General features: G+C 41.6%; 5 protein-coding genes and 1 long non-coding RNA gene across 9 annotated transcripts; 5 read left to right on the top strand and 1 right to left on the bottom strand.

Moving 5' to 3' along the window:
• The first annotated feature begins 843 nt into the window (after nucleotides 1–843).
• On the top strand, nucleotides 844–4,150 carry HOXC8 (homeobox C8). Its single transcript, XM_030198340.1, has 2 exons — nucleotides 844–1,788; nucleotides 3,259–4,150. Exons 1-2 carry the CDS (start codon nucleotides 1,353–1,355, stop codon nucleotides 3,549–3,551), a joined length of 729 nt encoding a protein of 242 aa, XP_030054200.1. The 5' UTR covers nucleotides 844–1,352; the 3' UTR covers nucleotides 3,552–4,150.
• Nucleotides 4,151–21,511: 17,361 nt separating this feature from the next.
• HOXC6 (homeobox C6) lies at nucleotides 21,512–24,268 on the top strand. The gene is made up of 2 exons (XM_030198338.1): nucleotides 21,512–22,501; nucleotides 23,266–24,268. The coding sequence occupies exons 1-2, from the start codon at nucleotides 22,102–22,104 to the stop codon at nucleotides 23,571–23,573; spliced, it is 708 nt and encodes a 235-aa protein (XP_030054198.1). The 5' UTR covers nucleotides 21,512–22,101; the 3' UTR covers nucleotides 23,574–24,268.
• A 2,296-nt stretch (nucleotides 24,269–26,564) lies between these two features.
• On the top strand, nucleotides 26,565–29,511 carry HOXC5 (homeobox C5). Its single transcript, XM_030198339.1, has 2 exons — nucleotides 26,565–27,126; nucleotides 28,115–29,511. The coding sequence occupies exons 1-2, from the start codon at nucleotides 26,643–26,645 to the stop codon at nucleotides 28,327–28,329; spliced, it is 699 nt and encodes a 232-aa protein (XP_030054199.1). The 5' UTR covers nucleotides 26,565–26,642; the 3' UTR covers nucleotides 28,330–29,511.
• Nucleotides 29,512–31,821: 2,310 nt separating this feature from the next.
• Nucleotides 31,822–227,452, top strand: LOC115466805 (homeobox protein Hox-D3a-like). 4 transcript variants are annotated; one of them, XM_030198335.1, is made up of 3 exons: nucleotides 31,822–31,888; nucleotides 224,435–225,100; nucleotides 226,148–227,452. In XM_030198335.1, the coding sequence occupies exons 2-3, from the start codon at nucleotides 224,668–224,670 to the stop codon at nucleotides 226,885–226,887; spliced, it is 1,173 nt and encodes a 390-aa protein (XP_030054195.1). In that variant the 5' UTR covers nucleotides 31,822–31,888; nucleotides 224,435–224,667; the 3' UTR covers nucleotides 226,888–227,452. The 4 variants fall into 4 exon arrangements, with proteins under 4 accessions (XP_030054195.1, XP_030054196.1, XP_030054194.1 ...); XM_030198336.1 differs by lacking the exon at nucleotides 31,822–31,888 and adding an exon at nucleotides 159,891–159,931 and having other exon boundaries at nucleotides 224,432–225,100; XM_030198334.1 differs by lacking the exon at nucleotides 31,822–31,888 and adding an exon at nucleotides 220,249–220,327.
• Nucleotides 53,116–55,088, top strand: HOXC4 (homeobox C4). The gene is made up of 2 exons (XM_030198337.1): nucleotides 53,116–53,773; nucleotides 54,273–55,088. Exons 1-2 carry the CDS (start codon nucleotides 53,329–53,331, stop codon nucleotides 54,623–54,625), a joined length of 798 nt encoding a protein of 265 aa, XP_030054197.1. The 5' UTR covers nucleotides 53,116–53,328; the 3' UTR covers nucleotides 54,626–55,088.
• LOC115466807 lies at nucleotides 216,159–219,995 on the bottom strand. The gene is made up of 3 exons (XR_003941599.1): nucleotides 219,856–219,995; nucleotides 218,273–218,351; nucleotides 216,159–216,700 (listed from the first exon to the last, which is right to left on the bottom strand). It is a non-coding gene; the product is annotated as an uncharacterized LOC115466807 (long non-coding RNA).
• Nucleotides 227,453–269,786: the final 42,334 nt, after the last annotated feature.

Here is a 269,786-nt window from a genome sequence, read left to right as displayed (position 1 = left end):
AATTAAAAAAAAATCTTTTCAAGACATGGCAGCACATAGGAAGAAAGCAATAAAAATCTTTTCTGAAAGTGGGTACTGTTCCAGTATTTGTAACATTAGCAGATGGAAATAGAACTATTTGAAAGAAAGGCACTGCTTATAATTGCCTTTCACTTTCCCCAGCTGCTCTCTTATCACATTTAGGCTGATTTAATTATGGCAATTATTTTGTCTACTATTCCACTCTTACAAAGAAAGTGAAAAAAACATTTTGGTCATCCTTAACAATTCTTTCTGTTTGGTTGATAACTTCTAAAGGGATTGACTGTATGTGTATGTGTGTGTGTGTATTCATAGGTGTGATATATATATCACACATATGTACATACACACATATGTGTCTGTGTATAATGTGTGTGTGTCTATGTCTATGTATGTGTGAGTATGTATATCCTCATGTGTGTGTGTGTGCACGTGTGCATATATGAATGCATAGATGTATACACGCATTCACACACACACACACACACACACACACAAAACTGCACACCTATTTACTGAACTCTACATTCAGGCTTTGGTTTCATTCTCTGCTATTTAATATAGCCATTAAAGTGCTGTTTGCTTCTAAATAGCATGCTGACTCGGAATGAATACGTAGGATCCAACGTAAAGGGGGAGTCAGAAGCAAGTGACGTAACTAGCTGTTGATTGCCTGCTATTAATTTCAAATATAAATAAATGCAAAAACACTACACAAATAAATCATTATTATTATCACCATGTATGTTCAAACCAATACACTCTTACTGTCTTCCCTATTACCTGTTGAGGTTACCTAAGTTGACCTTACGGCGCATGTATTTTCCCCCCACATCAGTGAAGAGGCTGGCTTTGCAAAACAGCACCTAAAGATATTAATGCGCACCTTTCATAACCCTCCCTCATTCATTTGATATTTTTTTTTCTCTGAAGGCTGGTTTTCCACATAACCTCCATCCAAACTCCCCAAATCTTTGTCATTTCTTTGCAGCCTGTCTTAGTGGGGAGGATTGATGGATTTGAATCGCGTGTGAAAGCCTCACCACCGGGATTTTAAGGAATTTGCCTGTGGTGTTAAAGGAAGGAGCAGTAAAAAAGAAACTGACAGAGCTCTACCTACCGACTGATGCAAGAGAAGCCAACAACACTAAGACTTAACCAGATATCCCAGGCACTATGAAACGTCCTTAAGAGAGGGAAGTGCCAAGAATTACTTTTCCAGCCCCCCAAAGACAAAGCATTTAAGGCAACTGCTCTCTGTTAGAATTAAAGACCCCTTTTTTTTGGCTGTTTTTGAGGTGGTGGGGCTTTTTTTTCTTCATGCGAGAGCAATGAGTTCCTACTTTGTCAATCCTCTGTTTTCCAAGTACAAAAGCGGTGAGTCCTTGGAACCAACATATTACGACTGCAGATTCCCACAAAGTGTAGGCAGGAGCCACGCGTTGATGTACGGTCCGAGCAGCACAGGTCCCAGCTTCCAACACCCTTCCCACCACGTCCAGGAGTTCTTTCATCACGGATCCTCCAGCATTTCCAGCTCAGGCTACCAGCAAAATCCCTGCACCCTGACGTGCCATGGAGACGCTTCTAAATTCTATAGCTATGAAGCCCTACCAAGGCAAACCATCTATGGTGCTCAGCAAGAGGCGAACGTGGTGCAGTACCCAGAATGTAAATCGTCTTCGAGCAGTAACAGTAGCGAGGGACAAGGCCTTCTAAATCAAAATTCGTCTCCCAGCCTCATGTTTCCTTGGATGAGACCTCACGGTTAGGATAATCTCTGTTGTTTCTGTGTTTGTCTTTGTTGTTGGTCATCCTTAAACTGAATTGCTTTATATGCCTCTCTTTTGTTTCTGTTACTGTATCCTGCAAGGGGGGGAAGAAAAGAGAGGGATATGTTTTCTTTAAGAGATCCAGAATTTACAAAATAAAAAGAGAATTAATCTTACTGCTGTCTTTAGTTAATTAAAGAGGAAAGGAGTGAGGGAAGGATTTCCTGTAAAACCTTTTTAAAAGCCACAATAAAGTAAAAGTTATTTTTATGGCTTGCCCCGAGGAAACCTCTAAGAATACAGCCCATACCAGGTTTTATTTTCCTCCCTGCATGATGATAGTGTAGCTCATGTTTGAAATGTCATTTTAATTGATTTTTTTTAATTATTTCTGGAGAAAGGATCTAGATGTTAAAATAAACATAGCAATCTATTAATTCTGTGAATGCAATGTTATCCTTGAGGTCTTAAAAAAGTAAGGGATAACAGTGAATTTTTAATGAAAAGTACACACACCTTATTACACAGAAACACAAACACACACACACACACACACACACACGTGTGTGTAATAAGATAGTCTACAATTTTAAGTTATTCTGTATGAGATAAAGCTATTTTATCTTCCACCCTTCCCCCAAACAGGAAATAATTTAACCCTTCAGAACTTTTTCTGCAAAAGTTCTCAGAAATCAGAACGCTTAACCTATCCCAGCTTTGAAAGCCCCCAACGAAAATTAGTTTAGAAAATGTTCTAATTGATCACATTGGTATTGGTATTGTAGACTACTGGGTAGTGGATATCATACTTGGAGATATTATTTAAATGGACTAACATAGAAGTTTTAAAAACAGTTGTTTTAGAATATTTTCATATCGTGGAACGAAAATAAAACACAAATAATAAATAAAAAACGTGACTATAAAACATTCCATTTGTATGTTATTTTAAAATATGTAATAATTTGAAGTTTTCCTCAGACCAAAATACAATTAAGAGACTTAAATTGAAAAAGCATCACAGAGTGTGGAGACCCCAACATTAGAACGACAGGGAGAATTGTCGTTGGCTTTTGTCTTTTCCCTCTGAAAATGTTGATTAAAAAAAGTATTCTGGCCATATCAGCAGCCCAGAATACAGATCAAGGCAGGACTAGCATACATTAACTGAGAAAAGGAACCTATATTCCCGCAGGATAAGATAGATACCAGAAAGATATAATCACAGGAAATACGCGAAATGCCCTTTAAATGTGCAGCTGTTAAAGTCTGTTTTTTTCCCCTGTGGTCTTTAGCAAAAGAAAGGGGTTTCCTTTGTTTGGCGGATAGACAGCTGAAAGGGTTAAGAGGACTCAGACGATTGCAAAAGAAATAGATTTAAAATGCAACAGCGACGAAAAAGCAAGAAGAATGAAAGGAAAGCAAATAGCAAAAAAAAAAAAAAAAAATTATGTTTGTGTTGTAGCTCCAGGAAGACGCAGTGGAAGGCAGACCTACAGCCGGTATCAGACTTTGGAACTGGAAAAGGAATTCCTCTTCAACCCTTATCTAACACGGAAGCGTCGAATTGAAGTCTCGCACGCCCTCGGACTCAGTGAAAGGCAGGTCAAGATTTGGTTCCAGAACAGGAGAATGAAGTGGAAAAAAGAAAACAACAAAGATAAATTACCCGGAACCCGAGACGAAGAGAAAACCGAGGAAGATGGGAACGAGGAGGAGGAAAAAGAAGAGGAGGAAAAAGAAGATAGCAAGGAATGAGAAAAAGGAAAAAAAAAAGTCTCCCTTTCAGGTTTTCTCCTCCACCTCCTTGCAGTCCCGGTTTATGGCAGATGATAAAGCAGGGATGTTTACGACGGTAATTTGCCTTTATAGAGTAAAGAATGGAGAAAGTTACACAACAGTTACTACCTGTCTCTCAGCTGTAACCCCCTTTCTATTGTCATAGGACTTCCCCTGCATTTTTTTTCTTTTTTTTTTTAGCGGGGTGGAAAATGCATCAGTTCTGTGTATGTGTGTGTCCTCGAAAATGCTAAGACAACTGATTCAACCTAGTTAAAGAGCAAAATTTACAGTATTAATGTGCTAAGCATATTTACTGGGGAAAAAAACAATTAAAAAAAAACCCCTGATAGTTTAAGGGCAGAATTTCTTTACTCAAAAGTGCACTCAGATGTATTGTTTTGGTTTTGTTTAATTTAGTAGGGTTGTTCTCAAGCTTCCCCGTTAAAAGTCTTCTGTGATGAGGGGATTATGTTTACAGTAAATTATTTTTATCTACTACTTATCTATTTTCTTCTGCCAGTATGTTTGGTAAACAACATCCTTAAGCATATTATATATATATATATATATATATATATATATATATATATATATATATATATATATATATATATATATATATATATATATATACATACATACACACACACACACACACACACACACACACATACATACATACATACATACATACATACTGTCAAGTTTGACTTACTGCAAAGGAAGGGAACTTTTTTGAAAACTAAATGGTGCACAGATCTGCTATCATAAACTCTTTGAAATTTATGTCATATGGCAGGCTAAACCATTTTGGCCTGTAGTTCTCAATTTTATGTTACCTGCATTCTGTGTGCTGTTTCTTTAAGAGTTTATTAGTGAAGGTAAGATCACTCAGAATTGGTCATGTATACTGCCTAGCGGGGATCCTGCAATAATAATCATTAGAACAAAAATATTTAAAATATAATACATACACCAAGTTAATACCAACCAGGGACTTTCACTGTCCTAAACTGTACTTACAGTTATTTAAAGAATAGCTGGTACTGCCCAGAGACAAAGCTACTGAGTAGCAAAAAGGATATTTGCAATTAACTTTGTCACTACCTATAAAGAAGTCATGCTTGTAAAGTATTTGTAAAATTGTTTAATTGTTGTTTGCTGTTGCTTTTCTTATTTGTTTGTTTGTTTTTTTATCATTTCCTTCAGATTCCCAACAACTGAAACTGCCTATTTGAACGCACAGTCTTGTGGGTTATTTTATATATATATATTTTTACATTTGTGCTTTAAAAGTAGCTTAGGACTAAATTGCACTGAATGTATAGTTATATTATTGTCTTGACTTGTTAATGCAACATGCTCGAGAGAAAACAAAATAAAAATAAATCCTCACTAGCTTTTTTTTGTTTTGTTTATCTTTATTTCCTGTGTGTTCAAAACCTATGAATGCAGTAGCTGTTGCCTGGAAACAGTTTCTGGAGACAGTGAATTTGTACTCTATGTATGAGACATGAATAATAATAATAATAATGACTGAAAAGCCACTGTGTCAGTTGCTCTGTATCTCTTAATAGACATCTTAGAGTCAAGTAGAACCCTGCCATAATAAAATCATCGGCCATAGTCATAGCAGCCAACTTGTGTGTGTGTGTGGGTGTGGGGGGGGGGTGCTAAATGGAAATTTGCTTTCCCTGGACACAGTCAATTAGTTTGTTCAATATTAGGGGTACAAGCACCCACAGCACCCCCTGGTTCCTATGGCCATAGTTGAAAACAACTAGCCATTATCCAGTTAGGATCAAATGACATCCTGAGCTGAGGAAGGAGGTTTTGTCCTCCAGAAACTAGTAAAAAATAAAATGTATTAGATTAGTCCAATAAAAGGTATCACCTTATTGTCCATTTCTTATGTTTATTTATTAACATGATAGTTCTACCAAGGATTAACTATTACTTTTGCCAGTGTTTACAAATACCGAGCAAACTGTTGGGTACAAGAAAATTGCAATTATCTCATTATAGTAACTATTCATAGATACTGCTATTTTCAGGTTTCCAGTACCATTCTTGGTTTAGTAGACTGCAAGTTTGCAGGGGTATTGTATCTTAACCTATGTTGGAATAGACTGTGTCAAAACTCACTCCACATATTCCACATAAAATACATACAAGCATACTTGTATACATACAAGTAACATCAAAGAACAGATTCTTTTGTTTGTGAAATGGACTAAGTATGGTGGGTGTGGCTTGCTGATGGGGGATGGGGGATCTATATCTCAGGGTGGGAGGGCACTACCCAGATTTCTAACTTCCCCAGATAATTCAATAAAATAATAGCACATGAAATGCCCTTTGCTAGAAATAAGAAGTTAAAAAAAAATACTAGCAAAATAGACAAGTGAACCAGTGTATCCGGCCTTCATATGTAGACTAGCCATTGTTTGAGTGACTTGGAGACTGAAATGGCTCTGTGTACAAAAAAAACCTGCTGAATACATATTAGAAGATAGTTTATTGTCTCTCACATTTTAAACCATCAAAGAAATCCCACCATAAGAAAGTCAGACAAGCATATTTGATAAAAATTGAGGTCCCCATGAAATTTAAGATTTCTAATAGCACATTTATTGAGTCTATTTTTGGAACAGGTTTTCAATCCATGAGAGAGAGAGAGAGAGAGAGAGAGAGAGAGAGAGAATATAAACTGGTTATATTTCTTTTTCATAATCTCCATGCTGAAATATTAATATTATAAATAGGATTCTCTCTACTGGATAGAAGGGTCTACTGATCTATAATGTACCTCTGTTTTCTTACTTCTTTAAGGGTCTTAGTCCATATCTTTGGAAAACTTGACTGAAAAAGAAAGGATTATTTAAACTGACAATAAAAAAAATATAGGCTTGCTGACCTAACTGTGGCATCATAAAATAAACTATTTTATATCAACGCTCCAGCCACCTAAATAGTAAAGCATTTAAACGCACTTCTGTGTTTAACTCTTAATCGATTTCTCCGAGATAATATTAACCGTAAAATATTTAATAATTTTGAAAATGTTTAAGGTATGACTATTACTCAAATGGTCCCTTTTGCAAAGACTTTTTCCTCAGTTTTGAGAACGTAGAAACCACGCTAAATTTATTTGCTAACATTCATTGGTTTTACATTGGTATTATTACAGATTTTATTTAAAATAGTTTTACAAATGATTCATTATACTTGAGATATTATTTTCACTTGGTTTTCTTTATCCGCTGTCAAAAAGTGAAAACCTTTCTAAAAATAAAACATTCACTAAAAAGTATCTTTAAACCAGGAAAAATAAAAACACGACAGTGAGTCAATGAAGCTTTTAGTAGCATCATTTCCTCGGTGTCTGGTAAATGTGATTAACTGGAATTATTTAGACATCCTAAGGTTTACAAAGCCTTTAGAGATCCAACGTTTGCTTTTGAAAGATTTGAAAATGGTAAGAAGTTCACATCTGCTAAGTAAGAAGAAAATAATGTCTTCCATCTTAGTTTAAATGTTGTATCAATGGCCCTCTAAAGGATACTGTAGACCCTTTCTTCTAAGAGTTGTTCCCACTTTTTGTTCGGGACTTATATCTTGGAACAGGAGAGCCCCTGCAAAGATTGTAAAACGTGGACATGAGGAAAGAATTGAATGCTAAACTTGAAGACCACACTTCTTTATCAAGGGGTGTTGTAACAATGTATTAATAAAACCTTACATAACGTAAGTTCAATCTATATTTAAAGCTACCTTAAAACTACACGTCGTCCTCCGTAGGTTTTTGTTTTGTTTTGTTTGTTTACGGATGTGTACTGTGTTTGTTTGAATATGTAGTACTTTAGATAGATATAGATATGTAACAGCGACTATTGTACATATAAATAATTCAAGGAAAGAACAAAATGACTTTATAAGGACAGTTAAACTTTAATATGGTAATAATTGCTTAAATGGGATCATTGCCACGTCTAAGCTTGAATATGCTAGTTTCCATACTCTTTGTAACTAATTATATTTCTTCCAGATTCCATCAATGCAAAACATTTTTTTAAAAGACCTATCGTAAATGGAAAAGCTGATCCTATGCTTAATTCTAAATTTTACTGGTTTTAGTTTTGTGGTAGCAGCAAATCGGAAATTGTACTTAATTTAAACTAAAAATGGCTTAGATTAAAAAAAAAAAACCTCGAAAATTAAATGGGCCTAAACGAGAAAAACGACTTAATGTGGATCATTAGATATATATCTTTATTGGTGTACCTTTAAGCAAATATGTATAGGAAGGGGACAAGGAAAATGGAACACTGAAAAGAAGTGGAGAACAAACTTTTCACAATGTAAAAAAATTAAATCAGTATTACGCTTTAAGCGTTTAAGCGCCATTTTTTTTAGTGCATTGCGCTTTCTGTTTTAGGACCTCCTTCAGGAAGTGTATCAGTCCATAACCACCAAATGGTGGATTCCCTTTTCTCACAGTTCTATTAGTCATTATATTGTGCTAGTCAAATACTTCGTACACAATAAAGATATTCCAATTTAGATTGCGAGGAAATAAGACATTTCAGAGAGAATATTTAGGACAAGACATAAAATATCAGAGTAAAAATGGACTCGTAATAGGAACTAACAGGACAGGTTTTTCTCGTTCCAGAAAATCGTACGAGACGAAATTCTAAGCTCAGTTTATGGATTCTGCCCTTTGTGTGGCTCTCTGGCATAAAGAAACATTTCTATTGTGTATGGCAAAGCTGTTCGGTGCAGCAGTTTCCTCCTCCTAACCTTTAACTACCTGTTATAAAGTTTATTGGTGGATTGTAAAAAGTATATAGTAGATTTCTCTTACATCCGGTTGTATTACAACATTTTTATTGTTTAGCGAGAGAAAAGGAGAGGAAGACATCTCAGTGCATGGTAGAGTAAAACCAAAGTTTCTAATGTTTTCTAGTAACTAAATCATATGTGTAAGGAAAGAATACTAAGAGAAAAAGAAAAGTAAAAAGGAAGAGGAAAGGAAAGGGCTGGAATGATTATAAATAGCAAAAGAAGGAAAAAATGAGGAAAATGGAACGCAAACAAAAAAAATAAGTAACAGAAAATGAAAGAAATCATAATATAATTCCTAACAAAAAAATAAAATAAAGGATTTCACATTCGTGATAGTGGGGCCAGTGTACTTAAAAAAATATACCCATACAGAAAGTCAAATTCTCAATAACTCTGGATTTATCAAATTATTTCCAGGAAGAAGACGGATATATCTAACAGATGTTACATATAGAAATATCCATTTTTATACCTATTTGAAAGTTTGAGAATTGGGCGTTGTTTATCTGAATGTCACAGGAAATTGGAATCAATGCCACGACGTTAGCAATATACCTTTAAAAGAGGAATACATGGAAAATGATTCTCTATTAGGGCAAAACCAAACATTCACCATAGTAGAAAAATGACCCCATTACCTTAAATTCCTACAGATCCAATGGTACTATTTTGTTCTTTCTCTAGTTCCGTCCTAATAATTAAAATATTGGGGCAATTGTCATTCCGCTTCACCTTTAATTGATCTTATTGTAAAAGGGTAGAAATAACCTTCGTTTCAGTATTTATAAGAACACTGTGGAAAATTGGGAAGTAAGAGTGAATTAGAATATCGGTTTTAATTCTGAATATTTTTGATAAAACAGAAAAAAGATTACTGGGTAAATTTTCATGGTGAGATTTACCCAAAGTTTGCATGTTTGCTTTATCATAGCACATTTACAATTTCATGTCTTAAAAATGTGTTTAAATTGTATTTTTCAATGCTAATATGTAGAAATTGAGAAAATGTTGCTTATTAATTAGTTTAGTTTTCTGTTCTGCATATTTTCTATTAATGCCTGTTCTACAAATTTTCAGCCAATGGGCAATGATCTATTTTATCATTTTTAATTTAATTTGTGCCTGGTATATTTTGAAATCCACTTTGCCCTCACACCTTTTCCCCATCACTAAATTATTATTTGACCCAGCTGAGTTGAGTCCTGGAATAATTAGCCTCTCAAATTGCCAAGCAGCAAACCCATGTCACCACGAATAAAATCAAAAGTCTCTACAATTCTCATCGGGCAGATAAAGGAAGAAAAATTAAGGTTTTCTCTCCTCGAAGTGTTTTAGTCAGGGGAATCCTGAGATTTAATTTGTTTGGCTTTCAAAGAGTGGAGGTGAAAACAACAAAAAAAATAAAATTGTATAAATATGGCGTCTGGTAAGAACATTTGCACACGCCACAAAAAAGCAACGCATTCCTGGTTGTTTGCAGAAAATTTACAGCTGAGTAATAAAAGTTTACGACTAAAACACAAGTTGGATTGGCCACAGGAAGTCATGTGGACTCCATCCATGAACGTGAACTTTTTATTGTGATTTCACTTATGACTGTTTCTCAGTGCTCCTTCCTTTAACACTTCATCCAGTGCCTTTGAATGAGGGTTGATCGTATCTTTTATTTTATTTTAATTATTTTAAAATACAAGATTTCTTTCTTTTTTTTCCCCTTTATGGAACATTTGATTGCTTAGAGGCATTTTTGAAATAAAGAGTTTACGGCGTATTCTTGCCACCTCCCCCTTCTCCACCCCTAGGGGCAAAAAAAAAAAAAAAAAAAACAACCAAAAAACCCCCAATACATTTCATTTCGAGAAATGAAGGAGCATTAGGGGTAAGGCTTCCTAAGTGCAGTTTACTAGTTTTTTTTTTTTTTTTTCCATTTTGCCTCCCCCAAATACCCCTGTTCGTCCAGCACGGGAATATTGTATTTTGCTCGTTGGTTCGGTTTTTTTTTCTCCTTTTCAATGTCTCTGTGGAGCTCAAGAGAGCGTCATTGGAACAGAGAGAGGGAGAGGCAGAAAGGAGAGAGAGAGAGAAAGAGAGAGAGAAAGAGAGAGAGAGAGAGGCAACGTTGGTAAGTGTTCCCTTATTGGCTAAAATGTCTAACTAATGATCCATAGCAATGGGTGGTAAAGGATAATGATACATTGCTTTCTAAGCAAGAGAGGAACGTGCGTGAAGCTCCACTGTGAGAGAATATAGACTGAAACGGCATAAATGTAGTTAATTGTGAGAAAAAGAGGGGTTTTGCTGGTCGTGATGTCACAGAGGATTCTTGGGCGCTCTGGAGTATTGGGGAAGAGAGAGAGAGAGAGAGAGAGAGAGAGAGAGAGAGAGAGAGAGAGAGCGCTTGTTGTAATCTGGGTGCATTACAATGCCGAACTGTTCAAGTCATTTCTATTGTCTTAAAATTCTAAAATCAGGTACCGGGTTGCATATCCATATCTCTCAATCTAGATAGATAGACCTTGTAAGGGGGAATGGCACAAAACAGTTTGCATTTTGTAACCGTTTTTAATTATTATTATTATTATTTATTTATTATAAAGCGCTACAGACAGTGGATGTTTGCTACACATGCGCAGCTCAGGTACCTTTGCACCCAGGAAGCAATATGACACTAAAATGAGTCTCGGGGCTTTGTTTATTATTATTTATTTCCTTCTTTCTTTCCCGCATTGACTTACACTCAGAAGTTTGCAAAGTGTAAAAATATGAGATTCACAGGAATAAAAACCACTCAATAGCTGGATATAGGATGGGACGAGGAAGGGGTTGAATTTTCTTTTGGGGGGGGGGGCGGAGTGAGGGAGTGTAATAGGACTTGTCTTGTTGGTCTTAATTTCTGATTCGCAACAAAATGTTTATCCCCTGACTCGAGTCCTGTAACTCCTCCTTTTCCCACCACAAACACAGTTTTCCTGGTGTGTGTGTTAAGTACGTGTTTTGTAATGTCTATGAAAGGAATCGTACTGCTGTATAAAATGCTGGAATGCATTCCTACGGGGCATTATTTTCTATACTTCTCTTTGATGGTTTTAATATTCCACTTTTTGAAACTTGAAAGGATTCATTAATTTATATACCTTTGGCTCATTGTGCCAGGAGGACTTGAGGCGTATTAAAACAAGGGAAAACCCTTCATTTAGTAAGGTCAATCAATCAAGGTACCAACATTTTAAAAGAATAATTTTAAAAGATGAGTTTAACAACATGCATGTTATCATAATATTATTTAGAGCAAAACCCTGAAAATCTCTACGATAGCCATGACTCCCTTTGTTTTCACATTATTGATGAATTTGCCAAAGGGGGGTGGGGGGGGGGGAGAGGATGTCATATGAAATTCTAGGCAGGATTTAATGTTATAAAATGAGATTAAGCACTATATTCACCAGAGTAGTACACAAACAGAAGGAGATACTTAAAGTGTTTACCAGGAGGAGGAGTGGTAGGGCCTCCTCATTGATTACTGTCTGTTTTGAAATCAATGGTACGTTTTCCAATATTAAAGCAATATGCTCGGTATGAATCTTTTAAAAGACTCCCTTTTCTTGGATAACTCGGGTGATACGGCCATGTCTGACTTTAGCCAGTAATTCCACGCCCACGTAGTCTGATTTCTTTTTCTACTACCATGGACTGTGCAGGCTCCAATATGCTTTAGAGTATTGCTAAGTCTCTTAAAAGAAATCGAATTTTCATGTGTCTCCATAAACACCAATATTCCAAGCAAGATCAGAGCTCATTAGCATTTATTACATTAATGTCCTTGCCACCAAATTCCCAAACATCAGCTTTTCTTTCACACAAGCATTACAAATATATATATATATATATATATATATATATATGTGGCATTTTAAAGGTTTCTGTTTCTAGTACAGAAAATAGATGAATCTGGATGTGAATGTGTGTGCCCGCTCATACAAATCACAGAGAGAGAGAGAGAGAGAGAGAGAGAGAGAAACGTGCTAGCTAGGTTCAGTTTATTATTGAAAACGTTCTGCAGGATTTTCATTCCCAGTAAAATCAGCCCTACCAGATCATCCATAGAAAACCTTTTTTTCCCCTCCAATATATCGATTTTCGTTTGCGGCTGACTGTCTTCAGCCAAATACCTGTGGAGAAGAGAAACATTCTACAATCCCAATGCAATCATGATTTATATATTCTCTGAGTATTACAAATAAAAGTCCCGGAAAAATGAATTACTGTAGCTTTAACCCAAGCTTTAGTGTGTGTTGGAGTGCATGGGGGAAGCTAATAAAATGGTTCATGATATCTACTTGTGCCTTGCGATACACGGTTTCAAGCAGATTATAGATAGACAGTCCCTTTACATAAAATATACTAGATCAAGGACATGTTATACAATTGATGCTTTATTGTTTTTGACATATAATCTTGAATCTAGCAAATTGAAATTAAAAATAAAGGATTGAACAAAAAGGGTTAAAACACTGGAGGTCCTGTAAGGTTATTTTACTGTACAGCTCATGGTTGCTATTACATAATAGGCTTTTATTTCGCATGCTCAATCCCATGATACATTTATCAGTCTGATTATCGGATAACCAGTTATTCCTTCAATGTCTGCCTGGCGTATTTATCTATCACTATCGATATTGACAGATTTATTCTGAGTCCTATAAATATAGATGAGTTACATATGTCATAATGCTCCTGATAGTAAATAGCAGGAACGAAGTTTAGTTTTTTTTTTTTTTTTTAATTCTAACATTTCTAAGGGTAACTACCATCCTTTCCTAAAACGACTCTGCCATCAGTTTTATACACTTTTGTATTTAGGGGGACATGTTTATATAGTAGAAGTCTGACAACTGGCTTGCACATATACAGGGTAAGATAGATTGTCAGTATAAAACTATATATCAAGAAGTGCCTACCGATAGATGCATTCCATTAAAGGATCATTCTTATATAAATTATTATACCTGTTTCTGTAAGAAGAGTACACTTGTCTATATATCTAATTACATAATTTAAAAAAATTACGGTCCATTCAAATGTTTCTTTCCATTCTTTGTCTATAGTTAAACTCCCTCCCCCCCCCCCCCCCAATAGCCTGCAAAGGAAGAAGCCATTAAATGTGTATTCAGACAGACAAAGTAGAAACTTTGGTCCAGGTCTCTGTATCTACTGTATGTTGTGGATAGGACATCTTTGGTAAAATAAATAAATAATAAAAATCTTATTTCTATTTGCAAATTTCCCAAGATATAAGTAGAGTACAATAAACAATATCCACCAGACAATGTCTCTACATGATCAATAACAAGCTGAAGTCATCTATCTATCTATCTATCTATCTATCTATCTATCTATCTATCTATCTATCTATCTATCTATCTATCTATCTATCTATGTAGTGGGATTTCTTAACTTCCTTTATGAAGAAATTCACCCAAGTAAACCATAGTTTGAAAGGAATATTCACAACAATATTCTTTTGTTCTGAATATTTATATCTAGGCATACTTTATGGATTACCAATGAAATGTATACTAATTTATTTTTTTTTAATTTGAAATTATCAATTATAGTTAAGGAAAGAGTCAGTTGCTCCTTTTTCTTTCTTTTACTCATTATAGAAAACCTATATAGATAGGAAAATCTTATTTCTAACACCACCTAAATTTTAATTGGAGTTCAGACAAACAGAAACCAGGCTCCTGCACTTAAACAACTCATAAGAATTCTCTCAATATTTGACTAGCAATAAAGACGTTTCTAATGAACAGACAGGATACAACTGACAATTAGTATTTAGAGAGGAAGAATTTGATGCTTTTGTCATCTATTTTCAGATGGAAATTGTGGACCAAGCACAAAATACTTTTTCCACTAGTATGTGTGCAAGGCCCCAACTGTTCATTATTGAATAAACTCCTTTACACTTTGCAAAAGTGTAAAAGTAGTGTAGAACACTGTAGCTAAGTCTTGTACATTCACAGGGTATTGTAGACAGTCACCAGTAGGCCTGCCAAAGGAGGATGACATTTAGGAAATGAAATATGGACTTCAATGCATTAAAAAAAAAAAAAGGTGACTTCCTGATTTGAGATCTTAAATAGTCCATAGAAAGGTTTATATGCCAGCATTCTATTTATACACCTCAATTAGTCAACCACATACAGTAAATAAGCCCAAAATAATAGATATACATATAACTACATAAATAGAAGAAGAAGAATACACTGAGAGAGAGAGAGAGAGAGCGAGAGAGAGAGAGAGAGAGAGAGAGAGAGAGAGAGAGAGAGAGAGAGAGAGAGAGAGAGAGAGAGAGAGAGAGAGCCCAGGCACCTGTGTCTGTAAACCAAACAATCATTCCCCCTTTTTTACTGGTACATAAGTTTATGTTAGAGACAAAGGGTCTTCTAGGTCAGATCTCCCCCCCCCCCCACACACACACACACACACCATACACATAAAATCTGCAGGTTCTATTTGAGCAATGTCATGGGAAATATGTATTAACCGTTTGCTAGAGCTGTGTGGGTTGCCACACCACTTGTTTACTTGTTTGTATACTGCCACCAAGTGACAGAAAGTGGCCAAGCCAGTCAAGTCCTCTGCCGTAATGGGGGTATATTTTCTGCTGAATAGAAAATGGCTCTTGGATTATCAGTTGTTCTTATGGTCTTTTTATACATAAACTTACTATATCTCGAAAATATTTGGTAAAAGAAGGGATGGGTGATCGGAAAGAGCAGCAGACCCAATGGCAGGGATTGCCTTCCGTCCTCTCCCTTACAAAGAAGAGGAAACATGATTATATCGTGGTTCTAGAATTCAAGAAAAATATGTTACGCTCCATTTTAAAGCCTGGCCGGCCAACTCTCCCAGTATGTTTGGCTAAAATTCAGCCCTAGCAAAAGAATGACTGCTTAAAAAAAAAAATAATAATAATAATAATAATAAAAAAAGAACAGGGGGATGTTGCTCTGAATTTATTATTTTGAGACCAGACCCGGAGACCCACTTTTTGTAGGCGTAGAAATTCTTTGGCTCAAATAAAATCCCAACATTCAAACAGGATTTCTGCTTAGGCCTAGCTCTGTTTGGGTGTGAGAGATCTGCTTTAGATTTATATCGTGTTTGTGATAAATCTTTATTGCAACTTAAATATTAAACAACAGCTTTCAGGACTGTAAACATACAATACAAAGCAATAGTCGCTCAGTTGGAAGGGCCAATTTTTCACCGTGGGATTATCTTCTTCACTTTTAGTAACACGTTGAATGAATTGTATTAAGAGCCTATTATGGAGTTTTGAACACTCAGCCAGCATTTATAGTGTTTAAAGCTATGAATCATTCCACGTGGCATAATAGTATGAGGTTAGAAATTTAGCAAATCTGAACGTTGCATTTATCCAATGAAGGAAAGAAAATGATTGGAAGAAAATAATAGTGCATTGATAGTACTATTATGGATATATTATTATTATAATGTTATTATGGAAACAAGATGAAGCGAACTGAAACATAATACATTCAGATAATAAATTCAAACCTTCTTTACAGTTTAAAATATTTTATTCTGATTATATTAATCAGATGGGATTTCTGGCTCACACACTGAAATAATTCACCAGTAATACAAGTATCTATGGCTCGTTTCTTTCCTTGTATGTGCTGAACAAACATGCATGTCATATGTCTATGCACACACATGCCCATGTCTCTGTACACATGCACACACACAATTAATGCACAGTTACTACATATGTAGTCATATAATATATAAAAACTATCCGATATTCTGAACTTTTCTGTAGGTATATTTATAGCATTTGAATGTCTTTATAGCTATGTAATTATACAGCGCTAAAGCTTTCTATATTTACATATAATATGAAAACATATTGTATAGCATATGTAAAAGGTGTGGGTTATAGCTTAGCATCCATAAATATAGTTTGTACTGGGACGTTTAAAATATAAATATGACATTAATACAGACTAATTTACATACATATATTAAATTATGTTGGTTAATTCAACAATGGATAAAATGAATCATTTATCTTTATAATTTGAAATTTTTAGTGGTTTTCGCCATAAAATTCATGTCCTTGTCACGTTAACATTTTAACACATTCATTTATTCTATTCTATTACACGTTTGGCTCGGCATGCATTGAAATGCACTAAGCAAAAAGTGAATGCAACTACATTTTTTAAAAATGATCATTATTCTTAATTCTGTTAAGCTAAAATATATTTTCTCCCATCCAGTGCAGTTAAGATCGAAAAAAAATGCTGTTTGGAGAAACTACAAGAGGGAAACATTTAGTAAAAACTTGCGATAGACTCCATTAGGGTGTTTTCCCCTTTCCCTTCATCTATGGATCTGGAAATAAAAGAAAAACAATAATATGTTAGAAATGAAAGCTTTGGAATAATGTTACATAATTCCTTAATTGATAATTCTAAAGTTGTAGAAAAAAATAATAATAATAATAAAATGCATTGTCACAAAGGACATCCGTCCCAGCAGAAAGGCATAATCCAACTAAATAAAATAACATAAGTCACCACATTAGAAACAGTACAAGTGAATTTATAACACCAGTGAATGTATTTAAACCCTATCAGTTAGGTCTTAAATAACCTCTTAAACAGTATCAGAAAAATGAAGACAAATGCTGTACACAGATCTTATATAAAAATAAAGGTTAATAAATAAAAAACAAAAGAAAAAAAAAAGAGAAAATAGATAGTACCTTTTACTTGGACTAACAGTACATTTCTTATCTAGTTCTTGTGAGTCAGACTCCTTAAATTCAGAACAGAATGATCCAAAAGTGTAACATTAGAAAATATAAGCGAATCATGTAAAGTATTCCAATGACATAGCAACCACACCACTTGATCACAGATCTTACAGACTAGATAGATAGATATTTAGAAATTAGATGGAGCAAAATCACATTTAATGATTGCAACCCTTCCCATATCTAAAAGTTCTTCTATTATTCCGTATCCTGAAAGCACTGTGCATTTTGAATAAAGGCTGTTGTTATATGAAGATTTTCTACTACCACCAGGCACTATTATATTAGAAAGTAATTTGACTGTTATGATTGAAAGGTAACTCTTGGCAGGCCTCCGCCATTTTTAGATATATTTAAACGACTTGGTTGGGGGGTTTATTTTGTCTGAAAAATTTCACACATATTTAATACATAGTTAGTAAAATGTTGCCAATGTAGTAAAATCATCAAGACTGAGACAAACCACTGAGTAACAGCCATTTTACATCCTCTCACAACTTGTAAACCTTTCTAGTTGTCCTTTACAAGACTGTTTTTTTTTTAGTTAACAAAACATGGATTTATAGAGCAATATATGTTGTATCCTGTACAGGTGGTTCTTAATACTTCAGTCACTTTGAACTAAAGTTATATATTTTTCTGTCTAGCCATAGTTTTATGCAATTTTAAAATTACTACTTATCTTCACCAGTTTCGCCCTAAACTCGAAATATCCTTGGAATGCTTAGGTTTATATTTTTAAAATACAGTATCCTACCTTCACATATCTAGCATATTCAGGCAAGTCTTATTTATGTATTCATTCATTCATGGGTTACCTTAAGTTATTGGTTTGCATAAAATTCGCAGAAAGCGTATACCAGCCAAACGCTAGAACTTTAGTCACCAAACCATGAATCCTTGATCTCTACCACCTCAACAACAATTAAAGAGAGCGCGAAAATATTGGTCAGTGCTAGAGTTCCTTAAGGCAACTTAGTCATAAATAAATGCGAGCTGGAAACTCACAAGAGCAATAAATTACAAATGTGCACACTGAGAAAGGTTAAAAGCTGATATATAAAGGTCGCGTTTAAAATCTGTTTACTTACAACACAATTAATATATGTAGATGTGTAAATCTGTGTGTGTGTGTGTGTGTTTATACATACATACATACATATTTTTACCCAGGTGCACATATCTTTTATCAATGATGAATTTATTTCTTTTTACTATATACTATACACTTGCGCCTATGTAGTGCTTCAACAGTAGGGAAACTGTAATCCCCAAATTATCACCACAAGACCTCCATATTACACTAAATTAGTGCCGGAAGACATCTCAGAGTATCCAAGCCTGAAGCAGCTTTACAATTATTTGTTATTTAGTCAATAAAATTGCCACTTCTCCATTTGAGTTCTTGCCTTTAAAAAAAATGTTTGCAGTTTAAACCATGCATATATGCAAGTGATTGTGTCACTCTAGACCTGCGTATAAAATTGCACCACGCATATGCTCACTTAACTAAGCTCCAGAAGACCGTTCAAAATATCGCCTAGGTTTCTCCATGGAAAATATGTGCACGGTGAAGTAAACTAATACTTTGATAGAAACGTTAAACATTTCGCAATATATGTGGTAACAATTTTTATCAGAAGAGATTATGATCTGGTTTTGTCCCTCCTTCTCATTTCAGTATTTTATCTGTGACCAATAATCACTCCCATTCTTGGTAAAACAAAAGCAAAAGCCAGACTTCAAACGCTAGACTCTGTATTAAATAACTCTCCCACTTCCAGCCCCACCCCCGCCACAGTGGTATTTTGATTTTGAAGGGCGGGCAGGTTTGGTTAACAAAAAAAGTCTACTTTTTTTTTCTTTCTCATAGTTGAAGATGGTATAGGAAACTGGAAGTTTTTCAGACTAACTTTTCATATTCTATCACCTCATCAATCATCTGATTACAAATTGAGAGAAAACAAAAAGTTCCGGTGAAGTTTGGATGCTTGTATATAGTCTCTCTAAAACATACTGGAAAAAATGGCTGTCGTTGATAGATAAAGAGCTGTAAGCAGGTCTTATGGAAGTATGCAGTAATCAAGCCCGCGGTTTTTCTGTGTTCAAAGACTTACGTTTTATTTTCGTTTAAGTGAAATACTTCCGCTCCCGGAAGAACAACCTCTGGAAACGTTGTTCTAATTCCTCCTCCTCCTCTGCTCCAGTCAGAAGAAAGGCGCATTTAAAGAACACATGCAAGTATGGATGTAAACTCCTTTGCATCCAGAGCTTACTGAAAAATGCTCTGTCTTTCTGTGGCATTATCCCACATAGCCCGGTCTGTATTGTCTCAATGCATTTCTTTTAGTGTTTGATTTCGAGTTCCTGCTGCAACTCTTTTCACGATCACCATTTCAATCCACAAGATTTTCAGAAATAATAGTATTTAACTTTCTCTCACTATGGAGTCCCACTGCGATCACACAGGCCTCCCTTATCACACCGTTCCAAAATAAACCACCTTATATTTTTTGAAATATAAAAAGAAGAAAAATATATATCTGACAAATGGAATTATAATATAATCATTATAAAAGACGAGATGATCCCTTTCCCCATAAAGCAACAACATGTGAATAAAGAAAGGTCCAGTTTATTCCTATTTTCTATTTCCAATTACTCTAAGCAATAAGAGATAAGGAATGATAAAAGTTAAAAAAAAAAAAAAAGAAGCTCAGGAGAAAGGAGAAAAATCTCCCTTAGATACAGGTTTTCTAGTCAGGTAATTTGTCGCATATCGAAAGAATTTAATGCTCAGAATGAGAAATCATTCTAGTATTTATTACCATGCCTTGTGGGTAGGTTTTCCAGTAGAGTAATACCTATATTGCCCATATATGTACGTGCATTCCTCTAACACACACACACACACACACACACACACACACACACACGCAGCTACATACATGCTCATGTATGGAGTACAAATGGTTTCTAGCTCCAGTTCTAACTCCATTATACTAACGTGTCAATTATTTCTTTATATCCCAGGTCTGCCAGATTGTTGGACAGATCATATGCAATATAAAACCATACTAAAGTTTCCTTTTGGAAAAAGTCAGTCAGTCTACCTTACACTGGTATCATTTTTCTTTTCTTTTCTTTTCTTTTTTTTTTTTTTTTTGTCGTGGGAGACTGATTTAAATGGTAAGTCACTGTATGTAAGTAATCTTTAGGTACATATATGTTCTTATTATGTATTGTGCTGTTTGGCATTTTCAACTATGCCAAACTGCCTGCTTTGGTTTGAAACTTTATTTTTCTGCCCAGTGGCACTCCAGGAAGCCTTAAATGTTACAGAAGAGGAAAAAACGAGCTTTCCCTCTGGTTGCGTGCTCTTTTATGACTTTATTACCACCATTGATTACTTTGCTTTGTTACACACAGCAAAACGATCGTAAAACCTTTCGGCGACCGGCTTCCTGTTATACAGCCTGGAAAAAATATTGCTTTTCTTTCCTTCTTCTTCTTTTTTTTAAGTTTGTCAAATAAAAAGCTTTTAGGAAAGCATTACCATAAAGAAAGTATAGAGTGATATGGAACAAAAAAAAATTATGTATTCCAGGTATTTGTCTAATATGGAATGTTCTAACTGCTAAATACCTTTTATTTAAATAGTTCAGCAGGTCACTGTATGCGAAATAACACTTAAAACAAAATGTCACCAAAATAATTCGAGAATCACATAGATAATACGGTATACATGCATATCAAATGGTCAACAAAATAATTTGTCTATTTTTTTTCTTATTCAGACGGAGAATATTATTTTATATATTTTTTTTTATTTTATGAGATCTACCTACCTTAAAGAAATAACATCTCATATATATAGCATCGATCTTAATATTTTCCAATATTGATTCACTGTGATCCAAATGATTCTTCTCTTTGACTATAAACGCACATACATCGGCTCAAGAACAACCACAAATCACGAATAAAGCAACAAAAGAGGGGGGGGGGGGGGATGTTCATTTAAACGTGTCAGTGTGAAGAAAGGTCACTTCTTGTTAAGGTGGCAGGTAAAGATGGCAAATATACAGAAACACCCTAAAAAAGAACATGGAAGGAACACTTTTGCTGATTTGGCAAAAATATATGTTTTGTTTTTCTTTTGATCATACAGTGATCCAAACCCAGTGAATAATAATGCATTTTATCAAAATATGTTTTTTCTACTCACCGGTGGTCATGTTTGTTCTGTTTTTAGGTGCTATTTAAGAAAGACAATGATTATTTTCCCGGAGGAGTATTTACTGTTTTTATCTTGTACAAAACGCATAACTTTGTGAAAATAAGAACCATATTATACAGATACCAATTTCAGAACAATATGGAATTATATAGAGAACCTAGTCATTAAAACGCACTCGCCAGTGTTAAATTGTTGTTGTTGTTGTTTTTTTAAAGTGAAATTAATTAGAAAATCGCGAATTGAAGTCTAGTTGTCCTGGATTTATGAAGTTTCCCCTCCCCAACCACAGCCAAATAGGTTCGTCTCTCTCACTCTCACTCTCCTTCGTCGCAAACCAACCTTATATTTAGAATTTCAAGTATTACTTACAATGTATACTTAGTTTCAACTAGGGAATCAACACAAGCAAAACCAATTTTTCCCTTTCTTGACATCTAGCTTCCTATTGGCTCCAAGCAGGTCAGGTGACTTTGTCATTTTGTCTGTCCTGGAGTGGAGCCGTCCCTATAACAATCTAGTTCAGACTACAAACTGGAGACAGAAATAAATATTAAAGAAATCATACAAGCAGGTATAGGGGGGCAGATATGAATTCTTATTTCGCCAACCCCTCCTTATCGTGCCACTTAACCAGTGGCCAGGAAGTCCTTCCGAATGTGGCTCTGAATTCAACTGCCTATGACCCTGTAAGGCATTTTTCCACCTATGGAGCAGCTGTGGCTCAAAATCGGATTTATTCTGCGTCTTTTTATTCACCGCAAGACAATGTTGTGTTTAGCTCCAGCCGGGGACCATATGAATATGGATCTAATGCTTTTTACCAGGAAAAAGACATGTTAGCTAGCTGCAGGCAAAATTCTATGGGACACAACACACAGACTTCAATTGCACAGGAATTTACCAGTGACCAAAGCAGGGGCACTTCTCAAGAACAGAAAACCAGTATTCAGATCTATCCGTGGATGCAACGCATGAATTCTCACAGTGGTAAGTTTTACAGCTCGGAGATATAAATTAAATAAACTGAACCAGCTTTACGATCAGCTCCCCAGCAGAACAGACTCAAGCACTTTTTATGGCCCCATAAAAGCAATAAAGTAGCTCTTTCACAGTTGTGGGCATAGAGGCCTTTTGTTTGTTAAACTGTTGCAAGCAAATATGACTTGTGATATCCTTTCTAATTTGAAAGACTTTGGGAGTAAAAAATATCTCATAAAAACAACTGTCATCTTTTTTTTTGTTGTTGTTGTTTGTATGGAGGGAGTTTTTTTTTTCTTTCTTGGAGTCATGTTACAAACTACGATTTTTTTTTTTTTTTTGCCAAAGAGGCGGAAAAGGAAAAACACAAACAACAGCCCGTAGCACATATTTAGAAACTGAATTTACAAAACTCCATCACTGATACCAAAATTAAAGTGATCACTTATTTTAACCTGCCTCTTATTCCAAGTAATTAAAAAGATTGAAAAAAAAACTAATTAGTTTTTTTTAAAGCTTGGAATAATTGAAACCATAGCCATTAAAAGCTTGCAACAGGAAACAACTGCATTTTTATTTCTTATCTTCTAGACTGAATCTTTTAAAATCTGGGTGTAAAAATAGTGAAAGGAGTGAATAAAAATTACATTGCAGATGGGGCTTTAGGGAAGGTATGTTTTCGAATGGAAGATGGTAGTGAAATGTAGACAAAGTGGTGAGAACAAAGGGCAAGTTTTCACTAATTACTATCAGTCTGTTTTCTGATTGTTTAGGGGTTGGTTATGGAACTGATCGGAGAAGAGGGCGCCAGATCTATTCTCGCTACCAGACCCTGGAGCTGGAGAAGGAATTCCACTTCAATCGCTATCTGACACGACGTAGGAGGATTGAAATTGCCAATGCACTTTGTCTAACTGAGCGCCAGATCAAAATCTGGTTCCAGAACAGGAGGATGAAATGGAAAAAGGAGAGCAATCTGACCTCCACCCTATCTGGAGGCAGTGAGGCCGTGGCAGACAGCTTAGCAGGAGGAAAAGAAGAGAAAGCAGAAGAGACAGAGGAAGAGAAGCAAAAAGAGTGAAAAAGTGGCGGATCCAGGGCAGCTCATTCCCCCTTCACCCACCTCCAAGCTATATTTATCATTGGCACAATATGGTTGGGTTCCATTAAGGCAACCAAATGTGGATATTAAAGGACAGGGAAAAAAATCTCCTATCCATGCTATCTTTTGAGATCTTTATTTGATCAAGCCTTCCACCTTTTTTTTGGGGGGGGGGGGGGGCGCTGCATTTTATCTTATTAAGCTAACTTTGAAAAAAAAGGTACTGGACTGTGATTAAAGCAACACAATTTCCTCGTTAAAATAATGCTTGCAAAATGACAGGAAATCCATGGTACATAGTGTATGCCTGAACCTCCGGATAAACTTTCTTTGGGTAGTTATTACCCAAGCTACATGCTGCCTCATAATTTTCCCATCTCTTCCCCACCTTTTCACAAAACATGTGCCCATTTAATCATATTCAAAGACAAGCATCATTGTATTTAAAAAATACGTGGGACATCATCGTGCTTATTAAAAGCAAACTGTGATCGTTTTTAGCCGTGTTTGTGATAACTGTATTTATTTTTTTTTATGTTTAGCGCTGTAACGTTGAACAATATGAATAAGTAAATGAAATTCCATAGCAGTAGAAAAAATTGTGTTCTACTTTCTTATGTATAAAGGTCACATCCATAAAAGGATACACTGTTGAGTATTTAATAAAATTGATATTATTTTTAAAGGTTACTGAATTATTATTATTATTATTATTACTATTATTATTATTTAGCAGTTCAAATAGTTCATGCTGTTTGGGAGTTTCCATCATTGTGTCTCCTAGCAAATGTAGCCCTTTCATTGAAAAAATATGAGACAATTACCTCTTTTCTTTATGCCTAATATTATTTTCACTTATTTGCAAACTAATTAGGCGTTACAAGATATCTGTACTATTTACTTTTTCCCCCCCATTAGAATAATCATTTCCTAGGGTTCTACTGCTGTTAGAGCTCATATGCAATGAAAAATGTACAGTACTGCTTAAACAAAACAATCAACGATTATATTGAAAAACCAAATTGATCAGATCTTAAATAATCAAAGGATGTTTCAACTTTGGGCAACCAAAATATTAACAGAACGACCACCAGCGATAATATCAGACCACATAACATATAGCGGTGATGGTAGAATTTCATTATACAATAGGACAGAATATATGTTTCACAATATTTTTGTGCTTCTGCATGAAAAATGAAATCTTTTTTTTTCTTAAGACAAATCCTGTATAGTTTAATATTTAAATATAAACATTTTTATTTCAGTAACAATGGTTAGCTAAATTTTATGGTCAAAGTTTAACTCTGGAGGTAAATTTCCGGAAATGATGTCTTTTGTAGAATTTTAACAGGTTTTCCTTTAACCTCTGCCTATAGGAGGTGATTACAATCGCTTCTAAAACAGAGGAAGGGGCAAAAATGTATGCATTTGTTCGAATGCTTTAAGTGTGCATTTACCTATAATTTTATGAAAAATTGTTTTCCCTAAAAGAACCAAAATAGTATTTATTTTCTGTTTTATTAGTTAAATAAAAATGTAGATGAGGAAAAACAATATTAACCGTGTGTGTGTGTGTGTGTGTGTGTGTGTGTGTGTGTGTGTGTGTGTGTTTGCAAATTCCAGTGATCGGACTTTACATTAAAACTATATTATACCGTTCCTTTAGTAATAATCGAAGACAAAAATAAAACGCACGGTCATATTTGAGTGTAATGTTTAGATACTAAATTATTCCCTTTCACTATGAATGTAACTTCAGAAAACTATCTCACCTAGTATCTATTTATGGCTCTATATGTGCTTATTTTAAGCAGTTCTCTGCTGAAGAAGGTGATATGTGAACAAGTAACCTTTCAGACTTTTATATCATGCAATTGAGCTATAGTTTTATATATACTAGCTTTAGCACACCATATTCAATCAAATCATTTGGTTTCATTGAAGTTTTTTATACTGATCAAGGAATGGTTTTGGTAAAGGTGTTTTTATGATCTTACACACACACACACACACACAGGTAATGCTGACACAAAACAAAGATAAACAAGCATATTAAAATATGGTATAGAACACACTATCATTTAAAAAACGATGGAAGGTACGCGGAATCCTTCGAAATGTACAGTATACTTCAAACAAAGGATAGAATCTAACTTAGCAAGAAGCAAACAAATTTATACAGGGTGTGTGTGTGTTTATTTGTTACTGAATATATATATGATATGAGTATATGCGCCAATATTTTGGTATGTATTTATATCATAATAGATACAATTATAGATTTATTTAGAAAATTAATTTACTTACATGAAAAGATATATTACATAGAATTATATGCATAACGCACTTTGTTTTAAGTTGCAGCTTTACATAACCCAAAACTGAACTGCATTTATCAATTTGAAAAATCCTACAAAACCTTTCCTTTTGCGCAATATATATATATATATATATATATATATATATATATATATATATATATATATATATATATATATATATATATATATATATATATATATATATATATATATATATATATATATATTTATGATCAATTTCAATGAATGTAAGATCGTACTTAGACATTAAATACAGTTTATTCATAAATGTATGTCATTCCTAAAGAAGGGGAGGGGGTGTAGGTACTGTGATGCAGCCATATCTTAGCACCCGCGCTACCACTCAGCTGGCACCAGGTGACGCTATAGTCTCATTGTGTTGGTTTTTTAGACTTGGGGCCTTCAGTTTGCTCTTCCAACATATCAGATCCGTTTCATAGGATCCCATCAATAACCTCCTGGGGTCATCAAGCCAAATTTATGACTGGCCAACACGAACACGTGATTCTATTTAAACATCCCATATTTGGGCAGCGCACATAGAATGAGGAAAGAGGAATCTCCACCTATAAATTCTGCACTTTAAAGAACAAAAAAGCCTGAACTTCAAAGGGCCACAAATCAAGCTTAATCAAAGGGAGCAACATCATACACACACACACACATATACATACACACACACACACACACACACACATCCGCCATGAGTTCCTACGTAACCAATTCATTCTATAAGCAAAGTCAAAATGTTCCTGCCTATTCCATGCAAAGTTATGGGAATTATGGATCTGTATCTGAGGTTCAATCATCCAGGTATTGCTATGGTGGGCTGGATTTAAGCATAACATTCCCTTCCTCTGGTACTTCAAACTCTATGAACGGTCTGGACATGTCTTCAAACCCAAGAACTAACCCTGATCGGCCTTCCTGCTCAGTTATGGCATCTCCAGGGCAGGCTTTGAACAGAGATGAGCAGAGTGCTCTCAACCCAGGAATTTACAATCAGAAAGCTGGTAACACAGCCCTGGAGGAAAGATCTAAGATCACTGGGGAGATCAAAGCTGAGCCGGTACAAAGAGCACAACACGGAGGACAGCAAACACAGCAGCAGCAGCAGCAGCAGCAACTACAACAACAACCACCACCACAGATATATCCGTGGATGACCAAACTGCATATGAGCCATGGTAAACTTAAGCTTCTTGATTTTGTTTCACAGGGTTTCGCCTTGGTTTTATAGGCCATACGGGGCAAATAATAAAAAAAGAGGTCGTAAATTTTACGACTAAGGCATCAATTGCTCGTAAAGCTGTCCACTAAAAGGCTTAGAGGCTATATACACCCAAATTTACGACAGCATAATTGGATCATAGAAACAAAACGTGTATAAAACGCAATATTTCCATTTTTTGGCGATGGGGTGTGTAAGGGGAAAAAATAAACTTTAGCAGCAAGGATTTTTTTCATGAAAGACAATATTTCTTAAATGCTTTCATTTTTCTTGCTGTTCTTTATAAAAGGCAATAATTTAGCACTGTGGACTACATATTATGCAGGATTATCTCTCATCCCTTCAGTTTCTTATGAGTTTAAAACTGAAGGAAATCATGAGCTAAAAACTTTGATCTAATTCTCGTTTAGCAATAAGATGTGAAAGGGCTCCGTAGAGAGGTGCTAGCTCGATCTATTAGTTATATTGCCAGAATGTCGAGTGTTTGATTAGAATTATAATACTTTACTGATATATTTTGTACCACACATATTTTAAGTTTTTGCATAAAAATGCTGTACACATATACTATCAAGTGCATGCGTATGTAATAACTGTATGATGATATGTATATATCTATATATAATGCATATTATACATATTTGTATATTATATATGCACATATAATAATTTTTTGTTGTATTTAGTAAATATATATGTGTGTGCCCGCGTGTGAGTGTGTGTGTGTATGTGTATAGATATATTCACACATGAGGGGGGGGGGGGGCGCACACACACAAAAATATATGCATTTTCACTATGCTTTGATATTATATTGTTTATACTTTTACACGATTGTTTTCTTGGGTGGGTTATTATTTTTCATTTTTCTCTGTTATGTGTGCGGGCACAGGCAGTGATTGTTTCTTGTTTTTATTTTCTTTGTTTTGCTTTTGCCTTTTCAGAGACAGATGGCAAACGTTCCCGGACCAGCTATACCCGTTACCAAACCCTGGAATTAGAAAAAGAATTTCATTTTAACAGATACCTCACCCGCCGGAGGCGCATTGAGATCGCCAACAACCTATGTTTAAATGAGAGGCAAATTAAAATTTGGTTTCAAAACCGAAGGATGAAGTGGAAGAAGGATTGTAAATTGAAAAGCAAGGACTCTCTGTAAAGACAGGCTGAAAAGTATAGGCATATTCCCACTAGAATTGTGTGTGTGGTGTGTGTGTGTGTGTGTGAGAGAGAGAGAGAGAGATAGACAGACAGACAGACAGATCTCACTTTAAAAAAAGAAAGAAACAGAACTTGTTGGATGGGGTTTTTTTCAGTGAACTATTGCGCCACACATTCACAACACATTCACAAATTCTTAAAACAAGAGTTTCAGTTGCTAGTTTGCAACGTCTATTCAATAGCTTCCTGCAGAATGTAGTGCATAGATCTATAGATTGTTCATTCAGTGTCTCAACTTGTAAAGTTCTCTTTCAAACAAGACATCGTAGGTTATACTGTATTTCATGAGCTGTAGACTAAGCAGCCCTTTGAATACAGGGCAGGCTGCCTGAGGTCATGTAAAGTTCTTTGGCAAATATGCTAATCTTGATGTGCCATAGAGACGAGGAAAGTCTGGACATAGCTTATTGTGTGTCATGCAAAATGGGGGGTCATTTGTTTACTGAATAGCTACATATTGAAACTATAGGAAAAGGGCCTGACATTTCCACCTTTCACATTGTATTTTGTTTACCTTCTGTCTATGACCTCAGAACCATCAGTTGACTCATTCCCATTTTGCACTTGTATGGTCCTGCACTTGCATACACACACTAACAAAAAAAGAATGCTGAAGTGTTGTTTTCCTCTCAAACCTAGATATCAGTACATTATAATATGCATACGGTCAGAAGTCAGTGAAACACACAAAATAATTCCTTTGTCTCTGGTGTTTTTCATAATTATTATTTGGTACATTTTGTTAAAACATTTGTGGTAAAGACGCAGCTGTACATGTACCAATTGTGTAATTTATTTGTTACGTAATTATTGTAGATCTACTATAATGCTAAAAGTGTATAAAGCCAATTCTAAATCATTGTTAAAACTCATTTAAGGGTTTTTTTTTTTTAAGCAATGTACTTTAGGTATTTATTGGTTGCAGTTTCGTACGTGAAAGACCATTGGAACTTATATTTTGTCATAAAGAATAAAAAGAAATTAATGTAAACCGTTACCCTAGCGGGTTGACACTGCCTTACTGGCCGGAAATATATCTCTCTTGACAATGTTCTGAATCAACTACAGTTGATTTTGTTAACTTTCTGCGCTTTCCATATGCAGAACAAGTGATCTCATGGTTGCTGTATTTCTTCCGCATTGTCCCGTGTGCTATGTGCTGTGATAATAGCTGATTTTATTCCTAGGAGATACAATTTGTCCTGCAAAGTATATTTGATATATAGAAAACAACTGTGTACTTGTACTGCTCTCCACAATAGTTCTTCAAGTCACCCAAGGTCTCCTTCTAACCTTAATTGTTTGCAGTACAGCATTTTGGATTTGTTACTAAAGATAATTCAACAATAATTATCTTATATCCTTATATATGATTCACAATAATCAGTTTTTTTAAAAACGAGGTGGAGCTTACCGCAGTTTTGTTTTTCTGAATAATTCAGTACGTTTAAGAGCTAATTTACAAACACCACCCACTTGCATTTTAAAAAGTTTCGAGGAGGTTAGATTTTTATTTCTTGAAAAAAATATATTTTTTTTTAGTAAAATTTGTGCCCAAGCTCTATCGAATCCATAGACATTTGGGGCAGATCCAATCTTTCATAGCCTCATCGGAAAGGCGGTATAACTGAACTAAACAGCTAAGGTCAAATGAGAAAGAAAGATCATTCTATTTAGGAATAATTTTCCATTTGCACCTACAGAGTAAATGTATTTGTCAGGAAGCTATCCAAAAACTCGTCTTAAGACGTGACTTAAGGTATGTGGCACAATAAAACACGGTTAGGGCCTAAAACCTGTGTTAGTAGCTTCCTCGTAAAGTGTCGACATTAGGCTCCTTGCTTTAAAAAGTTGTTTCCTGGTTGCTCAGTTTATATCTGAGGTGACCAGGGAATGTATTTTTACAGTGCAGCCAAATGTTGGGGAAGGGGGGCGGGGGTTTGAGGACATGTCAATATAGCGCTATAAAACTTTACAGCGTTTCCTTTACACGCTGGAGACAAAAGCACAAATTCCGGAGAAGGAAGCAATACTTCGGGGGAAAGGATAAGAACTTCTCTCCTCCCCCCCCCCCCCCACCAGAAGCACAAATACACACGTAAACACACACACACACACACACACACACACACAGTAGGAGGTTGAGTGTAGAGGACAGATTTTCCTTCCAGAATGCTATCTATTCCTTCTATACCATCAATGAAATGCTTAGAGATACACCTAGGTTTCATAGGAGTCACTTTCCAAAATAATTGGGGGGTGCTAAACCCTAGGGAAATTACCCCTCCCTGGACCCAGTCAAAGAGTTTGCTCATTTTCAGGGGTTCTGAAGCACCTCCAGAGCTGACTCCTATGCTGGGTTTAATTTGTTCTCGCAATGTTAAAAGATTCATTTTTATTTTATACATTTCACACTCACCATTACTGTTCTTTAAAAAAAAAAAGTGACCATCACAGAGTTTGATAGTCCAGTCCTGCCACGACTTTTCCATCATTTTTGTGAGTGGATTATTCAAATTTGGATATAATCTGACGTTGATATGGGAGGTGAGTAAGGAAAGGAATACCCTATGCTGTAGTTGTGTTTTCTTGGCATTTTTTGTGTTTTGTTTGTAACCACCCTCATCAGCAAAGTTGCCTCACGCCTTTAAACATTATTAGCACTTACCAAGTTCATTAACAGTTTCGCGTTACATTTCTTAACACAAACACATATACAATGACGAGAAAATCTTGAGTTAATGCTAACCTGTATCCCCTCTTCAGTAAATACAGTTCACTAGGGTTCTGGCTTATGAAAAATTATAAGGGTTTTTCTCCCCATCAATATTAATTCCCGTGCGAGCTGTTCCCATCCAAGTCAAAATGCTTTCTCTGCCTTTTAAAATAATTTCTTCAAACTAAGGTTTCTTTCGTTGTCTCTTTGACAAAGCCCAGTACTTCCGTGCCCATGGCACTTTCACCGGCGACTAACAGACTCGTCAAAATAGAAATAAAAGAGAAAACATTACTTACCTCTTCCTGTCAACGATATCTATATATGTAAATAAACATGTACACTGGGAACTTCAAATTGTTAAAAGAGAATAAAGAGAATAAAAAGTTTGTTTAAAAAAAAAAAAAGAAAAAAAGAAAACCCAGCACTTTAAAGCAAAGGCCTTTTCGTTTGAGTGAGAACATTAACACAAATTCCCTGAGCTTCAATGTGAAAATAGTAGTTTAAAACTTTTGAAGGTTATTTATGTGGATGGCCTTAAGCAAAGGCTGTGAGTGGCTCTCCTGGATCACGTGACGCCATTAAACTAAGTTTTATGGTTTGGGGGAGCGGACAAACCCACAATATATTTACATCATATATAATGTTAACTGTCCACCATCGCAGCTGCTAAGGGTTTTAATGCTGGGACAGTGGGACAAGGCATTAGAGTGGATTACGTCGCTCCAGCCTGCTGTTAGTGAGAGTGTGCCTCTTCCCAAATGGATCCTGAGCAAAGTCAGTAAGTTCATTTTTGTTTTCTCACTGTCGAAGAAGGGCTTCACGTTTCCAGTGAAGCCTTGGTTGAAAATAAAGATTGTTATGTTGATCTACGTGCCTTTAATACTAGAAACATTAGGAAGAGTCCAAATGAACGTATAACAGGCACATGCCAGTGTTATGCTTGTAAAGTAATAAAAGGCATGCGCTCGCGAACTTTCCTTCACAGGCCTTATCAAGGAGAGGGAGAGAGAGTTGATTTCACTTCTCAGTACTTGTCAAAATTAGATAAGAAACGATTAAAAAAAAAAAAGGTAAAAGGTTCTTCCAAATCTACAGAAGCAGGGTATGTAATTCCTTGTAATATGCTAGGTCACACAGGCAGGTCCTTGAAAAGGGTTAGAGGGGACGAGAAAGCCTGCATAAAATCCCGGATCAAAACTTTCATTTTCCTGTCCCTAGTTTTAACGTTTACGTGTTGGGGGGGGGGGGGGGGGAGAGAAAGAAAGGTCGGTCTGCTAAAGTGCATGCGCGTTATTGAGTTTTCAGCGTGACTGTATCAAGACGCCTGCAAGTTTCACTAGTCTGCTGAGTCTGCTGGCCTGGCAGGTGTGCGATAGGAAAACAAACGCTTCCGCCTGGAAAAATGGTGAGATCATTTGGCACTCGGCTAACACTAATCATGCCGAGCCTCTCTCGTAAAAATAAATACCTCTCGTGTTTCCGAAAGCTTACAGTGATGGATTTCATATATGTGTGGTCCCACAGTTCTTTCTAAAACCAGAGTACTAACAAATAACTCCATACATGTTAAACTTAGTTTTTATCATCATGATAAATGTTTGATGGATTTGAAATAATAGATATTTGTTAGCTTGCACATTCTGTCAATGTTAAAGGACATAGGCCTTGTCTAGGCCATGTGCTAAAAATAGTTCATTCATACATTCATGTCTCCCATCCCCCCAAACCTTATATCTCCTCCTGCCCCCACTCACCCTTTCAGATGCAATCACAAGCCCAATAAAACAGATAAGCCATACATTTGTCTAGGGCATATTTAAGTAGGTAAGTAAATAGATAAAGTAAATATTCCTTTAGTAAATATGACAGAAAATATTATTTACTACATTCAGGTAACCACATAATTTATTTCCATTCCAAACTGTAAACAAAATTTGCAATACATATCAGTATCAACTTCACTAAACTCAAAACTGAAACGGAAAGAGGTCAGGTAGGTTGAATCGGGCCCAGTGATTACATAATTACAAGTGAATTTCCTTTAAAGTTTCTCAGTTATTATCCCAAAAAGCTTGCAGGTAAACACAGACACAACTGCTTCCTAAGGGTTTTTTTTTCTAAAACAGGGACAGTTATTTAATTCTCCTCTAGAAAAATAATCTAATTGAACACCCAAAATAATAAACACAACACAATGATCTGTTAACACTACCAACATTCTACTGAGGACACACATTACATAGATAGATTTGGTAAAATACTTAATTTTACAATATTTTTTTCCTATGGTTGATATAAAACGTCATATACTAAGTACAGTATTGAGAACTGGATTATCAATATGATGAAGACCTATATTATATGAGTGAGATAGGAACTACAGTATTGCTAGAAAAACAGCTGAAGCTACATAAATGCGCATGTTTGATTCAAGGATAATATATTGACGGCCCATCTTTTCTGGGTATGGGGCCAGAGACACAAGGAGCTTGCTTCAATTACAGGACAAAAACATCCATTTCTGATGACATCACAATGATGCACTGCGGAGGGGGAGGGTATAGTATTATTACGTCACTAAGTACTCACGCTGAATTCAGGGTACTACTAACTTTTCCTATTTTGCTGTAAAGCTTTACCAACAAATGACCTTGCGGTGGTGATTTTTTACACGTTCTACCAACCTATTTTAGAAAAGAACCTGAATAGACGAGTTATAAATCAATTTTATTTGGGATAAACTACAACTTCCAGTTAAAATGTAGCTTTTACGTCAACACGCTATTTCTGTGTGTAGTTAGGGTTTAATAGATGAAAAAAAGATTTTATATTGGAAGAATGTGTGCCTTCTACTGATGACTTTGGACAGGCTATCGTGCTTCCGCAAAACACACTGACGATTCAGAGTTAAGTGCCCTTAGTAAAACTTGTTTTAAACAATCAGATATTTATTGCTGATTAAAAACCGTTTAAAGTATAGCCTTTATTGTGTAGCCTTACACAGAGAATATACAGAGCCCAGTCAAATTTCAGTTTCTTACTTTTATAACATCACTGTGTTCATATTTGATTGCATTCAGATGATCTTGAAAGTCAAATTCAAAAGTACCGTCCAAACTGTATAGAAAAGAGCATTTTCCGAAGTCAATTGCTTTGTTTCTCTTCATTTTGAAGATTCAAACAAACAAACAATAAACTCTATAACCCTTCTTAGCAGTGTGTGTGTGTGTAGTTGCCAATACTTAACTGCAAAAACATACATACATTGTACGTCCCGTATATTTACGGGTATCACTTACATCTCTAGTACACTTAAAATTATGTTGAATGGTGGTAGACGTGGTAGGCTGAATCCCCTGGCCACTGTCTGTAAAGATGATAGCTGAAGTAATTGCGAACTAATTCAAAGCTCATAATACACAGAGGTTCAACGTCAATTGAAATCTAAACTTTGTAGCGTTTTTCAACAGATTATGCTGATCGTCTGTTCTTGTCGTTTCTAACAAAAAGTTACTCTACTGAGAGAGTCAGGTTATTTTTTTTTTAATTCGATTATTAAATCCCATCCTATAAATTACACAGAGAAATTTGACAGCTAGAAGCTGAAGACCAGAGAACTGAGAAATTGAGCAGTGTCTGGATGGTGACATCAGACTGGAATGTAAGGCACCCTAAAAAAAAGAGGGGGGGGGGTTAGTACATGAACACAAGTAAAACAAATTGTACAAACTACAAATATGCCACATTAACAACAACCAATAAGGTCTTTTATCTTTTAGAGTACCAACCATCTTTAAAATTAAAACTTTCAGATGTAGTGCATGACCATCTTGACTCAAGGGTTGACAGACTTTTAGAAAGAAATAGATCAAAAGGGAATGTGTATAAAGAGTGTGTGTGTGTGTGTGTGTGTGTGTGAGAGAGAGAGAGAGAGAGAGAGAGAGAGAGAGAGAGAGAGAGAGAGAGAGAGAGAGAGAGAGAGTTTTCTATCTATACTGTATTGAAAATAATAATAATGGAGTCTATAGATAACACAAAAATGGAGACAGATTCTCCAGATAGTACACACAGCCAACAGGTTTGCTGTGGCAGAACTTTGTACATTTAGAACCAGTTATTCTGCTTTTGGCTTTTTAAAGAAGTCAGTTCTAGAGACTCATTTTTGTCCAAGTCTGTCATCCTATATAGGATCAGTAACAGCTGTCTAAATACCGGTTCCTTCTTGTGCAACAGAAGATTAGCATTTCACTAGGGCATCCCAGAAGGCATGTTTCATTTAGGTGAATGATGTACACTTACAGTGTTTTCTCAAAACCAGAAGTTTCATTGATTGGAGACAGTCAGATGTATCCCCCCCCCCCCCCCCCCCCCCCCGCACCTGTAAACTACTAATTTCAAATTTCAAATCACTGTGTCACTCTTTTGCCCCATGTTATACAGAAGCAACACATGTCTTTGTTTTTTTAAATGACAAGGTCTCAGCAACCAGGCCTGAAAAAAAAATATTTCTAGAAATACACATATAAATACTGCTTCATGGACAAATTTTTGAAGTCACCTCAGACGTTTTAGAAAGCTCTACCAAATTTTCTATCATTTACTCATTAGCTATCTAGAATTCCTCATATCTGGTCTTTAAAAATGCACCAGTCATACTGCAAGGTTAGAAATTTTCTTGTGGAAACAGCTTGGGATTACTGTGGTCTTAGTAAGAACATAAGAATAGCTGTACTGGGGCAGATTGGTGGTCCATCTAGCCCAGTATCCTGCTTACAACAGTGGCCAATCCAGGTCACAAGTGCCTGGCAGAATCCCAAATAGTAGCAAGATTCCATGCTATCAATCTGAGGGGCAGCAGTGGCTTTTGCCATGGACTTTTCCTCCAGGAACATGTCCAAAACATTTTTAAACATTAACTGTTACTACATCCTCTGCTAACAAATTCCAGAGCTTAACTATTCATTGAGTGAACATATATTTCCTCCTATGGGTTTTCAAAGTATTACCATGTAATTTCATTGTGCAGAGATGGAAACAGTGGGGTGTAAAATCAAACATGGAGTCATATGGTTCTTGTCATCTTAGTGGTAGTTCTTAGTTTTGGAGAATAAAGTAGCAATATTCTTTGAGTAAGTTCACTGGAGACTGTCTTAATGAAGATGCCTAGTAAGCTATGCCTGGGTTGATGGCATTTTAATGGAGATCTTCAAAATCTTTGACATGAATGTTGGCCTATCTCCTTTGTCAAAATTTGATACCTACTAAAGAATTCTAGTCAAGCCTACTATTAATGTGGGAGTGGAGGGAAAGTTGTCATTGGTGGTGTCTTGATTTGGGGACAGAGTGCACATAGCCACTGTTTTACAATAATGCTGCTTTGTCATGTCTTAGAATAGCACCTGGTCCAGCTAGGGGGAAAAAAAAAATCATTGGGGCAGGTAAGATAATATGACAGATTTCCCTGCTACGTTTCCTCTTTATCATCTTTTCAGAAATATATTTGAGTGGGAATTTCAAAGTAACTACGTTTTTTTAACTCTCCATGGAGTAAATCATAGAGTTTCAGGTCAGTTTTATGCTGTGACCGTGTTTATCTCCAAATGAAGGTTGCATAAGAAATTTGTCCCCACTAAGGATTTTTATTTTAAGATGTGAAATTTTGTTTCTTCTCTAATGACTAAGGGGCAGATGCACCAAAGTCCAGGTAAAGCACTGATTGCTATTTCCACCTCCATAAATTTACCGAATTGGAAATAGCTAGAAATGCTCAAAAGAATCGGTATGCAAATTTGCCGCTTGCAAAAACAGTGAGCAGCTGGACAGGGAGGAAGCCAATCGGTCACCCGAGCATGTGCAGAACAGCCAGTCGCTAAGTGTGGCTGCTCTGCACATGCCACATACGTTTTTCATACAAGCTACATGTATGAAAGCAGTGTGTATATGTTTTTTCAAACTTTTTTTTAATTGCTGCCAGACCCTCAGCAGTATAGGCAGGGAGGAAAGCAAGGGACAGTAAGGCGAAGAAGAGAGTGAAGGGCTGCTGTACATGCTTGGTGAGCAGGGGGGGGGGGGCAGATTCTAGAGATGCTGTAGTTCTCCTCAGCCATCTGGCAGCTGCTATTTCAGCGGGAATGGGAAAAAAATAGCAATACCGGAAGCTCCTGACCACCCATAAAACTTTCATTGTAAATGTAGGCGGTCCTTTCTGTGCATTGCTAGGAAAACATCTTTGCATCACCTGGGATACACATTTGAATAATAACTTTCCATGCAATTTTCGTTAGCTGCTGCTGCTGAACCCTTGTGCATGTCTCGCTGAACTCCATGCTAAAACTGGCTATAACCAGTATAAAAAGCAAGTTGCTGGATCGTTAAGTTTTGTGCATCTGGGTCTAAGACCCTACAGCTATAGGAGTTCCAAGTAGACCTCAGATTTCTCCTTCATATTGGATTTTTTTAGGGTGAATCTATCCCTTCCAATATGGTGGAATAAATATAGGAATAAATAAATCACCCAAGGCTGCATCAGTTAGGAAAGCAATTAGATACCTTATTGATTACCAAGTAGAAGTACAATTAGCAGATCAGTGATATTTATTTATTTATCTCATTTGTACCCTACAGTTTCCCAACAGTGTCAGGCTCAATGTGGCTTACAACGGACCACAGAGGCAGACGCCAATGCAGTAAAATGAAGCTAATACAGCAGAAAAACCTACAAGAGATATTGGGGAAGAGTAGGAATGGACGGAAGGATTAGGGAAACCTGGAGGGAAGAGGGAAAGGGAATGTGTCCAAAATGTCTCTAGATCGATGCGCTTCCAACAGTGGAGACACATGCAGAGGCAGTGGGATAAGCACTTCCAAATAACATGATCTTTAGAGATTTCCTGAAAGTTAGATGGTTGGTGATGGTTTTAATGGTCTTTGGCAAAGAGTTCCAAAGCTGAGTGCTGATGAAAGAGAAGGAGGTAGCATATGTGGATTTGTACTTGATGCCTTTGCATTCTGGATAATGAAGGGTAAGATATGAACGGGAGAGTCTAAATGTATTCCAGAGAGGTAGGATGATGAGATCAATCATGTAGCCAGGTACCTCACCATATAGGATTTTGTGAACTAGAGAGCAGTTTAAAGGTGATTCGATCTTTGACAGGTAGCCAATGTAGCTTCTCTCAGAGGGGCGTGGCACTTTCAAACCTTGACTTTCCACAAACCAATCTGGCCACCATATTTTGGGCCGTCTGCAGTTTCTTAAGTAGTTGCTGCTTACATCCAGCATAGACTCCGTTACAGTAATCCAGATGGCAGTGAACGACGGACTGTATGAGGTTGCAAAAGTCCTCTTGTGGGAAATATGGTTGAATTCTTTTTAGTTTCCACAGCGAGAAGAACATCTTCTTTGTGGTGGAGTTAACGTGTTTTTCGAGTGTAAGTGACCGGTCAAGGGTGACTCCTAAAATTCTGAGGCTTTCTAGTATGGGAAGGTTCAGGGTAGGGGTGATTAATGTTGAAGGTCTGTACTTGTTGTGCTGAGATGATAATAGGAGGCAGTGTGTTTTGTCAGCATTCAGTTATCTCACTGGGAGTACAGAACATTGCTATACAAAAGTACTGCTGTATCTGAGACTCCAAAGACTGTATAAGCAATCAAATACTTTTATTATTCTCTGAGTATATGTACAATTAATTGCTTATGAGAGTACAGTACCACAACTACACATAGGTGTTCTTCTGGGTCTGAGTCTCTAAAGAAGTAGGAAGTACATACATTTTTATAGGTCTTTTCAGGTTACAGGTAACACAACAACAATCATGCCCCATTGGACATATGACAACACCGTGGCAAACACTGATTGGCTATGGTAATAAGTTGGTTAGTTCTTCTTGAAAATGCTAATAATATAATATAGCTATTATTTACTTAGACATGTGAATAAAATAATGGACTAGCTCTTCTTAGAAAGCTAGGTCATTTTCCTGACGAGTTATCTTGTTCTGTCAGCTGCAGAACATCTGTGACCACCATGTTGCTAAACCCTGTTGCTGTTTTTCTACCTACGCCCCTTCCTCATTCTGCTGCATGAGAGTGTCACAACAGATCATGAGTTCTGCAGTCACACTGGAGTTCAGGTTAGAGTCAAGGTTTTCTCTCATTTTAGATCCTGACCCAAAGTCAGGCCTTGAATCAAAGCTCTTAGCTATGATGATAATATACAATATCCCTCTGCTTCCCTCATCAGTATTCAAGCACTGAGGGTTCTCAGTTGCTTTCTAGTGGCATCTTTACTTTATTATATTTTAATGTGTTCACTGTAAACAACTCTCTGATCTTTCTGGAAAATGAATTGTGTTGGGGGATGGGGAACACAGAGTAGGGTAAGGGAGGATTTTAAAAATAGTCTTAATATTCTAAATCATATTAGATAAACAGAGCCTCTGTTTCTATGCACTTGTTAAAGGAAATAACTTTCTGGTTTGGGAAATATGTGTTGCTTAAGGTGACTATTCTGGATATAATTCTAATAACTTGTTTAATTCACCATATAATGAATATTTGCTCAGGCATAAAGGGTAAAATTCCAAAGAGAGAGATATGAGCAGAAGTTATGCAATGATGCCCTGGAGTATTTGGAGTGAACATGGTTTATCACAAATTTTTGATTAAATGAAGAAAACATATGTTTGATGTTCTGAATTGCTATTAAGAAAAAATATAACTCATTCAAGTTAAGCCTACATAGGCATAATTTTTCTAAGACTCCATTTCCCAAAATGTTTTGTTGTTGTTACAGAATAGATAACCAGTAGGGGCCTGACAAGACAATAGATCTACTAGATCTACTAGATCTATTGCAGGGATCAGTAGGATAACACACCTGCTTTCAATCAGCCATTTATCCATGTTCATGTGGTTTACAAAAGGCAATGAGAAGGAACTTTGGCAGGTGTGCCTCACCTTAGTAACATATTTCAAAGTCTTCCTATACCTACTTGAAATAGGAATGGCAAGAGTAATAAAGTGCAAGGTACCTTACTTTATGGATCTTCCCTTTGCCCTTTTCCCTTCTTCCCCTCTCCCCATCACAAGAACTAATACCCACTGAGAAAAAAACTGAGCAAAAAAATTAAGTTAAATTTTATATGTGCATACCCCACCACTGTTAGAATCTACTTGGGCTGCCAGTAAGTTCTTTTTTTCTTTTCAATTTCTATTTTATCTAAAAAAAAATGGGTTCAGTATGTCATCTCTATAAGTTAAATGTCACATAAAAATTGGGTTCACAATGTTATCAGTCTGTCAATTTCAAATTATTGTTTTGACTGTTTTCATTATTAACTTGTTTTATTATTATTATTATTATTATGAATGTAACTATTGTAACCCGTTCTGAGGCTCTTGGTAGGATGGACTAAAACATCGAGGAAAGAAAGAAAGAAAGTTAAATACCACATAAAAGTTTGAAAAAGTCTATAACGTTTAACTGCTTAATTTGCAGTTTGTCAATCTATAAAGTAGGTAATAATAAACATAAAGACTTAGCACGCACAAAGCAATTAACCTTCCATAACCCGATCTCATGTGTGTGCCCGGATTACCAACAGTGTTTTGTTTTTTATGATATTTCAGACGATGAATCCCCTCCCCCCCCTTCCTAAAGATTAGATGCTAGAAGTGGGTGCGTGGCATGTCAAGAGGTTTTTCAAAATCCAGGCTTGATATCTGCTACGTTTTTATAAGCAGTAGAAACGAAGGTTGCAAGGGTCTGGCACTAGCCTAAAGTCTTAGGTCTTTCATGCTGTTTACTGATTATAGCCTTTAGTTGGGAACGCCTGAGATGTGAGTTCAAATCTCTACTACAGACTTTCTCTGGCATTTCGTATCCCTGCCCTGCATCTGATTGCCTTGGTGACTGTCAGCAGGTGCCTTTGCCTTCCCCCTCACTGTTATAGAAGATGCTATGCTGTCAAGGCGCCAGATCTGTGCAGCCAGGCCATCGGTCTCAGAAGTTAACTTTATCTTGTTTCTGAATTATTAAACTATTAAACCGGTAAGGGTCCTCTTTTTTGAAAGAAAGGGAATGCATGTGCACTGCTAGTACTACATATGGGTAGTGGAAGATCTTTGCAAGTAGCTCACTGTCTAAAACTCTAGAGAAAATCCAGTCTTCAAGGCATGGGTCGTCAGGTCACAGTATGATAGGGTTTCTTGAAAATTAATCGTCCTTCCTATGGACCTTAGCTTCCAAAAACGTAAGGCGAGATTTGGGGGTGATTTCGTTTGATGGTAGCTTTGTCGTGTAGCTCTCACATTGGCTCTAACTGGGAAAGGATTATCTTCATTTCACTTTGAAATTTTCATAGGAGAGAACTCCTTTTTCCAATTTAGTGGCCCTGCCGGGTAATTCGTCCCCTTGAGAAAAACAATATATGACTAGGATCTTAGAGCTAGCGCTAGTTTTCTGAAAACAGTCATTTTTTCGTGTTTCAAAACAAATGGGTTTACTTAGAAAGCAGGCCCAATTGAAGGAAACTCACCTTATCAATTATAGAGTTCACATTTCCACCATAATAAATACATCAATACTAGCTACATAACAACATGATGAGTATTATTATCCCGTTATATAAGCACAGCTTGATTAACCTAGATCAACTAAATCTGCGTTTGCAAATAATTATCTTCAAAATAGGGATTTTTTAAAGACTGTCTCGGTTTGCTCATTTTTATTGCTGCCTAGGTTGTAATTATAAACACAGAAAAACAGAGAACTTCAATGAGAAATTAAAGTAACATTGTTTTAAATCTTTTATATATTGCTTCAGTAAGTCAGAAAGGTGTGCTGATGCACATGGCACTAAATTAAACAGCAAGCTGCCGTCCCTCTCTAACAAGACTCCATTGCTGGAAACTATAATGCGTATCCGTGTAAGCTCTCGGTCCTTTGCTCTTATGAGTAAAGGCCAGCCAACATTTTTGCATCTGGAAAACTAGGCAACCCTGCCACTTAGCTTTTTCACTTATTTATTGATGTGCTGAGGATTAGTGTCTTACTGTCCAGAGTTATTCGGATTTCTTGCCACTTGTCATCCTTTTGAGGGACCTGACTACCAGAGGGAGATAGGTAACCTGCTTTAAGGACACTTTTGCTTCTATCAAATATCCGATTATCTCAGACTTAGGTTTCCTTATTATGTTATAATGCTTTATTAGCGTTCTTGTCCAGGTCATCTGAAAGTTTTTCACACCCTTCCCTTCAGTATTGGTCCCCCCCCCCCACCCTTTTAATGGCATATACTCTGACTTTACCTATTCCCATATATTATTATTTTCACCTAAACAGAAAACAAAATTGTGCCAAACTTTTTGTTTAAATTCCTTAGACTTATCGTTGTACTCCTTTCTGGGTCACAATGTGCTTGACTTTAACATGATGATCCCTGGCCATTTAGCCCAAAGACTATGTTTCCGAACCTGTATTCTTCCCATGTAGACTTTTGTTTTTTTTCAATTATCTTTCCTCGGTATAGGTTTGGATCGAAATAATGGGAAGAGCCATCAATAAGTAATTCTTTTTTTTTAGCCGTTCTCCTTGTGTTTAGTTACAGTTAGATGGTGTTATCTACATTTGTTTTACGCCTCCCAAGTGATGGGGGGACGGGACCAGTTTTATGGCAGGTTAGGAGGAGGAAAAGGGTTGTAAACAGACAGAAGCACAGTTTGGTGTATTGTAATCACAGGAAGTGGTATCTTAGCATGAACATTCCACTGGATCTGCCATCTCGCCGTGACTTCATTCCCAAAGGAGTATTTCTTAAAATAAAAAAAAAATCAAACAAACACTGAAACATAAAAGGACTGGTTTAAAGACGGCTTGCCACTTGGTAAGAGAGAGGCCTCCCCCCCCCCCCCCCACCCCCAAGAGTCTGGAAACTGTCGGCTTCTTCTGAGCGCTGGTTTCAAATACTTTGGCCACAGAGATAAAAAAATAAATCAGCTGGGCAGAAGGTTAATAACCCTCCCCGCTTCAAAAAGAAGGCCTTTAAAGAGTACAAATAAAGGGAAAGGGATTTTGGATTTAACTCGTGCCTCTTTCAGTTGTAGCTCAAGGGGAGCCACATCCAGGTACAGTAGGTATTTTTCCTGTAAAAGGTATCATGCTTGCTTGCATTGTTGAAAGAAAACGGAAAAATCAATTGAGAATCAAATCAATTGAGAATCCAAAAAAGAAAAAAAAGTAACACTGAATGACAAATTCAAGAAAGGTTTTGACTAGTATTAATGCGTTAGTGGGTACATTACAAAGAAAAATAGAAGGAAATAGAAAGATAAATTGGAGGGGAGAAGAGAGAAAAAATGACAGAATGGACGAGAAGAAAGAAGGAACGATAGAGAAACATTAAAACAGGAGAAAAAAACATGAAAGATTTGCCATCTTTTCCCATTCTTTTTCGCTTCATTGTATTTCCATTGAAAGAATATGGGGAAGGAAGCAGGTGACGAAATAGAGAAAAGCATGGGTGAGAAGGAAAGAAAAGCTTTAAATAATGAATGGAGGGTTAAAGAAGTGAAAAGAAAGAAACAGGTGATAAAGGAAATGCAAAGAAGAAAATCAAGATGAAAAGAACATTTAAGGAGAAAAGAAGGCAAAATTTAAAAAAAAAACAACGAAAGAGGAATACAAGAAAAGTATACTGTGCAAAAACGAGTCACTTCCTTAGTTTAATTAGGGTTCCTTGCATTCAGACTGTCTGATTTACATTAAATCCTGCCTTCTCTCCGATTCTTTAATAACACCTTTAGGTTATGTATAATCAGCTTTCTTTGGTATTGTTTCTGCATTGTCTTCATTGTGACATATGGCTGGTATTCCAAAGAAGTAAATGAATTAGGGAATGGATGTGTCTTGTAGGTTCATATAAAACGTATGCCCCGCTTCTTTCTTCTGTTTTCAAATCTACCAAAACACACACACACAAAAAAAAGGTTCCACGAATAACAATTTTCAAAATTTGATGCACACGTTAAAGGAGATAAGTTTAGACAGGCTTGGAGCCAAAAGACAGCAAGAACTGTGAAAGACTGCCTCAAATGGTTAGAGAATTCGATAGAAAATAAAAGTCACGCCTCTTTCTGCCATGGCCTTTCTTTATAGTTGAAGTTAATACAGACAATTTAAACTAAAGTATAAAGATATGTGGGAAGAAAGTAGCAAGTATGATAAGCATATTTTTTTACTGGTAACCTACCTAAAATATATGTTTATCCATCTATCTTGTGTTCACTTCCTAATTATCTGCCTCTTTGCCATTAGCTTAGATCATTTTTAATGTAAACAGTGCTGTGTAGGCATGTAAGAAACATAGACGGACATAACAATAAAATACAGTAAGATGGTACAATGTTTCAGAGACACAGGAACTATGGTGCATAGGTTATAGAATCCTACTCCAATGAGCTTCCAGTGTAAGAAAAGGCATAGATCATAAGCCTCTTCCTATATCAAATATATGGCATATTTCATAGATTTGATATAGAAAGATAAAATGTTTATGAGAGAGAGAGAGAGAGAGAGAGAGAGAGAGAGAGATGGATGGATGAATGTTCTATGCATGTTATGCATCCCTATTGTCCTTTCAGATTGCAATGGGGTTCTAAAACCCAATGTTCATGTACGTTTCGTGTTTTGGGGAAATACTATAACATTTTTATTCTTTATTAAGTCCTTCTATGCTCCATACATACCTATATCACTGTGTACATTTAAGGTGATTTTAAATAATCTCTGTTTTTTTGTAGGCTCCCTTCCATCACTGGACCTGGTTTTTTTTCACTAGGCAGCATTACCTCCCTCTGTTTTTTGTCCTTATCATATTTCATTCAGTTCTTCCCAGCCTCTATTGGTAAAGCCCTGGGTAAATTCTACACAATCTGTTGCCTTTTCTACATAGTCATCAAATCTCATTTAGGTGTTGTTTTTTTTGACCGCCATAGGTGTTCACCTTGCTCTGCTAACAAGATTTCCTTGTTAAATGTCTGAGGATTCATAGACTTACAATTATTCGATACATCTGTGGCCCAATTAAACTAGCTTTAGCCTTTTTTTTTCTGCAGTAAGGCAGCCGGTTTCTTATCAAGTTTGAATTGATGCTTCAGCCTGGGTTGTGTATATCATTCCTGAATTTTCTCTTGTCCAGCTAGGCAGCTTCTTTGGCTTTTGTGGCCTCTGAGTGATGACTGTGGCAAGTGGCAATGCCCCCAGAATCTTATTAGCCAAAGAGGCACTGGCAACACTTATTTATACTTGGAAATTTAATTGAAACCCTTTTCCCCTCATAAGTAATGTGAACCACGCTATCTGATTATTTACAGAGGTCTAGCTACATTAAACCTAATAAAAACATGGTTCATGATGTTTTCTGAATCCACCTTTGGGAATCATTGAAACAATACTTGATTGCGCTTTAGAACCTAATGAAAAATTAAATGAAAAGCACCCTGGTGGACAAAGAAAGAAAGAAAAAAAAAAAACATGAGAGGATATCAAGAAATGTCAACTTTAAGCAGTACTTTCATGTCTATCCGATCACAGGTTTTCTTTTAAAAGGTATGCTTCTAAATTTGCACCTCCACTTCATTGAAATTAATATTTTATTGGCTGTATGACTTTTCTTCACTCCAGATCGTTTTGTCTATTTCAGAATACATCCCAAATATTGCCACATAGTATCAAAATACATATTTCTTTATAAAGTAACACCTTAAAGATTGAGTAGATAAAAACATTTAGAGTGAAGGAAAGAAATACAGCGGGTGAATAATTCTCTTTTTTTCTCCTTCCTCTCCCCCTCCCCCCCAACACATACAATGAAATGTAGGATATTTCTGGGCAAAGAAACCCCAGCTGTGTTTATTAGACTAGTGTGTATCAGTATTTGAAGAATTTAAATAGAGTTGATATGTGCTAAGACACAAAAGGCACTCCAGCACTTTCAAGATCAAAGATGAATTTAACTGACCAGAAAAAAGGCTTTTCTATGGAGTTATAAGTAACGTATAGCTGTTGATGTCAACAATTACTGCTCTTTAAAATTTACACTGAAAAGATCTGATTACCTCTTGCTCACACGTCTATGTTGCCAGAGTGGTTTAGCTGCTTTAAACACCTTGTAGATTTGCTGGGAGAGCTCAAGTGATAAGAGACCTTTCTTTGCCCCTTGTTTTATATGTCTCTTGAGATAGCTATCAGAGAATTGATTTTTAATTGTCCCTTATGTCCATAGGAAAACCGAACAGCCCAAACTTATAGTTTCAAATAATATGTTTGAACTGAGATTTAAAATTCTTTAATAGCTGAATCGGATAAAAATGTTGCCTATGGATTTTGGATGATCTTTAATGAGACTTTTCTATCCTTGGAGGTACTGAAAGGCAGCATATAAATGCCGACGTAGGATTATAGTAAATATAGATTTATTCAGATATCTAGTGGAATTCCATATCGGCATGTCTCTACTGTCTTTCTTTTCCTCCAGGAAGAAAAAAAAATTCGCGTTAACATAATTGAAAATCGATGGTCTCTCTCTCTCTCTCTCTCTCTCTCTCTCTGATTTATCCATAGATATAAATAAATAGATATATACAGATATGATAAATCAATACATATCCTTTCAGAAATGTGGAATATGAGCATTCACACAGATGGCAGAAGTCCTTAACAGCTTCCTTATAGCCCATAATGTATGGGTGGAAACATGACATTTTAAAATTCTCTTGAAAACAGTATCGTGGAAAGATTATTTTCTGAGCTATTATTGTTTGTTTTTATGTCTGTTTACACAACTATTCTTGTATAACAAAGATGAACCAAATATAAAAATTATATTACAAAATGTTGACAGATAATTCTGCACTTATAGCAAGAATTTCAAGATATAAGTTAAAAAGGCACTATTACTCTAAAGATACTTTATTTTCTGAGGGCAGAGTATCTCAAGAGTTGATTCATAACCCATAATCTGCAAAGATTAGATACATTTTTAAAGAAGGAGGTTTAACTGGCTGCTTTTGCATCAGTGTCTCCGATGGATTCGGGTAGCAGGGCTTTAACCCGATTCTCTGTCTTCTTAGCCACAGGGCCAGGAAGAGATATATGCTTAATCAGCTGTGCTTTGAATCTTTTTTTTTTTTTCTGTTGAATAAACCACCCAAGGTTATGTTTTCAAAGTATGTGTCATATTGGTGTGCGTGTGGAAAAGTAGGTGTGTGTGTGTGTGTGTTTTGGTGAAGTTATCAAGGCACAGTCATGGGTTTTCAATAAAGTGTTTGTCTTACTATTAAAAAAGCTTAAAAATTCAAGAGCTGGTGATCTAGTGATCTTTATTTAATCTTTGAAAAATACTTGACAAAATACATATTTCAGTATAAAACAGCAGCAGCATAACAACTTATGTTTTTGTTAATCAGTTGGAAAACATTTACTGTGTCACAAATTACTTTAAACTACATGCTGACTTGAATGTTTTTTTAAATAATAAAGACTAGCATCTTCCTTGTATAGTGTTATTACAAATCAGTAGTTTAAAAGAGTTATAAACATGTTGATATGTTACAGTAGGTAAACCTAGGTAGAGGCAAGGATAACCAGATATGTTAATTAAACAGACAAATGAACATAATGAAAAACAATAAAACTGTGTTAAGGTTATGCTAAAACTTAACAGCCTGTTATACACTAATTTATTAACCTAAATTAAAATACTAATTTTCTGAAACATTGAAGTTGTTTCAAAACAGCAATCACAATTAATATTATAAGCAGAGAGATAATATAAATTGCAGGCGTGTTCATAAATAGAATGATTGCAAAATTAAAAAAAAACTTTCTCAAACAACGAAAACAAAGCCTATGTTTGACCTCCTTCATAATTTACCTTGCTGTCCTGTATAAGGTCGAGCTTTACAACAGTTTTAAATTCTTTTTTTTTTCTTTTTTTTTTTTTTTAAGGAAAGGTAGCAATTGAATATTACCAGAGTTTAAACACTGTTAAACTACAGTTTATTACCTAACATTTCATACATAGCACCTAGAAATACTTCATAGTTTAAATTTTTATCTATTTAAAATACTCATTGAAAAAGTAATGGTATGTTTCCTACCTAAAGGAAACTTACTGTTTTGTCTTCCAGAAGTTTAGTCTTGCAGAGTTCATGAACTGAATTTCCATGAGAGAGAGAGAGAGAGAGAGAGAGAGAGAGAGAGAGAGAGAGAGAGGATATTTGTAATATAGATTCAACTGTTATGCTGTAAGAAGATTTTCTTTAAAAAAAAAAAAAAGAGAGACATTTTTGAGAGTGAAAAAAGAAGTGGGGGGTGGGGAGAAAACCAACAATTTTTCCAGCATAAAAAATGAAATCAAGTAAATTTGCCTCTGGGCTTCATTTTTCCCCTTCTACATTATAACTAGTTATTGAACTAGCTAGAAGATCTAAAGGCCATTTGCGAGGAGACAAATTTCAATGGCGTTTCACCATCAATAACTCCTTGGCAGTGACCTATTGGAGCAAGTCAAGCAGTTGAGGTGAAATTCAGGGCAGGCTGTCTAACTGATATTAAAATGCGTCCACTTTTAAAAAGGCACTTTAAAGGAGATTTAAAGAAAGCTGAATTCCACAGAGATTTAAAAAACAAATCTTTGCACGTTCTTTGCAAATAATAAAATCTATCTTTCAAAATGTGCCCAAAAAGGGTAAAGCATTGCAAACATGTTTTTTTTTAAATGTTTCTTAAAATAACACCTAAGGAAAGCAAATACATGTAACAGTGTACAGAGTGACATGTACTAGTTATTAAAATCATTTTAGCTCATTCATTATTTTCCATGACAACAGATTTCGGGAAAAAAATCAATTCAATATTTGCATATTTCCTTGCTAAATTAGACCTTTCTGCTTTGCATTACTGACCAAAAAAACCCAAAGAAAGTTCACCCTATGTTACGTTTAAGCAGTTAGAAAATGAAATTTAATGAGCAATGAGTCATGGAGTAGATTTAAAATAATAATATATATTTTAAGATTGCTTCTTTCTTCTATTTTCTAAAGCTATTTTGTAACTGAACAGGGACTTGATATTAAAAAACAAACAAACATGTCCTCAGAATATTAAGATCTGAGCCACTACTCTGTCCTTAACCCCCCAACTCATTCCCCCCAAATGAAATGGGGGGAAGGGTAGATAAAAGTGGAGAGATACAGCATTTAGGGGGTGTGCAGCGTGTTTTGCTGCATAAAATATTGGAAAACAGTCCCCAGTAAATAGGGATCTCATTTTTTTTTCTGCTATGCGCAGATTGCTAATGGCTTGTGGTACAGGTTACCAAACGGTCAGTGGTATGGTAATTGCGCTTACAATGAACCCGGAGGGACAATGGAATACTGATTCTTCTTCCCTACTGTCAAAAGAGGAGCTTTGCAGCTACCATGCTTCACTAACAGTACCCAGATATAGATTTGGAATCCAGAGTATATGGAAACAAATCCCTTAAAAGATCAGAAAAAGAATCGCAAATTATATTGCAATTCGCTACAGATCTTGTATACTTTCCGCTGCCAAGTGTCAAGTCCTTTTATTGGCGGAGTGGGATTGTTATGTGGACCGAATTCTTTAGTTCTTCTGCATTCTACCCCAACCGTTCCTCTACCCCACCCCCAGCCCCTCCACCATCCCTTCTCTGCCTATGTCTTTATCTTAGTCTTTTAGTTTAAAGTTTTAGAGTTCCTACTTCAATGCAAGAAACGTTATTTTAAAAAAAACCCTGAATAATAACTTAGGAAAATACACTTTCTTGGGGAGCAAAAGTTATTAGATTTGAATGATATCTGTTGAATTGGAGGTTTTGCAAGGAGGGTAAATTGAAAAAAAAAATCAGAATCCATTTCAAAAATAAAATTATGGGTTAACCCCATTTCTCTGCCTGTCAGCCTGTTCCTGTGTGCCTCTCTCTGTCCTAGGCAGTACAATATGTTAAGCAAAGATGTTTTGAGGAAAGGTGTTAGCGATTGAACTCGGAATCTGTAACTGATTGCTAATGGTGTTTATGTGACCTTCACGCCTTTCTATGTTTGAACGACTTTGTTTTAATAAACAAAACTTCTGTTCAAGAGAAAACTACTTGCAGATAATTTTATGGCTTAGTATGTCAAACAGACAATAAGGGTAAGCTACCTACCTGCCTGTGTCACTTTTATCTCATACTATTTGGGAGGGAGGGCTGGGGCTTAGCCAAGTGCTTGAAATAAAAGTTTGGATTTTTTTTTTTGTTTAATGAACGAGCTTAAGCTAATATCAGACTAAGGGCTGGATTTATTTCTTTAGCATGAATGATACATGATAGAAAAAGCAACTTTGATATTTGAAGATGTATGTTTAATACTTCTGTATTTTTTATTAACATATTGAAACTGGGGGGGTGGGGTGTCAGAATAGTAACCTCCATTGGACTCAGAAATCAAGACATTAGATAGATAGATAGATAGATAGATAGATAGATAGATAGATAGATAGATAGATAGATAGATAGATAGATAGATAGATAGATAGATAGATAGATAGATGTACGTACAATGTGATTGAATATTTAACATATTATTTGACCCAAGAGAATGAGATGGATCAGTAATGATCAGTAATTTGTTATTATATACACAAAAATAAGGTACGCCTACATTGGACAAGTACAGGAAGAAAGAGGAGTTAAATTAGTACGTCTGAAACAAAGAATGAGGTATAAGCAAAAACAAGCAAAGGAAGGAAAACCACTGAATTTCTCCCACACTTTTTGCCTTCTGATCCCTGTATAACTTTTCAGGTTGTGTTTCTTTGTGTTGTGCCATTTCAGCATGTGTCTGTGCCTCCTTGTTCGACTTCCAGTACTTATCAGTTGGAATACATCCAGTCGTCTATATGCACCCTGTAGAATCGAATTTGTGTGAGAATGTGAGGGTCACAAATTCGTCTCTAGGGGGGTATATGGATGATGCCAAAATTCTGCTTTTTTTTCCCCCGCATCCCCATTTGAGTTCTTTAATGGCACAGGTTTAGATTAATCTCTCAGGTAAAAAAAAAAAACCATAAAGTGGTTCATTCCTGCACACCAGGAGTATGATGAGAAACTACTTTCTTACAGAAAACGCAAGGTGCAGATTTAATAATAATAGTAAAATAACACATTATTACATTTCCCATAAAGAAAGAACAGCCTGCACCGCAAGAGGAAAACCCCAGCTAGTACAAAGAGCTGCAACCATTTCATGTGACTGATTTATTACTCTTTACAACCCCATAAAAACTGTTACAAGCCGCCAAAAGCTTCCAACACCGTTGGCACATTTAGTCTAATAAATAAAACATAAACAGCTAACTTTATGTGTCACTTTTATTGTTATCAAGTAATAGATGGCAATGGCCTGCAAGCTATGATTTTAAACTATAATTGTTATCAAGCTGAACAAGGGAGCACTCTAACACTCCTCCCTTCTCTTTTAATGCTTAATGCAAGCTATAGATAAAACACTTAATTGCAATAACTGTTTGTTTCCAAATGTTTACATAAATTTTCTCTTTTCCACGAATACGATATTCACTATTGATCCCCCAGTTGTGTGGAGCATTGCAAAGTATATTGAGAAATTGCATTGTTTTCCCTCCCCCCCCCCCCCCCCCCAATACAAACAACTTGTATTGCACCTTGGAAGTAGAGTCCTGTATTATCCCGAGACAAAGAGCCTGCTGGCCGCTCTCTGTGGATGGATGGATGGATGGATGGATGGATGGATGCAACCACTGAAGGTTTTTATGTTTGTAAGGAACGAGCTTTTTCATTTGCTACAAAGTATCTAGGGCATAATAAAAGGTTCCTAAGTTAAATAATCTTGGTGATGGCTATGTCAGAATAGATGTTTAAGCAGGTCGACGAGTTAGCATCTGTGAGAACACCTCTCTTCCCCTGTCTGTTGAGAAGTAACCCGAACAGAGGGCATACAGATCAAACAAGGAACAACCTACTGATCATCTAACCAGTTATTTTTTTTTCAGGTAACTACCTTGCTTCGCTCATTTATGTAAAACTCCAAAGACGTCTACGAATTGGGATGTCACACTATTTTACAAATTTAGGTGAATCTATGTGAAAATAATCTACTGTCAACGCAAAAAAACAAACAAACAAAAAAACCAAACCTCATGAACCTACCTCAATATCTATGCAGGTATATTATACCTATATACATGTGTGTGTGTGTGTGTGTGTGTGTGTGTGTGTGTGTGAGAGAGAGAGAGAGAGAGAGAGAGAGAGAGAGAGAGAGAGAGAGAGAGAATGTCACATATAAACATATAAGTAGTAGAATGTATATGTAAATATATACGTTATATCGTATATGCTTAGCTCTCTATATAGTAAAGAGAATGAATATATGTGTATATGTGTAGAGTGTGTGTGTGTATACTAGATTGATAGTTATAGTTATAGAGAGATACACACATACATACGAGAGAGAGATACATATATATACATAAATATATGCATGTATTTATGTGTGTGTATATACACACATGCACACATGTGCATAAGTTTAATGCATTGTATATGTGTGTGTACACACAGATGTGCATAAGTTTAATGGAAGATTTCATTTTTATGCTGACCAAGATTCATGCAGGGTGAAGTGATCTCTATAGCTGTTTTTCCTAATCTAACCTTTTGCCCCCTCTCTCATCAGTTGGGGTTTGTGAAATAGTATTTTCTATTACCTGAAGATATTGTGTTTAAAAAGAGGTGGGGGTGGGGGAGGGGAGGAGGAGGAAAAAAATCCTAGCCTAGGGGAGAAAAGATTCTGCAGCCATTGCTTGTTTCACATCTGAACTGACATTTTCACAGGTTTTTTCTATTATGTTTTTTAAGTCCTCACTCCGGTGACTCTGTGGTATTTAGAGCTGGATCCCATGTTTGCAAAACATAACAAACAAAATGAAAAAAATTGGCTACATTTTGAATAAGCTTTTTTTGGTTCCTTATCCGGGGACTAACATGCCTGGTGTGATTGGCCGAGAGAGTCACATGGTGTAACTAACTTTACGGGGTCGCCAGCTAGTAGGAGGGCTTTATGGAGCAGAAAAACGACAAAGCGAGAAAAATTATTTTCCACTCCAGAAATTAATGATCATGAGCTCGTATTTGATGGACTCTAACTACATCGATCCGAAATTTCCTCCATGCGAAGAATATTCGCAAAATAACTATATCCCTGACCACAGTCCGGAATATTACAGCCGGACCAGAGACACGGGCTTCCAACATCACCACCAGGAACTATACCCACAGCGGCCAAGCTACCCAGAGAGACAATACAGCTGTGCCAACATCCAGAGTCCGGGCAACCCAGCAGCGCATCAGCGGGGTCATGGACAACCCCAAGCTGCTGCCCATCTGGCAGAGAAGCCCCAGTTCTGTAATCAGCAAGCTCCCATTTCCACCAGTACGGACACCACACCATCCCCAGCCCCTCCAGCCTGCAACCAGCTCAATCCCGACCATCCTAACAGCACAACCTCCAAGCAGCCCATTGTGTACCCCTGGATGAAGAAAATCCACGTCAGTACTGGTAAGACAACTTAAAAAAAAATAAAACAAAAAAACCAAAACAATCCCTTTCTCTTCTGCTCGCTTAACCTTCCTATTTTCTCACCACCTTTGTGTGTGTGCTGCTGCTGCTTCTCTTACTGCTCCTGCTGAACTCTTTGGGCTAGCACAATTGAGCTGGATTTACGACTACGAATGGGTAATTACACCCGCCATAAATTTTATAGCCAAGCTAGTCTGGGCAGCCCCAGCCATGTGGTTCATTCTGCTATGTATGGAAAAAAAAAAGCCCTCTTAAAGCTTTCTAAGAGGCGCATAAATAATTCAGTCTTTTGAGCAAAGGGGAACCCCCCTTCTTATTAGGACAGAAAATCTTGGATTGCCAAAAGTTCTTTATAACCCATTTCGCAGTTCACTTTTTTTTTCCTTCTCATTCTTTTTTTTTTTTATGCATGGGCTAGCTCTCTATTCATGCTAATCTATTGCATTTTCTGTCTCTCCTTCTTTCCTGTCTCTCCCAGTGAATCCCAATTATACTGGAGGGGAGCCCAAGCGATCCAGGACTGCATACACCAGGCAGCAAGTACTGGAACTGGAAAAGGAATTTCACTATAACAGATACCTGACCAGGAGAAGACGTATAGAAATTGCCCATTCTCTGTGTCTTTCTGAGAGGCAGATCAAAATCTGGTTTCAGAACAGGAGGATGAAATGGAAAAAAGACCACAGGCTTCCCAATACCAAAGTCAGATCCACAGCTCCATCTAATTCTTCATCCACAAGCACCATAGCTGCTGCTATCCCGGCTGTAAGCGAGGAACTATCTCACAACGCAGCTCAGGATCAGCGAGCAGAGGATATTACAAGGTTATAAAAATAATAACACAACAAATGACTGATTATTTATAGAATCTAATATATATACATATATATATATATTTTGGTTCTTTTCTTGTATATTTTTTTTCTTGTGCGTAAGAACCACTATGATCTTCCCGATCCCCTCACTATCTTCTCAGTGCCCCCCTATCTCTACCTACCTCCCCCCCCCCAAGAAAAGGCTTAAGATGCATGTGATGTAGCATGAAGCCAAGTTGGTTACCTGCCGGGTTTTTTTACGCTATTTCAGGGTTTTATTTATTCTTGTTTTGCTGAAGGAAATATACAAAGTCAGTGTTTCTATTAGATAATTTTAAACAAAGAACTTGATCATAATAAGGGTTTTTTTTTTTTTTTGGTGCTTCAACCTCCCTACATTGAAAATGCACCGTGGCACTGTAGCAGTCCCCCCCCAAGAGCAAAATGGAAATTAAAAGTTCTCTCTTTTTGTATAACAACAAAAAATTATATATATATATATCTAATGTGAAAAGGTTAAAGAAAACCAGCACATCATTGGAAATAACCTCTTTCGTCTACGATTGGTTTCAATTTCAAAGCAAAGACGTGGTAGAATTTTAAAAAGAAAGTTACAAAGTCAAAGTCAGCAGTAGGTTTCATTGTCGTGATTATTGTGGATTTTTCGACTGATCTTCCATAATTATTGTAACTGCAATAAAATAGAGCTGTAGTGTATTTGTGACAGTCCCCGTGTTCAATAAAAAAAAACAAAATCAGTGAGTGTGAACTAGTTTTACTTAAATGTCTGTTGATTTTTTTTTTAAATAATAATATCATTATTACCAATACTTAGATACTGTGTGGGTCATGTTAACTGCATAGTACACTAGCTTAACCCGAAACAAAATAAAATAAACATGCATTAACACACAGGAACAGTTCTATCAGAATGTGACCTGCAGATTGTGTTGAAAATACCCTGATGCAGTGAGTGCCGAGACGTTTGCTTTACAAATATGTGATCTGCTGAGACAAGGCTGGGGGGGGGGGGGGGGGGTAGAGAGAGAGAGAGAGACAGAAAGACTCCCACGTTTTTTTAAAGGGAAGGGGGGGGGGGGGGGTAAGACACAAGAATGGCTTGGGTTTTGGTTCGAGTGGGCCTCATCCTTTTTCTATGTCTTTGTTGTATACAAGAGGATTGCCTGCTCTGGATGTTGTTTTAAACTTTCCTGTTGTGCAGGGTAACATAACGCAGACTAATTTATGGAAAAAGCTGGAGGCCAAGAGCCCCCATCATGCCCCGTCCCTTCTAGAATAGAAATATTTAAAAAAACGTTTAGATAAAAGAAAAGAGGACAAAGCAGTGAAAACAGGCCGAGGGCCAAAGAGTTTTCTTTACTTGATTTACGCTGATCAAAGCTTGAATGTCATTCTAAGCCGTGAATTTGCCAAACAAAACCTATTTCTCTGTATATCCTTAAATGCAAGGGCAGACGTTCTGCAGAGTGATCTTCAGAAAGAGGGCACTTTTTAGAGAAATCTTTGAAATAGTAATTTTGTTCTTCAAAAAGGTTTACGTTTTATCTAGAACTAACACGTCATAACCTGTCATGATACACGAATGCAATATTGCAGGTAGGCCTCTTCAAAGACGTCTCCGTTTTCGATGTAGTCCAGGTACTCAGCGCCACTTGAATGCCCTGGATTGGTGAACCAGGTGATTGCAGAGCAATTTAACAACAGAGATAGCCAGTATCAGAAAGAAGAGGGATAGACTCCTTGAGTTTGTGACCTTATCAAGGGTGTGTTTGCCTGCATTCCCCTCCCCCCACAAACCGATTTGTACTAACAGTAAACATGCCATTGATCCAGTGAGGTTTTTGGTAACTGTTGAAAAGACACAACCTTTTACTGAAAAGAGTATATAATACTGGCAAACGGAAAGTTACATTTAAGGTAGTTATTGTTTACATGAGAAAGTTCTGAGACTCCTTTTCCCCAGTCACTTTCAGCTCTGCATGTAGGTCTCCTCATCAACAGCAGTATTTTTCCATTTTGCATATTTTCATATGTTTTTTCATTTGTTTTGTTCTTCAAATAGAAAATGCAACAATTTGATATGGACTATGTTCTTATGTATCAGCAGTCAATACAGAGAGAGAGAGAGAGAGAGAGAGAGACACTTTTTAGTAGAATATTTTTAAAAAGTTTAAAAAAAAATCACATTTAGAAGAATGTTCGGTGTTTCCACTGTATACCTGGTGAAATTGTCTATTTCAAATAAAATTCAATGGGAGATGCAAGGCTTGGGTAGAGCAAAACCAGATAGTTGAGACACATACAGGCACGCCATAGTTTATAAAATATGAAACTAAGTTAAGCCAGTCATTCAAATATCAGCTTCCACGATTCCATTGAGTTGCAGATTTTTTTTTACCCCTTTTCGAGTGGTATACCTTAGACTAAACAGAAAGGAGGTTATAAATATTTCAATTTTTTTAAAGATAAACTCTCTCTCTCTCTCTCTCTCTCTCTCTCTCTCTCTCTCTCTCTCTCTCTCTCTCTTTGTGTGTGTGTGTGTAAAAAGCACTTCAAAACCTGATGAATTATAACCAAGTCTGAAGGAGTTCAGTTTGCATAAGATGGAACTTTTGTATCTTTTATGCGTACCCTAAAAACATTAATCAAATAGAACTACATAGAGCTATAGGCGACACATTGGATTAAAAACCCACAATAGAAAACAATCATTAAGATTATAATTGGGCCCTTTAAAAATCTTTGTTTTGTTACAAGACTATTGGATGAGCTTCTGAAAGTTTTCAAATCCCAATAGCCTTTCCCCCCTTTTTCGTTATCTCTCCATTTTTTTCTTAATATAGGCTTTAGACTTGGCCATGACATCCACTGAATTCCTGCATGTAAATGATATTATGAATTGCATTATAGGAGGGCAGCAGAACGGCAGAGAGAGAGAGAGAGAAAGGAAAAATTAATGTCTCCTCCACAAATGATCTCTTTTAGCCTTTTGACGCCTCCATGTTGAGAGGGTGAAAAGGGATTTTATTGAAGTTCGGGTAAAGGGCGAGAATACTGGGTTCACGGAAAGGACAGATTTTCTATCCCATTAGCTTTATTTCAGCCAGGCAGCCTGACCTCTAAGCCCCTCTGACCTGGGTAGGTCTCCCGACGTGTACCTTCTGTGTGTTTGTACATAGACCTAAAGGCTCCACCGCTGTTCTGTCCCTTTGTGGATTTTGCCATTGCAATGATGGGAAGAGTAGAGGGCAGTTTCAATGCGTGTTGCTACATTGTCTTCCCTCCAAAATGCCCACATAAAAAAGAAAGCAAGGTGAATTTAGGGCCAAATCTCCCCTTCCCCAGGCTTGGAAGCTTTTCCCAAAAGGCTGCCCCACTATCATATCTTAATCAGTACAACCGTAAAATGTAAGTAACCATACTTCAAAATCCTCTGCTTCTTTCACACACTCTTATGACAGCAAAGAAAATTTGCTTAGGATTGTGTTAAAATTTTGAAATATACATTAGAAACGCTCTGATAAGATCTACACGTTAACACACAGGGACCCGGTGAATATAATCTTTGAATATTGACTTTATATGCGCATCAGGGGTTCGAGACCAGTGCACAAACTTTGAAAATTCTTGCCGTGGTGTATTTTACTTTATTACTTGTAGTCCATTCTGCACTAAGTTCATTCATACCTGACAGTTTTATTCTAGAAGCTTGTGTAGATATTTAGCGCATTTGTTACCACAATTAACTGGGAGGGGGAGGGGTAAGGGAAGAGAGAGGTAAAATCAGGGTTTTTTTTTTAAACCTTAGGCTAACTATATGACTATGAACTCGGTAAAAAAAATACTTATATGCTGATATGATGTTAGTATAAATATAAAAAAGGACATTTAAATCTTCTCAGATTCCAAAGGGCTGTTAAATTGTAAAAACAGATTGCAAAGTCCTTTTCTTACAAAGTAGAAAGAGGCAAGAATGCCGGAGGATGGGAATTCTTTGTAGTACATTTAAATCTTGGATGGTATATGGCCTATATCCTTTATTAACACATTGGATTCGTCCTTTTATCCTTAAGCAACCTTAACCCTCTTTCCCTCCATTCTTTACTACATCTTTCGGGGAGGGGGGGGGGGATTTTTCTAGTACAGGTATTTCACTGTGATAGGCACTGGGCGTGTTTCTTTCTTCCTGCAATATAAATGCTTAAACTTTGCTTTTGAATCGTAATTACGAATTTATTTAGCCACAGCTGCCTGTGGAATATAGTAACATATCTATTGTGGTTTGCTGTATCATTATCTGCAGATATACTTTTTATGTACTTCCTAATCTGTTCTCATGATTTATTTTGATGGCAGTGCACCAAGTCAAATATTTTGGGGCTTTAGTGAAAGCGTAGTATTTCCTTACAAACAGTCAGTAACAGTTATGTTAATGGCAGTTACTACAATTTCTGGCATGCACGTTCTATTTTTTTTTTTTATTGCTGCAGAGATTTCATTGCTTAGAAACAATCCCTTAGTCATCCGCACTTCTTACGACTTCCTTTTACCCATTAAATGGGGGGGGGGGGGGGGGGGGGAGGGGAAGAACATAGAATGGGAACAACTCCAGAGGTTTCAACTTGATCAGAGAGCCAGACTGAACATTCTAAATATTTGTTTGCTCATCTTTAAGCAATTATACCCCAGCCATCCCTTTCTCAGCACATTTATTTCATGCTGTACTAACGTTTACTGCTGGCTTCCTGAGCTTAGACAAAAACTATAAAACACTCATACTGCATGCCAGTTTTGCAAAGTATTTATCACGGTTATAAACCCTACCTGACCTGTATCTAAATGCAGATGCCAAAAATAGGCCAGGGAACCCTAGCACCATTATTTCTCAAAGCTATTTCACCAGTACATCCTAGATGGTAAAAGAGCATTCATATTCAACATTTAAGAAGTACTTTAATGATTTTTATTTATTTATTTGTTTGTTTGTTTGTTATTTGGAGATATGAAAATCACAGGGTCACATCGTAAATGATACCAGGAAGGGAGTCAAGAAGTGTGTTAAGTTAGCTCAACAACAAAAAAAGTGTCAGTTTCAGTGCATTGAAAATATTGCATTTGCTAGGATCAATATCTATATATATTCATGGCTGTATCTCAAATGATCATATCTACTAAAGAGTTTTCTCATTTTGTGTCTATACGGACAAAAAGCTTAGTGCGTCTGATCCTCAACCCGCAACCTTTCTCTCTCTCTCACTGACTCTTTCACACATAGATTGCGGACAGCTTTCCCACCATCATTGTTTTGTTTAACTAGGCTATTAGTAGAATATCTTGGGCTGTAGAGAACGAAAGCAATATTATAGGGCTAGAACGTTTGACACTGAAGACAAGTTTAATGAACCAAACGAATAGTAAACATCCCGAAAGAACTGAATAATCTAGAGAAATGTGGAAGTCCAGCGTTCTAAAGATAGGTCCAGTGCACTGCTGGATTGATAGACGTAGTTAAATCGGATGTGGACATCCTTGCAACAGAAAGTGTCATGTTGCATCCTGCTAGTCCTGGCCTGTATTAAAAAAAAAAAAATGAACCAAATAACGAAACAAACTTAACCAACAATTTCCTGTGGCCTGTTTTTATGGTGTGTGTGTGTGTGGGGGGGGGGGGGGGGGGTAGGAACATTTTTTTAAATGACAGGTATTATAGAGAAGGAAGATCACTATGATAGTATAATCAGAGATGGCCTGAACTGCATTAAAAAAAATAGAAGTTGTTTTATGGACGCTCCAAAGTGCTGTGTGCTGGAAGACACAAGGGAGGTTCTTAAGGAGTGAGCTATGGCATACTTTGGGGGTATGATGGAGTAGAAAAGGTCTGAGATAGTAGATGCCCATTAAAAAGCATCGTTTTGCCAGTTTATCGCAGCTCCTATAAATATTTAAAGACAGTTCGGGGCACTGTTTATTTGCAGATTGGCTTTGCATTAACTAGGTCACGACCCCAAGTTTGGACAGCAGGACAATAAAGCACTGACTAGGGAAATTAAGTCTAGTGTTAGAGAACGAACCAACAACCCTCATAGTGAATTTCCAGATCAGCAGGTTAAATTCCTCTTCTAGCAAGTCGGAGCAGCAGGGCCCAAAGATCTCGTCCGTCGACACAGGATGGAGGCGAAAACCTTTGAAAACAGAACCCTAAGGTAGCAATGAGCGCGTGACCTTTGCAGTTCATATAAAGTTTTCCAATGAAGATCTTAGGAGTTCCCTTTCTGCCCCTCACCAGGGCGCTGTTCGAAAACTATTACCAATCATATTTTTCCCCTTTTTTTTTCCTGTAGAAAACAGGTTTTCAGTTTTGTATGGAATAGGGAGGGGGGGAGGGCATTTGAGGTTCACAGTTTTGTTTTGTTTTTTTTAGCAAAAAAAAGGAGCAGATGCAACAGTGCAATTTTGTTTTTGTTTACATACCCTGCCGGTCCATTCTATGGACCTTGGGTTTCTGTAAAGGACAACGCCATTAACCTTCAGTATTAATTTTTGTCAAGATATTTGCAGTGAGCACGGGCTATAATAACTGGAAGGCTTTATCTGAGCTGGCCATGAGCAGTCTAGAGAGATCAAAAGAGAAGTTTAGAACTTCAGCTGGCTCTCAGGAATGTCATGTTAACAGCAACACTGGTGCGTGAAACGACATTATTTTCCAGAAATGACCACAGACCCTTTTATATTCAATAAGCTTCCGGTGAAGTTTTACCCGGACACTGACTGGTCTTCCGCCTACTATAATTGCATAAACTTCAGTGCATTTTGCTTCCATCTTTCTCAGATTGTTGTGTTATAAGTGGTGTTTTGTTTTGTAAATGAAGCGAATATTTTTAAAACTTCCAACCCAAAAAACATAAAAATACAAATTTGAGATTTAGAAGAATCAGGCCTCATTTGAAAGCTGTTTTTGCCGTTCTGAAGTGGCCGTGTAGCATTTGTACGTTCAGCAGAAGTCTCATGTCAGTATGTTGATTAGCGGTGTAACATTTGCGGTGATAACGTTTGATCATTTTTGTGAATACTTTTACAAATACTGGAGTATTATAGTCCAGAAGCAGTATAATACTTATACTACTTCTGGAGTTTTCTACAATCAGCCTTGGAAGCTTGAATTTTGTTTGCTTACCCTATGTAACTAGCAATCTGGCTATCAAGAGACTAACGTAAATGCTTTTCAATGCTTCCTATCTTCGGTTTTTAGCGGTTTGTGCTGCTATAATTGAGCAGATCTAAATTTTGAGAGAAAAGAACTGAAAAAGGGGACTAGAATTTTCTGGATAGCTCAGCAAGTGCAAGGTATGAAAACATTCAGCAAGCAAACCACCGGTTTAAGATTTGGATTCATTTTTGTACCATGGAGAAGGTTTGGTACAATGCTCTGCATCCCCCATAAGAGCATAATCCTTATACTAGTCCAGATCAAAAGATTCTAACCACTGGTCTGATCAAGTATGGCCATTCTTTAGGTTCTTATGAAGAATGCCAAGCATTGCACCAAGCCACCCTTTTCCCCCTACAAGTCAATGGAAAATGAATGAAATGAACAAATAGCATTGATTTCCTCTGCCTTATTCACCCTGTATCCAATATTTGATGATGTTTATAAGTACCTAAAACATGATTTTAAATCCACTCTTCCTAGCTAGAAGTGGCCTCCACTTTCCACTAGTAGTGTACACAGACTGGAGATAACGCCCCCCCCCCCCCCAATCCATCCTGCCCCCTCCCAAATACTGAACTCTGAAGTGGAGCAGTTAAAGTGTCAGCAAAGACTTCAGGGGCAAGCTTTAGCTTGGCCTGTACAAAGGGGATTCCGCACAAGACTTCACACAGGCCTTTGACAGTGGAAAGCTGTAAATCTTCACACTTTTATAGCCCTCCAAGCAGATGTTTTAAGTCCTTTCTTTCCTCTGCCTGGATTACTGTTTAACACCAGGCCCGGGAGCCTAGAATCTGTCGCCTTTTTCTCCTCTCTTCCTTTCCTTTCCTTTCCTCTCCTTTTCTTTTTTTTTTCTCTCTTCATTTTTGATTGGTGACGGTTTTATCAAATTCCTGCTTTAGATCTTATATCATAAAACAGCTTAGGCCAAAGACACGTGTTAAAAATCACACAGATCTGCTTTGCTAGCGTGTCTGTGTGTGGTTATCTAAATGAAATCTTCATTTTATTAGTGAAAGACATGTTAAAGGAGATATGATGAGGTACTAGCATCTCATGCCAATGCTTGCCAGTACAGTTGGGCAACAGTCACCACCCCAATTCTTCATTTCTTTATTAGAAAAGCTCTGTAAAGCACAAGGTGGTTTAAATTTATATCCATAGATGAGGTTCCATTACCCTATCAAACAAGCAGTACATAAGGGCAATTAAAAAGGATTTACTAGGAAGATAATCACGAAAATTAGCAAAATCTTGTCATAGAGGATCTCTAACTGAAGAGAAGTAAAAGGGAAGCCAAGGGGCCGGTGGCATTGCAACAGGAAGTATAATGGGCAGCACAGCTAGAATTTACAGTACTTATCTGCTGCTCTGTTCAGCTTTATTTTTCTATGTAACACCTAACAAGCAAAGTTAGATCAAAACTGTATGCTGGTTGTCTGATTTGGTGGGCATCCTGTGACTTTGTTTAAAGTAGCAGACCTTGTAGGGAGGTGAATGAAATACCGTAGCTGCTGCTTACATATTGTATACAGGTACTTATTTGTACCTGGGGCAATGGAGGGTTAAGTGGCTTGCCCAGAGTCACAAGGAGCTGCTTGTGCCTGAAGTGAGAATCAAACTCAGTTCCTCAGGACCAAAGTCCACCACCTTAACCACTAGGCCACTCCTTCACAAGGAAGTCCCTTGTATGTGAGTAGCAAATTATGAATGACTTAGGGGGGGGAGGCGCCATTTATGTGTAGGCTTCTTGGCAGATTGTTAGTTGGGTGGTTTGCCATTGCATTCCTTAGTCATCTTACCCCCTCCCCCCACCCCCTCCAGGCAGAGGCAATGTACTCATTTACTGATTGAAAGTGGATGGATGTCTGAGTTGGCCAAAGGCCGGCTACCTGATATAAATCTCATGATGTGAGTGAATTCATGTTCCTTATAGTTAATATGTAGACAAAATCCTGAAGCACATCCTCTTCTGTTCTGATATATGAGCATTTTCTAGGACAGATCATTGTTTGAAGGGTTGAAAACTTCTTCCAAAATTTTGAATTGCAAATTGTTTGATCTCAGGCACTGCACCATTCTGGTAGCAATTATCTTTTGTTTAAGAGAAAGTTAAAATCATGGTTATACGAGAAGTTTATTATGAGAGGGCATTGTTAAAATTATTGCTGGATTTTTCCTGTTGCTGTGAGTTCTTATATTGATTTTTAAAATTTAATCTAATGATTTGTGTTTTACTTACACCTATGTTTACTAAGGTGTGCTATAGGAGCGTTAGCATGGTTAATGTGTGTTAATGGTTAATGCACGTTAACTGCTAATGCACCCATAGAAATGTATAGGTTTGTTAACGTTTAACATGCCTTAACTTTAAAGGCGCGTTAAAAATGCTAACGCACCTTAGTAAACATACCCCTTAATGTATAGAATGTTTGTACGTTTGGGAAGCTTGCCAGGTGCCCTTGGCCTGGACTGGCCGCTGTCGTGGACAGGATGCTGGGCTCGATGGACCCTTGAGTCTTTCCAAGTGTGGCATTACTTATGTACTGTTGATTATTTTTAGGATGTCATACATTGGGGCACTTTATTTTAAGAAGTATTTTTAGGTTAGGGGTGATACGAGGTTTGATATATATTTGTAGTGTGATTCCAGGTGAGCGATTACAGTATGGGATGTGAATGCTAAACTGAATGCTAACTCTGTGCATCATATCCTAGCACTAATCTTTATCACCAATCTGTGCAACTGCTGACGGAGGCAGTTCAATGAAGGGTTACCAGAGCAGTACTGGTGATGTGACATAAACCCCAGACAGAAAGGCGATTGGAACTTGTCATGCACTCACTGGCAGACATAAAGAATTGCGGTGGATGATAGAAACATTCAAATATTTAGCAGATTTCAATAATTTGGAAGGAGGCATTTCCATACAGTAATAAATACAAGGACAAGGGGTCATGACAAGAAGTTAAGAGAAAGACAGGCTCAGTGAAAATAGAAAATACATCTTTACTGAGAGGATGGTGGACGCAAGGAAGAAGCGAGCAGCAGGAGCAGCAACAACCAAAACCAAGAGAGAATCTACGTATGCTTGGGACAAATCAAAGGACCATTGCAAGGGAAAGTGGGAGAGCAGTAGGTAAAAGAAATAGGGATGTTGATGAGTATTATAGAAGTACCTACTGTACCTCAATGTAACCTGCCATTAGAGACAACTGGAAAAGGATTGAGCAAAATCCAAATAAATAAGTCATAATAACAGCATAACAGAAGGCAGATAAAGTCTAGTCTACCCAGCAAAGTGGCTAGAGTTGTACCTGCTACTCTGTACAGAACCTGCATGTTACCTCCTCTACACCTTTGTTTAGGACTGCACCTGCCACTCCATGCAGGTTATATCACTCTATATCATTTGGTTCTTCATTGAGCTCTATTTTCACCCGTGCGGCGATCAGCAAATACTTTTCATCTTATGTTGGGGCATTGAAGTCATATCACGCGTATGTTACAGAGTTTCTCTTTGACCCCTGAGGCAGGTGTTGTTTAACGCAGAAACACAGGCCCGTGTCGGGTCACCAATAAAGAATTTCAATTGTCCCAGTCTTAAAGGCCCAGTGCTGTTTTTGTCTCAACCACCTCCACTGGGAGGGGTTCCTGGTATCCATTACCCTGTCTGTAAAAAAAGTATTTCCTGATGTTGCTTTTAAGTTTACTTCCTTGCAGTTTCATTTCTTATCCTCTAGTTCAGTGTTTCCCCAAGTCCAGTCCTGGAGTTCCCCTTGCCAGTCAGGTTTTCAGGATATCCACAATGAATATGCATGGACTTGATTTGCATACACTGTCTCCATTATATGCAAATCTCTTTCTTGAAAACCTGATTGGCAAGGGGTACTCCAGGACCGGACTTGGGAATGAGTGCTCTAATTCTATTAGATGTTAGAGAGACAAAAAGAGGAGAAGATGACGGCCAGTGATTAATAGGTATATCCCCGGATTATATATATAGTGAGACTTAAGTTGCACTGTGCAAATTCCAGTCATATTCTGGATTTGAACCAGGGGCGTATCTGCGTGGGGCCTCAGGGGCCTGGGCCCCCGCAGATTTCGCCCTGGACCCCCCTACCGCTGCCAACCCTCCCCCTCCGTTGCTCGCCTACCTTCGCTGGCGGGGGACCCCAACCCCCGCCAGCCGAGGTCCGCGTCCTCCTGCCGCTGCCGGCTGCCTTTGGTCCTTTAATTCTTCCATTGAAGCTGGCGCCGACGAAAGTTTCTTTTGAGTCTGACGTCGCTGCACGTTGTACGTGCAGGACGTCAGACTCAGAAATTGTTTCTGAGTCTGACGTCCTGCACGTACAACGTGCAACGTGCAGCGACGTCAGATTCAAAAGAAACTTTTTCGTCGGCGCCAGCTTCAATGGAAGAATGAAAGGACCAAAGGCAGCCGGCAGCGGCAGGAGGATGCGGACCTCGGCTGGCGGGGGTTGGGGTCCCCCGCCAGCGAAGGTAGGCGAGCAACGGAGGGGGAGGGTTAGCAATGGCAGCGGCTGGGGGGAGGGGGATCGGCAATGGCGGCGGCGGCGGCGGCGGGGGGGGGGGCTATAATGTGCCCCCCCTCTCTGGCCCTGGCCCCCCCTACCGCCGCAGTTCAGATACGCCCCTGATTTGAACATGCAGCTTAATCAGTTAACAAACCAATCAGCACTGAAAATTGCCATCTACATAGTAAATGATGGCAGATAAAGACCTGAACGGTCCATCCAGTCTGTCCAACAAGATAAAAACTCATTTTACATGGTATATGATACTTTGAGGGGCATAATTGAAAGGGGCGCCCACGTTTTCCTGAGGACGTCCTCGCAGGACGTCCCGGCAAAGGGGCAGGAAACCCATATTATTGAAACAAGATGGGTGTCTATCTTTCATTTCGATAATATGGTCGGGGACGCCCAAATCGTGAAATTTAGGTTGACCTTAGAGATGGTCATCCCTGATTTTCACCAATAATGGAAACCGAGGACGCCCATCTCAGAAATGACCAAATCTAAGCCATTTGGTCGTGGGAGGAGCCAGCATTCGTAGTGCACTGGTCCCCCTGAATGCCAGGTCACCAACCGGGCACCCTAGGGGGGCACTGTTGCTCCCAGGTGCATAGCTCCCTTTCCTTGTGTGCTGAGCCCCCACCCCCCCAAAACCCACTCCCCACAACTGTACACCACTACCATAGCCCTAAGGGGTGAAGGGGGCACCTACATGTGGGTATAGTGGGTTTCTGGTGGGTTTTGAAGGGCTCACATTTACCACCACAAGTGTAACAAGTAGGGGGGGTTGGGCCTGGGTCCGCCTGCCTGAAGTGCACTGCACCCATTAAAGCTGCTCCAGGGACCTGCATACTGCTGTCATGGAGCTGGGTATGATATTTGAGGCTGGCATAGAGGCTGGCAAAAAATATTTTTAAAGTTTTTTATAGGGTGGGAGGGGGTTGGTGACCACTAGGGGAGTAAGGGGAGGTCATCCCCGATTCCCTCCGGTGGTCATCTGGTCAGTTTGGGCACCTTTTTGAGGCTTGGTCATAACAAAAAAATGGACCAAGTAAAGTCACCCAAGTGCTCGTCAGGGACGCCCTTGTCAGGGTTAGGAGTTCAAAACAGCATCAAAATGGTGGGCTTTTAGCCTAGATTTGAAGACGGTCAAAGATGGAGCTTGACGTACCAGCTCAGGAAGTCTATATATATATATATATATATATATATATTTTTTTTTTTTTTTTAAAGATACAGCAACCAGGATTTCACACAATACTCAAGGTGTGGTCACAACATGGAGCGATACAGAGGCATTATTGTATTCTTTGTCTTATTTTCTATCCCTTTCCTAATAATTCCTAGCATTCTGTTTGCTTTTTTGGTCACCACCACACACTAAGCAGAAGATTTCAGCATATTGTCTTTGATGACACATAGATCCTTTTCTATGATTTGGAATATTCTTCTCTCAGTGCATCACTTTGCACTTGTCCACATTAAATCTCTTCTGCCACTTGGATGCTCAGTTTTCCAACATCCTGAGGTCTTCCTGCAATTTTTCACCATCTGTATGTCTTTTAACAACTTTGAATAGTTTTGTGTCATCTGAAAATTTAATCACCTCATTCGTCATTCTGTTTTCCAGATCATTTATAAATATGTTAAATAGCACCAGTCCCAGTACAGATCCCTGCGGCACTCATAAGAACATAAGAGTAGCCATACTGGGTCAGACCAGTGGTTCATCTAGCCCAGTATCCTGTTTTCCAAAAAGTGGCCAAGCCATGTCACAAGTATCTGGCAGAAACCCATATTGTGGCAATATTCCTTACTACAAATCCCAGGGCAAGCAGTTGGTTCCCATGTCTGTCTCAAAAGCAGGCTGTGGACTTTACCTCCAGGAATATGTCCAAACCTTTTTTAAACTCTTATATGCCAACTGCTGTTACCACATCCTCCAGCAAAGAGTTCCGGAGCTTAACTGTTCATTAATTGAAAAAATATTTCCTCCTATTTGTTTTAAAATTATTTACATGTAACTTCCTCGAGTGTCCCCTAGTCTTTGTACTTTTGCTCCTGGGATTAGTAGCATGAAATGTTGCTACTAGTTGGGTTTCTGACAGGTACTTGTGACCTGGATTGGAAACATGATACTGGGCTGGATGGACCATTGGTCTGGTCCAGTATCTTATGTTCTTATTCACCCTTCAAAATGACCATTTAACTCTACCCTCTGTTTTCTATCCATCAACCAATTCCTAATCCACACCAGAACATTGCCTCTTATCCCATGCCTCTAATTTTCTCAGGAGTCTCTCATGAGGTACTTTGTCAAACGCTTTCTGAAAATCTAGATGCACTGCATCAATTGGCCCACCTTTATCCACATGTTTAATCACACACTCAAAGAAATAAAGCAGATTGGCGAGGCAAAACTTCCCTTGGCTGAATCTAAAAGAAGACGAACTGAGGCACAGAGAGATGAAATAATTCACTCAAAACTATGTGTTCAGTGGAATAAGTTTTCCAGGAGTTCCCTTCACTTACATTTCAGTGCTTGTATCCACATCTCCCTCCCAACAACAAACATGCTCATCGTTAATCATGACAGGGCCATCCCCAGCTTGAGTGAAAATAATTTCTTCCATCACAATTGCCATCATACTTTCTATATATACTACTGTATGTTCTTTAATTTTTCAAATCAGCAGTCAAACATTACCTTTTTATTAAGAGGCTGGAAGTTACAATTGCCTCGTTCATTCCTCACAGAATGCTATCCTATTCTTAAGAAGGATGCTCTTTAGCACAAGACACCATTTCAATGGGTGATTAACTGTGATGGCACTGGGATTCTTCAAGAGGTTTGCAGAATTCAATATGCTAAGAGAATCATTAGTGTTGCTGGTGGGAACTAGGCATTGACAGCTAGTAATGTGATCACTGATCCACTATGAACCACCAAGTCAACAAAAAGGTACATTTCCTTCATAGGAAATGCTAGTACACAAATCCTACATTTAGGTACACCAATGTTGCACACTGAGTGCCAACTCTGAAATGGCATCTGTTCACCAAGACGCTATTATAAAATACTCACATGAGCTTGGTGTGCCTAAATTTAGGTCCAACCATTTATGCCAAGTCAATAACTGTCATGATTGAGCACCATGTAAAGCACACAACTTATAGCATTCTATATGTTATGCACCTAAGTTGGAAACACACCCATGGTCTGCCCACTTATAGACACCCTTGAAGTTACCCACTATGGCACTTAGGCACAACAGAGAGAAATGAAAAGAGGGGGGGGACTGATGACAAGAGGAATAAACAGATGGAAGGGGGGGATCTGAGATAGTTAAAGAGTGAGATTGGGTAAAAGAGAACAGAAGAGAAGAAATGTGAGACAGTAAATAGATTGAAAGAGGCTAAAGAGGAAGGAGAGGTAGGTGGTACCAAGATGGCTGTGCTTAATGGATGCTAACAGTCCACAGTGGTGGACATTTACCATTCTTATGAGGAAAAAGGAACAGCGGGTTGAGGAACCTTCCTTCTGTGCTTTCTCTGCCATATAACTGAGGAACTGAGTTCGATTTCCACTTCAGGCACAGGCAGCTCCTTGTGACTCTGGACAAGTCACTTAACCCTCCATTGCCCCAGGTACAAATAAGTACCTGTATATGTAAGCCGCATTGAGCCTGCCATGAGTGGGAAAAGCGCGAGGTACAAATGTTAAAAAAAAAAAAATATATATATATATATACTAGCCCCCCCTCCCCCCAAGTTCGCCGCCCCTCCACCCGGCCCGTCTCTTCGCTATTCAACTTACATCTCCGCAGCAGGCAGAGATCAGCTGAGCTCCCGTCGGCCTTCCTTCTCTGTGTCCCGCCCTCGTGTGACGTAACGTCAGGGAAGGAAGGCCAACGGCAGCTCAGCTGATCTGCCTGCTGCGGAGATGTAAGTTGAATAGCGAAGAGACGGCCAGGTGGAGGGGTGGCGGCAGCAGCGGTGACTCCGGGGGGTTACCAGTGGCGGCGACCTCAGGGGGGTGGGGTAGCGGTGGCGACCTCGGCGGTTCCCTCCCCTTCGCGTAGTTTCCCTCTCTGTCCGGCCCCCCCGTCATCACATATTGACACGGGGGTGGGACAGACAGGGAAGTCTCTACTGCGCATTTACGAGTGAGTATGGTCACTCGCCGTTTATATGTTTGATATATATATATTGGCATGATGGATCCTTTTGTCACTGGGTTGTCAGCTAGTCTATCAGTTTTGGCTGTATCCTTGGGTTTCAGGGCTGCTGAGATTCCTGGAAGAAGCCCTTTGGACTTGGAGATCTCTGTGACTCTTGGAATACCTCCAATGCCACAGAATTGTCACAGGGAGAGAGGTGCCCAGTGTGGTGTGTGGTTCAGCTCTAGGCAGATGCTGGACACAGATGCCCTGAAAGAAGCAGAAATTGGAAGAATCACAGTAACTGGAATTACCAAGACTGCCCTAGTGAAGTCACTTCTGAGTAACACTCTGGGGGCTGCAGCATCAGCTAGGGTAAACATTGCAGTGACAGTGGGGAACAGAGGCCACTCAAGTGAGCATCAGACTGTGACTGACAGAAGATCAGCAGGCAGGACTCCAAGAAATCTGCAAAGCTATTGCTCTTACGGACCAAAGGATAAGTAATTTTGGGAGCTAAGGTGTCCATAGCCGCCCCGTATAAGAGGCTTGGGGAGGCTAAGCCTCCCCAGCCCAATCTTGACGTTCCCCTGACTGCTGCCCTCACAAACGCAGGGCTTGCGCAGCAGCCAGGGAGCTCTCTCACACTGTTCCTCCTTTCTTCCTGCTCTCCCCGACCGGCAGCCCGCCTTGCCCCCCGCCCACCCCCCGCACGTAAGCCCCACCCCCGCCAGGGCCCACCCAACATCCCCTCGTAATTTGCCTTAATCGTGTCTTCCACAAGCCCGTCGCCGTCAGCGCTGCCATTCATTCTCACAGGCAGCCTCGCTCCCGCTCCCCTTTGCTGTGTCCACTCCTCTGGCTCTCTCTGTTAAACAGGAAGTGCATCAGAGAGAGCCGGAGGATGCGGCAAAGGGGAGCGGGAGCGAGGCTGCCTGTGAGAATGAATGGCAGTGCTGACGGTGACGGGCTTGTGTACTGGTGTTTTAGAGCCCAGTGTAATTACAGTGCTGCCTTTCCATTCATAAGGTTGTAGCTCGTCCTGTCCTTGTAATTAATGCTGTTATGGTTTGGTAAAGTTATGAGTGTGTTTTTGTACAAGTTTGGTATAGTGTTTTGCAGTGGAGAGATTGTGTGTTGGCCTTACTGAGGTGGCATCAAAACATCAGAAAGGGTGTAGAGCCTAAATCATGACATTACCTCTTGAAGGATCTACATATGGTTGCTAATAAAAGGAGCTCATTGTGAACACTATCCACCCTAAAAGGGTGTTTTGTGGCTCTACATGAGAATTGTGATATTATGATCCTTTGTTTCATATTCTTGACGGTCTGCATTTTCCATATGGGTGGTATATTGGTGTATTAGGTTCTGTCCAGTGTAATATTTATGGTACAGTAAGGTTCTGAGTGTGTTTTTGCACAAAGTTGTGCATAGTGTTTTGAAGTTGAGCGATTGTGGTTAGCTTTTGCTTTGAGCAACCACTTTATTCTTTGACATATGATACATATCTAATATTATTATTATTATTAACATTTGTATAGCGCTACCAGATGCAGGCAGCGCTGAATACCTGACACAAAGAGACAGTCCCTGCTCAATAGAGCTTACAATCTAATATCTAAATTTAATAAAAGGTATTAATTGTGACTATTTTATTTTTACTTGTTTTTTTTCTTTGTGTTGTCAGACAATTATGGAGGTAAGAACCGCCCCTGGCCCTGCCCTCAACCCCACCCTAACCCCACCCTCTTTAGCCTCCCCAAACAGTTGGGCCACCAACCGCCTATGAAGGTGTCACTTTAACATATACCTAAACATGTCCAGTCCCTGAGGGATAGTACTACCAGAGAGGGAGACCCAGTTCTCTTCTGAGTCCTTGGTCTTAGCTTAGGTTTCTGAGGTGTAGGGGTAGATGGAGTATCAGAAGTGTTGCATTTCTTTTCAAGACTGATCGAGATGATCTCCTCAGGCAATTCTTCAGGAAAAAAAATGTATATATATAGAGAGAGAAACCTATCTATCTGGATTTTCCTCACATCTTTTTAAGTAGTACCTCAAGGTGAGTTACATTCAGATACACTGGGTATTTCTCTGTCCTTGGAGGGCTTACAATCTAAGTTTCCTGAGGCAATGGAGGGTTAAGTGACTTGTCCAAGATCACAAGGAGTAGCAGTGGGATTTGAACCTGCCACCTCTGGATATCAAGGCCTATGCTCTAACCACTAGGCCACTCCTCTCCACACCAAGCCAGTTTTTTTTTCTTGAGTCTTAATTTGCATATGTTGCAAATATTTGCAGGACTATACAGATCTGTAGCCAGGTGGTTCACTTTTTGTAAATGTTTCAAAAAGTGTCAAGGGAATAGGTAGCGTGTGTCTCTTAGATCCAGATCATCTGGTGACTTTTCTAAAGGGTAAAAGAGTTACCGCTAGTCCTGAGAAGAATTCTCCCCTCTGGATTCCAGTTTAAAGGTTTGACTGTGATATTTTACACTCTTTACTTCAGACTAGGAAAGGACCAATGGGCATCTAACACACAAAGAAGACCAGAGGTGTGTTGGATACCAATTAGTCCTTCCCTATTTTTTGCGTTTCTGGACAATAGTCTCATAGGGTACCCACCTCCCTTTTTCCTTCATTGTTGCACTTCTTACATCTGCATTTCTTCAGATGTGATAGTGTATTTTGGTATAAAATAAAAGTGGGAGAACGACCAAGGATGCCAAAGACTGAGAAGAAGTATAATATAGAAGAGTTTATTATAGTCTCTTCACTTTAATAAACTCTTCTATATTATACATCTTCCAATTTTATTTTATATTGTTGTTTTCTGTGGGGTGTCTTGAGTTCTCCGTCTTTTGGCGGATTTTTTTTCTTATAGTGTATTTTGGAACATCCTTTCTACTTTGAGACCTTCTCTCATTTTTCCTTTGATGACTTTTAGTTTATTACACTGGGATTAGCGGTTTATGGTTCCAGTGTAATAGATCCTTGCTTTTGTGTATTTCTTGTGGGGTCTTGCGACTTAATTTTCTTTGTGGAAGAGAAGGTAATCTTGTTTTCTGTTTGCATCAATATTCAGACTCCATGGTGTGTATTTTTTTTTTTAATTTATAGAAGTCTTTATTCAGCATTGTTAATCAAAGACAGATATTACACATCACTGCATAGTACAAATGGAATATATAATTCTGCTACCAATCCAGCTCAAATGGAGGCAGCGTATCAAACAATTCAGCTAACAGTATAACAATATCATATTGAAAACTTAGTATACTTCAAACATTTTTGGTTCTACATATTAACATTCTCCCCCAATTTATCATAATCCCCTCCCCCTATCGAGTAGTTTTTTAAGACCATCTGTGGCGCTAACCGTTGCACTAAAATTAATAATCTCGCATTGGAAAGACAACTCTCAAGTGAATGTTTATCTTTGGTGGAACTGGATTTTATTATACAAAAATATGAACAGTTTATTACTTATTCCTCACTTGGTCCTCCAGCTGGCCTTAAGAAATCTTTTTCTTTCTCCTATTACTTAGTCATATCGTGTTGTTATAAAACTCAGCTTTGTTTATAATATATTGTACCAATGTGCATGTTTTTTCTGTTTTGAAAATGTTTGTTGTATTTTTGTAAAATTCAATAAAAATATATATTTTTAAATTATGCATATTCAGCACCCAGCATTTTAATAGACAGGGCAATGAACATATTTATAGACCACTTGCCAGCAGCAGCTATGCATATACCCCCGGATTCTATAAATGGCATCCGAAGTTGCATGTGCAAATTTGGGCATGTGCTCAACTTAACTGAGTAACAAGCCAATTAGCACCAATATTTGGGAACACACAATCATTTATTGGCATTAATTGGCAACAGTTTGGATTCACATGCATCTTGCTATGTGATATTCTAGAAGGATGTGCATAGAAATCTTTTTGTGTGTAACTGCAAAGGGGGTATGGCCATGGGAGAGGCATGGATGGGCCAGAGGTGTTTACTAAATATATGTGCAGTATCATAGAATTCGGGAGATCCACATCAAATTTACACATGAAAATTTACACCAGGTTTCAGTAGGTATAAATCCTCGTGCTCAAAGCTGAGTGCGGATTCTTGTGGTATGCACAATGGAGGAGGTGCAAGCAAATTTATCTCTTGCGTATTCATTGTGGATATCTTGAAAACCATATTGGCTTGGAGTGTCCCGAGGACTGGGTTGAGAACCCCTGCTCTAAATGGTGCCCAACTTGGAGCAAATCCAAGAAAACAGGAGGAGCCTCCATGGAGAATCAAAGCAAAACAGCAAAAGTAAAGGCTGACAAATGTGCAAACCAATAGGGAGATAATATCAAGAAATAGTTTATTCAGAATATTCACATCAAGGACCTGACACGGTCCATGTTTCGGCACCAAAGCGCCTGCCTCAGGGGTCACAAACAACTTTCTCTGAGACGAAGCTGATTGGCTTGAATAAATCCTTTATGTATACACGTGGTTATAAAAACAAGTTAATCCACAGAGAGAACAAAGAAACAGCCAACCGATCAGCAAGCAACACCTGTCGGGTCCTTGATGTGAATATTCTGAATAAGCTGTTTCTTGATATTATCTCCCTACTGGTTTGCACATTAGTCAGCCTCTACTTTTGCTGTTTTGCCCAACTTGGAGCACCATTTATAGAACAGTGCTCAACATGCGTTTTTTGGGTGCTCAAATTTGGGCATTGTTTACTGAATTTGTCCATAGAGGGCAATTATATAACAAAGCACCTACTAAAAACGCTATTTAAGGTGCCTATCTGAAGCCTATTTTTTAAAGAAGAGTAATTGCCTACTTTTCTTTATAGCATACTTGAATGTCTGGCTGAAAATGCACCTTGATTGAAAGCAGGATTGCATATATCAACTCTGTTGTAAGTGCCTGCATCTAGATGGTGGCAAGAATATGCATAACATATACTATTTTAAGAATGGCATGTACATGTATGTTCTGCCTAAGCTTTGCTGAAACCCCACTCATGTGCTCCATCACATGGGGGAGTGGCCTGGCATGGAGTGGAGGAGTAGCCTAGTGGTTAGTGCAGTGGACTTTGATCCTGGGGAACTGAGTTCAATTCCCACTGCAGCTCCTTCTGACTCTGAACAAGTCACTTAACCCTCCATTGCCCCTGGTACAAAATAAGTACTTGAATATATGTAAACCACTTTGAATGTAGTTGCAAAAACCTCAGAAAGGCAGTATATCAAGTCCCATTTCCCTTATCACAGTAAAAATACACTCCATGCAAACAAAGCATCTATTTTATTCTGGTTGATATTTTATAAACAGGTTATTTATACTCATAAATATTTCAAATATCACCATTTAGATGTGTTCTTGCTGCCTAACACAGGTGGCTGCTTATAAAATTATTCCCATAGTGGTGATATTCATCTTTTACCACCCCTGTTTACTAAGTCACTCTGGCGGCCACTGTATGCTAATGCTGATACAGCCCATTCATTTTGAATGGACTGTGTCGGCATTGCCGCATGCAAGCCGCTAGCATGGCTTAGTAAACGGGGGGGGGGGGGGGGGGGGGGGGGAGGGTTATAGCTGTAATTTTACAAAGGATTAAGGACATTTTCTGAATTGAAACATTGCTTGTATAAAATGACAAGAGATGCTTGTCTAGCGGTCCTTTATTTCCTGCTTCTGGATCTCTTGTTGGCTTCTCTGTGGGACTTTTTCTGTGTTCAGTTACCATTTGGTTCTTGTATAAAATTGCATGCATAAAAGCTTGCACACTTTTATGTGATTCATGTCTAGGAATTTTTAGGGGTGGAGTTTGGGTGAAGTACAGGTGGAGACATAATTTATGCACATTAAGGGCTCTTCTAATCTAATCTATTCTTAGATGTTTAGTAACCACTTATTCCCAACATACTGTAGATCTGAAGCAGTTTACATACAAAAAACAAGACCAATACAGTCATTGGAGAATTACAAGAACTAAAATAATATAGAATTAAAAATACAAAGGGTCATTTATGACATGAGGTCTAAATCCAATTTTGGATGTTTTGCAAAAAAAAAAAAAAAACCCTAACCTTAAAATTACCGCCCACCACACAGGGTAGCTGGATGGTAACTCAGATTTGGCACATGTAGGGCGCACATAGGCCCTAATGTGGCTTAGTAAAAGGACTCCTTAATAAGCAGTCTGTGTATTTTCACACCAGATACAATGGATGTTTTTCTGTTATAATGTCAAATTGGAAGTTTCTTAACACTTAAGAAATTTTTCAGTAAAATTTTTTTTAATAAATCAATAATTGCTAGCACCTAATTGTTCATGTTTCCAAGCTCATCTATGATGTGTGTACAAAGTTGGGCATAGAAATTTGGGTGTGTTATTTTATTTTATTTATTTTATTTGTCACATTTGTCACATTTGTACATAGTACCGGAGAGGCGTTACAGACTCCGGTGTAAACAAATACAGGGCGATGTTGTGGTAAGATCAAGTTCATGTGGCACAGCCACATTAGGGAACTGGAGAACGGAAGAGTTGTGTTATGTCCATTACGTGCTTTAGTTTGGTTGTGTTGCAGAGATTAGGCATTTAAGTTGGATCGGTAGGGTATGCCTTTTTAAACAGGTTGGTTTTTAGTGATTTACGGAAGTTTAGGTGGTCGTACATCGTTTTCAAGGCTTTTGGTAATGCGTTCTACAGCTGTGTGCTTATGTAGGAAAAACTAGATGCGTAAGTTGTTTTGTATTTAAGTCCTTTGCAGCTTGGGTAGTGCAGATTTAGATAAGACTAGTAAAAAAGCCCCGTTTCTGATGCAAATGAAACGGGGGCTAGCAAGGTTTTCTTCTGTGTGCATGTGGGAGTGTGTGTGTCCCTGCCCTCTGCCCTCTCTCCCTTCCCCTGTGCTCTCTGTCCCCTCCCCCCTCGGAGTCAGTCCTTCAGTGTTAAGTTTCCTGCTGTGCTGTGTTTGTGTTACAGAGATAGTGAGGGCTTCTGCCCTCTCTCCCCTCCCCCCTCTGAGTCCTTCACTGTTACAGAGAGAGCGATTTGATTTCGTGCTTTGCTGTGTTTTCCTTCACTGTTTGTGTTACAGAGAGAGCGAGGGCGGGGCAGACACTCATGGGGAAACCGGATATCACACTTCCGGCTGGAGGCTTCATTTAGAACGTTGGTGGTGCCTTTTATATATAGAGATTGTGTTCATTTGGATGTATTTCTAATTGGTAAGTCGATCAAGTCTGTCATGTAACTCGGGGCTTCTCTGTAGATGATTTTGTGAACCAGGGTGCAGATTTTGAAGGCGATGCGTTCTTTTATATCAAATCCAGGGGTACGTGACTTATGCGCATCATATAGAATAGGACTCAGCTCATCTATTTTGCGGTTAAATGACAGTTTTCTGTTTATTGACACACTAGTTTCATGCATAGCTGTGTAGACTACTAGCATATCTGTGCACACGTTAACAAACAGTACAGTCTCGATTATCCAATGAAAATGGGACCGAGCCATGGTTGGATAAGTGAAAAGTCGAATAATATGGAAAGCAATGGTAACCCCATAAAAATGCCCAGAAAAAAATACTTCATGCATAAAGAACAGGCATAGGGTATCTGTATTTAAAATACAGTATTTTTATTAACACTAACCAGCAGCACATGAAGCCGGAAAATAGGAAGAGAACCTGTGCACTTCTTAACGGCAACGTGATGATATCAATGGGGTCTGTCAGATATGCTGGATGGTCAGATTAGCAAAAGTTGAAAAATTGAGACTGTACTGTATATTGTTTGTATGTATATGCCAATATGCTGCCTAAGTGCGATTCTGTAACTGTATGAATATCTGTGATAGTGGGCACATGCATGGGTAGCATCTGGGCGGTGTGTGTGCGGAGTGCACATTTATGCACAGATCACACAATTCTGTAAGTTATGCATGTATCACCAGAGCTTAAGCATCAGCAATACCACCGGCTGTATAGCTGCTGTAAGTGGTTACTTCTAGGGGCATGTATGCAGTTACGTATGTTAGTATTCTATAAAGAAAAATAGACTCAGATGCCCCGATGCTCAAAACTCTGGCACTGTTCTGAACAGTACAATAAAAATACTGCCAGAACAGTGCTGAAGAACAACTCCCTAATGCTCAATGCTAATGAGATGTAAATATTGTTATTTATTTACTTTATTTATTAGGATTTATTTTACCACCTTTTTAAATGAATTCACTCATAGCGGTGTACAGTAAGAATAAATCAAACATAAGCAATAGACAATTACAGCAGTACAAATGTTCAAATAACAATACAAAGTATGGCATAGTACACTCCTTACAATGTCAACACAATACGTAGTAGAACATTTTAATAGACAGCGTAGGGTATAAGCAAAGAAGGAGCATATAGATAGGAAAGAGAGTAAGAGGAGTTAGAAATTAAGAAGAATAACTTAAAGAAAGGTGGACATGAGGTCAGAGAGATGGTTAAATATTATCTCAGCTAGGGTAGCAGTAGATAAACATGTCTTGCTGCAGTATTTGCAGTCCGTGTCACTCCTTGTGTGTGTGTGTGTGTGCGAGCAGTGGCGTAGGAAGGGGGGGCGGTCTGCCCCGGGTGCATGCCGCTGGGGGGTGTCGTCTCCGCTTGTTCACTGCTCTCTCTGCCCCGGAACAGGTTACTTCCTGTTCCGGGGCAGAGAGAGCAGAGGAATCAATGGAGCCGACGCAGCTCCCAGCGATTGCACTCGGGGCGGAGCGGTCCTCCCGCCCGCCCCCCTTGGTAAGACAGCACTCTGGGGGGGGGGTTGCGCACTCCAGGGGGGGTGCGTTTGTGCTCCGGGGGCGGCGCGCTGTGCTGCACCTGGGGGGGCGCAGCTGCGACCTGCCCCGGGTGTCAGCTGCCCTCGCTACGCTTCTGTGTGCGAGTGAGACTAGCAAGTTAGTTACTTCTTCTTTTAAAGGCTTGGTTGAAGAGCCAAGCTTTCACCTGCTTCCTGAAGTAGAGATAGTCTTGTTTTAAGCGGAGTCTTTCAGGAAATGCATTCCAGAACTTGGGGTCTATTCCTTAGAAGGCTCGCTTGTAGGTATCACATATAGGTGTGCTAACAGCATTGAGCATTAGGGAGTTCAGTGGGAGGACTGTGCTTGGCGCATGTGCAGAAGAGTTCTGTGGTAAGCTCTGATCCTGTGCACAGGTGCCTGGCAAAATTCAAACATCAAGCACACATTGGTGTCTGTTTTCTGCAGCCTTAATATAAGCATTTTAAAGTTTGACACTTATATTTAAATACAGGAAACAGACTCCAATATGTGCTTTCACTTTTGGGTCTTCTGTGACTTGGACACGGTAATGGAATTCAAACATGCAAGGGATAACACACAAAGGAATCCTGTTTAGAAAGAATGGGTCCATGGAAACTTAGCGGAGATTGGGTGGCGACGCCGGTAATTAGAAAACAAAATGGGAGCTGGGCAGACTTCTACAGTTTGTGCCCTGATTGTGACTGAATAGGGATGGGCTGGAGTGTAAATTTTAAGGGGCTTCGACATTAGCTTTAGAACTTAGTACAAGAACAGTGCTGGGTAGACTTCTACGGTCTGTGCCCTGAGAAAGGTAAGAGCAAATCAAACTCGGGTATACATATAAAGTATCACATACCATGTAAATGAGTTTATCTTGTTGGGCAGACTAGATGGACCGTACAAGTCTTTGTTGTCATTTACTATGTTACTCACGTTACTCATGACCAGCGCATATGTGGCATAACTTGAATGTGAAGCACACATCGGCGTCTGTTTTCTGTGACCTAAATATAAGTGTTTTAAAATTTTTTATAGTTTGGACTTTTAGATTTAAACACAGGAAACAGACGCCGATGTGTGCTTTCACGTTTGGGTCTGTTGTGACTTGCGTATGTTTGTTTCTCATGACTAGTGCTTAAGGGCTTGCACGGGCTTCCTTCTGCTTCCAAACACATTCAAACCCAGCAGATTTTCAATAAAGAATCATGAGAAATCCTCTCTTCCAACACCGTAATGCCTGTTCTGACCTGGCGTTATTTTTTGCCGCGGTAAGGCAGTTTTGTTTTGGATCCTATTTTCTGAGCATTGGGGAGGAGTACAAAATGACCTCATTTTCTTGAGCTTCACTACATTCGCATGCTACTTGAGCTGTTTGTCTCTGCGCTCATTTGTTCCCACGCTCTGGACCTCTGAACATTTTGCACAAGTAAACGCAGGTATTAGTATGGTACTTATGGCCTCTCGCACCCGTGTTTGCTTTTGAGCATCGGGGCCTTAATTTCTTTTATAAAATATGTGCCAATTCGGTTGCCACCTGGGTGCCTATGGGGGCTCATTTTCAAAGCCTTAAACTTACAGAGTTCCATAGGTTACTATCAGGCTCATTTTCGAAAGAGAAGGACATCCATCTGTAATAGCATTTTCCTTGGCTGCAGGGCCCATATCTTGAAAAAAACTTCAAACTGCCCAAAATACAGCAGCGAGACTCATTATTGGCAAATCACTGGCTCCCTATCAAAGAGCGAATCAACTTCAAGGTCCACACATTAATCTACAAGATTATCCACGGTGAATCTCCGGACTATATGCTTAACCTGATTGACCTTCCTACCAGAAACATGTCTAAAGCTTCACAAAATTACCTGAACCTGCATTACCCTAACTGCAATGCAGTGGCGTAGCAAGGGGGGGCGGGAGGGGCGGTCTGCCCCGGGTGTCAGCTCGGGGGGGGGGGGGGGGTGCTCCCTGCCAGCTCCCCCCTCTCGGCGAATCGACACCCCCCCCACACCTTTAAAAAGAATATAGGGAGTCGCGCCTGCCCTGCATGTATAAGAAATGTGGACCGTCAGCTCTTCCCTCGCTCTGTCTGTCCCACCCTCCGCTGACGCAACTTCCTATTTCCTATCCGATCAATCTGCGACTACCTACCCTTCCGGAAAGCACTAAAAACCCATTTATTCAAGCAAGCCTATCCAAATGATACTGATTAATCTAATGAACCATCTACCTAAACATACCCAATGATAACGACATTAACCCTAACTATATCTCCCACCTGACTCCCCTCTCCATTGCCTATTTCTACCTATTCATCTTGCCTTTTATTCTGATATATTTTACTTTTACCCTTTAGTAATATTCTGTATTCCTTTTACTATATAAGCTGCATTGAACCTGCTTTGAGTGGGAATGTGTGGGGTACAAATGTAATAATAATAATAATCTTTCGACATAAATTGGAAGATGGACGTCCTTCTCCCAGAGACATCCAAATCGGTATAATCGATACCCGATTTTGGACGACTCCAACTGTAGTCCGTCGCAAGGATGTCCAATGTTCAAGAGGGTGTGGCAGAAGCGTAGCGAAGGTGGGACTTGGGTGTGCCTAACACTTGGACGTCTTTGACCCATAATTGAAAAAAACAAGGACATCCCTGACGAACACATGGACGTTTTCACCCGGACCTGTTTTTCTTACAAATAAGGCACAAAAAGGTGCCCAAAATGATCAGATGACCACCGAAGGGAATCAGGGATGCCCTCCCGTTACTCCCCCAGTGGTCACTAACCCCCTCCCACCCTAAAAAAAAAATATCTTTAAAAATATTTTGTGCCAGCCTCAGATGTCATACTCAGGTCCGTGACAGCGCATGCAGGTCCCAAGAGCAGATGTCATACTCAGGTCCGTGACAGCGCATGCAGGTCCCAGGAGCAGTTTTAATGGGTACTGCAGTGCACTTCAGACAGGCGGACCCAGGCCCATACCCCCCTACCTGTTACATTTGTGGAGGAAACAGTGAGCTCTCCAGTACCCACTGTCCCCACATCTGGGTCCCCCCTTCACCTGTAAGGGCTATGGTAGTGGTGTACAGTTGTGGGTAGTGGGTTTTGGGGGGCTCTGCACACAAGGTAAGGGAGCTATGTTCCTGGGAGCATTTTATGAAGTACACTGCAGTGCCCCCTAAGGTGCCCGGTTGGTGTTCTGGCATGTCAGGGGGACCAGTGCACTAGAAATGCTGGCTCCTCCCATGACCAAATGGCTTGCATTTGAACATTTTTGACAGGGACGACTTTGGTTTCGAAAATCGCCGAAAGTCCATGTCTAGGGGCGTCCAAATTTTAGGATTTGGACTTCTCTGGTGGTATTTTCAAAATGAAAGATGGACGTCCATCTTGTTTCGAAAATACAGGTTTCCCCGCTCCTGGATTTTGCCGTTTTGCAAGGACGTCCAAATCGCAACTTGGACGTTTCTTTCAAAAATGCCCCTCTAGGAGTAGCCTAGTGGTTAGTGCAGCAGACTTTGATGCTTGGGAACTGGGTTCAATTCCCACTGCAGCTCCTTGTGACTGTGGGCAAGTCTCCTAACCCTCCATTGCCCCAGGTACAAAATAAGTACCTGTATATATGTAAACCGCTTTGAATTTAGTTGCAAAATACCACAGAAAGGCGATATATCAAGTCCCATTTCCCTTTCCCCTCTATGTAACTTTGTAAGTCTAAGTGCTTTGAAAATACACCTCTATATGTTATAGAATTACCCTATACATGTGTAAGTCTCATTGAATATTGACCCCAATCTATTTGAAAAGGAAGGGAGAGAAGGTGAAAGTGGAGAATAAGAAAAAGCGAGTGAGAGAAGGAGGAAAAATTGCCCTTGACAACATTTCCAGTGACCTCTTCATAACTGAGGTCCATAGTTCTTATTCTCCTTGACCTATCTGCTGCTTTCAATACCACTGGTCACTATCTACAGTCTGTTCTCACTTGGACTTCAATATACTGTTCTATCTTGGGTCTCTTCTTACCTCTCCAACACAATTTCAGTGTTTCCCTTGGTGAATCCTCTGCTACTACTGTCTCACTTTCAGTTGGTGTTCCTCAGAGCTCTTTTCTGAGCCCTGTTCTCCTCTCTCACCATACTCTTTCCCTTGATACTTTGGTCTCTCGTATTCAGTACCATCTTTATGAAGATGACCTCCCACTGCTACCTCTATATCAGAATTCTCATTAGCAATACAGCTCTAGGTCTCAATTTGCTTGTTTGATATTGTCTCCTTGGTATCCCATATCACTTTACATTGAAAATTTATTTTCAATGAACCTCTTACTCTTCCTCATCCCTCTTGTCTCCTTTTTTATTACCATGGACTGCACTATTAACCTCCCAGTCCCCTCAGCCTGACACGAGTAACCTTCAATTAACCCATTAGTGCCCAACGTTCCCATATGGGAACAAATCAATTTGTTCCCATATGGCTTATTATGGGAACATTGGGCACTAATAGGTTAATCCCTCTCCTTCATTCTGCATATTCAAAATGTGTTGATGTCTTATACACCAGGTAGAATGTACACTTTCTTACTATACATTCCAGAGGCGGGTCTGGGTTCAGTGTACTAAAGACCATGCATTTGCTTATGTGGGTCCAGGGTCCAAAACACACGTCTACACTACTGCAGGCCATTTTTCAGTGTGCCTTAGTAAAAGGGCCCCTTAATGTATTGGGTGATCTATAACTTATATATTTATACTGTTATAAATTGCAAATTGCAAAGGACTGAAATGCAAAACAACTTACGCATCCAGCTTTTCCTACATAAGTGCACAACTATGGAATGGCCTCCCAAAAGCTGTGAAACAATCCATGACCACCTGAACTTCAGGAAATCACTAAAAACCAACCTCTTCAAAAAGGCCTACCCCAACGATCCTACATAAACCTCTTCACCAAGCAACACATCATGACTAATGATCGTACTGGACAACACACAACCTTCATTCCTTCTGACCCTCCACATATACCTCATTCGATCACCATACAACCATGTATTTGTTCAACCGACTGGGCAAACGCCTTTGACGGTACTATGTAAGTCACATTGAGCCTGCAAATAGGTGGGAAAATGTAGGGTACAAATGCAACAAATAAATAAATATATTAGCTGTCTCCTGAGGGCTCCCTTTCAGTCTCCTCCATTGTCAGAACCCCCAGAATGATTGTGGGTTTGATTGCGTTCAGGTTGAATGCGGTTATGTTTTTTGGGGTTTGTTTTTGGTTTGATTTAACTGTATGTAATTTGAGTATAGGTGACTACGTGTATTTGCATGTCTTGTTTTTTTTTTCAACATCAGTATCATAGGGAAGTTTTTTGTATTTCAGGTTTATTATGGGACATTTGTAGACAGTTTCTCTTAAAGTAGAAGGCTTTAACCATCCAATTAAACACACAAAAGTCCTTATATACTTAAATTGCTTGAAAGCAGATATTCCTCTCATATAAGAGACCCACTTAAATAATGCCAAAGCACAGAAATTTCAGCATTTGTGGGTGAAACATTGTTGTTTTTTTTTTCTCTCCTGAAATGGGAAAGAAAAATGGAGTGACTATATTGCTCCATAAGGGCCTTAACGCTACCATTCATTCTTCTAGTCACGATTCTGCAGGTAGGTGGGTTGGGGTATATATAACTCTTAATCACAAAGCTATAACTATTTATAATATATATGTGTAATTGCTGATGATCCCAAATTTTTTACTACTCTGGCTAGGGATGAATGGAGTAGCATTGTTAAGGAGGATTTTAATATTTACTTAGACCAGAATTTTTCATATGAAAGCTCATATTTCCTTAATCAGTATAATGGCTGAACTGGGTTTGGTTGATCTCTGGAGACTCTTACTCTCCACTCTATTTCCCATCAAACAGCATCTCATATTGACTTTTTTCTTATTTCAAATAAAATATTATCCTCCATTACATTTACTGAGATCTGTCCAACTAAAATGGTATCAGACCATGGTCACTCTCTTTAGTATTTCAGTGGATGGAGAATTCTGGCAAGCAACCTATTTGGAAGTTAGATCTATCATTACTAGACTCACCTGAGTTTCTGTCACTGCTTGAATCCTCCACCAAGAAATACTTTTATTTTAATGAGATGCCTGAGGTCTCATATGCTACTACTTGGGCAGCATTTAAGGCTTATATGTAATACCCCATGTTATGGGTATTATTAGAAAATGCAATGTTAGACTCTTCTGAAGGCCCTTGGGGGGGGGGAAGGGAAGGCCCGGGGGGGGGGGGAGGGAAGCCCCTGGGGGGGGGGGGCAGAAGGCCCTACCAGTGGGCTAGAGAGTTGTCCATGGGTGGGAGGAAGCTCAGCCCAAGGGGAGTGATAATGGAATAAATTGCAGAACAAAAGTGTTCCCCTATAGAGAGGGTCAGCAGGGGCGCTGTTTTAGTTTAATAAAAGGAGTTGTAAGGAGGTACATGAGGATTTTGGTTGCCTGTACCCCTGCCAGGATCCTTGAGAGTATTGGGGGATCCTGGAGTGCAAGAAACAAATACAGGCTGGCTAAATGAGCAGTTACTGCCCCTATAAGTATTTGTGTGTTACATTTGTACCATGTGCTTTCCCACTCATGGCAGGCTCAATGCGGCAGGCAATGGAGGGTTAAGTGACTTGCCCAGAGTCACAAGGAGCTGCCTGTGCTGGGAATTGAACTCAGTTCCTCAGGACCAAAGCCCACCACCCTAACCACTAGGCCACTCCTCCACTCCAGTATCAACAAAGAAGGAAGTTGAGCTTCAGGTGGACAAGGGGAGTCCAGCCTGGAAGCAGGATTAGGACAGGGGGAGCCTGTCCAAGGCAGGAGTGCGGCCTAACGTGTCTGTAAGTGAAAGCAGCCTTGGATTTATTCCTTTCATGAAAGGATGGGTAAAGGACAGGAGGGGTGTAAATATGTACAGCTGTGAATTACCTTGTAAGGGAGGAAGAGAGGTCAAGATTGTCACAACTGATCTTGAACAAAACTGTGCAAATAAAGAGTTGAAGCATTGCCTGCTGGTTGCAGAAGTTCCAGTAAAGTTGGTGTTGGTTTTGACAAAAGTACGAGAGTTCAGCATGCTTATTTGGTAAGAGCAGAGAGAGGATGCTCCTGGACTGAGAGAAACAGCACCCCAAAGTTTATTTATTTACTTATTTATTGTGACATTTATACCCCACATTATCCTGAATATACTCGAGTTCAATGTGGCTTACAATAAAGAAAACAACTGACAAGGTTTACAATATCATAAACAAAATATTAAGTAAGAGCAGAGTAGCACAAATAAGATACACATAAGAACTAAATAATAAACCATTGATGACCAGTTACAATCTAACACACTCCATCAATGGGTAGAAACCTCTCAAAGAGGAAAGTTTTCAGTCTTTTGTGAAATGCCAAGTAATCAAGTTAACCCTTAATTGCCATTGGCAGTGAGTTCCATCACTTAGCACATTGGTGTCTAAAGTCTGCGGAGTGAACCGACCCATAGCGCACTCTCTTGCAATCTCTTTGGTGCTCCCAAATCCCTGGATCTCTGTTCCAGAACATTGATCCACTCCCAAGCTCGAATGGTGGAACTGTGACTGAATGAACAGTGAGCTGAGTGGAGAAAAGAATAGAGCATTTGAAAGAAATAAGTTTTCCCTGTGGCCTGGGTTGCACCGGAGCTAGCCTGAAGAGGGGCGAGACCCAGTTTGCATATATGAGGCATTATTATTGGTTTTACTGCTCAGAAGTGGAATTGGAACAAGCTCATTTAAAGGGTGAAATTTTTAAGTTGAAAAAGATTATTATGCACATCCAACTTCTACTAAGCTGACTGTTCTGCAAAAACTTAAATTTCAATATAGCAAAATACTTACTGAGGGGTCTTTTACTAAGCGGCGTAAGCGTCTACGTGTGCCAAAATGTAGTTACCGCCCGACTACCGTGTGGCTCTTGTGGTAATTTCATTTTTGGCGCGCGTCCACTATGCGTGTCTGAAAAATATTTTATTTATTTGGGGCGCGCGTAACGGACATGCGCCAGCTGGCATTTGGTGCGTGTAGGTCATCACCGCCTGGTTACTGCATGAGTCTTTACCGCTAGGTCAATGTTAGGTGGTAAGGTCTCAGACCCAAAATGGATGCTCGGCAGTTTTGATTTTGCCGCACGTCCATTTTCAGCAAAAAAGAAAAGGCCTTTTTGCAGGCGCGCAAAAAAAAAAAGAATTGGCACGCGCCTACACTACCGCAAGCCATTTTTTTAGTGTGCCTTTGTAAAAGGACCCCTGAGGCTGACTATATGTGTGTGTGTGTGTATATATACTGTATATATATATATTAGTATTACAAACTATTGTGTTAATAATAACAAAACTGGAAGATTGCTAACACAGTAATTAAAAGAGCAAAGAACCAGAGCCCATATCACCTCAATACATACTCCCTCTGGGGAGATATTGACTTCTGATAAGGATATTTTAGAACAGTTTGATAAATTTTATATTGACTTAGATTCCTCTGAGGCTTAGCCTTCTCATCATGAGCTAAATACTTTTTAAAATACTATTGTTTTACCTATTCTTGCTGATACAGAGCATGATATATTGGCATCTCCTGTTATAGCATCTGAATAAAGGAAAAGTGACTGGGCCTGATAGCCTTCTGATAAGAGTTTTATCAAGCACAATTGCCCATCTTAGTGAGTAAATTGAGGAAACTCTTTGGTATCCTGCCTGATAATGAAACAACCTGGTTAGAATTATCTAATGCTACTATTGTAGTCCTTCCTTAACCAGATAGAGATGTTACACTTGTACAGAATTACTGCCCCATTTCACATCTAGATACTGATTATAAGATCTTTACAAAGATATTTACCAATAGGTTGGAACCATAGATGACTAAGCTTATACATAAAGAGCAGGTAGGCTTTATTTGGGAGTGCTCTGGATATGCATCTTCATTGTTATATATTGACTTATACTCTCCACTTTACCCAGTTAAATTTTTTGTTACCTTTAGATGCTGAAAAGGCATTTGACAGAGTAGAGTGGAAATATTTGTTTTGCATTTTACAGCACTTTGGTTTTATTTATTTATTTGCTGCACTTGTATCCCACATTTTCCCACCCACTTGCAGGCTCAATGTGGCTTACATTATGTTGCAATGGCAATCACATTAACGGAATAAGAAGTTCAGAATATTATTACAAATAAGGTTCATAAGAAAAACAGGTAAAACTAGAAGAACTACACAGTTTATTTCCATTATTAAAGCTCTTTGTCATTCACCCACTGCTAGAATTTGCCTGAATAGTGAGCTTTCTAGTTTATTTTTTCTTATGGCAACAAGACAAGGTTGCCCCTTATCAGCTTATGTATTCAATTTGGCTCTGAAACCCCTTTTATGTATAATAAGGACTAATCCTCAAATTTGTAGCGTATCGCTTGCTGAAAAAGTTTTAAAGGTTTCGGCTTACGCTGATGACTTTCTGTGGTATGAATCTTACTCCAAATCTTTGTTTCCTCGTATTATGTATGTATTCTTGTTCCCCGCTTAGATTGCTTCAGATGCAGTGGGTTAAAAATAAAGTTTTAGGATTATTATTCGTCTTCACACAATAGAATGAATTAGGAAAAATTGAAGATACTTTCTCTTAATCTACATAGCACAAGGGGTTTGATACAAAAGTTGCCATTTAAATGGGCATCTTCTAGATTGAAACATTTGGGAATATATTTTAATCATGAGTTAAAAGATATTTTAACATTTATTTGTTCTGCATTACATTCTAATTTACGTGAAACTGTGTTCCAATGGTCTCCTCTTTACTTAAAGTGGTGGGGATGCCTTAGGACTATTAAAATGGTATTAGCACCTCATATTAATTATCTTTGTTATGCTTTGCCCTTATTGTTCCCTAAATCTATTTTTAAACAATTAGATGCTGTATTGGAGTCCTTTTTATGGAATTCTAAGCCTGCTAGAATAGCTATGTCCAAACTAAAGGTTCCTAAAGATAGAAATGGGTTCTTGTTTCCTGATTTCCATATTTTAGCCCTCCCTAGTCCTGCACAAATCACAACCAGTCCACGCCCCTTTGACATAAGGATGCATTGCTGTTTTATACGTCTAAGTCCACTTGCAAATAAATCTCTCTTTATGCCATAAAATGTATGGGAAGGAAGCTACTTCAGATACTCGATAGCCAATAATTCTAATTCAATAGTGGATATTGCGCTGCTCAGTGTTTACTTTTGAAAATAGACTTTTTCTAGTGTAAAACTGCTGGCGAGCATCGTCATGAGTCATAAAAACCTCCCCAATTGTGCCTGTTTTGCCAATGGTTCATAAGGAGCAAGACCCATAGAGGGGCATAATTGAACGGGGGCGCCCATCTATAAGGGTGCCCATCTCTAAGGACGGCCCCATAAAGCGGCGTCCCCAACCATATTATCGAAACAAGATGGGCGGCCAAATCTCAACATTTGGGTCGATCTTAGAGATGGCCGACATTGGTTTTCGCCGATAATGGAAACCAAGGATGCCCATCTCAAAACCAGCCAAATCCGAGCCATTTGGTCATGGAAGGAGCCAGCATTTGTAGTGCTCCCAGGTGCATAGCTCCCTTACCTTGTGTGCTGAGCCCCCCAACACCCCCCCAAAACCCACTACCCACAACTGTACAACACTACCATAGCCCATAAAGGGTAACAGGGAGCACCTAGATGTGGGTACAGTGGGTTTTGGGTGGGTTTTGGAGGGCTCCCATTTACCACCACAAGTGTAACAGGTAGGGGGGGTGGGCCTGGGTCCGCCTGCCTGAAGTGTACTGCAGTACCCACTATAACCTGCTCCAGGGACCTGCTTAGTGCTGTGATGGAGCTGGGTATGAAGGGGGTTGGGGACCACTGGGGGAGTAAGGGGAGGTGATCCCCGATTCCCTCCGGTGGTCATCTGGTCAGTTTGGGCACCTTTTCGAGGCTTGGTCATGAACAAAAAGCGACCAAGTAAAGTCGGCCAAATGCTCATCAGGGCCGCCCTTCTTTTTTCCATTGTCAGCCGAGGATGGCCATCTCTTAATCATGCCCCCGTCCCACCTTTGATACACTGCCGACACACCCCCTTGAACTTTGGCCATCCCTACGATGAAAAGAAGTTGAGGACGGCCAAAATCGGCTTTCGATTATACCGCTTTGGGCGCCCTTAGGAGCAGGATGCCCATCTCCCGATTTGTGTCGGAAGATAGGCGCCTTTCTCCTTCGAAAATAAGCTGGATAGTCTCTTGAAATGCCCTGAAAGCAGATGAACGACATACTCTTAGAAAACTTTAGAAAACTATACAGAGAGTTAAGAAAGTTCGTGGACTAGCAATCTGGCTTATTTTTTCACATTCTCTCTACTCAAACGGAAGAAAAAATCAAATAGACTACCCAAGTCCTCAAATATAAATATTCCACCAAAAATACTTGGGATAAATTAAACTAACCATTCATACACATAACCACTAATATAATTAATTAAATTATTTAAATTGTGCTCAGTCCATATCCATTACACCCATAGCGTTCCCAAGGAAAGCATGTGGTAGTGTTTAGATGGAACCATCATAGCACAACCTGTGTTCCACCTTCTCAAAGTGTATGCGCACACACCTGCTGTTACTTATAATGCAGCTTACAGTTAATGCTTTGAGGTATAATAAGAACTAAAGGGTATATGGTTTCACTGTACAGTTGATTCAATGAGATCTGGGTCTTAAAAGTTTGAAACATCGTTAACTGTAAGCTGCATTATAAGTAACAGCAGGTGTGTGCGCATACACTTTGAGAAGGTGGAACACAGGTTGTGCTATGATGGTTCCATCTAAACACTACCACATGCTTTCCTTGGGAACGCTATGGGTGTAATGGATATGGACTGAGCACAATTTAAATAATTTAATTAATTATATTAGTGGTTATGTGTATGAATGGTTATTTTTTCACATACCTGTTACTATGTCTGCTTCTATCTTATGTGCAGTTCTCTCCCCTAAGATGGTGCCTGGTTTTTAAACTGACGCCGACCCTGTCAGCCAATCAAATTCCTACTGGAAATTTAAAGGGGTAACACATCATTCATAACCCTTTTCACTATAGGCATACCTCAGCTACTCATATCCCCTTTGGGGATTTATAAAAAGGCTTTCCATTCCACCTGATTGTTAAGACCGGCTGGAGCTCCTTATGAAGCATCGACGAAGCAGGAACTCGCTGTCGGGTGCTACCCACTAGTCCAAGTTGTATAGCAAATAAGTGCCTGATGACTTTTATTAAAATATAAGTAACAAAATATATATAAAAAGCAACATGGCACAATTGGGGAGGTTTTTATTTATTTTGCTGCATTTGTATCCCACATTTTCCCACCTATTTGCAGGCTCAATGTGGCTTACATTATGCCGCAATGACAATCGTCATTAACGGAATGAGATGAACAGAGTATTATTACAATTAATGTATATAAGGTATCAAGACAATTAGAGAAAGAAAGAAATAGTTAGTACATATCAGATATACAAAATGTGAGATAAGGTATAGCGAAAAATAATAACAATTTGTCTAAAGTAACCAAATTACGGAGTTCATTGTTGATAAGTTCTAATACAGATGTGATGATGAGTCTCTTATGAAGGGTTCTTATTATAAGTCTCATTGAAAAGGTTAGTTTTCAGTGACTTTCGGAAGGCTATTAGATCGTGTATTGTTTTTAATGCATTCGGTAGTGCATTCCAACGTTACGTGCAGATGTAAGAGAAGCTAGATGCATACAATGATTTGTATTTAAGTCCCTTACAGTTGGGATAGTGGAGGTTTAGGAAGGTGCGTGAAGAACTTTTTGTATTTCTTGCAGGCAGGTCTAAAAGGTCAGACATATAAATCGGGGCTTCTCCATGGATGATCTTATGATCTAGGGTGCAAACCTTGAATGTAATTCGGTCTGTTAGTGGGAACCAATGTAATTTTTCTCTAAGGGGTCTGGCGCTCTCATATTTCACTTTTCCAAATATGAGTCTGGCTGCGGCGTTTTGGGCTGTCTGGAGTCTCTTAATAATTTGGGCCTTACATCCAGCATAGATGGAGTTGCAATAGTCCAAATGACTCAATAAAAGTGATTGCACCAGATTGCGGAATACTTCCCTTGGGAAGAACGGTTTCATGCTTTTATGACTGATGACGATGCTCGCCACCAGTTTTACACTAGAAAAAGTCTATTTTCAAAAGTAAATGCTGAGGAGCGCGATATCCACTATTAAATGAGAATTAGTGGCTATCGAGTATCTGAAGTCGTTTCCTTCCCATACACTTTATGGTATAAAGAGAGATTAATTTGCATGTTGTGGACTAAAAACAAATCAGGATTTTGATGTCCATGCAATATGGATGTCTAAATGCCAGTTTGCAGGCATCTAAAACACAAATAGAGCTTCTAAAATAAAGGCCAGAATGTACTGTAAAACAGAAAGCTACAGTCCAAATGTCCTGTACAACCTCACAGGCAGAACTTACAGGATATCTGCTATAGGCAGAGCGTACTATGAAACAACTGGATACAGGGAGCGAGTTTTGTGTAATTGATCATAACAAACTGAATGTGCTGTATGACTGTTATTGGCAAAGTGAGCAATCTACCTCATTGTTTACAGGCTGTGGGACCTGTATAACAAACTGCTATAGGCAGAGGGTTCTGTAGTTAAGCGATTGTTTACAGGCGGAATGTGCTGCATAACTGTTTGATATAGCAATTTTCACTGCACAGTAGATACTTGTAAGTAGAATGTACTGTTGTGTATAAACATTATCAGTGATGTATGCTGCATAACTAACTGTCTGTTATAAGCAGCGTGCAGTAGAAAAAAAATTGTATGCCGAGTGACCTACAGAAATTACTGTTTGGCACAAGAGCATTCACTATATTACCGGAGCCTGCTGTCATGTATAAAAGATTTTCACTATATTACTGGAGCCTGCTGTTGTATATAAAAGAAAAACACTGTCTGCTGTCAATGGAACATGCTGTATAACCCATACAACCAACTGTTAGAAGAGCCCTGTTTACCTGTTAAAAGGAAACTCATAAATACAGCATGCTTTGTAATGTAATGGGCAATTGTGCACCCACAGACTCTCTATCCACATCATCCTTGGAAAATTGTTGCAGCTACAAATTCCCTACCAACTAGTTCACTTTCATTTTCTGTGGGTTAACCTCTATGAAAAATAATACACATATATTTGAAACTACAACCTGCATGTGTTATTTTCCAAGGTCAATCACAACTTGTCTTCAGGACCTCCTCCTCACTCCTCACCCCTTCCCAATCTGGCTAAATGTGCATTTCACTAGGGAGCCCCACACGTCAGTGGCTTTGCCATGGGTGGGACTGGGTGGGCAGGAGCCAACCAACCACCAACCAACAGTGGGTCTACGCCAAGGCCACTCAGCAGCAGTGCAAATCTTTGATGGTGCTGGTGGGGATCCCCAAGTCCTGCCAATTGAAGACATCCTCTGCCAGAAGCCCCAGGCTATCTGAACACTGGTGAAGTTGGTGGCACACTCACAGCTGCTGATGCCAGCACCCTCTGTGCATGCTCAGTTCATGCACATGTGGTGGTGGGGGGGGGGGGGGCAGTGTCAGGAGTGAAGCTCTCTGGTGAGAGCCTGGGAGTTTCCGATGGAGGACATCTTCAGCTTTCAGGGTTTGGTGATCCCTGCCAACTAAGGTATTAATTTTTAATTCAGTGTGTGTATGTGTTATTGGCGGGGGGGGGGGGGGGGGGGGGGACCAGGAGGAAAGGATGAGCCCATTAAATTAACTCCTGTGCCTACCCAGAAATGTACTTCTCACTACATTACAGTCACACATACTTCCAACTGAATTCAGAAGGGCAGTTCTCAGACATTAAATGCATTTATCTTGTCAAATCATTATTTAGTGAAATTTGCCCTCTTAAAGAACAACATAACTGCATTCAGTTATTCTATGCTTGATCTTAGCTCTAAGACCTCCATCCTTTACAAAATTCAGAGTCCAATATCTTTTTCCTATGCCAATGCACATATATTTTCTGCAGCATGAGAAACAAATAATGTAGAATGGACAACATCAGATACTGAGTCACTTACATGGCTCAGGGACGGGTCAGATCTACAGGCTTGGAATTTACTGAGATTATCAAGATCCCCTTGCTAGTAAGCCTACACTATCAAACAAAATGAATCAGGTGGATGGTATCTGAGTCTATTTCTGGCTCTAATAAGATATGTGAACCAGTAAGTGAGGAGAAGAAGGAATGTTGCCAGGCAGGTGGACGAGGGCACATTTCTGAGCATCAGATGGTTTCATCAAAAACAAAGTCAGGTCTCAGAAAACAGTTAGGAATCTGCTGACCACTGGGCAATGAACCTCATTATGTCCTCACATACACTAACTGCATGACAATGCAGTGTTGAGGCCTTCCAATAACTGCTGAATCCGCAAGTGTCAGATATCTTACTCCCTGACCCTAGTCTCCTTCTATTTCCCCAAGATCTGCACTGCACAATGCCCATTTACCATCTGATCTCCCTTCCCCAACATCTCTCAATGGGTAGCAGTGCCAACCCAACCCTTAGGTCAGAGTATTAGGTGCTCTAGGCAAACCTTCAGTCTTGAGCCCTCTTCAATTAAATTTCCAGCCTTTAGCCCATTTTTCCTTCTCCAAGGGTTTGCTCATTAAACTGAACAATCATGATCATCCTACAACAATCCTATAAAAAAGCATAATAGGACATCATAATTGTATTAAATATTAAAATTGCTACCCCCCCCCCCCTCCACCCACACACAAGAAACTGCTGCCTTAGGTGACTGCTGAATCTTCACTAATGGTTGGATCAACCTTACTGGGTAATATTCATTCCTGGTCTCCTTCCATCGTCTCATTGCCATGATCTTTCTCTGGGTAATGCTTATTTATAGTTTCTCCTCCTTCTCTGTACCCCTAGATCTTGCTCTGGGGAATTCTCATTCATGAAGTATTCTCTTCCCAAAGTCTTACTTTGGGAACTGTTTATTTGTCTTCTTTTATCATTCCAAAGATCTCATTCAGGGTAATGTTCATTCATTCACCATGATTGCATGGTAAAGAACTTAATCATGGTGAATGAATGAACATTAATTACCCTGAATGGTAAATAAATATTAGCCTCAGAAGGCTACTGTTCATCTCTGAGTGGCAATTGCAAGAAATTGGTAACCTGGCTTGGCCACTGTTGGAAAGAGGATGCTGGGCTTGATGGACCTTTGATCTGATTCAGCGATAATCTATGAAAAATGTACCACTGAAAACCTGAATTGTATCTTTTGATACAGTCAAAAACTAGCATTTGGATTTTATGTTTATTTTGCATGTGTTTTGTTTTTATTTGGAAATAAGAATACAAAAATATCATCAGAAATACCACAAATTTTCCTTGAAAATAAGTCAATTGTGTTGCACCCTAAATACACACAAATGTATTATGGGATGAATGTATATTTAATAAACATGGATCTGGGGGTGAAGGGGGAAGAGCTGTTGGCCCCCAGGCATAGAGAGACAAGAGAGGAAGAGAGATGGTACAGGGAGATACTGGAGGTGGATGGAGGGAGGGAGATAGCATGCAGATGTCAGGCTACAAGAGAGGGGAAGGAGATAGAGTAAGGAGATACTGGTCTATAAAGGTGGATGGAGGAAGAGGAGAAACCGGGAATGGGGGAACCATGTGGGAGAGGTCACATGGGGCTGTCAAGGAAAGGAGTGAGAGGAGGATAGGAAGCACAGAGGGTAAAAATGTAGGACTGGGAAAGATAGAAGAGATTAGGAGGCAGGAAAAGGAGTGAGAAAGGAACTTGGAGAGCTAGAGGGTGAGAGAAGGAGATGGAAAGTTAATAGGTAGTTGAAAAGTAAAAAGAATGAGATGGAGGACTGCAAGATGAGAAAGCAGGTAAATCTGAGTTGACAGGAAGAAAAGGAGGAAAGAGTTAAAAGGGAAAGATCAATATTCCAGAGACAGCTATAATAAGGGAATGGAACAAGACTGGAGGAGAAAAGAAAAATGAGAAATGGACAGCAGCCCATATTAAGAGAGTTAGCAGAAGATAGATGAGAAAGCAGAAAAGAAAAACTAGGACCAACATGATGAAAAAATAAATATCCAGACAGCAAAGGTAGGAAAAAAGTATTTCATTTGAATTTATTAACTAGGTTATGTTAGTTTGGGAAATGTACATCATGGATGTCTTTGTATTATGTTCAGTATGAGGAAATGCATTTCTGTTATTTCTCCCATGTTATGGTACATGTCTAATTTGACTTCTTGGAATTCCCAGTTCAATTTTTTTCTTTATATCTCTACTTCTAATTTGTGATCCCTTGTTCTGTATTTGGTAAGGATCTTTCTGTGTTTTGCGTATAACTAAAGCAGATCTGAAGAGTCCCACTTGTTCTGTTTTACCAGTAATAGGAGGTGTATGGATGTTCTAGGGCCCAGTGAAATATTTTGTTGTGCTGTTTGAATCATAGGAATTAGTGCTACTGTTGTATGACATGTTTGTGCATGTATGGTAGGATTTTTTCAAGTTTTGTACTATTTTGTAATGTCCTTGGTAGTGAAGAGATTTATTTTGCTATTGCTCATCTAAGATCAGAATATATATTTTTTTGTAATGCACCTACCATGAAGTGCCCTACACCTGAGCTGTGCCTGTTGTTTGGGAGGGGGGGAGGGGGTTGGAGGAATAGATTTTTGTGGATGCAGATCATGTTTACCTTTAACTCATAAGAACTGCTATATACAGTGTCAGACCAAATGGCTGTGAGGGTCATGCATGCAGTGTGTCACGTACATGAGCAGAGTTTGTTTGGTGTGTCACGTACATGAGCAGAGTTTGTTTGGTGTGTCACTGAAAAAAACCAGCGGTTAAGAACCATTGCACCAGAGCCTCAGCAGCATTTAATGTACCTGAATGTAACTCAACTTGAGCTATTACAGAGTCACCAGACCATGCAACCTCTCCCTCTCCATCTTAAATGTACAAAAATGCTTCTACAGGCTGCTAGATCCCCTTTCTTCCCTCTTTAAAAATGTTCCTCATAACCACCAGCTCCCTTCCCTCCCTCTTTTCATTTTTTAAAATGCATGAAACTATCTTTTTTTGTAAGCAACTATCTCTTGCTTACCAAAAAAAGTTACAGCACACAAGAGCAGGAAAGACAGGGCTTCTTTTGAAGGGGTACTTGGGGGTACTGAGTACTGGCACCTTTTCCATTGTCTGCTAAAACTGACCCATAATCCCAGAGTTTTAATGAAAGAGCTCAGGCTCTACACACCAATTCTGCCTTGTCATAGATTCTGTGAGTGGTTTCAGGGAGCCTGGCTAATGTGGGGTGGGACCCTCAGTGATCACCCCACCCCTGAAAGGTGGCCTGGCATTTGAGTACCGGCATCTTTTCTGCTAGAAAAAACGCACTGAGGAAAGAGAAGACAGACCTAGGGATCAGACGCATTCACTGATGGTCAAACTGGGGGGAGGGTGTGGAGAACCGCTGGGGGAGGGGCACGGGAATGTGTGGGGAAGCCCTTAAGATTGTTTGTTCCTCTGGACCCTTCCCATCTCTCGGCAGCCCTGACTAGCCATAAAAAAAGGGAGTGCTAGTTGAGGGAGGCCAGTAATGCATTTTTGGAACAGGAGGTAGAGGGAAATTCCTAGACAACACTCTTACTGCCAGCAGGGAGACAGGGGCAGGGAAACCCCTTACCAGCAGTGCTTTTTTTTTTTTCATGTAAAGCGTGTGGGGGTATAGAGTGTGGGGCAGCCTGGGAGGAGGGGGCATGGATAGTTTTATGTATATTAAATTGTAGCAGAAGGAAGAGAAGGACTCTGATCCTCAAAGGGAGTGAGCTTTAGTAATATTATGATAGATGCAGAATCAGTCATCTCTGTCAGATGGAAGGTTGGGGGAGGGGCCATGACCCTTCTTACCCAGGGGCCCAGAATCACTGTCAATCCGCCCCTGATCTGTTCTGTAGTAAAATGAAAGGTGTTAACAGCTTCTGCCACCTCTAATTTCAGCAGAAAATGTTTTCAGGAATAGCAACAGATCTGTAGCACTCTGTATGGTTTTGCAAGAACATTTTAGTCAGAGTGTTGAGGAGATCGCTGGTGTGATGACAGGGTGCTAGCTGGGAAAGTTATAGAATGGAGATCTTTCATCCACAGCATTGTTATGTGTTGCAACCCCCACACAGAACATAGACAGCGGAAAAATCTTTAGAGCTTCTCTATTTGAGTTTGGTGAGTTTAATAGCTCCCCTGTTATTGCTGTAAGACAAAAGCAGAGACACACATCTGATTAAGCATAAGGTATCTTGCAGTCTATTTCATTTTTTAAACTCTGACACAGCTCCACCCCCCTCTCCCAGCACAACAGAATTGACACTTGACTCTGAGTCATGTGGAACAGACTAATCCAGTTCTGGCTTTACCCCCGCTCCATGCATTGACTTGTAATTCTGATTGCCCCATTGACTTTTCCAAGAAAATCAAAACTGGAATAAAAGAGAGGGAAGGGAAGGGATTTGGGATTTAGCTCATAACTTTTTTTCAGCAGCAGCTCAAGGTGAGTTACTCTCCTGTCCTTGGAGAGCTTACGATCTAAGAGGCCCGTTTACTAAGCTGTGCTAAAAGGTAGCCTGCGCTATGACTAGGCTGTGGGTTTCCCCGCATGCTCAAGCCACCTTTAACGCAGCTGTACAATGGCCGAGTTTTCATTTCCTCAGTTAACAGCCATGCCTTATTTTCCCAATTAGCACATGGCCAATAGCGTATAGGCCTCATGGACACCTGTTTAGTAGGTGGCTCGAGTTCACACATTAGCCATGTGCTAATCAGTAGCCATGCTGCAAGGTAGCTGCACTAACCGATTACTCCTGGACACTCCTACTCTCCATAGTAACATAGTAAATGATGGCAGAGAAAGACCTGTACGGTCCATCCAGTCTGCCCAACAAGATAAACTCATTAGACATGGTGTGTGATACTTTATATTTATACCTGAGTTTGATTTGTCCTTAACATTTTCAGGGCACAGACCGTAGAAGTCTGCCGAGCACTGGTTTTGCTTCCCAATTACCAGCGTTGCCACCCAATCTCCGCTAAGATTCTGTGGATCCATTCCTTTTAAACAGGATTCCTTTGTGTTTATCCCATGCATGTTTGACTTTCGGTACCGTTTTCATCTCCACCATCTCCCGTGAGAGGGCATTCTATGTATCTACCACCCTCTCCATGAAAAAATACTTCCTGACATTACTCCGGAGTCTGCCTTCAACCTCAATTCATGTCCTCTAGTTCTACTGCATTCCCATCTCCAGAAAACACCCCCCCCCCCCCCCCAGCACTTAAAAATAAAAAGTATTTTTTTTAGCGCCGGGGAAGCATGTGTAGATGCCAGATCTACCAAAGGACTCCTGAGCGCGCTCAGTGGTAATGCATTTTGGCGTGTGGGAAGCACGCATTAGTGCTTACCGCTGCTTAATTAACGGACCTGAGACAATAAATGGTGACATGACAAGATCACAGAAGTGTCAGTGGGATTTAGATCCTGGTTTTCCTGATTCTTAGGCTACTGCACTAACCACTAGGCCAGGGCTTCTCAATCCAGTCCTTAGGGCACACCCAACCAGTCAGTTTTTTAGGATATCCATAATGCATTGCATGAGATAGATTCGCATATCAAGGAGGCAGTGCATGTAAATCTCTCTCTTGCATATTCATTGTGGATATCCTGAAAACCTGACTGGCTGGGTGCGCTCCGAGGACTGGGTTGAGAAGCATTGCATTAGACTACTCCCCTACTCTGTGCCAAAGCAGACAGTCTGAGAATTACCCCCTCTTACATCCAGTTAATTTATAGGCTGAAAAAATTATTTGTGTTCACCTTCTTCCAACTGCACAAGTTTTTGGACTTCTTGGTATTTTCTAAGATTTATATACATATAAAAAAAACAAAACAAAAAAACCTCATGAACATGAAGATGTAGAAACACTCACTGAAACTGCTTGGTGAAACCTTTATCAGTTTTACAAACCTGTCTCAATCCTGCCCTGTAGCAGCTCTTCCCTCCTGGAACTGAACTGCTTCCCCCCCTCCCCCCCCCCACATACATACAGCTGTGCAGGTGCACCTCTATCCTGCTCTGCAGCACCTTCTACTATTCCATTACTGACCCCCCCCCCCCCCACACACACACACTCACATACAGCTGTTCCATTGCACCCCAATCTTACCCTGTAGCACCCTCTGCTAATCCATTACTGACCCCCCCCACACACAGCTGTTCCAGTGCACCCCAGTCTTACCCTGCAGCACCCTCTGCTAATCCATTACTGCCCCCCACACAGCTGTTCATTGCACGCCAGTCTTACCCTGCAGCACCCTCTGCTAATCCATTACTGACCCCCCCCCACACACACAGCTGTTCCAGTGCACCTCAGTCTTACCCTGCAGCACCCTCTGCTAATCCATTACTGCCCCCACACACAGCTGTTCCATTGCACCCCAGTCTTACCCTGCAGCACCCTCTGCTAATCCATTACTGCCCCCACACACAGCTGTTCCAGTGCACCTCAGTCTTACCCTGCAGCACCCTCTGCTAATCCATTACTGACCCCCCCCCACACACACAGCTGTTCCAGTGCACCTCAGTCTTACCCTGCAGCACCCTCTGCTAATCCATTACTGCCCCCCCACACAGCTGTTCCATTGCACCCCAGTCTTACCCTGCAGCACCCTCTGCTAATCCATTACTGACCCCCCCACACACACACAGCTGTTCCAGTGCACCTCAGTCTTACCCTGCAGCACCCTCTGCTAATCCATTACTGACCCCCCCACACACACACAGCTGTTCCAGTGCACCTCAGTCTTACCCTGCAGCACCCTCTGCTAATCCATTACTGACCCCCCCCCACACACACACACAGCTGTTCCAGTGCACCTCAGTCTTTCCCTACACCCTCTGCTATTCCAGCACTGAGACCCACACACTGGGCTCTACCACTGCACCTGAAACTTGCCCTGCAAACCTGCTATTCCAGTTCTGAACACATGGCTCTGCTAACCCGCTTCAAACCTGTCTTGCAGCAAAATAAATGGGGCCCAGTACGAATCCTCTCCCTCCCTCACAAACCCACATATTTGTAAAGTACCTCAACCCTGCCCTACAGAGGCCCTCGATCTTTCAGTAGAGAGTTGATAGAAAAATATGCAGAAATGTCAGACTGTCTATTACAATGTTCTTTTAACATTGCTTCACAAAATCCCCGTAGGCAATGAGATTTCTATAGTAATGTCTAGTAGCGCTTTAGAAATGATAAGTAATAGTAGTAGTAGTAGTAATGTCAGGTCTGTATTGTCATGGTCTGTGCATGGGAGAGAATTTGTAGGAAAGCTGACCAAAATTCTGATACTGAGAAGTGTGGGAGAAATCATTAGCAGAGGTTACCACTGCTGTCCATAGTCCCAGCATGCATTCTGCTTGGAGTTTATCAACACCTGGAAATCAGGTAAAAATGCTGATGTTCTCAGCTGTCTGTTGCTTTAATTACAATGTCTAAAATGAGCAGGAGGGAGATCCAAGGTGGTAATAGGCAGTTAAGATGCTATCAACCTGCTTTCCTTGTTCTCCTTCCTTTTACTTTACTTCTGCTCAAGATTTCCTTTTCTCATGAAGAAGTGAAAGGGCATCCGAGATTAGTATGTTCACCAGCTCCGACATGGGCACAGCCTTCAGTTCAGGGGTTTTTTCACTCCTCTGGATGGCATAGAAGCTGGCATCTTGGGGATGAACAGTGCCACAGTCTGGCTCAGAAGAAACACTCAGCTTTGAGTTGCAAGTCTCTCACTTTCTTCTGCTTCTGGACACCCCCCCCCCCCCCCCCCACCGGGGAGCTCACCGATCAAACACAGAGCTCTGAGGCTGTCAGCACACTGTTTGGAGGGGTAATTGAGGGAGCTACGGTTGCAGTGGCTTCAAGCACTCTGATGGGCAACATTAAAGTCAATCTCATTAGAGCAGGGGTGGGCAACCTTCATACACAGAGGATCCCATGACTGTCAGTGCTGTTCCTAGTGGGTGGCAACATTAAGTAATGTCAGAACCAGAAATGCAGAGAGGCCCTAATGCTCAAAACTCTGGTGCTGTTCTGAATAGCATCATAAAAATACCGTCAGAACAGCACTGAGCAGGTCTATAAAATAATGAGTGGAGTTGAACGGGTAGAAGTGAAGCGTCTGTTCACGCTTTCCAAAAATACTAGGACTAGGAGGCATGCGATGAAGCTACAATGTAGTCAATTTAAAACGAATCGGAGAAAATGTTTCTTCATTCAATGTGTAATTAAACTCTGGAATTCGTTGCCAGAGAATGTGGTCTTAAAAGAGGTGTTGATGCTTAGCGGAGTTTTAAAAAGGTTTGGACGGCTTCCTAAAGGAAAAGTCCATAAACCGTTATTAAATGGACTTCGGGGAAAATCCACTATTTCTGGGATAAGCAGTATAAAATGTTTTTTACTTTTTGGGGATCTTGCCAGTATTTGTGACCTGGATTGGCCACTGTTGGAAACAGGATGCTGGGCTTGATGGACCTTTGGTCTTTCCCAGTATGTCAATACTTATGTACTTATGTACCCTAAAGCTCAACACTAATGAGTTGCATATACAGGCACACTCATAGTGTTGAGCATTAGAGAGTTCGGCGGGAGGATTGTGCTTGGTACCTGTGTAGAAATGTTCCACGGTAAGCTTGGCTCCTGCGCATGCGCCTGGTTAAAAACCCAGACGTGAAGCACACATTGACCTCTGTTTTGTGCAGACTAAATATAAGCTTTTTCAATTTATTTTAGCTTGGACGCTTATATTTAGATGCAGGAAACAGACATCAATGTGTGTTTTCACTTTGGGTGTTTTTATTTTATTTTTAGCATGGGTGCTTTAAATTTAGACACAGGAAACAGAAACCAGTGTGTGCTTTCACTTGGGTCTGCTGTTTCTCATGACCAGCGCTTAAGAGCTTGCACGGGCTTCTTTCTGCTTCCAAAAGCAATCAAAACTGGCAGATTTTGCCGAAAGAAGCATTAGAGAAGCATGAGAAATCCTTTCTTCCAACACGCCTGCTCCGGCCTGGAGTTATTTTTTTTTTTTTGCAGCGGTAAGGCAGTTTTGTTTTGGGTGCTCTTTTCTGAGCTTTGGGGGAAGAATACAAAATGACCTCATTTACATGAGCTTGACTACATTAGCATGCTACTTGCACTGTTCATCTGCACGTTCATTTGTTCCCACGCTCTGAGCCTCTGAACATTCTGCGCAGGTAAATGCGAGCGCTAGTCTGGCACCAATGGCCTCTAGCACCCGCGTTTAAATTTGAGCATTAGGGCCAGAGTTCCATGGACCTTCTGTGCTAAATAAATGAAAAAGTAAGCATTTAACTAAAAACAATGAAAACAAACTGCTGGAGTGACTATTCTGAAAATATAACTCTGGTTAATGATGTTTTTGTGGGTGCACTTCCCACGCTGTCACGGGCCACATAAAATTCAATGATGAGCCACATTTGGCCCATGGGCTGCAGGTTGCCCATCCTTGCACTAGATGATCTAGAGTCTGGATTTCACCTTCTTGCACTTTATTAAACCTTGTCAACTAACCCGAAAGTTTTGAATATGGTTTTAGTGTGTGAAGCCTTTCTATGTATTGTAGGTCTTTCTATTCCTTTAGTAGCTCTTTTCTGAACTGCAGTTTACAATTATTCCTGTGTATAAACTTGAATACAGAAGTTACACAGAAAGGGCTCAGTTTCTCCACTCTTTATAAATTGTAGTCCCCACCTCAAACTGCTCCAAATCCCTTCCCATTTTAAAACAGGCTGGGCCATGAGAGGACTAATTCTATAGCACCACACCTATGTCAAAGTTAGAAAAAAACACATTTATTTTAAGTCTGGTTTACAAAGGCAACAAAGGTGTCTATGTACATAAAAACATAAGCGTTGCCATACTGGAATAGACTGAAGGTTCATGAAGCCCTGTATCCTGTTTCCAACAGTGGCCAATCCAGGTTACAGGATTCCAGAACAGTAAAACAGATTTTATGCTGCTTATCCTAGAAATAAGCAGTGGATTTTCCCACGTCCATCTTAATAATGGCTTAAGGACTTCTTTTAGGAAATTATCCAAACCTTTTTTTAAACCCTTCTAAGCTAAATGCTTTTACCACATTCTCTGGCAACGAATTCCAGAGATTAATTTCACGTTGAGTGAAGAAATATTTTCTCTGATTTGTTTTAAATGTACTACTTTGTAGCTTCATTGCATGCCCCTTAGACCTAGTATTTTTGGAAAGAGTAAACAAGTGATTCATGTCTACCCATTCCATTCCACTCAGTATTTTATACACCTTTATAAATAGTGAACCAGAACCATGCTCTTACACAAATCTATACCTGTCATTTTGTGCACACATTCCATGTGTGGATGTGTATCTTTTATACAATGCATATGTACATCACAGCTGCACTCTAGTTTCACTTAGACTACACCAAAAAGAACACCTAAGAGACCAGTGTTGTCAATTTTTATATGAATATACCTGCACACATTCTTCTAAGAGCCCTTTTCGCATGTACAGCACACAGAAACTCCTTCATAAAATTACCCACATACAGGGGCATTTTCGAAAGAAACGTCTAAGTCAGAATTTGGACGTCCAAATTCCAAACCGGGAAGAAGTTCATTTTGAAAAGGATGGACATCCATCTTTTGTGTTCGAAAATACCGTGGACATCCTGTGATTTGGACGTTTGCGATTTGGACGTCTTTGATTTTCGGCCAAGTGTAAAATGTCCAAAGTCAAGACACTGGGACGTAGAAGGAGCCAGCATTTTTAGTAGACTGGTCCCCCTGACATCCCAGGACAGCAATCGGACACCCTAGGGCAGAGGTAGGCAACTCCGGTCCTTGAGAGCCGCAGGCAGGTCAAGTTTTCAGGATATCCACAATGAATATGCAGGAGATAGATTTGCAAGCACTGCCTCCATGGTATGCAGATCTATCTCCTGCATATTCATTGTGGATATCCTGAAAGCCTGACCTGCCTACAGCTCTCGAGGACTGGAGTTGCCTACCCCTGCTCTAGGGGGCACTGCAGTGGACTTCATAAAATGCTCCCAGGTACACATCTCACCATTGCTCCCTTACCTTGTGTGCTGAGCCCCCACAAAACCCACTACCACCAACTGTACACCACTACCATAGCCCTTAGGGGAGAAGGGGGCACCTATATTTGGGTCCAGTGGGTTTCTGGTGAGTTTTGGAGGACTCACGGTTTCCTCCACAAGTGTAACAGGTAGTGGGGGTATGGGCCTGGGTCCACATGTCTGCAGTGCACTGCACCTACTAATAAACTACTCCAGGGACCTGCATGCTGCTGTCATGGACCTGAATATGATATCTGACGCTGGCAAATAATGTTCTTGAACACACTTTTTGGGGGTGGGAGAGGGTTAGTGACCACTGGGGTAGTAAGCGAAGTCATCCCTGATTCCCTCCAGTGGTCATTTGGGGCAACTTTTTGTGCCTTATTCGTAAGAAAAACAGGTCTAGCTCAAAACGTCTAAGTTTTAGTGCTGGATGTATTTGCTTTGTTCCATTATGACTGAAAGACTTCCAAGTCTTAGGAACACCCAAGTCCCACGTTGAACACGCCCCTGGCACGCCCCCTTGAGATTTGGACGTCCTTCTGACGGACTTCGGAGAAAGACGTCAAAAATGAGGTTTCGATTGTACCGATTTGGATGTTTCTGTGAGATGGACATCCAAATGCTGATTTATGTCACTTTTTGGATGTCTATCTCTTTCGAAAATTACTACTACTATTACTATTTAGCATTTCTATAGCGCTACAAGGCATACGCAGCGTTGCACAAACATAGAAGAAAGACAGTCCTGATAGTAACTTACACAGACAAAATTTAAGAGTTTGGTGCTTACCAGCACAGGGTGCCTGGGATGATAGATTCTGGTGGGACACAGACCCAAAGAACCATCAGTGCACACTTTTACCCATGGGTAGGGTGGGCCATTTTCAAAGAGCCCAATTAGATGGATAAAGAGATGTTTGGGGTTTTAGAAATTACCCTCATTGTATATGTACATACGTAACAACTTTTAAGATTCAGAAGTGTAACAATGTCAATCTGTGCACTCTTACAGGATTGTTTGGGATGGGTAATGTTGGGATAAACATGATTGTTATGTTTAATTATGAAAATTTCAGGAGGACCTAGAGTCATGAATAATAATTGAGGGGGGGGGGGGTGGCCACAAGCTGAAGGTTGGCTTAGGGCATCTAATACCCTTGAACTACCCCTGAGACTTAAATAAAATCATAATACTAACTCTTCTACAACAATCCTGTGAAGATATATTGAAAGAAATAATCGAAAGGGGCGCCCAAGTTTTCCTGAGGCCGTCCTCGTAGGACGTCCTGGCGAAGGGACAGGGAAACTCGTATTATTGAAACAAGATGGGCATCCATCTTTCGTTTCGATAATACGGTCGGGATGCCCAAATCGTGAAAATTAGGTCAACCTTAGAGATGGTCGTCCTTAGAGATAGTCGTCCCCAGTTTTCGGCGATAATGGAAACCGAGGACGCCCATCTCAGAAACCACCAAATGCAAGCCATTTGGTCATGGGAAGAACCAGCATTCGTAGTGCACTGGTCCCCCTGATATGCCAAGACACCAACCGGGCACCCTAGGGGGCACTGCAGTGGACTTCAGAAATTGCTCCCAGGTGCATAGCTCCCTTACCTTGTGTTCTGAGCCCCCAACCCCTCCCCCCAAACCCATTCCCCACAACTGTACACCACTACCATAGCCCTAAGGGGTGAAGGGGGCACCTACATGTTGGTACAGTGGGTTTCTGGTGGGTTCTGAAGGGCTCATATTTACCACCACAAGTGTAACAGGTAGTGGGGGATGGGCCTGGGTCCGCCTGCCTGAAGTGCACTGCACCCTCTAAAACTGCTCCAGGGACCTGCATACTGCTGTCATGGAGCTGGGTACGATATTTGAGGCTGGCATAGAAGCTGGGAGGGGGTTAGTAACCACTGGGGGTGTAAGGGGGGGTCATCCCCAATTCCGTCCGGTGGTCATCTGGTCATTTCGGGCACATTTTTGTGGCTTGGTTGTAAGAAAAAAAGGACCAGGTAAAGTTGTCCAAGTGTTCGTCAAGGACGCCCTTCTTTTTTCCATTATCGGTCGAGGACGCCCATCTGTTAGGCATGCCCCAGTCCCGCCTTCGCTACGTCTCCGACATGCCCCCATGAACTTTGGTCGTCCCCACAACGGAAAGCAGTTGAGGACGCCCAAAATCGGCTTTCAATTATGCCGATTTGGGCGACCCTGTGAGAAGGACGCCCATCTTGTGATTTGTGTCGAAAGATGGGTGTCCTTCTCTTTCGAAAATAAGCCTATCAATAGAAATCAAACAAAATAAAACATGGAAAAGAAAATAAGATGATACCTTTTTTATTGGACATAACTTAATACATTTCTTGATTAGCTTTCGAAGGTTGCCCTTCTTCGTCAGATCGGAAATAAGCAAATGTGCTAGCTGACAGTGTATATAAGTGAAAACATTCAAGCATTACTATGACAGTCTGACAGGGTGGGAGGATGGGGGTGGGTAGGAGGTATGCATGGGGACATCAAAGCATATCATTGATAATGGGCTAGGAACCCCAGATACTTGTTAAGTCCTTAACAATGATTGAATGATTGAATATTTTAACACCCAACAGGAAGGACTTTATAGCCCAATATAAACCATAAAGCTGTATGTCTCTGTTGATCACCCCACCCCTCACCTATCCACACCCATCCTGTTAGAATATCAATGATATGCTTTGATGTCCCCATGCATACCTCCTACCCACCCCCATCCTCCCACCCTGTTAGACTGTCATAGTAATGCTTGAATGTTTTCACTTATATACACTGAGGGGCATAATCGAACGAAAACATCTATCTCCATGGGCGTTTATCTCCGAGAACGGGTCCGTGAATGGGCGGACCGAACCGTATTTTCGAAAAAAAATAGACGTCCATGTTTTATTCGACAATTTGTGAGCTGGGCGTTTTTGTTTTTCAGCGATAATGGAAAATGAAAGCGCCCAGCTCAAAAACGAATAACTCCAAGACATGTATTCGTGGGAGGGGCCAGGATTCGTAGTGCACTGGTCCCCCTCACATGCCAGGACACCAACCGGGCACCCTAGGGGGCACTTGTACAAAGAAAAAAGGTAAAACAGCTCCCAGGTGCATAGCACCCTTCCCTTGGGTGTTGAGCCCCCCAAATCCCCCTCAAAACCCACTGCCCACAAGTCTACACCATTACTATAGCCCTAAGGGGTGAAGGGGGGCACCTACATGTGGGTACAGTGGGTTTGGGGGGGCGGTTTGGAGGGCTCCCATTTACCAGCACAAGTGTAACAGGTGGGGGGGGGGATGGGCCTGGGTCCACCTGCCTGAAGTCCACTGCACCCCCTAATAACTGCTCCAGTGACCTGCATACTGCTGCCAGGGAGGTGGGTATGACATTTGAGGGTGAAAATAAAAAGTTGTGAAACGGCATATTTTGTGGTGGGAGGGGGTTTGTGACCACTGGGGGAGTCAGGGGAGGTCATCCCCAATTCCCTCCAGTGGTCATCTGGTCATTTAGGGCACTTTTTGGGGCCTTATTCGTGGAAAAACAGGGTCCAGGAAAGTGCCCTAAATTCTTGCTAAAAACGCATATTTTTTTTCCATTATCGGCGAAAGGCGCCCATCTCTGATCGGCCGATAACCACGCCCCAGTTCCGCCTTCACCACACCTTCGACACGCCCCCATCAACTTTGTCCGCATCCGCGACGGAGTGCAGTTGAAAACGTCCAAATTCGGCTTTCGATTATACCGCTTTATTCGTTTTTGTGAGATAAACATCTATCTCCCAATTTGGGTCACAATATAGGCATTTTTCTATTTCGATTATAAGCAGGACTGTCAGCTAGCACATTTGCTTATTTCCGATCTGACGAAGAAGGGCAACCTTCGAAAGCTAATCAAGAAATGTATTAAGTTATGTCCAATAAAAAAGGTATCATCTTATTTTCTTTTCCATGTTTTATTTTGTTTGATTTCTATTGATAACCTTAAGAGTGGACTAACACGGCTACCACACTCCTCTACTTAAGATGGAAAATAAGCCTGATAGTCAGGCATTGTACTTTTAGATATTATACGTTGTTTCTTATGTATATTCATAATGAGAACAGTTTCCAAAAGCCATTTATCTGAGTAACTGGGCTTTTCAGAAACTGCTCCCCTCTCCCTGCAGGTATCATTATACTGATGGCTCTGTGAGTTTGTGGGACTGACAGGATCTGGTTTACTTTGATTGCAGCTGCCCTTTGCTGCTCCCTAAGAACTTGCTTCCCTAGGCGACTGCCTAGTCTGCCTGATAATGAGCTAATGATCATCAATGGGAGGACTGGGATTCTTTCCTCTACCGCCCCTCCCCCCCACTACTGACTGAGTGCGGATCTGCCCCAAATTGGCAGGGGAAGCTTCAGGATCCCAAAGTAGAGAAAGAGAGGTCCCCTCCCCTGTGCCCATTATAGCATCCTTCAGGGGCACTTCCACTTTCTGTTCAGTAGACTCCTGGTCAACCAATGGTATGTGCTTCTGGAAGCCTCTTAGGAATGACTTTATTTTTAAATACTGTTATCTATTGTTATCCTGAAGTTTGTTGACACTGCGGCCATTTTTTGAGGCTCTTCAGAGATTGTGAGGCACCAGATTTTAGAAATAAATACCATTTACGGAAGGAAAGTGGCTGAACATTTTTAAAATAGCAAGTTTCACGCCTAGAGAACACTATTTTAGCTCAGTAACATAAAACTCTGACATACAGTCAACTGCTCAGCCTGGTCCCAATGAACCAGATGGGTCTGAGAAATGTTGACTTGCTACAAGGATTCACACACCCCTACTGCCAAAGCTTTCTGACAGCATTTAAAGAAGCAAGAAGCCCTGTCCAGATTCCCACACAGAAGCTCCATACTAATGTGGCCTGGGAACTTGCAATGTTGCAGTCTGGGACCTAAAAACACACTGCTAGATCATGTACTCTGGAGGTGGCTTCATGCCTGCTTCCAAAAGACTTACTTTAATTTAAAAACTTATATTCTGACTGAACATTCAGCAGAGTGTTTCAAGGGGATTATGATATTTCAACACAGAATGCAATATAATGATTTATGCAATATAACATCTCAAAACTGAAAAATAACACTGTACAGGGGAGTGGGAGCTACAGATTGCTAAATCGTTCGTAATAGAATGCCATTATTAAAAAGGTATCATGGTGGGGAAGGTTTTGATATAAGGGGGTTGGATATTTCTAGTGAAGTTTATATAAGATTCCAATGCCTCTATTTGTTACACATAAGCATAGTAATATAGGGAAAAACCCACTCAAATTCAACCTCAATAGTCACACACAAAGAAAGCGAGCAAGGTCCAACACCACTTGAAAAAAAGTTAAGGGGAAAAGACCTCATAAAAGAAGGACCTGCCACTGCAAGCCTGTGGCAATTACATAATATTTGTCTGATGCCTGTTTGCTGTAATCATTGGTCAAAAACCCCCACTCAACCACAAAGGTTGGAAAAAATGTTCACTTGATCAGTATTATCTGTTCTCTTTCCCACAGCTTCCTCACAAACTGCCAAGTTCTTCCATCATTATTTCCCATCTCTAGTCTTTGAAAGGGCTATTCTGTAACTAGGCCTGTATTTATAGAAGCAGTGTGCAGGGATCCGCGTAAGGTAGCACATAAGTGATTTACCATGTAACATCAAGGGAGGCGTACTTGTGGATGGAGCATGGAAGGGGCATGGGCGTGTCTCCAATTTAGGCATTTAGGGTCAGATTCAGTAAACGGTGCCAAAACGTAGGCGCCAAAAAATTCAGCACTAAGCACTATTCTGTAAAGGGTGCACGCCTTATATAGAATAGGGTTTAGCGGGGATCCTGCACCTTACTTTTGGGTGCCAGATTTGCCGCTGCTAAAACCTGGTGCAAATGCTGGTGCCCACGTAAGGCGTGCATAGGAAATGTTCTGTAATTCCACGCACAACTTTTCAGAAGGTCCCCGAAACACCCATGGCCACACCCCCTTTTGCATCATGGGAGTTAGGTGCTGTGCCTTACAGGATAGCCTGCAGCACGACGTGTGCACAAATTTTAATGAGTGCAATTAACATCAATAGGTCGTTAGCAATTATTGGGTGGGTTGGAGCTCATTATCCAATTTATTTGCGCTCACAACTTATTTATAAGCGGGCCCACAGTTGGTCGCACAAACTTTGGGCATCAGATATAGAATCCAGGGATAACTTAGGGGTTCTTTTACCAAACTGTGATAAAAAGGGCCCTGTGCTAGCGGTGGAGGCTGTTTTTTTGCTGTGCGCTGTTGCCCTTTTTACCACAGCCGGTAAAAAGGGCTGAAAATAGCCATGGCTATGCAATAAGATTGATCTTACCACGTGGCCATGTGGGGGAGATCACATGCCGCAACCCATTGAGGTGGCGGTAAGGACCCCCATGCTAATCTGGCGGTATAACCGGGTAGTGCACCGAGCTGCCTGATTACCGCCAGGTTGGTGCCATGTTAAAAAATATGGGCCGATTTTTCCTAATCAGGGAACTATTGCCGGTGGGGCTGGAAATATTGCCGGTGTCTGCGCTGGGCTGGCAGTAGCTCCAGATTAGCATGCGGTACCACTGCTTTGTAAAAGGGCCCCTTATAGAACAGAATCAATTATGCACATAGTATCGGAACACTTAGGTGCACTCATTTATGCCAGCTATTGACCTGCTCTGAAGGACTGAGCCTAACTTTAGTCTTGCCAATGCTGTCTTACTCTAGTAAACTATAATGGCATCTGGGATCACAGACGCCATTATGAAACTGGCACTCATTGCGCAGCATCAGTATGCTAACTGGAGGCACCTCGTTCTACAACTGCCCCGTCAACCTTTATGCACTCTTTGCCTAGAACAGATTTCCTGGGTCAGTGTATCATGCTCTTTTCATGGCCATTTTCTAATCCAGACTAGGGAACTGCACGGGGACAGATTTAGCAGGAACCATGCGGTTCCCACAGGACTCCCACGGGGAGCCACTCCAGATCAATGGAACTCCCACAGGGATGGACATAGGTTCTGTGGGGTTCCCACGGAAATGTAATGCCAGCCTACCTACCTTTCCTTGCGTCAAGGCAATTATAATAGTACTAAAAAAAAATAATGGATATGGTTGATAGCATTGAAATCCCCATAAGCACTGAGAGGGGACGTTATCAACATGGGCTACTCTTAAACTGAGTAATTTTATCATAAGTCGGGCTATTTTAGCACAGGGGTTGGGTGGGGATGGATGAGATTACTCGTGGGGACAGGTGGGGATGGAGCAGATTCCAGTGGGAATGGGCAGGGATGGGTTAGATTCCAGCAGGGATGGGCGGGGACAGGTGAAATTTCTGTCCCGTGCAGCTTTCTAGTCCAGACTGAAAACTCATTTTTTGAGATTGCTTTTACACCTTAACCAGTTCTCTATATCACATTCTCCTAGAGTCTCAAGTTTGTCATCTGTGCTTGTCTTGACTAGGTTGTAAACTCTAGGGCGCATGGTCTGCATCTTAAGTGTGTATGTACAGTGCTTCATATGCCAGGCAGCACTTTAGAAATGATAAGTTTATACTAAGAAGTAGTAGGACAGCACGTACCTAATGTGGCCAGATCGCACCCCTAACACATCCTCTTTGAGATTTGGATGCACTGCTTACGACCTGCATAGAAAAACATCTTAAAAATGGGTTTTGAAAATAGCAATTTTGACATTTTGGACATCAGCTGCTTTGTGCTGCTTTTTGGATGTTTTTCTGTTTCGAAAATGAGCCCCATAATAGTCAATATTTAACTAGTGTGGTCACTGCAATAATTTATGTGCTCGCAATGACACTTCAGTTAATATGTATATTAGCGATGCTATCCATATAGATAGCAGAGCTGAATAAGTATATTGATCAGTGACCTGCCATCTTAAACTATGGATGACTTATACATTAGGAGTTAATCGTATGAAGGCATTTTCCTGCACATTTAAAGCATAAAGCGAGGGAAATATTTCATAACCTAAAACAATCAATGGTGCTAAGTCACGCAGACTATTGCAACGAAATTTACGCTGGATGCAAAGAACAACTCACAAAGAAACTCCAGACCGCTCAGAATACAGCAGCCAGGCTAATATTTGGCAAATCGCGATTCGACAGTGCCAAGCCCCTCCGTGAAAAACTGCATTGGCTGCCAATCAAAGAACGTATTACTTTCAAAATCTGCACCCTGGTCCACAAAATTATCTATGGCCAAGTTCCAGGATATATGACAGAACTCATGACCTACCACTCAGAAACATAATCAGATCATGTTGAACATACCTAAACCTCCACTATCCAAACTGCAAAAAAATTAAATACAAAATAACCTATGCGTCCAGCTTCTCCTATACAAGCACACAATTATGGAACGCACTGCCAAAAGTTGTGAAGACAACCTACGAAATCATTAAAGACCTACCTGTTCAAAAAGGCATACCCCGCCAACCCAACATAAATGCCTGCACTCTGCAACACAACATAATCAAAGCTTGTACTGGACACTAAATAATCTTTCCTCTCCTTGATTCCCATTGTAACTGAAACATATGTTCCTTATTCAACCATAATACCACCTGTATTTATTTCTTTACCGGACTGGCGAATGCCTCTACGATACTATGTAAGCCACATTGAGCCTGCAAATAGGTGGGAAAATGTGGGATACAAATGTAACAAATAAATAAATACATGTGTAAAATTTCTCTTATTAAATGATCCCACATATAAAACTACTCATGGGGCCCCTTTTACTAAGCGGTGGTAAGCCCAACGCAGGCTTAAGTACTGCCAGCCCGACGGTACTTCCCACCCCTAGCACCATCATATCCGGCAATACAAAAATGTATTTATTTTTGTAGTGCCAGAGTGCACCTGGCAGTAATCGGCCATTTCCTGCAGGAGAGACTTCTCTTTTACCCGCTGCAGTAAAAGGGGGCCTTGGCGCACGTGAAATACATGCGCTAACACCAGCGCAGGCTCCCTTTTGCTGCAGCTTGGTAAAAAGGGCCCTCAGTGTCAAGAACATGTGTAGGCATGCTCTGGTGTAGAGTTTTGAGCAGAGTCGTAATTTACATCTAACATTTATGCCTGTTCCTGAGCAGATGTAAATGTTTGCAGCTTCATGTTATACAGTTTTATACAGCTTATCTGGGGTCATTTTATAAAGACAAATAGATATCTATGAGTCCTGTTTACTAAGCAGCGTTATAGGTGCGTTAATGTTTTAAATGCGCGTTAACCATGTACATGCCTACAATATCCCTATAGGCGCCTACATGGTTAACGCATGCTCTAAATGTAGGCGTACTAAAACATTAACGCACCTTAGTAAACAGGGCTGTATGTGTCTTTATAAAATATCAAAAGGCACCTGTTTCACCTTCAAACTTAGGCAACCTGTTACCAAATTACCCTCTCAGCTGCTGAATATTACCACTCCACGGTTATTCTGTGGTGGTGCTGTTGTCATTCTTTCCATAACTTAAGTCCCCAATTAAATGGATAATATCTGGCCAATTTTATTTTTATTAATTAAACCAAATACTTACAAGTATCCTGTTGATTCAGAAATACAAGCCACCATAAGACAAGAAAAAGGCAGTAAACAAAATATTTAGAAAAAAAACAATTTTAGATTCTTATAGTAGATTCTTTAGATCACACACACACAAAAAAAATGGAGAAGGGGAGAAAATAAGAAATTAGGTGGATCTACAGAGAATGTGAAGAGAATTTGTAGCATGGAATGTTGCCATAATTTGGGTTTCTGGCAGATAGTTGTGACCTGGCTTGGCCACTGTTGGAAACAGGATACTGGGCTAGATGGACCTTAGGTCTGACCCAGTATGGCTGTTCTTATGTTAACTGAAGAAATCTAAGAAAAATAAAGAAAATCTGTCATTAAACATGATAACAATAGGGAATTGCTTATCAAGCACATGTTAAGCAGAAGAAGATTGGGAGGCTTGACCTGGCCTGGATCTTTAAATCCAAAAAGGAACAAAGCTGTTCCAGGACAAAAAATATGTATGTAGTGCCCAAATGCTTTACTATACACTTACATGGATATCGTAGCAAGTAGGTAGCACCTAAGGTCATGGTCTCCTCTCTTCTGTCTTTCCACGTCAGGAAAAATCCATATTTTTTTTTTTACCATAAAATTGTAAATTGTGGAAATATAAACGTAAACCATATTTAAATCTTGTTCAAAACAAGTAAGGAGTCTAAAACAGCTGACATGCCCAAGACTGATCGATCAATTACCTACATATCTTTTTTTCAGCAAATAGAATAGACTATCTGGCCACTTACAGGAGAATTCTATAAAGCGGCACAACATTAGGGTCATGCAAGCACATAAATGAGCGGACTAATGGATAGACACACGGACGTGCACTGATACACACGTAAATGCCAGTAATGCAGCATGTACCATCGAGATGGCAGGCTGGCATTCACATGTGCAGAAGGTGGACAACGTGCGCTGGTAAATGACCCCTTACTGAATGCCAGCTGTTTGACAATTACATACTATGACATGATAGCACATACTTTGCCAGTAGGCATACACACATTTCCAGTTTGAGTGGAGTGTGGATGAAGCACACAAGCATAGCATAAATTATAAAACACTATTCCCCCAATATTTAGCCAGCGCTTTTTTGTCTGCCACTAGCCCTATAACTGGAAATTCAATGCCGGGCCCTGTCCAGGTTTCGGTATTAAATGTCCATTTTTTTTTAAAAGCCAGCTAGCACATGGCCAGTTAAGGCTGCCAACTGGATCCAGATTCACAGGGCTGAGTTAATACAGTCCTGGGTTTACTGCAGTGCATACTGGGACTTGTAGTCTTGCTCTTCTTAGAGAATGCAATGGGGAAATCAAAAGTCCCTGCTGCACCAAGTAAACCCAGGACTGGATCAAACCTGTCCTGTTAATCTGGATCCAGTTGGCAGCCTTAATTTAAGTTAATATTAATATAGTAGATGGTGGACGATAAAGACATGTACAGTCCATTCAGTCTTCTGAACAAGATAAATTCATAGTATAAGGTGTGATGTGATACTACATCTGCATAATTGACCTTGATTTGTCCTTGTCCTTTTTCAGGGCATAGACTGTAGAAGTCTGACAGGCACTGGGTTTGTTCTCCAACTTCTGAAGTTGTCATCGAAGCCCCAACTCCAGCCCATCTAAATTTGTCCAACCACGATCAGGGTACATACCATAGAATTCTGCCCGGCACCAGACTGTACTGTAAATAAATAAATAAATAAAGGAAGGAAAGTAGGTGTCTACTTTTCTTTATAGAATAGACTTAAAATAGATGCCTCACTCAGTGCCTATAGTAGGTGCCCTCTTATAGAATTATCCTTTTTGTGTCTGCAAATTCATATTGGCCTGTAAGTTTTTTGCCGAACCTTGTTCCACCTAAACCCGTGCCCCCCACTTTTAAAAGTACTGTATATTGAGCATTGTGTGAGTCAAATGACCCAATTTTCACATAGAAATGCACTGGACATTTTTTTTAATGCACTTACACAGGGAGTGGCATCAGTGAACACACACAAGTCTTGTTCTTTTATTTTTCTGTTTATTAAACGTTTTCAAGAAGATAACAAAAGACAATATCAATAGAAAGAAAATAAGAATAACAAGAAAATGGAAAGACAAGTAATACATATGTCCCCAAAACATCCTTATTGGAGAAGATCCAAGATAAAAGCAAATATTAGACGATACAAGAAAATAATTTTTAAAAAGGGTCACAAAAAACCCAAGTCAATTTGCTTAAATAACTCTAATCCACCAATAATGGACAGATTTGTAGACAATCTTAATCTTCCATAAGTGTCTCTTTAGCCTGGAAAAACAAAAACAGCTGAGACAGTTCAAATAAAAGATAGGTCCTGCCTTGAAACTTAATCACATATTTTCAAGGAAAGCTCAAACAAAAACCCAGTCCTAAGGCCTCAGTGTGATGCCTGTTGGAGAAACTCCCTCCTTAACCATAGTAGATTCATGAAACAAACCAGATTTAAATCTAAAGCTGAAGGCAAAAATGTGATTTCTATCTAAGGATGCCACAACTGATGTCAAAATTGCAGCACAAGTATCAGTCTCCTAACTAGAGAATTTTACAATTCCAGGCAAATCAGTTGTATGAAGAACACATTGATCCATATCCCCCCTCCCCATGACTCTCAATCCTTTTAACAGACCTTGGGACATAAAGGGAAGTGAGGGAAAGGAGGGATCTGAAGAAAATATTCATTTAAAGTGGAATTTTAGAATGGACATCCAACTCAGAATATAGACGTCCAAGTCTGTACATCAGATATGGACGTCCATTTCTCATGTGTTTTAGAACAAGATCTGCTGACATACTTTTCTTTCTACATTCTCCCAGGCTAAGGAGCTGGTGTCCATTAAGGGCACAACAGGGATTCTCTTCCACCAACAACTAAGTGGGGACCTACCCCAAATCAGCAGTGGAAACTTCAGAATCTCCAAGTAGAGAAACTGAGGTCCCTTCCTCTCTATCCATTATAACATTCTTCTGGAACATTCCCACTCCCTGTTTAGTAGTAGGCCTCTGGTCAACTAAGGATATGAGTTCCTGGGAGCCTCTTAGTGGCACAGGCAGTAAGCAAGTGACAGGACTCAGTGATCTCAGCTTCCAAAGCATGCATAGCACCCTTTGGAGAAGAGGGAAGGCCCTTCCCACCTTCTGCCTCCCACCTCATGTAACAAAGATATCCTTATTCTCACTTTTTGTAAAATTCTATGTCCCTTTTCCCCATTTCAAGTAAAAAAGGACAATGGGAGGTATGGACAGTTCAGTGCTTAGAAGTCTTCCGTGGCTCCAAAGGGGGTCAGAAAGGTACATCCTTTTGGTCATAGCACTTGATTACCATGATTACCATAAATATTTAAAGGGTCTCCTGGGACTCAACTGCTGATGCCAGCTCTGACCTCTCTCTTTCCAGGATCTTGGATTGATGGAAAAAAAAGTCTCCAAATCTCTCGGTAGGCATAGTAAGGGCCCCTCCTGCTCCTCAGACACTGAGGTCTTGGGCCTTCTTAGTGTCCCGTGGATACATTCTCTCGGTACTAGCAATGATGTCAGTGGGAAATGACACTACTAGAATCTTCCCCTTCTCTCTCCGGGACATTGCAAGAAATGGAAAAGATCACCAAAACTCTCTATAGGCATAGTAAGAATCCTTCCAGCTCCCCCGGCCCTGCAGTCTTGGGCGTTGTCTGCATAAGTGCTTTTGAATATTATCCTCATAATAGACAGTCTCTACGGAATTCAAACATGCGTGGGATATGCATAAAGGAATCCTGTGCAGAAGGAATGGATCCTCAGAACCTTAGCTAAAATTGGGTGGCAGAGCAGGTGGGGGGAAGAGGGGTTGGTGGTTGGGAGGTGTGGATAGTGGAGGGCAGACTTATACGGTCTGTGCCAGAGCCGGTGATGGGAGACGGGACTGGTGGTTGGGAGGCGGGGAATACTGCTGGGCAGACTTATACAGTCTGTGCCCTGAAAAAGACAGGTATAAATCAAGGTAAGGTATACACATATGAGTTTATCTTGGGCAGACTGGATGGACCGTGTAGGTCTTTTTCTGCCGTCATCTACTATGTTACACAGACAGGCCAAACAACAAAAAATTATTACAAGAACTGTATGGTTCACTGAAGGATGTTGATTGTGTATGCTGAAATGTGAGGCTAGGGCTGTAAATTTGAAAGAACCCTGTTTATGTATGTTGTTACTGAGCAATAAGACATACAATTTGTACTTCAGTTTGTTTTAGGAAAGGCATAGTCTAAAGGTTTGCTCAAGTTACCATGAACTACTGACACCTATGCCAGAATTGAGTTACGTAGGCTTGTAATTGTTGCTCCAATAGTCAAAGAAAGTACTAAACCAGGAAGGACATTGGTGATAGATTTTATTTTCTGCAAAGGAATCACTGCACGTAATTATCACTCCTTTTTTTTTTTGTATGGGGAAAAATATTCCATCCATTAAATTAAAAAAAACAAAACAATGAACTTCATATTGTTTAACCCCCTAAAATTGCCAGTGATACAAAATAAAGCAACTCAGCTAGAAACTGTGTTTAAAAATAATGAGAAGCTACGGGAAAAAAAGGCTAGCGGTGAAAAGATCTCATCCGTGTGCTTACAGGTCAATGGACTGAATATTTAATTGAAACCGGCTTCATTCTCTCTAGATTCAGCCAGTGTACCTATAAATCTGAGAGCCTGGCGGTGGGTTGGGGATGAGGAACACCAGGGCATCCTATTCAAATAAGATATCACCTTTGTGAGGCCGGTTTTACCACCAGAGATCAGAAGCAAATGGATGTGTGAGATGCAGAGAGTTATTGAGGCCTTTGCTTATCTCACTAATGTCTGTCCAGGGTCGTTTCCGAAGTCTCTTCCAGCAAAAACCCATTTGCACAAAATAACACTCCAGTGAATGTAATTGAATAAAAAATGTACTTACACTGAGTGCGATTTCTTGCATCAATAGATCATAAGGAAAGGAACATTATGTGGAAGACCTCGTAGATCAGGAACTGGAGTTTCAGGTAGGGACGTGCATTTGCTTTGTTACTGCTCCTCTAAGCATTTGGGGGCAATTCTATACCTGGGCACCACAATTTAGGCATCCGAATGCCATATGCCATTTGCCACTTTTTCGATCACAACATTTTCCATGCGCCAATCCTTTCTTACTTTATGTCCCATCTCGATTACTGTAATATTGTCTAAATTGGTCTTCCACGTACCACATAAAAATACTATAAACACTCCATAATACAGCTATTAGACTTCTCTCTCACGCATGTCGCATTGACCATATTACTTATCTGCTAAAGAAGCACCATTGGTTACCGGTTGAACAACGGATCATCCACAAGATTGTAATGCTATCCTTTGACGCTTTCAGACTAGGCATTCCCGACTATTTGTTCCGTCTTACAATTCCATATTCACCCACTAGGGTTCCGCAATCCGCACTCTTTAAACCATCATCGCCTTGTCCTACCTGGTCCTAAGGCTGCACAGTTGGATTCCACTAGGCAGACAGCCTTTTTTTCTCGCTCACTATTTACCTGGAATGGTCTCCCCCTCTTTATTCACAGCAACCTCTCATTTCAAAATTTTAAAGTTGAATTAAAGACCTAGCTCTTCGAGCAGGCTTACGGAGTTGCAGACTGATTGGGACCACCAGATGAATCTTAGACTCCTTCCCTACACCCCCCTCCTCCCCTGTTCCTTTCCCTCTCTCCCTCTCACTCTTTCCTGTGTGCATGGTTTACTGTCTTATTTGTACATTGTTCTGCTGTGCTTGCTAGATAGAGCGATTTAGCAAGTACCAATCAACTATAAACTATAACAGCCTTCCATTGTGGAATACTAGTGTAAAGCATGAATAAGTATAGGTGCATCTAAATGTGGTACTAATCCCCCAGTTACTATAGATGGCGCCCAAAATTGTGCTCTGAAATTTGGTGTGCATCGGGTGTATTCCATAATTGCATGCAGAACTTAAATGACAAATGAGTGGTTAATTGGCAATAATTGGGTACTATTGGCACGAATTGGCCACAATTAAAACTTACACATGCATCTTCCTAGCCACGATTCTATAAAGATGCATGTGTAAGTTTTAATTGTTGCCAATTAGTGCCAATAAATGGGAGCAGCATGGGCAGATCAGGGGCGTTCCTAGAAGTTGTGTGCAGTGTTGTAGCATATGGCAGATCTGCGCCTAATTTAGGCATGAGGATTTATGCCCAGTTTCAGTTAGTATAAATCCTCAATGCCCAATTCTGGGCACAGATCCTGGCACTAAGTGCTATTCTATAAACAACACCTAGATTTGGTGCCCAAAGTTGGGTGCCATTTACAGAATCTAGTCCTATGTGTGTAACTTACAGTAGTCTATGTTGTGTGTATAAATGGGAACCCCACCCATATTCAGCCTATGCTCTGCCTATATCCAGCCCATGCTCCGCCTATATTTAGCCCATGCTCTGCCTATATTCAGCCCATGCTCTGCCCATATTCAGCTCATACTCTGCCCATATCCAGCACATGCTCTGCCCATATTCAACACATGCTCTGCCCATATCTGTTTGGATACAGAAAGTGAAAGTGCCATGTTGCTTTGTAGCTTTTACTATATGAGACGTGGGGTAAGGAATAATATATTGTAGAGGAATATATTCGAGTTATTCCCCAAGTTTTCCATGTCATCACTGTGACCCCTGACGCAGGTGCTAGTCACTGAAACACGGCCCGTGTCGGGTCTTTTTGTCAAGGCTCATTCATTAAAGAACTGTGTTCCATTTTTAAAGGCCCGTGGTGCTGTTTTTTTGTTTGGATTTTAGTTTGTACTTTGTTCCCTCTCTTTTGTTATATCCCTGTCCATATTCAGCCCATGCTCTGCCCAGACCCAGGCCATGCTCCACCCATATCCAGCCCATGCTCTGCCTATATCCAGCCCATGCTCCACCCAGACCCAGGCCATGCTCCACCCATATCCAGCCCATGTTCTGTCCATATTCAGCCCATGCTCCGCCCAGACCCAGGCCATGCTCCGCCCATATCCAGCCCATGTGTATGCCCCATTGTATTTATACATTAAGGCAGATGAGCACTAACATTATAGAATATTGCTGAGCACACAGCTTGTCCTGATGTGTGTAATTGTTATACACACGTATGTGCTAGATTTCTGTATGTACGCACAAATGGTGCCTAACTTCAGACACTCTGTTATAGAATGAGGGGGCAGTGCATGCTAAATTGATTTAACATGTGTTAACCTATGAATTATTACATGTTAAGTAAATTAGCACACTTTAAAAAGTTCTAATGCCTATTTATATTTTGTGAAAAAACACATTTCTAAAAGTAACCCAAAGAGTCCAAAAATCAGTGGGGGAGGGAAGCCCAAACGAACAAAAAAAAAAATCAACAATTTTTGCCCTGTGCACATCCTAGTTTTAGAACTTGTATTTGACACAAGGATTAGTTTCCTTAGACTGGCTGCTAAAAGCCTGCTCCTTTGGCAAAGTGGAATTCCTTCAGCTTGTCTTCTGTATGTTCGCTCCAGCAAAAATGAAAGTGTGACTCCTTTCAGAACCGAACTAATATTCTTTCATTGAGCTTCAATTTCTTTGTCCCCCATGTCCTATCACATATCTTCTCCTTCCTTCACTCCCCACCTCCATCTGTGCCTCCTGTTGTAGATCTTAAAGGAAACTGGAATCTTTGGGAACTGATGTTCATTTATTTGGACTAATGGAAGAAGTAGCCAACAACAGTTTAGTGAAGAAAGGGGTTGATTAGTGATCATTAGAGTAATGAGCTGGGAAGTGGGACTCATTAAAGTAACTGTGGATAAGCCACTGGGCTACTGGTTACCTTGGGTACTAAATAATAAGCTCTCTTGGGAAGATATTGTACCTCTTTGAAATTTGTTGTAGACCATCCTAGGTAACATCATGCAGAGAAAGACTTGAATGCTTCTGAATCCGAAAGTTCATGTGCCTCCAGCACTTTTGGATTACATCAGAGGCAGATGGAGATATAGCCAAGCACACGCCCCTAAGCCTCATCTTTTCTGAAATGTAGGAAGGAGAAGAGAAGTTCCCGGTACTGTCTAGTGTACTGTAATGCTTGTCTGGCACAAACCTATGATTCTTATTGCTTGAGTACACTCTATGCTACATTTGCAGAATTTTCACATAAGCAGCTACATTAAACGGTAATGATAAAGGCTGGTACAGCAGAGATCCTGGTTATTTCATTATGAATAATACTAACCCTAGAATCTGTAAACCTCTGCCTTAGTAATCTCTTTCTCTCTCACACACACAATCTTTCTTCCTCTGTCTCTGCCTTTCTGTATGTATCTTTCTCGGTGAATAACTCTCTTTTCTAAGGCTGTCTATCTTTCTTTCCCTCACCACTCTCTAACTCAGTTTTATCAAAAGGAAAGTTGAATGTACAGATACAGTTGTCTACAGTTGCTGTGAGTTAATAATGCATTTCATTTTTTTTTTGAGCCCTGGCTAATGAGTCGGATGGCTTTCCTGGCATCTGTGCCTGACCTCCCACACACACTACATGAAAACAGTAATTTTGCTTAAGTAGTATGAAGTGCCCATGGCTACTGTCCCAGCGCAGGGCTCTCGATGCCATGAAAGCTCCCATGCCGCTCCCTTCTCTCCACACTCTGCATGCATAGGGCCTGTGTGAATGCGTTAAATGGTAGAAATGTAAGGGCACGGTAAGGTCACTTTGGATTGGCCTGGTTCCCTCTCAAACACCATCTGCACAGCCTCATTCCCAAACAGAACCATAACAAGCCTGTCTCCCGTCATGATATGTTATCAGTTTGCTGAAAAGCAAAACAGAGACCGTTTAAGCAACGCTTTCCTAACCCAGTCTGTTACAAATGATGTTTGTGTGGGTCACCAAGAGGCAGCATAAAGACTCCAGGGAGCGTTCCTGAAGCATTTTCATATGGGCAGAACATGAGAGGCATTCCTTGGATACTGAAGACTTTTAATGATATAGATTGCAATACCGGCCAACATATTAATTTCTCATCAATCCAAGTCTAAGAAACTTGGCTCTTTGTGTGTGTGTGTCTGTATGTGTTTGTGTCTGTGTGCTTTTGTGTGTCTGTGCATGTGCATGCGTGCAAGAGAGAGACACCAAGAAAGAAGGAGGGAGATAGACTAAGTGGCTGAGAGAAGATGCCATGTCTGGAAATATCCTGAACTTTGGCTCTCTAGGAAGGAAACTTTTGGCAGTGTCACTTTAATAAAGTAATTTTTGCATGTATATGCCTTTTATAAAATCACAGAGGGCATAAAAGTGAACGTGATAGAAAGATCCCAAGTACTTGTATGTACATGTGGTGTGCACATGCTCTGGGGTAAAGTTTGGGCAGAGCTTGGTGGAGTTTAAGGTTGACAGCTGGATCCAGATGTGCTTTTCTTAGGGAATGCAAAGGGGAAATCAGAACTACAAGTCCCCACATGCAATGGGGTAAAACCAAGACTGGAACACCCCTGTCAGGAGGATCTGGATCCAGCTGGCAACCAGTGGTGTCACTGTCAGTCCCAGGAGGCCTTTTAAATATTAAGGCCCTGATATTCAGCCGACAGCGATATTCCCCAATATTCAAAGCCAGGACCTGTGCAGCCTTTGGCTTTGAATATCCAGTTATTTTTAAGTTGGCTACCACATAGCCGCTTATGTCAATTTTCATCACTTAAGTGGCCATGGGTTACCACATAAAGATAGACATTTATGTGGTCCCACTTATGCGCTGAATATGAGGACTTAAGCAGCCAAGTGCTGACTCCTCCCCAGAACGCCCCAAAGATAGCCAGCTTTACATTCAGCACTAACTGTGGTATTCAGCAGCACTTAGGGTCTCTTTTAGTAAGCTGCATAGATGCCTACATGCACCCAATGCGCACCAGGCTACTGTGTGGCCCGGACAGTAATTTCATGTTTTACGCGCACCCACTATGTGTGCCGGAAAACGTCTGGCGCGTGGCGCTAACCAGGCGGTAATCGACATTGTACGCATGCTGACGATTACCACCCAGTTAACGCCTGAGACCTTACCAATAAGTCAATGGATAGCGGTAAGGTCTCAGGCCCAAAATGGACATGCGCCAATTTTCATTTTGCTGCTTGTCCATTTTTGGCCCCCCCAAAAGGCCTTTTTTGCAGGTACGGTGAAAAATGAGCCTGCGCGTGTCCAATACATGCGTCTACACCAGCACAGGCCACTTTTCGGCGCACCTTAGTAAAAAAAGACCCCTTAGCTGGTTAAATGCTGCTGAATATTAGTGGCTAGCCCTGACCAAGCGATTAAACCGGTCAGCGACCAGCTAAATTGTTTTGAATATCGGGCAATAAGTGTAATCATGGGATGTATGGCCAGCAGTTGGTGGAGTTGCAGTTTAAGTACAAATTATATGTATGTACATTTGCCCCTGCTTTCAAGCAGCTTTACGTGCATGTGGGCTTAGGTTATTCACACTTTGGGTTTGTTCTAGTATTTTTTAAAGACACCTGGGGGCTCATTTTCAAAGTACTTAGACTTACAAAGTTCCACAGGTTACTATTGGGCTCATTTTCGAAAGAGAAAAACGTCCAAAAAGTGTTATAAAGTACCATCTGGACTTTTTTTTTTCAAAGTGTCCAAATCAGTATTTTCAAAACCTATTTTGCAGACATTTATCTACACAATTCGTCTGCAGTACAACCAAATCACAAGGGGGTATGTTGGGGGCGTTTTGAAGGCGAGATTACGGCGCGCTTAACACTTAGATGATTTACAGCCATAATGGAACAAAACCAAAATGTCCAGGACTAAAACTAAGATGTTTTAGTCTAGACCTGTTTTCAGAATTAATAAGGCACAAAAAGGTGCCCTAAATGACCAAATGACCAAATCAGATATGACCCCCCCCCCCAATACCCCCACAGTGGTCACTGACCCCCCTCCCACCCACCTCCCCCCAAAAAGAGAATGTGAATAAAAATAATGATTTACCAGCCTCTATGACTGCCTCAGATGTTAAAGGCATGTCTATTAGAGCAGCATGCAGGTCCCTGGAGTAGTGTAGTGGTCGGTGTAGTGCACTATAGAATGGGAGACTCAGGTCCCTATCTCCTTCTACCTGTCTACCTTCCACCTGAAATCCAGTACTTTGAATTTTGAGTGTCTGCACTCCACCTCTGCCCTTATATCAAACCATATCATGTAATGATCACTATTACATAGGTGGGCACCCACCCAGATATTGGAAACACTTCCTAAATTCGTGAGCACTAGATCCAGCATCGACCGTTCCCTCATGGGTTCCGTCACCAGTTGTCTGAACAAGGCACTTTGACAGGCATCTACAATCTCCCTACTTCTGTACGATTCTGCTGAAGGGACATTCCAATCCACATCAGGCAAGTTGAAATCTCCCAACAGTAGCACCTTCCCTTTTTTACCAACCTTTTGAATATCTTCTATCAGATCCTCGTCCAGCTTCTCCGTTTGTGTTGGAGGTCTGTAGATAACCCCCATGTGGATACAGGTTCCATCATCTCTTTCCAGGATGATCCATAAAGCTTCTTTCTTTCCCCAGTTACCCGCATTTCAGCAGCTCTGATATTGTCTCTCACATACAGCAACAGTCCTGTACCTATTTGGCCCTCCTTATCCTTCCTAAAAAGATTATAGCTCGGTATGGTTAAATCCCATTCATGATCATTGAACCACATCTCTGTAATAGCAACAATATCCAAGTTTTCTTCATACATCAGGGCTTACAAATCTTGAACTTTTTTACTTAGACTATGAGCATTTGTGCTCATTGCTTTCCATGTGCTAAGTGAATTTTGGTGGTTTTCTTTATTTAGATGTCCTTTTCATCTGCCATTATGTTTATTCTGAGGTTGACTTTCTGAATTCCCTTGTTTTCTTCTGTCACCCCTATCATCTAGTGTCTAGAAACATACCCTCTGAATTTGTCCCCCAAAGTTCCTTTTTCCCATCACTAAAAGATGTAGCCCATCATTACAGTACAGCCTGTTATTTTTCCATGTATTACCCCTTGCTCTTATGTTTCTAAAACCTTCTTCTTTGCACCAAGATTCAAGCCACTTATTGAATTCCACTGTTTTGCATAGTCTTTCCTCTCCCTTCCTACATGTAGGAATTACTTCAGAAAAAGCCGCAGTCCGAACCCAAGAGTTCAGCCCCTCCCCAAGCTTTTAGAACACTCTCTGTGCTGTAAACTTGCTATTGTTGGCCAGGTCATTTGTCCCCGAGCATAATCTATTTTGGAGCTCTTAATTTAGGAGTGTAAATTTAGGAGCATAACCTTTATAGAATAAGGCCCATTGATGGAGATTCTATATATGGCACCTAAATAATCAGCACGGAAATCAATGCCAACTAAACGTATTCTATAAGCAACGCCTAGATATAGGTATGATATATATATATATATATATATATATATATATTTGTATCCCACAATTCCCACCTATTTGCAGGCTCAATGTGGCTTACATAGTACCGTAAAGGCGTTCGCCAATTCCGGTATGAACAAATACAGTAATGTTGTGGTAGAATAAGGTTCGTGTGTACAGACACATTAGGGAATCATAGAGAGGATGAGAATCGTAGAGAGTTATTATATGTCCATTACGAGCTTTGGTTTCATTGTGTTGCAGGGTACAGGCATTTAAGTTAAGTCGGTAGGGTATGCCTTTTTGAACAGGTTAGTTTTTAATGATTCCTGGAAGTTTAGGTGATCATAAGTTGTTTTCATGGCTTTTGGTAATGCGTTCCATAGTTGTGTGCTTATGTAGGAAAAGCTGGATGCATAGGTTGATTTGTATTTGAGTCCTTTGCAGCTTGGGTAGTGGAGATTTAGGTATGTTCGTGTTGATCCTGTTGTGTTTCTGGTTGGTAGGTCTATGAGGTCTGTCATGTATCCTGGGGCTTTGCCGTAGATAATTTTATGAACCAGGGTGCAGATTTTGAAAGCAATACGTTCTTTGATTGGGAGCCAGTGCAGTTTTTCTTGGAGCGGTTTGGTGCTTTCGAATCGAGTTTTTCCAAATACAAGCCTAGCTGCTGTGTTTTGAGTGGTCTGAAGTTTCCTTATAATGTGTTCTTTGCATACCGCATAAATTCCGTTGCAGTAGTCTACATGTCTTAGCACCATTGATTGTATCAAGTTGCGAAATGTTTCCTTCGGGAAGAATGGTTTCACACGTTTGGGAGCATTTTCTTTGTTGTAGATTTCACTTGGTTCTCTAGTGTGAGGTTACGGTTGATTGTTACACCGAGAATTTTCAGGCTGTTTGAGATAGGGATGGTATAATCTGGGGTGTTTATGTTTGTGGGTTTGTTCGTATTGTATTGGGATGAGAGGATGAGAATACGTTTAGTTGGTATCTCAGTGCCTGAAGCTACATGCCTTCATTTCTACCAAAGAAAACATGACATAAATCCCGGCATGTAGATTTAGGCGCACTGGGCCATATTCTATAGCTACACACATACATTTTGGAATCACCATGAAATGCCCATTTCCCCCACCTATAATCACACCTCTTTCTGCTTGCGCACGTAAGAAGTTAGATACACTGCATTACAGAATGCACTTAGCAAGTCTGAGCATGTAAATTGTAATTATTATTATTATTACATTTGTACCCCGCCCTTTCCCCACACAGTAGGCTCAATGCGGCTTACATAGTAATCAGAAATACAGTCTTAAAGGAGAAAAAATTTCAAACTGTAAAAAACATAGTAATGGTGAAGCTTAATAATGTATGATTAGGATAAGGGAAGGTAAACAGGATAGGATAAGTGGGGAAAGGGGGGTAAGGAGGGATATGAAAAAGGAGAGATGGAGAAGAAAAGGTTGGGGATGAGTAGGGGAAATAGGGAGGTGGGATTAGTGCACATTATTGCTTGTTAAGAGCTACTATCAAAGCTGATTAGCTTATTAAGCCAATTAAAGTTACGTGCATTGTTATAGAACATGCTTGGATTTTGGTGCAGATCTCTAGGGATCGCTATATTGAATCTGGGGGATAGCAGCTAACCAGTTATATTGTGCAATCTAGCTGGCTAGCCACAAATATTCAAATGCTAGCTAAGATTTATGATCAAATTGGGCCACGTAAATAGTAGGCCCCATGTTTAGCCACTATGAACTTAGCTGTCCAGTGCTGAGTGTTAATTTAGCTGGCTAGGTTTATAGTGGCCAAAAATAAACCGGATATTCAATGCCAATTACCAGAGACGGCCCAGCATTGAGTATCCAGTCTCACTGCCGACTGCAGGAGTTAGCCAGGCTGCTTCCCATGGTGTGAATATCGGCCCCATTGTGATGGTCCATCACATTTTCTAATTTGATTTGGAAATAAAGGGACATAGGAATTATTTTTTTTTCTTTGGTATTTATAATCATACCTTTTAGGGATAGACTGGACTGGTGATCTATTTTATAAAGGCAGAGGGAAAGAGTAATACCAACAAAATTCTCCCAATTAGCATCAAAAACCAAGATAGGGCCTATTAATTTACCCACGTTCATTACTCTCAATACTACAACGCAGAGGCAGAGCTAAAGTGAAAATGAAACACTAAAATGGAGGAAAAAGCCTCAGAACCCCACCTCTAGCAGTAAATTATATCTAGGCTTTTAAGGGCAATTACTTCACAGGCATAAACCTTCCCCCCCCCCCCCCCCCCCAAAAAAAAAAGGATTCAAATGCAGCGCGGTGCAATGCAGAAATAATTACAGTGAAAAAAATCATTAAAAACAGAAATGTAGCTCATGTGCTTTAACTGAACATTCAATCCCACCGACAGTGACCAGTGTTTCACTGAACTGTTGCTTCAGAGATTACAGGGACCAATCTTAGTGATCGTGCTCACTTGAAAGTTGCACCACTTTAAAATGGTGTCAGCTTCCTTTCACAACATGGCCGGGAGGCACTTAAAGTATTTAAATAGAGCCATAATATGAAATGGTGCGATTTTCAAGCGAGCAGCAAGTTTGGCACATGTAGTTAATTAAATGGTTAAACAATGGTTAAGCAAGAAGTTAATGGTTTAAGTTTATCTTTTCGTTGTACCTGATAAACAAGGAATGATTCCCTGATAAACAGGGAAGGATTTCCTACGGAGGAAAAACACCAAACAGCAAAGTAGGGAGATGACGTTGAGACAGTTTATCAGATACTAGACTCCTGAAGCAGGCAATTTTGTGGCCGAAACATGGGACCTTGTCAAGTCCATTTTATCTGTTCACTCTGGAAATACAAGGGTCCTTTTACTAAGCCATGTAAGGGTCTACACGTGCCCAATGTGCGCCAAAATGAAGTTACCGCCCTGTTGCTGTGTGGCTCTTGCGGTAATTTTATTTTTGGCGTGAATCTGACACGCACATCTGAAAACATTTTTTATTTTTGGACGCACGCCAAGTGGTATTCGCATGCATGGGTCAATACTGCCCACTTACCGCGTCAGACTTTACCAGTAGGTCAATGGCTGGCGGTCAGGTCTCAGACCCAAAATGGACACATGGCAATTTTCATTTTGCCGCACGTCCATTTTTGGCAAAAATTTAAAAAGGCACTTTTTACAGGTGCATTGAAAAATGATTCTGCGCTCGCCCAAAACACACATCTACATTACCACAGGCCATTTTTCAGCTCACGTTTGTAAAAGGGCCCAAAAGACTTTGATTGTGCTTATTGTATTTGCCCTCTGTGATTAAATACTTTGCTTATTTATTTATTTTTTGCATTTGTATCCCACATTTTTCCACCTTTTTGCAGGCTCAATGTGGCTTACATATTGCCGTTAACGGCATTAGCCGATTCTGGTCTGAACAAATACATGGTACGAATGATTACAAGGTGATGTTGTGGTAGATAAGGTACATGTATGGTAGGTGTAGTTGGGGGAGCATAGAGAGGGGGGGGGGAAGGAAGAGTCAGGTAATGTCCTTTACGTTCTTTGGTTGCATTTTGTCGCAGGTGTCCATGTCTTTTTATGTTGGGTCGGTGGGGTATGCTCTTTTGAACAGGACCGTTTTTAGTGATTTCCGGAAATTAAGGTGGTCTGGCATAGTTTTTACTATTTTTGGCAGCGCATTCCATAGTTGTGCGCTTAAGTAGGAAAAGCTGGATGCATAGGTAGATTTATATATGAGTCCGTTGTTGCTTGGGTAGTGGAGGTTTAGGTATGATCTTGTAGATTTAGTGGTATTTCTGGTTGGCAGGTCAATAAGGTCTGTCATGTGTCCAGGTGCCTCGCCATAAATGTATTCCATAAAAAATTCCCTCTGTGCTTCTAATAAGTTGCAACATAAGACTAAGGGGGTGTTAATAGCACGTTCAGATTGCTTCCCCTGGAGTATTCCGGAGGTAATCGAGGATGGTATGTTCTTTGAAGGTGCAGTTGGCTGGGGTGCTGTACACTCTTTTTAATGCATATGCTCTGAATGGAGAAACATGGTTCTGTCTTTGAGGACCTACATGCAATATTACTGGCTCATGGAGAAGGGAGTTATTACTTGGAGGCAATTTTAATTTAATGCTCCAACTGACCCTGGACAATTGTAGCCCGCCGATTCAGTACGCCCGAGATAGAGTGCACTTGTGGGCTTTCTTGGCTGGATCAATGGCAGCAGATGCATCCTACCTGGAGAGATTATACTTCCCCCCTCAAGCTACTCCCAGATAGATATGTGGTTTAGGGATGTTCAGATCTACAACTCTGCAGAGTGCGACAATCCACCCTAGAACACGGTCAGACCACGCACCTGTAGAAGTGACCCTGCTACAGCAGCTTGAACTGGGTGGGCAGAAATATTGGTGTTTTGACAATGCTCTTCTCGCCAATCCCGCCCAGGCGCAACAATTGGACAAAGCTATAGTTGATGATTTAGAGCTTAATGATGTGGAAGGTGTAGTATAGTTAGACTCTGGAACTCGTTGCCGGAAAATGTAGTGACAGCAGCTGGCCTTACGGAATTTAAAGGGGGTTTGGACAGATTCCTGAGGGAAAAGTCCATTGAACATTATTAAGAATAAAGTTTTTTTTTTGGGGGGGGGGGTCCAATTTGTTTTCTGGTTGACCTACGTTCCTTTCCTACTTTGCTGTTTGGTGGTGTCTTTTTGTTGTACACCGAATGCACTGATCACTAAGATTGGTCCCTGTAATCCCTGAAGCAGCACTTCAGCGAAATGTCGGCCACCGACGGTGGGACAGAGTCTTCAATTAAAGTAGATATGTTACATTACTTTTGTTCTTGACTTTTCTACAGAGCTAAGTTTGAATTATTTATGGGTTTTTTTTAATGCCTATGAAGTAATTGCCCATAAAGCCTCGCTAAAATTTACAGCTGGAGGTGAAACTCTGAAGCTTTATCCTCTGTTTTAATGTTTAAATGTCATTTTAGCTGTGTGTCTGTATTGTGGTATGGAGAATGAGTAATTTAACAGGCCCTGTCCAGCTTGCTTTCTGATGATTTTGGGAGAGTTATTTTATAAAGGCAACATAAGCGCCATGTGGGGGGGGGGGGAGGGGGAGAATTCAACAAAAGACCCCCAAAGTTAGGCAGAAACAACACAGAAGAAAGGTTCTCCACAATAAATCCAAACAACTCAAAAGCTAAAAAACAAAAACAATGGAGATAACAAAGGACAAGAGGGTGCTTCAATGTCTTTAATATTCGACTCATCGTGAGCCATGTTTCGGCTATAGGGCCTGCACCAGGAGTCTAAAAATTAAACCAACATAAAATATGTACACTGCAAGCAAATGAAAACAAATGAATAATACATAAAAATTAATAAAGCATAGAATCCAATAGGCATATACAAAACTGTGTGGAATGGCATTACTAATATGAACAAAGAACATAAAAAGAATACAATTAAACACGTACCAATCTACCCTAATATCTAAAGTTCTTCTGGACGAAACCCCTGCACCTGACTTAAATATCTGTCAAGATAAAACATATAAATTGGCTCTTATTTAAGAAATATATATGAGCAAATAAAACATTTAAAAACAAATAAATCTTAGAGAAAACAACCAGGACGATCAAATTAAAAATTAAAATACACTGATACTTTAGAAAACAAACAAAAAAAAAAACCATAAACCAACCTCTAACTGCATAGCCCAGCATTCCCCATGTGGGACTAGATTCTATATGTGGTGCCTGAAAAATTGGTGCCGAAAATATTTCCGCCTAGATGTATTCTGTAAACTGTGCCTAGATTTAGGCATGGTTTATAGAAGACCCCTAGTGGGTTTATAGAATATGCCTAGCGGCCATGCCTGTGCCTAACTCTAGGCGCATCCATTTACGCCAAGTAAAACTTGGTGTAAATACAGGCGCCTACGTTAGGTGCAGAACGGGTGTATTCTATAAGCATTCGCGTAGATTTTCAGAACACTCACAGTCCGCCCATTCCATGCCTATTGCCATGCCCTCTTTCTGGCAGCACACATTAGAATTTATGCACACCACTTTACAGATTATGCCTAGCAAATTGTGCAGGTAAATTCTAATTAATGCCAATTAGTATCAATAATTGCTCGTTAAGTGGCAATTATTGGCACTGATTGACTTGTTAAGTAATTAAATTGCATGCACAAATCCAGAATATGACCGAATTTGCATGCACAATTTTGGTCACACTATATAGAATCCAGTGGTAGTGTCTATGAAATAATGAAAGTAATGGCATCTGTCTCTCTGAGAATATGATGTATAACTGTATCAAATACATTCCTGATGAATTTCATGTACGATATGCAGCTCTGTGGAGCGCTAGTGCGCTCTTCCAGCAGAAAATCAAAACCTGTTAAGCATGTGGACAATATTGAACACATAAGCAATCAAGGAGCAAAGAAATAGAGAAACTAGAACAAAAAAGACAGAAAACTATAAACAATAAGGGGAAACAGGGGAAGGGGAAAGGGAAGAGAGAAATGAAATGGAGGAAAACAAAAAGGGGGAAGGCAAATAAGGGGAGAAGGGGAGGGGAAGAGAGAGGGAGAGGAGGAGGAAAAGGGGGAGGAGGAGGAAGGAAGGGGAAGGGAAACAGCAAAGAAGGGGACAGGGGAGGGGAAAAGGAAGGGGAAAGGCAGAGGAAAAAAGGAGAGAAAAAAGGAAAAGAAAAAAAGGGGGAAAAGGAGATAAGAGGGGAGGGGGGAGGAGGAAAAGAAGGAAAGTTAGGCACCAGGATGATCTGTGCTATGTCAGTAGTCTATAAAGGGTGCTCTGCTTGGAACAGCCTTTACAGAAAACTACCTTAGAGCAAATTTTTGACTAGATTTTATATATCACACCTAAAATATCAGCGCCGAAACAAAATACGCCTAGGCATATTTTATAAAGTATGCCTAAATTTAGAAAAAATTTGACATCCACAACAAACATGGAAACTCAAACGCGTGAAACAATTCTTCCCGAGGGGAACATTTCGCAACCTGATACGATCAATGGTACTAAGCCATGTAGACTACTGCAATGGAATTTATGCGGGATGCAAAGAACAAACCTTAAAGAAACTTCAGACCACTCAAAACACAGCAGCTAGGCTTATCTTCGGAAAAACATGATTTTAAAGTGCAAAACCCCTTCACGAAACACTACACTGGCTCCCAATCAAAGAACGCATTGCTTTCAAAATCTGCACTCTGGTTCACAAAATTATCTATGGTGAAGCTCTGGGATACATGACAGACTTGATCGACCTACCAACTAGAAACAAATCCGAATCAACACGAACGTACCTAAATCTGCACTACTCAAGCTGCAAAGGACTTAAATACAAATCAACTTATGCGTCCAGTTTTTCCTACATAAGCACACAACTGTGGAACGCATTACCAAAAGCCTTGAAAACTACGAATGAGCACCTAAACTTCCGGAAAACATTAAAAACTAACTTGTTTAAAAAGGCATATCCTACTGATCCAACATAAATGCCTGATCTTTGCAACACAACAAAACTAAAGAATGTAATGGACATAACACAACGCTTCCTCTGTACGATTCCTTAGTGTGGCTGTGCCACATGAGCTTTATCTTACCACAACATCACTTTGTATTTGTTTACACCAGAGTCTGTAACGCCTCTCCGGTACTATGTAAGCCACATTGAGCCTACAAATAGGTGGGAAAATGTGGGATATAAATGTAACAAATAAATAAAAAAGCCTAAATTTCCAGATGGTTTATAGAATATGCTGAGCAACCATCCACATGACAAAATTTAATCACGGGCAGTTACACCAAGTAAAACTTAGTGTAAATACCGATGCCTAAATTACAAGCGGATTGGGTGTATTCTATAACAAGGTGTGTAGATTTTAGAAATGCCCATGACCCACCCATTCCATCCCCATGGCCACACCCCCTTTTCAACTATGTGACTTAGAATTTAGGTACATCACATTGTAGAATGAATACGCTTAGACTGTTCTGCGTGTAAATTCTAACTAATGTCAATAATTGCTTGTTAAGTGGCAATTATCGGCACTGATTGGCTCGTTAACTAATTAAGTTGTGCATGCAAGTATAGAATATGACTGAATTTGCTCTGCAACTTAATTCACGCTATATAGAATCCGGGAGTTTGCGCCTAACTTTGGGCACTAGCAGTTTGTGCTTGCCAAAGGCATTCAACTAATGGCACTTAGGTGTGCAAATGCAGGTATTCTATAACATCTCATCTAATTTCTGGGAACACCCATGTCCTACCAATGCCCCTCCCATCACCACACCCCCTTTGGAGTTGCGCCCTATGAAATGTAGGCACACATTATAGAATAGGATTTAGGGCAGATCCATGTGTAACTCCTAATTATTGCCGTATAACTGATTGTTAACACCAATAATTATTTGTTATCACCTAATTAGCTAATTAGTTTATGTGCAGATCGGTGATCCACACCCAAACTTTGGGCCAGGGGTGTAGCCAGACCTCAGCGGGAGGGGATCCAGAGCCCAAGGTGGGGGGGGGGCACATTTTAGCCCGCCTCCCCTGCCGCCAACTCTCCCCCGCTACTTTCGACACCCCCGCCTCTGCCACCGCCGACCCTCCCCTGCTGTAAGGTACCTTTGCTGGCGGAGCTCCCCAACCCCCGCTAGCCTTAGTCTTCTTCAGAGCCAGTCTCCGGCACGTTCGCTGATCTGGGCTGTGAGTTCTTCATCCTCCTGCACGTCCTGCACATTCCACATGCTCAGTTTCACTTAAAGGAATGCGCAGGATGTGCTGGACATCAGGACTCACAGCACAGATCAGCGAATGTGACAGAGACCAGCGCTGAAGAAGACTAAGGGGGTTGGGGACCCACGCCAGCAAAGGTACCTTGCGGCTGGCGGCGGCAGGGAAGGTCAAAAGTGGAGGTGGCCAGAGCTAAATCTGTGAGGGCCCATGCCCCCATGGCTCCACCTAGCTACGCCTCTGCTTTGGGCAACCAATACAGAGCCCAGGGGCAGAGCCTTTATAAAGTAGACTCTTAAACCAACCCCGAGTAATGCATAAATCCCCTCTTCCAAAGATAAATTAAACACAAAATTTGTCTGTTTAGTTTCCACTCTCTCTTTTCCCCAGGTTTTAAGACACGGTTTCCCAGCAGGTACATACTCACAAGTGCAGATTCCTCACCAGCAGTGGCAGGTCCTGGATTCTCAGCAGGGCGTCTATGTCACAGCTGGGAAAAGGTGCCTGTTTTAAGCCTATTTTGGAAAGGCAACATAGATGAGAACCCCAGCTAGTCAGGTTTTTAGGATACCAACAATGAATATTCATGAGATCAATTTGCATACACTGCCTTCATAAGTACATAAGTATTGCCATACTGGGAAAGACCAGAAGTCCATCAAGCCCAGCATCCTGTTTCCAATAGTGGCCAATCCAGGTCACAAATACCTGGCAAGATCCCAAAAAAGTACAAAACATTCTATACTGCTTATCCCAGAAATAGTGGATTTTCCCCAAGTCCATTTAATAATGGTCTATGGACTTTTTCTTTAGGAAGCCACCCAAACCTTTTTAAACTCGGCTAAGCTAACCGCCTTTACCACATTCTCTGGCAACGAATTCCAGAGTTTAATTACACGTTGAGTGAAGAAAAATTTTCTCTGATTCGTTTTAAATTTACCACATTGTAGCTTCATCACATGCCCCCTAGTCCTAGTATTTTTGGAAAGCGTGAACAGATGCTTCACATCTACCCGTTCAACTCCACTCATTATACCTGTTGTGGAGGAGGTGTCTATTTGTGCACGTACTATAAGGATGTACACACACATTTTATGAAATACATGAGTACTTCACAGCTCCCCTTTAGCTCCACTCAAATTGTGCCCACGCAGATCACATAAAGGTCAGTGCACCTCCTTTTACACATGTATACCACCACACTGAATGTATGTTTGTTTATCTCTCTATATAAAACACATCTCTAACGTTCTAATGAAGCCGGAACTTCCGTAGTTGTGTAGATCGCTGTTCCCCCATGAGTGTGTGCCCCGCTCTTGCGTCACAACATTATGACGTCGAGGGCGGATTACTCACACTCACCAAATGAGCTGCAGGAACAGTGCCACAGCAGGGAGCGGACCACCATCGATCAGCTGCAAAACAAACTGACACTCACCGAATGGGCTGCAGGGAGAGTGCCACAGCAGGGAGTGCACCGCCATCGAACAGCTGGAAAAGAAAAAGAAAAACTCGCCTCCAGACATGGCCTGCAGGGAGAGCACCAGAACAGGGAGCGCACTGCCATCGATCACCTGACAAACAAAGAGGGAGAATCGCCAACATGGGCTACAGGGACAGCGCCTGAACAGGGAGCGGACCGGCGTCCATCAGGTGAAAAACAAAGAGGGAGAATTGGTGTGTGCCTGCAGGGGAGGGAAGAGAATCGCTCCCTGGCTACAGGGAGGGCAAGGGACAGTGCAGAATCGCTGGGTGGCTGAAGAGTGGGAGGGGCAGGGGAGAGAGGACAATCACAGGGTGGCTGGAGAGGGGGGGTAGGGGACAGAGGACAATCACTGGGTGCCTGGAGAGGGGGGCAGGGGAGAGAACCCTGCAACTCGACGGGACAATCGGTGTGTGCCTGCAGGGGGGAGGGGGCAGGGGACAGAAGAGAATTGTCGCTAGGGGGGGGGGGCAGGGGACAGTGGAGAATCGCCGGGTGGCTGGAGGGGGGTGGCAGGGGACAGATGACAAACACCGCGTCGCTGGAGAGCGGGGGCAAGGGACAGACAAGAACCTTGCTAGTGCCCGTTTCATTTCTCTCAGAAATGGACCTTCTTTCCTAGTGTTTAATAAAGCTTGATATATCGCCTTTCAATTAAAAACCAAAGCGGTTCACGATTAAAAACGCATACACAATAAGAAAAGAATGACAATAATTGACAGGAAATGAACAGGGAAGGTAAAAGTTTTGGGTGCCACAGGCTTGATCAAAAAGAATTTCCAAACGCAACTTTGGGTGGAGTCAGAATAAGTAAAAATGTTCCAACTCCGATTCCAGCTTCAAAATGAAAAAAGAAAATTATACTATATGGTAAATTTATCATTTTATACCTATATATCTTTGTCCTGGGTATAAAGTTATATTTACCAGTACTTTAGATCCAGAACAAAACATTAGGACTAGATTTCATATTTCACGCCTAAAAAATCTGCGCCAAAATGAAATACGCCTAAATTTCCATGCAGTTTATAGAATACATCAAGCCTAAATTAAACATGACTGTGTTCTATAACCATCTGTATAGATTCTAGAAATGCCCATGACCCGCCCATTCTATGCCATGGCCACACCCTCTTTTCAACTATACAACTTAGAATTTAAACACAACCCGTCATAGAATACACTTAGACAGTTCTGTGTATAAATTCTCTAATTAATGCCAATTAGTGTCAATAATTGCTTAAGTGACAATTATCGGTGTTGATTGGCTTGTTAACTAATTAAGTTGTGCGTGCAAATCCAGAATATGACTGTATTTGCACGTGCAACTTAAGTCGCACTATATAGAATTCGGGGGTTAGGATTCAGAGTCGGCAGTTAGCCTCATGTTGCATTCAGTAGGTTGCTTGCCTACTGCACCCATGGTCTGAGTTCATATCTGGCACTGAGATTTCTGTCAGGTAACTCAGCCATCCATCCTTTTCAAGTGAGTAAATGAAAACCTAGCCTGAGCTGGGAGGGAAAGATGTAGGGCAGACAATGGTAAACCACCCCACTAATTGTCAAGAAATTGTCATGCAAGTGGTGGACCCCATAAGTCATTTGTAACTTGGTATTTGTGTGCAGAGGACTACCTTTACCTTGTCCTCTCCCCCGCCCCCCCCCCCCCCCCCACACTATATAAAAGCTCTTTGAACAGTTACTCCCAATGAGGATAAATTCCAAAAGGTTATTTGAACTTTGCTCATACTCCCTGTGCTTAAAAGTATGGACTGAGAATTCTCAGAATTTGGGTGGCTGTTAGAGTTTACTTTGCTTTGACTGCAGCTGCTCTTCGCCACCCCTCAGAAGGTTCCACCCATGGCAACTGTCTACCTGATGGTTAAGGCAGCCCTGCACAGCTATCTATTTCACTAGAAACTGATGGTGTTCTCCACCGAAGAAATCTGTTACAAGTCAGGGGATCATTTTGGATAACAAGTGCACAATGTCGGCTTGGATCTCAGCCATGGTGCGCTCATGTTTCTACTCATTCATTCATCAGCTGAAGCCCTATTTAGATCAGAGCAAGGTGGCTAGTCTTATATATTCTGTGGTGATCTGTCAACTGTACTATTCTGATTCTTCATAGCTGGATCTTTCCCAGGTTGAAATTAAGAGGCTTACTGCAAGCCCATTAATGACTGTCAGGAAGCAGAAGCATTTGATTCCCTGCCTAGTTTGCATTGGCAACCCCAGTGAAAGTAATGTGGTGATGTTAAGGTCTCTGCATGGCTTACAGGTGTTGATTCAAGGCACAGCCTCAGCACCTGTCTAGCTGGCTGGCTGATTAAATACGAGGACACTTAGATGTCTTCACTCTATCTGGTTGGGTCAGTTAAGTCTGCTGTCGTTAGCAGCAGTTCATTTGATTTTGACAAGGGCCAGCGTCTTTGGAATCAATTGCCAATTGAATTGAAAGATGAAGAAAGCTCAGACTGTGGGCTCTTTGCCAAGCTTATGCAACATAAAGTTTTATGATTTTTTTCTTTTTTTTTGTTATCAGATTAGAACATGTCATTTTATCCCTGACTTCTGTGATGCTATGTCATCTTTGTTGTCATTGTTTCTCTATTGTGTTGTATTTATTGTTATGATTATTTTATGTTGTAACCACACTGATGGTATTTTTGTGGGAGGCGATCATAAAATGTATAAATCACATCAAATCACCATAAGCCTCATGCTGCAAAATTTGTGAGACAGAAAAATAGCAAATATGTTTTCAGGACTACAGAACACTTCAACAAAATCTGACATCTTTATGAAGACAAATGAACCGTGAGCAGTAGAGCTTATAGAGTAGTTGGGTTTTAAATTTATATTTACCTAAAAATGCAAATTCCTTACAATAACTCAGTACGGAATTTTTAGCTTCAGCCTCTCTTTTTCTATCGCTTTGTGACACACAGGTTAGTCACATTGAAAGCTGTTGAGTCAGTGCTGTCTTCCTAGTAACTGGTTCTACACCCAGTGTATAGTGATTGTAGGACAGAATGATAAAATGTATTAGGTTCCTTAAATATTTGTGGCCCTGGATGCAGAAAAAGAAATGGGTTTGTTGGCATTTATGACTAGGGCTGGAAACATGTGCCAGATTTAGAAAGTCCCCAAATTTGAGGTTTTTAGTTTTGACAACAAAAGCAAAACATTTGAGTGCTTGAGTTTTGTTAAGCACTGTATAGTTGGTGATGGGAAAGAACAAATAGAAGAGCTTTTTCCACTGCCTATGCTCCTTTGCACAGCTTCTGACCAATCAAGAGCTCTCCCTACTGCCTATCAAAGGCTCCCCCTACTGCCTGCTCTCTCTTATACAGCTTCTGACCAATCAAGAGCATTCCCTGCTGCCTGAGCTCCCTTATGCAGCTTCTGACCAATCAAGAGCTTTCCCTGCTGCCTGAGCTCCCTCATGCAGCTTCTGACCAATCAAGAGTTCTCCCTGCTGCCTACACTCCTTTCTACAGCTTCTGACCAATCAAGAGCTCTCCCTGCTGCCTGAGCTCCCGTACACAGCTTCTGACTAATCAAGAATTCTCCCTTCTACCTCCACTCCCTTACACAGCTTCTGACCAATTAAATGCTCTCCCAGCTTCCTGCACTAATAATACAAGAACTCTCCTAATCAACTGCACTCCTTTCCACATCTTCTGGTTATTTCTGACTGTCCTATTGTCTGTTCTACGTTTCAGGGCCACCGAGAGACGAGGGAGGGACAAGATTCCCCAGGTCCAGAGCCAGCGATCAAAAGATATTGCAAAGATATTGCTCTGCCAGCCACAGGTCCTTCTTTCTGCTGCATCCTGCCTATGCGGAAACAGGAAGTTACTTCACAGGAGGCGGGATGCAGCAGGAAGAAGGACCTGTAACTGGCAGAGCACTCTCTCTCTCTCATTCGCTGCTGTGGAAGGGGGATGGCAGCGGTAGGGGCAGCAGTGGTGGGGGGCGGTGTTGACGGTGGGAGGGGGGGGAGGTGGCGGCAGTGCCCTGGAGATCGTTTGCCCCAGGCCCAGCTTTGTTTCTCAGCAGCCCTGCTACTTTTTTAGGTCTTTGTTGATGTGATGATCATGATGTCAGCCTAAATTTCTATAGGGTGTCTAAAAACAGGGACAATCAAGTTGGGAGGCTCAAATTTTGCTATGTGGTTTACAATGGCTTGCTGACTGCACATTCTTTTGTGAAATAGGTATAGAGCCATGGGAAGTATATATGTATCTGGTGACACACAAAGTGAGAATACCACTTTAAAAAATATATGCATAAAACAGAGTGGCATCACATGGGGCTTTATATATATGTGACATCACCAATTACACATAGAAGCTGCGATTTTTGCTACGTATATGTGGTAAGTGGTACCCCTTATAGTCATAACTGGCAGATTGTCCATGTTTGTGGGGTCCAGTTTCTAAGCTGTGTAACATTTCACATTTTACCACAGTTTAATTTACCAAGGGAGTCACAAACCTGTGGTTGCAGCAGAATAGACTACAGTTGAACGTAAATAAGACAGAATTGCTTTTTTTTGAATGCTGATGCATTTTTTGTATTTCCAGAGTTTGTCTCCTTGTCAGGTATCTCTGTACGGTTATCAACTCAGGTGCGGCCTCTGGGGGTATTGTTAGACTTCAAATTGTAAATCACACCTTTTGAACAGACTGTGTCGATTGCTTCCAGTTGTGGACTTTGTGAGGTGGTTGAGGCCATGGTGCTGACTGGTCTGGACTATTGTAAAATTGTCTATTTATTTATTGGGATTTATTAACTACTTTTATGAAGAGATTCACCCATGGCAGTGTACAGCAGGTACACTTTACATAAAACTTACAATTTTGTTAACAGCATAACAATAGTAAAATAACCAAGTATAAACATCCTATATAATAATTCTCACCTCCAACGTTCTATGCTTGGGACCGTGGCTCCCTGGCTGCAAGTGGTCTGCGAGGCAGACACGCACTGACGTCACTGACGTCAACACAGCTGATTCCAAGGCAAGGGGAGGTTCCCTACTCCTCCTACTGCCTCGGAATCAGCTGTCACCCCCCCGCGCTACGGCCCCCTCGAAACCCACCCCCTCCTGCGAACCTGTCGATGCCCCCCGGAACGCCGAAAACTGCATCCCCCTCCCGCCGCTGTTGTGCACTACCTTCGGGTGGGTTCCTCAATCATCTTCTCTGAAAGTTTAACTCCGTGCGTCTGACGTCAGACGCACGCAGAGGAACTTCCAGACAAGATGACTGAAGAACCTACGGGAAGGGAAGAACGACACTTCAGCTGTAAGCACAGGTAGCACAACAACGGCGACGGCGGTGGCGGCAGTTTTTGCTGGCACGGGGGGGGGAACAACAGGTTCGCGGAAGGGGGGGTTCGAGGGGGCTGTAGCACGGCGGGGGGGGGGGGGGAATTGCCTGCCTAAGGCCCGTTTCCTTGCCTACAGAAATGGGCCTTTTTTTACTAGTAAATACAATAAATGAGGTAAACTTATTTGGGGTTACTTGCAACTTGTGTTCAATCTTTGCAAATTGTGCAGAATTTGGTGGTACACCTAGTTTTTGGTTTGTTGAAATATGACCATATTTCAGCTTACAGTGATTGCGGTGATTGCCAGTAGCATTTAGGGTGAAATTGAAATCGTTGATGTTAGTTCACTGAGTTTTATTTCATGATACTACTGTGTACTTGAAGAATGCTATTCAGTGGTATGTACTACAGATACAGTTAAGGTCAATGAATGCCAGACTTGAACCACTTTTGCTTGGATATGACTAGAAAAGGAAATTTTTCAATGGCTAGGCCACTTGAATGGACTAAATTGCCAAATGGACTGACTTTTTTGTTGGTGTTTAAGCATCAGTTGAAAGCACATTTGATGTGTCTGGCTTATTATGTTACTGCTGCCTCAGTTTCAGGTAATGCTTGAGATTTTCTTGCTGCTTGCTGATAGACTATGAAGTAGGTTCAAGTTTGTAATTTTTTGTAGCGTTTTAAGGTCTGTGTGACTTCTGTATTTTATATATGTATATTTTGTACCTCCCCCTGGATAAGGGTGGGTTATAGGGTTACCATCCAGCTTATAATTGAAAAAGAAAAACGCCTATATTGCGACCCAAATCGGGAGATAGACGTTTATCTCACAAAAACGAATAAAGCGGTATAATCGAAAGCCGAATTTGGACGTTTTCAACTGCACTCCGTCGCGGATGCGGACAAAGTTGATGGGGGCGTGTCGAAGGCGTGGTGAAGGCGGAACTGGGGCGTGGTTATCGGGCGATCAGAGATGGGCGCCTGTCGCCGATAATGGAAGAAAAATATGCGTTTTTAGCGAGAATTTAGGGCACTTTTCCTGGACCCTGTTTTTCCACGAATAAGGCCCCAAAAAGTGCCCTAAATGACCAGATGACCACTGGAGGGAATCGGGGATGACCTCCCCTGACTCCCCCAGTGGTCACAAACCCCCTCCCACCACAAAATATACCGTTTCACAACTTTTTATTTTCACCCTCAAATGTCATACCCACCTCCCTGGCAGCAGTATGCAGGTCACTGGAGCAGTTATTAGGGAGTGCAGTGGACTTCAGGCAGGTGGACCCAGGCCCATCCCCCCCCCCCACCTGTTACACTTGTACTGGTAAATGGGAGCCCTCCAAACCGCCCCCCAAACCCACTGTACCCACATGTAGGTGCCCCCCTTCACCCCTTAGGGCTATAGTAATGGTGTAGACTTGTGGGCGGTGGGTTTTGAGGGGGATTTGGGGGGCTCAACACCCAAGGGAAGGGTGCTATGCACCTGGGAGCTCTTTTACCTTTTTTTTTGTTTTTGTAAAAGTGCCCCCTAGGGTGCCCAGTTGGTGTCCTGGCATGTGAGGGGGACCAGTGCACTATGACTCCTGGCCACTCCCACGAACAAATGCCTTGGATTTATTCGTTTTTGAGCTGGGCGCTTTCATTTTCCATTATCACTGAAAAACAAAAACGCCCAGCTCACAAATTGTCGAATAAAACATGGACGTCTATTTTTTTTCGAAAATACGGTTCGGTCCGCCCCTTCACGGACCCGTTCTCGGAGATAAACGCCCATGGAGATAGACGTTTTTGTTCAATTATGCCCCTCCATATGTCCGGATTTACATGTCCGGGCAACTGGGCAGGTTTTGCCAATCTGCCTGTTTGTCTGGATTCTGGGCAAACGGGCAGGCTGGCGGGCGGGCCGTCCTATGCTAGTCTCCCGGCCCTCCCCTCCCCTTAATTACTGCTCTACTGCCCTGGTGGTCTAGTGACCTCTTCCGCCTTTGGGGCAGGAAAGAGCCCCCTCTTTCCTGCCCGGAGCGCTGTCCTGCATTCTGTTGCTGATCTCGGTGCTGATTCAAAATGGCCGCCGAGAATTGAAGCGACCTCACGAGACTTCAACTCTCGGCGGCCATTTTGAATCGGCGCCGAGATCAGCAACAGGATGCAGGGCAGCGCTCCAGGCAGCAAAGAAGGGGCTTTTTCCTGCCCCGAAGAGGTCACTAGACCACCAGGGCAGTAGAGTAAAGTAAGAGAAGGAGGGTGACAGGGAGGAGAGTGGTGTGGGGGTGACGGGGTGTGTGACAGGGAGGAGGGGAATATGTGACGGGGGCAGTGCGAGGATGTGAAAGGGGGCAGAGCGAGGGTGTGAAAGGGGTGGGGTGTGAAAGGGGCGGGGCATGTGTCCTCTTTTTTTGGGGGGACCAAATATGGTAACCCTAGGTGGGTTATATATAAAAATCTAAATCTAAATAACACAATTTGTGAACAACCTTGCAAACTGCATTATTTCAACTCCCTGGAGCATCAGGCCACTAATACTGTATGTATGTGTGCACAGACCACTCTAACCCTCCACCCCTGAGGCCACATACTGTATGTATGTGTGCACAGACCACTCACACCCTCCCCAGTCAGGCCCTCACCGACCACCCCCAAAGGTACCACTAACCCCTCCCCCTAGTCAACCCACCAACGCCCCTGAAGACATGACTCATCCACCACAAATAGCCCCCAAGACCTACCAAGGGCTTCCCTGGTGTCTAGGGTCAAAGGAAAGGAGCAACCTCCATTCGCTTTTGCTTGCTCTGTCAGCAGGTTCCAAATGGCACTGGTTGACCCCTACCAATAGTTTTGCATTATTACTCTAAGGATCAAGATGCCAAATAAGCTGCATGCCATTTCATAATGCATTTATGTTTAGCTACAGGGAAGGGAAAGGAAGGGGCATGTCTAGGTTGGAAGAGGAAAAATATGCATGCAGAAGGCCTTATCAAACCTCAGCACTCACTTTTACAACAAAACTCTACCCACAGAAAAAATACAAAAGATGTATATGACCACACCTATTCTGTACCCTTGATGAGTTTCAAAGTGAAAGCATGTGTGTACATTGGTTGTGCAGGTAAAAGAGTATGCTAAGGCTTATCCCACTGTAATCGGTTTAAAAATGTCTTCCTCTGGGGGTAATTTTATAAGGGGCCATTCTAGTTTGGGTGCATAAATGATGGTATTTTAATAATTTACAGGTGTAAGTGACCATGCCCTCTTGTAAAATACTGACCAGCATAAAAGTATATGTGTTGTTTGCATGGTGCATCCTAGGGGCTGACCGAATTTCAGTTTTAGATTTGATTTCATTGTGGAAACCAGCCCAAAATCAGTTTTCAGCCTTGTTTCAGTTTCAGCTAAAAATGCTGGTGCATTTTTGGCTGAAACCAAAATGTTGTGCTGTGATTCCACTCACTCAGTCCCCCCTCTAAATAGCAGCAGTCTCCTCTCTGGGCCTACATTTTCTGTTGGTTTAGTGGTGCAGTCAGGGCAGGAGCAATCCCCAGTTGCTTTTTTTTTTTGTTACATTTGTACCCCGCACATGGCAGGCTCAATGCAGCTTACATGGGGCAATGGAGGGTTAAGTGACTTGCCCAGAGTCACAAAGAGCTGCCTGTGCTGGGAATTGAACTCAGTTCCTCAGGACCAAAGTCCACCACCCTAACCACTAGGCCACTCCTAGTCCATGCCATCTCCACTGTCAAAATGGCTGCCACAACCTCTCGCGACAGTCCTGTTTGAGGGCAGGGCGGCCTGGGCCATTCTAGTCCAGGCTGTAGCAGTGATTCAGGACAGAGGTGGGCAGTTTTGTTTTCACTTTGGTTTAGGCTGATACTGAGCTCCGAATAACGGCCACAGGTTTGGTTTCAGCTGAAACTGAAAAAGCAGTTTCGGTTGCCCTCTAACATACTTTCACAAGGCTGGAGTTTGGACAAAGTGGAAGCAGTATGAGAAAGTATGCATAATAATTGTGAAATACAATAGTTTATGCCAGGGGCGTATCTGGACTCCGGCGGTAGGGGGGGCCAGAGCCAGAGGGAGGGGGCACATTTTAGCCCCCCCCCCCCCCCGCCGCCGCCGCCGCCGAGCCCCCACCGCCACCAATGACTCTCTCCACCCCCCTCCCGCCGCCAACCCTCCCCCGCTGCCGTTCTTACTTTTGCTGGCGGGGGACCCCAACCCCCGCCAGCCGAGGTCTGCTTCCACCTGCCGCTGCCGTAAAAACTTCTTCTTCAGCCGGCGGGGGACCCCAAACCCCCGCCAGCCACCCCGCGGTGTTTAAAATTCATCTTCGGCCTCCGTGGCCCTGCTGCTGTGATAGGCGCTGTTGAAATCCACTTCGGAGTCTGACGTTGTTGTACGTTGTACGTGCTGCGACGTCAGACTCCGAAGTGGATTTCAACAGCGCCTATCACAGCAGCACGGCCACGGAGGCCGAAGATGAATTTTAAACACCGCGGGGCGGCTGGCGGGGGTTTGGGGTCCCCCGCCGGCTGAAGAAGTTTTTACGGCAGCGGCAGGTGGAAGCAGACCTCGGCTGGCGGGGGTTGGGGTCCCCCGCCAGCAAAAGTAAGCAACGGCAGCGGGGGATGGTTGATGGCGGTAGGGGGGTCCAGGGCAAAATCTGCGGGGGCCCAGGCCCCTGAGGCCCCACGCAGATACGCCCCTGGTTTATGCATATACTGTATCTGCAAAAAGTTAGGCGTGCTCACTTGCAGCAGCTCTAGGGATAGTAAAGTGATCGCACCTTAATTCAAGGCACATTCCCTGCCACATGACTAATATTCTATTGACCAGTAGGCGCTTACTTGTCTTTATAAACTAGTAGTGATTTAGGTACACTGTGACACTGTGAGCGAGGGTTGAAGGTGAGCCTTCAAAATAACACAGCCGGACAAGGTTGTAAAATAAAGCAAACACTTTATTCACTTAACCCTGAGGCCTGTTACTTCACAGGGTCAGGTAAAGTCTCTTTAATTCTATGAAAAGTCTCAACATGGGTCTGTGACTGCCACGCCCCAAACACAGTCTGTAAGTTCCTTCCTAGGTTTCCAGGTCTGGCTCCAGCCAGACTTTAGAAAAATGCTTCCAAGTCTTCAAATCAAAAGGTTGGCTTACCTCAGACAGTTTACAGTAGCTAAATGTATGCCATAAAGGCGTATGCTGGGGCTTCAGTTCTTCCTTCCCTGGGTCTCCTTAACCAAACTCTGGTCCAGCCTTTTATAATTCCTGGTTCCTGTCCTTTCGGCTCCACCCCTCCTATCTCACTTCCTCTCTGGGCGGGACTAGTGGTTTTAAGGTTTAGACTACCTGAGGGGCTATTCTTAAGGGTGAGGGGGCAGTTTTCTATAAACCCCCTCACATACTCTAAATATCTCCTTCACAAGGTACCCTGTTATAAATTTACTACTACTACTACTACCCTGAAATAGTGGGTCCAAAGTTTTTCCTATGCAGGTACCATCAGATTTTCAAGACCACTGTGAAAATTACCCTGGGAAATGTTCTGTGTAGATACCATTTACACCTGCTCTCTAACATGCAGAGATTTCCTGGGATAATTTTCAGGCATACATGCATGTTTTTTTTACAGTTTAGGCATAAACGCTAACTCTTCCACATTCTCCTCACCTCACCCCTCCTTCCTCCCAGGAACACCTCTGATTAGTCTGCATGAATTTATGTCACAGGCATAAGTTGACAGACAAATTGAAAACCCTCCTTCTTTATGTAAAATGCTGTTTCATCAACTAAAATACCTTTTAACAATTTCCTTCCTAGGGGGCAATTTTCCAAGTGGTTGGAGCATGCAGAACAGTGTTTTACATGCTCAAGTAGATGCTCACAAAATTGTCCCAAGGGTATATGTGCAGAAAAGTAGGTGTTCAAAATACATGTGGGTCAATATTCAGGGTTTGTTTTTGCTGTTGTTTTTAATGCTGGTCATGGCATTTAAAGCAAGTTGAAAAGTTCACATCTATAGAGTAGCAAAATGGTGTGTTTTCCCATTCCTCCATTGGCATACTCATCCGTGTCTATGGAGGAACTGGGAGTGAAGACACATGGTAAAGTGTGTCTCGGTAGACTTGCAGGTACTGTGGAGCTTCTCTGCAAATTCATGTCTGTGTCTGTTTTTCTCTATTGTCAGTGTGTAGGAGGATGGGAGGTGTGGGGGTATGGGGGCGTCAGGTGTATGGGGGGGTGGGTATATGAGGGAATGGAAGATGTGTGTGAGTATGTGGAGGCACAGGGGTATGTGGAGGGTGGGGGATGCATATGAGGAGGTAGATATAGGGTCCTCACCAGTATGCTCCTATCTTTTACCTGGTGCCCACCTTGCCTTCTAGTGCCCGTGAGTAATGAGATCCCCACCAGAAGGTTGACGATAACATTGCTGCAGGAGTTTCCTTTAATGGAAAGCAGTGGGGGTGGGGATCTATGGGATGGTGTATGGTTATGTTTTAGGGGGAGGGGTGTGAGGGGGAAGGGAAGTGTTTGTGGGGTGTAGAATGTGTATGGCTGCATGGAGAGATGTGTGTGTATGCTTGGGAGGAGAGTGTGCATGGGGAAGGGCTGAAGTGAGGGGGTGAGGTTGGGTGTGTGCTTAAGTTTGGCTGGGTGAGGTGATTTGCTGTATGTATGTGGGTCAGCAGTGTGTGTATATGGGAAGGGGTGTAGAGAGTGTACCTCTTGGCAAAGAGGCATTCTGGCTGCATTCACCCCATTCACTCAAATCCTCGACATCTCACCCTCTTGCACCCTGCCCAAGCTCCCACATTCTCTGTCACTCGCCCACAGACCGCCCCGCCACTAGCTGGGTAGTGTTGCACCAGTCAGAGCAAATATTCAGTGGCACTGCCCAGTAAAGGGCCACTGAATATCAGCAGCTGGAATGCTGAGAATGGTTTAACCAGTTGGGAGCTTCTCCTTCCCGTTGAATATCAACCCCATGGTCTTCATTTGCCATCATTTTCTAGGGGTCCAATATTTGACAGGATTCAACTGGGCAGAAGAATACTCTATGTTATGCACACCTCTGCCATATTTACATGACCGCAGTTCTGCTAGGTCTAGAGTTGATGTAACTGCACTCATATAAATATATGGCACACCAATACCGGGTTAGTATTGTATAATGGATTTTGGGCACACGATGCTCTTATAGAGCAACTTCTCACCATGCATCCTTGGGTGCCTAAATGGAGTCATTAAGGGAGCGACTCTATAAATAGCACCTCCATTTAGTCGCCCCAAGGGTGACTGGTAAGATCCTATTTTATATCAGAACCTAGGCATCTGAATTCTTACAGAATACTAGCGTAACCCAGTATCAGCTTGCCTATAACTTCTACCAGCCAGTGAGTGCCGAAATGCAGTGAGGATTCGCCTAAGTTACAGTATTCTGTAAGTTGCAGGCCTTGGTGGGAGCCCTGCCTATATCCTGCCCATTCTCTGCCCCTGTGTAGAGCCTTCATTTCAAATACATGCTATGCAAGTAGTCACCTATTACAGAATAGCGCTCAGGCAGCACCCTGGGGTAAGTTTGCATATGTGCGTACCTACCTGCGTTTATGCTAGCGTTCTAACCACGTGTTGACATTGGAATGTAGCATACTATGCCATACTTTGTATTGTTATTTGAATATTTTTACTGCTGTAATTGTCTTTGGCCTACGTTTGTCTTATTCTTACTGTACACCACCTTGAGTGAATTCCTTCTAAAAGGAGGTAAATAAATCCGAAGAAATAAATTTATGTACTCAATGGGCACGCAAAGGTTAGTGTCCAGTTTACAGAGTTCCTGTTTAAGGGGGAAATTCTGTAAGGAGCCACTAGTTTTAGGTGATGGATAGGTGCATATATGTGGAATTCTAATCACTTTGGTTTTTTTTTACTACGCCATGATAGTGTTTTTAGCTCACGGTAGAAATCAGCTGGCGGTAAACTGGTGTTTACTGCCAGCTGATTTCTACCACGAGCTAAAAATGCTACCGTGGCTTACTAAAAGACACCCTTAGGTACCTAAGTGGCTACTTACATGTGTAAATCGACTACTGACTAGTGGGAAAGTGCATATCAGGATTTGAAGGTGCATACTCTGCCAGTGGACATGCATACAGTTATGCATGTACTCTAAAATACAATAATTTATATCAGTTCTAGCATACAACTAGGCCCAGGTATAGGGCTGGTGTAAGTGGTTGTTCCCAAAGTATGTGCATTTTCTGCCAGTTATACTAATATTCTCTGAAGAAAATTAGGCGCCTACTTTTCGGTATAGAATAGACTTCAAATAAGAACCTGCTTGACCTCTTATTCTAGCCACCCTGTTATATAATTACACCCTCACACCCAGAATCTACATATGGCTCACAAAATTGTGCACGCAAATTTGGGCATATCTCCTATTTGCACGCACAATTTAATTGAGTAATGAACCAATTAGTACTAATCAGGTGCTAATAATCAATTATCGGTGCTAATTAGCAATAATTAGAATTTACAGGTGCATCTTGCAACACGCTATTCTATAAAGATGCACCTGTAAATTCTTGTGCATGGATCAAAAAATGGGGTTTGGCCATGGAAGGGTATGGGTGGGTCATGGATGTTCCAGAGATTTGCAGGCAGTGTTACAGAATAAGCCAGATCTGCACCTGATTTAGGCACAGAGATTTATACAAGATTTCAATTGGTGTAAATCCTCACGCCTATAAGTTAGGCCTGGATTCCGGTACTAGTCGCTATTCTATAAATGGCACCCAACTCAGAGCAGCATTTCTAGAATAGCACTTAGAGCTCTTTTTTTTTTTTGGCGCCGATTTTTCAGCACCATATATAGAATTTAGTTGTAAATGTTTAAGTCTCTTTGAAAATTGAGCCGATAGTGTCTATCTTCATGTGATGTACCTGCCTTTCTTTATGAAATCCAGTTGTGTGCTGGAACATGTGGAAATTATAGCCTTCTATAATCAGAGCCGCCGAGAGACAAAGCCGGGCCCGTGGTAATCATAAAGGCCTCCACATCCCCAAATGCCTGCACCCCCACATCAGTCAAAAGTCAAAATGTTGATAATATTTCTAATGTAATATATATATTCTTAGAGACAGGCTAAGAGGGCAATTAACAAGTTTAAGCAGAGAACCATAAGGCGATCTCTCTCCCTTCTCCCCGCCCCGCCCCACTCCACAATTATATTACTTTAAATTCAGAGATTTCCCCTCCCCCACAAATTATATTAGTAGCTTGCAGTTGCCTTTAAATTCAGAGAATAGATAGATCTGCTACTTACTAGCCTGCAAACTCTGTGATGACACTGGCAATTGCCTCTGCTCTGTTGTTTCCCAAAAGGAAATATCCTGCTATCTGTGAGCTGGAGCTTTGGAGATGGCTTAGGTTTGGCTCAAAGCTGTGTGCACTAAACCCGGCCCCCACTGACAATTCCTTAATGATTCTAAATCCTGGCTGCTTCAGACAGTCTGTCTTCTCTCAATCTCCTCTGTGCCGGCTGGCCGGAATCCAGTTAGCGTGTTAACATGTTAACTCCTGACACCACAGATTCTTCCTGACAGCTGCCACGTCCCCTCCCACGAAAAAGGAAGTACATCATGACATCAGTCAGGAGGAGGCGGGGCGAAGGACCCGCTGCGGCAGCAGAAAAGCACTAAACCAGATCCCAGCCAGGCCTGGCATGGCACACATGAGCAGCAGAAGACCACTGGCAGCGGAAGTCATGCTGATGCGGTGGAACTGAAAGGTCCCCCTTGGATGCTGGGCCTGGGGAATCTTCCCCCCCCCCCCCCCCCCCCCACTTGGTGGCCCAGTATATAATACATTTTAAAAAGGTTTGGATAATTTCCTAAAAGTCCATAAGCCATTATTAAGATGTACTTGGGGAAAATCCACGGCTTATTTCTCAGTTAAGCAGCATAAAGTCTGTTTTATTATTCTGGGATCTTGCCAGGTGCTTGTGCCCTGGATTGGCCACTGTTAAAAACAGGATACTGGGCTTGATGGACCTTCGGTCTGTCCCAGTATGGCAACGATTATGTTCTAATGCACATGTGCACATGCACCAAGTCTTACTAACACGTACACGCAGAAAGTTACTCCTGTCTTGCAGCAGATGTGATGTTTTGTGAGGGTTTTCAGGTGTGCTGTTATATAAAGACACATAGATGCATCTGTTGCTTTTGTAAAATATGTACTTCTGTTCACTCCCTGCATAAGATCCTCCTTGTAACATTTCCCTCTCTGTGGAATGGCTCCTGTTTATGTCTGCACAATAACCCTGGATGAGGAGAAAACAAACCCCCTGGATTCCGTAAATGACGTGCAAATTTCCATGATTTTCGCATACCAAAGGTGGTGTGGTGGGGGCGGTCCGCCCTGGGTGCATGCTGCAAGGGGGTGCAGGGAGCAGTCGCACAGCTCTCAGCTCCGCCGGTTCCCTGCTCCCTCTGACATTACTTCCTACTCTGGGGCAGGGAACCAGCGGAGCTGACAGCCATGCAACTGCTCCCTGCACCCCCAGGAGGTAAAAGTGATGCACTTGAGGGGGCTAGAAGTGATGCACCGGGGTGGGGGGGGGGGGGTTGTGATTCATGGGGGGTTGATGTGCAAAGGGGTGCAGGAACAATCCGCCCCAGGTGGCAGCCGATCTAGGAACACCACTGCACAAAATTGCACACCATCCTGAGATGCATATGCAACTAAATTGTCTAATGAGCCAATTAGCGCCAACAATTAATATTTTGGATTTGCATGTGCATCTTGCTATGTGCTATTCTATAAAGCAACTCATTGAAGGGGCGTGGCCATGGGAGGGGCATGGGCAGGTCAGAGGTGTTCACTAAAGATGCACATATTATAAAATTCATGGAATGCACGCCTAACTTATCCACCAGGATTTCCACCAGGTTTCAGTTGGTATAAATCCTCGCGCCCAAAGTTTGGCATGGAAATCGGTTCTAAGAACTATTCTATAAATGGTGCACAACTTGTAGGAATAAAGGGTAACAAACAAACCGAGTAGAATGATTCCTTTTTAATAAGCTAACATAGGGGCTGATGCTCAAAACAAATACCAGCAATAAGAAGCATGATTTGCACGCACATTATTGTGCGCAGAATGCTCAAAGGGCTGGAACATGGATGTTAATGTGTGCGCTAAAAATTGCTGCAAATTGTAATTGAAATGTATATAAATGGATGCAAATGAGCTCAGTTACTATTCCGTCCTAATACTCAGCAGCAGTGCTGCAATGCCCAAAGCAAATGATGGTCCGAAACACCAACAACTTACCGCCAACTTGAAGGCAGCATACAGGGGTTTGTGGAGAGGATGTCTGGTCAATTTCTCACATTAAACTGCTAGTTTTTGTCTTCTTTTGGAAGCAGAAGGAAGCCCGTGCAGCTTCTAAGCCCCGATAGTGAGAAACAAACATGTGTGTGAGTCTGAGAAAAAAACAAAAGTGAAAGCACACATTGGCGCTTGTGTTTCTGTGCTTAAATATGAGTCTTTCAAAAAATGTAAGTGCCAACACATTTTTGAAAAGCGCTTGCACTTTGGTTTTGTCTGGGCATGCGCACAAGAACCAGCTTCCTGGAAAATGGTATGCGCTTACGCCAGGCATGTTCCTCCCTTGCTTTCAGTTTAATAGCGTGAATTATCCCCGCATAAAATTTGAATGTCATTTGCTTTGAGCATTGATTAGGTAGTTTTCTGAGCTGTTGTTGCGCTGTGGGGTTTGTGTTGTGGGCTTTAGCGCCAGGACTTTGCGCATCGGACCCCTTAATGCATCTGTGAATAAGCTTCCAGAGCTCTGCTTCCTTCCTCTATTCAGGAAACTTTAAAAAAAAAACCCACCTCATTCGTCAATTGATTGTTGACCTTTATTTGAACATAACTAATAGATAGGGATGTGCACCAAGTTTGTACTTTCAGTATGGAAAATTTTATGCATGTGAAGAATGCCCACTAAATCGACCTTATGTGCATAAAACCTCTTAATTAACATGTGCAAAATTGATTCACACCTCATAAAACATTTTTATGTGCTTTAATCAACTTTACTCATTTCTGAGCTGAGAAAAAAAAGGATTGGCTCCAAAAAAAAAAAAAAAGAAAGAAAATGATTTGAAAACAAACCAAAGATTTTTTTAAAGCTGCGGTAAAATTTTACCATCAACATGCAGCACCAGCAATTTTTAACGTGTTGGCAGTAAAACCTCCGGGGTGATGTCTATAGAGGAAAGGGGAGGGGGTGTCCGCTATGTGGAGAGAAGCATCCGTGGCATTAATATACAGCAGCAGATAACACGGAAGCAGTGTAACTCCATCTTTACAGCAACAACTTCTGTTGCACATTAAGAATTTTTTTCACAAGCATAAAACTCACATTAAACACCTAACGTAGCTTAGTAAACAGGCCCTTAATAAATCTAACATGACAGCCACACTATTTTATTGAAATAGAAGTTTTGTGAAAACCCAAATCAGGGATTCTGCTCCCAAAGAGAAACCCCAAATCCCTCTCAGATTGTTCTATGTGCAGCTATGAGACTGTTTACCTGGAGTGGCATAGATATTGTGCATTTAAAAAAAAGCTGAACTTACATTAGAGATAAACTCTGCTAATATTTGATTTGGGGGCTGGTCTGATAACCTTGTGCCACTGCTGTGTGACTGCCATGTAGAAGACTTATGGCCTGGCATTCAAAAGCATTTATCCATTGACCCCCCCCCCCCCCCATACTATCATCTTACGGGCACATATAGCGCGACTTAAGTTGGATGTGCAAATCCAGTCGTATTCTGGATTTGTGCGCTCAACTTAATTAGTTAACAAACCAATTAGTGCCGTTAATTGCCACATAACAAGGAATTATTGACAGTAATCGACATTAATTGGATTTTACGCGCAAAACTGTCTTAGCGTATCCTATAACATGATGTGTGTAAATTCTAAGTTGCATAGTTGAAAAGGGGGCATGGCCATGTGCATTTCTACATTTATGGGTGTGGATATAGAATACACCTGGTCCGCTCGTAATTTAGACATCGGCATTTACACCAAGTTTTACTTGGTGTAACTGCCTACGACTAAATTTAGTTGTGTGGACGGGCGCTCAGCGTATTTTATAAACGGGTAGAAATTTAGGCTTATTCTATAAAGTACACCTAAATTTAGGTGTACTTTATATTTGTTTGGATTTTTTGTCACGCCTTTTTTCAGTAGTAGCTCAAAGTGAGTTACATTCAGGTAAACTGGATATTTCTCTGTCCCAGGAGGGCTCACAATCTAAGTTTGTACCTGAGGCAATGAAGGGTTAAGTGACTTGGCCAAGATCACAAGGAGTAGTAGTGGGAGTTGAACTGGCCTCTTCTGGCTGTCAAGACCGGTGCTCTAACCACTAGGCCACTCCTCCACACCTAGGCATATTTTATTTTGGTGTCAATTTTGTAAGCACCATATATAGAATCTAGTCCTTAATGATCAAAATTGTGCATGTAAATTATTGAATACTTTTAAATGGTCAGACTCCAAATTTTTAGCGAGTGGGAGCTATATTACCAAGCTGCTCAACTGTTATCTACTATTTTTCAGCCTTGTGACTTACCAGTCATATTTGTAGTTCCTTTCGATTATATTGTGCAGTTTAAATTTGCGAACCTCTCTATTTGGCATGTCAGAAGGGCAGTATATCAAGCTTTTAATAAACATAAACCTAAACATACAAGATTGTCTGTTTGGGCATACCATCTTCTGTCCTCATGATCAGTGTGGAGCCAATGGCTTATCTTTCTTTCAGCCACACGCCTTCTTCCTGACTCCAGTTATATCAACTGGCTTAGGCACCGCCTCCAAGACTGCAATATACGTAACAACTATACAAACAACCTGATTGAAGAACACCAAATTTAATACCTAGAACCCACCAAACTTTCCCTTCTACAACTACCACCATCACTCAGCACATGAGCGCATCAGCAGATGACCAGCAGCTCTGTGGAAGCAAGGTAGATTCCATTTACATTCCCCACTCCATGCTCCTCACACTCTCAGTCCCATTGCCGTCACCTAACCCAAGAAGTAGCCCTAGTCTGGCCACTTTGTTCAAAGTCTTGAATTGCGGCTTTCTTCCTTATTTCTCTCCACCCGTTGTCACTGCACTCCACTGCTCTCAAACTCTCCTCCTGGCCGATGGTGGTTACAAACCCGGGTCCTCCAGGCCATGTTAAGCCACAGGCCTGATCCAACCAAACTTCCTTACACATAAGAGGAGAGAGTATTGAGTGAGGGTGGAAGCACAGTGGAACACAGGTACCATCAGATTTAAAATTGTGTGCCATACATCTTCAAAGTCCATGGCAATTTAGGGTAGGAGAAAATGAAGCTATTTCAACTATAGTTGGAGGGGGAGGTGGGAAGAGGCAGCTGTAAGCTGGGAGCCTGCTTGTCCTCAGACACAGCAGCTGACACAGGCAACTTCCCTCCCCATCCTCTGCTGACCCGTGACATATTTCCTGGGCAAGGGGAGACGCTTGGGAAATCTCCAGGTGCTGCTCTCTCCCTTCTCATCCCCTATAGCTGCCTAGGAGGGGAGAGAGTACAGCAGGAAACAGAGGGCTGTTGTCTGGTGAGTAGGTTACCAGGAGAAGAGCCATAGGGTTGAGAAAGAAGAAAGATAGTGCTGGGGGGGAGGGGGAATGAGGGGAGTACTGTTCGGAAGTGAGTGGGCTATGTCTCCACACCAAATCTCTGGACAGCCATAACTGAAAATCTTCCAGGTATGTTCCTGGGATCTTCATCTTCCAACTTCTGGGTTCCAACTAGCTGCTGAAAGGGGAAAGCCAAGGCCACATGAAGGAGCAGGTTCTCTGAAGCTGCTTCTGCTGATATTGCTGCTGATGGAAGAACTTGGTCCCATCTGTTCTGAGGCAGAGCCCTTGAAGGAGGGACTGAGGGAATGCCCAGTTTACCTGAGAACCACTGCTAGCTTGGGACGAGAGTATTAAAGATCAGTTAGTTGTATGAGGGGGCTGGGGGTCCTGGGCAGGAGGGAGATCCTGGGCAATATTGGGGTGGGGGGGGGGGGGGTGGAAAAAGAAAAGGAGAAATGTTTGACAGTGTGGTTACAATCCTTGTCACAGAGTTTACAATTTTAAGATGCTGAGCAGATGATGGTAGGGAAGGGAGACGGGGAGAGATTTAATAATAACTATCAATTTTATAGTGCTGCTGTTGGCATGTAGAGTGTTAGGATGGTGGTAAAAATTCAGATATGATAAATCCCTGCCTGAAGAGCTTACAATCTATGAAGCTGAGTAGAGCATGAGGGGAGGGAAAGGAAGGCAGATAGCTGAAGACTAGGGCTTGAAGAGGGGGTGAGATGAGAGATAGCTGTAAGGTAGAGACAGACAGATGACAGGGTTGTCATCTCCACCAGGTCAGTCAAACAGGCTGATCCAAATGTGGCTTTGTACCACTGCATGTATGGATTTGTAGTTCTGATTTTCTCATTGCTTGTCCTCAGGGGCATAGGCAGACCTCGGTGGGAGAGGGGTCCAGAGCCCAATGTGGAGGGGGGCACATTTTAGCCCGCCTCCCCCAGCTGCCGACCCTCCTCCACCGCACCCGACTCTCCCCTGCCGCCAGGTACTTTTGCTGGCAGGGGTCCCCAACCCCCACCAGCCAAAGTCTTCAGTGCCGGTCTCCGGCACATTTGCTGATCTGCTTCTGTGAGTCCTGACTCCTAACATTCTGCATGCACGTCCTGCACGTGGGAGTCAGGATCAGGACTCACAGAAACAGATCAGTGAATGCGCCAGAGACCGGCGCTGAAGAAGACTTTGGCTGGCAGGGGTTGGGGACCCCCGCCAGCAAAGGTATCTGGCGGCGGCGGTGGTGGTGGGGGAGGGTCGGTGGCGGGGGGGTCAAAAGTGGTGGGGGAGGGTTGGCGGCGGTGGTGGGGGGTCAAAAGTAGAGGGGTCCATGGCTAAATCTGTGGGGGCCCATGCCCCCGTGGCCCCACCTAGCTACACCCCTGCTTGTCCTAAGAAAATCAATCTACAACTTCCTATCTGCAGTGGTGGGGAGGGGGAGGGGAGAGATAAAACAATGAATGTGGGGAAGATGCTCAAAGCAAACCAGACTTGCAGTGTTTTAATTTGACCAGTTTTAGCCAGTCTAAATGAAACATTATTGAGTGCCCAATGCACAAAGGCTTTCGGTGCTGATTTTACCATGCATGGAAGCTGTGATGGAAAGCCCTATGCAAATGAGCTTGCTAATACTCAAGTGAGGCCATTAGCGATTCCCTCCAATGCTCAGGGAAACTCCATGGCATAATCAAACCTACCAACAATTTGGAGCTTTCGGTAGGTTTGCAAGACTGGTTTGCTTTGAGTGAAACATTTGCTCCGCATGGTATGTTGCTTTGAGGTTCCCCTTTCTTTTGCCTCCCTACCCGTACCTCAGAGGGTTAGGTTTAAGCTTCTAAGGCTAACAACAAATGCTTGGCAACAACAGTCTAACTACTAGATAAACTATTTGGATAGACAGGAAACTTGAGAACACGGGAGATGGTGAGCCAGAGAAGTAATAGGACAGGGGGCACAGGGACCTCCCGCCAGTCATGTGGAGGCAATGTATTTTCAGCCGGGCTTAACGAGCTCGAGCCCAAGCCCAGCAAAGCAAAACCGAAAGGCATTTGATGTCAGTTGTGCTGCTGATCAAGGACATGGGGAATGGGAGGCCGCTAAGGAAGCATGTTGGCTAACTCAGGCTGTGGGAAGGAAGGTGGACAGCCCCGTCCAGCCCTAAGGAAGCCTGCTGTTCGGTCAGGTGTAGCAGTCCTGCCCTGCCCTGTCCTGTCCTTCCAGGTTAAACAACAGCGCTCGTTGCCTCTGGCTCTTTTCAGGCTTGGTGAATTCTCTGTTGTTTGGGCTTAGCAGTCAGTTTAAAAATAGCCCGTGCACAGCGCTCAGACGCTGCTGTGTCAGGAGAGGACAAACTGGTAAGATCCATGGGAATTGTTAGTTTTCCCTAATTGGAGCCACCATGAATGCTAGGCCCAGATTTTAACAGATGTGAAAACTTGTTCTGGGAAGGTGTTTGTGTGGGTTTCTTTTTGTTGTTGTTGTTTTTTTCATTCTTATGAAGAAAAAGTATTTTCTGTAGATGGAGCCTTTCACACAAGAAGATTGCAGACTTGGCATGCACCAGGAATATTCCTCCCCCTTTAACATCTAATGCTCAACACTAACAGTGTGCATATAATTTGCATGCTATTAGTGTTAAGCATTGGTCGGTATTTCATTGTTGTTGTGACAGCTGGTATTTTCCAGCGCTGTTCTCTACAGCGCTGGAGTTCTGTGCATCTACCCTTGAGTCAGCAAGTTCACCTGACCTGGATGAAGTGACGATCTGATAAATTATGATTGTGACTTTGGAGAGGTTTAGGTGATCTTATATGTATTTAAAAAAAAATAATAGATTTTCATATTCTAAGCAGGGGCATTGACAAGATGGGCAAGACAGACAGTTAGGCAGGGTACCCATATGCCTCCCTGCTTCTGCTGCTGTTGGAACTCCTTTAAATCCTATCATGTCTGCTGGTTTGTGGTTGCATCACTGAGTTGAAGGGCTCCTCCCAGAGGCATAGCTAGGTGGAGCACCAAGAGAGCAACTGCTCCTCCAAATGGACTTCTGATGGCGCCGGTGCCTATTTTTCAGGCAATCTGTCGCTTCCACGCAGTCTGTTCTCTGCTCCCCTGGCGTCACAACCTGGCTATGCTTCTGGCCCCTTCTATAAGTTGCTGAAAGTTCACGGAGGGACCCTTATGCCCTGGGATTATCTGGGGTGCTGCTTAATCCAGACCAGTAGCGGAGCCAGAGTTCAATTTTTAGATGGGCCTGGAGGTGGACTGGGTGGGCACGGGCCTCGCATTTCCTCTCCACCCGCTGCCCTCCTCCCCCCCCCCCCCCCACTGAACTGTTTCAAACCCAGGTCATTTGGCAGTGTTCTTCCAGATGCCGACAGCCCCCTGCACATGGTCAGTTCTGGTCATTTTTACTGCCCTGAAGCACCGTTCTCCCTCCAGCACTGGTGATTCCCATAGTCAGCCTTCTGCCAGCATGCGTCGTCGGGGCCCCTTCTCAGGCGCACATCCCACCTTTGCAGAAAACAGGAAGTTGCAGAGTAGGCGGGACGCGCCTGAGAAGAGGCCCTGATGACGCATGCTGGCAGAAGGCTGGCTATGGGAATCGCCGGTGCTGAAGGGAGAACGATGCTTCAGAGCAGTAAAAGTGAGCAGACCACGCAGACGGGGAGAGCGGGCAGAAGAGGCAGGAAAAGATTGGAGCCTCGCTTGGGAGAGCTACGCCACTGGTTGGGTTGGGGCTAGTTAGGGTGGGCAGGCCTGGAGCAAAAGTGGCTGGGCCTGGGCCCGTCCAGGCCTGCCCGTGGCTACGCCCCTGGTCCAGACAACAGCCTGATCCCAGTATCTTAACTCAGTCCTGCAGTATTTAGCCATGCTTTTTTTAATGATATTTGCCATTTTTTGCCTGGAAGGGGATGTTGGGTGTATATACCGTCCCATCAATATTCAAAGCTATCTAATCAGCCAGATACAGCCGCTGACCGGTTAAATGGCATATCGGTGCCTAACTGCTAATATGTAGCAGGAGATAACTGGTTATTATCATTTTATTATGCTGTAAACCATGCTGAACCCATTATTGGGGATTTAGGGGTATATAAGAGTCATATTGGTATCTGTATTGGTTAGCAATAAGAACATAAGAGTAGCCATACTGGGTCAGACCAATGGTCCATCTAGCCCAGTATCCTGTTTTCCAAACAGTGGCCAAGCCAGGCCACAAGTACCTGACGGAAACCCAAATCGTGGCAACACTCCATACGACAAATCACAGGGCAACCAGTTGCTTCCCATGTCTGTCTCAATAGCACACTATGGACTTTTTCCCCAGGAATTTGTCCAAACCTTTTCTAAACCCAGATACACATACCACTGTTACCACATCCTCCGGCAATGAGTTCCAGAGCGTAACTATTTGTTGAGTGAAAAACATTTTTCCTCGTATTTGTTTTAAAATATTTCCATGTAACTTCCTCGAGTGTCCCCTCATCTTTGTACTTTTTGAAAGAGTAAACAATCGATTCACTTCTACCCATTCTACACCACTCAGGATTTTGTAGACCTCAGTTATATCTCCCCTCATCTGTCTCTTTTCCAAGCTGAAGAGCCCTCTTTAGCCTTTCCTCATACGAGTGGAGTTCCATCACCTTTACATTTTAGTTGCTCTTCTTTGAACCTTTTCTAATTCTGCTTTATCATTTTTGAGATATGGAGACCAGAACTGAATGCAATACTCAAGGTGTGGATGCACCAAGGAGTGATACAAGGGCATTATAGTATTTTCAGTCTTATTCACCATCCTTTTCTTTATAATTCCTAGCATCCTGTTTGCTTTCTTGGCCACTGCCACCGTACACTGAGCAGATTTCAACATATTATCTACGACACCCAGATCTTTTTCTTGAGTGTTGACTCCCTAAGGTGAACCCTAGCATCAGGTAAGTATGATTTGGATTATTCTTTCTAATGTGCATCACCTTGCATTTGTCCACATTAAATTTCGTGTGCCATTTGAATGCCCAGTCTTCCATTTTCCTAAGGTCTTCCTGCAATATTTCACAGTCCGCACGTGTTTTAACAGCCTTGAATAGTTTTGTATCATCTGCAAATTTGATCACCTCACTCGTCGTTCACTTATCAGCCCGACATTGAATATCCAGGTTTAATGCCAGCAGCAAACAGCAAAAGCGCTGCCCACTGCCGGCTAAATATTGGGAGGGGGAGTGTAATTTTTGCTTCTATTCCCAACTCTGCGGCTCAATATGGTGTGTGTGTGTGGGGGGGGGGGTACCTTTTGCTTTTATTCCCAACTCTGCGGCTAAATATTGTGGGGGGGGGGGCTAACTTTTGCTTCTATTCCGAACTGCGACTGGATATGGGGGGGGGGGGTAACTTTTGCTTCTATTCCCAATTCTGCTGCTGAATATTGGGGGGGGGGTATAACTTTGACTTCTATTCCCAACTCTGTGGCTGAATATGGGGGGGGGATGTAACTTTTACTTCCATTCCCAACTCTGTGGCTGAATATTGGGGGGGGGGGTGTAACTTTGACTTCCATTCCCAACTCTGTGGTTGAATATTGGGGGGGGGGTAACTTTTGCTTCTATTCCCAACTCTGTGGCTGAATATTGGGGGGGGGGTGTAACTTTTACTTCCATTCCCAACTCTGTGGCTGAATATTGGGGGGGGGGGGGTGTAACTTTGACTTCCATTCCCAACTCTGTGGTTGAATATTGGGGGGGGGGTAACTTTTGCTTCCATTCCAACTCTGTGGTTGAATATTGGGGGGGGGTTGTAACTTTTACTTCCATTCCCAACTCTGTGGTTGAATATTGGGGGGGGGTGTAACTTTTACTTCCATTCCCAACTCTGTGGTTGAATATTGGGGGAGGGTAACTTTTGCTTCTATTCCCAACTCTGTGGCTGAATATTGGGGGGGGGTGTAACTTTTACTTCCATTCCCAACTCTGTGGTTGAATATTGGGGGGGGGGTAACTTTTGCTTCTATTCCCAACTCTGTGGCTGAATATTGGGGGGGGGGGTGTAACTTTGACTTCTATTCCCAACTCTGTGGTTGAATATTGGGGGGGGGGGGGTAACTTTGCTTCTATTCCCAACTCTGCCCTGCCCATCTCCCTGAAGTTCACAATCCAGACTTGGGTTATCTGTTACACAGGTGCCCACTCCTCAAACCTCCCCAGGACCAAGTGTCCCTGAACCACTTCTATCTCCCCTCTGGCAGGAGGAGAAGTGTTTACATCCTGCTGCTTTCATTTCCTTTTCACGTTCACGCAAGGGTGCATAATCAAATTTGGTTTTATATCATGTTTTTACTTTCATTGCAGTATTTATAATTTCAATTTCACACATCAACCTGTTCACATTCATCATACATCACACCATTTTTATTGGTGTTTGTATGTATGAGCTTCACAACAGTCTTGTGTTGTTTTTTGAATGGGTCTTTTATGCATGGAAATCACTTTTCATTGGAGTTTAATATTTGTTGTTTTTTGGTCAAAGTACAGTTTTGTAAATGTTCATATTATAATGTTTAGTTTTTCAATTGTGTAATATTATTTCTGACCCCTAAGGCAGGCAGTAGGTTATGCTGAAACACGACCTGTGTCAGATCATCAATAAAAGTACTACTACTATTTAGCATTTATATAGCGCTACAAAGCGTACGCAGCGCTGCACAAACATAGAAGAAAGACAGTCCCTGCTCAAAGAGCTTACAATCTAATAGACAAAAAATAAAGCAAGCAAAAGTGTACTTGTTCCATTCTTGAGAGTCCTTTGTGCTTCTTTTTGGACTATTTGTCCTGTGTACTTTGACCCTCTCCATTCCATGATCCTGTTGTCTCACCCATTACCGTCAAAAATGCTGGCATGAATTTGACAATCATAGGCACAACAGCAGGTGTTATAGAATCTCTCCTTCTGGCCTGCAGAAGGCTATAGGTGGGTCGGATAAAAATCAAGGAGCTCTGAGCAGCATTGCTTTTTGTTGGGGGAGCAGTAGGCATGTTATCTGTGTGGGTCTGTTGTGTCTTCCAAGATAGGCAGGCAATCAGAATCTAAATGTCTATTTCGTATTGGAATGGTTGTCCAAGAGGTTCATGTGGTAACCCTGTGATTCTAACTTTTTCCTCTACCGCTGTCCCACCTGACACCATTAATTTTCTCACAACTATATAGCATGTGCTTAATTTGTTCCCAAATCACATAGCAGCAGCAAATTTTCTGGTGCACCACCAACATAAACAGTCAGCCTACACCCTTGGGCAGAAAGTGGAGAGAGCAGGGGACTGTGTGAGTGTAAGCGTCCCAGGAGGTCACTGAAGAAACAGGGAAATTCTTTGCAGCCCAGGGCCACCCCCCCCTCCCCCCAATAGGTTCTCTGTTTCCAGCCTCTCCAATCAAGTGAATCACTGGCAACCTATACATAAAATTCTTCTCTGCTGAATGAGATTGTTTGCCTAGTGAGGAAAAGAGCATTAGGATGGAGGGAGCATATGGAAGACAGGGAAGGAAGCAAGTACTGTGGTCAAGAAAGGAGAGTATTGTGCCACTGATTGGTATCTTCCAGTGGAATCAGACACCAGGTTCCTACCTCTGAACTGCATGGTCTATGACTCCTGGCAGACTACTCTTGATGCAGAAGCTCATCTGTAGTTCTCAAATATATCCTCTGGTATCCCCACTAGACTATTGTGCACAGCAGACATTAACACTTCATTTGCTGGCTTCCATGAGTTCCTAGTACCACAGTCCCCCTGATTCCCACATGACATTGAAGGAAAGGAAACAGAGAGTGAGGTTAAATGGGCAGTATTCACAATGGAGAAGGGTAGTTAGTGGGGTTCCTCAGGGGTCTGTGCTATGGCCGCTGCTTTTTAATATATTTATAAATGATTTAGAGATGGGAGTACTAGCGAGGTAATTAAATTTGCTGATGACACAAAGTTATTCAAAGTTGTTAAATCGCAAGAATTACAAGATGACCTTACCAGACTAGAAAACTGGGCATCCAAATGGCAGATGACATTTAATGTGAGCAACTGCAAAGTGATGCATGTGGGAAAGAGGAATCCGAACTATAGCTACTTAATGCAAGGTACCACATTAGGAGTCACCAACCAGGAAAGAGATCTAGGCATCGTCGTTGATATGTTGAAACCTTCTGCTCAGTATGCGGTGGCGGCTAAGAAAGCAAATAGAATGTTAGGTATTACTAGGAATGGTACGGAGAAGGGCGAGAAAAATGATAAAGGGGATGGGACGACTTCCGTATGGGGGAAGGCTAAAGTGGCTAGGGCTCTTCAGTTTGGAGAAAAGACAGCTGAGGGGAGATATGATAGAGGTCTATAAATAATGAATGGATTGGAACAAGTAGATGTGAATCGCTTGTTTACGCTTTCCAAAAATACTAGGACTAGGGGGCATGCGATGAAGCTACAAAGCAGGGGCTTAGCTATGGGGAGCCACGGGGGCCTGGGCCCCCGCAAATTTCATCCGGGCCCCTGGTTTGGCTGGCAGGGGTTCCCAACCCCCGCCAGCCGAAGCCTTCTTCAGCGATGGTCTCCGGTGCAGCCGCATTCGCTGCCCTGCTCTTCTTTCTTCTTGCTCTTCCTGTGCACGCTGACACTCCTTCTCAGTTCCACATAAAGGAGCATCAGCGTGCACAGGAGGAACAAGAAGAAGAAAGAAAAGCATGCAGGGCAGTGAATGCGCTGCGCCGGAGACCGGCGCGGAAGGCTTCGACTGGTGTGGGTTAGGGACCCCCACCAGCAAAGGTATTTGTAAGACGAGGTGGGCGGGCAAGGGGATGAGGAGGCGAGGCAGTGGGGGGGGCGGGGCAGCACTCAAAATGTGCCCTCAACCTCGGACTCTGGCCCCCTCCCACCATAAGGTGTGGCTACGCCCCTGCTACAAAGTAGTACACTTAAAACAAATCTGAGAACATTTTTCTTCACTCAACCTGTAATTAAACTCTGGAATTTGTTGCCAGAAAATGTAGTAAAAGTGGTTAGCTTAGTGGAGTTTAAAAAAGGTTTGGATAGTTTCCTAAAAGAAAAGTCCATAAGCCATTATTAAAATGGACTTGGGGAAAATCCACTACTTATTTTTAGAATAAGCAGCATAAAATGTATTGTACTGTTTTAGGATCTTGCCAGGTACTTATAACCTGGAATGGCCACTGTTGGAAACAGGATGCTGGGCTTGATGGACCTTTGGTCTGTCCCAGTATGGCAATACTTATATATATATATATATATATATATATATATATATATATATATATATATATCAATGTTTTAATCATATCTCCGCTTTTTCGCCTTTTTTCTGACAGGTATGCTTTTAGTTCCCTCAGCCTCTCTGTGAATGACTTATAGTGAGGGCTTCTGGTCTGAGGTGTTTATAAATTGTAAATTTAGGTGCTAAGGTATCAGCTCATTGGGGGTTCTATGAGGGCACAAAAAGTCAGTGGAGCCCAATATTCAGCATTTTGCTGACCACCACTGGTGTTCAATCTGGAAATTCAATGCCAGACCATGTCCGGGCACTGGCATTGAATTTCCGGGTTTCTGGATCCAGGTAGCACATAGTTGGTTAAGGGGCCCTTTTACAAAAGTGCAAAAGGTCCTAGGCACATGCAGTGCACATCAAAATGGCATTATTGCCCGGCTAGCAAGTGCACTTGGCGGTAATTTTGAGTTTGGTGCATGCCAAAACCCCGCAGTAGAAAATAATTTTCTATTTTCTACTGTGGGCATTCCTGGCGGTAATCGGCAGCTGGCACGCACTGGATGGTTACCCTGCGGGTAACATGTGAGCCCTTACCACTAAGTCAATGGGTGGCATTAAGAGCTCAGGCCATAAATAGACACGTGCTGTTTTAATGTTGCCGCAGGTCCATTTCCCAGCCAAAAAATCCCCCTTTTTTTCCAGACGCAGTGGAGAACATAGTAACATAGTAAATGACGGCAGATAAAGACCTGTACGGTTCATCCAGTCTGCCCAACAAGATAAACTCATTTTACATGGTATGTGATACTTTATATGTATATCCGAGTTTGATATGTCCTTGCCATTCTCAGGGCATAGACCATAGAAGTCTGCCCAGCACTGTAAGTTCTTAAGCTAACGTCAAAGTCTCTTAAAATTTACACTCCAGCCCATCCCTATCTATTCAGTCACGATCAGGGCGTAGACCGTAGAAGTCTGGCCAGCTCCCATTTTGTTTCCTAATTTCCGGCGTCGCCACTCAATCTCCACTAAGATTCCATGGAACCATTCCTTCTAAACAGGAGAGAAATGGTCCAGCGCGCATCCAAAACACACACACACCCACACTACCACAGCCCACTTTTTGGCGTGCCTTTGTAGAAGGACCCCACAGTGTCATATTCAGAACTTAACCAGCTATGGATTACCGCATAAAGATAGGACTGTCTTTTACGTGGTCATATTTATGCAGTTAACCTGCTAGCCAAGTGTCACACTTCTTCCCAGAACACCTCCAAAATAGCCGGTTTTTAGTTCTGTGCTAACCATGGCCACTAACTAGTTAAATGCTGCTGAAAATGAGCAGTTAGCCTCGAAAAGGTGATTTAACCATCCAACAGCTGTTTCTGGCTATCGACCCCGGTATTTAGTGGTATTTTGTGGTTCAGGTGTCATTTCTTGTGAACTTTTCCAGTGGAATCAAATGTACACATTTATACAGCTAAAAATCATCAGCATAGAGGATCCCACACAGGAAAGGGGAGGGGTGAAAGAGTGCTAGGCATAGGTAGGGGGTTCCGGTGTTTATCTGAACCGTTAAAGGAGGAACTGAGGGGTTGCTTGGCTCGCCTGAGAACCACTGCTGGTTAGGCGGCTTGGGACTAGTATGAAAGATAAGTTAGTTGTGTGTAGAGGAGTGGTGCTAAGGTTGGAGAGTTTACAATTTAAAGATGCTATTTTATTTATTTATGTGTTTTGTTTGTTCCAGGGTTGATTTTTTGCTTGGAAACTAAAATCAGAAGCCCTAATTATAGTGCAGTCAATGCACCATTGTACTGACTCTGCCTTGAATTATCTCTGCCGCTGCTTTGTACACACGTTCTGCAGAACTGAACACATTTCTGAAGCTGAGGGTCTCACCCTTTCTCTAGTGATGCCTCTCTTTATCCACTGATGTACACCAATGTGGCAATATTCAAAAGGACTTACCCTTATAAAGACCAATTCTGTAACCAGACGCTCACGGGTGTATATATATATATATATATATATATATATAACATTTGTATCCCACATTTTCCTGCATAGCAATAGGCTCAATGTGGCTTACAGGTTCCGGAGAGGAGAGTACCAACTCTGGGAATATATACAGAGTGGAAAATAGAGTACCAGTAGGTGCAAGGAAGCTGATAAGGTTCCGGAAAAGAGAATACAACTCTGGGACGAATATATAGTAGCATATACAGAGAAGTAATCCTGGTGAGGCTGGTAAGTCTCCGGGGATGTGACTACAGCTTCTAGTGAGCAATACAGAGTAGGATATATATATAGCACTCCCCCCTCTCCCTCTCTCTCTCTCACACACACACATATGCATATATGCATTTACATGCAGAAATTGGAAAAATTCCGTGAGCCATGCTCTGCATGCTTTCCCCACTTGCTATTTTAACACTTATAAAGCACCATCAGCATACAGAGTTCAACAGAGGAAAATAAAAAGAAGAGCTGTAGAAAGATGTACAAGGAACAGCAAAAGTCCCTCTGGCTTATGATCTTCAGAGAAGTGTGATAGTATTAAGCAAGGTACAGGAGGTCATTGGGGGAGGGGGGTGAGAACTTAGGAACTCTTTCCGCTGGCTGCAACCGTGAGAGGCCAGGGAGTGCTTGGAGGCTTCAAATCTAGCTATAGGGGTGGCAGCAGTAGCAGGTACATCCAGTGCCACTATAGAAATGATGAGTAGCCATAGCGCTAGTCTTCAGGGGGAAATAGAAGGTGGACTGAAAAAACGGCTTGTCGATCACTTGTTTCTCATGGCAGGACACTATTGATTCCATGTCAGAAGGATAAAATATTTGCTGGCTATGTTAGGTAGAGGCTTTCCTAAACTCACTGCTGGCAGTTCTTGCTTGTTTTCATTTGCTGCTTTTCTCAGTAACACCACTAAACTGAGCATTGTAGCAAATACATGACACGCTGACGTTTGAATTATTTATTTATTTTTGGGTTGGACACGAGCTCTGTTGTGTATCAGAAAAGCAGGTACAAAGCACACAGACAGCATGCAGAAAGGGAATAATTTTCTACGTAGAAACAGGATGGCAGATAAAAGCCAAATAGCCCATCCAGTCTGCCCACCCTCAGCAACCACTATCTCTTCCTTTCCCTAAGAGATCCCACGTGCTTCTCCCATGCTTTCTTAAATTCAGACACAGTCCTCGTCCCCACCACCTCCACTGGGAGGTTATTCCGCACGACAAACACCCTTTCCATAAAAAAGTAATTCCTTAGATTACTCCTGAGCCTATAACCTCTTAAATTCATTCTGTGCCTCCTCACTCCGGAGTTTTCCTTCATTTGAAAAAGGCTCACCTCCTTAGATTTATTTAAACGTCTCTATCATATCCCCTCTCTCCCAACTTTCTTCAAAAGTATACATATTGAAAGACGTCCCCAAATGCCTTATGAAAGAGACCATTGACCAATTCTGTAACCTCCCTCTGGACTGACTCCATCCTGTTTATATCATATCAGCCTGTTTCACATGCGGAAAAAGGGTCTTATAAAATGTACAAAACAGCCATAAAAAGTGGAAAGAACACAAAGGTCCCAGGGGGTGGATAGAATCAAACAACAAGGAGTGGGAACTGGATCAGGCTCTTGAAGAACAGACTCAGGACGCCGGAATGGAATTAAGGGTGTTTAAGTTGACTCGACATGGAACCACGTTTCGGCACACGTGTATTCAGACAGAATGTAGACATTTTCGGGGGCATCGTTGTGGTGCAGTTGCGATTTATATGAGTACATTATAAAACAAGGATGCACATATACCCCCAAATTCTATAAATAGCACTTTTAAATTGCGTGTGCAAATTTGGGCATGCTTCCAATTTTTGTGTGCAATTTAATTGGATAATTGGACCCTAGCAAGCAATTATCTGTGCTAATTGGCATTAATAGAAATTTACACGTATATATTTATGTGCTCAGTTCTGCGTGTAAAGTTTATACGTGGCTCCAAAACGGGTGCATGGAATGGGAGGTCATGGGAAGATCAGGGGCGTTCCCACAATTTATGTGCACTGTTATAGAAGAAGGGGGATCCATGCCTAATATAGGCACGAGAATTTACACCAGGGCTCAGTTAGTATGAAGGCTCACACCTAAAAACTAGTTGTGAATCCTGGTGCTAAGTGCTATTACATAAATGATGCCTAATTTTGAGTGCCGATTACATGCACATACACACTCACACCTGTCTTAGAGAAGGTATAGATCTGTGCAACTGGGGACGGTTCTGGGATGCCCTTTTTAAAATGTTTAGGCACGCTGTGGAGGAGTGGCCTAGTGGTTAGGGTGGTGGACTTTAGTCCTGAGGAACTGAGTTCAATTCCCACTTCAGGCACAGGCAGCTCCTTGTGACTCTGGGCAAGTCACTTAACCCTCCATTGCCCCAGATACAAATAAGTACCTGTATATAATATGTAAGCCGCATTGAGCCTGCCATGAGTGGGAAAGTGTGGGGTACAAATGTAACAAAAAAAAAAAAGTTGCCCCCACAATTGTATTTTGCTCACACCTTTTCAGTAACTGCTCAAGATGCAGTGGCATATCTAGGATAGTTGACACCCGGGGCCGGTCATTTTTTAACACCCCCCTCCAAAATCCAGTACTAGGCATATCGAGAATACAAAACACTCAGGACCTATAGAGCAATTCTACCATACCATAAGCAGTCATTTCTACGAGTCACACAAGGAAAAAGAAATCATCTTAAACACTACAGTGAGCACTAGAACATCAATTCACCTATTGTAAAACGAAATCAGACAGATAGTACAGATCGTCAATCCTGCACAGTCAATGCCAACTGAAAGTCATGTCTTTTTCACAAACACAGATACACCCTAATCCACTATAGAACAAGTAATCATAAACTTTCTATTTAGACAAAAATTAAACTGAACCCCCAAGATGCCAGACTCTGCATACAATGCAACACCACAGAAACAGAAAATGTCCCCTAGTACTGTGCAAAATATAAAGATAGCAGATGTAAATTTGAAAAAAGCTAACAAATACCAATCACCACTTTACAAATTAACAAATAGAAATAAAACAAATATAGAAAATAAAATACCATTTTATTGGACTAATACATTTAGCTTTCAGAGGCCAAAACCTCTGTCCTCAGGTCAATACAGTATAGTGCTGTTACAGTATCTTATCCTGACCTGAGGAAGGGGGTTTTGTTCTCCGAAAATTAGTCAAAATGTATTAAAATTAGTCCACTAAAAAGATTACCTTATTTACATGTTCTGTTATAAACATTTATTAACACAGCTACAATACTACTTTATCCTAAAGCAAAAAAACCAAAAATATATATTTTATTTACAATTTGTTGTCTCTGGTTTCTGCTTTCCTCATCTTCTTTTCACTGTCTTCCATCCATCCAGCATCTGTCTTCGTTCTTTCTCTGCCATCCAGTGTCTGCCCTCTCTGCTGTCCCCTCCATCCAATGTCTGCCCTCTCTCCCTGCCTCTTCCATTCACTGTCTACCCTCTTTCTCTCCCCCTTCCATTCACTGTCTGCCCTCCCTCTCCCCCCCCACCCATCCATCCAAGGTCTGCCCACCCTCACCCCCCATCCATTAAGGGTCTGCCCTCCCCTCTCCCCCCCATCCATCCAGGGTCTTCCCTCTCTCTCCCCCCATCCATCCATCCATCTGTCCCCTCTCTCTCTGCCCCTTTTTTCAGCCCCCAGTTCCAGCCCTCTTATCCCACCTGCCCCTAGTTCTAGCCCCAGCCCACATCTCCCACTTGCTCCCCCTTTTCAGCCCCACTATCCCACCAGTCCGCAGTTTCAGCCCCAGCCCTTTTCTCTCACCAGTCCCGAGCTTCAGCCCCAGCCACTTCTCCCTGTCCTGTTTTCTGCCCCCAGTCCCCCCAGCTTCAGCCCCTGCCCCTTTTCAGCCCCCAGTTCCAGTACTAGCCCCCTTATCCCACCTACCCTCCTTTTCAGCCCCCAGTTCCAGCCCCCTTCATCCACATGCCTTGCATTAGGGACCCCTTTTCAGCCCCAGACCCATTTTCCCACCAGCCCCAGGCATGGCTCCCATTTTCTCGCATTGCCCCTTCCCCACCCGTCCCCTTCTCCCCTCTTCTCCCATCTGAGATCCCCTTCCCCACCCCAGTCCCCTTCTCCCTCTTCTCCCATCTGAGACCCCCTCCCCACCCCAGTCCCCTTCTCCCATTGAGACCCCCCTCCCCACATCTCCTTCTCCCATCTGAGACCCCCACCCCCTTCTCCCCAGCCCAGTCCCCTTCTCCCCTCTTCTTTCATCTGAGACCCCCGCCCCCTTCTCCCATTTGAGGCCTCTCTCTCCAGTCCCCTTCTCCCATCTGAAACCCCCCTCCCCAGTCCTCGCCCATCTAAGCCCTCCCAACTCAACCCACCTACCACCATCGATGACAGCCCTCGTCTCCTGCCTCCATCCAGTGCTTTTAAAAAAAATCTGAAAAGCGGCATGGCAGGCAGCGCTTCGCGTCTGCCCTGCCTGCTTGTAAAAGAAAGCGGCAAATCTCGTCGACAAGGAGGTTTGCCGGCGCTTTCTTTTACAAGCAGGCAGGGCAGACGCGAAGCGCTGCCTGCCATGCCGCTTTTCAGATTTTCTTTTAAAGGCACAGGATGGAGAAGAGACAAGGGCTGACTGCAGTCTGCAACAGAGCACCCCCCACCCACTGACACCCCCCCTTGGTACGCCACTGTCAAGATGAGTTAATATTCAGGTACACTTGGTATTTCCCTGCCCCTGAAGGGCTCACAATCTAAGTTTGTACCTGAGACAATGGAGGGTTAAGTGACTTGCCCAAGATCACAAGGAGCAGCAGTGGGATTTGAACCAGCCACCTCTGGATGCCAGGACTGGTGCTCTAACCACCAGGCCACTCCTCCACTCCAGTTACCACAATAGGAACAGGCTAAGCTGGTCCTGGTTTTACCCTCATTGGTCTTGTAATTCCAGTTTTCCAAAGAAAAGTAGTGGACCTACAAGTCTATGGCTGCAATTGGAGGGGGGGGGGGGGGGGAGATTACAGCTAAGGCTGGCTCAGCCTATTCTCAATGGCCTGGCATTATCTGGTCACCTTCTGGAGAACTCTACCTGCCTATAGTACTCCAAAATTAGCAAAAAAATGTAAAAGACTTTAACTGGACTACTTGTATAACACGATGCCTAGGATATTTTCCAAAGACAGCGTATGTATCTTTGTGTCTTTGTATACAGTGATCACCAGTAACACAAATAATTTCACAAATTAATTCCTGTCCCAAGGAAGGTGTAAAATGCGTGTGCATACTGTGGGGCCCTTTTACTAAGTCGTGTAGGCGCCTACGTGCACCCAACGTATGCAAATTTGGAACTACCACCCAGCTACCACGTGTTCCGGGGTGGTAATTTCATTTTTGACACACGTTCACTACGTGCGCCAGAAATATATATTTTATTTTCTGACGTGTGACGCTAACCAGGCATTGTAGGAACGCTGACGATTATCACCCGTTTAATGCGCGAGACCTTACCGCCAAGTCAATGGGTGGCAGTAAGGTCTCAGGCCCCAAATGGATGCACGCCAAGTTTTATTTTGCCGCATGTCCATTTTAGCCCCCTCCCCCCAAAAGGCCTTTTTTGCAAATGCGCTGAGAAATGGACCTGCGCACGTCCAATACATGTGTCTACACCAGCGCAGGCCGCTTTTCAACACACCTTAGAAAACAAAGGACCCCTGTGTACGCTAAAAGTAAAAAGGACCCTACGCTAGCAGCAGCGCGTGTATTTGCTGCACACAGAGTCTCCTTTTACCACAGTGGGTAAAAATGTCGAAAAAATAAATGGCTGCGTGGTAAGTTTGCACTTGCCACATGGCCATTTTGGGGGGGAGCACTTACTGCCACCCATTCAGGTGGCGGTAAGGGCTCCTGCCCTAACCCAGCGGTAACTGGACAGCACCGTACCACCAGGTAACCCCCTGTGGAACTATTTTTCAAATATTTCCACTAGCACTAGGGGTGGAGCTACTGCCGGCACCCGTGATGGGCTGGTAGCAGCTCCGGGTTGCCATGCGGCAACCCTCTCGTAAAAGGGCTCCTAAGCTAGTATTCTAGCATGACTACTTACACCATGTTTAAGGCTGGCATAAATGCAGCAGTTGGGCGTGCAAATGCAACTATTCTGTAAAGTGCACACAAGAGTAGTTAGAACGCCCTGACACACCTGCGCCCCACTCCTGTTAATGCTCCCTTTGCGTTTGCATGTGAGAAAAATTAGGCACACTGTTTCCAGAAGAAAGGCATGTCTATTGCATTTGCAAAGGCAAAATAGTGCCAGTTAGTATTTGATAACATCAATTAGTGGTATTTAGTGCCAATTTAGTGCCAGTTAGCTATGTTTCACGCATAACTGGCCATATTTCATAATGCACGTCTAACATTGTACGCCATTTACAGAATTTGAGGTTGGGTGCATGCACATATTTGATGACGTATGCTTGCACAACAAACGGTGGTAAACTACTGCCACTCTGCCCTTGCTCCATCCAAATTTTGCCCCAGGAGCACCCACGTGCAATGTGCATACAGACTTGTGCCATTCTTTTATGGGTGTATTCAGCGACACAATTGTGTTGTGATGTACTGTATTGAGAGCCATGCTATACACAGGGAAAATGTTTTATAAATTTACCCCCAATTAGTTAAATTTAAGACACAAAGAAGCAGAGGTACATCTTGTGCCTTTTTTAGATTGTGATGTTTGTTTAATTTGCATAAGTTCTGGCCTTGATGTCCCGGAGGCGCCTCGCCCTAATTCACACCTGCACAGGGACAGATATTTCCAAGCCACCTTTTCCACTAGAACTAAATGCAGAGTGATTTTGTGGTGACTGGGTGCTCATTTAAAAAAGGTGGTGATCCAATTTTCCTAGGACTAACATTTAAAGGAAAATTAAGCCATGGAAAGAGAACTAAACAAACTTGATTTTGCTGGTTATTTTTCAATTATGCAAAGAGGACGCAAATAATCTGCTCCATAAGCATAGCAAAACATCTGTAAGCCCAGGACAAAAACAATTCCTAGGGTAGAAGAAAGATCGTTTTATTTCAAAATGCACCTTTAAAAAAAAAAAAAATAGAAACAATAGGATAATATTTAGCAATAATCACAGGATCAGACACTTCACTTAAAAAAAAAACTGTTACAATTGATGGATTGAATACAGAAAAAAATGTAAACATCTGGAAAGAAAAACAGAAAGGTCAAATACCTACCAGCATTCCCTTGCCTCTGGAATAATTTATCTCTAGCAAGACGAGAAAAAACACTAGAGATCCATCCTGTCACTGTGACTTTTAATATGTTAGTTCTGGTGAACTTTTCAGCAACAACACTAAGCCTATGTTTACGTACGTTAAATGCTAATGCGCCCATAGAAATGTATAGATGAGTTAGCATTTAATGCGCCTTAAATTTAAAGGTGCATTAGAAACGCTAGCGCACCTTAGTAAACATACTCCTTAGTTTCAGCTTTTATTCGTTATGTTTTAGCTGTCTGTGCCTCCTCTGCAGCTTTCTAAAGTTAGTTTTAGGTGTGTCTGGAGTACCTGGGATCTGTCCTATCACTCAATGGCGTTCTGTTTTCTTTTCTTTTTATATATTTGTGAAGTTTTGTAAATCAATTAGATACGGGCTTTCCCAGGATTTGGCGATTCATCAAATCATAAATAAGCATAAACATCCTCAACTAGCTGGAATACAGAGAGTTGTGTAATCCAAGCCAAGTGTTGTACTGTCTGAGAACAGAGAAAGGATTCTGATGTTGGGGACCTATGAGGGTGGGGCAAATGTCACTCCGTGTACAGAAACAAGAAATGAGGGCGGGACCAGAGCTTGAGAGACAGAAGGGAAGGCTGAAGGCGCGCCAAGTCAACACGCTTTTCACTACTGCTGCTGCTGCCGACGCCGCCTTAACTCCGACCAGGTATGACTTTTATTCGGAGGTGAGCCCTGGTGCTCGGAGGGCGGGGCCGGGTGGCTGGAACTGGCTGAGGCGACAGCGTGTGCCAACAGAGAGGGCTCTGCGTGCCTTCTCTGGCACACCATCACTGTCCTAGACCTAGGATATTAAGGGGCTAATGTTTGAAAAAAGCAGCACAAAGCAGCAGAAGGCTGTTTTTAATTGAAACATATATTTAAGACGTTTTTCTATGCAGTTCATCTGTAGTGCATCAAAATCATAAGGGGGAATGTTGGGGCATGTTGGTGATGGGATTTGTGCATTCCCAAGACCTGGATGTTTTTCAGCCATAATGGAACAAAATGGAAATGTCCAGGACTAAAACTAAGATGTTTTGAGCTAGACCTGTTTTAATAACGACTGAGCCACAAAAAGTGCTCTAAATGACCAGATGACAACTGGAGGAATAAGGGAATGGCCCCCTTACTCCCCCGGTGGTCACTGACCTCCCCCCCCCCCCCCCCCCCCCCCCACTCCTCAAAGATGTGAAAGAAACAGTACATATCAGCCTTTATGACAGCATCAGATGTTATGGCCAGTCCTATTAGAGCAGCAAGCAGGTCCCTGGAGTAGCCTAGTGGTCGGTGCAGTCACTAGGGAGACGGGGACCCAGAACCATAATCCACTCTGTTACACTTGTGGTGGAAAGTGTCAGCCCCCCCCCCCCCCCCCAAACCCATCAAAAACCTACTATAACCATATATAGGTGATACCTAACATAGTAACACAGTAAATGACGGCAGATAAAGACCTGAATGGTTCATCCATTCTGCCCAACAGTCACACTCATTAACAAGTCATAATTAAACCAACAATGAATGTGATGTAAAATACTTGATCATTGTCTCTCTTTGGGCATATCTGGGACATAGACTATAGAAGTCCGCCTGGCTGTGTCCTTAGGTGCTAACTACCAAAGTTGTCGTAGTAGCCCATTCCAGCCTATCCAAATCCATTTTGTCATTTGTGGGACACAGACCGTAAAAGTCTGCCCTGCACTGAACTCATGTTCTAAATTACTGGAGTTTTCATCAAAGCCCTCTGCAGTCCATCCTAAATTGGATTGCCATATACAGGACCCAGACCATACAAGCTTGTCCAGCACCAGCCTTAGTACTTCACAGCCAGAGTTGCCATCTAAGTGCCACTCAACATGCAAACACACATCCAACCATTTCAGCTTTGTTCTTTATACTATTCATTTTCTAATTAGAGATCCTCTGTGTTCATCCCATGCCTTTTTGAATTCTGTCACCATTTTTTTCTCCACTACCTCCCTCGGGAGGACATTCCAGGCATCAACCACCCTCTCTGTGAAAAAGAATTTACTGACATTATTCCTAAGTTGACCACCTCAGAACCTCAATTCATGTCCTCTAGTTTTACCGTTTTCCCTTCTCTTGAAAGTATTTCTATATTAATACCTTTCAAGTATTTAAAGGTCTGTATCATATCTCCCTTGTCCCTCCTCTCCTCTAGGGTATACAAATTCAGGTCTTCCAGTCTTTTCTCATATGTCTTTTGACGCAAGTCTCATACCATTTTTGTCTCCTTCCTCTAGACTACTTCAAGTCTTTTTACATCCTTAGCAAGATATGGCCTCCAAAACTAAACACAATACTCCAAGTGGGGCCTCATCAACGACTTATACAGGTGTATCAACTTCTCCTTTCTTCTTCTATTTATGCCTTTCTCTATACAGCCTAGCATCATTCTGACTGTGGCTACCACCTTTGCCACTCTGTTTTGTCACCTTCAAATCCTCAGATACTATCACCCTAGGATTCCTCTCCCTGTCTCTGCATATCAGCCTCTTGCCTCCTAGCACATACAATTCCCTTGCATTACTACTCAGGGCATCACTCTGCATTTCTTTGCATTGAATTTGAATTGCCAAACATTAGACCATTTTTCTAACTTTTGCAGATCCTTTTTCATGTTTACCACTCCCTCTGGAGTGACAACTCTGTTACAAATCTTGCTATCATCCACAAAGAGGCAAATCATCTTAGTTTCTATCCCTTTGGCAATGTCACTCACAAATATATTGAACAGAATCAACCCCAGCACCAATCCTGAAGGCACTTTTCTACTTACCTTTCCTTTCTCCAAGTGAATTCCATTAACCACCACCCTCTGACATCTGTCTCTCAACCCATTCCTAAAGTGGTCCTAACTTCAGCTTGTGAAATTTATTAAAGAGCTTCCTATGAGGAACCGTGTCAAAAGATTTGCTGCAGGCATTAGGGCTATTGTAGTGGTGTACAGTTGGGTACAATAGGTTTTTGGTGGGTTTGGGAGGGCTCCTCATAAAATATAAGGGGGTAACAGTGAGATGTGTACCTGGGACCTTTTATGTGAAGTGCATTGCAGCGCCCCCTAGTGTGCCCCAGTGCTCTGCAGGGATGTCTGTATGGCCAGTCTAAGAATGCTCCCCCCCACCGCCCCCCATATGCCTCAATGACTTGGTTTTGTATGTTTTTCCCTAGGATTTTCTTTTTAAAAATGGTCACAAAAGAAAAACACACTGAGCACAAAATGTCTAAAAATGTACAGGAAATGGCCATTTTCAAAACAAAAAGACTTTTTCAGGTTTGAAAATGGCCATAGTCACTACTTGATTTTTGGATGTTTTCAGCAAAACATCCAAAGTTGGATTTAGACATCATATCGAAAATACCCCTCCAGAGGAGCCATAGAGGTTCTGGCAGATCCACTGAAGGATATGTTCAACTAATCTGTGGAGATTAAGTTATTCCTTTGGACTAGAGATGGGAGAGTACTGTCCCTTTTCATAAACATGGTAACAGAGAAGAGGTTAAGTAACTATAAACCAGTTAGTCTTAACTCTGTAGCTGGGTAATCCAAGACGTTATTGGAGGAAAGGATGGTAAAATAGCTTGAATACAGAAGGTCATATGATTCAGGGAAGCTCGATTTTACCAGAAGATCATGTCAAAAAGTCTGATTGATTTCTTCAATTGGATAAGTGGAAAATTAAATTAAACGTATAGGTTAGATGTGATATACCTGGATTTCATCAAAGCTTTTGATACTGTTCCACTTAAGACAATAATTAATAAACTGAATAGTCTACTGGGTAGGTGCTAGAGTGGTAGACTAGATTTGAAACTGGTTGAGTAATAGAAAGAGGATAATAGAAAATTGAAGGATAGATGAACGTTGCAATGTTTCATGGATATTCTAGCTGATATCTTTGAAAGTGGTATTACTGAAGGGGTAGCCTGAACTCTAAACACCAGAGGAAGTAGCATTTCACTCTAAAAAGGTTGGGATCATCTGTATGGAAGGACATAAAACCAAGCTTTAGTGAGCATGGAGAGCTTGGAAATTTATTTTAATTTTGCTATTTCAACAGCTTCACCACTACCCTTGGCAGCTATGGGAATGATTACATAGCTTGGTAGTAAAGAGGAGGACTGCATGCTGACTTTGGTATTGGCTTTGTATGAGTCATAACTGAAGACAGCAAGACCAGCTGGAGGAGGTAACGAGATTTAGTGCATGCTTGGGACAGATAGAGAGGACAGCTGAAGAAAATGTGTTGTGAAGTTGGGTAGAGACATGTGGAAAGGGGAACTGGGGTTAGGTTGCATATGGGAATTTGTATGTGCACCTGCCAAAGGTGAATGTATCTCAGTTGGGCAGACTGGATGGGCCTTCTTGGTTCTTTTCTATCATCATTTAATATCTGGCAAATGAACTCTAGGAATATCCCGATCAGTGCTTATCAATCTTTTTGTGCCTATGAACCCATAATTGCAGCCAAATAAAATTGTGTGCCCCCCCCTATCCAGAGGTGCAAAATAATGATGCACCTATGAAGAGCACATTCAGGTCACGAACCCAAGTGCAGATTTTGTGACCCCATTTGGGGTCCCAACCCACAGTGTGGGAAGCTTTGTTCTAGATACTTTTTAAGTAAAGACAATAAAATTGCTTTTTAACGAATAAAACTATGTGGGCAATATTTAGCCAGCACAGTCACCAGATTAAGTTAAGGACCAGTACTACCATTTATTGTGATCTATATGTTCAGTGCCATTACCCATATAGAAAATAAGAATCACCATACTGGGTCAGACCAATGGTCCATTTAGCCCAGTATCCTGTTTCCAACAGTGGACAATCCAGGTCACAAGTACCTGGCAGAAACCCAAATAGTAGCAACATTCCATGCTACCAATCCCAGGGCAAGCAGTGGCTTCCCCCATGTCTATCTCAACAACACACTATGGACTTTTCCTCCAGAAACTTGTCCAAACCTTTTTTAAACCCAGATATGCTAACCGCTGTTACTGCATTCTCTGGCAGTGAGTTCCAGAGCTTAACTTTTCATTGAGTAAAAAAATATTTCCTCCTATTTGTTTTAAAAGTACTTCCATGTAATTTTATTGAGTGTCCCCTAGTCTTTGTACTTTTAGAAAGAGTGAAAAATCGATTCACTTCTACCCATCCTATACCACTCATGATTTTGTAGACCTCAATCATTTCTCCCCTCAGCTGCCTCTTTTCCAAGCTGAAGATCCCTTTATCATTTTGGTCACTCTTCTAATTCTGCTATATCTTTTTTGAGATACAGTGACTAGAATTGAATGCAATACTCAAGTTGATATCACACTATGGAGCAATAATTCCTAGCATCCTGTTTGCTTTTTTGGCTTCCATCACATACTGAGCAGAAGATTTCAACACATTATTTTTCCTAAATGTGCATTTATCAAAATTAAATTTCATCTGGCACTAAACATATGTGTTTTGTGGTCAGTCTGCTAGTAGTGGGATTTGAACCAGCCATCTTGGGATACCAAGACCAGTGCTCTGACCACTAGGCCACTCCTACACTCCACAGTTACAGGATATATTCCAGCTATCATCCATAAAATATAACTGACTGTAGAATTCAATTCAATTTAGGTCTTACATACTGCTAATATCCCCTATTTAGGGTTCAGTGCAGTTTACAACATTAGTAGAACGGTTTACAGCTTTAGTAGAATGATAGTTAACAGTTTTATCAGTAAGAGAATGGGTAAATGCATTCTTGTTGGATCGATATGATATAGAGAGAGTTATACAGTGTGATTATAGACTGTATTAGATTTGATGTTAGATTTGATCCATTTGTGGATCAGGGTTTGGTGAGCATTGTATAGTGGTCTGTGGGAAGAAGAAAGTTTTTAGCTTCTTTTGGAAGTTGAGGTAGTTGTTCTGTACTCTGATAGCCAGAGGGAGTGAGTTCCAAAATGTGATCCTTCCGTTGAGAAGAGTGAGTTAAAGATCTTCTGAGATCAGATTTCCTTGTGAAACAGTGGGGCTAAAATCAATTGTTCTATTAGGCTTCTGGATTGAACAATGTGAATGGATGAGATATTAATCAGGAGTGCAGAGGTAGACGCTTGAATAATCTGAAAGACTAGGCAGGCAACCTTAAACTTAGTTCTTTCAGCTATTGGTAGCCAGTGTAGTTTTGTAAGGTAAGGTGAAACACTGGTGTATCTATTCAGTTTGAAGATTAGTCTTGCTGCTGTGTTCTGTATGATCTGTAATTTTTTTTTGTTAATTTTCTCTTAATGCCAAGAAATTGGGCATTGCAGTAGTCCAGCTGTGGGAGGATAAGCATTTGTTCCAGTATTGCAAAGACTTTTTTGTCAAAGAATGACCTGATTAGATGAAGTTATCTCATGTTAAACATTGTTTTCTTCCAAAGTAGCTTGATATGGGATGTGAATGATAAGGAGGAGTCAAGGATGACTCGGAGATATTCTGATTCAGCTGGGAAGGTGATGTAGTTGGGTAGTGTTACTGAAGTTGGGACCTCTCAGCTCCTTGATTCCACAACCAGAGAATCTTAGGGGTATGTTAACTAAGTCGCATTAGCATTTTTAACGCGCCTGTAAATTTAAGGTGTATTAAACGCTAATGCGCCTATATATTTCTATGAGCACGTTAGCGTTTAATGCGTGTAAACCATTTATGCACATTAAAAACACTAATTATGCCCTTAGCGCCGCTTAGTAAATCTAGCCCTTTTGGGTGTTCAATTTCAGCTTGTTAGTTTATTTATTAGGATTTATTTTTTTTACTAGTTAGGGCCCAAGTCTGAGTAATATTCATTCTGATTGATGCCAATTGGGTTGGATCTTGGTGTGAGCTTGTCAAAGGTAGGAGCATGATGTCATCCACATATGATAGTAATAGTTTTCCCAATCCCAGATGAATAGAGCTGAGGGAAGACATGAAGAATTTGAACAAGATGGGGGAGAGCAGGGACCATTGGGGTACACCGCATTTTGGAATCCAGAATGTGGAAAGGTTTTTGTTTTGTTTAACATAACATAAGAATATAACATAAGAGTAGCCATACTGGGTCAGACCAGTGGTCCATCTAGCTCAGTATCCTGTTTTCCAAACAGTGGTCAAGCCAGGTCACAAGTACCTGGCAGAAATCCAAATTGTAGCAACATTCCATACTACTAATCCCAGGGCAAGCAATGGCTTCCCCTATGTCTTTCTCAGTAGCAGACTATGGACTTTTCCTCCAGGAACTTGCCCAAACCTTTTTTAAACCCAGATAATCTAACTGCTGTTACTACATCTTCCGGCAAAGAGTTCCACAACTTAACTATTCGTTGAATGAAAAATATTTCCTTCTATTTGTTTTAAAAGTATTTTCATGTAACTTCCTTGAGTGTCCCCTAGTCTTTGTACTTTTGGAATGAGTAAAAAATTGATTCACTTCTACTCATTCTACATCACTCAGGATTTTGTAGACCTCAGTCAGCAGCAGGGACATGTATTCTCCCTTATAAAACTGAGGTATGGGATCTAGGGTTTTTTTTTAATGCCTCACTTTCTTTAAAGTCGAATGTAAAGATAGCAATGCAGGTGGCATTTTACAAAACTCTGTTGACAGAAGTACAGAACTGTACAGTACAGTAGTGCAAGTAATGGTGTTATGTTCCATTGGAATTCTAAAGCCATCTTTTTATGCCTATTGAGAGCATCTTTGTGAGACCTACAACTGGTTCAGAATGCAATGGCCTGACTGCTGACAAAAGACCATATTAGGATCACATCTCCTGCTATTGCAGGGTCTTCATTGGCTATTAGTTTAATAGTTGACCAGGTTTAAGGTGATCTATCTGCCAACTCCAGACTTCGCTCCTTCTGTCTCGCTGCACCCTACGCCTGGAATAGACTTCCTGAGCCCCTACGTCTTGCCCCATCCTTGACCATCTTTAAATCTAGATTGAAAGCCCACCTCTTTAACATTGCTTTTGACTTGTAACCACTTGTAACCTCTCGCTTCTACCTACCCTCCTCTCCTCTTTCCTCTACACATTAATTGATTTGCTTGCTTTATTATTTTTTGTCTATTTGATTGTAAGCTCTTTGAGCAGGGACTGTCTTTCTTCTATGTTTGTGCAGTGCTGCGTACGCCTTGTAGCGCTATATAAATGCTAAATAGTAGTAGTAGCAGTAGTAGTTAATAGTTATGTCCGGTATGCTTTAGAGCTTGTGTGATATATGTAAAGGGGGGGGGGTTCCAGTTTCAGGGTGGTCCATTGACAGCTTCAGTCCTAGGGCCTCCACAAAACATTTATTTGCTCCCAATCCTCTCCCCTCTTTGATCAGTGCCTACATGTTCTTCTATAAGGGAGCAGGTTCTCCAGTGGGAAAGGATTTCCCTTCAAAGCCCTGCATATAGATCCCCCCCAAAACACTCAGACACAGGTGTGGGGTGCTCCAACTCCCTTTACTGTAAACAAGTATGAGACAAACACTGCTTTGAGCTAATTTTTCTGTCCTGAAATTGTAAGTTTATTAAATAATGCTTTGTGCTAGTCTTTCCATTCTGAAGTTGTACTGCAATTTATTAAACACTTGGCTGGAATTGTTGCTGTGTATCACAATATTTTGCCACAATACAGCATGTAATAGGGCAATCTACAGATGACAGACTTGAATTTCTTCAATTTAAATTATTCTGAAAGGGTCAATTTCCTGATTGGAGTCTTTGGGTATACATAGACCCCCCCCCCAAGTAATTGGTCAGCAGTTCCCAAGGATATACAGTACATTCTTTGATTACTTAGCATGTACTGCAATTTCACAATGTAGTAATAATAAGCGATTTTAATATCCATTTGGAAGAGACCTGTAAATCAGATGTCTCAGATTTTATATCATTTATGGAAAATTTAGGACTGAGATTGATAAATAAGAGCCTACACATTCTGGAGGTTATCAGCTGGATGCTATTTTTAGTTCATGTAATATGTTGGGTGATGTGATGGTGGGCCCATGGTCACTGGAACTCATGATTTGGACTGACCATGCATTAATGGAGTTTACATTAAGAATTAGATCAAAGGGAAAGATTTGACATAAGTGGTAAGGCTAAGAGATTATCTAGAAGTAAAATCTATCTGGATAATTTTGGGGAAGAGGCAGAGCAAAATTTAGATATTTCTCCGATAAATATATCTACTTCCATGTTAGCTCATTGGAATCTGGTACTAAAAAAAAAATTAGACCATATAACCCCACCCAAGTAGTGAAAACATTAAGAATTAGCTCATTCCCATGGTATGCAAACAGATTACAGGAAAAAAAAGAAGAGAATGCAGAAGGTTGGAGAGGGCTTAGAAAGCAGAGGTAAGCCTTGAGGCCAAGCAGCTATGGAAGCAACAAATTCAGGTTTTTAAGCAATGTATTAAACAGGAGAAGAAAATTTGTTACTTGAAACTGATTTCTGAAAGCAATAATGAACTCAGAGAATGATATAGAATAGTGAATAATATCCCTGGGAAATCTGCTTTATTTAGTGGAAAGAGGTTGAAAGTTGAGAGGTTTTTTCAGTTTTTCAGTAGAAAATTGTCAAACCATGTACAAGTCTAAATAAGTATAAGGTAATCTTTAATCAGGAAGAGGAAGGGGAGTTAGTTCTAAGATGAGAAGGATTTTGGTGGACTGTGAGTGGTCTTTTCTCCCATTTGTGACTCTTCATATCACTAAATTAATGATTCGGAAGCTTGCTAAAGGAAATTGCCCAGTGGATTCTTGCTTTGAAATCATACTAATTTGGTTGGCAAAATGGATAAATTTTTCCCTGAGGGAGAGATGCTACCCTTCTCAACTGGGGTAAATAATTCTGTCCCCTTTATTAAAAGGGGAAAAGGTAAATAGGAAGTAATGCACCAATAACTGCCCAATAAAGGAGAGACAGGGGTGATATGATATGATATGATACAGACATTCAAATATTTGAAAGGTATTAATATACAAACAAACCTTTTCCAGAGGAGGGAAGGTGGTAGAACTAGTGGACATGAATTTAGATTGCAGGGGAGCCAACTCAGGAATAGCATCAGGAAGTACTTTTTCATGGAGAGGGTGGTAGATGCCAGAAATGCCCTCCTGTGGGAGGTGGTGGAGATGAAAACAGTAACAGAATTCAAAACTGTGTGGGATAAACACAAAGGAATCCTTTGAAACCAAACAAGCTTAGCGGTGATTAGATGACAACTCCAATAATTGGGAAGCAAAGCCAGTGCCGGGCAAACTGTTATGATCTGTGCCCTGAACATGGTTGGACATATTCAACTTCAGTAGATGGAGAACAAGGCCAGTGCTGGGCAGACTTCTACGGTCTGTGCCCTAATTGTGGCTGGACATATAGGCCAGGGCCAGGCAGGCTTCTACAGTCTGTGCCCCGATCATGGCTGGAGAGATCTGGATAGGCTGGTGTTCTTTGATGACAGCTTTAGTAGTTGGCGAATAAGTCTAGCTCTGGGCAGACTTCTATGGTCTGTGTCCTGAAAATGGCAATGACAAATCAAGATCAAGTATACATATGTAGTATCACATCATACCTTATGCTATGAGTTTATCTTGTTGGGCAAATGTTATGGTCCATATAAATCTTTATCTACCATCATCCACTATGTTACTATGATGCTATTTGACTTATCAGCAGCCTTCAATTTGGTGCCGCACCACATATTATCAAAGCGCTTAGGTTCTATAAGAGTTATGGGTATGGTATTTAGTTGGGTTTCAGGTTTTTTTGAAAAGTAGAACTTCTTCAGAGTAAACTGGCAGGGACAATACTCTTCAACTTCGTCTATGGCTAGGGGAGTTCCACAGGGACAACCATTGAATGCAATCCTTTTTATTTCTTAGCCCGCTAGGATTGGTATTGAAATCACTGGGCATTTTGTGTTATATCTATGCAGATAACATTCTGCTAACTTTCCCCTGGAAGAACTCACTTGTGGAAAGTTATGCAGGGATGTCATCATCTTTGTATTATGGGTGGAGGTAATAATGACACAAAGGCCTAGGATTAATTCAAATTTATTGGGAGGTACAATTGCCCTTTCAAATGATATTAAGATTTTGGTAGTGGTTTAAACCATAACTCTGGAGACACAAGTAGGATTGATGATTAAGAAGATTCTTTGGGTATTAAAAAGTATGTGTCAGATTAGAGCATACTTAGAGGGTCTTATAATAAGGTGCGCTGACATTTATGGCGTGTGCTAAAATTGTGGGTGCACTAAATGTTAAGAGATGCCAATGCATTCCTATGACAGTTAACGTATTCACTAGGCATATAATCACTTATATAGTGAAGGGAGCAGTAAATCATTATCATATAGTACTCAGCTTCAACTCTAACTTAAAAACAATACCATGTTCAATAGTCTGGTTCAATAATACCCTGTAATTGGATCATCAGATCCGCGCATCTACCTCTGTAATGGCTAGAATGAGCCAAGCATATCTCGGAGGTAGTGTCGTAATCTCATAGATCCTCTTATTCTATTCTTTTTTTCTAAAGTTTTTATCTTTTTCATTAATTATCAGTAAACTTAATAGATAATACTTAGCTTTTTTTTTTTGAGTATTACTCTTTTATTCTTCAATATGCATGATGGAGACTTGGTTAGACCATCATGCATATTGAAGAATAAAAGAGTAATACTCAAAAAAAAAGCTAAGTATTTAGCTATTAAGTTTACTGATAATTAATGAAAAAGATAAAAACTTTAGAAAAAAAGAATAGAATAAGAGGATCTATGAGGATTACGACACTACCTCCGAGATATGCTTGGCTCATTCTAGCCATTACAGAGGTAGATGCGCGGATCTGATGATCCAATTAAAGGGTATTATTGAACCAGACTATTGAACATGGTATTGTTATTAAGTTAGAGTTGACGCTGAGTACTATATGATATTAATACATTCCTATGGGCATCTCTTTAGCACACCCACAATTTTAGTGCGTGCTAAAAACATGAGCGCGCCTTAGTAAAAGACACCCTTAGAGATTAAGGAGTAGATTCAAGAAAGGGTACTAAACTTAGATGCAAAAAAATTGAGCGCTAAGCAAGTATTTTACAACAGCAAAACTGGGTGCTGAAGCCATTATAGAATACTAGCATAAGGCAGTATGTGAGTGCTTAACTTTAGGCCTGAGCATTAACACCATGTCAAGGACTGGCATAAATGTTTGCATCTAAATACTTGAGTAATCAAAGGAGTAGTGTAAACCAATGGCACTTCCAGGAACACAAGGGAGAATTTATTCATGCAGTACATCTTGAAGACTCGACATGGAGTCGTGTTTCAGCGCTAACTGCACCTGCATCAGGAGTCTGGATTTGAAAGGTGAGAAAAACACTGTGTATGTAAACGAGATGGATAATCTTCTAAGAGCAGTTGTGTAGACAATCAGTCAAAAAAAGGTAAAAAAAAGTCCATGAATAAATAAATTCTGTGTAAGACATCTTTGACTCCCTTGTGTTTTTGGAAATGTCATTGGTTTACACTACTCCTTTGATTACTCTTGCTACGTTTGTAGTGTTTCCTGTTCCTCCACCTCAGTGATCAACTCTTGCACCTAAATACTGTCAGTTGTGCATGTAACTGATAGTAGTCTATAAACATAGTTTATAGAATTAGGGGTTAAACATCTCTGTTGGGTGGTTCACGCTCCTGTTTTGTCTTCTTTGAACTATTGTGATACAGTGCTGTTGACGTTACCAATTAAACACATTTGTAGATTAGAGGTTCTGCAAAATACAACAGCCAAGCTAATCCTTAGAGGAAGCAAGATGGATCGATCGTCTCACTATTTTTGTATTTATTCATCGGCTTCCAGTGAAAGCAAGAGTTTCATTCAAGCTGATGATCTTGGTATATAAAGTGCTTAATGGGTTGGCATTGCACTATTTGTCTTCTTTTGTTAATATTCATGTGCCTAGATGAAATCTAGGATCTCAGTCTGAAATTCACCTTTTGATACCTTCAATAAAAAATCTTTGTTTAAGTGAATCTAGGAACAAGACCATTATAGGGCATGACTCAGTTATTTGGAATACTTTACCACTGCTGATTTGACAACTGACTTCTTAAAAAGATTTTAGAATGTGTTTAAAAAATAGCTGATCAATATTTTATGGGATTTAAATGAGTACCTGGGTGAATGAGGAGGGGTTGATATGATCAGAGACCTGAATAGTATAAATTCTTTTGAACCTTGGTGATTTTTTTTACAACTGATTTTATTTAGAATATTTTAATTTACATTGATCTACATGTACAAGAGTTTACTAAAAATTATATGTTGGAAGATGGAATAGAAGACATGATTTGCTGTTCTGTGTAACCTTTTCATAATGGTGTATGATTTATACAGAATATTTTGATCTGCTTCAAGTTTATTTGGTTAAAGCAGAATATAAATCTTGAGTTAAATTAAATTAATTTTCCACACATGTCCTTTATCTGTATCTGTAAACCCCTTTTAAAAATCACTAGTCATTTGTGTCAAGGGATTTTTGAGTACAGGGCATGCTAATCCCTTCTGATGTAAAGCCTCAGTCTCTTGTCTCTGGGATCCCATTTCACACAGATCTTTCCAGACAGGAATTTTCTTGTACACCTATACCTTCCCCAGTAGTTCAGCTTCTGAATGTGGATTCTCTCTCCTTATTCCTTCAGATTTGAGGGGATAGGCTGTTGCTCCTCTCATCAATTCTGGTCGCCACATCTCAAAAAAGATATAGTGGAATTAGAAAAGGTGCATAGAAAGGTGACAAAAATGTTAAAGTGGATGGGACGACTTCCCTATAAAGAAAGGCTAAAGCAGCTGGGGCTCTTCAGCTTGGAGAAAAGACGGCTGAGGGGAGATATGATAGAGGTCTATAAAATAATGAGTGGAGTGGAACAGGTAGACGTGAACCATTTGTTTACTCTTTCCAAAAATACTAGGACTAAGGGGCATGCCATGAAGCTACAAAGTAGTAAATATAAAATGAATCAGAGAAAATGTTTCTTCACTCAATGTGTAATTCAACTCTGGAATTTGCTGCCAGAAAATGTGGTAAAGGAGGTTAGCTTAGCAGAGTTTAAAAAAGGTTTGGGCGGCTTCCTAAAGGAAAAGTCCATAGACCATTATTAAATTGGACTTGGGGAAAATCCACTATTTCTGGGATAAGCAGCGTAAAATGTTTTGTACTTTTTTGGGGATCTTGCCAGGTATTTGTGACCTGGATTGGCAAGTGATGGAAACAGGATGATGGGCTTGATGGACCTTTGGTCTGTCCCATTGTTGCAATGCTTATGTACTTATGTAATTAAATGGCAGGCAAAAGAGTGAGTAAAAACCTGGATACAAAATCAACCATCCATTGCAAAAATACTACATAGTCTACCAGCAAAAATTCTCTAGGGGTCTCAACCTAAAATAATGTCAGGCAGAACCATTGCAGCTATCCCAGTTATACACCTCCTCTCTAACTTGGTATGGTCCTGAGTGCAGGAGCATCATGGGCTAGTGAGGGTCCTGCAGGGATCTCTACACCTATATCAGCCCAAGAGGACACTTCAATCATTAACTTTTGAATGCTTGTCAGTTACAAAGGAGAGATTTGTCTTTATTGCCGTCCTATGGGATAATTATAGAAGAGGGTACCCATGTCAAAGTAACAAAATTATGCCTATTTTCTGCTTAGTTTATATAGGCATATACAACAAATACCTGTCAAACCTCAAGTGACAAACAAAATCTAGAAATCCCAACCACCAAAGCATAGATCTCCGAGATGTTTTTATGGACCGTCATCTAAGGAGCCTTCACTATTAATTTTCAGGGTAGGCATTCAAATATAATCATAGGTCCTCCAAACACAGGATATCCAATATTCAAATTATAGAAAAATGCTTAACAGAAAATAGTAAACAAAAAAATAACTTAGCTGTATATTAACATCCAATAGGTCTCTTCAAAAAATATGTCAAAATAATGCTGTTAACAGATTCACAGATATACTACTACTACTACTACTTATCATTTCTAAAGTGCTACTAGACGTACGCAGCACTGTACACTTGAACATAAAGAGACAGTCCCTGCTCGACAGAGCTTACAATCTAATTAGGACACACAGACAGAACAAACAAGAGATAAGGGAATATTAAAGTGAGGAAGATAAAATAAGGGTTCTGAACAAAGTGACTAAGGGTTAGGGGTTAAAAGCAGCATCAAAAAGGTGGGCTTTTAGCTTAGATTTGAAGACAGCTAGAGATGGAGCTTGACTTACCGGCTCAGGAAGTCTATTCCAGGCATATGGTGCAGCAAGATAAAAGGAACAGAGTCTGGAGTTAGCAGTGGAGGAGAAGGGTGCAGATAAGAAAGATTTACCCAGTGAATGGAGTTCCCGGGGAGGAATGTAGGGAGAGATGAGAGTGGAGAGGTACTGAGGAGCTGCAGAGTGAATGCACTTATAGGTCAATAAGAGGAGTTTGAACTGTATGCGGAAACGGATAGGAAGCCAGTGAAGTGACTTGAGGAGAGGGCTAATATGAGCATAACGACCCTGGTGGAATATTAGTCAGGCAGCAGAATTTTGAACAGATTGAAGAAGAGAGAGATGGCTAAGTGGGAGACTTTTAAGAAACAAGTTGCAGTGGTCTAAGTGAGAGGTGATAAGAGTGTGGATGAGGGTTCTGGTAGTGTGCTCAGAAAGGAAAGGGCGAATTTTGCTGATATTATAGAGAAAGAAACGACAGGTTTTAGCAGTCTATTGAATATGTGCAGAGAAGGAGAGGGAGGAGTCGAAGATGACCCCAAGGTTACGAGCTGATAAGACAGGAAGGATGAGAGTGTTATCCACAGAAATAGAGAATGGGGGATGAGGAGAGGTTGGTTTAGGGGGAAAGATGAGAAGCTCAGTCATGGTCATGTTTAGTTTTAGATGGCGCTGAGACATCTAGGCAGCAATGTCAGACAGGCAGGTTGATACTTTGGCCTGGATTCCTGCTGAGATTTCTGATGTGGAGAGGTAGATCTGGGAGTCATCAGCATAAAGATGATACTGAAAACCATGCCATATTTTGGCATAAATGAAAAATCCTGACCTGACGTCTCTAAACATTTTCATATTGTTTTCCTTGGGACCATGTTTTTTTGAAACCTGCAATTTAATTGCAGAACACAATATTTTACTCTGTTGGTATTTGCATTACCAAGGACACTATTTTTTTTTTTGAAGATTGTTTTTCACATGCCTTGTAAAGTGTCTGAGTTTGTCTACACTGCTCATCTGGATTGATTTGTTGACCCTGAGGCAAGCACCCCTGTACCGAAGCTCAGATCTGCATAGTCTGACTAATAAAATTGCTTTTTACCCTTGAGTTGGAATTATATTGCTCCTCTCCTACCTTAATTTTCTCTCTGTGCCTTGCTTTGTAGGGGTTTTCTCTTCTTCTTTTTTGTTTTCAATAGTAATAAATAGAAAACAAACATAAGATGAAAACAAACATGAACAATGCAAGAAAACAAGAAAAAATAGCAAAAAAAAAAACCAAACAAACTAGAGCACAGGGGCTAGAATGAAGCTTTCCCTCTGCAGCATTCTGCCCAGGCAGAAATAGGAAGTTGCATCAGAAGGGGACAGAACACAGCAGAGAGAAAGCTTTGCGGCAGCAGTAGGCAGTGTATCAGAATAGCTGTTGTGCCCATGACCCCCTGTGAACAGAAATGTTTTTTATTGAACTTAATACATTTTTTGATTAGCTTTCGAAGGTAACCCTTCTTCTTCAGATCAGAAATAAGCAAATGTTGGCAAACATCAGTATATATAAGTGGAACACAAAGGCATTTCAATGACTTTCTCACAGGAAAGGGTGGGGTGGGTTTGGTGAGATACAGGGGGAGCTGGGTGGATGAGAGACAGGGAGAGATGGATGATAGATAAGAGGGTGACAAAGCCGTAGAATTGTATGGTTTATAATGGGCTAGAAAGTCCTGTCTGATGTGTGTCAAAATATTTCATCATTTTCACTTCAAAGGTCTTGCGTTCCTGGATTGTCTTAAAATTTCCTTTTAGTATTCTCACCATAAAATCATTGATGTAGTGTTCTGGTTTTGTAAAGTGCTGTCCCACAGAGGTGACGTCCTAGTTGGCATTGGCATTTTTCATATGATGTCTATGTAGATTAAATCTCATCTTTAGCATCTGACTTGTTTCTCCAATAGAACACCCTTCTTCGTACTTTTTACATTGAATGATGTATACCACATTTGAAGTTGAGCATGTGAAGGATTTCTTTATGTCGAATGTTTTTCCTTTGTGAATGACTATGGGATCCTGTGATATGTGTTGGTACAGTTTGCAGCTAGATATATTGCAAGGATGCATGCCACTCTCTTCTTTTTGAGTTTCTGTCGGGAGCTTGCTTTTCACTAGTTTGTGTTTTAAGTTGGGTGGCTGTCGGAAGGCCAGCACTGGTGGAGATGGGAATATCTCTTTCAGGAGTTCATCCTCCTGGAATAGTGGCTGCAGATCTTTTATGATTCTTCTCAATTTTTCTAGCTCTGGGTTGTATGTCACTACCAGAGGAATTCTCTCTGTGACTTTCTTTTCCTTGTACTGTAATAGGTTTTTCCTGGATATTTTAAGGACGGAAGCAACATTCTTGGAGATTATTTTGGGGTTGTAGCCTTTTTGTTTGAAGGATTCAGTCAGGATTTTGAGGTATTTATCTCTGTCTGTTGGGTCAGAGCAGATATGATGGTATCTTGTGGCTCTTATCTACCATTCATCTCTCCCTGTCTCATCTACCCAGCTCCCATGTTTCTTACCTAACACCCCCCACCCTCATCCTATGAGACTGTCATTGAAACGCCTCTGTGTTTCATTTATATATACTGATGTTTGCCAACATTTGCTTATTTTTGACCTGAAGAAGAAGGGTTATTATTATTATTTATTGCATTTGTATCCCACATTTTCCCACCTATTTGCAGGCTCAATGGAGTTTTGTTATGACATAGTCATTCCAGGTTATCAGATACAATTGGTAATGTACAGGGTTTAAGTAAGGGAAGAGAGAAGGAGGATGTTATGCAGGATAGTATAGAAGGTGGACTATAATACTGGCTGGGTTGGTGAGGTAGTTTTGTAAGGCTATGGATTATCTTTGTAGGCCTTGTTGAAGAGATATGTCTTTAGAGATTTGCAAAAGTTATTTCGTCAATAGTTTTCAGGGCTGTAGGTAGTGCATTCCACAACTGCGTGCTCCTGTAAGAGAAGGTGGTGGCGTGTATCAGCTTGTATTTCAGTCCTTTTCAGCTGGGGTAGTGTAGATTGCGAAATTTGCGGGCTGATCTTATGGCGTTTCTGGGAGGCAGGTCCACGAGGTTTAGCATGTAGATTGGGGTGTCTGCATGAATGATTTTGTGTACAATCGTGCAGATCTTGAACGCAATGCGTTCCTTGAGTGGGAGCCAGTGAAGTTTCTCTCTTGGGGGTTTTGCACTTTCAGATTTAGTTTTTCCAAATATGAGTCTGGCTGCGGTATTGTGGGCTGTTACCTTCAAAAGCTAATCAAAAGATGTATTTAGTCCAATAAAAAGGGTATCTTCTTGTTTTCTTTTCTATGTTTTGTTTTCTTTCTATTTATTACCTTTAAAAATTGATTAACACGGCTACCACATCACTTGTTTTCCCCCCTCCCCCACCCCACCAAAAAAGTCTTACCTCCACGTAACATTTAATGCAGCTCAGTCTGATTGTGTTTAGACACACACATAAAAACACAAACGGCAACACAGAGAAATGTTTTATCATCTGATATACCTACACTACTGCATCACAACTAAAAATGATCTCAAATACCTATGAAAAGTTTTTTTTTTTTTGAAGTCTCAAAAAAGAATGTTGCAAATTTGACAATTTGAATTGCAAAATTCTCCCCGTTCCTCCTGTCCATGTGGCTTCATTTGTGGCCCACATCTGTATATAAGCATGGTATATTTTATGCTTGCAGTGCTTACATTTGAAAAGAAAGGAAGCAAATCAATGTTCTCGCAATTACTTACAATCTTGCAACAAAAAAAAAAGAAAACCTTGTATTACATGTCTTAAATCTTTCTCTCTGTCTGAGAAAAGCTAAAGGGAAATCTAACAACAGCTCACAGAGAATCTAACAGGGAAAATAATAATCACATGCAGACCTACAGAAAAAAAAAAGGTTTTCTTTATCTTTCTACAGATGTGGATCAATTGTTCCGTTAAGTTTTTATACTAGAGTGGGCAAGACGTTTATTTGTCCTACTTTTTATCTCCTTCCTCAGCACACCCACTGTTTGTCATGGTACTGGACTGTACAGACCTCTGCTCCAACCCAATCTGTCATGGCCATTGCTGGAACTCAGGGCAGAAATTAAGGAGGGGGCCTCCGATCCCCTCCCCTCCTTGCCTTCTCCCTTGTTCTCCACACCTGCCATTACTACCACACATAAAACAGCTTTAAATGATTTTTTTTCACACACAAAACACAGACAGATCTTCACCAAATACAGAAAAAGGGATCGCAAATAAAATAGAAATATGAAGATCAAAACTGAACTGGGAACTTGGCAAGTACTGCAACACTGGAGAAAACAAAACAGAAATGCACTTCTTTTTGTACTGAACATGTAACTGTGGCAGGGAGAAAATTTGGTGCCCATCCATTTTGGGTACAGCCCCCCCCCCCCCCCCCCACCCAATCAGTTGTCTAGCTATGCCATTGAACACAATACAAAGAGATCTGTGATGCACATATCCCAAAGCTAACATATTCCAGTTAATAAATTCAAAATGAACCACTTTTTTTTCTACCATTGCTAGTCCCAGTTTCTCTCTTCTGCTTATTTTTCAGCTTCCTTCCCCAGCCTCCTATTACCTTCTATCTTTCATTTACTCCTCATTAACACATTTCTACCTCTGTACTCACTATCCTTCTCTTACACATTTCCTTTCCACCCCCCTCTTGGCCTCTCCACATGATTTAACCATTTCTAGTATCTGTCATCCCTCCATTCTTGTTGTCTAGTAGTTCCTCTCTCTCTCTCCTGCCCTCTCATGACCTGATATCTCCCTGTTTCTTTTTCTTCACCCTCCAGCATCTTCCTATCCCATTTCTCTTCCCTCCTGTACCCCCCATTCCATCATCTCTCCTCATTTCCTCCCCCATCATCCATCTCTCCTGTCCTCCTGTCCAACATCACTCCTTCTGTCTTTCCTGCTGTTCTTCCCTCCTCTTGCCCTAATGATCCAAAATCTTTCCCTCCCTCCTTTCTTCCTGTAGAAGCAACATCTTTCTTTTTCTTCCCAATAGCCCTCCCATCCAGCATCTCTCCCCTCCCGTTACCTGCCACCCTTGAATCCAAAGTCTGTCCCTTTCTCTTCCCTCCCTTCATCCCATTGTCTACCATCTCTCTCCCTCACTCTCCCCTCTGTTTCTGGGCTCATTGTTTCTACCTCCAGTCCCCTCCCCCACCTTCAGTTTGGTATTTCATCCCCTGTCTCAATTCTCCCCCTCCCCCAGCTGTTAAAACAGCTCCAGTGGTCCAGCATCTCTTCCCAGCAAGGTCAAACTCTCCCTACCTTAAAAAACATTTCTCTTCACAGGGGATCGTGGGCACAACAGCTATTCTGATATACTGCCTACTGCTGCCACAAAGCTTTCTTTCTGCTATGTTCTGTCCCCTTCTGATGCAACTTCCTATTTCTGCCTGGGCATAATGTGGCACAGGGAAAGCTTCATTGTAGCCCCTGTGCTCTAGGGGTTGTTGTTTTTTTTTTGCTATTTTTTCTTGTTTTCTTGCATTGTTCATGTTTGTTATAATGGATCTTCAATATATATAGCTGCTGTGCCCATGACCCCTGGGGACCATGGTGGCAAGAAGGGGAAGAGATGCTTGACCAAGGGGCCCCTGGAGCTGTGGGATCCAGGGCAGCTTCCCTGTTTGCTCTCCCCACCAACCCTGGCACTTGTCACAGCTTAGGTTCTTATCTTGTCCTAAAGTTACCTCTTCTCAATCACATCACATCTGCTTAGTGTTGTGCTGAAAAAGGGCTTATTTATTTCCAATTTCTGCATGGTGACATGAATTAGGAGGCTGAGTAGCCTGGTTCTTTGAAGTGCTTATATCAGTGATTCAGGTGACCCGATGCTGCCTGGGATGAGTATCCTGCTGCAGTGGCTTCCAGGACTGGACTCTATCACGTCTCAGGGAAACTCCTCTGCACTTTTCATTACTAACACAGAAATGGTTACATGACACTTCAAGTAGAAACACCTGGAAAGTACTTTGGAGCTATAATTCCTAATAACTCTTATCATTCTTTCCCCTTTACCACCCAAGCAGCTCAAATACTTGGAATTAGCAGTTGTAAGATTGTATTTGCTTTCTCCATTTTTTCCAGAATTCAGTAATTTTAAAATAAATGTTTCTGACAGTGGCAAAATATTTCAGGTAATAAAAGTAACTGTTTCTCTGAACATAAGATATGGGGGCTTCCTCTGTGAAACTGATGTGATTCCCAGTGCTTGTCTTCGCTGAATAAATGCACCATTTTTTATGTCACCCTCTACCCCTACATTAGTGCAGAGCGGCAATGGGGTATGAAATAGGGATGTGCATCTGCTTTGCTGGCTTCGGTTTGAAAAATTTATGCATGTGAAGAATACACATTAAATCAACTTTACGTGCATAAAATCTCTGAAGTAGTGTTGTAAAGTTAATTAATGCAGGTAACTTGAATTTCACACATGCAAGTATGATTCCACCTGCATAAAATTTGTTTCCCCAAACCAAAAAGGTCCAAAAATTGACAAAAGTACCTGAAATGGATTTGAGAATGAAACACACTGTTTTTTCCGTGTGCATCCGTAGTATAATGCTTACAGTGTGCTGCTGTGGCTAGGAAAGCGAATAGAATGTTGGGTATTATTAGGAAAGGTATGGAAACCAGGTGTGAGGATGTTATAATGCCGTTGTATCGCTCCATGGTGCGACCGCACCTTGAGTATTGTGTTCAATTCTGGTCTCCGCATCTCAAGAAAGATATAGTAGAATTGGAAAAGGTGCAGCGAAGGGCGACTAAAATGATAGCAGGGATGGGATGACTTCCCTATGAAGAAAGACTAAGGACGCTAGGGCTTTTCAGCTTGGAAAAGAGACAGCTGAGGGGAGACATGATATAAAATAATGAGTGGAGTGAAACAGGTGGATGTGAAGCATCTGTTCACGCTTTCCAAAAATACTAGGACTAGGGGGCATGCGATGAAACTACAGTGTAGTAAATTTAAAACAAATCGGAGAAAATATTTCTTCACCCAACACATAATTAAACTCTGGAATTCGTTGCCGGAGAACGTGTTGAAGGTGGTTAGCTTAGCAGAGTTTAAAAAGGGGTTAGACGGTTTCCAAAAGGACAAGTCCATAAACCGCTACTAAATGGACTTGGGAAAAATCCACAATTCTGGGAATAACATGTATAGAATGTTTGTACGTTTGGGAGGCTCGCCGGGTGCCCTTAGCCTGGATTGGCCACTGTCGTGGACAGGATGCTGGGCTCGATGGACCCTTGGTCTTTTCCCAGTGTGGCATTACTTATGTACTTTTGTACTTATGTACATTCCATTCTCCATGTTGGACGTTGTCAGCTCCAGTTAGTGAGGCTGTCAGCAACTATTGTTTTGCTTTGATTACAGCTGCATATTGCTGCCCCTCCAAAGCTGGTGCCCTAAGTGAACACCTGCTCTTGCCTAATGGCCGGGCTGGCTCTGGATCTGTCTTCCCTAAATGTGTCTAGTGCAGCGGTTCCCAAACCTGGTCCTGTGGCACCCTAATCAATCATGTTTTCAGGATATCCACAATGAATATTCATGAGAGAATTTGCATGTATTGTCTGCACAATGCAAATCTATCTCATGAATATTCATTGTGGATATCCTGAAAACCTGACTGGCTGAGGTGTCTCCAGGATTAGGTTTGGGAGTGATTTTATGGCCCCTTTATACTCTTTGCCTCCACAATATCCTGTAGCAACTACAGGTTATCTCTCTCTTGCCTTCAGAAGTACTTGTTTGGTTCGCCCAGTAATTTCAGAACTTGCCTGTTAGTTCTTAGTTTATAAAGTCCAAGGGAAAAATGCACAAAAACAAACCATTGGGACTTTGGCGGGGGGGGGGGGGGGGGGGGGGGGAGGGCATTCTTAGTAGACTGGCCATACTGTACTTGTCACTGTAATAGTACCCCTATACTGTATTTGTTCACACCGGAGTCTGTAACCACCTCTCCGGAACTATGTAAGCCACTTTGAGCCTACTAATAAGTGGGAAAAGGTGGGATACAAATGTAACAAATAAATATATAAAGACTGACGAATAGTAATTCCTCATTTACCCAGTGTAGATTCCACTGCTAAAACAACACATCTTCTGAGCTTTCAGTAAAGGCTGTTCCTATTGGTTTAACACTGAAGTAAAGGGCCTTGTTACTAGATTAGTAACTGGCTCCATCTCTTGCCTGCATAGCCCTGTTCTCCTGTTCCATACAGGGATATTTTTGCTCTGTTTTCCCTAAGAAAAGCAGTGCAATGAGATAAAATCAAGGTTCACTCAGCTTGCCATCCTACCTACTATAGACCCTTGCTGGCCAACTGCAGGTTTAGTAAGGCCACTGCTGGCCTCTCCATCCCTGACATGTAGGCCCTTCTTTACAGAGGCCTGTTCCCATTTTCTGTCTCTGGAAAAAAAATGTTTATTAAATAATGCCCATAGAGCCAATTCTTCTGCACCAGAATGAGATCTAATGGAAGCCTTATGGGAGGAAACATCTGGAACTGGAAAAAAAATCCAGCCCACACAAAATTCATTTTTCAACAGCCTTGGACAGACCTTCCAGGCACTCATAGCAAGAGCCTGCCGAGAATTCCATGAAGGATCACTGCATGTCAGAAGCCAAGCCGGCCTTTAATGACTTGTAAACAAACACCAGCCTCACACTGCAAATATTCTAATATTGTGGCTCTTTTTACATGTTTTGCCAAGAGTGCTGTAGAAATAGGTAACAAATTAGAACGTGTACCATGAACAGGGGTAGCAGACCAGGCCTGTTGCCCAGAATGCCACTTCCCAGCGATTACCCTCCAGCTGTGCTCAGGCCCTCTGTAACTGCCTCTGCTTGGAAACTTGTCTTTTCTTTAGCATTGGTACTGGCGAGTTGCCTTTTCTCATCCAGAGCTAATGAATGTTACTTTCTTACCAATAAATCAGCATCCAAGACCACGCTTCAGCTTTCTGGTTCTAATTATCAGGGATGTGTCTCTGTGGAAGGAAGACTGCCCTAGCTCTTGCTAGTGACCACTGTAGACAATTAAAAACTACCTCTACTCTTTTCACTTTAAGAATATAATAAGTGGGTATTTGGCCATATTTTAGAAAAAGATTTGTCTGCTTGACGTGTCAGAGTTTGCATTGTTGGATTTGGCAAGGGACTCAGGATTATTGTGTTTGTGATGGAAAGTGGTATTAAGGTTTGTGTATTTTATTAATTATTATTATTGCTTGTATTCCACACTGTTCTCTTCCTCCTTTGGATTTCCAGCTGAATTTAAACCAGCCCCTGCCAGGGCTTCAATACCATGAATCTTCATTGCAATTGGTTCAATATTCCCTCCCCTTCCTCGTCCATTTTTAAACCCACCCCTTATTAGGCCATGTTCTGCAGTGAAACTATTTATCCAGGGATTGTAGACCATAGCTCACTCTAGAACCCAGTACACATGCACCTGAGTCTGCTGGGTAGCTGTTATCACTGGGTGATGACTGAGATGCACCTCTATCTCCACCCTAACCCCAGCAAACCCAGAGAGTTGTAGCCAGCTTTGGACTTGAACCTACTAGTACCAAACAACTAGCTTGCTGACCGTAAGATGTGTGTAATTCCAATAGAAACAAGAAGGCACTTGTGGTAGATTTATGTTTGAACTGAGGAGGGGCTGAGGGTTTGTGTGACAGAGGGAGGAAGGAGTGTGGTGGATAGAAGTGTTGGGATTAATAAATCTGTTGCTTTTTGGCACTGCTCACTGCTGTTAAAGGTACCAGAGGATTGGGAGAATGGAGTTAAGAGACCCCTGATTGCCTGTATGGGGGAGGGGAGAGAGATATGCCGAGAGTCTTCAGCTGGAAAAGTAAACCAGGCTTATTCAAAGAACTGGGACCAAACAAATAATTAATAATAAAATCAACACAGTTTATTAATGTTTCCTTAGAAATGACTCGACACAACGTTGTGTTTCGGCCTGGCGGCCTGCATCAGGAGTCTATAGAAAAAAACATCGAACAATGTGTAAATAAAATAAACTTAAAACAAAGATAAAGTAAAAATAAGAGTGACAATAGTCAAAAAGAGAAACGGTATCATTAAAGATTTATATCATGAAGAATATCATACAAAAAATAATAAGCAAGATATATCCATATAAATAAAGGACATTATCTACCGTATTAAAGTAAAATGATTACAGTCCCACACACTTTGAACTCAGACCCACCCAGCAGTTGCACAGCTGGTGTAGCTGGTGGCAAACCCCAAGCCCTGTCAGCTGAAGACTCTCAGCATATCTCTCCCCTCCCCAAGCAATCAGGGGTCTCTTAACTCCACTCTCCCAATCCTCCGGTACCTTTACAATCCTTCAGTTCTTCAACAGCAGTGAGCAGTGACTCATACCCACTGCTCATGCTAGCCTAATGCCTTCTTTCTAAAGCAACTGCCTGTATGCAAGACCAGGAAGTTGCATCAGACGGAAGGTTCAGAGCTGGCGAAAGCAGTGTTGGTGATGACTTAAATGTTAATGGGAAGTTGGGGGAGTAAAGAGACTCCCTCTGTCCCCTGGGAGGAGGGGAGGGAGAGATGCTGAGCAAGAGGCAGGGTTCTCGTGCCCACCCACTTTGGGCTGAGGCCTGCCCCCCCCCCCCCCCCCCCCGCATGTGACTTTGACAAAGAGCAATTTGACTTTAACTCAGATCAAGGGACTCTCAACCAAGTCTTTGGGCCACACACAGCCAGTCAGGTTTTCAAAATATGCTCAATTAATATGCATGAGATAGATATGCATTCACTGCATGCAAATCTATCTCTTGCATATTCATTGAGGATATCATGAAAACCCAAGTGTCCCAACAACTGGGTTGAGAGCCAAGAGCTCTTTACTTCTGCAAAATCTCTCCAACTTTTTATAAGTTCTAAAATCAAGCTGGCCCAGCACTTCAGTGCCAACTGCTATGTGGAGGGCCTGATTTTATCACTGGTCAGGTCTTCAGCTTCCTGGGCTGGATGTGGCTGCGGATACCATATAGACAGCATTCGCTGTGGAATGATTGTGGCTTCCTCCCTCCTGGAGGGAGGGAATCACAATCATTCCGCAATGGTGACACTTAGTGTCTGAATTTAGGTTCCATGAATATCAGGGTCCCCATTTTAAGGAATATTGCTGGAAACAGAGGGCGTCTTTTACTAAGGCGTGCCGTTTTTAGCGCACACTATAATTGTGGGCGCGCTAAATGTTAGAGACGCCCATAGGAATGCATTGGCGCCTCTAATGTTTAGCGTGCTTACAAATTTAGCACGCACCAAAAATGTGAGTGTGCCTTAGTAAAAGACCCCAATTGAGAGCAGGGAGGCATAGAGGTTAATATTTCGCCAAAGTCGCTATGCCCATATCAGCCCTCTTCTGGAGTCACTACACTGGCTCCCTATCCGTTTCCTTATACAGTTCAAGCTCCTCTTATTAACCTATAAGTGCATTCACTCTGCTGCCCCTCACTACCTCTCCACCCTCATCTCTCCCTACCCTCCTTCCCAGGAACTCCGTTCACTAGGCAAATCTCTCCTAATTGCACCCTTCTCCTCCATCGCTAACTCCAGATTCCGTTCCTTTTATCTTGCCGCACCTTATTTATTTATTTTATTTTATTTTATTGCATTTGTATCCCACATTTTCCCACCTATTTGCGGGCTCAGTGTGGCTTACAATACATTGTGAATGATGGAAATACAATGTGTTACAGTACAATTATGGGTTACATTATGAGGAGTAATGGGAAGACAAAGTCAAGTCAAAACAACATTTGGAGCGTAGAAACTATGGAATGTTACAATTGGGGAAAAGATAGGGCGATAGAACAATAGCACAAAAACCTTAAGGTATAGCAATTTTTATATATGGGTGGAGTATTCGGGGTAAGAGAATTTAGAAGAAAGTGTATTGATGCATTTCTGTTAGTGTGTATGGACTTCATGTGTTTTGATCCTTGTAATAAATTTTCTCAAAGAGATAAGTCTTTAGTCGTTTGCGGAAGTCTGTTAGTTCGTAGATCGTTTTCAGGTTGCGTGGTATATGCCTGGAATAGACTCCCTGAGCCTTTACGTCAAGCTCCATCCTTGGCCGCCTTCAAATCCGGGCTAAAGCCTACCTGTTTGATGCTGCTTTTAATTCCTAACTTGTCACCTGCTTGCAGTGCTTTTTTTGTAGAAAAAAAGGTGCCGGTACTCATTATGGGCGGGGTCACCACACATGGCTCCACCCCTATCATAGCCACACCCACATTAACCACACCCCCTATACCAGCCATGGCGCATATAAACAGACATCATTGAAAATATTATAGTACTATAGGAGAAAAAAATAAAGTGATTTTTTTCATTATAAATAATCTCTGTAAGCTCTTACAGCTCCAGTATACCCAGTGCAAAATAAGACAGCCAATGTAAATTCTCAAATTGGACATAATTACAAACACTAAAATGAAAATAAAATGATTTTTTTCTACCTTTGTTGTCTGGTGACTGTTTTTCTTTCCATATTGGTCCCAGTCTGTGATTCTGCTTTCTTTTCTTTTCGCTTAACTCTTCTGTGCCATTTGTCATTTTTGTCTCCTTTTTCTTTGCTTTCTTCAATATTTTTCAGGCTCTCTCTCTGTCCAGATTTAATTCATTCTTACTATCCATTCTTTAATTTCCTTCATCTACCTGTGGCTTTTCATCTTTTCCTCACCCTTGTTCTCCCCATGCCCCTTCCTCTTATTCTCCAGTCTTTCTCTATTCCCCTTTTCCATCCAGCAGCTCTGCTTTCTCTCCCCATCCTTCCAGTGTCTCCCCTATTTCTTTCTGCATTCTTCCATCCAGCATCTTCCCTCTCTCTCTCCCCATCCTTCCATCTGTTTTCCCCCTCTCTCTCCCCATCCTTCCATCTGTTTTCCCTCTCTCTTTCCCCAATCCTTCCATCTGTTTTTCCCTCTCTCCCCAATCCTTCCATCTGTATTTCCCTCTCTCCCCATCCTTCCATCTGTATTTCCCTCTCTCCCCATCCTTCCATCTGTTGTTTTCCCTCTCTCCCCAATCCTTCCCTCTGTTGTTTTCCCTTTCTCTCTCTCCCCAATCCTTCCCTGTTTTCCCTCTCTCTCTATCCCCATCCTTCCATCTGTTTTCCCCTCTCTCCCCAATCCTTCCGTTTTCCCTCTCTCTCTATCCCCATCCTTCCATCTGTTTTCCCCTCTCTCCCCAATCCTTCCATCTGTTTTTCCCTCTCTCTCCCCATCCTTCCATCTGTTTTTCCCTCTCTCCCCAATCCTTCCATCTGTATTTCCCTCTCTCCCCATCCTTCCATCTGTATTTCCCTCTCCCCATCCTTCCATCTGTTGTTTTCCCTCTCTCCCCAATCCTTCCCTCTGTTGTTTTCCCTTTCTCTCTCTCCCCAATCCTTCCCTGTTTTCCCTCTCTCTCTATCCCCATCCTTCCATCTGTTTTCCCCTCTCTCCCCAATCCTTCCGTTTTCCCTCTCTCTCTATCCCCATCCTTCCATCTGTTTTCCCCTCTCTCCCCAATCCTTCCATCTGTTTTTCCCTCTCTCTCCCCATCCTTCCATCTGTTTTTCCCTCTCTCCCCAATCCTTCCCTCTGTTGTTTTCCCTCTTTCTCTCTCCCCAATCCTTCCCTCTGTTGTTTTCCCTCTTTCTCTCTCTCCCCAATCCTTCCCTCTGTTGGATTCCCTCTCCCTGCCAAGTTTGGCGCGAACGGCACGAAGACGCAACGCACGCGGCACCAGCCCCTATTTCCGGCCGCTGCTGCTTCTCCTGTTGTTGAGCAGCAGCGGCCGCTACACAAAGAAAAAGAAGATTAAAAAAAAATTGAAACCTGGCTGAAACGCGGCACCCTGGCACTGCAGACAGCCATTAGGCATTGGCTGTTGCCCCGCAGCCGCTCCTCCTCTTGCCTTACGTCACTGCCCCTGGAGGAAGACCCCGGAGGAGCGCAGTGACGTAGAGGCAAGAGGAGGAGCGGCTGCGGGGCAACAGCCAATGCCTAATGGCTGTCTACAGTGCCAGGGTGCCGCGTTTCAGCCAGGTTTGAATTTTTTTTAAAATCTTTTTCTTTGTGTAGCGGCCGCTGCTGCTCAACAGGAGAAGCAGCAGCGGCCGGAAATGGGGGCTGGCACTGCGTGCGGGACATGGACTCACGGGGCGGGGGGAGCAAAAAAAAAAGGTGCCGGTACGCCGTACCGTTGCGTACCGGCACAAAAAAAGCACTGCCTGCTTGTAACCTTTATCTTGTCTTCCTCTCTTCAATAGTCCCTTTCCCCATACAGTGGTGGAAATAAGTATTTGATCCCTTGCTGATTTTGTAAGTTTGCCCACTGACAAAGACATGAGCAGCCCATAATTGAAGGGTAGGTTATTGGTAACAGTGAGAGATAGCACATCACAAATTAAATCCGGAAAATCACATTGTGGAAAGTATATGAATTTATTTGCATTCTGCAGAGGGAAATAAGTATTTGATCCCCCACCAACCAGTAAGAGATCTGGCCCCTACAGACCAGGTAGATGCTCCAAATCAACTCGTTACCTGCATGACAGACAGCTGTCGGCAATGGTCACCTGTATGAAAGACACCTGTCCACAGACTCAGTGAATCAGTCAGACTCTAACCTCTACAAAATGGCCAAGAGCAAGGAGCTGTCTAAGGATGTCAGGGACAAGATCATACACCTGCACAAGGCTGGAATGGGCTACAAAACCATCAGTAAGACGCTGGGCGAGAAGGAGACAACTGTTGGTGCCATAGTAAGAAAATGGAAGAAGTACAAAATGACTGTCAATCGACAAAGATCTGGGGCTCCACGCAAAATCTCACCTCGTGGGGTATCCTTGATCATGAGGAAGGTTAGAAATCAGCCTACAACTACAAGGGGGGAACTTGTCAATGATCTCAAGGCAGCTGGGACCACTGTCACCACGAAAACCATTGGTAACACATTACGACATAACGGATTGCAATCCTGCAGTGCCCGCAAGGTCCCCCTGCTCCGGAAGGCACATGTGACGGCCCGTCTGAAGTTTGCCAGTGAACACCTGGATGATGCCGAGAGTGATTGGGAGAAGGTGCTGTGGTCAGATGAGACAAAAATTGAGCTCTTTGGCATGAACTCAACTCGCCGTGTTTGAAGGAAGAGAAATGCTGCCTATGACCCAAAGAACACCGTCCCCACTGTCAAGCATGGAGGTGGAAATGTTATGTTTTGGGGGTGTTTCTCTGCTAAGGGCACAGGACTACTTCACCGCATCAATGGGAGAATGGATGGGGCCATGTACCGTACAATTCTGAGTGACAACCTCCTTCCCTCCGCCAGGGCCTTAAAAATGGGTCGTGGCTGGGTCTTCCAGCACGACAATGACCCAAAACATACAGCCAAGGCAACAAAGGAGTGGCTCAGGAAGAAGCACATTAGGGTCATGGAGTGGCCTAGCCAGTCACCAGACCTTAATCCCATTGAAAACTTATGGAGGGAGCTGAAGCTGCGAGTTGCCAAGCGACAGCCCAGAACTCTTAATGATTTAGAGATGATCTGCAAAGAGGAGTGGACCAAAATTCCTCCTGACATGTGTGCAAACCTCATCATCAACTACAGAAGACATCTGACCGCTGTGCTTGCCAACAAGGGTTTTGCCACCAAGTATTAGGTCTTGTTTGCCAGAGGGATTAAATACTTATTTCCCTCTGCAGAATGCAAATAAATTCATATACTTTCCACAATGTGATTTTCCGGATTTAATTTGTGATGTGCTATCTCTCACTGTTACCAATAACCTACCCTTCAATTATGGGCTGCTCATGTCTTTGTCAGTGGGCAAACTTACAAAATCAGCAAGGGATCAAATACTTATTTCCACCACTGTATGTCCTATCTGTCTGTCCTACCCTTTCCCTTATTTGTCCTGTCTGTCTGCCTTGATTTATATTGTAAGCTCTTTTGAGCAGGGACTGTCTTTTCTTCATGTTCAATTGTGAAGTGCTGCATACAACTAGTAGCGCTATAGAAATGATTTATAGTAGTAGTAGTAGTAGGTCAGCTCTCTGGTCGCCAATGAACTCTGAGTATCCCAATACTGAGCAATATTCCCACCTATTTTGCTTCTGAGTGGAAGCCCAAAAACATGAGAGGAATCACAAGTTCTCAGGGGTCAATATTCAACCAGCGGTGGTGAGCAGTTTTATTTTAACCAACGACGTTATTCCCACAGATTCAATGCTCAGCCATATCCAGACATTAGCACTGAATATCCATGTTTATGAAGCTGGCTGTCTCTTATGTGGTGAAGTGCAATATTCAGCCCTTAACTGCATAAGCAACACTGCATAAAAATAGGACTGACTTTTATGCGGTCCAATTTGACCACTAAACTTAAGTGGTTAAATGCTGAATATCAAAAACTTAACTACAGACGTGCCAACTCGCCCATGGATCATCCACAGAATAGCTGGCTTTGCGTTTAGAGGTCTGTGGTGATATTCAACAGAAAGAACCGGTTAAGTCCTTCTGAACAGTAGTGTGTACCAAGGGTGGGGCGGTGGGGGTGGTCCGCCCCGGGTACAAGCAGCAAGTGGGTGCATGGAGCAGTCATATGGCTGTCAGCTCTGCCAGTTCCCTGCCCCCTCTGATGTTACTTCCTGCTCCGGGGCAGGGGACCGGCGGAGCTGACAGCCACGTGACTGCTGCGTGCATACCCAGGTGGTAAGGATGATGCGCTTCAGGGGGGAGGTGGGTGATGCGTTTTGGAGGGGTGACACAAATGGTGACGGAATTCAAAAAGTGAGGGAAAATCCGCCAGGAAAGCGGAGAACTCAAACACCCCACGGTATATTATCGAACATCCTCCAGTTTCTGGTATCCTTGGTCGCTCTCCCACTTTTTTTACACGACGGAATTCAAAAAGGCATGGAATGAACAAAGAGGATCTCTAATTAGAAAACGAAAGTTATAAAAAGCCTAAACTTAAATGGCTGCATGTGTGTGGACGTGTTGAGTGACACTTAGATAGTGACTCCAGCCGTGATGAACTAGGGCCGATACCGGGCAAACTTGTATGGTCTGTGTCTCATATATGGCAATATGATTTAGGATGGGCTAGAAAGGGCTTAGACAGCAACTTCAGTGGCTGGAACATGAGGATAGTGCTAGACAGACTTTTACGGTCTGTTTCCCCGCAAATGAAAAGGCAAATAGGCTGGAGTGGGCTTCGATGACAACACCAGCAGTTGGAACATAAGAATAGGGTCGGGCGGACTTCTATGGTCTTTGTCTCAAAAACGCCTAAGAAAGACCATAATCAAGTATATAATATCACGTTCATTGTTGATTTAATTATGAATTGATAATGAGCGTGAGTATTGGGCAGACTGGACCATTCAGGTTTTTATCTGCTGTCACTTACTATGTTACTATTAATCCTCTCTGCTCCTGGGCTCATGTGCAGACCTGAGCTCTGACACAGGCACAAGCATCAGATGTCACCTGACCTACTGGCACATGCATGTGGTGACCTCTCATTACACAGTGCCAGTGAATCAGAGATAAGTCTTACATGTGTGCACCAGAGTGTCCCAAGTTCCAGCTTCTGTTCTTTCCTTGCCTGCAATGCTGCAGCTCGAACCCAGAAAGAGATTGAGAGAGCCAACCGGAATTTTTTTAATGTATCATTAAATTCTTGCGGGGATGGGTGGGGACAGGTAAGATTCCAATGGGGACGGGATGGATAAGATTTCTGTCCCCATGCAGCTCTCTACCCCATGTCCCCTACACCCCCAGCAATAACCACCCTGCCCCTCCTATCATTCCTCACCCCATGTCCTCTACACCCTTAGTAATAACCATCATCCCACCCCATCATTCATCTCCTATAACCCCAGTAATAAACCACATCATGCCCCCCATTATTCCTCACTCCATATCCCCTACATTCCAGTAATAACCAACACCCTACCGTCTCCTACCATTCCTCACCCCATGTCTTCTTTATCCCCAACAATAACAGTCAAATTTTCCCCCATCTATCATTCTTTACCCAATCCTTTCTACACACCCATAAATATCCATAATCCTACTCTTTCCTTACATTCCTCATCCCATGTAGAGAATGATGCAGGGGACAAACTTTGTCCTTGTCCCCAACCTGTCCCCGTGAACTCTGTCCCCATCCTGTCCCCGTAAGCTCTGTTGGATCCCATCTGCACAAGCCTCATTCTGATTTTATATTTAAATCATTTTATTAAAGTATAAAAAGAAACAATATTCTGTACAACTATCATTTTATAAATCACAAACAATACAGAACAAGGGTCAACAAAATCCCTGTCTCCCCTCACAAATATCCCATCCACTATCAGGAAAACTGAACAAGCCAAATTACTACAGAATGCTAGATAGAAAATTCATGCTAACAGAATACCTCGGTCACACACACACAGAACACAAATGCCAAATACATAATAGCTGAGCAAAAATGATAAACATATATTAACCTAAAAAACACAAGAAGCCATACCATAGAAAAATATGCATTTCCTCCTATAGGGTGCAAAATATAAAGATCACATATGCCTGAGATGGTGTTAGTGGGGTGCAACTAGGACATTTGCCCACTGGCCAGAGAGAGCCCTAAGCCTATCCCTATCCCCATCCACCTATGTCCAGCAACACTTCTCTGTGTCCCTATGCCCCCCCCCCCCCACAAGTCCAGCATCTCCCTTCTGCGTTCCTATTCTCTCCAATGTCTAGCATCTTCTCTCCCCTCCCATGTCTGGCATTGCCTCTCTGTGTCCCTTCCCCTCCCTTCCTCCCCTGCATGTCCAGCACCTCTCTCCCTTCCCTCCAACTCTAACCCCCATGGGTCCAGTTCCTTTCTCTCCTTTCACTCCAGCCAGCCCTCCCTCCCCCCCCCCCCCCCCAATGCTCCAGCACCTTTCTCCCTTCTCTCCAGCTCTCCCTTCGTGTCCACCAGCCCCTCCCTTTCTATGGGTCCACTCCAGTAACCCCCTCCCGCATTTCCAGTGCCCCCTATCTGTGGGTCCCTATAACCAGTCCCTCCAAATGACACACTGATTACAATTTATAGCAAATTACCTATGGAAAGTTATTCCGTTATTATACTTCCTCTATGTGTACATCCATATGCTGCACATGCCAGCATGTTTGAAAATATGTGGGATCAAATAAATATGGTACCAACAATAAAGAATGAGAACGTGGAAGAAGTAGTTCACAGGTTTGGTTGCTTTGCTTTGAGGCTCCCTGCTCCTTGTACCCGCAGTCAGGTATCTGAGCTCTCCCTCCCTCCCTTCCTTCGAGTCTGGCCAGCTATCTCTCCTGTTTCCAGAGGTGAGCCGCGACGCGGGCAGCGCTCAAGACAGCTGCTTCCGGCTGCCCCGGTCCAACTTGCTGGTTCATCCCACTCACTGGAAGTTGAAAAGGTGGGATGAAGCAGCAATGGGACCAGAGCAGCCGGAAGCAATTTGGCTCACTGCTGGAAACAGGGAGGAGAGATAGCCAGCCGGACCCAAAGGAAGGGAGGGAGAGCTCAGCTGCCTAGGGGAACAGGATGCAGGGGAGCCTGAGGAAGCAAACAAAAATGATTGGCTGGCCACTATTGTTGGGGGGACCTGAGCCCCTGAGGCCCTCTGTAACTACGCCACTGGAACAAATCACAGGAGAGGAGGAGGACAACAATGCCGAAAAGGGACCTGAGTCCAAATTTTGAAATTTAACAACCGGCTTCCAAAATTCTAAAAAAATTAACAAACAGCTCATGCAAGCCGGCTCCAGCACACCACTGCCTGGCTGCATAAGGTAGAGCTACTACAGGAAGGAGGAAGGCAGGCACAGAGATGCCGGACAGGGAACGGTAACTGCAACTGGTTTTTCCATGCTTGGAATAAACTCCCTGAGCCCATACACCAGGCCCCCTCTTCAAATCCTTGCTCAAAGCCCATCTCTTCAATGTCGCCTTTGGCACCTAACCACTATTCAAGAAATCTAGACTGCCCAACTTGTCATTTCGTCCTTTAGATTGTAAGCTCCTTTGAGCAGGGACTGTCCTTTTTTTGTTAAACTGTACAGCGCTGCGTAACCCTAGTAGCGCTATAGAAATGTCAAGTAGTAGTAGTAGTTTTTACCATAGGAGCAAAGCTTTTTACTGCTCCCGCATCCGCGGTAAATAGCCATATTTTTTTCTTTTACCGCAGATTTACTGTGGATTGCTGCGGTTTACCACAGATCCCTGTCCCTGTGTCATTCTCTAACCCCATGTTCTCTAGACCTCCAGTAATAACCATCAACTTGTTTTCTCCTATCATTCCTCACCCATGTCCTTTACACCCCTGATAATAAAAATCAAACTTTCCCCTCCCATCATTCCTCATCTCATGTCTTTTATGCCTCCAAAAGCCATCATTCTACTGCATCCTATCATTCCTTGCCCTGCATCTCCTATACCCCCAGTAATGCCCATCTCCCTACCACCCCCCCTATTATTTCTCACCCCCGTGCTTTCTATTTCCCTTTTAACAACCATCAACACTTACCTACTATTTAAGCCATTGTTGAAGGTATTACACCCTTTCGCCTTGGACTTAAGGAACTCACAGACTTGCAAGCTGAAAGGGGTTGCAGTGTGCCCCTCCCCCCCCACACTTTGCACCCAGCGTGATCAGCTTTCTTCCATACCTCATATGATAGCCCAATGACTGTCATTCCTCATCCCATGACCTCTTCATTTACTGAAGTAACCATCAACCTTCTCCCTGCCCTCTCCTCCCATCCGATGTACTCTACATCCATTAAGCATGTAATATATACCAGGATATGATTTGTCTCCTTTTTAAAAGGCATCGAATATGTTTATGCTTTAATTCATCCCGGTGTCTTATGTTTCTGCTGCTGTCCAGGTGTTCAGCCTCCTCTTTTTGTAACCATTTTCTTTGTAACTATGAGACGTGTGACAGGGCTTACATACGACTGACCTTAATTCCATCTCACATATGTGCGGTTGCATCCATTTTTGTTGTTCTCTTTTGTTTTCAGTTAAAGTACAGAGGAAATGAACACAGATTTCAGGATGAGTTTGTCATCCAATGATGCTCCTTCTTTCCATGGTGGTGTCATTACTGGTGTAAGTGGCACATCCTCATTGTCGTTTATTTTGATTCTGCTGGAGTCAGGGTCTGATTTAGGAAGGGTTTCCCCACAGGGTCTGAAAAGGAGCAAGCAGGGCCGGTCTTAGCAATTGCGGGGCCCTGTGCAGACCAGTTCAGTGAGCCGCTTGCACCCGCCACCATAAGCCATAATTGTCAAGTTTACAAGGAGGTTTAGAGCTCTCGGAACTCCAACTCACCCCATACCTTGACGTGCCACATTTCAGTAGAGAGAGACAGCAATTTTCATATCCCATCAGCTGCCAAGCCCAGAGCCTCCCTTGCATCCTGCCCTTGCAGAAACAGGAAGTGACGTTAAAAGGGAGCGGGACACAGCAGCGAGGAGGTTCTGGGCTCGGCAGCTGATGGGATATGAAAATCACTGCCGCTGCCTGATGCTCTCTACTGAAATGTGGATGCATATTAAGGTATGGCGCAGGGAGGTAGTCAGAGACAGGAGGACAGATGTGCCAGAGATGCGGGGCCCCTAGGAGCATGAGGCCCTGTGTGACCGCCCCTGTCGCCCCTGCCTAAGACCAGCAATGGGAGCAAGCCCTTGATTCAAACCAGTAAACTATTCTTACTAGAAACTCTCATGAACTGGCACAGTAAGATGACAGGCGTCCACAGTACAGAAACAAAAAGAAGTGGTGTTCAAAAAAAGTCTTTATTACAGCAATCTTCAAAATCAAAAAAGGGGACCTGACACGACTCGTGTTTCGGCCCTACCAGCCTGTATCAGGGTTCTAAAGAACACTAAGATGACACACAGATTTCATTTTTACAACGAGAGGAAAGGGGAAAATATGTTTGTCTTGGTTTGGAGACAGTGCCTGCACGACAATTTGTGTGCCTGAGGTGTGTGAGCGGTTGCATCTATAGATACATATCTGGGTGCATGTTGTGTGTATTTGTTCCATCTATTTTCTGTGTATATCAGTATGTGTGAGTGAAGAGCTAGATGTGTGTGTATTATGGACATGTATATACACATAGAAGTGTATAAAAACATAAAACTTTAAATGCACACACATTCGACTAGATTCTAAAATAATAGTGCTATTCTGTAAAACACACTTACAATTACGTGTGGTTTCTAGAATAGCGCTTGGTGCCAGGACCCAGTCGAGATAACATTTAGGTGATACTATTTACACCAGTGAAAACCTAGTGAAAATCCCCATGCATAAATCAGGTGCAGATCCCGCTAATTCTATAACAATGTGCATAGATTTTAGGAATGCTCCCGACCTGCTCTTTCCCCTCCCATAGCCCTCTTTTCAGATGCACAACATTAGAATTTATGCTCGTCTCTTGATAGAATACGCCAGTGGCTCCCAAACCTAGTCCTGGAGGCACCTCAGCCAGTCAGGGTTCCAGGATATCCACACTGAATATTCATGAGATAGATTTGCATGCACTGCCTCCTTGGTATGCAAATCTCTCTCATGAATATTCATTGTGGATATCCTGAAACTCTGACTGGCTGGGGTGCCTCCTGGACCAGGATTGGGAACCACTGGCGTATTCTATAAAGAGACTAGTAAAAAAGGCCCGTTTCGGTATGAAAGGAAACGGGCGCTAGCAAGGTTTTCCTCCCCCCCTCCCTCGCTCTCTCCCTCTGTCCCCCCCAAGTCCCACGGCCCCCTTTCCTCCCCTCTGTTTTCCATGGCTTCCTCCCTCCATCACTCTCCTTCACTCTGTTGTCCCTTCGAGTTGCAGGCCCCCCTCCCTCCCTCTCTCTCTCTGTCATTCTCCTTCGCTCTGTCCTCCCTCCAAGTGCCAGTCCCCCCCTCTAAAATCACCAACCCCCCTCTCCCCCTCTCTTACCGGGATCCCATCAGCAGCATTGAAGAGCGAACAGACTCAGCGAGTGTACTGCCTTTCCTTCTCTTCGCTCTGACTTTGGTCCCGCCCTCATTTCCTGTTTGCGCAAGGGCGGGACCAGAGTCAGCGCGAAGAGAAGGGAAAGCAGCATACTTGGACGTCAGTGTGATCTACCGCAGGTAGCAGACCACATCCGAGGGAGCCACGGTCCCAGGCAGCGTCAGAACGTTGGAGGTGAGAATTATTATATAGGATGAGCATAAATTCTAATTAATGCCAATACTTGCTTATTATTGCCCAATTATCAGTGCTGATTGGCTTGTTAATCAATGGAGTTGCGCACGCAAATTGCACATGCATCCAAATTTGTGTACGCCGTTCAAAGCACCATACATGGAATCCAGGGGACTATGAGGCATATTTTCAAAGCACTTAGCCTCCCAAAGTTCCATAGAAACCTATGGAACTTAGCCTCCCAAAGTGCTTTGAAAATAAGCCTGCAAGTATATCTATCTATCTATCTATATTATTTATTCTCTCAGTTTTAGCCCATCTATTACTTTGGTGGGTTGCCATAAAACATACATTCAAAAGACAATATCTAACATAATAAACAGCCTGCTCCATCTTCTGCAGCCTAAAACATCTGTAGCTCCATCTTAAAATGCAAATGCCTGTGAAAATAAAGATGTAATAATCTGGCACACAAGGTATCCAGTTTGATAGGCTGAGGAAGGTGAGAAATTATAAACAGGTGAGAAATTGTAAACAGATATTTACATATGTGCTGTGTTATGCAGGGAGGGAGGGAGTGTATGTGCATGACTGCATTTGGTTAAAAGGGAATGGTTGAAGAAAACCTGTACAGTTAGGGAGAGGAAGATTACCCCACCCTACCCCCAGTGGAAACCCCCAAACTGTGTTTTTTTACTCTTTTTCTGTCCCTGGTTATCTGTCTGGCATACATTTAATCTTGAATAGCACGCACTGTCTTATTCAATTCAGTTCAGAAACTGATTTTAGGAGAAAGCCTTATTCTACTCCAGTTTATTTCCCCCCCTAGAGAATATATATTTTTTATGGAATCTCATTTGTATGTTTTTGTTTCAAACAACTATAAAAACATGTCAAAGCTAGCTAAGCTCTGACATATTTTCGTGTTATTTACTTTCCTGGGACTCCAGCATCACAGTGGTAACGATATTTATTTCAGTGTTTCTTGTTCTACAGACCTAACACGTTTAACAGCAGTAGGGTTGGACAGTAGTGCACATTTCAATCTGTTAAAAAAAAAAAATTTGTACTACCAAACCGACTTGAAATACAAATCATTCTGGAAATTGGAACTCCAGTATCTTTCCGGACACACAGATTCTTCCAATGCTTTTCTTGAGGTCAGCCAGAAATCAAGTTTCTGTTACACAAGGCACGTGAAATGAAGCTCTATTGAACCGGTTGGGATTCTTTAACCATCAGAAGTAGACCAGTCAGACTGTAAATAGAGTTAAACAAACGTATTATGAATGTATGCTGGCACAAGTCCTAAGGAACACACATAAACATGGGAAGTTAAAGATCGGAAGTTGCTTTTTTTTTTTTTTTTTTTTAAATCAGTTTCCTGAGAGTGAAAGTATACATTTGTTTTTGTGCTGGCAGAATTATTCAGGGTAGTTAAAATAAAATGATCGCACTGAATTTTTCATCTGAATTTTGTGCAGCAATTTCCATTTTGGAGGGAAACCTTTTCTGTGCCTGCGAAATGAAAGAACCCTTCTGTCCTGCTGGCTCCACTGCATAGAGAGAGAAGCTTGGAAAGGGATGGAGGGGATCACCAGAACTCATTCTGCTCATAAAAACTCTTGAACTTTGTGCAAGCAGCTTCTGACAGAAGAGCTAACAGTTCGGCATACGTCCTAAGTGTGGAAAACACCGTGAAGTAGTCTGATTCAAACCCTCGAAAGACCTGCCTCTCATCCTGATGAGTTATTGCTCAGCTGAACTAAAGGTCGTTACAATGGATGAGGGCAGCCATAAAACCGGCAGCGCTCACATACTTTTCCAATACACAGGATCATTATTGGCTTATTAATACACGATCATTTTGAATTATATACCAGCAATAAATAGAAAGGTTGACGTGTGATTTTAAATATTTTATGATTCTCCAGCTCCCAAGCTGTGGGAGGATTTTTAAAGCAAGGTAGACTCATGAAATTCACAGAGAAAACGTATTCGGGGGACAGGCATCAGTTTGACCTTGTTTGGAGGTTTTTTTTTTTTTTAAGAATACGTTCACTTGGGAAAAAAAACATCAGAAACCCCACCCCCCACCACAAACTTTGTAAATGAGATGCTAGTATATATTAACAAACATTGGCATACACTATATAACGATTTATAGTAATACATCTTAGATGCTTCTATTTAGAAATATTCATTGTTGCCATACTGTGAGACCTGATTTTTTTTTTTCAAGGCAAGGAAATATCAAATACAGCCAATTCAGAATGAACACAATTAGGTTTCTCTTACACATACACACACATCTATCTACCTATTGTTTCTCAAATCTGTTTTCTGGAAAGTATTTTTGAAATACAATCTCATAAGCTTTCTCTAAAAGTTGTGATCATTTTAGGCACATATTTTCAGCCTTTGTGATATTAAAAGGTTTTGCAGGTGAATTATGGGAAGGTGTATTTTAGAAAGAAAGAAAGAAAAGAGGTCAAATGTCTCCATGCATGAACCAGTACACAGGAAAATGATTATATAACGAAATACGACCTTTACTGGAAATCAATGGAAGCTCTTGAACCCAAGGCCTGTGATTATGAATGACAGAACATTTAATAGACTTTAGATTTAAATCAACTTCCCCTGCGCCTTCTAGGACAGATTTTTTCGGGGGGGGGGGGAGATAAAATATAGAAAACTGGATGTGACACGAGAAGTTTGCACAGAAAACTGAAAACATTTTTTTTTTCTTGCTCCCATAAACCTACTACGGATCTTTGAGTGAAGCCTCAAAGTCCGAAAAATAAATGAAATTCTCTCAGTTACATACCTGCATTACAGTCTAAAAAGACAGAATTTTTCTTCCACACACTTGTTCCAGGTACTTATCTTTCTAAACTATTTCCTGCCTAGGAATAACAAGAAATATACAACACAGCTTAGCACATATATTTAGGATAATATACCCTCTTGTTCATCATCCAGCCCATCAAAACAGAAGAGAAAAATAAACCCTTATTCGGTTTTCATATACAAGTTGTTAGAATTACACCTCTTTCGTTTAAAGGAAACCAGCACTAAAAATGTTTGGGTTTCCACAAATCTGCCTAAACATGCCCCTAAACTACGGATTCGTTTTGCTTTGTTACAGCAAAACATCAAAATTATCCTGTCCCTAGAGAGTAACTATTTTACAGTCTGAAGCAAAGCCGAAGTAATACATTTGTAAAGTGAATTCTTTTGATATCGAGCACTGTTTCGGGTTTCCTTCTTTTCTTCTTGGCTCCATTTTACGACTCTTTTGTTACCATTTTCATCCCCGTATAGAGACTTCTTCTCGGTACGTAATGGACAGGAGATTTCTCTCTCTCTCTCTCTCTCCCCCTCTCTCTATCTCTTGTTTTATCCTGGGGTCCAACTCCTACCCCTTTTCTTCTTGCTGTAGGAGGAAAATCAAAAACATCATTGTCCTCACAACTTTTAAATATTGGGGTTTTTTTTTTCCTTCCCCTGTGCACTGCACATTTCTAAGGCTACAGTCATTCTTCCTGATAAAGACGTGGGCAAAGCAGATTAGGAAAAACAGGCACAATTAGGGGGAAAAGCTGCAAAGCTGGTAGAATCTGCCTCCTACGACAGCTTTTTACAGAGCCTCCTTGAGGTACTGAGCAGTGAAAAGTCAGAGTTTTTCTTCTTCTCCCCTCCCCCCCCCCCACCCGCACCCCCTTGTTTACAGCCACACAAGGTAAAAGAATCATAAATCTTACAGCAGCCTACAGAGACAAGTACATTTGTATGCATGGTTAGAACTAGCTAATCCCTAAACCCATTAACAAGGCGATGTACGGCTCCTACTTTCTGGGGTACATTAACTTATACTTAAATTCTAGAGAGGGAAAAAAGGCGTTATGAATTAACATAAAATATATTCATCATATTTGTTTTGTCAGTTTAAATTACCCAAGCATGAATGTTTTCTTACGCCTAAACTTTTTTATGCCTTCCAACCCTCATTCTTAAACTGACACACTGTTTGTTTATATATATATATATATATATATATATATATATATATATATATATATATATATATATATAAACAAAATTTTTTTAAAAAAAACCTCATTTCCTGCTATATGAAAAGCTGAGATTGTGTAAAACTTACAATTTATAAAAATTTAAGGGGAAAATAGTTTATCTGGTGATCGTTAGCAGTGTTTCTCAGATCTTAATTGTATGCAGTGCGACTGTTTGGTTTTTTTTTTATATATATATATATATTGAAATATGTAAAGTCTACTATCACTTCATAAGGCAATGAAGGGGATGAGAGGAATTTTCTTCAGTAATTTTTGTTGTTTTTTTTTTTTTTTGCCATGCGTGTATATCGATTTAAAAATAAAACTCCCCCACCTTTTTCTCTCTCTCTCTCTCTCTCTCTCTCCGATTTCCATTATTGTTGCTCTTTTCTCTCCACTAATCAATGCAAATGTTCTTTTCATTCTTCTGCTTCCATCTTTGCTTTGGCTGTGACGCTGGGCTTCGTTCCGGGATTGCTGGTGAGACATCCCTTAATCGGTCACTAAACCACCATAATCTCCAGTGGAATACTGGATCCCAACACCCATCGCCCGCCCCCCCCTCCTTTCCCAACCCCTTCCCACCTCCCCCCCCCCCCCCCCCCCATCACCTCCCTTGGAAGGGGAAAAAAGGGTCTTACAAGTTTGCCTTGTGGCTACCCCCTCTTCTCTTCTCAACCCCCTCTTCTCTCCCCCCCTTCTTTCTCTTTCTCTATTTTTTAGGGGGGGGGGGGTCTGCGCGACATAGACTGTGTGAACTTTTGCTGTTTGGCTGCTCCTTTCCTCGTCCGTGAAAGCGTTAAAAGGTAAGGAACTGGCACTGGTAGCAAACAGCAGGCTTTTGTAGCGATGATTTATGACCTGATGTTCGGTTCAAACGGAGTTCACATAGATTTGCTGCATCTGAAGGCTAAAAGATGGTCTTGGTTGACAAGACTGACTATTAGAATTTTGGGGTTTTTTTTTCGCAATCTGCTTAGTTTTCGTAGAGCGAGATGGGTATAATGTATTTGTATTTTTGCGGCCGCAGGTTGAATCTGTCCTTGTAGGTAATGCGCATGTTTTGGTTGATTTTTTTGTTTGTTTATAATATATCTATAATCAATCTGGATTCGTAAAACAATAAGATAGTGGTAATTATAGAGAAAATGGTTAATCTTCTGGGGGTGATATCCTTTTTTTTTTTTGTTTGTTTGTTTCTGAGCATGGGCGTTGAAGACTATCACCACCAGCAGCAGAATGAGATGGATTTCTTCTCAACTTCTTTGGAAGCCATTGCTTGGCCAAGCCCTGAGTATTTTCTGAACAAATGCTCAACGTTTTAAAAGCGGCTGTTTGGACAGGCACTCAGGCATAGCTTTGGAAACGGGGCCTGAACTAGATATCTCTGTCTCTGTTTTTTGTATTCAGTGAGGGAGAAATGTACCTTTAAAAATCAGTTTGAAACTGCAGCCAAGACAAGGTTTTTGTCTTCAGAGTACGAAAAATGTAGGTTTATGCCTAAATATCCCACTTTTTTTTCTATTCCAGGATACCCTAATAAAAGTTATTGAGATCAATATAATAATGTCATAATAAATTGGTTCTTATACATTTATCCAGTTTAAAAAAGGGACCTAAAGGAGGGGAAACACATTTATAACATTTTGATGGCCTTTAGCATTCTGGAATATGAAGACTCCAGTGATCCACAGTTAAATTCAAAAAGGAAGCTTATATTATCAGAGAGGTGTCTCGGAAGGGCTTTGCTGTATAAACCCAAACTTTGCTCAGAAAGTAACAAATTATATATATATATATATATATATTTCAAGAACAATCACTGTACAGAAGAGAATACTTTGTAACTGTCTCAGTGAATTTTCTAGCAAAAATGAAATATAGTTAGAAATGCTCCATTATTGTCTTTTTCAGGATTTTTGGTTTTCCCTCTCTAATTATATGTTTTAAGTTATCTACACTTATATACACTTACTCAGCAGCTAGTGATACAGCCTAGCAGGATTCAATATGTATCACTATATAGTACACGCACATTTTTATATTATATAGTGTAAATACGGTAAATATATTTAGAACGTGTGTGTGTGTGTGTGTGTGTGTGTGTGTTAACAGTTTTGGTGTTATTAGTCTCTGCTGTTAGAAGGATACCACACCTAATTTAGTTTTTACGATATTTTACGTCAGCTTACTCTTTTCAGCAAACGCAGGCACAGCAAGAGTTTAAGAGACCAGTACATTCTCCTCATTGTAGGTTATTAAATCATGGCCTCTGAGGGGCGTGGGGGGGGGGAGGGGGTAGGGTGAGATTGCCAAGTGGATCAGTGTTTTGGCGTTTTGTTGTTAGCACTTCGGCTGCTCAGCTGATAAATTCCTTAGACCGATTCCACTCTGTAAACTGTTGGAAATCTTAAGAGAAAGTTTGGATAGTAAAATATGAGTGGAATGCACAAACAGGAAAGCGCTGAGCTACTTGGAATAGGACCACTGTCTATAGGTAGTTTGAGAGGGAGAGGAAAAAAAGGGGGCGGGAAGAGAACTATGAAAATGACAAACCCAAGCTTCATTTAAGGCGATATAAACTGACTGCTGGATTATATTTTCCATAGTTTATTTTACCTAACATTAAGCACATTTAAGACTAGAAGTGTGTTCAAAAATCAGGGGTGTATTGCCTAGCAATGTCGTGGACATGCCTTGAATTCCCTGTTTTTAAAAAAAAAAGTTATATTCATGTGTGTACTTATACAATACATAAGATTGCCAGTACATAAGACATATGTGGGGAGAGAAGTTAAAGTTTCAATTTTATATTTTCAGTCGATTCGTTGTGCAATTTTCCATTAATCTGAGAAAGTACTCAAATACAACACACACACACACCCCCAATCGTATAATGAGTATTTTTCAACCATCATTGTTTTGGATAACTTTAAAAATTATATTTAAAAGTACATATCAGGGGGAAATATATGAGCAGTGATTAAATTAAAGAGTGTATTTTCTCTTAGGATGTAGAGCAAAGTCCAATGCTGATTTAAAGCAAGGCTTATCAAACAGAGATTTGTAACGTGCCTTTTGAGTTAGTTCTCTTTAAGAATCCTTGAAGCTTTCATTAAGAGGCTTGTTTTTTTGCCTGTGTTAAGTACTGGCTTATCAACAACAAGAGGAAAGAATGAGATTTGGAGACAAGCAAAAGTTCAGCAAGTAGGAATCTTGAACCTTTTCCCCGATCCATCCATCTATCCATCCATCCATCATGACAGGTAATGGAGCACCCTTTCAAGGGCTGGAGTCACCCAACAAGAACAGCCACAGGGTCAAAACCAGAAAACTTACCTTCGTTCCAGGGCAAGAAGAGGCATTGAAAAATAAAAGGGGAAAGACGGGGGAGCCATGGGGAAGCAACTCTGGGATCGGTAGCCTGGAATATTGTTACTATTTGGGTTTCTGCCCGGTACTTGTGACCTGGGTTGGCCACTGTTGGAAGCAGGATACTGGGCTAGATGGACCATTGGTCTGACCCAGTATGGCTATTCTTACGTTCTTATGTAAAATTGAATTCTTTGGTCCAATTCTGTTTTATCCAAACCTCACTCCTGCCCCTTGGTAGGCACTGTAATCATTTGTTTGGTTGTTTAAATAAAAACAAAACCATCAAAAGAAATGAAGTGAGGGATGTGGCTACTCTAAGATGTCCGATTTATTGTGGTTGAATATATGCAGATATCAGTAAGAGGAACAAAAGTGATTTTGACAGCGAATAAAGCTAAAAATTCCAACTCGGTCTGATTGGGCACAGTTACTAACTATTGCATTGAACATTTCTAGAGAATGTTCTTTTTTATTTCCAGCACATTAAAAAAAAAATCCATGCTAGTTCTCTAGAGAAAGTAATGCTCTCTAGCAGGATTTACTGATTTCCCTCATTATAAATTATGTGGGGGGTTTGGGTGGTTTTTTGTGACCGTCTCTCCTTGCAAGGAGTTCTTTCTACAACAGTATTTTGTCTGTCAACAAACTTGATATTATGGAGGCCATTCTCTTTTTCTCGACGCTTATGTTATGCAGTCCTAGGATGTAAGGATAATTTTTACTTAAATTCGATATATCTTGCAGCTCAGGACGGGTTGCTTTGTTTCCAAGCTATTGTCTTTGCATGATAACGATTTTTCAATAGCCTTTCTTTGTCTGTTCCCGAGAGTTTCTGGAAAATCGTTTCATTCCAATTAAACAATTTAGTTCCAAAAGGAAGATTGCCCTGGTTCAAAACTAGAACTTTATCCAAACTCTAGGTGCAGAGATTAAGTATAACACAAAGACTTAATAACAACAACAACAAAAATCCAAACCCAGACACTGCTATTACACGGAAGGGCACTTAATATCCAGAGTGCATAGCTGGTCGCAGGATTTTTTAAATCAAGGTGGGTTTTTTTTTTTGAACACAGAATTCAGGTCGAGCCACTGCATGCAACATTTCCACCCCCTAATATATTTAAAGAAAATGTTGGAAAATAAAGCAATACCTACCTACTACTGTGTTATCCCAAGGATCAGCGTTTGAGGGTTAAATAAAGCCGGAGGCGGTAACAAAACACACAGGTTAATCCTGAAAAACTTTTTTTTTTCTTTTTCCTTTCTGTCCCTCTGCCTTGCTAAACCTCTTCCCCGCAGAAATCGTAAAACTGGCATCTCTCTTTGATATTTACAGAAGCAAAAACATTTTACACATGATGAGCAAGTGATAGCGCTGCACTTCCTGTCCTGTATTATATACCCAGCTGTATTTACTAAAAGGTGTCCATTGTAGACTTGCAGGTGCAACCTCACAGGGCGTCAGAAGGTGGTTTCTGAAGCTCCCCCAAATTTAATTTAAATTTTTTTTTTCTTCACTTTTTGTTTGTCAGCAGGTTTGGGACCTTTGAGCACACCTTGGCTGGGATGGCTGGTGAGAGGCTTTGTTAAGTGGCTGGGTGGGGGAGCAGGCTTAAAATGTTTCTCCAGCGTTTGCTCACTGTTTGGGACGCCTGACCCAGGAACATCTTCAGAAGTGGCCTTCGGAGATCTCTGCCTATTACCTGACTCGGAGTGATTCTTTTATTTTTGGTTAAAGGTGTCTTCCACCCGTGAGGAGAAACAGGAAATGCAAACGGCTCTCTTTTACCAGAACCAGGGCTCTTTTGCAGACTGCCCCTACCAGGAGTCCAGTGGCATGGGCTATCTTGGACAGCAACCCCTTTCAGCTACTAGCGAATTTCAGTCTTCCTACTGCCTAAAGTCAGAAACCTCCACATGTTCAATAAGCCATAAGGTCGACCAGGTAGACCTCAGCTCTCTAAGGAGTAATGCCTGCGAGGTCACAGATTTGCCAGAGTTCCCAGCAGAGCCACCAACCATGCCAAGTTCCTCCACCCCAAGATGCCCACCTCAGGCAGGTTCTGGAGCCTTAACCAAGCCTTCAGAGATCAATGGAGTCAATAATGTTAAGACCAGCAACCCACCAAAGCGAATTTTCCCTTGGATGAAAGAGAGTCGGCAGAACCTCAAGCAAAAGAACTGCCTGCCTCCTCTTTCAGGTATACTTCCCATAACGTTTTACACCTCACCCTGAACTTTAAGCACTTTAATTCCTATCTTGGTTTGCAAAGGTTAAGCCAAAGACTAACATTAAATATTAGCTCTCAATTGAGATAGAAATCATTGTTCACATTGCTGAGTAAAGCACTAGGTAAGAACCCACATTAGTTAATAAATAAACAAAACAGCATATTATTAGAACTGTACCGAATAGAATATTTTACTATTCCTCAGAATAGGAACAATTAAAAATACTATTCTGCTGATTATGAATAATGGGCATTGAGCTTTATCATAACAATAATCAAATTAGGAACATGAAATCAGAGATCAAGTGTTTATTTCAGTAGGATTTAGCACAGTAGAGCCTCAGAATATCCGTATTCAAACTTAAATCACTATTCGTTGGAATAGGAATAATATATTTGGGGCACTATTCAGAAGGGCCAAATCCAATATGAATATTTGGTCCAGCCCTAATTGTTATGTTTAGGTGCTCATTTTCAAACCACATAGACTTACAAAGTTACATAGTAACATCTACTTAGTCATATTAACAGTTGTCTCAGTATCTTCCTACCTAGGCAGTTATCTGTTTTTCGGTTTGAACTCCTTGATTTGTTTTATCATATGCAGTGCCCTGGACAGATAGATAAATTGAATATATGAATTTAAAAGTTTTTAGGATACTGCATGCCTTGAAATAGGGCAAATAATATTGTGTTATACAAATAAAACAAAAAAATAACTGAACATGCCAGTCAAGGACATGTAAAATGTATATATTTAATGGATGTCCAGTCTTTGATTGGCATGGTCATATTTTTTGTTAAAAAAAAAGTTTTAGAACTACTACAGTAAGTCAAATGTGTAATAATAAAGGGGCCTATTTTTCTAGATTCAATCCCAAGTTTCTGGTACAACTGCAGTGTCCTTTAAGGTAGCTGGAAGATAGGCAGAGTCCTCTAAATAATTTACATGCCCATGGGGGAAACTTGAAGCTTAATAACAAAAAAGCATGACATCCTTTTTCTTTTTTTGTATAGGTGATAGCAGCCGTATGGAAACCAGTTCACCCAGTCTGGCCTACAAGAGAGCGCGTACGGCTTACACCAATGCCCAGCTGGTAGAACTGGAGAAAGAGTTCCATTTCAACAGATACCTTTGCCGCCCAAGGCGGGTGGAAATGGCCAACCTGCTGAACCTTTCAGAGAGACAAATTAAGATCTGGTTTCAGAACAGAAGGATGAAGTACAAGAAGGACAATAAAGGAAAGACTGCTACTACCTCACCTGGTGAACATTCCCCAAGTAGAAGTCCACCAACCATCTCGTACTCCAACCAGATGCCTTTACCCACTTTACCCAGTGAAGCTGGGTATGAGGTGCCCATGACTATTTCCTACAGCAAGAACCAAGGCAATATGTATGGGTTGGCAGCTTATTCAAGTCCTTTGTTTGATACTCCCACAACCCACAAGAAGTATGGAGGGGCTTCTGAATATGACCAGATCTCTCTCCATGGAGAGAACAATTATGAAGCCCCCAGCTTCCAAGAGAATCCTGATGTCATTGGAGGGAGTTACCTAGAAAACGTGCCTGGAGCTGGTTCAGTCCTCAGCTTTTCTCATCCTTCCTCTACCAGCATGGACTACAGCTACTCTGCTCAGACACCAAGCAAGCATCATCTTGGGCCCTGCGACCCCCATCCAACCTACACAGACTTAAACTCACATCCTGTGCCTCAGGGAACTTCCCAGGAACCTCCAGTTCTTACACATCTGTAAGGCGTTCTCTGCCATTTGCAACCATTTATGAACAATTACTGCACTGCTATTATGCTGTTTAATAAGAGACATTTCTCTCAGTGTGCAAACCAACAGTATTCTATCCAAATACCTCTATTTATTGAGTTCCATTGTGCTTATATGCTTGAGGAATTCTGGAGAAGTGGCATATTTAAAACTTAATCTTTTCCCATACATTTCCAGCAAGTGAAGCTTTACACCCTATTGAAGTTCAAGATGTAGCTGTATTTATTTAGTTAATAAGGGTGATTTTATTGGACCTTGGTCAGCAAAGATAGCTGATGCTCCTATTGTTTTGTCCTGGGCAGCTATTTTCCTATTAAAATTGTACTTATGTAAACATATAGGGGACTTTTGTAACTGGTTGAAATTCTCTTCTAGCCCAATCCATCTCCAGTAGAAAATCATAAATGTGACCATTGAGCAAGTGTGTACTCTGTGCTGTTTTCTCCCTACTGTATTATTGTCTAAATCTGTTTTAGAGCTCTGAAAATAAACTATTTTTTTTTTCAGGGCAAATATTCAGCTACAATGCATTTTTAACTTCCTGATGTTTTGAAATGTATTTTTAATTTACTATTTAATATTCTTAAATAAAAACTGTTGAAAAGAAACCAGTAAATGAACAGTATTTTTGGGTGGTGGTGGTGGTGGTGTGTTGGTTGGGGGGCTAGATTCAAGGGATGGTCCGTGGAGTGGCCACATTTCTGTTGTTCTTTGGAATCGCTTGGGCCAGCGTGAGGTTTGCTAGGGGTTGGGCTTCACCCTGCTTTCACCCCCATTAATCATTTCGACAGGACGCGCTTCCACGGTCTCTCTGATTGCTTTCATCTTCCAGTTAGTATGCGGCCATGCAACTTTCCTGCTTCTGCTCTTTGTACAATAGCCTCAGTTGCCATACAAAACTGCAGCCTTCCCCCGGAATTCAGGTTAGACACATACAGCATTTTATTACTGTAGATTTTTCGATCAAACGCGTTTCCCTTTTTGGGGGGGAGGGGGGTGAGAGTGGGAGGGAAGGCAGAAATATAGCCAACGCACAACTTATAAATCAAAACGTCTCATAAATACAGCTTAATGTGGCAGGCAACGTTCTTCTCATTTAGACACAGTTGTGTTTTAAAGAGTAAGTGTTCTCATTTTGGGGAGGAGGAGGTGTGGAGTTTGCATACATTCTAAGATTCAACACTGAACAATGTATCTTAGATCATTTGGATTTAAGTTATGTATTTTGGTGTCAGAACGAATGCCACCTTTCAAAAAGTTTTTCAGACTTCAAGAGCAGATATGGCCATCAAAGGCAGAAAGTTTTGGAACAATCTCCCCCCATCACCAAAAAAAAAGAAAGAAAGAAGGAAGGAAGAAGAAAGTGCCTGTAACTAAGAAAACTTGTCTTCTTAGTCTGGTTGTCTTTAGAATTTTTCAGTTAGAAAATATAAATATTTACACATTTCTTTTTAAATCAGCCACAATGGACGATAAATTATTTGCAGCTGAGTAAAGTACCTATTGTAACCAGTAGCACAATTATTGAATACTTCAATTTATCTACATGTTGGTTTACAAAATTAAACTTTAATAAAATTAAACCTGTGTATAATAAAATAACAACAACTTATAAATTCACTTTGTTCGGTTTGATATTTCATTAAACAGCAATTTAAGACCATACTGCTTTTTGGGGGAGACTGCCTCTTTAACAATAATATTAAAAAAAAAAAATCCTTAAGCTCCAAATCTGAAATAATTCTGAGAGAGCATGTTGCAGAAAAGACAGATTTTTATTCTTTTTGGTTTTGTTTTTTTGCCTTTTTCCCCCCAACAAAAATACAAGCCCAATTGAAACAAAAGAAATGTAAGAGAACTCCTTTAAAGGGAACATAAACATAATAATATTAAAGATCTTTACATGTCACACCATCGTGTCAAGCCTCTTAAAACTGCCACTCCGTTTTTACAGAGCAAATAAGTGCATTTTGTAATCAACTTTTCCAAAGATTTGCTTTGCTTCATAGATAACAGAAAGGAAGAAAACCTTTGAGAAACAGGACTATTAAAATAACCCACAAGTAAAACCAGATAAAATATTTAAAAAACAAAAAAAACAAAAAAACAAGTCATTTATTATAGCCTGGACTGGGTCAGAGTTTTTCACCTTAAAGTTTATTTTCCTTCAGAGTTCGCTCTCCTGTTGTTCTCTGTCTATGGGGTTAAATGCTGTTGCCTGAGTTTTAACCATAGAAATCGCTGGGTGACCATAACTGCATGCTCTTTTTCACCCTACTTATATCTGGTGTGGTTTGAAGCAGAAAAGAAGTTTATAAACAGAGGAATTTCATCTTCTCACGCGCCAGGAAACCCACTCCCTTTGCAATACTCTAATGAACCCAATATTACTGGAAGGAGTGCTGTATAAGTCAATTACACATCCATTTCAGGAATGAAACGAAAACTCAATTTACATGGGGAGGCAAAGAAAGGTCAAAGGGAGTTCTGCAGAGTCGGAGAATTACAATCAGAAGACCTTCCTGGCAACCTCTCGCTCCCTTTCCTCCTCCTCTTTCCCCCAGCTCAGACCAGAATGGGCAACATTACACCCACGGGCAGAGAAAGAGAGAAATGTTTAGCTGTAAATGTTCCTTCCAGAAGAGCTTACCACGAAACAGGTACGGGGGTGAAAGAAATGTTTACTGCTTCCCCTCCCCTCCCCCCCCCCCCAAAAAAAGTTCCACTAAAATGTATTTAACAATTTTGCTAATAAATTTCCGTGCACAGGACACCTGGAGATACAGGGACAGATCCAAATTTCAGACAAAATAGGACAACACAAGTGCCAGAAAAAAGTTCATGTCAGTTTGCTGGCAGAGTTTTGTAGCAGATTGCTTTTTCTGCAAAAATGTAACTCCAGGAAGAGTTAAAATCGCATTAAAAATAATTACGCAGGCGTAAACTTATCCAAAGGGCCATGCGAAACTTTTGCTCAATTCTATAATTCAGTAATTTTGGGCAAAAGTTGCAGGACATTACATAGTATTGGGGGAGGGGTGCCTAAGCCTTTTTTTTTTTTTTGCATGAAACAAATGAGCGTTTATATCTTCTTTTGGCTAGTTTTTTTTTCTTTGAAGTTAGGTCGTCGCCATCAACTTTCACTTTCCTTTTAAGAATTGTGTTTCTTCAGCTGAAAAATAAATTCACTGTTCCACATTATCTGTGCTTATTTTCATCTGTATTTAAAAAGAAAGAAAGAAAGAAAAGCTTCCATGTCATCTGTGAAGGAAGGAGGGGGAGGGGCGAGAAAATATTTCTTGTCTTTGTTGTTACGGCTGTCCCCGCTTCCCCCAGCTCCCCTCCCCCACAAGAGAAAAATACAATCTCCAGAATGCTTCGCGCTCATCCGCCAACAAGAGCGTTATGTAGTTTAAAAACCCGAAACCCCTTCACACCTTGAATTACTTCTCGTATAAGGCACAACCCAGCTAAGCTGTTCCCAAGGGCTCAGGATATGCACATAACATAACCAGCTTTCACCAGATAGCAACATCTTAAGTTAAGAGAACAGCTTTCCACTAATTTCAATCGTTCTTTCTGGACGAACCCTTTGGAAACTTGTGCTTTTCAGTTTACCCAATTCTTTCTAAAACAAAACGGAAAATCAAAAAAACTGTTACACAACACCTTCTGGGCCACCAGAAGGCAGCGCAGTTATCCATCCCCAGCCCCATTCATGCCCTGTACCTGGATGATTATAATACCAAATTGCCCACGATGCAAAGGCCTAATCAGTGGACTGACCACAGGCGCTCCAGTGGCATCGAAAAGGACTAAGTCCCAGCTAACATATAAAAGTTTTTGGCTGTGGTTGAATTCTCTGCTTTTTCTTCACCACTTAAGACTTGGTTCAACATATATTTCTGACCAGCACATTTGAAGGTGGGGAGCAAAATGTCTCTTTTGCCTTTTCCAAATTCAACTGTCATGCAGCGGAACGGGCCCATAACCCCCCCCCCCCCCCCATTCTATATAGCGTGCCCAAAATTGTGTGCAAATCTGATTGCATTCTGGATTTGCACATGTAATTTAGTTACCTTAACATGCCATTCAGTGCCAATAATTGCCAATTAACAAGTGATTATTGACCGCAATTGGCATTAATTAGAATTTACACAAACTCGCTAAGCATATTCTGTACAGTGGTACGTGTAAATTCTAATGTCTGCTGCCAAAAAGGGGGCATGGGCGTGAAATGGGCAGGTCGTAGACATTCCAAAAAAAATTACACGCAGGGTTATAGAATACACCTGCTCCACGTCTAACTTAGGTGCTGGAATTTACATCAAGTGGAGGAATGGCCTAGTGGTTAGAGCACCCGTCTTGTAATCTAGAGGTGGTCAGTTCAAATCCCACTGCTGCTCCTTGTGATCTTGGGCAAGTCACTTAACCCTCCATTGCCTCAGGTACAAACTTAGATTGTGAGCTCTCCTGGGACAGAGAAATATCCAGAGTACCTGAATGTAATGTGGGGTACAAATGCAATAAATAAATAAATGTAACTGAGCTTCAGCTACTACTGGAAAAGGTGTGAGCAAAATCTAAATAAATGCTTGGCGTAAATGGATGTGCCTAGAGTTAGGGGCAGGCATGGCTACTAGGCATATTCTATAAGCCACCCCTAGATTTAGGTGGTTTATAGGTAATGATCAATAGAAATAAAACATCAAAAATAAGATGACACCTTTTTCATTGGACATAACTTAATACATTTCTTGATTAGCTTTCAAAGGTTGCCCTTCTTCATCAGATCGGAAATAAGCAAATGTTGGTAGATGACAGTATATATATATATATATATATATATATATATATACAGTGGGGGAAATAAGTATTTGATCCCTTGCTGATTTTGTAAGTTTGCCCACTGACAAAGACATGAGCAGCCCATAATTGAAGGGTAGGTTATTGGTAACAGTGAGAGATAGCACATCACAAATTAAATCCGGAAAATCACATTGTGGAAAGTATATGAATTTATTTGCATTCTGCAGAGGGAAATAAGTATTTAATCCCTCTGGCAAACAAGACCTAATACTTGGTGGCAAAACCCTTGTTGGCAAGCACAGCGGTCAGACGTCTTCTGTAGTTGATGATGAGGTTTGCACACATGTCAGGAGGAATTTTGGTCCACTCCTCTTTGCAGATCATCTCTAAATCATTAAGAGTTCTGGGCTGTCGCTTGGCAACTCGCAGCTTCAGCTCCCTCCATAAGTTTTCAATGGGATTAAGGTCTGGTGACTGGCTAGGCCACTCCATGACCCTAATGTGCTTCTTCCTGAGCCACTCCTTTGTTGCCTTGGCTGTATGTTTTGGGTCATTGTCGTGCTAGAAGACCCAGCCACGACCCATTTTTAAGGCCCTGGCGGAGGGAAGGAGGTTGTCACTCAGAATTGTACGGTACATGGCCCCATCCATTCTCCCATTGATGCGGTGAAGTAGTCCTGTGCCCTTAGCAGAGAAACACCCCCAAAACATAACATTTCCACCTCCATGCTTGACAGTGGGGACGGTGTTCTTTGGGTCATAGGCAGCATTTCTCTTCCTCCAAACACGGCGAGTTGAGTTCATGCCAAAGAGCTCAATTTTTGTCTCATCTGACCACAGCACCTTCTCCCAATCACTCTCGGCATCATCCAGGTGTTCACTGGCAAACTTCAGACGGGCCGTCACATGTGCCTTCCGGAGCAGGGGGACCTTGCGGGCACTGCAGGATTGCAATCCGTTATGTCGTAATGTGTTACCAATGGTTTTCGTGGTGACAGTGGTCCCAGCTGCCTTGAGATCATTGACAAGTTCCCCCCTTGTAGTTGTAGGCTGATTTCTAACCTTCCTCATGATCAAGGATACCCCACGAGGTGAGATTTTGCGTGGAGCCCCAGATCTTTGTCGATTGACAGTCATTTTGTACTTCTTCCATTTTCTTACTATGGCACCAACAGTTGTCTCCTTCTCGCCCAGCGTCTTACTGATGGTTTTGTAGCCCATTCCAGCCTTGTGCAGGTGTATGATCTTGTCCCTGACATCCTTAGACAGCTCCTTGCTCTTGGCCATTTTGTAGAGGTTAGAGTCTGACTGATTCACTGAGTCTGTGGACAGGTGTCTTTCATACAGGTGACCATTGCCGACAGCTGTCTGTCACGCAGGTAACGAGTTGATTTGGAGCATCTACCTGGTCTGTAGGGGCCAGATCTCTTACTGGTTGGTGGGGGATCAAATACTTATTTCCCTCTGCAGAATGCAAATAAATTCATATACTTTCCACAATGTGATTTTCCGGATTTAATTTGTGATGTGCTATCTCTCACTGTTACCAATAACCTACCCTTCAATTATGGGCTGCTCATGTCTTTGTCAGTGGGCAAACTTACAAAATCAGCAAGGGATCAAATACTTATTTCCCCCACTGTATATATATATATATATATAGTGAAACATCAAAGCACTCCAGTGTCAGTCTAACAGGATGGGGGTGGCTGAAGGTGGTTTATAGAATACCCCTAGGCAGAAATTTTTTGGCGCCAACTTTATAAGCAGAGGACCCCATGAACGTTCAGTTCTATCCCTAGCAGGAAGTGTCATGTCGGAAGCTCCTTAGACCTTCTGTGATAGATATATAGATAAATAAATAAATAAATAAATAAATAAGTACGAATGTAACAAAAAACAATGGAAGCAAACTGCCAGAGTAGCTATTCTGAACATATTTTGAGCTACAGTATTTAAAATTACCAAAACTCTGTTTTCTGTGGATACATCCCATGGTCTTGGGGCCCCATTTGGCCCATGAAACCCAGGTTGCCCACCCCCTCTCCTAGAGCAATACCTCACGACCTAGAGAAAATTCATAGCAATCAGCCTTGTGGAGGTTTATTATTATTATTATTATTGTATAATCTTTACAGATGGAATTAAGTCTAGGACTTTAATCAGAGGCTTCAGATGGGTGAAGGGCTGTATATGTACTTCATTTGTTCTGTCTTCAAACATGGCTAAACTTGTTACTACCTGCTGCCAACACTGTCTACTCCTTCTTCGACTGGGCAAGGTTCGCCTTCCCAGTCTGGGCTGGAGGGTGTTGCTTTGAACAAAGCATCTGGAATGCTAACTGGTTTGCATGGCTCCCAGTAGTCTGTGAGTTTGTAAGCGATGCCTGTAAATAGTTTGGATTTAGCTCACATCTTTTCAACAATAATTCATGGCAGTTACAGTAGATATTGCCCTGTGCCTGGAAAGTTCACAATCTAAGTTTAGGTCTGAGGCAATGGAGAGAGAGGTGATTTGCCCAAGGGCCCAAGAATCAGCAGTGAAATTTGAACCAGGACCAGGATTCCCTGGTAATCAGCCTGCTGCTCTAGCCATGAGGCTAGTCTTCCACCCCTTGAAAATAGGGATAATCAACACAGGAACACCATGAACAACATACAAACCTGGACAGATTGGAAAAGAAACACATCATCAAGCAGCCAAGTTGGAATAAGTTGAAGGCATAACTCGATGTCTTCCACATTATAGCCTACTAGTAAAAAAGGCCCGTTTCTGACACAAATGAAATGGGCGCTAGCAAGGTTTTCCTCGGAGTGTGTATGTTTGAGAGAGTGTGAGAGAGAGTGAATGTGTGAGTGTGACAGAGCGAGAGAGTGAGACTGGGTGCGAGTGTGTCTGTGTGAGAGAGAGAGAGTGTGTGTGAGAATGAGAGTGTGTGCGCCATGGGCCCCACTCCCTCCCTCTGAGTTCCAAGGTTATCTCCCCTCCCTCTGAGTTCCAGGGTCATCCCCTCCCTCCGAGTTCCAGGGTCGTCCGTCTCCTCCCTCCCTCCGTGTTCCAGGGTCGTCACCTACCTCCCTCCCTCCGAGTTCCAGAGTCATCCCTCCCTCACTCCGAGTTCCAGGGTCATCCCCTCCCTCCCTCTGAGTTCCAGGGTCATCCTCCCCCTCCCTCCCTCCCTCTGAGTTCCAGGGTCGTCCTCCCCCTCCCTCTGAGCTCCAGGGTAATTCCCTCCCTCTGAGATCCAGGGTTTTCCCCCCTCCCTCCGAGTTCCAGGGGACTAAGTTTCAGGTTCCCCCCCTCCCTCCCTCTGAGTTTCAGGGTCCCCCTCTCTCCCTTCCAGTTCCAGCACCCCTCCCTCTGAATTTTAGAGTCATCTTCACTTACCAAGTCGGGGTTACGGCGGCCGTCAGCAGCGGTAAAAGACGTGCAGGCTCAGCCCTTCTCTCTCAGCTCTGGTCACGCCCTCATTTCCTGTTTCCGCAAGGGCGGGACCAGAGCTGAGAGAGAGAGAGAAGGGCCGAGCCTACACGCCTTTTACCGCTGCTGCCAGCTGCCGTAAACCCGACTTGTTAATTGAAGATGACTTTTAAAATTTGGAGGGAGGGGGCCTGGAACTGGAAGGGAGGAAGGGAGGGATGATGACACCCTCATGCGTGTGACGTGACGTTCCGTTGCCTGGCAACTCTGCAGCGTTCACTTCCAGTGATTGGTCACAGCTGTTTGTGACGAACCCGGAAGTACATGATGTCAATTCAGGAGATGGATACAGGCTTACAGAGAGCACGAATGCTTCAAGGCTTCACTTTTACGGAGTCAGCTTCAGAATGTTGGAGGTGCTTTTTATTATATAGGATATCATTGTAGAACAATTGTGTGACACCAAGGGGCTATTTTACTAAGCCACGTAAGCACAAACACACGTCCTACATGCGTCCATTTGGATTTACTGCCCAGCTACCGCGTGGCCCGGGTGGTAATTTTGTTTTTTATGTGTGCCGGAAAATCATTTTTATTTTCCTGCGCGCAGTGGAAACCGGGTGGTAATCATCATTCTATGCACACAGACGATTACCACATGGTTACCGTGTGAGACCTTACCGCTAAGTCAATGGGTGGCGGCAAGGTCTCAGACCCAAAATGGGCGCACGCCTATTTTTATTTTGCTGCACGTCCATTTTTGCCCAAAATTTTAAAAAGGGCCTTTTTTTTTATAGGCGCGCTGAAAAATGGATCTGCACACGACCAAAATATGCGCCTACACTGGCGTACCACTTTTCAGCGCACCTTAGTAAAAGGACCCCCTAGCTGTGTAAATGGTGCCATTTACACAGTAAATACATATATATTTTTTTTTAATCGAGATGTACATCTGCTCCGAGGCAGCGTATCAGCTACCTGCTAATTTGCACCTGGTCTAGGGTCAATTGTGTTTATATCAGTGTTGTTCAACACCACTTTAGACACTTAAATTAAAGAGGTAATTCACTTTGCTCCTTAACTAGCTCCTCCTCTACGTATAGGTCTTGTGAAAGCTGGCATATACACACATATGCATGTCATTACATTAACACACGACTAGTTCACAGTGCTTACACAAGTAAAGCCCCAAACGATGCCATGCTTTTTTTTTTTTTTTTAATTATTTATTTAAATTTTCCAATGCATCACCACTTAAAGTGAATATGCAATCGGCATTATTTAACATTAGGAAACAAAAATAATAAGTATATATCTTTACAGCCCGTTTGTCCACAAAAGAAATTTGATTCCAAGATTAAGGAAATTCAGAAAAAAAAAAAGAAAAAAAATATACAAAAATTAACAATCAATAGATGCTTCCTCTGGTTCAGAGGGAAGGTTTACTATATTCACATCAACTCTTGCATCAATAAACTCTTTCAACTGTTTTGGATCTACAAACTGAAGATGTCTCAAGCATCACATTACAAAAACAAGGAAATCGCAAGACAAAATTTGCTCCCAATGCCACCACCCTGGGGCGAAGTTCCAAAAAGGCCCTTCGTCTCATCTGTGTAGGCCGTGAGAGATCTGGAAAGATACGGACCGAAACGATGCCATGCTTTAAAAAAAAATTTTATTTTCTCCCGCCCCGTTTAGAAAGCCTCACTAGCGACTGCCGGTGTGGTAAGGTGGGCTGTGTCGACATTGCCACATGGCTTTGTAAACAGGGGGGTTAGTTAGGGGTCCTTTTACAAAGTGCGGCAGTAAGCCCAACGCGGACTTACCACTCGCTAAAAAGGAAGTACCACCGGGCTACTGCAGCAGCCCAGCGGCAGTTTCCACCCCCCAGTGCGCCGTCATATCCAGTGCTACAAAAATATTTGGGTCTGTACCCAGTGGTAATCGGGCAATGCCGTGTGCTGCCTGGTTACCACCAGGTTAGCGTGGGAGCCCTTACCACCACCTCAACGAGTGGCGGCAAGGGCTCCCCTCCCCCCCCCCCAAAAAATGGCCATGCGACAAGTGCTTCACTTACCACACAGCCATTTCCTGAAGAAAAGAAAGACCTGCCTTTTACCTGCTGCGGTAAAAGGGGGCCTTGGCGAGCGTCAAAAACATGTGCCAATACCAGTGCAGGTCCCCTTTTGCCGCAGCTTGGTAAAAGGGGCCCTTAGTGAATTCAATGCTCTCTCAGTACGAGCCAGTGAATATTGTATATTTGCCAGTGTCCTGAATGTAACTCACCTCTTCAACTATTACTGAACAGGTGTGAGCAAAACCTAAATAAACAAATTTTTCAGTGCAGAGCCTTTTGTGTAATACTCAGGGGCCTGAACATCCTGGACATTCCAGTTCCTGCCTAGACATCCAGTGCAAAATGAGGCTATAAGCTTATTATTAAAGCCATTGAGGGAAAACCCTTTTCCCTCAGTTCCTCCTTGTGTGGCTGTTCATTGGACTTCTAGGGAAAATGGCTCCTCATTTCTCATAAAACAAAACTTGAACATATAGGTTTCTTTTTCTAGTATATCTCCCTTCTTTCCTTTCAATGTGCAGGGAGTAAACAACCTAGGTAGCCCCCTCCCTGGACATCTCTGAACTGGGACATTAAAATTATATGAAATTCTATATCATCATCTTCCGTTCACACCAAATCTCCACATGCTTTTTAATAATTTGAACTAAATATGTAAAAAATAAAATCAAATAATGGTCCTATAAACTGTTAGCTGTTACATTTTCCAAAATCCCCAAACAAAACAAAATAGGAGGGTGCTAAGTCCGCTAGTAGCTCCTACATTCCTGTCTTGTCTCTAACATGTGTGTATGTGGTGGAGTCACTTTCCCTTTAATGTACTTGAGAAAAAGTGCTCCGATACTCAAAGGGCCTTATTTACAGAGGCAGTGGAACCAGTAGTGAAGTCTTTAGGTCGGGCCCGAGATCAAAGTGCGTGGCCCAAAACTTTCATGTCTGCAGCTGCCTCCACCCCCATTCAAAGCAAGACCCAAATTTAACTTCCGCCTCCCCTCCAAGTGCCCCACCCTCCCTCTCAATAAATTAAATAGCTGTGCTGGCGGGGACCCCTAAGCCCCGCCAGCCGAAGACCTCCTTCCCGCCAATCAAACTTACTTCTTGGGCAGTCGCCATCACTGTCCACGAACTGCTGCTACCAGATGCTAGCCTCTGCTCAATTTTGCACATGCATGAAAACTGAGCATGTGCACGGTGGAGGGGCCTGTAGCTGCCAGTAGCAGCTCAGAGACAGTACTGATGGCTGCCCAAGAAGTAAGCTCCTTTGACAGGAAGGAGGTCTGCAGCTGGGGGGGGGGGGCTTGGGGATCTCCGCCACCATAGGCATTTCATTTATTGGGATTCCCACCAGTCACACAAAGGGAGATGAAATTTTTGGTGGGCCTGAGCCCAAATTGGGTGGGCTCCGGCCCCCTCATGGCTACGCCACTGAGTGGACGGGAGTATTGTGACCAGCAAGGCCCTTCCAGAAAACACCAGGAGGCAAACAATATGATCAAAAAACTTTATTCTTCTAACACCCGACACTGTTGGGATATGTATGTGCCAATAAAACTATGGATATGTGTCAGATGCTTATATTGAAAAAATGCCTGTATTGCACAAGGTAAATATTCAGGGTTTTTTTTTACCTTGATGACATTACCATGTCTCCTGTGATTGCTAAATAATGAGGAATTAACTTATAGAAAAGGGGTGTAATCCACATCGAGGTTGAGTCCTGCAGGAGAAGCGGTCTTAAAATGAAATGAGTCTTTGTTCTTCTTGTAAGAGTGTCTTGTCTATATCAGGTCTTCTCCATTGCTTTTTGAAGATTTTGAAAACAAAAAATTTCCTTCTCCTAATATATAAACATGGACAAGCATGTATGTGCATATACATATGTATATATGTGCGTGCTCATGCATGTGTATATCCATACATATTCAAATTTCACAAGTCACATCAGTTCCATCGGTTCCTTTTACTTTGTTTAAAATATTTATATGTATTTTATTAATTTTGATTTTATAAATTTTGATACTATGAGTTTTACATGTCATTACGTTAAGTTCCTCTTTACTCACATACTAGTATATATAATTAATATATGCATCCTATTTCTTTTGATGATGCAACTCTTATGTTGATTATGAGTTTTACATCATTTTATGTTTTTCAATTATATTTTTACTATATGTACCTCCTTTTCATATATATATGTTTTTATTTGTCATAGACCCCTGAAGCAGGCACTTAGCCGAAACATGGTGCCGTGTCGGGTGTTAGAAGAATAAAGTTTTTTGATCATATTGTCAGTGTCCTGGTGTTTTCTGGAAGGGCCTTGCTGGTCACACTACTCCCCTTCACTTGTATTCTCATACGTAGTGGACCTAGGTCTTCCGCTCCTGTGGCTTCCCTCCCCCTTACGCCACTGAGTGGAACATGTTTTCAGTTGCAGAGGCCACCCAATCCAATCTTCAGCCCTGCCACTCAACTCTTTAGTTGCTGAGCCTGTTTACGCAAAATATTGGTGGACCATGGCCCCTGTGGCCCACCTACTCCTTTATCTAGAGACATAAGTTTAGCAGCCATCACTAGATATATAAGTCCTCTTTTTATTTGTTATCAGTGGCACTGATCATGTTGGACCAGATTCTATATATCATGCCTAAAAATATCAGTGCTGAAAAAAATACGCCTTGACATAATCTATAAAGTCAAAATTTAGGTGTACTTTTTAGAATACGCCTACATTTCCATGCAGTTTCTAGAATCCACCGAGCGTCCATCCACATGGCTAAATTTAGTCACGGGCAGTTATGCCAAGTAAAACTTGGTGTAAATGCTGACACCTAAATTAGGCATGGACTGGATGTATTCTATAACAATGTGCATAGATTTTAGAAATGCCCACAACCCACCCATTCCATGCCCATGGCCACACCCCTTTTTCAACTATGCAATTTAGAATTTACACGTATCATGTTATAGAATATGCTTAGATAGCTGTCCATATATATTCTAATTGCCAATTAGTGTGAATAATTGCTTGTTAATTGGCAATTATCAGCGCAGATTGGCTTGCTAACTAATTAAGTTGCACATGCAAATCCAGAATATGCTATAATGAATCTGGGGGATAGTGCTTCCAAAAATCCCTCTTAATGCCCTGGCACTTTACAGACAGTGCCAGAGTGGAGCAGGCACTTTCTGACAAACTATAATCATAGCAGCAGTATCTAGCTGCTATTCATACAGTTAACTAGTTGATTTAGGCCTGCAGAGCTGCAATCTTAAGTTAAACCACATATCTCTATGTCTAGGGGCTGAATATTGCAGCTACATCTATAGCTAAGAACGGCGAGTGCTGAACATCTGTATGTTTCTTTTCTAATGCCAAAGCTGGCATTTTTAACAAATGCTCACTGATGAGTCTGAATATTGACCTAAGTGGTTAATAAACACAAGCAAAAACAAACAACTAGAAAAGTAATTTATTTATTTATTTTCTGCATTTATATCCCATATTTTCTCACCTCTTTGAAGCATGTCTATTTGGTGACTGCTTGTGAAAAGACACGTTAAATGTGTGTCAGGGTGATAAGGGCTGTATGAGGCATGTGTGTGTGTCTGTGCATGCACCTGTGTAAGTGTGCGTCTTTTTGTCACTGGGGCACACAGACACATGGACTCAGTACAGATCCCTGCCATTAAACTTCTCTATGGGAGTAAAAAAAATGTGAATATGTCACCCTGCTTTTCCTAACTGTATATTGGCTCCCTGTCACTTACAGATTAACCTATAAGGTCTTAGTATTATGTCATCATATCTAGTCCCTAGGTTCTCCAGTATTCTTAGCGAACCATCTCATACCCTATTTCCTCTCTCATGTACTTCGTTTCTCTTACAAAAAGCTACTGTCTGTTCCATCCTTTTATTATGTCCATCTTGATACCATGCTTCAGAGTTCCAGCTCCCTCTCTCTGGAACTTCTTACCCCTTTACCTATGACTAGAGCCGTCAATTTACAAATGTAAAGAATCACTTAAAACATATTATTTTCCATGGCATTTCACACTCAGCCACAGAACTGGTAGCTTCCACTTTTGGATTTCATCTTGCTGTGGCTAGGTCTGCCATTTAATTGTAGAATGAGAGGTGTCTTACCCTCCCTTTTGTATTTCCCATCCTCTTCTTCCCTTTAACATACTCTGTCATCCTTCCCTCCTATTATTTCCGTGTCTTTGTTTGTCTTGTTCAATGAGTCGGCCCAAAATTTCTTCACTGCCATCTTCTCTTTCCTGGTATCCCACCTCCCCCCCCCCCCCCCCCCCACACACACACAGAACTCAAAGAAATACCTGGGCTGGTGGGGATCCTCAAGCTCCACCAGTTGAATACCTTCTCCTCACTGAACGGACTCTTAAAAACTTGGGTTGCCAGCAGTAGTGTACTGCTGATGCCACCAGCCTCCACACACGCTCAATTTTGCACATGTGCAGAAACTGAGCAGGAGGGGGGGGAGGAGGGCAACAGCGGTAGCTTGAGGACACTACTGCCGGCAGCCCAAGTTTTAAGAGTCCATTCTGTGAGAAAGTGTTCTGCTGGCAGATTCCCGCCAAAAAACCCTAAGGAAGCACAAATTTTGGGGGTATATAAAATAAATTGAACCTTGAACGTGTGTATGTGTCTTTGTACCTCTGCATACAGACAGACAAATGAGGTTTTGCTATTCATCCTTGTGTTTTTCCAAAACATGTAAGTATTGTGCCATTATCCTTCCAATATGTTCCTTGCATGTTGGTAGGGTGCTAGCCTCTAACTTCTAATGCATTTTTAGGAGATAGCAATAAAACTTCTAAATAGGTACTTTGCCATCGTAGTGGCTTTTACTTTTTTTCAGGAGGGTATATAACGGACCTCGGTGGCCACTGGTGTGTAGGTGTAGTGGTGAGATTGTACTAGCAGAAATAAATTGAGAGACCACAGAAGCCAAAACTAATACAGAAAAGGATGATGGAGGGTAGGTAAATGAGTCCGGCGATGAAGGAGGAAGGGAAGGGAGTGGCACTGAGTGGTGTTAGCAAAGGAGCAAGGAAATAAGGGGCAGGAAAGGATGACAGTAATGCATATTGCACCATCTATTTTTTGACCCACCAGCTGCTGCTGCTGCAGGATCCTTTACAGTGTTATTCTCAATCATATGGATCCATATTTAGGACTCTCTGTGATAAGTACCACATTGCCTTATTAGCATACCGCTAGTCACTGCACAGTTTCTCTATTTGTTTAAATAACACTTTGTGCACAGCACATGGGTTTTGGATGGTGGAGGTTTTTGGTCAATGATTACACTTATCACCGAGAGTGCTAAATATGGCTCTAAGTCAAACAAATGGAGCATAAACTGGGTGATTTATGAGACCTTTTCCTCCTTTTTACCCATATGCAAAATTTCTGCAAATTTCCTTGATTGGTGACTTTTTGGTCCTAAATTGGTAAACAGAAATGACCATAGATTGAGTAAACAAAATGGGAGAATGGAGCCAACTTGTGGATGCCAGTGAATGACTGCCTCTTGAGGTGTCTTGTTATGAATGGGTGATCATTTGAAACAGAAAATGGACCAACCATCAAAGTTAATGGTTGATTGTAATGACCCAGAAGGGTGCAGAAAGGGAACTGTTCTGTCTGAGGAATGATTCTTAATCATATCCCAGAAGTCTCTCAGAACAGTCCCAGAAAATACGGGACTACCATCTAGCTAGACTCTCAACTGTCTTCCAGTTAAATTCTTGCTATGCTGGTAAATGTGTGTTGGGAGACTTATTCTCAGATATCAAGTACCACTGTCCAACACCCCTTTTCGCTATTCCTGGCTCTAAGGTGATTTCACATACCTTCATTTCAAGCATTTAATATAACACAACCAGGAGATGACCCTTTTAAAGTCTCCCCTTTCATTATATTCCACAATATTTTCCTCCAGCTTCCCAAAACAGTGACAACAGATTGCCAATTTTCTGTCTATATAATGTTAAACTACCTTGTACTAAATGAAAGGCTGTATACCAAATTCATAAACTAAATTGTCAGAACTTATCTAGCTTCTGGAGCTTTAACTCTTTATCGAGTCAAAAGGTTTAGCTTTGTTTGCTTTGAACCATTGTTCTGTACACAACTACTCAATCACTCCTCTATCAATCTGAATTGCCAGCTTGAGACAAGGAATAAAAGGCAGGTTACTCAGAAATACTATTAAGAAAACCAGAAGACTTACTGAAATTCAGTTGGGATTTTAATATTGTGTCTATAATGATATTGCCATCCCAACTACTTTTAAGATCCATACAAACATGGATGTCCTTTCGAAAATGCTCCTGGACATGCATCACACTTGCATTTTCCAACAGGAAATACATTAGGATTTCCTGTTCGGAAATACTTAAGATGGATGTCTGTGTGTTGAGGATGTCTGTCATGAACAGCCATTTTACAAACTGGAACGTCCAACATATGAACAGCAAAAAAAACAGGGACAAGAACATCTGTCTGATATGAAAAGAATGGCCCACACAGATATCCCTGAAGTGCAGAAGAGCAGCCTAGTGGTTAGTGCAGTGGACTTTTAACCAAGAGGCCCAGGTTCTAATCCCACTTTAACTTTTATTTTGTAATTGTGAGCCCTCCAGGAACAGAAAAACACATACTGCACCTGAATGTACATCACATCAATAGCCTTCAGGCTTCCAGGTGGCATATATATATTTATACATACATACATAAATATTTTTTTGTTCTTGGAGGGCTCACAATAAAAAATAAAAGTAAGAGTTAAAGTGGAATTTGAACTTCAGATTTGCTTCCTGCTTTACTAAGAATGCCCATAATACCTGAAGTTGTCACAGAAGCTGGTATCCCCTTTAGGGGACAGCAACAACTGGTGAATTAAGGAGGTATCATGCCTTAATCCCTCCAGTGGCTAGCTGCTCAATCAGAGCATTTATTTGTCTCCTGGACATGACTGAATCAGGTCTAACCTAGGACGGCCTTATTTTTTAGAATCAGACATTTCTTCACATTGGGTCATCGATGGCCTGATGTCCTGACTTAGGGCCCTCTCTAGCCCCGCCTAACAACTCGCCTCCTTGCTATTTGGACGTACTGCAGTGTTGGACATCCCTTTTCTGCTTTTGCAAAATCGGGATCTGGGTGTTTCAAGCACATGGATGTCCATTTGGGCATTTTGAGATGATCATATGTTTCGAAAATAACCTCTCTAGAAAGATAAAATCTGATGGATGATAAGGACCATACAACTCATCTAATCTGCATAATTTACTTCCTAGTGCAATGCTATAGCATAGACCCTAGTTGATCTTTGGATTTGCTTTCACATCTTTACAGCTAAGGATCTGTAGACTTTGATCCTAAAATGCTTAGGCTTGAATTTCTCTCTACAGTTTCTCTGTGCTTAACCCCAGCTTTTTTGAATTCACCACCCCCAACTCAAAAAATGGTTCCATACATCCACCAGAACTAATTTCTGATGTTACTCCTGAGCCTTCTCCCTTACAGTTTCATATAATGGCTTTATATTCTAGAACATTCTTTCTGATGAAAAACGTTTTGCTTCTTATACATAATATATAGCAGGAAGGTATTTGAATACCCTTGTCATATCTCCTCCCTTCTTTTCTCTTCCCTGTATTTATGTCTTTAATTCTCAAAGGGTTTTGGCTCTGACCTTGCAACAGTTTGGTGGCCTTTCTTTGGCTCACTTTCTCTCTTTCTGTAACCTTTCAGAGGTATTAGTTGTCATTTATTACAATTTGATATACCACCAAATCTATTTATAGGTCATAGTGGTTTACAATATTAAAAATCTATATAAGAAAAGAACTCCACAACATGAAAGAATAGACCTGCCAAAATATATTTATTTATGACATTTGTATCCCACATTATCCCGAACAAGCTCAGGTTCAATGTGGCTTACATTCAAGAAAAACATCAAAAATATGATACAGTCAGATAATTAATTATAACATTTTAGCATGTTAGGAATAGGGTTCACTCAATTCATCCTCTGTTCCTGCTTCACTTCTTTGTCCCCTGCTTTTGGCTCTTGTCATTTCCCATTTGGACTATTGTAGCTCTCTTTACATTGGCCTTTCTCTCTCATCCCTCAAGCGTCCCACTCTCCAGTTAGTCCAATCCACAACTGTTAAACTATTTCACAATGCCAGTTGATTTGATCATGTTACTCCCCCACACACTGGTTGCTAGTCTTTGCCTGAATAACATTTAAGATACTTCTCAAGGTCTATAAGGTCAGGTCTCCGCTTGCACCCGCTTACCTCAACAAACACCTGATTCCCTATGCACCCCCTCTGTTTCCTGTACACTGCTAACAATATCCTCCTGGTTCTTCCCTCCCCAAACCAACTTTGCCTCACCACCTCCTGTCACACAGCCTTCTGTTATTTTGGATCCAAACTCTAGAATGATCTTCCCCTGCACATCAGGAACCAACCCTCCTTTCTTGCCTAATTTTCCCCCCTCCTCTTGTTGAAGATTGTATCCACAACTTTGCTTCTCCATCCTTCTCTATTTTCTACCTCTATTTTTATGATTATGTAAACTGCTTAGCTGCCTATTTGTAAGCCACCAAGCGGTATATCAAGTGTCTGGAAATAAATAAATAATCTCAAGTACCTGCAGTGGCTGACCAAACAATACCAGAACCTGGAGGTCTTGCCTCCAGAATTAGGCAGAATACTCCAGGTGAGGTCCCAACAATGACCTGTATAGACATATTTATTACAACCTCCTTTTTACTATTTCCAATATAAAGAATCCCGGAATTTATTAATTCATTTGTTTATCTCTTTACTTATTTGTTATGAAACTATCAAAACAAGCTAGGGCCAATTACACGGGAAATATAGAAGGGATACTCACATGTTCTTACTGCATGCCAAATTTGGGGAAATTCTTTTATTGGATTAATATTGTTCCTATAGACTGTCAGGTGAATGGACATCAATATCCCCTCTCACCTCTTAATCATGTACTGGCTTTAAATGAAAAAGCAAAAAAATGAGGATATTATAATACCTTTGCATCGCTCCATGGTGCGACCGCACCTCGAACACTGTGTTCAATTCTGGTTGCTGCATCTCAAAAAAGATATAGTGGAATTAGAAAAGGTGCAGAGAAGGGCGACGAAAATGATAAAGGGGATGGGACAACTTCCCTATGAGGAAAGGCTAAAGTGGCTAGGGCTCTTCAGCTTGGAGAAAAGGCGGCTGAGGGGAGATATAATAGAGGTCTATAAAATAATGAGTGGAGTTGAACGGGTAGATGTGAAGCGTTTGTTCATGCTTTCCAAAAATACTAGGACTAGAGGGCATGCGATGAAGCTACAATGTAGTAAATTTAAAACGAATTGGAGAAAATGTTTCTTCACTCAACGTGTAATTAAACTCTGGAATTCGTTGCCAGACAATGTGGTAAAGGCGGTTAGCTTAGCGGACTTTAAAAAAGGTTTGGACAGCTTCCTAAAGGAAAAGTCCATAGACCGTTATTAAATGGACTTGGGGAAAATCCACTATTTCTGGGATAAGCAGTATAAAATGTTTTGTACATTTTTGGGATCTTGCCGGGTATTTGTGACCTGGATTGGTCTTTCCCAATATGGCAATACTTATGTACTTATGTAGGATCCAATAATCAGAGGAACAACACCAGGAGTTGGACATCAGATACACATAGCAGTATGGTGAAGAACACTCTATTGATGTACTGCCTGACACAGCCACATTTCTGCATATGCCTGCATCAGGGACATGTGCTCAAATTCCAGATGCACACTCCAATTAATAGTGTATATAGTGCAACAGATGTGCTCTTTAACCTTAAAAATGATCACTCAATGGAATGCAGTAAACACTTTCTAAGAGGCCCTTTTACTAAAGGGTTGGCACGAGGCAACACGCTTGCCGCGCGGCAATCTGGAACTTCCTTCGGGCTACCACAGTATGTGCCATTTCCAGCACTACAAAAATATTTCTATTATTTTACCTGGCGCTAATGGTGATCGTGCAGCCCCGCATGCTGTCCGGTTACCGCCAGATTAGTGCAGGAGCCCTTAAGCCACCACAATGGGTGGCACTAAGTGCTGCCCCCTCCCCAGAATGGCCACGTGGCAAACAGTTCACTTACCGCATGGCCATTTCTTTTCCAGAAAAAAGATAGCCTTTTGCCTGCTGTGTTAAAAGGGGGCCTCGGCGTGCATCAAAAACTCATGCTGAAGCTAGCACAGGCTCCCTTTGACCACAGCTTAGTAAAAGCACATAAGCACTGCCACGCTGGGAAAAGACCAAAAGTCCATCAAGCCCAGCACTCTGTCTCCGACAGCAGCCAATCCAGGCTGCAAGAACCTGGCAAACCCCCCAAATTTAATAACGATCAATGGACTTTTCCTTCATGAATCTGTCCAGACCCCCTTTAAACTCAGCAAGGCCAGTTGCCGTCACTACCTTCTCCGGCAATGAGTTCCATAGTCTAACCACGCGCTAAAAAAAAAAAGAAAATCTTTCTCCGATTTGTTTTAAACCTACCACATTCTAATTTCATCTTGTGTCCCCTGGTTCTATTATTGTTAGAAAGTGTAAACAAATGCTTCACATCTGTCCGCTCTACCCCACTCATTATTTTGTAGACCTCTATCATATCACCCCTCAGCCACCTTTTCTCCAGTCTAAAGAGGCCTAGCCTTCTTAACCTCTCCTCATAGGGTAGTTGTCCCATCCCGTTTATCATTTTTGTCGCCCTTCTCTGCACCTTCTCCAATTCCTTTATATCTTTTTTGAGATGAGGCGACCAGAACTGAACACAATACTCCAGGTGTGGTCACACTATGGAGCGATATAACAGCATTATAACATCCTCATGTTTGTTTTCCATCCCTTTTCTGATAATATTCAACATTCTAATAATATTCAATATTTGGCCTTCTTAGCCGCCGCAGCACATTGAGCTGAAGATTTCAACGTCCTATCCACGATGGTTCCCTAAGTTTCTAAAACTACAACTTATTACTGGGTTTCTCAGCCCTGCCCTTAGGACACACCTAGCCAGTCAAGTTTTCAGTATAGCCACAATGAATATGCATGAGATAAATCTACATGCAATGAAGGTAGGGCATGCAAATTTATCTTATACATATTTATTGGGGGTATCCTGAAAACCTGACTGGCTAGGTGTGTCCTGAGGATTGGGTTGAGAAACCCAGTAATAAGTTGTAGTTTTAGAAACTGCTTTTCACCATGCTGCTACATATTTCTGGTGTCCAACTCGTTTTGTTGATGGCTTTAAATTGAAACGCTTTCAAATCACGTACACATTCTTCCCTCTCAAACTAGAAATCAACATGTCCTCTCTAAGTAGGCCAAAAATATACTTAAACATACACAGTGGCAAAATAATATTTTATTATTTGGGTAAATGTAGGCCTCCTAAATCTTTTCTCCATTGTAATACTATATATTTAACACTGGGATTTCAGCTTCTCCAGATAAAATTAGACAATACTGTACTCAACTCTGAAAATCTACTTATCTAAATCATACAACCCAATATCACTGGAAATTCCCTCTACTACAGAGTGGCAATTCAATATAAATGTTACTCTAACATCTAAATATTTTATGCTATGCCGCTCCCCTGTGTATCAGCACCAGCTACCTCTTTTGGGGTTCTACCATGGAGCGCTAATGCCTTGGTTTTGTCCCCATTCCCTTTATGAATCTCTGCAAAATGTCAAAAAGTCTAGATGCTGTCTTGTTCGGTTCTGTCACACACAAAAGAATGTCATCCATACAAAAGATAACAAAAAATTGTTGCTGATACCTTTTTATTGGGTAACTTTATATTTCTAGCTTTTAAGAGATAAGCTCTCCTATACAACATGGAAACTAAATACTTTGATCAATTTATAGAACAGAATTTTTATGGAGTCCAATATAACGTCATACAAACAAATTTGGGCAGTTTTATATAGAAATAGCACTCCCCAACTCCCTTTTCCTTTCTACCCCCCCCCCCCCCACCCCCCCCCACACACACATACATACATACATACACCTTATTTAAACTCCTTCCTCAGGACAGTCAGATGGTGACATGGGCAGTATCATTGGTACGAAAACATATTTCCATTTAGCTTATCATACTATTAAGTAACTTACATCGCAGCCTAGATGTTAATTACTTTGATCAGTTTAAAGGGAAAGTCCCTGCTCCAGCCTCAATACGCAAGTCTTTTCTTTTAGACTGTGCCATTATGACTCTGCAGAACAAAAAAAAATGAGATGAAAGGGATCCCTGTCTAGCCTCATCACCTTTTTCATTTCCTCCAAATAAGACCATTATTAATCTTGATTTTTGAGCTAGCATTAATTTTCCGATCTAATACCACCACATCAGAGAACAACAGTTTCAGTTCACCTGGTGAGCTTTCAACACGTCATCATAATGCGCGTTACAAGTGCAGCATATCAGCATGCGGCCACCACTTCTAAAGTAAAAACTCAAAGGAAGTGGGCTCAGCAAGGCATTATTAATGGCCCAAATTATTGGCACAGAGAGGTGCATGCCTAAATGATGTCCAGAAATGAGACGCAGACACTTGATCAGCGCCACATAAAGGTAGTAGTAGCAGAGCCAGAAACTAGAACTGATGTGGTCTTTGTTCTGAACATTAGCCCTCACTTTTCCTCATAGAATCACCATTGTCCTGGCAAATGAATAATCCGTTAAAAAGGGACGTTCCCCACAGTGTCGGTCAGTGCATGTTACTTCAATGGACAAAACATCTCAAAACTAGAAGCAGGTAAGAAGCGTTTGAAACAACCAGTGGCGTTCTATTACCCTCGCTATATGCACGCGGCATTAGCTCTTCTTTCTTTCAGAAAAGTTTCATCAAGAAATTGCTGTCCTCCGATTGTTTGATTTGATTTTTTTTTTTTTTTTGCCCATCTGCAGTATGCTAGACTCTGTCTCCTATAACGATCGATCATCTAGAATCTGGAGCAAAATTAAATGGGGTTTATTATTCACATGCATATACTGCGAGTATGCAAGACACGGCTTTGTAATGAATCAATTTAGAAGTGTGTGTGTGTAATAATCGGCGAAGGTCTTTCTTACGTCACAAAGGGGAGGGTAACTAGAGATGTAGGGTAGTCAGTAGCGAAAGCACGATTAACAGAGCTGCCAAGTTACCCATTCCAGGAGGGAGACGTTTTTACCGCTCCAGGTTTTAAACTTACATCCCAAAGCAGTGTAGTATTTGTAGTCCATGATTCTACCCATTGAAATCAACAACACAAGACTACTTTGCAGCAAAAGAGACTCTCGGATAAAGCTACCTGGTTAAATTTGGGGATGTGTGCACTATTGGAAGTGTGCCTTCTTTCGGAAAGAGTATATACTCTTCACAAACAGTGTGTCGTCCTTGCTAAAAGTGCACCCTATCAACAGTATTGCTCCCATGATGAAAAAATGGGGAACCCCCCCCCCCCCAAAAAAAAAAAGTTCTCATAAATGATGTGGAAAATTACACAAAGCAAATATTTTTGTGATGCCACTGCTGCCACCCCTCCAGGAACCAAACTGTGTTTTTTGTCCTGTTTGAAGACTGAAGATAAGCATTTTATCTGACAGGCCCACACACTAACCTTAATAAGCTTAAGGGGTAATATGCAGCCCATGGCAGTAAGCAGCTTGTAAGTCACTTCCAGCCATAGGCTCACCTAACCCTGCATATTCAATTCTGGTGCATGTCCAGCTCTCAGCATTGAATATCAGGGCATGTGCGCTGACCCAGAAGTTAACTGGGCACCTACTAATATTCAGACTGGTACCCGTTAACTTGGACCATAACATGGGGACAGCCTTTTCCTGTCCTAACTTTATGCACTTACGTAGCCAGTTAGCAGACTGATTAAGCTGCTACTCCAGCCTAACTGTACCTCCAGCCTGCCTGTAACCTAGCAAATTAGGGGATGGCTGGTCTGCGGTGATATTCCATGGCACCACCCAGTGGCACAGCCTAGTTCTGTGGGGTTTAACTGGGCAGGAGCCTCCGTTGCCTGGTTAAACCCTTTTGAATAGTTACCCCTTTAGTTCCTTGGCCCTAGAGGGCTCATAATCCATGTTTGTGCAGGAGGCAATAGGGGCAGTGGTTCCCAAACCTGGCCCTGGAGGCACCCCAGCCAGTCAGGTTTTCAGGATATCCACAATGAGGGATTTGCATGTAGTGGAGGCAGTGCATGTAAATCTCACTTATGAAGATTCTTGTGGATATCCTGAAAACCTGACTGGCTGGGGTGCCTCCAGGGCCAGGAGGAGTATCGGTGGCATTTCAAACCCTGGCTTTCTGGGTCCCAGCTCACAGTTCTAACCACTAAATCAACCTCTAAATTTTTGTTTTAAAAGAGAGTTTCTCCTATGGTGACGTTTTTCAACCAGTGTGCCACAGCTGCTCCCCAGGTGTACCTTGGGAGTTGGGCCAGTTTAATTTGTGCCAGAATAAGTTTCTTGTCTCTAGTAGTCGGAGGCAGGGAGCAGGGATTCATACAGCCTACTTGCGTCAACCCCAGAGCCTTCTCTCTGATGTAACTTCCTGCTTCCACATAGGTGGGAAGTGTCAGAGAGAAGGCTCCAAGGTTTGCATGAGCAAGCTGTATGAGACAAGAAAGCTTTTAAAAGGTACTGGGGGGGGGGGGGGGGGGGGCGGAGAAACAAGGGGAGATGCATGGTGGCTGGCTAGAGAAGGGACAGGAGGGAGAGATGCTAGACTATTTTTGTGGGTGTGAGGGAAAGAGAAAGTAAATGCTGGACTATTTGTGAAGGGTGGGAGGGGGAAGAGAAGGTAAATGCCGAACTCTGTGTGAGGTTGAGGGGTGGAAGAGATTGTAAACTACTGGATTCTGGGTGGGGGTGTGGGTTGGGAAGAAGGTCAAATGCTGGACAATGTGTGGGAGTGGGAGTAGTGGGGGAGAAGGTAAAATACTGGACCATATGTGGGGTGTGTGTGTCATTTTTGTAGCCATAGAATGGGGGGGGGGGGGGGGGGGGAGAGGGAGATCCTTTCAGAATAAGGGCCTGAGTGTCATTCAGCATCCACTGCAGAGCGGTCCATTTGACTTTTAACTGTGATGAGATCTTGCTTGGCTATACTGGCAAACTACAACATATGGGCCGTTTACTCATTCAACAGAGATTGCTTTTCCTAGCCCCTTTTTTGATGTTACATGCACATAACCCTCTGGGGAAGCATTTCCGTGTAGTGCCATAAAAAACTGTCGTAAATTAGGGCCGTGTCATAACAGAGCCACAGATGTGTGCTAGGGAGGCCCTGGCATGTCCTTGTGCTCATACTGCAGTGTGCAATGTGTCCTGCAGCTACTTGGTGGGCACTGGGATTTAATTGCTTTTCTCCTTTCCTTGTTCCTCCTGGCAGGGCTTCTTGTGACTTCTCTTCTGTTTCACACCGGAGGGGAAATGTTTCTTCTGCGACAGACAAACTCATTTTCAGTCGCTCACAGGAGTTTGCTATTATTAGACTGTTCTTGCGATAGCATTTTTATTTGCTAAATTTCTTAGTTGGTTATAAATACAGAACATTACCAATTAAATAGTGGTCCTTTTCACTGCACTGGATGTATTTTTAAAGTGGCATAGGTGGCTTGCCAAGCAGAATTACAGCACAAGCAAAATCGTCAAATAGAAAAAGCTAAGTATGAGGTGCTGTAGCATTATTTTAAGTCCTGCTTCTGCCATAGGTAGGACACAGCTCTAACCCATTCAGGAGTGGCTGTAGAGGTAAGATTGAAAGACATTCATACTTCCTTCTCTGAGTTATTCTGGTATCTGGACTAAGCACGTTTTCTCTGGTAGGACTTAAAGTCATGACAGAAGAGGGGTAATTGGGGGCAATTCTGTAAAGGTCACCCCCAAATTTGGATTCTAAATTGCAGGACACTGAGCATGAATTCTGGGTGCTTGGATTCAGTTACTTTCATACTCTCATCCTCTCTTTATTTATTGCATGTTGAGATTACTGTGACATCATTTATGCAGGTCTACTGGGCTCCACTTAAAAAAAAAAACAACCCCTAGAAACACTGCAAAACTTTGCAGTCAGACTCCTTTACTGAGCCCATTGTTCATCACTCCTTTGCTCAAACACCAACCCTGGCTTCCTGTTGAATACCAGATCAATTACAAAACAGCTCTCCTAACTTTTAAGGCTTTTAGGATTGGTTCTCCCGACTACCTTGTCTTACCATACCCTATTCTCCTTCTACAGTTCTTCGTTCTATAAACGATCATCGCCTAGTGCTTCCTAGCCCCAAATTTGCCCATTTAGAGACTACTAGGCACTGTGCCTTTTTCTTCCTATCTCCCCACATTTGGCATACTCTACCCCTTCCTCTTCGCACTGACCTTTGACTTAAGTCTTTCAAGACTAACTTGAAGACCTGGCTTTTTAAACAAGCCTTGGGAGACCAGACTTCATCAGATAGCCCAGGGTAAGGACCTCTGAAACCTTCTCCCTTTCTACTCTCTCGCTTTCTCTGCTTTTGAATGCATGTCTTTCCTATCATTAATACAGTTCCTTTCCTTTTTCTAATTGTTTTTAGACCGTACACCGCTCTGCCATGGAAGGTAGAGTGGTTCAGCAAGTTTTAATAAACCATAAACCATAGAATAGAGCAAGTCAGAGGTTCCCAAACCTGATCCTGGAGGCACCCCAGCCAGTCAGGTGATTGGGCTATCAACAATGAATATTGATAAGAGAGATTTGCATGCAGTGGAGGTAGTGCAAATATCTCTCATGAATATTCATTGTGGATAGCCCAAAAACCTGAGTGGCTGGGGTGCCTCCAGAACGTGGTTTGGGAACCACTGGAGCAAGAGATACCTACAATGAATATGCATGAGAGAGATTGCATGCAGTGCCTCCATTGTATGCAAATAGCTTTCATTCATATTCATTGAGGAAATCCTGAAACCCCAACTGGATTGCGGCCCTTGAGGATGAGGTTGCTCCCTCTACTTTAACCAGAAACATGGTTCAGAGTATCTAGAGCAGGGGTTCTCGACCCAGTCCTCGGGACACACCACGCCAATCGGGTTTTCAGGATACCCACAATTACGTAGGGAGGGCCCAATTTAGGATGTCCAACAGCGATAATCGAACTAGAAGAAATGTCCAAGTCAAAAAAGAGTTGTCTAAATTAGACCTGATTTAATCATGTCCAGAATATTAAAAAAGAGACCTGATTGAGTAGCTGACCAATGGAGGGATTAAGGCATGAACCTTCTTTAATCCCCCAGTGGTTACTGTCCCCCTCCCTTACCCCTGAAAGTGACACTGGAAAGGGAAACTAGGCAGACTGTCTGACAGCATGAAGTATTGTGAGAATTCTGAACACAGCAGCAAGCAGATCTAAAGGGTCGCCTAGTGGCTAGTGCAATGGACTGAAAGCCAGAGGGAAAAGGTTCAAATCTCACTTCAACTCTTTTTTTTTTTTCCAACCTTTAAATTGTGAGTGCTCCAGAAATAGAGATATACCTACTACTACTTAACATTTCTAGAGCGCTACTAGGGTTACACAGCGCTGTACAGTTTAACAACAAAGGACTGTCCCTGCTTAAAAGAGCTTACTGTACCTATTGAGCTATTGGGCTATTGAGGTGGTGTACAGTCAGGTATAGTTGGTATTTCCCTGACTCTTGAGGGCTCACCATTTAAAATAACAGAATTGCAGTGGAATGTGAACCTGGGAGCCCTGGATTAAAGTCCACTACACTGACCACTAGGCTGCCCTTCTGCTATGCAGGATGTCTGTGTGGCCATTTTTGTACAAGCGCTGCCAGACAGACATCCGTGTCCCTGCTTTTTTTGGCATTCATAATTTGGACATTTGATTTTGGAAAATAGCTGTTCATTTTTATTTATTTATTGGGCTTTATTAACTGCCTTTATGAAGAGATTTGGACATTCTCACATATTTTTGAACAGGAACCCCCCAACTTTTTTCCTGTTCGAAAATAGCTGTGAGATGGATTTTTTTTTTTTTTAGACATTATGAACAGGACGTCCTAGTTCTGACTTGGATGACCTTTCAAAAATGCCCCTCTAAATGTGAGACCCACCCATGTGTATGAACCATTATAGAATACCGCTTAGCACTCAACTGACACGCATGAATGTTAAATACGCGTGTGTTAAGTGCTGGTATTGTAGAATCTTAGCACACAAACGGCGCATACATTTAGATACTAAGATTATAGAACAGGGAATTTGTGTAGAAGTTCTTGGTGTCAACAATCCTACCATCAAGAACCTCATGTAATACCATAATGTATTCTGCTTTACCATGTATGTATGCACACGCATACCATGATCTGTTCCATATATGTTATGTTCCATGTATGCTACCATGTATTTATGTACCTTAACGCAATACCATGTAATTCTGTTACCCGGAAATGGCAACCACGATTACGGCAAATGTAAGCCACATTGAGCCTGCAAATCAGTGGGAAAATGTGGAATACAAATGCTACAAATAATAATAATACAAGTAGCCCACAGGGAAAGAGAAAGGGGATAGGATTTGATATACTTCCTTTCTGCAGTTACACTCAAAGCGGTTTACATATTATGTACAGATACTTATACACAGCAAATTATAAAGTAGAAATATTAATAGAAACACTTCAACGGTATACATTAACATTACCAACCTCACAATGGGAGAGGAAGTGACCTAATGGTTACAGCACTAGCCTGAGAACCAGTGAAAGAAGAAACATGTCTCTGTCCTAGATTACTGGTTACTTGTGAATAGCAGGAGAGTGTGTAAGAGCAGCTGGTTCCCCAGTTTAACAGAGTCCGTTGAAATATTACTAATCCCTTTACCTATGTGTGAAAAGCAACTTTCTCCTCATGCCTTGTTTTTGAGGCCTAGTTTCAGTCTCACATCATTCCCTTCAATCCTAGTATGGATAGTACAAAGGCCTGTGGAGACAAATGCTGCTTTATGACACTTTTTGGATATTTTTCTCTTTCAAAAATGAGCCCCATAGAGACATAATGTCAAAGCATGGAATTTTGTAAGTCTAAGTGCTTTGAAAATGAGCCCCTTAATGTGTACATAATAGTACATAAGTATTGCCACACTGGGACAGACCAAAGGTCTGTCAAGCCCAGCATCCTGTTTCCAATCCAGGTCACAAATACCTGGCAAGATCCCCAAAAAGTTCAATACATTTTATGCTACTTATCCCAGAAATAAGCAATGGATTTCCCCCAAGTTATTTTAATAATGGTCTATGGACTTTTCCTTTAGGAAGCCATCATTTTTTTAAACCTCGCTAAGCTAACAAAAAAAAAAATTAAAAATATTTTTTTGCCAGCCTCTATGCCAGCCTCAAATGTCATACCCAGCTCCATCACATCAGTATGCAGGTCCCTGGAGCAGTTTTTAGTGGGTACTGCAGTGCACTTCAGGTAGGCAGACCCAGGCCCATCCCCCTCCTACCTGTTACACTTGTGGTGGTAAATGTGAGCCCTCCAAAACCCACCCGAAACCCACTGTATCCACATATAGGTGCCCCCCTTCATCCCTAAGGGCTATGGTAGTGGTGTACAGTTGTGGGGAATGGGTTTTGGGGGGCTCAGCACCCAAGGTAAGGAAGCTATGCACCTGGGAGCAATTTGTGAAGTCCACTGCAGTGCCCCCTAGGGTGCCCGGTTGGTGTCCTGGTATGCGAGGGGGACCAGTGCACTACGAATGCTGACTCCTTCCACGACCAAATGCCTTGGATTTGGTCATTTTTGAGATGGGCATCCTCTGTTTCCATTATCGGCGAAAACTGAGGTCGCCCATCTCTAAGGTTGACCATCTCAACATTTAGGTCGACCATCTCTTAGGTGGAGGAGTGGCCTAGTGGTTAGGGAGATGGACTTTGGTCCTGAGGAACTGAGTTCGATTCCCACTTCAAGCACAGGCAGCTCCTTGTGACTCTGGGCAAGTCACTTAACCCTCCATTGCCCCATGTAAGCCGCATTGTGCCTGCCATGAGTGGGAAAGCGCGGGGTACAAATGTAACAAAAAAAAAAAAATTCTTATGGTCCTTATCGTCCACCATTTTCTAATAACCTCAATTGCTTGGCTTCTGGAAGTTTTCTGTTTTCTATCACTCCGAACCTTCTTACTCCCTGTTAGTAGTTCTGAGGAGGAGCTCCACCCCCACCCCTGTTCTGGAGTCAGGGGAGCAAGGTGCCGGGGGGGGGGGGGGCACTATCTCATCCCTCGCCTCAGGCAGCAGGTTGCCTTGGGCCACCCCTGCCCAGAGCCTCTGATACACTTAGCATATGCAGCCTGCAAACACCCAGTGAGTCCACTTTCCTGCCAACAAACACAAGTGATTGTTGGTATCAGATTCTCCTGCAGTGGATGAGTCCTGACTGCTTGTAGGCTGAAGAGGAAGGCACAGAGAGCACCAGGTGATAAATGCAACCAGGTAGATGTGAACATGCCACAGGGGTTCCAGCATGATTGAGAGAAGTAAAATCTAGCAATACATGAGAGAGAGCAGTGGTTCCCAAACCTGTCCTGGGGGAACCCCAGCCAGTCAGGCTTTCAGGATATCTGCAATGGATGTGTTGGTAGTGTAGGGCCCAGTGAAATTTTGGCGCCAGAACATGAGAGTCAGAAGGAGTGTCTGGTTGCCCGTGTTGCCGCATATGGACCCCCCTGAAGACGCTGGTATAGCGAAACATGATTCGTGTAGGGTCATGGCAGAACGGCAGTGTTGAGAACAGAGGTGGAAGTTGGATTTAAAAGGAATATCCCTATGCATCGCCCTTAAAAGGAATATCCCTATGCATCGCCCTGTTTGTGGGAAAACAAAGGGTGAAGTACAGTGGACGAGTTACAGCGCGTCATTGAACAGACACACGGAAAATTGTGGTGGTGAAATTTTCAACTGAGGATTTTGCAAGAAACTGTATTAGTAATTGGACTGCAATCATAGTCAACATTTAATTGTACTATAATAATATTTTGGTATCCAAGGATTTCTTGAGACAAATGGTGTGATTGGTGCTGCCATCAAGATAAGCACTGAGTTTACAACTATTAATTATTAACAGTGGACTGGTTGCAGGGGATTGTTGGGTGGTTTTGGATGTATGAGGAGAATGAATGGTATTTTATGAGATAGTAGTGAGGTGAACAAAAGTGAATGGTATGTTTTGTAATTTCAAGTTGGTGTAATAAAGTTTTTGCATATGATGTAGTTGCTGAGTAATGGTCAATGAATATTGATGAGATTTATTTGCATGTACTGTTTCCACTGCATACAAATTTCTCTCATACATATTAGTGTGGATATCCAGAATACCTGTCTCATTAAAACAGTGGACACACATAGCCAATTGGGTTTTTAGGATATCCTTAATGAATATTCATATTTTTATGCTGGGCCTCCATTGAGGACATTCCGAAAACCAGACGGAGGGTGGGGGAGGGGGAGAAAAGGGGTCATGAGAATAGCGCTGAGAACCACTGCATTAAAACAATGTTTTATTCTCATGGATCACAAAATAGCAACTTTCTATAACTCACGAGAGATAAAACAAAACTAGGAGAGTCTTGAACACTCCACCCATCACATAAGATCTGTGGGCATAAATGCTTAGAATATTTTTATACTGTACATCTAAAATTATATTTAGTTTACAAAATATGCACACAATATACAGTGGTGGAAATAAGTATTTGATCCCTTGCTGATTTTGTAAGTTTGCCCACTGACAAAGACATGAGCAGCCCATAATTGAAGGGTAGGTTATTGGTAACAGTGAGAGATAGCACATCACAAATTAAATCCGGAAAATCACATTGTGGAAAGTATATGAATTTATTTGCATTCTGCAGAGGGAAATAAGTATTTGATCCCCCACCAACCAGTAAGAGATCTGGCCCCTACAGACCAGGTAGATGCTCCAAATCAACTCGTTACCTGCATGACAGACAGCTGTCGGCAATGGTCACCTGTATGAAAGACACCTGTCCACAGACTCAGTGAATCAGTCAGACTCTAACCTCTACAAAATGGCCAAGAGCAAGGAGCTGTCTAAGGATGTCAGGGACAAGATCATACACCTGCACAAGGCTGGAATGGGCTACAAAACCATCAGTAAGACGCTGGGCGAGAAGGAGACAACTGTTGGTGCCATAGTAAGAAAATGGAAGAAGTACAAAATGACTGTCAATCGACAAAGATCTGGGGCTCCACGCAAAATCTCACCTCGTGGGGTATCCTTGATCATGAGGAAGGTTAGAAATCAGCCTACAACTACAAGGGGGGAACTTGTCAATGATCTCAAGGCAGCTGGGACCACTGTCACCACGAAAACCATTGGTAACACATTACGACATAACGGATTGCAATCCTGCAGTGCCCGCAAGGTCCCCCTGCTCCGGAAGGCACATGTGACGGCCCGTCTGAAGTTTGCCAGTGAACACCTGGATGATGCCGAGAGTGATTGGGAGAAGGTGCTGTGGTCAGATGAGACAAAAATTGAGCTCTTTGGCATGAACTCAACTCGCCGTGTTTGGAGGAAGAGAAATGCTGCCTATGACCCAAAGAACACCGTCCCCACTGTCAAGCATGGAGGTGGAAATGTTATGTTTTGGGGGTGTTTCTCTGCTAAGGGCACAGGACTACTTCACCGCATCAATGGGAGAATGGATGGGGCCATGTACCGTACAATTCTGAGTGACAACCTCCTTCCCTCCGCCAGGGCCTTAAAAATGGGTCGTGGCTGGGTCTTCCAGCACGACAATGACCCAAAACATACAGCCAAGGCAACAAAGGAGTGGCTCAGGAAGAAGCACATTAGGGTCATGGAGTGGCCTAGCCAGTCACCAGACCTTAATCCCATTGAAAACTTATGGAGGGAGCTGAAGCTGCGAGTTGCCAAGCGACAGCCCAGAACTCTTAATGATTTAGAGATGATCTGCAAAGAGGAGTGGACCAAAATTCCTCCTGACATGTGTGCAAACCTCATCATCAACTACAGAAGACGTCTGACCGCTGTGCTTGCCAACAAGGGTTTTGCCACCAAGTATTAGGTCTTGTTTGCCAGAGGGATTAAATACTTATTTCCCTCTGCAGAATGCAAATAAATTCATATACTTTCCACAATGTGATTTTCCGGATTTAATTTGTGATGTGCTATCTCTCACTGTTACCAATAACCTACCCTTCAATTATGGGCTGCTCATGTCTTTGTCAGTGGGCAAACTTACAAAATCAGCAAGGGATCAAATACTTATTTCCACCACTGTATGTGAAATAGCACAAAATCAAAAGTAAAATTAAGCGTAATCTGACAAAATAATCTCAAACTAATTTATGAAAACTGACAAAGTATGACCTTATTCTAAGAAAGATTCCTTAAACAAGTAAGGTTTCAAATGTTGTTTAAAATCTTTTAAATCAGTGCATGACCTTAATTCCAGGTATAAATTATTCCACAGGTGGTGGGATGGCGATAGATCTGGCACGATTCATTATTGCAGGCAATTGCTTGTGTTGTACTGGAGGACTTGAAAGAAGAAGGCCCTGATCTTGAGATCACAAGACCTGGAAGAAATGGAAATGACAGAGGAAGAGACTAACCAAGCTGCAAATATTTTAAAATCAAAAGAAAAACTCTGCACTGAGGGATAGATTCTGGATAGGGCGCCCACATTAGGTACTGGGAAATTACGCTCTAACTGCTGGATTCTTTGTAGTGTGTCTACAGATCTGTGCTGAAATCCAGGCATATTCTATAACATCGTGCATAACTTACTTATTTATTTGGATTTTGCTCACACCTTTTTCAGTAGTAGCTCAAGGTGAGTTACATGCAGGTACTCTGGATAGTTCTCTGTCCCAGGAGGGCTCACAATAAGTTTGTACCTGAGGCAATGGAGGGTTAAGTGACTTGCCTAAGGTCACAAGGAGCAGCAGTGGGATTTGAATTGGCCACCTCTGGATTGCAAGACCGGTGCTCTAACCACTAGGCCACTCCTCAATTGGCTTAAGCTAATCTGCTTTGATAACAGCACTTAAGCAATAATGGGCACTAATTGGCAATAATTAGAATTTATGCGCACAACTCGCTAAGTGTATTCTGTAATGAACTGCACCTAAATTCTAATGTGGCTATGGGTGGGGAAATGGGCGTTCCCAAACTTATACATGTATTATAGAATATGACCCAGTCCGCATAAATCTACATGCAGGGATTTACACCACATTTTTGTTGGTGTAAATGGAGGTGTGCAGGACACAATGAGGCATTCCATGGTAGTGTACCAATCACCATGCGCTAATCCCCTGCTAAAAAAATAGGTTTTATTTGTTTAGCATGGGAGGCCCTGTGCTAATCGGTTAGCATGTGTACATTGCTGCATGTTGCCTGATTAGCAAGGGAGACCTTACCACCTAGTAAATTAGTGCTTGGCCATTACGGGAAAAAAAAGACAAATACGGCCATTTTACCGCCATTCTAAAAGTAAATGCAGCACATGAGAAACCCATGCGCTAAAAGTAGCGCAGGGCACTTTTTTAGCACTGCTTAGCAAAAGGGTCCCACAGTCTGCATTCCAGCCTGCCCATTTAGAGGCCCCTACTTGCACCAGTTCACAGGCTCATGTAAATGCAGGTATTCTGTAACTTACAACATGTATATGCTGGACACGCCCCTGACCTGCCCATGCCTTTCCCACATTCACGCCACCTTTAAAGATGTACACCTTAGACTTTACGCACCCAACTTACAGAATAGCAACTAAGGGCATTGTGCGCTTAACTGCCCATTAGGTCCAATTAGCACCAATTTAACAGCCAATTATTACATTTGCTTGTCCAACTGCCCTTATTCTATAACAGCATCACAAATTTGGACATTAATAGGGGAATTCTATATATGACATCAAACATTAGGCATTAATTCTGCATTGAATTTTCGGTGTGGAAAAGTGTTCTAACAGATGCAAGGCACCGAGATCCGTGCCAAAACACACTTAAGCGTCCATTTATAGAATTGCACCTGTGTTTTTTACGTGGATCTGCAAAGGGGGCATGGGAAGTACAGGGGCGTGCAGTATTATGGAATAGTGTAGATCCACGCCCAGCCTGTGCGCTGGCATTTCCATCTGGTTTCAGTTGGTGTAACTCCTCACACCCAAAGTTGAGCACAGATCCCAGTGCTATTATATAAAGGGCACCAATCCCGGAACACCTATTACAGAATGCCATTCAGCGCCGACTTTTTTTGCCGCCAAATTTTGAGCATCATTTACTGAATCTAGCCCTAAATGTCAATTTGTGTGCTCTTTTTGATAGAATCTGGGGGTTAATGAATATCCTTTGTGGATTCTGCTTTATACCACACATTAATAGCATTTCCTCTATTAAAATATCAACTTCAAGCATAGCTCTCTTGGGCTATTTTGGTTCAGTGGCACTACCAGAGCGCCTCTGTGATGTCATTAACCATTATGAAAGCAGTTGATTGTGTGAACATAAGAGTAGCCATACTGGGTCAGACCAATGGTCCTTCTAGCCCAGTATCCTGTTTTCCAAATAGTGGCCAAGCCAAGTCACAAGTGCCTGGCAGAAACCCAAATTGTGGCAACCAACTACAAATTCCAGGGCAAGCAGTTGCTTCCCTTGTCTGTCTCAATAGCAGACTATGGACTTTTCCTCCAGGAATTTGTCGAAACCTTTTCTAAACCCAGATACACTAAGCACTGTTACCACATCCTCCGGCAAAGAGTTCCAGAGCTTAACTATTCGTTGAGTGAAAAAATATTTCCTCCTGTTAGTTTCAAAAGTATTTCCATGTAACTTCCTTGGTTATATCAGTTTGCTCACTTTGATATATAATTCCAGTCTGGTTCTAGAGCCCAGCCCAAAGTTCTAAAAGAAAACAAAGACCCCTAGAAGATACTGCCTTGAATATACAAACACAGGGTTTTATATAATGGCTATTGCTGATACTTAGAGGACAAGATGAGGATATATATTTTCAATATGGCAGAAACTTGCAATAATCCATGTAGCTTGTCTCTGTCTAAGGGCTATATATCTGTCTGCCTGTCTGTAGCTGCTTTTCCTTTGTCTCATTTTAAGCAAATTTAGTTTTCTTTACTTTAAAAAAAGAAAAAAAAAGAAACTTCATGGACACTCCAGCCATCTTAATCTCCAGCAAAGTGTCCTTTCAGCAACTCATCAGCCACACTTCCCTGTTGGCCCCGAGAATGTGTAAGCGGGGAGGGAAGAGAAAACATTCCAGCCCTGAGGAACAAAGGGGGAAGGGAAAGGAGGGAGAGCTGCTTGTGGAGGCAGAGGCTTCCAAAACATGCTAGAGCTTGGCTGTTTTTATGTTATGTTTCCTAGCCATAATAATATAAGCACACCTTTTACTTCAAGGTTAGCAATGGGCTGGAAACTAGGAGACTGCAAGGTTCAAATCCCACTTAGTAACATAGTAAATGACAACAGACAAAGACCTGAACGGTCCATCCAGTCTGCCCAACAAGATAAACTCATTTTACATGGTATGTGATACTTTATATGTATACCTGAGTTTGATTTGTCCTTGCTGTTCTCAGGGCACAGACCGTAGAAGTCTGCCCGGTACTGTTCTTGTACTAAGTTCTGAAGCTAACGTCAAAGCCCCTTAAAATTTACACTCCAGCCCATCCCTATCTATTCAGTCACGATCAGGGCGTAGACCGTAGAAGTCCGTCCATCACCAGTTTTACTCTCCAATTACCGGCGTCGCCACCCAATCTCCGCTAAGATTCTGTGGATCCATTCCTTCTAAACAGGATTCCTTTGTGTTTATCCCACGAATGTTTGAATTCCATTACTGTTTCCATCTCCACCATCTCCCGCGGGAGGGCATTCCACATATCTACCATCCTTTCCATGAAAAAATACTTCCTAACATTACTCCTGAGTCTGCCCCCCTTCAACCTCAATTCATGTCCTCTAGTTCTACCACCGTTCCTTCTCCGGAAAAGGTACGTTTGCAGACCACTTCTCACAGAAGCACATGCTGTGATCTTGGGCAGATCGCTATGCGTTCCTTTGCCGTCGCTGCTCACTTAGGATATAAGCTCCTTGGGGAAGGAACTTAGCTTTTCCTGTATGCCATTTATTGTAAACCGGCCTGGTTCAGCTTGCAGAACATGAGACTATGGGAGAAGAGCTAACCACATTTAGATAACTGTTTTTGTGATGAGAGATGAAAGCTGAAAAAATCCAGCTGGTTATCAGCCAATTATGCTCCTTGGGCAAGAAAAATTTCCTTTATGATCCCAAGGAGGTGATTAGAGCAAACCTTTGAACTGTTGCCTATCAATTAGAATCTCACTAAAGCTTAATAACTAGCATCATAATTAGGTCCTGTAGGAGCCCATCCAGCTTGTTTCCACGGTGTAGTAGAAAGGTTAAAGTGTAGTAATGCAAACCCGAAAAACCTAATTTGTTCCTTCTTCTCTCTGCTCCTTTTGCTGTGACCTTGAACAAATCACTTCCCAATAGCAAAGATTAGATCATAAGCTCTTTGGGGTATGAAATTATAGCCATGTAATTTATTTTGCACAGCATCAGGTATAATAATAATACCTAGCATAATTATTAAATAAATGGCAACATTCTTTTTTAAAGAACTGCCATTTCTTTACGTTGTTTAACTGTTAATGCCTTTACAATGTGTAATTTAAGACAATAACAATTAGCCGAGTCCGAAATTGTGTTCCATTTCTCAAGGAGATAGCGTATGTTTCATTGTGGGCAATGAGAGGCCTGTTCCACTGATTAGTGGTACACAGCAAATACTACTACTACTTATCATTTCTATAGCGCTACAAGGCATGCGCAGCGCTGTACACCATACACAGAAAAGACAGTCCCTGCTCAAAGAGCTTACAATCTAGATAAGACAGGCAGACAGACAGAACAATTAAGGGTAAGGGAATAAAGGGGTGAGGATAAAAGGATAGGGCAAGTGAGCAGTGGTTAGGAGTCAAAAGTAGTGGTAAAGAGGTGGGCTTTAAGTTTGGACTTGAAAACGGCTAAAGAGGGGGCTAGACGTACAGGCTCGGGAAGTCTATCCCAGGCGTGAGGTGCAGCGAGATAAAAGGAACAGAGTCTGGAATTATCAGTAGAGTAGAAGGGGACATATAAGAGAGATTTATCAACAGAACGGAGTACCCGAGGAGGGGGGCATAGGGAGAGACAAGAGTGGAGAGGTACTGGGGAGCGGCAGAGTGAATGCACTTATAGGTCAATAAGAGAAGTTTAAATTGAATGTGGAAACGGATAGGGAGCCAGTGAAGTGACTTGAGGAGAGGACTAATGTGAGCATAGCAACTTTGGCGGAAAATGAGTCACGCAGCAGAGTTTTGGACTGATTGAAGAGGAGAGAGACAGCTAAGAGGGAGGCCGGTGAGAAGCAGGTTACAGTACTCAAGACGAGAGGTGATAAAAGAGTGTGGATAAGGGTTCTGGTAGAGTGCTCAGAGATGAAGGGACGGATTTTGCTGATGTTATAGAGAAAAAAACAACAGGTTAAAATAAAAATAATGGTTAATACATAAAACTTGTGGGTCACTATTGAAAAATGCATATCTTTAGTGGAAGCCATGTTAAGAACAATTGTAGAAACTTGGCACACTACATTGATGCAACTGTTGTGGACTAGATTCAGTAAATGGCACCATTTCTAGAATCGTGCTTAGACCCGAGTTCCACACCACACTTTGGGCACGAGGATTTACACCAACTGAAATCTGGTGGCAGGGCTGCTGAGAGGGGGGGCGGGGGGCAAGATTCCCAGGACTGGCCTCCAAGGAGGGCCCAGCACCGGCGATCAAAAGAGACTGCTATTCTGGCTACAGGTCGTTCTTCCTGACATGTCCCGCCTACATGGAAGCAGGAAGTTACTTCACAGGAGGCGAGGTGCGGCAGGAAGAAGGACCTATAGCCAGCAGAGCAGGGGCGTAGGTAGGTGGGGCCACGAGGGTTTGGGCCCCCACAAATTTAGTCCTGGCCCCCTTTCGACCCCCTCCCACCCCACTTTCAACCCGCTGCCGCAAAGTACCTTTGCTGGCGGGGGTCCCCAACCCCCGCCAGCTTTTAGTCTTCTTCAGCGCTGGTCTCCGGCGCGTTCGCTGATCTGTGCTGTGAGTCCTGACGTCCTGCACGTTCCTTTAAGTGAAACTGAGCATGCAGGACGTCAGGACTCGCAGCACAGATCAGCGAACGCACCAGAGACTGGCGCTGAAGAAGGCTGAGGCTGGCGAGAGTTGGGGACCCCCGCCAGCAGGGGTACCTGGTGATGGAGGGGAGTTGAAAGTGGCGGGGGTCGAAAGTGGCAGGGAAGGGTCGGCAGCAGGGGGAGGCGGGCTAAAATGTGACCCCCCCCCCCCCCCGCCTTGGGCTCTGGACCCCCTCCCGCTGAGGTCTGGCTATGCCCCTGCAGCAGAGCAATCTGTCTCGTTCACTGCTGCAGGAAGGGGGTGGTGGTGGCGGGGGGGGGGGGGGGGGCAGTGGCGGGGCCCTGAAGATTGTTTGCCCCAGGCCCAGCTTTGTCTCTCGGTAGCCCTGCTTGGTGGAAATCTGGGTAAGTTAGGCGCAGATCCCCAGTATTCAGTAATACTACACACATCTTTAGTGAACGCACCGACCTGCCTCATTCCCCTCTCATAGCCACCTCCCCTTTTGAGTTGCGCGCTATAAGATTTGCACGTAGATCTTTATAGAATGTTGCTCAGCAAGACACGTCTGCAAATCCAAATTTGTTTCCAATTGAAGCCAGTTGATCGTTAGCACCCAATTATTGGCACAAATTGGTTCGTTAGCCAATTTAGTTGTGCGCATATCTCAGGAGAGCACGCTAGTTTGCACGTGGAAATTTGCACGCCATTTATAGACTCTGGTATTGTGTGTGTATTTGCAAGGGGACGCATGTGGGTGCAGCTCGAATGGGACATAAGTGGGGCTCCCAGAACACTGTAACTTATGTGTATCACTGCTGAATTTAGGAGACTGCACATAGACCAGCTTGTGTATATACGAGGGCCTAAATGTTAGGCACGCTGATACTGGGTTACATAAAGGAACCAAATGGCCTTGGGGCGCTTAAATAGAGGCACCGAGTCATAGAGTTACCCTCTAACCTCCCTCGCTCTATAATCTTACACATTTTCATGCTGAGTGCGCAGGTTCAAGAATAATACGTAAATTCATTAGCAAATTAGCAGCTAATTGGCACTAGCAACCAATAATCACCGATAATTGGCACTAATTTGCAGTTACATTCCTAACTGCACTTAGTGGCAATTCTAGAAACTGAGCGCAGGAAATCGATAGCATGTAACTTGAAGGGGGCGTGGATGTGGGAGGGGCATGTCCAGCACTTACATGCTAAGATTCTAGAATCCTGACATTTAACTTGTGCAACTGCAACATGTCTTCACAGTCATTTACACCAGCCATTGACGTGGCGTAAGCGGCCATGCCTAAATGTTGGCGCATACGTGCCCACGAGCGCTGTATTCTGATGGCAGTTACGCCAGTCATTGCCAAATAGTGTTCAGCTTTCTAGCACCTAAATTTCAGCAACCTTTTCAGAGTTACTCCCTGAATGTATAAGTGCCCCACTACCTGTGAATTTTCAGTGGCAGTTTATAAATAGTACAATATATACTCAGTGAGGAGTGAAGTATACCATCCGACATCTCCAGTAAAGTGAAACTTCACTAACATACAGAAACACCACAAAACTTAATACGCAGTCTTCAGATTTGCATTAGCTTATACTCAATCAGAAGGGAAAAAAAGCCTCAGACCCTTTAGGCAACTAGGGGGGAGGGGGGTCTTTTACTTAGCGCAGTAGCGTTTTTAGTTCACGGTAGAAATCAGCTGGCAGTAAACACCAAGAAGCCCACAGGAATATAATGGGCATCTCGGCATTTACTGCCAGCTGGTTTCTACTGTGAGCTAAAAAAGTTACTGCAGCTTAGTAAGTGGAGGAGTGAGTAGCTTAGTGGTTAGTGCAGTAAATTTGGATCCTGGGGAACTGGGTTCAATTCCCACTGCAGCTCCTTGAGACTCTGGGCAAGTCACTTAACTCTCCATTGCACCAGGTAAAAATAAGTACCTGTATATACTATGTAAACTACTTTGAATATAGTTGCAAAAAAAACACAGAAAGGTAGTATATCAAGTCCCATTCCCTTTCCCTAACCCCCCCCTCCCCCCCCCCCAGGTTTGTTGCTTATGGTGATATTTTATCCTCAGCTAAAAAAAAACCTTCTGATTAGTGGGTAAACAGTCCAACATTTGGTGAATCCTACTTCACAATAATAGGAATAGCTGACATAGAAGGATCAAAAAACGACGCCACAAGCCAGTGTTATTAATTATTTTACAGTCCATTCAAAAATATTTCTCATTTTTAGCAGATTGAAAAAAAATTTGTAATCCACAACTTTTGGTGTTCAATTTTTATTCCAATGTGCTAAAAATAAGAAATACTTTTGAATGGACTGTAAAGTAGCTAATAATCAGGTTTTTTTTTAGCTGATAGGTAACAAAACTAGGTGCCCTTTTACCAAGTGACAGTAACAGGTGGCCCATGGTTGCACTGGTGCATGGGATTGCTGCAGGTAAAAGGGTTTTTTTTTTTTTGAGGAGGCAGTAAAAAGCCATGCGGTAGTTTTAAAAATTGCCACGAGGTCATTTACGTTAGGAGGCACAAACCAAGAAAGGGGTCTCGTCGGCGTCGATGATTTATTGAAACTCTCTGCTCAGTGTATTGCAGCGGCTAAGAAAGCAAATAGAATGTTAGTTATTATTAGGAAAGGAATGGAAAACAAAAATGAGGACATTATAATGCCTTTGTATGGGTCCATGGTGCAACCGCACCTCGAATATTGTGTTCAATTCTGGTCACCGCATCTGAAAAAAGATATAGTGGAATTAGAAAAGGTACAGAGAAGGGCGATGAAAATGATAAAAGGGGTGGGACGACTTCCCTATAAGGAAAGGTTGAAGTGGCTAGGGCTCTTTAGCTTGGAGAAAAAAATGGCTGAGGGGGAGATATGATAGAGATCTATAAAATAATAAGTAGAATGGAATGGGTAGACGTGAATCTTTTGTTTACTCTTTCCAAAAATACTAGGACTAGGGAGTATACGATGAAGTTACAAAGTAGTAAATTTAAAACGAATTAGAGAAAATATTTCTTCACTCAACGTGTAATTAAACTCTGTAATTCGTAGTCAGAGATTGTGGTAAAGGCGGCTAGCTTAGCGGGGTTTAAAAAAGATTTGGATGGCTTCCTAAAAGAAAAGTCCGTAGACCATTATTAAAAAGACTTGGGGAAAATCCACTGCTTACTTCTGGGATAATCAGCAT

The sequence above is a fragment of the Microcaecilia unicolor genome, chromosome 3, assembly GCF_901765095.1.
Source record: "Microcaecilia unicolor chromosome 3, aMicUni1.1, whole genome shotgun sequence".
NCBI classification, from domain to species: Eukaryota; Metazoa; Chordata; class Amphibia; order Gymnophiona; family Siphonopidae; genus Microcaecilia; species Microcaecilia unicolor.
This window is presented reverse-complemented; position numbering and strand designations above follow the sequence as displayed.

What these genes read in the sequence shown, in the direction of transcription:
- HOXC5 (XM_030198339.1), top strand. Translation starts at nt 26,643, where the DNA reads ATGAGTTCCTACGTAACCAATTCATTCTATAAGCAAAGTCAAAATGTT. An exon ending in CAAACTGCATATGAGCCATG is followed by an intron (nt 27,127 to 28,114) that starts GTAAACTTAAGC and finishes TTGCCTTTTCAG; the next exon opens with AGACAGATGGCAAACGTTCC.
- HOXC8 (XM_030198340.1), top strand. Translation starts at nt 1,353, where the DNA reads ATGAGTTCCTACTTTGTCAATCCTCTGTTTTCCAAGTACAAAAGCGGT. An exon ending in TCCTTGGATGAGACCTCACG is followed by an intron (nt 1,789 to 3,258) that starts GTTAGGATAATC and finishes TTTGTGTTGTAG; the next exon opens with CTCCAGGAAGACGCAGTGGA.
- HOXC4 (XM_030198337.1), top strand. Translation starts at nt 53,329, where the DNA reads ATGATCATGAGCTCGTATTTGATGGACTCTAACTACATCGATCCGAAA. An exon ending in GAAAATCCACGTCAGTACTG is followed by an intron (nt 53,774 to 54,272) that starts GTAAGACAACTT and finishes TGTCTCTCCCAG; the next exon opens with TGAATCCCAATTATACTGGA.
- LOC115466805 (XM_030198335.1), top strand. Translation starts at nt 224,668, where the DNA reads ATGCAAACGGCTCTCTTTTACCAGAACCAGGGCTCTTTTGCAGACTGC. An exon ending in CTGCCTGCCTCCTCTTTCAG is followed by an intron (nt 225,101 to 226,147) that starts GTATACTTCCCA and finishes TTTTTTGTATAG; the next exon opens with GTGATAGCAGCCGTATGGAA.
- HOXC6 (XM_030198338.1), top strand. Translation starts at nt 22,102, where the DNA reads ATGAATTCTTATTTCGCCAACCCCTCCTTATCGTGCCACTTAACCAGT. An exon ending in ACGCATGAATTCTCACAGTG is followed by an intron (nt 22,502 to 23,265) that starts GTAAGTTTTACA and finishes CTGATTGTTTAG; the next exon opens with GGGTTGGTTATGGAACTGAT.